Here is a 272,862-nt window from a genome sequence, read left to right as displayed (position 1 = left end):
TGACTGACAACCTCATTTCCTCTCAGGCCTCCTCCACATTACTGTTATTTCTTTCTCTTCGTCCCTCCCTTCATATTTCCATATTAAAGGAACACAGACATTTATTTTCGGAGCTTGCCCTGCTGCCTGCCATCTTGTTAAACTATGAGAGACAACACACTTGTAGGTGCCTTGTCACTGGATTAGATTAGACTCATCTTCATTGTCATTGAGCAAGCATCTAATACAATTTCCTTGAGCCGATCTTCTTCTGTTCTCTCTGCCTGGTTAGCACGAGCTAACACAGCTCAATCATCCCGACTTGTCGTATTTTGCCACCTGGGTAGAAGCCTCGCAGCAGCGGCTGACATCTGACACCAAGTTCTCAGCATCACTAAAAGCCTTGACTCTATCTTTCAGTCTCTTAATGACCGTTGGGTAATGTTCGCCGTGTGATGCTATCAGCTAGTCCCGTCACCGTTCCGCAGCAGTAATCTCATGATAAAAAGAGAGAAACAAAGGGGCAAGTAGGGGCTGATCGAATCCAACACACTCTCACTCTGAACTCGTCACATATCAACGTTCGGTCATGGACTTTCCACGTCCATATACGACGTGCAAGGTACCCTGGGTGCGTTGGTTGTTGACGTTCTGGGATGCCGTGTCAAGCTCTGCCTGTTACATACAGTATCTTTCAAAATAAACGCACTAAGGTGGTACAACACCACGGATCTGCGTTTTTTTTTCCTCCGACAACTAACACACGTGGTTAGGTTTGGGAAAAAAGAACAGGGTTTGGCTTTAGAATCTTACGGCATGCGAGCACTGCTGTCCTGGGTGAAAGTTGGTGTTTATTGGAGCCATCCACCATCCCCTCGCCTTAACTTTCGTTGGTGTCCCGCCGCATTTCCCTCTGATGCCACCGAGTGCCATTAAACTATAACGGCGACTAGCCGTGAATCATTCCGATATTGAAGGACGGCTTTTTCGTCCGTGTCTGACGCTGCAAGTCACTGCCCAAGCGCCGGATTTCATGACTTCAAAGTGAGACCAGGTTGTCGAGCTCTACAGTGAAATGAGACTTTACCAATTTTAATATACAATTGCGTATGTAGTGCCTTCCAATCGTTTAATTGGCCTCTGTATGCCTGAGAAATTCCCGGATGTATTCTAGATAAGCAAGAATTTCTAAGAATTAGACGTGAGCTTACTCGACATACTCAACGGCCCCTAAATGCATCTCGACTCTTCAGAGAGCCTGGTCTCATTCCGAAGTCATCACGCTTGGGCAGTGATTTGTGGCGTCAGGAACCAACGAAAAGAAAGGCATTCTTTAACTTTGGTATGAGACGTGGCCAGTTGCCGTTATAGTTTAATGGTGCCCTGCGGCGTCAGGGAGAAAATGCAGCAGGACTAGGACGAAAGTTAAGGCAGCAAAAGTCCAAGTGGGGCTGGTGGGAGGGGTGGTGCATGGGTCCAACAAACACCAACTTTCACCAGAGAGAGTGCTGTTAATTTAGTACATATAGTATGCAGTTTCCAACAGAGCCTTAGTTAGCATGTTAAGATGGTAGCATTAGCAGATTAGCACCAAACACAAGGTGCAGGTGAGGCTGATGGGAATGCCATTTGTTTTGCATGTATTTGATCATAATCTAAAGTTTTGGGCGAACTAGTCGCCAAGTGGTTATAACTGCAATCTCTGGGGTTCAATTTGAGCCTTGGGATCTTTGTTACGTCACCACAGTCTCTCCCTCATTTCTACATTGTCAGCTGTGAAATAAAGGCTCCTTCGACACTGTAGCTTTGTTAATGTTTGACTGTAAAGAGTTAAAAATAACAGACAGTTGTGTTGGATCTTGAAAGATTTGCGCTAACTCGTCTAGCTTTTTTAAATCTGGTGAAAAGTCCATAGGTTTGAGACTGTGTGACTACACTGTGTATGGACTACTGCATAATTCTATCTGCTATTTGACTTTCGATTCTCATCAGTTGCATCTCTGTCTCTCTCCCAACTCTGTCAGTGTCATGTTATTAGGTACGCCTGCATACTTTATTTTAAAGGGCTTTGTTTTCTCAGCAATGGGTGGGAGCACTGGTCAGGTAGCATACCAATGTGTGTGTGTGTGTGTGTGTGTGTGTGTGTGTGTGTAGTTGTGTACACAAAGAAAAGCTCCTGCGATAATACACTATGTGTCCACACTTACCCAAGTAGACACTGTCTGGTGTACAGTAGCAAACTGTGAGCTGATGTGTGATTTTATGCATTTGAGTGAACGTTTGATTCAATTAATAGATACAAGCTGAAATCTTCCCATAAAATAAATGAGTATAAGAACCTGCAAAGGAAGCAGACGATGTTAAAAAAAAATCAATGAGCTAGATGAGAGAGAACTCATGAAAACTGAGGGAAACAAACATGAGATTAACGGTAAGACAGAACATGGTGTTCTTTGCTTGTTGAGAAGAAAATGTCAACAGACCTTTGTCAGCTACAGTAAGTGGCAGAGCATGTCAGTCGGGTACTGCGGTCAAAAATTCAGCTGCCAAACTTGAAGTTGTGTAACAATAAGTTAACGCCTTGACACGTTTACAGGCGTGTCCTTTGAAGCTGCTTTAATTGATTTCTCACTGCACAGGAGGAACAGAAACCATCTGTAAAAACAACACTTACATATCAGCTCCTTCTTAGTCAATATTGTTTGCAAACAGTTGCCTATTAGACATGTGGAAAATATGGAAAAATAATCTGCATTCATTTGGTGTTGTATAACTGGCCCCTTAAAGAATGCAAGTCCAATATTCACTCCCCTTTTAGCTCTAATTTTGGTCTCCACCAACCCCTGAGGGAAATATCTGACGCTTTAGCTGCTAAATGCTTCAGCTCCCCCCTGCTGCGGCGAAGGAGAGCAGCAAGAATAAGTCAAAACAATTGCAGCTCAAAGCCAAAACAATGAGCTCAAAGATGCTAAAAAGCTGCAGAGATAATTGTGTGTATAAAAGAGCAGATGTAGCCACTGTTTGTGGACTCCTGTTTTGAAGTCTGGAGCCAAAAGTGACCATATTTGGATGAGAGAGTGGAGATGCCCTAAAACTAGCTGCTAGCCTGGTTAGCACGGCGCATTTGCAGCTATTATGCTAATGCTAATGCTAATTTTCGCTGGCAAAAAACAGGCTTAAAACCATGAAAACAGGCCTCCTTGAGGCTAATTTATGCTCCCTTCATGTGCAAAACTAATGCATCCATTTCAAATTTCGTAAACGTCACTGCCCTCATGCTTCCATGGGTCCTTCACGATGGCATAGATACAGCCAATAGATGACAGTAGAGGGTAGAGCCAAAAGTTTTACATAACAACAAACCAGGTGACACTGGATGAGATCGTAAAATTGTACCTTATAACGGGGGCAGCGCTGTAGACAGCGGTTGTCTGTGAGGCCATTGAATACATCGTAGCATGTGGACGGAGAATTCTTTTCACTGTATTCCTGATTTGTTCAGTGCCATCATTTTTTAAAAGTCTCTGTCATCTCCTAAAGCCATGTCTCGCTTTAAATATGTTACACTGCCCTCGAGATTTCCAGGAGTACCACTCCATTCCGTCTTTATCCGTAAGTGTTAAGAAAACATCCACAAATATGGACGAAATGAATACAGTGTACATGCAAAAGACTCTATCCGTCTTAGTATAAGTATCCAACATTGAGCGTAAATGAGCCCTCAGAGGGTCTTCGAAAACTTAGAGGGTCTTTGAAGACTTTCCTACAGTCGTATCTCACTTGAAATACGCTACACCCCCCTCATGATCTCCGGTGGTACTGCTACATTCCGTCTCCATCCATAAGCCTTAAAAAACGTACGAAATGAACCCAGACCACAGACAGACGGCTCCATCCATCTTAGTATAAGTATCTAACGGTGAGTGTAAATGAGCCATTACAGGGTCTTTTAGTGCACCCAAACATTGAGCAAGTCTTTTTTAGGCAACCAAAACGTTGCAATTAACTTTCATGACGTAAAAATATACTGAAATGCAGACAGCTGCAGCTATGACGATACTCTGTGAATCTAGGAAAGTTGTTACCATGGTAGCAACTTGTTAACGGAAGGCACTCAACTGTCCATCAAAGCGGCCACGCCCTTAATTACGCATAACTTTAAGCCTTCATAACATTTAAACACGTTAAAATTCAACCCACGTACAGTGGACATGAACGTAAAAATTAGCTTTTTATGTTTATGTTATACAGTTGGGCATTTTAACATGGATGTCTTTGGTGATTGACTCACTTTTGGATCCAGCCTCAAGTGGCCAGTCAAAGAACTGCAGTTTTTGGCACTTGTGTATTAGCTTTATATTTTAATAAATGAATGATATAAAATCTAAAACATTAGAAAAAATACAGAAGCCTACTGCACTATATTTTTTGTTTACCAGTAATTTTATCTAAATGACAGTATTGTTGTCACATTTAAATTCAAAAGAAAAGAAAAACATGGAGATCAGATTTGGACAGTTTTGCTTTATTCACAGGCCTATGATGATACATCTTATGTACAATAAACTAATGAATATATGCAACATTTTTTTAAAAAATATATTGCATTAAAGGCAACACAAAACACAACAAAAACAGATGCACCAGTTCTCAAAAATCGCAATAAATCCGAATCAATTCAAAATCTGAGTTGTTGTACTTACAAATTAAATGCAAGATAGGAAAATTTAATGCACAATAAAATAAATAATTTGATAAATAAAAAGCTCGTCAAATTGCACTTAATGTCACAAGATGGCGCTGTTGCTCAATAAAACACAAGAGGAGCGAAGGTCAGCACACTGGGCATGTTTACTTGCTGCTCCAGCTTTAAATCAAAGCTCATGACATAAATAGTTTCCATCAGCAGCTTCTCTACATCTGCATCCGCCCATTTTTGATCTTCATCCAAACACAGCTGAGATGTAAAGGCATCACAACTCTGCTGCTGGTGCACGCCCACGTGGTTTTAAATAGACGCTTTTTAAAGTGACATAATTAAATGAGGCTCAGTTAAACTGTTCGTTATGACTCATTGACTGCACGAGTATCACAACATTCCATCACTGTTAGTCTGCAGCATTGTATCTGTGTTTCTGATACACACCTCTGCCCTCTTTTCCCGGAACACATTTATTTTTTTGGCTTTTAAAAAATACACGAAGACAAACAAAACCAAGGAACAAAATAGATTTGGATCATAGTTATTTATTTATAAAGGTCTCTGTAAATACTATTGGTCTATTCCAACCAAGAACAACAAAAAAAAAATCATTATTATTAATTATTACTAATTGCAGTAAAGTATGTTCACGAAAGAGAATACCAATTTTTTTTTTTTTTAGATCTTTTGTAAATGGTAACTGTAACATTTCTATATTTAAAATCAACATACCTTTAAACAATTAAGTTTCAAGTATGATTTTGTTCATAATCTTTTAAATAAATGAAGACTTGACAGCAAACACATCAAGTCTCTGGCAGCTTTCACAGTGACATGAGCAGCTGTTGTTTGTTTTACACTGACAGCAAAACAGATGGATCTGCTTCTCTGGGAACATTAAATCCAATTAGGCATTTACCGACGTGGGTAGTAACTAGTTACATTTACTCAGTTGCATTTACTTGAGTAACTTTTTGGATAAATTGTACTTTTCAGAGTAGTTTTAATGCAAAATACTTTTTACTTTTACTTGAGTTACATTGTTTTAAAGCAACAATACTCTTACTTGCATGGGTGCAGATCTGATGACAAGTTTGGGGGGACACAATCAGTTGTGATTTTTTTTTAATTGCACGCGTGCAAATCATGACAACAGAGCGCTTGAGATTGCCAGCATATTTCACGATTTCATAGACGCTCATCACCATCACCAAGTCATTCAAAAAGCACTACACAGAGAATCATATGCTTACCTTTACTGTTTATTTCTCTTAAACAGCCAGTAGTACATGGAACCAGCCATCACCCTCCTTTTCACTGCTTCGTTGTTAGTTAATGCTACTTCTAGTTTCAGGGTCTCAGGCATGTTGTGTCCACTCACGTTCTCATCTCTCGCCTCTCACGGATTCCCATTTCTCCTCATCATCTTCCCTTTTTTTCCTAGTATATGGGACTACTGTATACATTTGTTCAATTTCAATCATTTAAGCTATTTAGAATTGGGGGGACAATTTGTGTTTTTCAGAATTTGGGGAGGACATGTCCCCCCCGTCCCCCCCGGGATCTGCACCCATGCTTACTTGAGTACAATATTTGGCTAGTCTACCCACCTCTGAGTACATAATTACACACACACACACACACACACACACACACACATACAGTACAGGCCAAAAGTTTGGACACACCTTCTCATTCAATGCGTTTTCTTTATTTTCATGACTATTTACATTGTAGATTCTCACTGAAGGCATCAAAACTATGAATGAACACATGTGGAGTTATGTACTTAACAAAAAAGGTGAAATAACTGAAAACATGTTTTATATTCTACTTTCTTCAAAATAGCCACCCTTTGCTCTGATTACTGCTTTGCACACTCTTGGCATTCTCTCGATGAGCTTCAAGAGGTAGTCACCTGAAATGGTTTCCACTTCACAGGTGTGCCTTATCAGGGTTAATTAGTGGAATTTCTTGCTTTATCAATGGGGTTGGGACCATCAGTTGTGTTGTGCAGAAGTCAGGTTAATACACAGCCGACAGCCCTATTGGACAACTGTTAAAATTCATATTATGGCAAGAACCAATCAGCTAACTAAAGAAAAACCAGTGGCCATCATTACTTTAAGAAATGAAGGTCAGTCAGTCCGGAAAATTGCAAAAACTTTAAATGTGTCCCCAAGTGGAGTCGCAAAAACCATCAAGCGCTACAACGAAACTGGCACACATGAGGACCGACCCAGGAAAGGAAGACCAAGAGTCACCTCTGCTTCTGAGGATAAGTTCATCCGAGTCACCAGCCTCAGAAATCGCAGGTTAACAGCAGCTCAGATCAGAGACCAGATGAATGCCACACAGAGTTCTAGCAGCAGACCCATCTCTAGAACAACTGTTAAGAGGAGACTGCGCCAATCAGGCCTTCATGGTCAAATAGCTGCTAGGAAACCACTGCTAAGGAGAGGCAACAAGCAGAAGAGATTTGTTTGGGCCAAGAAACACAAGGAATGGACATTAAACCAGTGGAAATCTGTGCTTTGGTCTGATGAGTCCAAATTTGAGATCTTTGGTTCCAACCGCCGTGTCTTTGTGAGACGCAGAAAAGGTGAACGGATGGATTCCACATGCCTGGTTCCCACTGTGAAGCATGGAGGAGGAGGTGTGATGGTGTGGGGGTGTTTTGCTGGTGACACTGTTGGGGATTTATTCAAAATTGAAGGCACACTGAACCAGCATGGCTACCACAGCATCCTGCAGCGACATGCCATCCCATCCGGTTTGCGTTTAGTTGGACGATCATTTATTTTTCAACTGGACAATGACCCCAAACACACCTCCAGGCTGTGTAAGGGCTATTTGACCAAGAAGGAGAGTGATGGAGTGCTGCGGCAGATGACTTGGCCTCCACAGTCACCGGACCTGAACCCAATCGAGATGGTTTGGGGTGAGCTGGACCGCAGAGTGAAGGCAAAGGGGCCAACAAGCGCTAAACACCTCTGGGAACTCCTTGAAGACTGTTGGAAAACCATTTCAGGTGACTACCTCTTGAAGCTCATCGAGAGAATGCCAAGAGTGTGCAAAGCAGTAATCAGAGCAAAGGGTGGCTTTTTTGAAGAAACTAGAATATAAAACATGTTTTCAGTTATTTCACCTTTTTTTGTTAAGTACATAACTCCACATGTGTTCATTCATAGTTTTGATGCCTTCAGTGAGAATCTACAATGTAAATAGTCATGAAAATAAAGAAAACGCATTGAATGAGAAGGTGTGTCCAAACTTTTGGCCTGTATTGTATCTATCTATCTATATATACATATATATATATATATATATATATATATATATATATATATGTACAGTATATATAAGAATGTATGTATGTATTTATGTTTCGTGCCTTGATTTATGTTTATGTTTGTAAAGATTTAATTTATTTTTGTTTTAGTTAAAGGAGTATCGTTTAAAATACATGAATTTGCAGATTATTATTTTTGATTGATTGATTACGTTCATGTTCTGATTTTACAAATAAATCAGACGTTACTCAACAGTTACTCAGTACTTGAGCAGTTTTTTCACAAAATACTCTTTTACTCTTACTCAAGTAATTATTTGGATGACTACTTTTTGCTTTTACTTGAGTAATATTGTTCTAAAGTATCAGTACTCTTACTTGAGTACAATATCTGGCTACTCTACCCACCTCTGGGCATTTATAAGCTTTAAATTAAGCTTTAATTCCGCCCTTATGTCTGACGTTTCCCCGTATCTCCACTAGTGGTTCTGCGAATTGCCTGCGGGGGGCAGCAACGCGCCTTTGCTGCGTGTACTCTGCCGGAAATCCAACAGTAGAAGAAGAAGAAGAAACCTCCCAACGCAGAAGAAGAACAGTCGGAATCGGTCCATCATAATCATAAGACACCCATAGCTTGGCATATCCGCAGCTACACACCAGAGACCGACAGCTCATCGTGTGTCTCGGTGCCGCCCGGACTGATTTACAAACCGCTGCGAGGATCCAGCAGGCGCCATGTCTTCCAGGAAAAGATGTCTCCCGGGCGATAACGGTAACGGTGAGCAGGTCGGACCGCTGCCCGCCTGTAAGCAGGTCCGCGCGCCCAGCAATGGACACGTAGCCGCCCTGATCCTGGCGAGAGGAGGAAGCAAAGGGATCCCCCTGAAAAACATCAAGATGTTGGCCGGTGTCCCGCTGCTCGGGTGGGTGGTGAGGTCTGCTCTGGACTCCGAAATGTTTGAAAGGTAGGTAAAAGTTATTGTGTGATATAATGTTAAACGTTACTGTGTGAATTACTTCGAAAACTGGAAAACTCAAACCGCCCCATAACACTTAAACACACACTGAATTATCCATATTCATGTATACAATATTCCACATAGCTGTGACGTGTTTCACTTGTCATTATGACTCCATTAAGGTGTCCTCACTGCATAAACTACTACTACAAACTACAGCTACTACTGGTCTCCATCTTGCTTTTCATTATTCCCATAATGTAAATGACTGAAACAGTGGCATACAAATCTTTGGACACCCCTGATCAAAATTAACTGATTTCCATAAGGCATGAAGTTAAAAATGAATACAAGAGTGAAAAAATGGAAAGGAGCACCATGCAAAAGTTTGAGCTCTCAGGACGCATTCACATTCACTATTTGGTCCGCTTTAAACGAACCCTGGTCCGCTTCCATGGATAGTTTGGTTCGTTCGTGAACGCTCATTCGAACTCGGCTCGTCACGATACCAGAATTTCAGTAGTCGATACCAATACCAGTGAATTTCCACCATTCTCGATGCTCATTTGATACCACGATAAAAATCCAAACACAGAAATTGAAACTCACTAATAGGGATGGGAATTGATAGGATTTTATTGATATCAATGCCATTATTGATTCTGTTTATCGATCTGATTCTTTATGCAGATTCAGATTCAGATTCAGAATACTTTATTAATCCCCGGGGGGAAATTGTTTTTGTTCCAATGCTCCGTGCAAAGTAGAAATAGAAATACAGCATGAATGGAAACAAGAGATAAAGATGAAGATATAAATAAAATACTAAATATTGATTTATTGATTCCTCCTGTGTATTTTCTGTGTAGAAAAAAGTAGACCCTACAGGTTTTTGGTGTCAACAACATAAATTTTATTGAGTTTCTGTAATAAACAAGAGATAAGTGCTAAGTAAGTAAGTAATTTGTTTTCATCTACGTCAAATTAGTGTTGTCACAATACAAAAATCTTTGTTTCGGTACCAATACCAATATGAATTTCGATACTTTTCGATGCTCTTCGGTACTTTTCCTAAGGAAAAGTCCTTTTGGATACAAACCTTTAGAACAATAAATAGTAGGGGTGTAACGTTACCAAAAAAATCATGTTTCGGTAAGTACCTCGGTACGGACGTCACGGTTTGGTAACTCAAATGTTCCACCAAGTTTGTGTTGTCTCCTTTTGTGATTCAGACTTTCTCTTGTCTTTTTTCACATGCGTCAGCTGCGAATGTTGATACAGGTGTTGTCATACACACCACTTGCGCAATCTGTGCTCCAGTAGGAACAAGAAAGGCGTTTGTGTGCATAAATGAGTAAAATAAATTAACTAAATTAATGAACTGAATCAATTTCAAAGTACCGGTATTTTCCATATGCAGTATAGTACCGTTTGGAATACTCTAGTACCGCGGTACTATTTTAGTACTGGTATACCGTGCAACACTACATCAAATAACGTTACAGAATCTGTTAGTGTTGTCATGGTACCAAAATAGGGACCCATAGTATGATACCAGTGAAAGTATCACGGTTCTGAGTAGTATCACGATACCACAGCAAAAATGAGGCAGATGTGCCTTTTGTCATTTATAAAAAGATAAATCACTTTTCTATAATACATCAATGATATTTCAATGGAATAAATTACTTATTGACTTATTCATACTTCAAAAACAGCATCAATCAGTGATGAACATAGGGGGGGGATCAAAATAAAATAAATAAATGAAATAAAAATCAACCAGCCACCCTCCTCCCCTGACAAGTAAAGAACAGTCCCTTCAGTGCGGTGAGGTTTGTGGAAGTATGAACGGCTCGTTTCTCCTCTGACACGTCACATACCTGTGTGCCGTCACGGCTCGGCTGTTCAGCTACTTTTGGGCAGTCATGACACCAAGAAGAGGAAATTATTGGACCTGGAGCTGGGCTTCTTGGTCGCTGGTAAGCCGTTATCTTGCACCGTGGAGCACTATGGCCGCCGTATTTGACAGGAATACGTATTTCTGTCCGTGTCTGTGTCTGTGACCCCCGTTCAACCCACAACCTGCAGGATTCGCCTTTCGTTTCTGCTGCTGGTTGAAATCTGTACTCACACAGCGTGCTGAATGATTTATTTTGCTCGCATAAAACTATTTTTAGTCGCAAATGCGAGTAACGTTAAAATGCTCGCACAGTAGAGCCCTGTAGTGGAAAACAAATCACTGTAGCATTGGTGGTGTTTCCGCCCTTGCATGTAATTACGGTGCTGCACAAATTGCACGTCATGCTGTTGTGATGAGTGAATGTCATGAGTCTTTTTTGGTGAAGTGAAGCCAAGCTTTCGACCGCTTCTGTCTCTCCACCATTATGTCCATGGTCGTACTGCTGACTGACGAGTGCGATGCGCATCATGGACGTAAAGATTCGGCGTCATGAAACGAATCGATAAGGGAATCGTTAAGCATAAAGGCTAATGATGTCGATGAATTGAACCAGTTGGAACTGGTTCTTAACAGGAACTCAGTTGGAACTGGTTCTTAACAGGAAACGGTTCTCGATTCCCGTCCCTACTTACTCACCTTGAATTCTTTAAATTCTTCAGGGTGTCCATCTTTGAAGTGTTTAGCCAGGTTTGAAGTGTTTCCTCCTTTGGTCTGGCACCATTTGCATACTGGTTTTTGTGGGTTTATAATTACTTTCATCTGCCTCAAATAGAAAATATCTCCACACACGACTCTTACTACCTGACTTTTCGACAAGCCGAGGTGTTGTGGCTCCAGCAGCACTTGTTAGAGCTTAGATTCTCTGCCCGAGCCCGAACCCGACCCGACTGTAATTTCCCGCCACTATCCTTGGGCTCGGACAGGTCGGGCTCCTCATATTAGACCTAGGCTATGGAACCAACTGCTTATCACACCTGAGGGTAGTCCACGATACCACGATACCAGCGCCAGTGTGAATGGGTCCCGAGAGCTCAATGTCCACGTTCGTATCCTTAAAAAAAGTCGGGTTTAAACCAGGCTCGGGCTCATAATTACAGTTAAGCTCTAGCACTTGTAGAAGCCATTGTTTCTAGCAAAGACGATGGAGAACAGGCATTCTTCTTTGGCGCTCGTCCTCGGCACAGGCTGACGCGTGTATACTCCCCCTGTCAGTTCCGACAGGAGTCGACACGGCCTGCTGAGGGCAAAGTTGTATCCGGTATTTATGGTACCGAAAAAAAAAACAGGTACTGATGTATTTTTTGCGTGTTGGCATCGACTTGGTAAGGATGTATCGGTTCTCATGACAACCCTTATTATAACACTGGTGCGGACCAAACAAGTGAACCCTGGTCCGCTTGAAAACTGGGGGTCTTGGTTCACTTGCAAGTGAACCCTGGTGCGATTCGCTCACAGTGGGAAATGCAAACGGACTATCCAGCGAACCGAAGAGAGGAAGTGAACCAAAGAGAGGAAGTGACGTACAGCGCAGTGCATTTTGGTGTTTTTGCAGTGACCAAGCCGGCTGAAGGGGATGGATTTCCGAGCCGGGTTTTCTTCTTCCTCATGCTTTTTTTCTTCCTGGTCAGTGGTCGTTTCGGGCAATACCGCCCCCAAACGAGCAGTTGTAACTGCGTGACGTTGTCCAGGCGGTTTGGTCCGCTTTAAAAAGTGCAGTGTGAAAGTGAACCGAACCAAATGAAGGTGTGAAATTTTTCGGCATTCCCAGTATAGTTCCCTGGACTATACTGGTGTGAATGCGCCCTCAGACAACTTTTACCAGGGTGTCAGACCTTAATTAGCTTGTTAGGGCTCTGGCTTGTTCACAGTCATCGTTAGGAAAGACCAGGTGATGCTTATTTCAAAGCTTTAAAAGTATTCTGACACCTGAAACCTTGTCCCATCAATCAGCGGCCATGGGCTCCTCTGAACAGCCGCCTAGCAGCTGTTCAGAGGATAATTGATGCCCACAAAGCAGGAGAAGACTACAAGAAGATAGTAAAGTGTTTTCAGGTGGCTGTTTCCTCAGTTCGTCATGTAATTACAGGAATTACCAAGAATTGTTTGGGTCAAGTTGAGGTTTGGAAAATCAGGAAAACTTTCACAGAGAGCTGCTTGTAGGATTGTTAGAAAGACAAATCAAAACACCCGTTTGACTGCAAAAGACCTGCAGGAAGATTTTTCAGGCTTCTGTACAAATATGACCTTCATGGAAGAGTCATCAGATGAAAACCTTTCCTGTGTCCTCACCACAAAATTCAGCATCAGAAGTTTGTTAAGGAACATTGAAACAAGCTTGATGCTTTTGGGAAACAAGTCCTGTGGACCGATGAAGGTAAATAGAACTTATTGGACGCGAAAAATGGATTCACTTAAATTCCAGCAAACTCTGGAAGCAAACATCTGTAAAAAAGCTGACGATGAAGAGAGGACGGCTTCTACAGCAGGACAATGATCCTCAACACACCTCCAAATCCACAGTGAAGGTTTTTGCCATGGCCTTCACAGTCCCCCAACCTGACATGATTAAAAATCTGTGGATAGACCTCAAAGAGCAGCGCATACAGACGGCTAAAGAATCTCACAGAGCTAGAAGCCTTTTGCAGGAAGAATGGGCGAAAACCCCCAAAACAAGGACTGAAAGACTCTCAGCTGGATACAAAAAGTGTGGGTGCCCAAACTTTTGCTTCAGGCCCTTTTCCTTTTGCGTTATTTTGAAACTGCAAAAGATTAAAATTAAAAAGTAATCTTGCTTAAAATACTTCATTACAAACATGAAGAGGAAACAGACAAAAACACATTCTGGGATGAAATCATGTACAGATATTTAATGCTGAAATAATTAGTTGACATAAAATTAAGACCCGGCCATACTGATAATGAATAAATCGTAATTTATCACTGATTGAATTGGGGTTTGATGCTTTTCTCTGGTTCATATCTCTGTAATTTTATGTGTGCCCTCGACCAATTGGGAAATTTTCTCATGCCTATGAGTGGAGCAAAAATAAGAAAAGGTTGGTGAATCCCAGAAAAATACAAACAAAATTAAGAGAAATATTTTAAATATCACTTTTTGCATGAGGTCCAGTGTTTCCATCTGCTGTGTAGACCCTTCTCTCTTTTCATAATGACCTAATTAAGGTACAGTTCACTTTACTGGTTACATCTTAAATGATACACTGGGAAATAGTTGAACTGATCCTGCTGCAGGTTGCCTTTTCTTCTCTTTTTACAGTGTCATCATTTAAATGAATAAATTAATCTTGCCAGGTAACAGATGTGGCATTACAAACAAGGTGCCGCTGTAGTTACTGTGTCAAAGTTATGTTGGACATGTGGTCCATAGAAGAAGTAGAAAACACTGTAAAAAGAAATACTTAATATAGAAATATGATCATAACGCATCTATATTTTCTTAGTGTTTGGGTATCAACTGACCACGACGAGATTGAGAAGGTGGCGAAATCCTGGGGCGCCAAGGTGCACCGCAGGAGTCCTGAAGTCTCCAGAGATGCTTCAACGTCACTGGAAACAATCCAAGAGTTTGTCAGGCTCAACCAAGGTATGCAAACCACACCCGGATGAGTGAGTGCAAACTGTAGTGACACAGCTGGTTGGGCAGTGTGTTGTAACGGCCACGGCGTTTGTTTGATCAGAGTTGGCACAAAGCAGCTGTTTGGTTTTAAAGCACATCTCTTGTTGACTCACTCTAGTCAAACTTTCTTTTCCCACCACGGCAAATTTGGTTCCTCTGTGCCGAGATCACATGTCCAACTTCAGGCTACTAATTGCTGTGCAAACAAAAGAGACTTTGTATCTTGGTGTCCTGTGAGCAGGAACTCTGTATCTGCAGCCCGATCTTATAGGTCCTGTTTACACCTGACATCCTGGTTGACTGGATCACCAGTAGACAGCTCAAAGCACAGGTGTAAATGCACTAGGGCCCGACTGATATGGATTTTTTGGGGCCGATGCCGATATTATGGATTAAAAAAATCTGATAACCGATATATTGGCCGATTAAATTTTTACATTTTTCAATTTAAAAAATCCCAAAATACCTGCTTTTGATGGCTTACATAAAGTTCAGATACTCGTTACAAAGATATAAACTGAAGGAAGAACATTTTACTATTTTCAAATACTTTTATTATCAGAAACTGTGCGGAACAAGCAGCATATGAACAATTTGAACACAAAATAAATCAAAAATATGACGTGCAAAAAGGCAGTAAACCTCTGGGAAATAAAATAATCATGCAAAGTCTATATGAATTAAGACATTCACATGTATGTTCACAGTACCAGAGTTCTTCTTATTATTGCCAATTTAACAGAGGTAGGTTTAACACCATATTCCCTGCATTTTATTAGTGATGAAAATATAAGATTTAACATCGGCGTCAATCGGCCGATTGCCGATTATTCTCTAATGGCTATAATCGGCCGATTAAATCAGCCGGCCGATAAATCAGTCAAGCCCTAAAATGTACCAAATTAGTCTTGAACTCCTCTTGAGATCGTCTCATTCAGAAGTGGTCAGGGCCACATTCTTTCAACAGTGTGTGCGCTATTATGTCCTGGGCCACACTGAACGACCACCTACTCAGTCGATGTCCTTGCTTAGGCCCCGATCACACAGAAAGCGTTTTGCAGGTTGCAAAACACGAGGCGCGCTGCACTGCCTTTTTTTAATTGAAGCCACTAGTAAAAAAGTGCTTTCTGGGTCTTTTTACTTTTGCCACGCAACCACGCCATCACTTCCTTACCCTTACATTCCTGTGTAATCAGTCTACTGTTGATTTATTTTTATTTATTTCACAGTAATTAGTAGCTAGTTCCTGAAATGGTTAGGCAGAGGGTACCTGCTGTCGCTCTGGTTGAGGGTGAGAGGCTGTCAGCAGATAAACAGAGATGTGTGGGTACATGAGACCCTAAAAAAGAGGGTGGGTCATGGAGAGTACCACCAGTTGGCCCAGGAGCTTCACCTCCCTGATAGCTGTTTCAAGTACTGCACCTAAATGCTTTCACACCTGCTCTTTTCTACTGAGATGCTGGTACCTGCAGTTTGTAAAGATGTATAGCTCTGGGTATCCAGCAACCGCTACCACCAGATCCTCCTTCATTGTTTACCAACTGTAAACTTGTTGTCGTGACCACCACAGAAGGCCCGCCTCTCAAATCATCGGATTGGACAGTGTGAAAAAAAGTGGCAATGACATAGGGTGCTCAGAGGGGAGAGAGTTCAGAGTGCCAGGCACCTATAGCGCAGAAACGGCAGGCGCATAGCGACGCAAAACCAGCAAGCAAAAAGCTTCATTCTCACTAAAAACAATCACAAAAAGCCGCCTCCAGCTGCTAAAATGCTTTCTGTGTGATTGGGGCCTTATCTGGCACTGTCAGTGTAAAGAGTAAAAAGCAGGGGAGCCAGAACGCATCCTTGGGGTGAACCAGTGAAAGGACACTATTAACTCTGACACATTGTGACCGGTCCGTCTAAAAGTCTAGAATCCATCCAGTGACATATTATCAAAAATTAAAATCAAAAAGACGTTTCTCTGCAAGCAAAAATGGTCGAATAGTAAGAAAACAGGGGAAACGTCTACAAACAGAAGGCTGGCCTCAGTCAGCCGGCCCTCAAAGAGATGATACAGGTAGTTCGGCGAGGTCAGGGCAGCGTCCTTTACTCCTCTGCTGTAAATTGTTAAATAATTCCATGCTGCTGGTATCTGATTTCACCAGGACTCCTTTGTGTTCACAGAGATTGATGTGATATGCAACATTCAGGCTACATCGCCGTGCCTTCATCCGTTCCATTTGCAGAAGGCCTTGAAGAAGATCACGGAGGAGGGCTTTGATTCAGTCTTCTCAGTGGTCAGGAGACACCACTTCCGCTGGCAGGAAGTCAAGGACAGATGTAAGTCAACAGATGTATGATTGTTGCACTTGAAGTATTTCCACCTTTTCTTCAACAGCACAAGATTTAACCTGCGAACCCTACTCACAATGCAAAATGATGTGACATTAAACACTTAGCATTCAGTGTGACTTAAACTACACTGATGTCAGTTGTGAATAAACGTTCATATATCCACTGAGAACCATAGACAAAGATATTTCAGAACTTGCCTGAGCAACATCACGTTTTTAAGTTCTCCTCAGTGTCTAAGCTAATTCGGTGTGCACCAAAACAACCAGACCCAAGACCTTCTTGAAGAGGTGGTCTTGGTCCGGTTACAAATGAACTCTGGTGCGGTTGGTTTGTGGTGAGAACGTGTTCCAACCTGGATGTGAACCAACTGCAGTCACATGACACATTGTTTGGGTTAAACATGAGCATGTTACAGTCCTGGAGGATTATTAATGTGCACCTCCTCCTGTACTGCCTTAATATGCACATTCAGCACATCCAATGCATCAAAACATTGTTTTCTAGTTGGAGCCGCGCCTCGTTTTCAAACTGTATGGTTTGACTAAAATGAACAATGACAGCAATATAGTCCACGATGAGCAGCGCTAAAATCAACCTGCGTAGTTGTCCCTCCATTGTGACATTAGAAAGTGTCATATTTATCTTGCAAGTGTACTCTTCTTCAACATTTTGTTTACTTCCTGGATTTTTCTGACCAATCAAGAGCAGCTTTCTCACACAAGGCATTTGATATGGTCCGCTTGTAAATGCTGCCGTGAGAACACGAACCAACTCTAGGCAGTTATACAACTTTGTGACGAACTCAGTCCCTGATTCGGACCAAAGCAAGACAACTCTAGGTCTGAGAGCACCCTAATTTTTTTCAAACCAGCACCCCCACAAATAATGAGCATGTGTTTCCGTTGTGGTTGATTTTTATTACGTATGCCAAGGGGGTTATGTTTACAGTTCTGTTTGTTTGTTGTTTTGTGTGTCATCACGATGTTCAACAAGGTGTGGGAACCCTGTTTTAGTTTTGTGTGTTTCCATGACAATGACATGCCTATGTAATTTTAATCATGCAAGATTCACACAACAATGTTGAGGTGTGTCAACGCAGGTTACTTCTAACCAGTAATACAATTTAAACGTGGCAGTGACGTAATAAAACCCTTTCTTTGGTGAAGCTGTGCACTGTAGAAGGATCTTGAACCTCTTACCTTACATCCTTCTAGCTGGTGAAATGACCAAGCCGTTAAATTTGGACCCGGCTAACCGTCCGCGGCGTCAAGACTGGGATGGAGAGCTGTGTGAGAACGGCTCCTTTTACTTCACCAAAAGAGACCAAGTGAAAGCGGGAATGCTGCAGGTAGTTGACATATAACCAGTGATGACCTTTTACATGAGCAGCGTACATCTATGCAAGGATTTGAAAAGTTTTAACTCACCGTTTTTCACAATTTGACTTTCGTAACTCAGTTTGTATAGCGTCACTTGCTGCTGCTGCTGCAATCGCCACTGTCTGTGTTACTACCCTACCACCCTCTCTCCAGGGCGGTAAGGTAGCCTACTACGAGATGCTGCCAGAGTACAGTGTTGACATCGATGTGGACATCGACTGGCCTGTGGCAGAACAGAGGGTTCGCAGGTGAGATTACTGTTTGTGCTGTAGGGTTATAACTAGGGATGTCCCGATCCAATACTCGGATCGGTATCGGCCGCGGATATTAGCAAAAAACGGGCATTGGCATCGGATCGGACTGCATGGAAAAATGCCGAACCAAGAACTCCGATCCAGTTTTTCACAGAGTCCGCTTCAGGTTTTTCGGCCTGCCCAGTGCTCCGTGATTCAAGCAGTCCATTCCAGTGATCCGCTCCAGCTCTTACTATCAATCCACCAGGCCAGCATGCCGACGGCAGACACACACACGGAGGGTAGAAGGAGTAGCGGTCAACTTAGTTAACTGACTATTTGTTTTCTGCTCTGGTTTCTTGACAGTGATATTTTTATTTGGTTTACACTCTTACTGTTTAAGTAAAGAGCACTGATGGCACTGTTTTGGGCACAATTCGTGAAATTGGAGTCATGGATCGACTACAAAAACACTACTAAAATAACTGAAAAGGAAAGGCTGTTAAATGCCAACAATGTCTTGTGGTGTTAATCTGTTTTTTATTTATTAGGGGGCAAAGCACAAGTGTGTGGAGTCTTGCTGCTATTTTAATTTCATTGTTAGACATTTTAAAGATTACTTGTGTTGATTTATTTTCTATTTATTAAGGGGCCAAAGCAAACCAGCTATATTTTTTATTTAATGTTAATGTTCAAGTTTAAAGTTTGTTTATTTAACCCTGTTAACAATAAACAGGTCAGTTTCTCATACTAACTGTTGTGGATCATTCTAACTAACCTGATTAAGTAGTTGTTCTTGTTAGGGTAATATTGCTTGAAAAAAAAAGATGTGAGAGTATTTAACGGGGTGTTCCCTTTTATTTTGTTTTTAATCCAAGCGAATTATTAATATTATTGATGAAAAATTGCTTTTCTAACATGACTGACAACAAAATAAGTGAATATGTATAATACACGCTTGGATCGGATCGGTATCGGCCAAAACTCAAGGCTGTAATATCGGTATCGGATTGGAAGTGAAAAAAGTGGATCGGGACATCCCTAGTTGTAACAGTACACAAAAGTCAGGGTTCATGTCATATCCCGGTTTAGGAGTCGCAGTTCTGTGCGAGTTTGGTACAGTGGGGAAAAAATCCATAAGCATAAGGATGCGTTTGTTTTAATTTATTTTGAACAGACAGTGGCCAAGTGTCAACTGTGTTGGTGCTAACATAGTTAACAATGCTAAAAGGGTTTTGCGGCTTAAAATGAAGCCGTGTTCTCACAAGAGTTTTCTGGGGGAAGACGGGGAGTGGCCACCGTAATACCCCAGCAACGCCGCATTGCCACCAAGACCACATTAGCAGGAGGAAGTGCCGAATGAGCGGCGTTGCAAGCTAGCTCCCATCTGATTCGGGTCTGCACAGTACAGAGTTGCCATGGCTAATGTCTGCTAACCTCTGGAGACCAGAGGGTGGGCAGTGGGCACTGTGTTTCAGCATTTTAACGCAGCTAGCTGGCTGTCAGCCCACAGGAAATGAAATAAAAGGCAAGACATTAACATCACTAAACATGAAGGTTTCTCCAAATCCTAAAGGATAGCACTTCAAAATGTAGCGCTAGAGATCAATGAGTCAGTGGAGCGTAGAACTAAAAGGAAAGGCCTCTCATGGATATTCCTAAATCAAACACTTAAAGGGCTGTACAGATAAAAATAGTGGTGGAGGGAGGTCAGAAAAGGAGTAGGGTATTGTTAGTTGTTTTGCTGAAGGAGAGGTTGTTTTCATTTTCATGTCAGCCTTTTATTGTGAAATTTATTTTTCTTAAAACGATCAAATATTTGCATCAGAAAATGAAAACATCTCATCTGAACTTTTTCTTTCCACAGGTATGGTTACTTCGGTCGGGCCATGCCAGAGGTGGTTCACCTGATGTTCTGCAACGTTTCCGGATGTTTAACAGACGGAAGAATCTTCCTGTCTGTGTCTGGAGAAGAGATGGTGTCTGTTAACACCAGAGACACAGAGGGCATCCGCATGCTGCAGAGAGAGGACATAGAGGTTGGAATTTGCTGCCACTTTAAAAAGCAGCGTTGAATTAGCTCGTGTCACGTGGCTGCACACTACTTCTCTGTCTCGGCTCCACCAGGTTGTGCTGTTGACCTCTGACCTGGACCCCGTTACAAAGTCGTTGGAGGACAAGCTGGCCAAGAGGACGGGCTGCCGGGTGATACAAGTGGGAGAGGAGCCGCTGGATGTTCTGAATCCGATAGTGGAGCAGAAGAAGCTGGAGTGGAAGGATGTAGCGTACATGGGTAAAGCAGCTATACCTTTTAAGTATTTCTAAGAATATAGCGTAGGGTTCTGTTGGCATCCATGCAGGCGCGCCAGATTAATTTCAGAAGTAGGGGGGGGGGCAAAAAGTGCTGTGCGTCTGGGGCTTGTCACCGTGTGGGTGTGGTTACCTGTGTAATGTCCAGTTAATAATAGGGACTAGTTAAAGGTGCGTAGTGATCAGGGATTGAAGTACAGCCTGAGTTGAGTGTGAGCTTGCGCAACAGCGGCAACAGTGTGTTTTAGTGAAAGCAGCAGTATCTTGCAGCAAGTTACAGCTTGTCCTCTCTCATTAAAAAGATGGTGAAGAAAGACAAAGAGTCAGATAATGTATTTAATCACGAACTTTATCTTGGGAGGAAAAAAGCAAACAGTTTATTTCTTAACAGTGTTTGCATGAAACCTGAACACTTTGAACCCTTTATGGATAGGGCTGTACCCAAATATTTGGATATTTGAATATTCGTTTCTATGGGTAGGTATTCGTTATGAAAATTTGGTATTCGATATTCTTTTATTTTTTTATTTTATTTTATTTTATTTTTTTTACATATTTTTATGTAGCTGTTTTTTCGTTATCTTTTGAATTTAATATGAATTATGGAACCGTTTTTGTCAACGTTTGTTTCCCCCGTTTTGTACAATTAATTATTGTTTAAAGTTTTAACAAGTTTCTGGAGTGCGTGACACAAGTGTCACCTGCTCAACGCATCAGTACCTTCGGATGCCGTGACAGTAATAGCCTAATGATTGTAATAATAATAATAATGTCAAAATATCATTTACAGACCGATTTAACAGACGATCACTGCTGCCCAACCCACAGGTCCATTTGCGGGTCCCGCAGGTTACAGGTCGACCCGCGCATCACTACTCAGCTCAGTCTATAAGGCTGTACACACAACAGTAAAGCTATAGACATTATATTCTATTCAGGCCGGCAGAACCAGCAGCGCATCGGCTCTACAGTGCACGGCACTGCTGATTAACCATTTTATTGCAGCACAGAGTGTCTGCCAGCAACCAATTACTTGCAGAGGCTTCCTACAGGTTGTTTCAACGGTTCCGATTTAATCAGAAGACAAATTAAACAGGATGACTAGCCAATGTGAAAATCAAAAGAAAGCATAGAATAATGTACTGAAGGAGACTGTTGTGCCATCACATTTTTTTGTGGTTTGAGAGCAAAGATCCGGTCGCCGCTGTGCAAAACTCCGCAATACAATTCTCAAACTTGATTGAAAATCAATTTCGGAGTGGGGCTGGTTTGGAACGGCGGTGTTTCGGAATGGAGGGCTGTCCCCTGTTGGAACATTGTGCACACACAGCCCTTCACCACCTGGATCCTAAAATAAACACCTGTTTTATTACATAATCATGCTGCCGTGTTGTGCCATTCATAAAGATCCTATTTCTGTCATTCAAATAACAAGAATTGTGGTTTAATACTCTTAATTATAACAGCCAACTTATTGAAAAATGACGGGTTTAAATCATAATTAAAATCCCGTCATAATTAAAATCCTGTCCCAGACATAACGTGCACGGGCTCGGGCCGGGTCGGGCTGGATTTTTTGGGCCCGATCTAAGCTCTATTAGCCGCTCTCGTTTCCCCTGAGCTGCCTCAAGAAGTGCCTGTTCTCGCCCTGCAGCTACGCGGAGTCCCTCCTGATCAAAACGCCGCTCCACCTCTGTGCGCAGCAGGTCCAGGGCCTCTGTATGTAGTCAGGCAGGCTGCATATCACATCAAAAGCATAGATCTATGCATTCATGATATGAAAGAGATAAATGTAAGTCAGACAAATTGAGTTTAAATTCAGATTCTTTATTTTTTGTTTTATGTTTGTGTACTACGGAGCCGCGGAGGGGCATTGAGAAAAAAATAAAACACACCAGCGCTAGAAATGTTTGATTGCGAACCAGATAGGCCTACAATTTGGCTCGCTTTTTGATTTATTTCAATTTTTTTAACTGGGGAGTTCTTACAATACGGTGCCAGGTTAGTGGGGATTACTGCTAGGTACTGTTGGATAGAGCCAGACAGCTGAGAGTCTACCCGGAGCCTGCCGAGGATGCTCGAGGCTTTTCCGGGCTGGTGAGGCAGTAACAGGTGCGCACAATTGAGTGCCTGCTGGAGGCTGTATCTTTCTCTCTATGGCCCCTCTCTGTATTTTACCTACGGTATGAGTGGAAGTGAAGAGTTAAAGTCTTTTTTACTGTAAGTAATGTAATATAGGGACCTTTGATTCGGCTTAAAAATAATGTGGCAGGAGGGTAAAAGTGGGGGGGCCAATGGTCCCCTGGCCCCCCCGCTTCCGGCGCCGTTGCCTCCATGTCAGGATTAAACAGTTAATCTACACAACATTATTAGACAACTATTCAACCCGTAAACCCCTGTTCCTTATTGCCATTACAGGAAGTTGGAAACCCTGTATCTGATGTTTATTTCTCTGTCTTACCTCTTCTTCCCGTGTTTCCTCCTCTCAGGTAGTGAAAAACAGGATGTCAACTGTCTGAACCTGGCGGGTTTGAGTGCAGTACCTAAAGACGCTCCGGTCGCCATGACTGCCGCCAAGTACATCTGCCACAGCTTTGGTGGAATGGGAGCCATGAGGGAGTTTGCTGAGCACATTCTCCTGCAGAAAGAGAAAGCAAAGGCGAAGATGGATCAGGACCGCATCGACCGCTGCAACTTCTAATTCAAAATGTGAATCAATTAAAACCGCGAGAAAAATCTCCGGAGTCGGTGCAGTTCATGCACAAAGGATAGGAGTAATCAAACAGTGCACTTGAAAATGTTGTAATATCTGAGACACGTATCTAATTTTAGAGATAGAATTAAAATAATTAACTCCGTTTACAGTCAAGTCTCAAAAAAATCAACCTTTTTTTATGGCCACAAAATGTGAAATCTTTACTAATTTTCTTTTACGCTGTAAATACTACAACCGAATCAGAAGTTCACTAACCTTAGTTTATTGTGGCGCTCGGCGCAGGAGGCTGAATTCTCCTCTTCCGCTAAGATAGAGCGTAAAGACACAAACGAACGCAAACAACAGGATGACCCCACGACCAAACCCCAAACTACTAGACTGAAAACGTCTATTCTTATCTTTTAAAACAACAAAACACCATGAAACAACCAAAAATAAGCATCGAATAAACATTTGTTATTGTTGACCAACGTCAGATTTACCTGCAACTTAAGGTCTTAAAGGTACCAACACCAAATAGTGCCCAAAACATCTTAAGGTATGATGTTACGAAACACAAAACATGTTACTGTTATAATATAGATAGTACTATTAGAGATAGAGTTGTAGTTTATATATTGGGTGAAGCATTTTAAACCAAAATATAATTATGAGTTCATTGTCCTAACAAGTTCTGACAAGTTCTCTCGACTGTTTCTACCCATGAACATCACCCCTTGGTTGACTAATTGTCCCTGTCATGCAGTATGTATCCCCTCGTTTGTAATTCTCACGTGCCCTGAAAGCAATAATTTGAAATTTTGTGAAATATATTTATTTCTTCTTGAGAGTAAGATGAAAAGATCGATTCCACTCATGTCTGTCGGGTAATAATGTTGATTATTAGCAAGCTCAACAGCCTTTAACCTGTGCAGTGCTAGCAGGGAGTTTTTGGAGTATTTTACAACTCGCTAATTTTCTCCCGTCGTAGCTATGCTAACGGTTGTGCTAACTTGACTTGGCGGCCATGTTCGCCCTGACACAATTGCCGCCCCACTGGCAAAAATAATTGAAGGCTGGCATCACTGTCTTTGAGAAGCTGTGTTGAAATCTTTTTTTTAAGCTAACGTAAATGTAGCGGTATCGCGTGAAACTGGACAACCAACAGCATTCATTGCTTACAATCACGTCATGCTAGCTTGTCAGGAAGGGGGTAAATTATGTTCCAAATTTAGGCTTAATTTTGGCACGGTAACAAGATATCTGAATGAATTTGGTATCTATGGGTGCCCACGAGTCTCCCCTAAACTTCAGAAGGCTTGTTCCCAGGAAATGTTTTTTTTTTTGCTTATAATGTTCTCTTCAAATTAAGGGTTATATTTGTCTTTTTAAGGACAACTAACCTGCATCTGTTTGCATATTTGCATTGACCTTGTATGTAATCGTGCCGCACAAGATTTGCTTTGTTTGGACAGTTAGGTGGGTTTAATTTAGTGGTATTGATCTTTTCATCTAACTTTCATCAAGCAGGTAATAAGATGTACTTTGCCACAATGCTTTGCTGTAGCTTTAACTTGTTTATTTTATTTCTGCTGCTGCGTGGTGACCATAGTCGTAGCCACTGTGACACCACATGGACTCTGGTTTTGAAGCCTCAAATTTGGTCGTGGCCATCTTGGGTTTTTGGAACCCAAAGTGACCATATTTGGAAGAGATGGTGTAGCTGACTCATAGGCGCCTTAATAACATTTAAACTAGTAATGAAAATATTCACCGTCTGTACAGTGTGCCATGAAAGGGGAAATTAGCTTTAGAGACTTAAAGCATATTTTGTACCAGGCCGTAAACATGTTTATTACTGCTGTAAAGTCAGACGTTTTAAAATGGGAGTCTATGGGGATTGAGGAGCCAGTCTCAAGTGGCCATTAGAGGAACTGCAGCTCTTGGCACTTCAGCATTAGCTTCATCTTTCAGCCTCTGAGGCTGGTGCTGTGTGGAAACCTCCTGCTTGTTATATGATTTATTAAGTGGCCTAATAGACCAGTTTCTTGTTTGCTGGTTTCAAGGTGACCAGCGGGGGCTTCTTAAGGGGCAAGACTTGCATTTGACTGTCATTCAGTCAAGAAAGAAATAATCTGTGTGTCCTGTATTTATTGATGTATGATTCATGGCCATGTGTGATTCTGTGTGTGACTAATTTGTTGATTTTTTTTTCCCCCACCTTCCTGAGAGCTGATTGCTTGTTTCGTTGGATCGTTTACATGTTACATGGATCATTTAAGTGATTTTGTTTCACTCTTATTTAATAATTATGTGCAATGTATCAAGGGATTCTATTGTGTGAGTCATTTTCAATGAAGATAACTTTTGAAGATCATTCTTGTGTCTTGTGTTTTCAATGTGTGGCAAAGAGACACCAACACAACTGAAGCAGGAACACAAAACAACTTTTCTCTTAAAGGATAGTTTCACATTTTGGTGCATGTTCGCTTTCTTGTGGAGTCGTTTTCCTGATCAGTTAAAGGTCCAATATCCTCCTGACACCCGACCATTTGTTTGGTAAGCATTTTAATTTCTGCTAGCTATGTAGGATCAGTAGGACCCGATAAGTATAAAAAACTAAACACTGTCAACGACAATAAAGTCAATGTCTTTAAACGAGTACTTCCTAATTAATAGTGTCTCAACTTGTTACTGTTGCTTAAATTGGACAAATTTGTTGCCGTATCAAACCACAAACATTATTTATCGTAAGTAAACAACAACTATAAAATGTGATCGGGTTTTGGACCTCGTCCACTTTTGTGTCAGGATCAGCTGCAGACTGACTTGGCAGAGATGGCTGCCATCTTGTTTTTACGTGGATTAGTGTATTGTGCTCTTACTACCACGAGGTGGCACAAAAAAGTGTGCACGACTGAGGACAACAGGTCTGAGTCAAGTAGAATGAAGTATAAGGTCCAGTAAACCCAAAATGAGGACACAGGGTTTCAGGAGGAGATACTGGCAGAAATGGAACACAATAAAACAAATGTTTTCATTAGTGTTTAAATAAGAATTGCTGTGTTTTCATTATCTAAGAATGACATCTTTATATCTACATAGGGAGCGGGTTCTCATACATGGAGGTCAGCATGTTGCATCGCCATCGCTCCACAAGGAGTGTTACAAAAAAAAAATAAAATAAATAAAAAATAAAATAAAATGTGAAACTGCTTTAGTCAGTGGTTTTACGACCTTTAATCACACGGGTTCTCATTTATGAACATTGCATACACTCAAAACCAGGCCTAAAAGAGGTGTACGCCACTTCCCACGTAAAATTTGTGATCTATAAAAACAGACAAACTTTGACCCATGCTTACCAACATTCTGAAGATGGGAGATTGGCAACACAGACGGTGGGGTGGAAGCCTGATTGTAGGAATTGTAGAATATTTCTTTGTGCACCGCATTTTTGGCTTTTGTCTGTTCGTGCATTTTTAGTATGGAGCCTTCGCGTTGTTTTAGAAATGAGACTCTATTTCTTGTTTTGGAGAGGAATAGACCTCTGCAGGTAACTTGAGACAAAAACAGGAGCAATTTTGCCTGGCAACAAATAAATTAATATGTTGGCCTGCCAGGTACGTGGTTTTGTGAAAAGACTATAATGTATAACCATATTTTAGCAGAACAACATTACTCAAATTCACAATGTGTTTAAAGTAAATAAGTACTTTTTTAATCATACAAACTCACTTGACCATCAACACAGGCAAATGAACTGAAGGAAATGGCCTGTTAGCCAGTTAGCAGCCTGTTCGCTAAGCTAGCACACTGTCATACAGTGTCTCCGAAATCCAACGCAAAAGTTCAACGTACTCAAGGCAAATTCCGGACCAAAATATAACAGGGGAGGAGTTTCGAAGGCACATTGGACATCACGCAGATTCCCTTAAGAATGAATGGATTTCTGGTCGTCTCTGTACAGAGAGGCGTTAATCACATGGTCTGTTTGTTTTAGAGAGGAAGAGACCTCTGCGGATAATTCGGCTCCTGGTAAAAACCTCCTGAACAATGAACACAGAGGGAATTCTGACCATGCGCAGTTTCAGCTGGTTGCAATTTGCAGTCCTCACCAGAAGGTGCCACTAAATCCCCCTAAATCTCACACACTGTTCCTTTAAATCTGCGGACTATTTGTTGATGACTTAAGTGCAGTGTAGTACCCTTATTTAATGTATATCACACTGAGAAGTATGGAAAAATGCAGTGCACTATGAGTACCAGGATGGTGCACTCAAAACGGTCAAGAAGTTGAGTGTGGAACTATGGACACTTCTCGCCCTCAATGGTCACCATCTTGGCTACGTAGCAGAAGGGGAGGGACCACTTTTCAAACTGGAAATGGCAGCCGAGGACTGCGCGACCATGAACGTCGCTGCATTGTACAAATACATGTGTTTTTTGCACTAAGCACCACTATATTGTTGTCAGGTGTAAGCCAGCAGTATGTTTATTGGGTAAATTTAGCAGTCTGTAATGATTTGGTACCGCGAACGATAACGCGAATGCTAATGCTAGTTTGCTAACTAGCTAGTTTGCGGTCGTCATTTCCAGTGAGTGCACAACGGCCGTGTTTGGTTTGAGACAACACTACCCTGTCGAAATTTGCGCACTATGCCACTATAGTGCACATAGTATACTACATGGAAGTGTACTAACGGAAGTATGTGATTTGAGACACAGCAAGGGTCTCAGAAGGATAAACTAATGTGAGACAAGATGGCAGCCATCTTTGCCAAGTCAGTCCGCAGCTGACCCTGACACGAAAGTGGACAAGGTCCACAACCTGATCACATTTTGATGTTTGAAACTTGTTTATTTATGATTAATACTGTTTGTTGTTTTACATGGCAACAAAATTGACCAATTTTAGCGACAGTAACAAGCTAAGACACTGTTAATTAGGAAGAACGCATTTGGGGACTTTACTGTTGTCCCGTTTGAGGACGTCAGGACTTGAGGGTATTGGGACTTAATTATTGTTGTTAGTTTTTATACTTATCAGGTCCTACTGATCCCAGATAGCTAGGAGAAATTAAAAATGTGAACCAAACAAAAGTTTAAGTCTCAGGAGTTTTAGTGTTAAGACCATACAATATGGTTAAGACGTATTTTGCAGTAAGTTTTAGAATTTCCTACACTTGGAGTGTCCTTGAACATATAAAGTCAAGCAGAAGAGATAAGCTAACACAGAGATGCTAAAAGTGTTTAAGCTCATAAAGCCTGTAAATATGTTCGTATTGTTGCCAGCAGGGGTTTCATATCAGGCTGTAGCTGTGTTTAAACTCCAGAGGAGCGTGTTAGAAGCATGTTAGAAGCTATTTTCAGTCAGTGCTAAGCTAAGCTACATGAACTGTTAGCACCAGGTGAGCTGTGGCTAGTTGGCTAGTTAGCTAGCAACCGCGCGCTGTGGGAGGAAAAGACACTTTGCACCCAGTTTCTGAGTAAGTATGGACACTGAGACCTGTGATAAGCAGAACATTTGTAGTTTAAAGACATAAAGTAAAAGTATTCCTGAATTCTGTGGATAGTGTGCTTCGGAGGCTGTGACCAGAGCTGCAGTGGAAGTGCTCCCCCACAGGACGCAGACTGACACCTGCCCACAGAGAGAGTCACCTCCATCCCATCGCTCTTGGACAGAGTTGACCATGGTTGTTTCCTGATATTTCTAATGAACAGTGAGTGAAAACACTGCATCTCTCAAGTAGGGCTGAGTGACATGGACAGAAATTTAAATTTCTGTATTTACAAGCTGACTGGCGATACACTATTTATATCCAAATGGGCTACATGTTCAGCTGCAAGTCAAAGCCACATTTGAGAGGTCACCTGCACTCTTAATTATTTAATTTTTATAATTATTTAATTATTATTATCTGTATGCGTTATATACGTCTTGTACATGAAATGTCTGTGTTGTTGCCTGTCGCCTGCATCCAGGAGCTGTCTCAGGACGCATTCACACTGGCACTATTTACTTTAAACGAACCCTGGTCTGCTTCCACGGATAGTTTGGTTTGTTTGGAGTGGTGTGAACGCTCATTCAAACTCTGGTGCGGACCAAACAAGTAAACCCTGGTCCACTTGAAAACTGGGGGTCTCGGTTCACTTGCAAGCGAACCCTGGTGCGGTTCACTTACAGTGGGAAATAGGGCTGTCAAAATTGCTCAAAAATGACGTTTGAATATTCCTTCTAAAAATAACTCATAGGTTCAAACCATTCGAATTTTTTACACATTATGTCCACAAGAGGGCAAACTAATACAAGGAAACATACTTGTATATGTATTAATACAAGGAAACATAACTACTTGTAGGTATTTTTATTTCAACATAAATGTCTTTGAAAACATTTACATACACATTAAAACACATAAAACAATTATCCATAACATTACGTTATAAACGACTGCAGACCTCGCGCAAGAATTTCGGTGCGCTGTGCTTCGCAGCACTTCTGCGGGCGGTGTGGCCCTGGCAGTGCGTTCAGTGCAGCGGCCCACTCACAAAGAGGACAGCTGCGGTGGTGTGTTTTTTTTCTCCACAATCGAATATCAATTTTCACATTCGAAGGTCCATTTTTTTTTTCAAATTCGAATTTAAATTCGAATTTAGAATATTCGTTGACAGCCCTAGTGGGAAATGCAAACGGACTATCCAGCGGACCAAAGAGAGGAAGTGACGAAGAGTGCAGTGCATTTTGGTGTTTGGTGGTTTTGTGGTGACCAAGCCGGCTGAAGGGGATGGATTTCCATTTTCAGTCCCGGCCAATCGATGAGTAGGATTTTCTTCTTCCTCATGCTTTTTTTCTTCCTGGTCAGGGGTCATTTCGGGCAATACTGCCCCCAAGCAAGCAGCTGTTGTAACTGCATGACGTTGTCCAGATGGTTTGGTCCGCTTTAAAAAGTGCAGTGTGAAAGTGAAGTGAACCAAATGAAGGTGTGGAATTTTTCGGCATTCCCCCTTAATCGTTAACAACTAAAATTTATTACAGTATTGTGCGTCACAGTATTCCAGACCCCGAGGTTATGTCTCCAAATTGCTTTCCGTTTTCAAGGAAGTTAAAGTCAAACTTTTCCTCTGAAGCTCAATCTGCAGATAATGACCACAGTCACCGCAAGAATTATATCAAATATATTTGTATCAGAAAATGTTTATTTAACAAATGATCAGCAAATCATTTACAACACAAAACTCAAATGTCTAATTGGCATTATTAACTATACAAAGTCAGAGGACAACAGGAAGTTTAACAGGCCAAAAATAGATATTTATATAAAAAATGTATAACCAGGAGTCTTTTTTTTTTTTACAAGACAACTAAGTGCATATGTATCAAAAAGAAGAAGAAGACATTTAAAGACAAAACTTCGTATCTTTCTACTGTAAAAACTCACCAATAAAAGTTTATAATGACAGAAAAAAGGAAAAACATTAAAGGTCCCCTTTAACCTGGAAAGTAAAAACTGTTTTTTAGGCACACATTACTTTTTTTGATCAAGACATGTACTTTTAGTGTAAATAAGGTGCATTAAAAAAATAGAGCTTGTTTATTAAAAAATAAAAATAAAATCCTGCCCCCATGTCAGAGGTCTGGGCTGAGCCCCCAATGTCTTCAAATCCTAGAGACGCTCCTGGTCGGTCTGTCACTATGTAATGTTGACTGGCGCTATAATCAGCGGCCCATCGTTCTTCCCAGATTTATTAGTACAGGGGCTGAAGAACGGGAAGATGCATTCAGTGAAAGTGTCGTTGAATGTGTAGATGTGGACTTTGGCATCGACGTCGTAGAAAGACACCTGTAGAGCCAAGAGGACACACACACAGTTACCTGAAAACACTTGGTTGAAGACAAGAAAATTTAAAATGCAAAGTGCATTTCCCATACTGCACCTGTCCTTTCTCATAGTCCACAAATATCCCAATCCTCTGGGGTCTGAGGCTCAGCTGGACGTCAGTGCACGGCTCAGAGCGAAAGGCGTACTTGTTCCTGTGGAGAGTTCAGAGAGGAAATAAGAGTGACAAAAGAAAAGCTGATTCAAATTCAGTAATCAAAATTTTCTCTGGTGTCACAGTCGGCCATATTTTTCACCACACATATTTTACAACAGCCTAAACTATCTCTATTTTTCAACATTTTATTATTATTATTTATTATTTTTAGTATTATAGACCCTACTTAACATAAAACATGTTGATACAAGAGATTTCTAAATGTAAAAACATGATCAAAATATTTCTTACTACTCTTTACGTTATTTAAACAATGTACATTTTTTTAGTTTTTGCTCATTTTTATGAGTAGACAAAGCCATTTTGATAGTTTCATCTGTAGTAAAAATGCCTACATTGGTATTTTTTTTGGTATTTCATAACCCTTAAATCTGTACAACCTAAAAGCTAAAATGCAATGTAAGTCAATAAACTATTATAATTAATAAAAGTATTGAAATAAAATACAACAGACATTTCTGTAGACGTGCTTCTCTGCTTCTTTGGCGCCACTGCACGTTTTTTGCAATCTTTTAGACCGCTTGTGGCATAACGTAATGACATCATCACCATCGGATGACATGATGACGCAAATGACAGAAATCTGAGCTTCTGCTGCAAAAAAATTATAGTTTTTTATTTAAGATTGCTTTTAAACAGGATTATGTAAACAATAACCCCCTACAACGAGGGAGGTTCGTTATCAGATTATTTAATACCAAATTTTTTTGGAAAAAGAAAATGACTTCAAGGAAACAAATGCTGAGAAGAATAAAGCTGCACTAGACGTTTTTGGCCACTTGGTGGCAGCAGAACAAGCAAACAGTTGCTTATCTACACATCCAGTAGTTACAGAGTAACTTCATCATTCATTTGGAGTTGTGTTTGTGTCCACCTGATGAATGAATGCAAGTCCAGTATTAACTGTTAACTGTTAAGTACTAATAGCTCTGTTTTTGGACTACATTAACTCTTTGTGGTTGTTTTGTGTCTTTTTGTCGTCATTTGCGTTTTATTGAGGTAATTGTTTTTAATCTCCTTGCAGTCATTTCATGTCTTTTTGTCATCATTTTGTGTCTTCTTGTGGTTGTTTTGTGTCTTTTTGTAGTTGCTTTGTTTGCTTATCGTTGTTTTTTGTCTCTTTGTGGTCATTTTGTGTCTCCTTGTGGTTGTTCTGTGTCTCTTTGTAGTCATTTTGTGTCTCCTTGTGGTTGTTTTGTCTCTCTTTGTGGTTGTTTTGTGTCTCTTTGTGGTCATTTTGTGTCTCCTTGTGGTTGTTTTGTGTCTCTTTGTGGTCATTTTGTGTCTCTTTGTGGTCATTTTGTGTCTCCTTGTGGTTGTTTTGTGTCTCTTTGTGGTCATTTTGTGTCTTCTTGTGGTTGTTTTGTGTCTTTTTGTAGTTGCTTTGTTTGCTTATCGTTGTTTTTTGTCTCTTTGTGGTCATTTTGTGTCTCCTTGTGGTTGTTCTGTGTCTCTTTGTAGTCATTTTGTGTCTCCTTGTGGTTGTTTTGTCTCTCTTTGTGGTTGTTTTGTGTCTCTTTGTGGTCATTTTGTGTCTCCTTGTGGTTGTTTTGTGTCTCTTTGTGGTCATTTTGTGTCTCTTTGTGGTCATTTTGTGTCTCCTTGTGGTTGTTTTGTGTCTCTTTGTGGTCATTTTGTGTCTCCTTGTGGTTGTTCTGTGTCTCTTTGTACTCATTTTGTGTCTCTTTGTAGTCATTTTGTGTCTCCTTGTGGTTGTTCTGTGTCTCTTTGTACTCATTTTGTGTCTCTTTGTGGTCATTTTGTGTCTCCTTGTGGTTGTTCTGTGTCTCCTTGTGGTTGTTTTGTGTCTCTTTGTGGTCATTTTGTGTCTCCTTGTGGTTGTTCTGTGTCTCTTTGTAGTCATTTTGTGTCTCTTTGTAGTCATTTTGTGTCTCCTTGTGGTTATTTTGTGTCTCTTTGTAGTTATTTTGTGTCTTCTTATGGTTGTTTTGTGTCTCTTTGTCATCATCTTGTGGTTGCGTTGAGTCTGCTTGTGGTTAGTTTGTGTCTCTTTGTAGTCGCTTTGAGTCTTTGTAGTCATTTTATGTCTCCTTGTGGTTGTTTTGTGTCTCTTTGTGGTCATTTTGTGTCTCCTTGTGGTTGTTCTGTGTCTCTTTGTAGTCATTTTGTGTCTCTTTGTGGTCATTTTGTGTCTTCTTGTGGTTGCTTTGAGTCTGCTTGTGGTTGGTTTGTGTCTCTTTGTAGTCGCTTTGAGTCTTTGTAGTCATTTTGTGTCTCTTTGCAGTCATTTTTTGTCTTCTTGTGGTTGTTATGTGTCTCTTTGTAGTTGTGTTGTGTCTTTGTAGTTATTTTGTGTCTCTTGTTGTCATTTTGTGTCTCTTTGTCGTCATTTTGTGTTTTCTTCTTGTTGTTTTGAGTCTGCTTGTGGATGGTTTGTGACTCTTTGTAGTCGCTTTGAGTCGTTGTAGTCATTTTGTGTCTTCTTCTGGTTGTTTTGTGTCTCTCTGTTGTCATTTTGTGTCTCTTTGTAGTCGCTTTGTGTCTTTGTATTTGTTTTGTCTGTTGTAGTCCTTTTGTGTCTTCTTGTGGTTGTTTTGTGTCTCTTTGTAGTTACTTTGTTTACTTATGGTTGTTTTCTGTCTTTTTGTAGTCATTTTGTGTCTCCTTGTTGTCGTTTGGTACTTGTTTGTGGTTGTTTAACTATGTTACATCAGCAGCTAGCTTACTGAAAATAAATTTGCTGTTGTGTTATATGACGTGGAAGGTTATCCATGGAAGATTACTGTGACAATTGTTTTCATTACACACAACAAAATTCCATGACTTTTCTAAAACTTCCATATATTTAACTGATTTCATGAATTTCCCAGGCCTGGAAAATGAGACAGTGGAATTCCATGCCTTTTCCAGATTTTCCATGACGGCAGGAACCCTGAGCTTTTATCTGTTGAAAACAGCTGCCCGCTGCTGCAGGAGACAAGGCACATGAGAGTGTAATGACAGGTCAGAAAAGCAAAACAATGAGCTGTAAGAAGCAACCAATCAAAACTCGAATTCCGTGACTAAGTCTAACAAAAAAACAAACAAAAAAAAAAACATGCAATTTGGGGGAAATTCACTAACGACTGGCGAGACTCACTTGTCTCTCAGGCTGAGGAACCAGTATCCGTTGCTTGGAGTAACTTCAATCTTCCCCTTCCTGTTGACTGATTGTCTGGCCACGCCCAGATCCCAGTCCGTCTTCCCGCCCACATCCACCTGATCACAGGATAAAGGACATTTAATCTGGCTCTCTGGCTCCAAATGATGCCACCAGTGCAAGATGGCAGTAGCCGTATCTGAGATACTTTGGCTTCATTTTCGTACAGTGGAAGGGAGTGGCGGCGTAAATAAGAGCGTGATTTTCTCACATTCTGAGATAATAATCTCATTAATTCAGAAAAACTGATTTTTTTTCCTCAAGTGAGTTTTCTTTGTCAAATAATACATACTTATAGGAGAGAGCCTCTCACCTCCCAGTAGTGTTTCCCAGAGGAGATAGCCTCCCTCCCAACAACACAGACGACTCTGTCAAACCTCTCTGGATTGTCTGGAACCAGCTGGTGTCGATCTCCACACCTCACCTGCAGAAACACACACAGTTCATCAGTTCTGAACCTCACAGACAGAGGACACGATTACTGATACAGGGGCAACTCCACCATCTGCAGCCCATTTTCTATGTGATTTATATTACTGTTACATAAGTCTGTCAGTGATTTATGCAAAGACAACTGGAAGGAAAATTTTGCAAACCAAAAACCAAGACAGTGATTTTGTGACTGCAGGTTTTAGTCCCTGAGTTAGATACAAACTGGATAACGTAAAGGTTCAGTGTGTAAGATTTAGAGGGGATTTAGTGGCATCTAGTGGTGAGGATTGCACATTGCAACCAGATGAAACTTCCTCTGCTTCCTTCAGTGTTCAGTGTTTTTCAGCACAGACAGATCAACAGCTCTTTCTAAGGTAACAAAAAACACAAGGATTCTTATTTTCAGGTGATTATACACTAAAGGAAACATATTAATTATATTATATTCCATTTCTGCCAGTATATTCCCTTAAATCCTACACACTGGACCTTTAATGCTTGCTAATTAAAAACTACAAATCCACTCTGAATGATTAATCATTCTATGATATGACAATTAAACAGGCGTCTCACACTCTTCATGTCCTCTGAGAGAATCAGTCTGGGATGGGCAGTGTTGCAGTCCAGAGTCACATCCACTGTGTTGAAAGAAAGAAAACATGATATAAATAATTTTATATGATTCTATATTTAATCTAGGGCTGCACTGAATAGTTTGAGGCTTCAGAAATCCATTCATAATGTTGACATTCGATTGTAAATCAACATTCAAACGCTGCACAGCTCTTTTTTTATGGATGCTTATTCATGCAGTTAAACCCAGTATTTCTTCACAGTTGCAGATAACGATTAAGTTACACTAAATTATTAGTATTATACTATTTGTAGAATTAGATTTCAGTGGTGGCTGCTGTGGATTGTTTCCAACTCTTCTGATCGAGTCCAAAAGTTATTGAAAAAAGATAAAAGAAATAATGTTGTCTAATGAAATATTCTGTTTCAGTCCATGTTTATTGGTGTTCAGGATCAAAGGATGCTGATTTAATAATAATATTAAGAAAGACTCATCTGCTTAATTCAACAAATCCCTTTAATTATATTGAGGATTTGTTTAAGGATTTTCTTTCATTAAATATGATGGCAGACATTCGAAGCTTCAGTCAAAAACTTGTCCATAGTTTTGTTCTGTACCTGCATACTCCTGTATTCTCTTTATTCCTGCAGGAAAAAAACAGAAATGTTTCATTAAAACAATGCAAAACTCCTGTATAATACAATGTATAGATTTATATCATTAACCTGTTTGAGGTGGAATGCGATCATGACTTTGTGCAGTATGTGTTTAACTGTTTAAGGTAGGATAGATAGAGTGGTTTACATCTGGCACATTAAAGGTGGATGGCAGATATCATTCACATGTTTATGTTCAGTATTGACCTGTATGGCGAGCCTACTTAAGGTGGAGTGGGAGTGGACACTCACTGGGCTGTGGTCGGATCGGACAGGGTTCCAATGTTGAGGCAGGAAAACCTGCAGAGGAACAGGAGACTTGTACCAGGAGCTCAACCATTTGCCTGTTAAGTTTAATTCACTACTGAATGGCTCATACTAAGCTTAACCACCAGAGGGCAGCATTTCAGTACTTAATAGATCTATTGTTGTGTTTGGCTCTAAAGAAGAGGAGTACTTTTCATAAAGCACAGGTCATTTGTCATAAAACTCTCTTTTGACTCTACTCTGGCCGTCTTTATTGTTTTTAATCCTTGGAAACTAGCTTTTGTATTACACTGACCTGTTTCGGCGATAACCTTTAGCTCCTCCTGGAACCTCTCCATCACCGCTGCTAGCGACCTGTAGATGGTCCTTGTCCCCAGGTCAGAGTTCACCGACACCCCAGACCAGTCTTTGGCAGGTGGAGGGCTGGAGAGCATGGGGAATGTCTGGAGAGTAGGTGGAAAATGAATACAAGTCAAATGTCCAAGTACAAGTCCACTCAGGTTTCCCACAATGTCTGCTTTATGCAAGTATACCACCCAGATATACCCCGTTGGATCCTCACCAACCTTGACACAGTGCAAGTAGTCATCAGATTGGGCGAGCTCGGCGAGGGCGCTTTCTCTCCTCCGCAGTTCTTCAACCTCCAGCTCCAGCTGTCGTATCAGGGCGTCGGCCTGATGCTCGGCCGCCCTCCTGCTCATCTCCATCACCTCCATCAGCTCCCTCTGGGAGCGCTCGATGACAGACATCAGCTCAGAAAACAGGCACACGCTGCCCGCCGTCTCTTGCTCAATTGCCAGCTGGGGAATTTATGAGTCTGTGATGTTAAAACTTTGAAGACACCATTGTCACAGTCACCATTTTAAGTGTGTAAATTTTCAGCTGCATTCATATTCTCTTGTAAGGTATAATACCTCAAACTAATGGGAATGTGTAGCATCGAGCTGGACCAGATTTACAATGTCAGAAACCCACACTGCCAAAAGTCAGGTAGAAATGATCGCACAAGTTGGGAAATACTATGAAACTAAAACTGAGAACCCTGACCTCTCCCAAAAAGGTATCAATACCCCAAATTACAAAAATAAAAACCTGAAAATTGAATATAGACTTTGGGGTAAAAAAATGGGGGTAAAACCCCAAAAGGTGGGTAAAACCCTCAAAACTGGTGTGAATATGAAATTTGAGATCCATGACCTTCCGATAAATCTTATAAATACCCCAAAATACAGAAATAAAATTTAAAAAAATAGGCTTCAAACTTGGGGTATAGCCCTAAAAGTTGGGTAAAACCCTGAAAGCTATTTAGTCCTGAAAAAGTTAGGAATGAATGTTGAATTTGAGAACGATGACCCCCCAAAAAATGTTATAAAAACCAAGAATTACAGAAATAAAACCTTGAAAATATACTTCTAAACTTGGGCTAAAAACCCTAAAGTTGGGTAAACCCCAAAAAACTGGTTAGACCTCAAAAAGGTAGGGATGACTGTGAAATTTGAGAACCATGACCCTCCCAAAAATCTTATAAATGCCCCAAATTACAGAAATAAAACCTTGAAAATTATTGGGTAAAATCCCCAAATTTTGGGTAAAACCCAGAAAATCCAGTCAAACCACTGAACCTGTAAATTCTGGTAAAATTGAAAAATGTTGTTCATGCAAAAAGAAATTTAGGTAAAGTGTACATAAACCTCTCAAATAAAGAAATTAAAATGCTGAAAATCCATAATCAGGAAAACAAAACAAAGAAAAGGAAAATTGAAAAAACACATTTTTGAGTAAAACCCCAAAGTAAATTTAAAACCCTGAATATCTGGCCACCCCTGAAACCCTTAAAGTCAGGGAGAACCTAAAAAATCTTGTAATCACCCAAATGTTTGGGTAAAGTCCCAAAAATTATGGAATGAATAACCCCAAATTATGTAAAAGAAACCTTGAAATTTAAAACATACTTGTCAAACCCCTAATAATCACAAAAACAGAAGTTGTTAATGAAACCAAACATTTGGATGGAGACCCATAAATTCAGGCTAAAACCCCGAGAAGTTGGGAGAAAAATGAAAGTTAAGTAAAAAAAAAAAAAAAAAAAGAAGAAAAAACAGTTGGTGACAGTGTTTGAGATTAAAGCTGATTTAAGCTGATAAAGGGATGACAGGAGGATTTACAGGTTTTGCGACACACCTGTGGCATTTACAGGAACTTACATCCAGATCAGCCACGGACAGTCTGATCTTCTCGATCTTCTTGATTCGCTGTTTGATCATCTCCTGGATCTCCTGCTCCGACACACTTAGCTGGCCCTGCACACAAACACACACGCCCACACACACACACACACACACACACACACACACACACACTTTTGAGTATGACTCACTATGTGTTTATAGTTGTACTCCAATCCTTAGCCTGCTATGCGACATTTTGAATACAGATGTTTTTTCCTTCTTTGCAAACCGGGCTCATAAACGTAGGTATTTAACTTTTAGTTACGACTGCGGTACAAGGTTTTAGTATTGGTAGCGTTCTGGTTTCTATGTAGTATTGACCAATCATGTTTGAATGCAGGTCCAGGTGGAGAGTAAAAGAGCTGGAAAGCACTGGCTAAAATGCAATCTTGGAACCTATCTGCTATCGTCCGGCAAAAATTTAGCTTTTTTGTAGCTTTTTTTTTTTTAGTTATTTATCTGCATTCATAGCAGGTATCGGTTGATAGAGACAACTGAGGATGTACAAAGAGGAAGTCTTGGCTCGGATATCCACTGCCTGCACCAGAACGTCTGAAATATTGTCTGTTGCCCCTAGAGGTGTATCGTCATTGCAGACAGAATAAACAGAGACCAATGGTAGGCTTTATGTATTTGATTGCAGTTCTGAATCAATGCATCAGTGTTAAACTTTGGGTAATGACCGTAACAGTGAGGCTTAGCTAAAAGAAAACTAAGGTATTTTTCAACCTGGACGCTATTTCCCATGTTTTTGCGTGCAAGAAACCTGTAAACAGGTTGCAATGTAATCCCTACGGACAATTGCACATGACCAATTTCCATCCACTAAAAGTGCTTGTTTTTGCCACTAACAGGCTCAGATTATTGATACAGGTGTCTGGAGACATTACAGAAAGGACAGCACAGAGAAATGAAACTCTGTTCCTAACCTTCGCTGGTCTGTTTGTTATGGTGACGAACTCTCACTCAAGGAGAAGTCTCGTCCAAAATCTTGCAAAATTGACTTGTTGCAGGAAGACAATAGCAGAATGATTAGCAAGAGCTGAAGAGCAGATTGCCAAGAAGAGTTTGAGAGCTTAGTGTTATCCCATTTCAATTCAATTTTATTTGTATAGCCCAATATCACAAATCACAGCCTCAGGAGGCTTCACAGCATACGACATCCCTCTGTCTTTAGACCCTCACAGCAGATAAGAAAAAACCCCAAAACATCCTTTAACGGGGAAAAAATGGTGGAAACTAAACTAACTTATCTAAAAGATTTTTGAGGTCATGTGTGAATATTTAGCTAAATCTGACCATATGAAAAAGTCTGCTAGATATCAGAAGAGACTTTTTCTTGAACGAGACAGACCGGATCTGCAAGGTTTAAGTTTTTGGTGGTGAAAACAAGCACTTTAAATGGACGTAAATTGACAGTGCATTTGTCTGTAGCAATAACATTGCAGCCTTTTTTGCTGCCATGGCTATAGCGTTGTCTCTCAATACTGAACACATTTCAAAAATTGTTGTCTCCATTAGTCAATTAAGCCCGGTTCCACCGAACAGTACGGTATGGTACAGTTCAATTCAGTTCGGTACGCATTTTTCCGTTTCCACTGTGAAAAGTTGTGGATGGTATCAATTGAACCGCTCCGTACCGTCCCCATGTTTGGTCCCCCCTCTGTTGGGGTACCTAGCACACAGATCTGGTACTAAAAGGTGGAGCTGTGAACACTGCAGTCCCTTGATTGGTCAATAGAGGACTTATTAGTAAACTGTAACTATAAAATGAAAGGATGAGTTGACAACATGAATCCATCAGCTTAAATTTCACTGTGACAACTGTGACCATCACTTTAGTTTTTAAATGACATACACTTTAAGTAATGAGTGGATCTTCAAGTTCAAGTATATATATATTTATTTTGGTCGAGTTATGTGAACCTAATATATTCTAATCCTCACTCGGAGAAAAAAAAGGGTCGCATTGTGTCGGGTTACGGCAACACTAAACCCCTGAGGTTTTGTTCCGAAAATGTCGGTGTGCAGCCTCGTTTTGTGGACGATAAACAAGGTCACAATCACCAATAATGGGGAAATACAATGAGTGACAACAACCCTGCCCACGTTTAAGGGTACTGTTTGCGGTGGAAACACTAGGGTCTAGGTACCATGGCTGAAGGGTTACCTTTGGTTCCAAAGGTACCATACCAAAAGTGTTTGGTGGAAACGGGACTTTAGATACAAAACAGGGGAAAATAAGGTCCAGATTAAAAAAATACCAAAGTTTCCCTTACCAGAACTTAGAGCTAGGGTGATTTGTGTAACCACCAGTGTTCTTGTAGGTTAAGTCATGACTTGAGGATGTCAAATTTATCTTGGTTTCAAAATTCATCTGGATTTTAAAACCCTGGCCTCTTGTGTTTATCTAAAAGTGAAGAACCACTTCATGTTCGGTGGTTCTTTGCTTCAACGTCACCTATTACAATCATGAAACGCACAACTTGGACGGTATTATTCCTTACATAACAGAGGCACAAGTCCAGACTGCCTTGTGTCCTTATCAAATTCACTTTGTTTGGCTCAGATTTCCAAACATGAGGAACTTCTTGCTATCTAATATCAACAATTACCTGCTCTGCAACAGTTTGTGCTTTGTGGTTTTTCTTCCTTTTAAAGTCACTGGTTAAAACAAAGACACTTCAGAAGTAACCTCAGACGTCTGAGTGATTCACCTCAAACATCATTCTGTTTTTCCCACCTTGGTTTCCATCCATTCAGCTTCGAGAGTAACTGTGTCGTGACCCGCATGGTCGTGGAGCTCACATTCAGGACAGATCGATTCTTGGTCAGTCCGACAGTAAATCTGAAATCAGTGAGACAGTGAAACAGTTTACAGGCCATTTTTCTTACTCAGTAAGCTCAAAGGACTATATGAATGTAAAAGACTGAAAATCAATTACAGATATTGGTTTATAATGTACGTTAAAGTATTGTACCACTAATCCTCTGTTGTGGATATCACAGACAGGGAGGCTGCAGCTGCTCAAAGCCCCACTCATGGTGAACCTTCTCCGGCCCTTGGAGCGGGAGTAATGGGGAGGCGGTGGAAGCGGTGCGAAGGGGTTGGTATGGGCAGAGATTGGACTGTCATTTGGTACCGAAGAAGCCAGGGAGGTTGTGACTGGTGGTGTCAGGATGGGCATAGCTTCCAAGATAGAAGATACAAGAATTAAGAGAAAGATCAAGGAAGTCGAAGTCTGCACGACATCTGTGAGCCTTCTTATTGTACTTCTTAACAACATTTATTTTTAGCCACACTAGTAGTGCGGATTCTTATCTTGGTTACTTTAATGTTACAGTTTAATAAGACGTCACATCTTACCTTGAGTATCACAGGATATTGTCGCTGATGTTTTTAGAGGAGGTCGAGGCAGCTTTTTCTTCAGTTCATCAAATAAATTGTCCAGTACATAATGGTTTTTTCCTCCTCCTCCTCCTCCTCCTTTCCCCCCTCTCTTGTCCCTCCCCACTCCTCCTCCGGTCATAGATCTGAACTGATCGGTAATCTCTCGCAGTGTCCTGTTGATCTGGAGTTCTGGTCGCTTCTGGAAGGTCTTCTTACACAGAGGACACTGACAAACCTGAGAGAGGATGGATGGATGGATGGATGGATGGAGAGGAAAAAGGGAACCAAAGAAGATGATAAATTAAGAGGAAAGACAGAAAGGCTGACAGAAAACAAGATAAAAGGAATGTGGAAAAGTATATGATGTACGTAAAGATAAATGGATCACTTGTTGATTTTTAAACAACCTATACAACCTGCTGAATGCATTGTGGTACCAGCCCCAGTTTGTGCTACTCATGTATTAATGTGTTGTTGAGGTAACCATCCATTCCTATAAAATATAATTAACCATTGATGTTATGAAATTAAAGCCCCTACAAGGAACTTTGATTGTGAGTTGATTTTGGCGACCCTGTGGACAAAAGCGGTAGTGTTTTGCCGGAATGAAGCCTACATTTCCCATGAGCTCTAGCGCATATTGTCGTAAAGACGCTTACCTGGCTTGTGTATGTGTTTGTTTTGGGGATGAATGAAACAAAAAGACGGGAAAACTCTGCCCCCGCTCCTATCGGGGATCCCAGCTCACCACTGCCGCGCCTCAGCTCCACCTCTCCGGCGTAAGCGCCACCGCCGGCGGGGTAAACGCAGCGGTCAGCTGGTAAGGCTGAGGGCCTCTTTGGCGAGCACTTCCACGACTTCTTGGACTGAGTATGGAGCGGTGCCTCGCCTCTTTATTTCTTGGCACTCGCTGGACCCTGTCGACACCTGGCTGGTACCTGTCGTTGGCCTGGATGAGGTGTTCCAGCCCCGCGGCCCCTGCTCTCCTTGTTCCCACTGGCACGGGGTGAATCTGCGCAACCTGCGGCCTCTGTGTGTGGCTCCCCGAACAGCTAATGCCGTGGACCCGCCGGCTCCTGCCAGGATTGGGCTGATAAATGCTAGAATGCTAGCGAACAAAACATTTATCCTGAAGGATTTCCTGACTTCCCGAGGATTGGGTTTTCTCTGTGTGACTGAGACGTGGCTGACTGTTGGTGAGTCGAGTGCTTTCACAGAACTTTTACCCGATGATTGCTGCTATTTTAACTCCCCGTGGACGTTGGGTTACTATAAATGTAAGCAGCTAGGTAAGATTACGTGTGCCGTCTGAGTGCCGTAAATCGTTTCGTCCTGGAAGCAACCTGGGGCGGACCCGGAGACAGTTTCCTAAAGGTATGGATATACACTATATAGAAATAGCTTATCTTCACACTGATGGGCTCATTTGCTGTTGTAGGTCACGCACAGACATGCAGAAACAAGAGACTTTTGCATATCCAGTTAAAAGTTCCTTGTTCCTTATGGGATTTTTAACCACTTGGATACAAGGAACGACTCGAGTAAAATGCGATCCTGTAAATACCTTCAACTCTTGCAGTGCAGATTAGTCCTTATTTTCCTCTTCTTACATCGTAGATTGCTACTCTATAATTGTCTTGGTAGTCCATGATTTCTGGTTGTAAACTATAGTTTTGGCTACAGTTGCTTCTCTTGTTTTACAAATTAAATGTTGTCATCGGTGACGTTGACGGCAATGTCCTTGAACGTGCTCCAGGCCCTGTTTGGTTCCATCTCTCGCATCACTAGGGGCATGCGTCTCAACCCTTCCATACATCTCGGGCCTCCACAAGAGGGCTGCATGGTCAATACACCTGCACATGGTGGCTCTGCGGCTGCCCTCAGTAGGTATGCTAGTTCACGAAAGGCACAAACTGAGGCTATATGGTAACATGAAGTCATACACACACAAAAGAAATACCAAAGCAACACAAACACAGTGCACACAAGAGCGAGAAAAGGAGGAAACAAAGGAATAAAAAAAGGACAGACACTGTCAGAAATTCTTGGTACAAACTGAGGGACTAAAGGAAGAAGGAAAGAAATGGAGGTAAACAAAGGTTAAGCAAGGACAGAGTGAAAAAGAGAAGACAGGAGGGAAGGACAGAAAGACAAAGAAGGAAGCAAGCAGACCAAGGAGACAAGAACATAGGAAAAACAACCTTCAGACATTTCTGGAATGACTTCAATGTGACACTCACACACCTTAGATCCGTCCCAGTATCTGTTGATGCAGGCCATGCAGAAGCTGTGGCCACACGGTGTGGACGAAGGGTTGGTGAACACATCAAGGCAGATTGAGCACAGGAACTGCTCGTCAGTCAGGAAGTTTCCAACTAAGGACATCCTGTGGAAAGCAACAGATAGTTGAATCAATACAGACCAGTCAGACAGTCAAAACAAAAGCAAAAGGCTCTTGTGTTTTTACTTTACTCTGGCATTGTTTCCCCATTTAGTTGTTCCCAATTGTTTTTGTCACAATCACCCACTGCTGCTGGCCTTAAGAGGCTAAAGACTACCAAATGCCTTCCTATGCATCTTCTCATCTGTCGGAGAGAAGTTTCACCAGTGATATGTGAGTTTAATAGGTGAGGAGGTCCATGCTTTTTCTGCATATTCAGTGCTGTGTTGACGTTCCAAGTCACAGCAACTAATGCCAGATTGTCAACAAAAGCGCATCGTTGGGTTTAGACAAAAACATCATGGTTTGACTCTGCATTCTTACGGGAAGCAAACAGTTGGATTCCAGGTGAAAGTCTGTGATTTGTTAGACCCACCCACCTGACGTTTAGGGACTTTCTTAGCGCCTTATATGAAGTCGTCACCGGCAGCATTTTGGCGCCATCCAGTGGCATATCATACCACCGCCACAGGTGCTATCTGGCCGCAGTCTGTTGATTCCACCTGGTCGTGTATCATACTGCTGCAACAGGTGCGGTTCGCCAGTGTATCATAGCACTGGGAAAGGTTCTGTCCAGCTGCATTACAAACCTGCACCACCCACCCACTCTCTTGAAGTGCACCAAAAAGTGGACCAACAGAAAAGGGACTCAGTTCTTTTTGGGTTTGCATTGTCAGTTCATTTGAAAGAGTACTCAGTTCTCTTTCTGGTCAACTTAAGCTCTGATGAGGCCTCAGTCCTCTTTCTGTTCACACTAAGGCCTATATATAATATATATTGACATAGTTTTGTTTTTATTTTGACATGGCACTGCAGTTATGAATCGCCTCATTTTCAAATGAACCTAAAATTGGAGGAAAACCTTAGCATTTCTGTGCTGTAGACAGTTGCTGTTGGATGTATTCTACATACGTCTGTAGACATGCAGTATCCTCTGTCACAGCAAAGGGGTTCCTCCCATCCCCCAACCCCCATCCCGGGTTTGAACCTTGGGATGGAGGAGCCCTTCTGTGTGGAGTTTGCATGTTCCCCCTGTGTCAGCGTGGGTTTTCTTGGGGTACTCCGGCTTCCTCCCACAGTTCAAAGACATGCAGGTTAATCAGTGACTCTAAATTGTCCGTAGGTGTGAATGGTTGTCTGTCTCTATGTGTTAGCCATGTGATAGTCTGGTGACCTATCCAGGGTGTACCCTGCCTCTCGCCTAATGTCAGCTGGGATAGGCTCCTGCCCTCTTGCGACCCCTAACAGGACAAGTATAACATTTAACAAGTGTAGAAGAGCTGCATGATTAAATAATCAGCTTTCAAGTTAGTGGAGCACTTAACCAGAAGTTAGCCACTTGGCCGCCGGAAGTCTCTAGTGCGCTTGCTCTATGGGCCACACATTGCGAAATATCCTAGTAACCTGCGTCCTGGCATGCTACTCGTCCGTGCATGAGTCTATTTGTACTGTCATTTAAAATAGTAATGTTTCAGTGAAAATGCATGTGTTTGGGAAGTACTGAGCATACGACTATATGAGTGAGACTTGGATTATACTGCGAGTTGTGTGAGAGTTTGTAAAAAGGTGTTCTGATTTAGTTTAGCTGTTGTTGAAGGCAGATTCCATTTACTTCAATTCATCAAGAATGTTAGCCTTTTTTGGATTCTCCGTCCATCATGGAGGCATGCAAGAAAAAGAACATTTTCTTCTGGAATTCCAGGGAACACGGTTGATATACAAATGGTCATGTTGCAGATGAGGTATTCCTTAAAGGCCAAATGGTATGTCAACACAAACATGCTCTTGAGGGGATAAACCTTTTTTTCTTGTAACACCATGACCTTAACTCAAGCAATGAACTTCAGGACAAGCATTTTTTGCCACACCACAGGTAGTGCTTTTTCAGTGTCTGCAGTCTGGTGTCAGCTGTTTGACCTTTTAAGTGTAACAGTGGCGAGAAGTGGAAATGGTTGCATAACAAGCAGTTTATCCATTGTAATCTGGACAAGACAATGAGTAGAGTTAAAATCCAGGGTCTCTGTATGTGTTTTAGATGGAGATGGTGAAAGGGAGAGAAAGTAGAATAAAGGTTAATGGAGATAATGTGACACATTATATAACACAGACACAAACACAGATCACCTCCGTTGTCGTAGATCAGATTGTCATGGTCAGAAGACGTTAGGAATGAAGTGGGGCAAGATTCTGTCCTTCATTATCACACACAGTACATGCAAACACACACACACACACACACACACACACACTTTTAAATGTTCCAGTGACATATTTTTGTCACAAACATATGAAGCAACACATTTTACTGTTTCAGTGATACTAACAATCCTGAAAGTACACATTTTTATAAGTGCTAAGTGTTTGACTCCATTATCTACTCCATCCATCCACCTGCTTATCATGTTTCAGTGTAATGTGGTGGGGCTGGACACGATCCAGACACGTCCCAGGTAAAAAACATGATAAGCCCGGATTGCTTACATGTCTATCACAGAGCCAACAACAGACACTTGTTTTGAGACTGTTGGAGCAGACATGTTAACTTTCACACAGTAAAGGTCAAATAGAAACGAATCATTATTTAAAAGTCACAAGATAAACTATTTTTCTGCTGGTACTCCAGCTTCCTCCCACAGTCCAAAGACATGCAGGTTAATTGGTGACTCTAAATTGTCTGTAGGTGTGAATGTGAGTGTGAATGGTTGTCTGTCTCTATGTGTCAGCCCTGTGATAGACTGGCAACCTGTCCAGGGTGAACCCTGCCTCTTGTCCGATGTCAGCTGGGATAGGCTCCACCTCCCACGACCCCCAACAGGATAGGCACATAGTACCATTGAGTCCTTATTGCCAAGGGGAAAAAGCTGTGTTTGCGTCTGTTTGTTCAGGCTCTGAATGATCTGTAGCGCCTTCCAGAGGGAAGCGAATCAAACGCATGGTATCCACGGTTACCCACAATGCAACACAACTGAATTCAGCTCAGTCGGACATTATGCAAGTGTGTTATGCAAGATGTGGCTAATGTGGCCTCCAGTGTTTATTGTTTTTAAGATTTTATATGATGACAATATTTTTCAGTGTAAATGGATTCCCAAAGTTAAAAATATTCTTGATGATTGTGGTTTATCGTACTTATGGCATGACGCTGGACGGATGAATCCTAAGAATTTAAAATTAATGATTGAACGTAGATTATCTGACATGGAACTACAGAGATGGCATGAGAAATTACAAAGCAACCCTTTATGTGATAGTTATAAATTGTTTAAAACAGATTTCACTTTTGAACCTTATTTGATTATGTTAAGACCTGCCGAAAGGATTTGTTTTGGTGTGGAAATCATAAGTTACCTATCTCTGAGCGCAGGTATGACTGTGAAAATGTCCCTCGGCAATGTACTCTTTGTTTGACTGGCAATTGAGGAGACGAATATCATTATGTACTTGTGTGTTCCTTTTTTAACAAAGAGAGAAGAGAGCTGGTCGGACAATTCTATAGAGTAAATCCAAATATTTACAAGTTCAAAAGTTAATGTCATCTTGAAAAGTAAAGGTTTTGTCAAATTTGTTGAAACTTTTAAAGAAAATCCTTAATAGTTTCTCTTGATTTGCTTTGACTTGTACGTATGTACACTAATTCTGTTTTATTTATTTTGTTGTACATTGGTTGCCGCCTGCTCTGATTTGTTATTGCTATTTTGTTTGTCCCTTATACCCCGGGGAGGGGTCAAAAGGAAATAAATGACTTGTGAGTCGCTTAAGGGATAGTTCGGCTTTTCTAAAGTGTGGTTGTAGGACGTACCTATCCATAGTCAGTGTATTACATACAGCAGTTGGCAGTCAGTGCGTCCGCAGTTTAGAGTAGCAGACAGGCGCACAAGCACGCAATGTACTGCTGTGGACAGGGGCAGCAACAAAATGTATTTTAACGACAGAGGACTAAAACTATTATATCCATCTAATGCTGTCTTCACATTCACCAGACTCCTTTGACAAAAGCAGTAATTTTACCCCGCAGAACGCAAGAGTTGCTGGTCTTTGTCATGATTGTGTGACTTTGGTGAATCTGAACCAACCCTTTAAAACACTAATGTACCACAAACTAACTATCTGATCCAGGCAGCGGCAGACCAGCAACTCCTGTCTTCTCCAAGGTTAAATTACTGCTTGAGTCAAAGGAGTTTGGTGGCTTTGATGGGAGCATTAGTAAGTCGGCTCCCTGTTGGATAGGGCTGTCTGACAGCAGTGAAAATACTCCCAATATAACACTTGATACACTGATTTTTTTTAGGTGGCTAAAGTATGTTTTGCTGCTGCCCCCATCCACAGCAGTACATCGCTTAGCTGCCTGCTTCTCCAAACTGGGGGCATGCTTAAATCCTACTACTTCCACCCACGAAATATTACCAAAATTAAATCAGCTGTGTCTCTTCCTGACCCAGAAAAGCTTATTCATGCTTTTGTATTCTTGTGCCTCAGCTACTGTTACGCACTGTTTACGTGCCTCGGTAAATCCTCAGTAGCTCGGCTTCAACTAGTGCAGCTCGTATTTTAACTGGGACAAATTGTAGGTCACATATCACTCCAACTCTCGCCTCCCTCCTGGTTGCCAGTTAACTTCAGAATTGATTTTAAGATTCTTTTAGTAACTTTTAAAGCTCAGTATGATTTAGCCCCCAGTTACATAGCTGACCTTCTGACTACCTGTGCTCCAAGTCGTGACCTGAGATCCTCAAGCCTACCTTCACTAGTTGTCCCTAGATTGAGGTTAGTAACTAAAGGTGGCCGGGCTTTTGCCATCAAGGTCTCAAGGCTCTTGAATTTTCTGCCTGAGGAGATTAGGCTTGCTAGCACGTTACCTGTTTTTAAGTCATTGCTTAAAACATAATTCTATAGGAGAGCTTTGCCTTTTAATTCCTGATTTTTAACCTCTGTGTTTCGTGTCCTTTTGTTCTATTTTTGCCAACAACAGTTCTATTATCAATAGTCTTCAGGTGCGATTAAATAACCATACTAGTCTGTTAATACCCATTGAAATCATGCCAACGTTTTCTCAACTTGGCCAAAGTGTTGTTTCCAGACATGAACACAAAGTGGCCTTGAGGCTACAAAAGAGTGTCTTAAAAAATGTTAATCCGATTAGAGTAAGCCACAAGGTGCTTTTTAACATTGCGTCTTGCAGTGTTAAGCTTACTTACCCTGAAGGAAACTGGTTTGCAGCTAAGAAATCACAGAGCACAAGCAAGCTATGCTCTTGATCATTAATATTATCAATAACAAGTTAACAACACCTGAATGAGATACCCCAGCCATCTTAATAACAGGAAGGATGATAGGCAAGACGTGACGTGACCTAAAGGGCACTCCAGAACGAATTGCATGACTGTTACAGACTCTTACTTTAAATGATGCTCCAAAAACAACATTTTATCTCACTGTTATATGACTATACCTCCGTACTGCTGCTTCCAAATGAAGTTAATCTGGAACTTAAATTTAGACTTGAAACGATCTAAATCTGCTCTTACCCAGGTGTACTGAGTGATGAATCCTACTTGATCGTAAGTAACCTATTAGCATAGGTAAAGCCTAGTTCACTTTACACAATTTTCACCGCGACTTTGACGTCGCAGAGGATCTTGAGAGCCACCTTGGGTCAGAGGTGAGTGAGCAGATAGTCTGCCACAATGAGTCCTCATGTGTGAACAAGCCTACGAGCAAGTTGCCCCTTGTCTGTGACTGGGACTGGATATCTGGCATGCTAGAAAACTGGAGAAGTCTGACACGACTGACAAAGAACATCAGCCAATGAGAGGCAGGATACGTCCCACGTCAGCACGCAGGAGGACAGAAGAAATGTGAGGACGACAAGCCGCAGGGTTACCACTTGCCGGGTCTGCTTATTAGCCGCGACTTTGGGCTTGTTTCTAAAGTAGAGTTGCTTATTTGGGCTTGCTCTCCAAACGTCACCTTTCTCTATATTTATCCTTCTAATAAGTTATTTAAATGCATGATAGTCGCTTCTTTTGGGCTTGTTTCCATAGCCTGGGTTGCTTGTTTCTCTCCCAAGATCTGGCAACACTGATAAGCCAGCAAGCAACAACAACGTCAGCGTCCACAGGATCACGGGGAGCACGTTGTGTTTGGACCCAGGCCTGATTCAACACTGGGAAGAATATCAGTGCCTTTACGATGTGTCGTCTCCAAGTTAAAAAATGTAGTTTGGTGACGTCACCGCGTTATCTGGGGCTCTGCCGGCGAGGGCTCAGTGGAGAAATCTTGTGGTGTACACACACAGGTCGTAATGCAGTTGGTGAGACTCCCGCTGACAGAAACGTACATCGCCAGGTATGAACACTCAAAAGATTACGATATTCTCCGCGACGCAAAATCAGGGTGAAAATTGTGTAATGTGAACTAGGCTTAACACCCACTGGGTGCAAAGACTCTGACACATGCCCAAGAATTGAAGAGATACTACCAAAAAAAAGGAGATCAGCAGTAATGGAAAAGATGTACTGTTAAACTCCAAAAGAATTAAATTAAATTAAAGGGAAACAATCAAAAATCCAGCGATGGCAAAACATTTATGATGCTTGTAAATGTCATATCTGCAGCAGCGGTGGAGGAAGTATTCAGAACCTTTACTACAATAAAAGTCCTGCATTGAAAAAGTCAAAATATGTAAGTTCAATCAGGAAACTGTATTAAAAGTAAAAGTACTCGATTCAGAAAAATGTACATTAACTCAATAAGTCAAAATCATTAAAAGAAAAAGCAGCAAATCCTCATATTTGTTAAACCGGAACTATTGATGAAGGAAAGAGAATTCCTGCACATTGTCCCATTACTTGCAGTAAACTTTATCAAGCAAACAGCATTTCGGTTGTCAGACCTTCATCAGATAAAGAAGGGTAGAAAAGGTCAGAGCTGAGAAAAGCTTCTTCACCTGATGAGGGTCTGACGACTTAAATGTTTGCTTAATAGGGTTCGTTGCAAGTAACGGGACTGTGCGGGAATTGTCTTTCCTTCATTAATGGTTCAAAAGTTTATCAAAATAGCTGCTAGTTGAATTTCCAATCACCTGACGAATCATTGCAGCTGCACTTGTATTTTTATATGGTTTGTAATCTTAAATTATGAATTAACGACAGTTATCAGATAATTGTAGTGGAGTAAAAAGTACAAGACTTCCCTCTGAAGTGTAGCCGAGTAGAAGTAGAAAGTGGCATAGGATTAAAAGACTCAAGTAAAGTAAAAGTACTTCAAATTTGTACTTAAGTAAAGTATTTAACTAATTGTACTTAGTTACATTCCACCAGCAGAGGGACGCTCAGTAACTCAAATTACAGTAATTGGGATCAGTGGACCCAGTATAGTTAGTATGAAGTATGAAAACCATATGCCTTTCTCTTCTCTTGGTAAGAGCGCTCTCGACTACTTATAAAATTTTCCGTTACTGAAAAGAAGAGCAGAAATAGCAAAGTATTGGTGGATCTCAGAAATTAATGTGAACTAACAAGATATGAATAAATTTCAAATTCGAACAAAATAGGATGAAATTTGTTCATACATGATTTCCTGCATGAGGTCCATTGTCTGTGAGGTTTTGCTACTTTTCTCTATTTTAGCGAAGTCGAAATTGATATCTTTTGGTTTTGGGCAAACAAGACATCAAAGTAATTGTTGCAGCCTTACTCCAGTAAACAATGCATACTGTCTGATTTTTGACATTTAAGGCCCATTGAGTGACGCTGTCTGTTGTCAGTAACCTTTTTTTTTAGCTATGTCAGATAAGCATTAAACATGGAATAAGAGAGTAAAAGTTGATACCTTGTCAGTTGATAGGTCTGATTTTAAAATAGATCCAAAAAGCACCAGAGAACGTTGTTTGTTGTGTCTTGATCTTTAGAAGTCGTGCCTTGATCGCTCAGAGCCTCACGTATGAAGTGCACCTGCTTCTCAGGCTGTGACATATAAAAGGTGTGTGTGTGTTCGATTGTCAGTTTCCTCAATCATGGAAAGGAAAGTCACACCACGCCCACTCACCTGTCCCGCTGTATGTGGCAGGACTGGTTGAGGTGGAAACACAAAGTAGGTCAAGTGGCAGCAGTCTCAACCTTCAACCTATATTTCCATGATTTATGTTCGTCTGGCCTCAGGCAGGGACAATGTAGCCCATTTCCCCATTTTTTTAAAACCACAAAACACTGAATTAATCAATATTCTTACATAACCGTTCGTTTTCACAGGAAATTTAATGTTTACATACAGTCTCTTTCAAAATAAACACACAATGTCGGTACAACACAACTAATAGAGTTTGTTTGTTTTTTCTTCAACAACAATAACACGTGGTTGGGTTTAGGATAAAAGAACAGGGTTTGGTTTTATAATAACGGAACGCGAACACCGCTCTCTAAGGTGACAGTCAGTGTTTGTTGGACCCATCCACCACCCCTCCTGCCCGCCTTAACTTTCGTCCTTGTACCACTACATCTCCCCCTGACGCTGCCAGGTGCTGTTGAACTATAACAGCAATTGGCCACATATCATGCCGACGGTAAAAGACGCCATCTTTCATTGGTTTCCGACGCCGGATTTCGCCGACTTCAATGTGAGACCGGGCTCCATCAGCAGGCCCAAACGAACAATCTGCTGATTTTTTAATTGTTTTCAGCGGTGATCCAAAATGAAAATCTGCAGAATCCTTTTTAGTAGATATTTTGTATCATAAATTTTATTTTATCATGAACACTTCCAGACAAATTTCAAATATTTGTTGGAGCAGAGAGAACAAAAATTAATTTGCTAATATTTTAACTGTAAATCTTATTTTTGACATTCCTTCTCTCTACACCACTAACCTTGATTTTAATGCTAACTGAATACAACACATGACTGTCACAAACATGCACAAGGAGGTGGAGGAGACAGTGACAACATTCTGAGTTTTAAAAGCAACATCTATATGTCTAAAACCTGCGGAAAATCAGCTGAGTCTTGCAGTCGTATCCAGTGAAATCAGGCAGCTGTTTTCAGCAAAGAAGCTTCGATAAACCCATTGTGAACTACCTGCCCAACACTAAACCAAATGCTGGATTTACGTTTAGAAAATCCTATATGTGTCCACATGTCATGTTGTCTGAGCGATCAGATCTCAAGATGCATCGAGAACGCATTGAATACATTCACTGGTGATCCGATCACCCAGAACACATGTAAGTACCAGGCGTTAACTGGGCCTTGGACATATTGGTGACTTCTTGTTAGCGAGTTCAATATTACCTGCAAATAAGAGTTTTAGTGGTTGGAAGGCAAATTTTTCTTCTGAAGTTCAGCTAAACACATCCTGGACTATTTCTGGGATTCATATAGGGAATAGTATTACCTGGGGACATCAAGTAATATGTAATAATTGCGGAGGTTGTCTTTGATCTTAATCCCTGGCAAATCTGTCATGTCCATATTATGTAGAGAAAAGGCAAATACCAACCATATTTAGCCAAACACAGAGGTCATGTCATAACATTAGTCCCATGTGATTTAAGGTCACATTTAGGGGCCCTGACAAATGAAGCTGATGGTTGGCCATCAGTCAATGTTTGGCGGTCAAAGCGCGTCTGCCACCCTTGTTTTTGTGGTGTGTCCTGTGCCATTCTCCCTTGTCGGCCCTTGTCAGATTTTTTTCAGTCGATTCAGCATATTGATTAGGCCCTGGAGCCCATTGGTGAATGAAATCACTCTGATTTGCAGATCAGCTCTGTGCATGAGAAGAGAAAAAGTGAGGAAAGTAAACAAATGGCTAGTCAAGAGGGAGTGAAACAACCTTGTATCAGGTAAGACAATATTAGAGTTTTTAGCCATTGAACTCTTTAACTGAAATAGTTCGTAATTATTTATGTTATTATTTGCTAGTGCATGAAAAAAAGCGTGGTGTTCTAAATCACATAAAGTCTCCTGGTATTACTAGTCCTGTGTGAACAGGACTTAAAACTAGGGCTGTCCGAAAAATACCATCTTGAGGCTTTTGAGCTTCAGTGATAACTAACTGCAAATGTTCAAAGATTTGACATGATGCAATGGGCCCTGGGGGGATGAAGGGTGTAAGGTGGACTATTGCGCAATCCATCTCAACTGTTCCTTTTCCTCGTCAGACAGCCAGTTTAACTGCTTGAAGCGGCAGTCGATGAGTGCGCTGACAATACTAGTCTCATTCATGTCTGACACTTGCCTCCTCCTTTTAGTTTCCTCCACAAGTTTACTAAGCTCCGAAGCATTTGGTTCAGCCCTACTTAAGATAGTAAGCAAACGTATTGACCTAAATCTCAGTGTTACTTTTTATGAGACAATAATAGCCTATTAACTTAATTTTTAATTGGCTTTAAAACAAAAAGGAACAATGTCCTTTCTCTGCTCCACCCTGTAATTTATGTCTCAATAATTGTTATGGTACCACAATGTGCATTTTAATGACAGTAACTTAATGACAGTAACTTCACCGCGGTCTGAACATTGTGTTTAGCTCTACGTGACTGAGGCCCGGTGATGGCATGAAGGATAAAGTTAGTTCCTCTCATCGTGGGAATCCTCCCAGTTGTGGGAATTGTGCTTTCTGCCGCCTCCATGTATCTTTGTGTGATTTGTCCTCACTCTCTCATGGGTTTTTGTTTGTGCGTTTGGACACGTTTGGCATTCCTTTCGGCAAATGAGGCGGTACCTTCAGAGAGAGATAAGGCTACTGTCAGACAGTGTGTAGCCAAACAGGATGCTGGGCTTTGTTACAAAAACATCTTCGTTAATTGTGCTAGTGACTCAGCTTTTTAGTAAATATAACCTGTGGCACATGCAAATAGTTTCTCTGGTAAGTGTCGACGTCACAGTTGACCTTGCAAGAAAAGAAGCTAGTTTGTAGTGGGTGTTGTCACTATCCTATGTAACTGGTGTATTTAACACAGAAAGCAGAAGCTGGGTTATTAGTGATTAATGTGTATGCAGCAATTTAATAAACTTGTTTTTAAGTTTTTTTGCGTAAAATCTCAATCTGCGAACTAACGAGAACAATACAATGTAGTAATAAGTATAAATAAGCATAAAAAGGTAATACTAGATACAAGATGACAACTTACAGGTATCTCATAATTGCACTTTACTACGGTGTTTGAGTATATGTAAGTCTACCACTGGTGTGTTTTTAATCTGCTTGCGTTGCAACGACTCACACACAAGATTTAAGTAAATTTGCTTCGCTATCTGCCAATCAGCAGTACCTTCAGTGCTTTTCCTCTGGTACATTCCGCACTGGTACATTTCCTCTGGTACATTCCACACAGTAAGAACTATTGCACCATTGACAGGCACACACTGGCACATGCAAGGACTAAACCTGTTTCCTGTAGTCTCTGTAATGACACCATGTTGTTACTGAATGGCACAAAGGAAAGTAAATACATTTCTATGATTAAGTTAATGGAGGCTGTACAGCATTAATTGCAATAATTCGGCCCAGTTGCCAGAAGAAAATGTTGGCATTGTACGTTTCTGCAAACCATTAATACGTTACATTTGTACTTTTCATACATATGATATCAGCGTTTCTAGAGTGACGTAAAATATGAGCTGACTTTGTCATCAGGACATAGAGGGGATGGTGGATGGCGTGACACTCATGTGAGAAGCCTGCCAAGCTGTAGACCACTGTTTAGGACCAATGACCAACAAAAATGATTGTTTTGTAGCGACCAGTCAGTGTGTTTCTAGGGGCTATTTAAGCTTCAGATGTGGCTGTTTTGTAGCAGCCGGTCAGTGTGTTTCCATTGGCTTTTTAAGCTTTAAACATGGGTGTTTTGTAGCAACCGGTCAGTGTGTTTCCATTGGCTTTTTAAGCTTTAAACATGGGTGTTTTGTAGCAACCGGTCAGTGTGTTTCCATTGGCTTTTTAAGCTTTAAACATGGGTGTTTTGTAGCAACTGGTCAGTGTGTTTCCATCAGCTATTTAAGGTTCAGATGTGGCTGTTTTGTGGCGACCGGTCAGTGTGTTTCGAATTGGCTTTTTATGCTTCAGATGTGAGTGTTTCGTAGCGACCGGTCAGTGTGTTTCGAATTGGCTTTTTAAGCTTCAAACATTGGTGTTTTGTAGCGACTGGTCAGTGTGTGTTTATTTTCACTCATTCATTTTCATTTTTTATTGATTAATATACATAATATGAAATGCATTTACAAGGGCACAGAAAGAAAGAATGAACAGAGACACCGACCATGCAGTCAACACCACACGAAGCAGATGTATGTTTTTTTCTGTTCTTTTTTTGGGCTGTGACATTCAAAGCATTTTACAATGGTATGTAGAGATAAAGCCTACAAATGCGATAGCCAAAGCGCCAGCTCAACAATGAGGTCATGCACACATGATCAAAGGCAAGACTAAACAATAGCCGGTCTGTCAAAATGATGGACGACCTTAAGATCAATGTTGAAAAAATTCAGCCGCTGATCGAGAATAATCGGTTAACACGACCTCTGCACCAGATTCAAAAACAGCCTTTTCTCCAGGCTGTCTGGAAGCTTCAGTGGACTAGTCAGATTAGTCATGCTTTTGATTCACTGGTCATGACTCATGAGCTCTGGGTAGTGACCGAAAGAATGAGATCACGGACACAAGAGGCCAAAATGAGTTGCCTCCGTAGGATGGCTGAGCTTAGCCTCAGAGATAAGGTGAGGAGCTCAGACATCCAAAGGGAGCTCAGAGTAGAGCCGCTGCTCCCTCATTTTGAAAGGGGTCAGTTGAGGTGGTTCAGTTGTCTGATCATTATGTCTTGTTGGCACTTCCTGTTAGAGGTTTTCCAAAGTTCTTTGCTCAGCCTGCCTCCTGTGCAATCCGGCCCTGCATAAGCAGATGAACCTGGATGGATGGATGAATGAACTGAATACACACATTTTGACAAACAAATAGGATTTACAAAGAATCTGGCACATTGTCTTCCAATGCACATTATGTATAAAACTCAGGTATCATGGAAGTTACCCAAGTTCATCACTGGTATTTACAGCTTCATTCACTGTTGGAGAGCAACTTTGCAACTAAGTGAGTCTAAGGCAGTGTTGGACTTGTTACTAAAATGTAATATAGTACACATTACTTGTTACTCTTTTCAAAAGTAATGAAATTACTTTACTTATTACTCCCTGCCAGCAGTAATTTGTTACACTACTCGTTACATTACTTTTCCGTTACCCCCCCATAAATTTGGTTATGGTGTATCTCCCCAAAAAATGTGTCTCTGTGTAAATGTCAGGGAAATTGCCGGTAAGTGTAGCTAAGGTCACATAGCTTGCCAATTATTTTTTCTACTGTTGCTTGTGACTGGTATTTTCCCAAAGCTCTGTCTCAAAGACAGAGAGTCACTCATGGAGCAACATTTCATCCACCACATATCCAACCACAAGCTTCATTAGTTCTTTGTAGCTGCAGCTGTCCACGAGTTAAAATCCAGTTTTGGTTGTTAAGCCAGTGTAGAGCTACAGCCGACGTCCGTGGCCAAGGAGGGCTCACTTTTGGTGCGATGTATGTCCTGGAGCTTCACGTTGTTGAGCTGTAGTTCTTAGTAGCTGAGGTCTTTCAGAGCAGAGGTTTGGGGATGTGTTTTTCGTGGAGGAAAGAGTTTTAGTACCATTACCCACAGCAAAATCCCGACAAAATCTAAGTAATGGGAATATTTACAGCGACTAGGGTGAGTGTTTCCATCTTCCAAACTAGCTTGCCTCTTTGTGACGTGGCTAGGCTGCGTGACAATTACGAAAATTAGTCTGTGATGTGATGACAAAAGTAACTTTGTAATAAGTTGTTTGTTATTGGGGTAACTGTACTATAATTGGTGACATTTTATTGGTAATTAGTTACACTACTCTTTGCTGGAAAAAGTAGTATTGTTACTGTAACACATTACTGCCCAACGCTGGTCTAGGGGCATCCTTTGCATCCTTCAAAAAAAGGCACAGCATATGAAAAGACATAACTGGATGCCATAAACTGCTCACACAGCCTTCATAAACAGCCTGTATTATATACACAACATACAAAGAAATCTTTCTAGATCACTGTCAGGTCAGATTCCGCCAAAAACCCACGCAACACAGTGCATGAAAATAAAACACATACACTCGTAGCTCAAATACTAATGTGCAACGCATCAGCCAATGCAAGCATGTCACTGTCAACACACAGAAAACATTCTATAAATCACACGTCACAACATCTAAACTTTACATAAGGGCGCATTCAGAGATAGATTCACCTCCTGTGTGTGTTCGTTCGCCCATCAGTGTTAGTGTGTTTTAAAGAGCCAGTGAAGTGACGCATGAATTAGGGTGTCAGTACTGCCGATAACTTCATACAGAGTATCTGCTTTTGTTTAATAGTACCACAAATAAACAAAAGTGCATCGATTTAAATAGAAGGAAATGAGGAAATATTGATGTTGTAATCTGTGGTATGTTTTAATATTGTTTAAAGATTTTTGTCTTATTTCACAAGTGTGTACATACAGTACATACAACTATGGTTTGGAGTGTTACGTTAAACCGTATATAACACTGAAATGCCACAGCTTCCTGCAGTGCAGCCATTTTCTGACACTGTAAGGAGCTGCACAATAAAATCTGTATGCTAATACAGTAATACATATGCTTCTGTCTAAGTCAAGTACACTTTGGATTTATCAAATCAATTACCAGTCAACAATACACAGTATTACATTATTTCATAAATCATTTGTGGTAATGATTTTACATGTTAATTCCAATATTATTCCAGTTCAGTCAGCTTCACAGTGAAGCTCCTTCTAGTACTGCACGTGCTAAATAAAAACTTGTGGCCACCTGAGCTAAATATGAAATCAAGTCTCCATATTTGTTGGTCTTTACATTCCCTCCACGAGAGCCTTCTTCTTCCTCCTGGTCTTCTTCTGGACCTCAGTTGTGTTGCTGTAGTTGCTGTTACTGCTGGCTCTCTTCATCTGGTACATTACCTTAGCTGCTTCATCAGAGAGAGTCTGGAGGCGGAAAAAGAGACGACAAATCAATGAAAGCCACTTCTCACCTGTACGAAGCAAAAGGATGGTGCATGGATAATGAAACTGCATGTGGAGTTTCTGCACGACAGCTATGAATCAGATAAAACTAACACATAAGTAATATAATTATAAATAATTTCACCACATCCTGGTAATTAAAGTGTAAAATTACCCGTGATTCCATGGTGATGTCATCACATATCGATGTCATGGTGTCCATCCAGTTGCCATAGATGCTTTCTTCCTTTTTGATTGGCCTCTGCTTACTATGGGGCAGAAAGAGTGACATACACACTTTGCCTTAACCCTTATCCTAACTTTGACCTAAACCTAATTCTAATCTTAACACAAAACCAAGTTTAAATGCAAAATAAACATCTACAGGGACCAACAGGGACCCAAATGGGGACACCTGGTCTGGGTCCCCACAATGTGCTGTAAACCAGAGATAAATACACACAAAAAAGATGTGTTAACTTAAAAATAAAATCATTCAGTCTTATATTGTTTATTATATTTATTGTATTGATGAAATCCAAAAATATTTCTAAATGTAAAAACATGTCTTAATCATTAAGTTAAACGCATCGTCATACATTGTCATCTGCCCTCCACCTGGATCAGAGTCGTACCTGATTAATTTGTGCAGGTCTTGCTGTGCCTTTAGTTGCCTCTGTGCTTCCTCCACTCGACCCTCCATGGTTAAACTGGCACAGAGTTGAGCGCAGTGAACGCCAAGTACCGCCATGTTGAGGCTTCCAGCCCAAATCCGACTTCAGACAGAAGAGATGAGAGAAACACAGATAAATGATCTCGAACACAGCAGATCACATTTCTTGACACTGAGGGTTTCAACACTGATATTAAAAATCCACTTTTTAAAGCATTACTTTGACTGTAAACACTGGCATTTATTTTGAACAGTGACTGAGAATCTAACAGACTTTTGTGTTTGATACTCTTTAGTATGGATACCATCAAGGTAATACTGCAAAAGTATACAGTGTGCCAGTAAACCCGAAACTCTGTTAGGGCTTTTAGCACTTCCGGTTCTCTCATCTAAAAGTCAATGCGTTTTTTGAATGGGATTTTGGTATAATTCCTTAAATAAGGTCTGTGGTTAACAAAAGCTTAAGCGAGTTTCATGTTTTGTTCTACGACATAAAACACGTCAGTAAATACCCTACTTGTGAATTTTGAAGCTTTTACGTGTCGTAAAAAAGGCGGTTGCTAACAAGTTGCTCAATACGACTACAAACCCTGTCGGGGACATTAAACGTCATCACCCCCGAACAGGCGAGAGTGCTGGCAGTCCGCCATTACAGCTTCTTATTTAGCTTAAACAGTCCGATTTCCCCATTATACAATGTTTTTAAAATAAAGCGGCCGAAATCAGTTGAAAGCTTAGTGGCGGTGACGTCAAGAGTCATGCGACCGTGGAGTAGTCATGTAGTCCGTTAAAGCCTAACGTTAGCTTTTTACTTCTGGCGATTGCATTTAAGCTTCAAATGCGGTATGAAAGGTGTTCATATGTGAAGATTATCTTATTGAACAAAACCTGTAGGTATCATAAACTTGTGTTAGCCACAGATCTTATTTTCTGACATAATCCAAAATGCAATGCAAAAATCACATTCACTTTCTCTTCCGGGAACCAGCGCGATGCTAAACTTCCGGGTTTTGACGTCAGCCCTGGCACACTCTATTTTGAGTTCACTATTCAGGCGTACAGTGTTTACCTGCAGGTAGTAACTGGTCGCTGCTCAGTGATAACACGAGTGACTTTGTCTTGGTCTCTGGTCTTGAAGCTCAGCTGGAGTTGGAATGGAAGTGTGTCCTTCTGTAGAAAAACTGGGTGCGGGTCCCCACGATGTTAGTTGGGCTATGAGGACATAGTCCCCACAGTGTAGTGTAAACCATATCACAGAAAATGTCAGTGTTGATTTTGTATGTGTTACCTTCCATAAATTCTGGTTTTACAGCGAACTGGAAGGTGATCTCCAGCCCCATGGTCACATTCCCTATCTCTCTCACCAGTTTGTGATTGTTTTCCTCCTCATAGGGAAAATACCTACAGAGAAAGAGAAAGAAGAGAATCATACTCACTGCCCACTTTATTAGGTACACCTTGCTAGGACCAGGGTGGACGCCCTTTTTAATTCTTGGTGTCATAGATTCAACAAGGTGCTGGAAACATTCCTCAGAGATTTTGGTCCATATTGACATGATGACATCACACAGTTGCTGCAGATTTGTCGGCTGCACATCCATGATGATAATCTCCCGTTCCACATCATCCTAAAGGTGCTCTATTGGACTGAGATCTGGTGACTGTGGAGGCCATTGGAGTACAGTGAACTCATTGTCATGTTCAAGAAACCAGTCTTCTGCAAACCTTGGTTGTAACCAGTGGTTATTTGACTTTCTGTTGCCTTTCTATCATCTTGAACCAGTCTGGCCATTCTCCTCTGACCTCTGACCTCTGGCATCAACAAGGCATTTTGGCTCACTGGATATTTTCTCTTTTTGGGACCATCCTCTGTAAACCCTAGAGATGGTTGTGGTGAAAATCCCAGTAAATACTCAGATCAGCCCGTCTGGCACCAACAACCATGCCACGTTCAAAGTCACTTAAATCATCTTTCTTCCTCATTCTGATGCTCAGTTTGAACTGCAGCAGGTCGTCTTCACCATGTCTACATGCCTAAATGTATTGAGCTGCTGCCACATGATTGGCTGATTAGCTTTTTGCATTAACGAGCAGTTGAACAGGTGTACCTCATAAAGTAGCCGGTGAGTGTAAAATCCCTGTGAAAAAGCTATGTTGTCAGGTATGGATATGTACAAAAGGTACACCCAAAAGTAACCCTTAAAGTTCCTGTCTCTGTAATTTTGATTTCACTCACATTCCATCAGGACCAAGTAGGGTCGCTGTGACTCCTGTGGCAAGGATGTTGTCCATGGAGGCAGACTGGATCTCTGTTGCAACAGTACCGATGCTCACGATGTTTACCTGTGCAGGAGAAAATGCAGTATTGGGGGAAGAGAATGAAACACAATACAGGGGAGAGAGACACTGTTCACTATGACAGATCTCAAACAAGTTCCAAGTCTTTACAGGGGAATGTTCATAATTTACTGAACTAAAACTGGCAGCTGCCTGGATAGAAGTTAGGGTTGGGTGATTGGACGACTATATCAGCTTCTGGCTGAGTACATCACCAGTTGTTTTTTCAGGGCATTTTTTATTTGGCTGATATTTGTCATTTTACTCAGCTGATTAATGGTCTTCCTCCAGAGAACGAATGAGAGCCACTGTTCAGCGGGCACAGTGCTAGAAAGAAGTGTGGAGACAGGTCTGGCTATGTGAAACTACTGAGCGACAGACTCTCATTCAGCAAGCTAATCTAGCAGCACAAAAATGCCAGCAACGACAGAGAGAGACAGCGGAGAATAACTGTGGACAGTCAGCATATTTTCACAACTAACTGGGTGAATTAAGGTGCTTTCACACCTACCCTGCTTGGTTCAGTTCATTTGCTGCCTAAGTGCGGTTCATTTGGGCAAGTGTGAACACAGCAATCACACTCAGGTGTGCACCAAAACAACCGGACCGAGACCTTCTTGAAGAGGTGGTCTCACTCTTCTTCGTTTTGTTTACTTCCTGGATTCTTTTGACCAATCAAGAGCAGCTTTCTTGAACAAGATATTTTATGTGGTCCACTTGTAAATGCTGCTGTGAGAACACAAACCAACTCTAAGCAATTATGCAATAACAAAAGTAGTCCCTGATTCAGACCAAAGCAAGACAACGCTAGGTCTGAAAGCACCCTAAAGGCTCATTTATGCTCAACGTTAAATATGGATCCGGATACGGATGGAGCCTTCTGCCCGTGCTCTGCGTTCATTTCGTCCGTATTTCTGCACGTTTCCATAAAGCTTACAGATACGGGCTAAACGGAGCAGTACCACCAGAAACCGTGGGGGCAGTGTTGCTGTCACTACCCGATACGTAGCTCTAGTGAGACACAAAGAAGAAATAACAACTAAATTTCTTTCATCAGCAGTACTAGAGAAAACAATTCTCTGTCCTCCAGTCACGATGTATTTAACAGCCTCACCGACCACCGCCTCCTACAACGCTGCCTCTGTTTTTGTCTTTTATGCAAGAGGTACGTTATCAATATCTCCTCCACAGTCGCCATGTTTGTTTTTGAGTTTGTTGTTGTCATAAACTTTTGACGCTGGGCTGCCCCCTGGTGAATATATTGGTTAACATCCATGCCAACGTAAAGGGCGCATGGAAGTATGTGGGCAGTGACGGTAACATCATTTGAAACGGACGTATACATTTTCGTATGTAAAGGGAGCATAAATGAGCCTTAAGGGTAACCTGGAAATCCAGATGCTCCACCCCTAGCAAATTCGAATTTGCTCTGCATGGGGAACTGGCCCCAACGGGCAGACCCCCATGAATCACCACTGGACCAATCAGATCAGTCTATCTGACAGAGGCGGGCTCTGAGCGGGCATAACATGATGAAGACAACGCTGCGCCGTAGGAGTTGAAAAGTAAACAGCCAAGATGGCAGCTGCCGAAGGACCGTGTCCATTCAGTTTAGCTTTGGAAGAAACACTAAGCCAACTACACTTATCTTTTTCCTTGAGAGAGGAACAGAAGACTACCCTAGAAGCCTTCGCTTCCAGGAATAATGTTTTTGCCGTTTTAGCGACGGGATACGGCAAGAGCATAATATATCAGTTAGCCACACTGTTCGGCAAACAAATGGGGCTTAGTGCAATGAATACATCACCTTGTTTTTTGCTCTGATTGGCCATCCTGCTATCCAATTGCGTGCGGCAGCATTTAATATGCCTCAGTTATTGCCGCCCCTTGGGTAGGAAGGGTGCATTGGTGAGGGCCAGACTCAAAATCTCTCTAGATTTGAGTCTGGATTTCCAGGCTACCCTAAGGGTTTATTTTGGCCAAACCCGAGGTGGTGATTGTTGGAACAATGGAAAGACTAACCAAGACAGTTCTGGTGAGTTTTGGTTCGTTTCTTTAGTTTGGATGAAGTGTCCTTTTTGATGAGTTAACAAGGCAGTTAAGCTCGTCTTAGAAAATTCAGGAATTCAGAAAGTTTATGGTTATATTTTTTCTTTAATAAGAAAATAAGTGAAATAATATTTCCGTCTTGACATTTTGAGTTTATTAGACTGTAACACCTACGAGAGCTTGTGGAACTTCGCGAACTTGCCACTTGAACACATCTCCCAGCTGAAACTACACCACACACCCACCACAGCTTCTCTTTAATGCTGTGCTTTTTGGTGGTTGAATGACTTCAGAAATCCCCCATTTCCTTTCTGATATGTTTGTCTTCTGACGAGGTTGAATAGCACATTGTATGACTCTTTTCTAGTAAAACCTGACATGAAGGCACAGCGGGGCTTAGCTAAATGCTAACATGTAATGCAAACATGCTATTTATCTGCTAAATGTTTGTCTCATAGGAAATAAGTATTCCCTCTTGCAAGTTTGAGCAACTGGTGATGTGAACAAACGGTTAAACACTGCCAGCCTGTAGAACTTGTACTTATACTGAAGTAGTTCTTCAGGTCAAGTCGTGGTTACACCTTCATGAGAAGAATGTTTCAGTACACTCCCCACAACCGGAACATTCATTTGCATTAAATATGTTCCTCAGTGCCAGCAATTATATTGATGTGAATGTACAGTGCCTCACCCTTCCTCCAGTCGTGTCTGCAAGTCTCCCGACGTCAGCCAAGCGACAATCTGTCCCTTCAAAAGTCATCACTGATATTATGACACTGGGAGAAGAAAAGAAAGAGAGAATATTTTATATTACCGTAAAACTGTCTCAATTAGAGGCCTGGTCTGGTTGCCAAGCAGTCCATTTTTTTTTTTTTTTGATAGAAGTTCTTCGGATGTGTACAAGTGGGTTGTTGGCTACCTCAAATTATGTGTCCATTCCTTGATTGCCCTGTAAGCAATTAAAGGCCTGTCCCAAATGTAGGCCTGTTGATTTCACTGATTTAAACAAGTAATAGCCCGGGCTACTAATTGAAGTTTTAACTTTTAATTGCCAGAGATTAATCTGCTCAGTTACAAACACATGCATTACAAGTAGGGATCCTCACCCACTGCTCACGGACTGCAGAGCCAGCTGTCTGTAGAAATACGGAGTAAGGTGAGAGGGGGACAGAGAGGGAATTTCATCCATCTCACCCAGTCCAATGTTGGCTCTGCCGTCAGTGCACAAAATCACCTGCAGGACACAGAAGATCAGGAGCTCCATCACTCACAAGTTTCCTTGTCATTTCTGTTGTTCGCCAGCCTACAGAAGCGGGTTTCAGATGGGCAACATCATTGTAAAAATGCAATGGGGACTCAGTTTGATGATGTGACACCTCAACAATGCATGTGAATTCTCCATACTTTTGAGCTGATACAAAGATTACACATTTTCAGCTTAGTCTTGCTCTAGAATGTACATATAAACTGTGTTTTGCTCCTCTGCTTCTCAAAGGAGAATTTATCTTGCTTTGCAATAGGTTTGTCTTATCTTTACTTTACATAACTGCCAGCCATTGCCAAAGCATGCCATGCATTTCTGTTGTCATACCTCAACAGCATGAATGTGAACTAGGGGCTGTGGAAATGGAGACGTACCTGAGGCCACTGATGACGCATTTGTTTTTGTGCCATTTATAAATCAGATTATTTAAAAGCAAAGCTAGAAAAATAATTCTGACGTCTATAAATTCTGATTTAATTTTCAGCAAGAAAGCAGAATCGCGGAAATGTTGAACTTGTCCTTAGGACACACTCACCTTTGACCCAGGATACCTTGACGCTATGGCAACCGAGGCTAACGCTGCAGGGCCGAGACATGTAGCGCCATGCTCCCTGAGGCTGAGATATTAAAAACAGTGTTTAAAATTCCACACCACAGAGATGGGATGTTAAATTATACAGACACACACAGAAAACACACTCCACGGTCACGTACTTTTTGACCACCTGTACAAGTTGTTGGTACGTCTCAGCAATACAGTGTGGGACACTATAAGCCACACCCTGCTGCCATATATGGTCATAGTCAACCAATGCCCAGTCCCTGAGAGTGAGAGGAGTGCTTGTGCCATCACCATATATTACAACCTGTAAAAAACAAACATGAAAAAAAGGTCAGAGCATCACGGGTATTTAAATATGCTAGTATTTATATTAGACTTCAAAAAGCCCTCCTGGTACTAATCGCCCTTTTGTTTGTATTATTACTACTACCACAAATATCATAAAGAACTCTAATACTACTACTAGTATTTGTCTGAGCCATTTGTTTTATGAAAGGTATGTCTTGGTTCTTGGATAGAGGTGATGCTGAGGCTTTGGTAGGTGTAGTTATATCTTTGCACTTTTAGATTCTGAGTGACATCATTATGAGGTTTGTAAGATGACTTAAGCCCCAGTTCCTCCGAGCAGTACGGTTGTGGATGGTGCCAATTGAACCGCTCTGTACCGTCCCCATGTTTGGTCCCCCCTCTGTTGGGGTACCTAGCACACAGATGTGGTACTAAAAGGTGGAGCTGTGAACACTGCAGTCTGATTGGTCAGTAGAGGATGGTCACTCTGCTCAGGGCTGAGTTGTGTCTGGTTTTGAGGCTCATGTAACCACTGTTCATACTGTGGAGAGTTTTATCAGTGAACTGTAACTATAAAATGAAAGGATGTTTTGCTGCCTCTCACAGCAGCTGGAGTCGGAGAAAAAATAACTTACAGACTTCCATCTGTGTCACCAATAATGTGGAAACACAGTGAGTGACAACAACCTCGCCCACATTTTAAGGTACCGTTTGCAGTGGAAACTCTAGGGTCTAGGTGCTAGACTACTTTTTGTTCCAAAGGTACCATACCGAAAATGTTTGGTGGAAACAGAGCTTAAAACTCCACCATTTCCACTCCTACCCATGTAAACCTCTTAGTGTAACCTTGTACTGTCTTTAATTGTGACCCTGTGAGAACAAATCAATTTCTGTTTGACTATTTGACCCACTTTGGGTCAGACTGCTTCGTTTAAAGGATTTTCAGAGGTCGTATGAAACAAAAAATATCCTGTATTTTACAAGGAAAGAGTAAGAATTTTATTTTGCCTGAAAGAAGGATGGTTTTATAGCCTAGTCTAGCCTAACGTTAGCTTTTTACTTAATATGACAATTGCATTTAGGCTTCGAGGATTGCTTTTGATTTTTGACGAGGGAACAAGGGTGACGCAAAACATCATCCCTGGAGCACTTAGAGGAAATATAAAGAGCTTCGAAATAAATATGGCATTGTGACATAAAAGTCCCCAAAAGTAAATCATGTGGAATTATCATAATTTATCTATCATGAGTTTAACAAAATAATATATGAATAAGTAAAATTATACATATGAAAAACAATGAATTAATTACATTTACACTTACCTTTTTCTGTTCTGTCTTTGGATTATAAATAACTTTAATTAACATTTGAAATGGAGGACATGATTTCTCCTACCTCATCGTTGAATGTCACCAGTGCCACTCTCCTGCGGGGGGATTGCTGCAGAAGGAGTGATAGCGCCCTCTGGAGGGCATCCTGGATACCCTGGGGGAAAACAAAAGCAGCAGTCTTTAACAAAATGTTATTTAAAGAGTAAAGAGTGCATTCAGCCTCTTAGCGGTTTAATAATGAACCAAACTAACAACAAATTTAACGTCTCACCTCTAGTCTGGATATGTATTTTGGAGCTCCGCTGCTTGACGGAACCTAAAGTGGAGCAACATGACATGACTGATATTTCTCTCCACATGTAAAAAATTAAGGTGATCATTTCACATGTACATGCTGGTGATTTAAGGTAGTACTACACAATGTCCTCTGTGATTTTTAATTTAGTTTCCATTTAAACTGTGTAGAGTTAATGTTTTGTTTCCTTTCTTAGAGTTGATGAAGTTTATAAAGGCAGTGCTCTTTGCTGTCTAGTTCCCAATGTTGGGCAAGCTACTTGGAAAATGTAGTGAGCTCAGCTACCAGTTACTCTACGTCAAAATAAAGTTTCACTACATTGAAGCTGTCTCCAGAGAAATGTACCAAGTACTATTTTTTTCAACACATTCTCACTCTGAGCTCGTCACATATTGACATTTGGTCATGGACTTTCCATGTCCACATACGAGGTGCAAGGTACCCTAGGTGTGTAGGTTGTTGATGTTCTGGGACGCCGTGTCAAGTTCTGCCTGTTACATGCATTGTCCTCTTTCAACATACACTTCTGTTTTCACAGGAAGATTACCGTTTACATACAGTCTCTTTTAAAAGAAATGCACTGCGTCGTTACAACACTGTGATTTGACGTTTTTTTTACTCCAACACTCGGCTGGGTTTAGGAAAAAAGAACAGGGTTTGGCTTTAGAATCTTACGGGACATGAACACCGCTCTCTCGGGTGAAAGTCGGTGATGTTGGACTCCTACCCACCCGACTCTGACTTTCGCCGCCTTAAAGGGATGGTGCCCCCAAAAATGAAAATTCAGCCATTATCTACTCACCCATATGCCGAGGGAGGCTCAGGTGAAGTTTTAGAGTCCTCACAACACTTGCGGAGATCCAAGGGGAGAGGAGGTAGCAACACAACTCCACCTAATGGAGGCTTACGGCGCCCCAGATTCAAACGTCCAAAAACACATAATTGAAACCACAAAATATCTCCATACACATGAATGCGGTGCCCATGTCTCACGGTCCCGCGCAAGCGCACACACGCGAGCGCGGTGCACAGAGGGGCAGTCAGAGCTACAGGCTACAGTGAGGCTAAAAACAGAGTTCAGATGACGTTTATCCAAACAACTTTTTATGTCAGGGCTTCAGGACACTTGGATCACTACGGACGAGCAGTATGGAGATATTTTGTGGTTTCAATTATGTGTTTTTGGACATTTGAATCTGGGGCGCAGTAAACCTCCATTAGGTGGAGTTGTGTTGTGAGGACTCTAAAACTTCACCAGGGCCTCCATCAGTATATGGGTGAGTAGATAATGGCTGAATTTTCATTTTTGGGTGCACTATCCCTTTCACTTTTGTCCATGTCCTGCCGCGTCTCCCCCTGACCCCGTCGGGCGCTTTTAAACTATAACAGCAACCAGCCGTGAATCATGCCGACATTAAAGGGATAGTGCACCCAAAAATGAAAATTCAGCCGTTATCTACTCACCCATATGCCGACGGAGGCCCTGGTGAAGTTTTAGAGTCCTCACAACACTTGCGGAGATCCAAGGGGGGAGCGGCTAGCACACCTAATGGCTGACAGTGCCCCAGACTAACGTCCAAGAACACAAAATTGAAACCACTAAGTATCTCCATATTGCTCATCCGTAGTGATCCAAGTGTACTGCAGCGTCATATGAACTCTGTTTTTAGCCTCACTGTAGCCTGTAGCTCTGACTGCTTCTCTGTGCTCTGCGCTCACGTGTGCACGCTTGCGCGAGACCAGCGAAAGCATGAGCTTTGCTTACCTGTGTTTACATCACGTGACACGTGCACCACCAAGACAACAGTAACCACAGAGCTAAAAGATAATTTGCACTACGGTCTTTTAGCAAAGGACAGCCCAACATGTCTGAAGACTTTGAAACTGAGGAGGAACAGCATTTCTTTGTTGAGCCGTATTTGTTTGAGCCCGAGTATACGCACGGAACTCAGGCTACTGGACGAAGCAGCCGCCGCAGCTCATGAGCCTAACCCTCAGCCAGCTGCAGAATACTGGAGTCGAGCACTCGAAACCTGGTGGTGTAGTTGTTTCAGATGCAAAGCAATGCCAACGGGTGAGGAAAGTCTTTGCTGCTCAGACTGGGAATTGGCGATGCCTGCACTTGAGAATCTGGACATCAGTACTGACGAGACTGCTTCTCTTCAGAGACCGTGCATCACCGATCACCCTGAGCGCACACACGTGAGGGCGGAGCACAGAGAAGCAGTCAGAGCTACAGGCTACAGTGATCGGTTCAAATGACGTTTTTCGAAACAACTTTTTATGTCGGAGCTTCAGGACACTTGGATCACTACGGATGAGCATGTTGGAGATACTATGTGGATTCAATTTTGTGTTCTTGGACGTAAGTCTGGGGCGCCGTCAGCCATTAGGTGTGCTAGCCGCTCCCCCCGCCGATCTCCCCAAGGGATGTGAGGACTCTAAAACTTGATCTTCCCTGATCCTCCCTCGGCATATGGGTGAGTAGATAATGGCTGAATTTTCTTTTTTGGGTGCACTATCCCTTTAAAGGACGCCATTTTCCGTTGGGTTCTGACTCCGAAAGTCACTGCGCACGCAATTTCGATGACTTCAGAGTGAGACCGGGCTCTTTTTTTTTTTTTTTTTTTACTTTATGTCAAATCAGTGTCTCAGAAAAACCAGAATAAATAAAAGACAGTAATAGAAACAAAAATAACAAAGCTAAGTGAAAGCTTTTCATTTTTGGGGACATTAGAACATGAACACGTCCTGTCCACTAAATATAAACAGTCTATGGGCGATACACATGAGAGACGCGTCAAGAAGTGTAATGTAGCCAATCAGAGGCAGAGTCGGGCGGGTCTTCCCTTGTCTACATGCCTCGGTGTGGCGCTGGCGTCAGTTTTATTATCCTTACGTTTATCCAGACCTCCACAAAGAAAAAGAGCTGCTCCTGGAAAAGAGCTGTTGTGGACGCTACCGCACTACTCGGCCAATTTACTAACTTAGTGACGTCACCATTACGCTACTGAAAAATGTATTTAAGTCAGTAATGTTGCTACTTGTAGTGACGCTGCTGCCCAACGCTGCTAGTTAGCCATGTTGGCTGTTACTGCTAATAGGGAATTTATACTTCTGCGTTGAATTGACGCTATAGCTACAGCTTTGGCTCAATGTCGACGTAGATCCTACCCTTTTATCTTACAGTTTTATCTGAAAACTGTATGAATGCATTTGTACTTTTGCTTAAGTAAGGGATTTGAAGATGTCACACACACACACACACACATACACACACATACACACCTCCGTAGTGACAATCATGCTGCCAGAAATGTCCACACAGAACACCACCAGCGTGTCCTCCAAGTTCTGGTAGTCGTCGTCGCTCTGACTCGGCAGGTAGAGGTCGTCGCTATGTACACCCCTGCGCTGACCAACACACACTCTCTTCATGCTGTTGCTTACACTGTTTTCACACCCGCAGAACTCGCACACCCAAACCTGAACAACAGGAAGAGAAGAGAGGGCGTTTTATCTTTTGTTTAATCTTAGTGGTCGTTTGTTTCAACCACTTTTGTTGCACTGATAAGAGAAATCAATCATATCTCAAGAGAAAGAAACGACTGTGTAGAGTAAATAAAAACGCACATGACACTGAGGTTAGGATTTAGAGAAACTATATAACAGCAGAAGTGAATGAGTAAAATATTTTTTTCACTCACGTTCCCCTGGATAGAACTCAGACATGACAAGGCAGCACTACATTTCCCACAAACCACTGGGCTCTGAAAACTCTCCTGGCCTGAGGCTGCTTAGAGAAGGACAAAAAGAGGTATGACAAAAAACAGTGGTATAGGTGTGTGTGCATGTGTGCATGTGTGTGTGTCCTCTGACCTTGGCTGATGTCGACCAGTTTTCCGATACTGAGCGAGACGACGTTGACGTTGGCCTCCAGCCTGCTTCCTCCTTCCCTGTCGACTGATGAAAGGTGACAAAGGAATGAAAAAGGCAAACAGTAAATAGAACTTTGAAGCATTTATGATTTACTCAGGGAGAGTTAGAGGAGGTTAGAGCAAACAGAACTCACCTCTGGGTGGGATGGGAGGGGGGAGGGAGCGAGGAACCGGTGTAGGCTGAATGATAGGAGGAGGGGGGAAAGGGAGAGAAGTAGGCCGAGGTCTTCTGAAACGACGAGGTGGCAGCGGTGGAGGAACTGGACCGTGAGACAGAAAAGAGATTAAGAACTTTGTCTTTTGACTCCAATATGAATTCATTTGAAGATAAAACCATTTGCTCAACACTTCTACTGAACAGCGATTGTAAAATCATAGCCTAGCATTCATAATTAGGCACGCACAGAGGGCCTGGTTTATTATAATTCAGTTTAAAGGGATAGTTTGGATTTTCTGAAGTGAAGCTGCATACTTATCCATACTGTAGCTAGAAGGTGGTTGGCACCCAGTTTGGAGAAGCAGACAGGAATACTGCCATGAAAACCAAGCATTTCAGCCACGTTAAAACATCAGTAGGAGTTTAATTGTGTGCTATATTGAGAATATTTCCATTGCTTTACCTTTCTTATAGGGCTGGCTTCAGTTTCCTATCTCTACTCTCGTCAAAGCCACCAGACTCCATTGACAAAACTGATTTTAGCTCGCTGAAAACAGGAGCTGCTGGTCCACCAGTCTCGATCAGTTAGGTCCTGATCACAGAGAAAGTGTTTCAGCAGCTGGAGGCGGCTTTTTGTAATTGATTGTTATGAGAATTAAGCTTTTTGCTTGCGGTTTTGCGTTGCTACCCGCCTCGTGGTTCTGCGCTTTCGGCGCCTGGTGTTTTTGCCGGAGTGCTCTGAAGTCCCGTTGAAAAAGCGTCAACTTAAAGCGGAAAAGCGCCCCATGTCATGTCTTTTTTCGTCATCTTTTTTCCCATTGTCCAATTGGATGATTTGAGAGGCGGGCCTTCTGTGGTGGTCACAACAACAAGTTTACAGTTGGTAAACAATGGCGGAGAAACTGGTGGTAGTGGTTGCTGGATATCCAGAGCTATAGAGTGTGCCAGGGCTGACGTCAAAACCCGGAAGTTTAGCATCGCGCTGGTTCCCGGAAGAGAAAGTGAATGTGATTTTTGCATTGCGTTTTGGATTATGTCAGAAAATAAGCTCTGTGGCTAACACAAGTTTATGATACTTACAGGTTTTGTTCAGCGAGATAATCTTCACATATGAACACCTTTCATACCGCATTTGAAGCTTAAATGCGATCGCCAGAAATAAAAAGCTAACGTTAGGCTTTAACAGACTACATGACTACTCCACGGTCGCATGACTCTTGACGTCACCGCCACTAAGCTTTCAACTGATTTCGGCCGCTTTATTTTAAAAGCATTGTATAATGGGGAAATCGGACTGTTTAAGCTAAATAAGAAGCTGTAATGGTGGACTGCCAGCACTCTCGCCTGTTCGGGGGTGATGACGTTTAATGTCCCTGACAGGGTTTGTAGTCGTATTGAGCAACTTGTTAGCAACCGGCTTTTTTACGACACGTAAAAGCTTCAAAATTCACAAGTAGGGTATTTACTGACGTGTTTTATGTCGTAGAACAAAACATGAAACTCGCTTAAGCTTTTGTTAACCACAGACCTTATTTGAGGCATTTTACCAAAATCCCATTCAAAAAACGTATTGACTTTTAGACGAGAGAACCGGAAGTGCTAAAAGCGCTAACGGAGTTCCGGGTTTACTGGCACACTCTATACGGCCCGACGATAGACAGCGAGTTGTCAAACTGCCCCCGAGTCGTCCATCGTCCATCAAGGAGGAGAAGCTCCGGGACCAACTGGTGGTACTCCCCTTGACCCACCCTCTCCTTTGTTTTTTTAAAGATATTTTTTGGGGCATTTTTGCCTTTAATTGACAGGAAAGTCAAGTGTGAAGGGGGAGAGAGAGAGAGGGAACGACATGCAGCAAAGGGCCACAGGCCGGAGCCGAACCCGGGCCGCCGCGGCAACAGGCCTGCGCATGGGGCGCCCGCTCCATCCACCAAACCACTGACGCCCCGACCCACCCTCTTTTTTAGGATCTCATGTACCCACACAGATCTCTGTTTATCTGCTGACAGCCTCTCACCCTCAAGAGCTACAGACAGTTCCCTCTGCCTCAACATTTTAGGATCTAGATACTAATTACTGTCAGATAACTAAAATAAATAAATAAACAGTAGATTGATTACACAGGGAGGTTAGAGTAAGGACGTCATGGCGTGACAGCTCCTGTGTTTATAGATGTTAAATTACTGTCTTCCACAATGGAGTCTGGCTTTGAAGAGTGTGATTTAATAGCTTCAGTTCCTCCGTGGAAATTGCCGTTTGACTAAAAGGTAAAGCAGTGAAAATGGTTGACATATAGCGTGAACTTAAACTGATATGGATTTTAAAAGTGGCCAAAATACATTTTGCTGATGCCCCTGTCCACAGCATAGCTTAGCTTCAGTGGCGGTAACCCTGTCTGCTTCTCCAAAGTACTGACAGACATCTACTGTAGGGATGGTTTGGTAAGATCCAAACCATCCCTTTAAGCTGCATTTTAAAAATGAACACACTGACGATATCAAATATATTTCAAGATAATGAATTTTGGCACAAGCCATGTCAAACTGTGCCGTCACCAGTGGCGCAAATCCCGAGGGGCCTGCTCAGAGATGCATGATAACAACCAGATAACTGAGCCCCAAGATGGCACCTGCGAGGTCCTGCTTGGTTCGTAGACTTTCCATCATGGTGGCATCACAGATTTTTAGATTGTTTTTCTTGGTTTGAGGAAAATTTTACAAATATAAAACCTTCATGGATGAAAGATTCAAGGCATCAACCTGGCCTCAAAATACCCCAGATCCCAGTTTGACTGAGCATCTGTTGGACATGCCAATACCCCAGAGGTACTACCCATTCACATTGGGACCTCTACGGATCGGAAACATTCATAATAGAAAGTGTCATAAATGACCTTGTTTGCAGTTTGAGGTGTCCTGTCAACACATTTACAGACGTCTCTTTTATGTTAGTAGTCTGTAGGGAAAATGTTTTTTGGGCTGCAATACTACGAGTTACCGTAGGGGAAATTTGGAAACAAGACTGAGCTGCTTTCCTGGGGGCCTGGCGTGTCTTCCACCGAGTCCGCCATGTTTTTCCACAGTATCCCAGAACAGACAAATTGCTCTAGAAGGGGCCATTCACATTTTCGTGGACCAGAGAAATTTCAGATCTGCAGCCTCACCACTAGATGCCATTAAATCGTATACACTGGACCTTTAAATTCAGGACTCGAGAGTATTCCTAGCCTGTGGTATTCGTACTTCTACTTCAGTAAACAATATAATACTTCTTCCACCACTGTATTAAACCATATTCAGCGCCCACACTGCAGCGTACAAGCGTTGTTTCATCCACCTGAACCGTGTTTTTGTTCTGAGAAAGACTGGCTTACTGTGGATGGATGTACAAAACAGACAGAAACTGATGGTTTTCTTGTTGTTGTTTGTTTGTTTGTTCTTTCCAGTGATGAGATTAACTAAGTTTTGTTGTTGTATGATTAACTTTATCTGACAGCTGTGTGCTCTGTGTGGACTTTCCCTTGTTGAGTTATTATCTGCACATCTCCTACACTCTGTCTTTGTCTCTTGCAGTTGCAAGCATCCCACACACACACACACACACACACACACACACACACACACACACACACAAACGTTTCTGCTTAATATGCTTTCCTGTTATTTCACTGCAATACTCTTGAGAATGTGAAACAGAAAAACAGCAGTGTAGATGCATTGACCTTTATGAATGTGTGTGTTTTTGTGCAAATCTGTGAAAGAGACAGAAAATTACCTTCTTGCTCTTTAACAGTTGCTGTGTCGTCACACTGGAGCTCTATCAGAGAAGCACCTGTGGATGCTGGGAAAATAAGTTCATTGAGACACATTTACGGCGCTAAAAAGCTAAATGAAGCTAGAATGATTTAAATGGAACAAATTGCCTTTTTTCAAAACTCATACATGTCATTCTTATGATCTAAGGCAGTCCAAAAATATCATTAACAACTCTCCCAAATCCAAAAACTAGAGTGCTAAAACTCCAGTTTGTGATGTCATATATATATTACGCTGATCAGCCAAAGCGTTAAAACTACTGACAGGCGAAGTGAGTAACATCGATTATCTTGTTACAATGCAATGTTCAACTGGGAAACCTTTGGTCCTGGAATATATGTGGATGCTACTTGACGCGCTTCACCCACCCAAACACGGTTGCAGACCAAGCAAACCCCCTCATGGCAACAACACTCCCAGATGGCAGTTGCCCACCAGCAGGACAATACACCATGTCACACCACAAAAACTGCTCAGAAATGACCCAAGGAACATGACAAAGATTCAAGGCACCGACCTGGCCTCCAAATATCCCAGATCCCAATTCGACTGAGCATCTGCTGGACGTGCCAATACCCCAGATGTACTGCCCATCAACACTGGGGCCTCTACGGATTGGACATAGCTCTGACATGTCAAAGTATGGACTAGGGTTGTCATGAGAACTGATACTTTGGTACCAAGTCTACCAACACGCAAAAAAAACTTGGGTACCTGTTTTTTTCAGTACCGTAAATACTGGATACAACTTTGCCCTCAGCGGGCCGTGTCGATTCCTGTTGGAACTGACAGGGACAGTATACGTGCGTCAGTCTGTGCCGAGGACGAGCGCCGAAGAAGAACACCTGTTCTCCATCGTCTTTGCTAAAAGGCGGCCCCCCTCAATTTCTGTTTTTTGATTTTTATCGTGGTATCGAATGAGTACTGAGAATCGTGGAAATTCACTGGTATTGGTATCGACTACTGAAATTCTGGTATCATGACAAGCCTACGATGGACCCAGGAAGTCTGGGAATGCCCCGTGGTGTCTGGCACCAGGGTCTTCACCGCAGATCCTTAGAGTCCTGGGGGTTGCGAGATGACGCACCAGCATGTCCCAAGGATTCTCGATCAGATTTAGATCTGGGGAATATGGGGGCCAGGTCAAGGCCTTGAGCTCTTGGTCATGCTCCTTGGGCCATTCCTGAGCAGTTTTTGTGGTCTGGCATGACACATTGTCCTGCTGGGGGGAGGCTACTCCCATGGGATGACGTTGCCATGAGGGGGTTTGCTTGGTCCGTAGTGGTGTTTAAGTGGGTGGTGCATGTCAAGTGGCATCCACATGAATGCTAGGACCCCAAGGTTTCCTAGCAGAACATTGCATTGTAACAAGATGAGCAATGTTTGCTTCACCTGTCAGTGGTTTTAATATTTTTGGCTGATCGGTGTACATCTGCATAAAGCAAGCATATTTTTCCACTGCCAGTTGACAAGGGTATTAGAACCTTGAAAAATATCCCTTTAAGGTACATTTAGAACAGATAAAAAAGTTCCCTGAGTTGGATGAATGAGAGATAGTTCATCTCAACATCACTTATTATCACTCGTTTGTAAAAACCACAATAAAGAGGAACACTGCCTAAATTAAGATTTTCAGTGTATTGCAGAACACTCCCCTGGGTGCTCACACTGTCTGTGGAGCAGCTACAGTTTTTACCACATGACATCACAAATTGGTTTTAGCACTCTAGTTTTTGGATTTGGGAGAGTTGTTCGTGGTTACTGAAACCTTTGACTGTCTTAGCTCGTAAGAATGGCATGAATGAATTTTGAAAACAGGCATACGTCCTCAGATAAGATCAACGCAAATGAAAAAAATCTCAGCGTAGTTGGAAAGTGTAATAGAGAAAAACTATTCCAATGTTTGTGGAACAGACGGCAAAATATCTTCACTGCACTCACCTGCTCCACCGGGCCTCCAGTTACACACAACATGACTGCAGGCGAACTCCATCTGAGACACATAAACACACACTTGTTTCTACAGCTCCATTTAAAAAGACCCTTTAAAAACTTGAAACGCAGTCACGTCTGCACGCACTTCAAGAGAGAGCAATATGAGCAGTGGATGCAGAAATCCGACAGATCAGCAGTAAGACAATAGCTTCCTGGCATTGTGGATGTGTCGTCACCGTGGCAACCGGCGCCTTGATTTGGTTATTTTTCTAGCTAACAGGTGGCTGAGTAAAACCATGACAGCAAACATTTCCTGTTTGAACGACTGTGAGGAAAAAGAGAACAACATGCTAAATAATGGCGTGGCGAGGGCTGCGCAGGGTGTATGCACTGTGCGTCTTAGAGTGTTACACTTTAAACCGGTATTTATAACCAGCATGAGCCAAAACAGGTCACAGAGCTGGCACCGTACCATGATGAAGCAAGAAAATCTCATCTGACAGTAAATGATTCATGAATTCTCAAACCAGACTACATGATTAGATTCAGAGCTGTGGAAACACACTAACCATCTGCTGTTTTAGAGGTCAGACCTCTGACTAAATTACAGTACGTGCCACTAACTACAGGGTCACCGTGATGCCAAACAGCTGCAAGCAGCCCTTTGCCCTGCTCTTAAACAGCTGTTAGCCCGTGACCGAGATGACAAAAACAAAAGTTCATCCAGCATGAAACAGATTAACAGATGCAACTGGTGACCTGTTGTGTGACATATGTACCTTATTATGTAGCAGAAATCTTGAAACTAGCTAAACCCCTTGATCATGGTTCGGAAAAGATCATGTTTTGGCTTAAAATACCCGCTTTTTGTGGCGCCATCTCCGCTGGAAAAACACCAATAGATCACCAACAGTCTCCCAGCGTCTCCCCGCCATCCACTACCGCGCCACCTCCTGATAAAAAAGTCAGCTCATACGCTACGATACGTATGAAACGCACAAATGTAACATGCCTTTGCTCTGCAGAAATGTACAACGCCAACATTTTCTTTTTATTTTCCACAACTTTTACGTGAACACATTCAAAGTTGCACATTATTATTGCAATATTCAACTGGGCCTGTACAAAGAGTCATGAATGTATTTTTAATTTATCAGTATGTTACGGCACCCATTTCCTAATGAAGAGGCAAACTAGCTAAAAAATGTAATTGAATTGAAAAACCTTCACGGGGGAACATATTTGTCGCCGTTTGCATGTGGGAATTATAAGTGTGTGAGAAAGCCTTGAGTGGGACAATGGATCGCTTTATTGTACGGAGCAAGAGTAGAGAGTTTCAAGAAAGCTACCTGTCTTATTTTTGTCATCATATGTAGTGATAACGCATGTTATAAAAGTTATAGTGTACAGATATAAATAAAGTTGTGCCTTGGCCGTGAAAAGTTTAAAAACCACAGCTCTATACTGAACCACTGAAACCGTCCTGTTACTATTTAATATTACTATTATAAACCACCTGACCTGATGACGTCCATTTTACCATCTGGTTGACATCTCATGCTATAAATTAACAATGTACAGCTGTCCTTATCACAACTAATAAGGATTTAAATTTGATTTTCTTCTAGTAAAAACCTGCAAAATTACATTTGTTCTTTTCCATAGATATTTGCTTTCTCAATGGTACCATTACCATATTTATATATTTTTATGTATTTATTTTTTTACAACTCACTTTAACTTATTTTTAATTTTTAAATAGTTGTGTTCATTGAATTTTTTAGGGCGTATATAATTCTATACTTCAGTTTCACTGCCCAGTAAATATAAATAGGTAAATACCTTATTATGATAACAAAAATAAAGTCTAAAAAAAGACTGTAATCATAATAATAATTATTATTATTATTAATTATTATTTTTATAAATATAGATAAAATGAAATAAAATAGAGAGATGGTAATAGTGATACAACAATGTAAGTAAAAATTAATTTTAAAAAATACAATTTACGCTAATTTTTTTTAACAGGATAAGAGAGAAAATTACCTATAAACTTTTAACTTTTGACACTATATTAAATAGTTTTAGTGAGCATCCTATGTTAAAAATATGTCACTTCTAAACTAACGTGTGAATTATTACAATTTTAAAACAATGATCAAATGAATGGTACGTTACAAAACCAAATCAGGTTTCAGAGATTCTGCCTTCACTGACACTCTTACCAAAGTGAAAGCTCTACTGCCTTTCATCATACCTCAGCATAACAGTTGGGAAGCCTTTTGTTGATTAAATCACTGGGAACACAAATAAATGCACACAAATGCACACATTGCAACAAGAATTGAATTACCTTTTGCTGGTGTCTGTGCACAGCGGTGTTGCTAAAACTGAAAGCAAGTGCTTAACGCAGCAGGTTTATAATGTGGGTGAACATGTGGGTGTGTTCAAAGTCTAAAAAAGCAGCGCTGTGCGTGTGTGTGAACGTGTGAGATGTGTGTCAGGAAGTTGGCGCAGGCTTGGTGGTCGAGAGACAGAAAGAAATGAATATTAAAAAGGAAGAGAAGAAGAAAGAAGAAAAAGATTTTAATCTGTGCATGTTTTTCATTGTAACCCAAGACAGAAAGTCCCATGTCTGAACAATTGATAGTGAGTTAAATACACACATTTATCTCACTTCTGTAAAAACACACACACAGACACACACTTTGTTAGTGTACCATATACTGTTATACACAGTGTAACAGTTATTTTATTATAATTAATACAGTTGTATCAGAGAAGTGCAGTTGAATCCATGTACAGCATTTCTACACAGTGGAACATGAACGATTAATCATATGAATCTGATTATAACGGTCTTGAAGGAGCACACTTTTTACACCTAGAGATCAGTTTGTTCATCTTGAGGAGAAAGGAAACTAGCAGTTTGAACAGTGTGGGTGTTTACCAGACAGGGAGGGTCTAATGAAACACGCTATCAAGTTGTATTATGGGAAATGTGGGCTATAGCGAATAGAGATGTAGAGAATTCCTCCGGCTTTTCACACACATACACACACACTGTAAACCAGAGGTGTGGACCCGAGTGACATGACTTGGACATGAGTCAAACTCAAGTTCAAAATTTGATGACCTTAGACTCGACAAACAAACAAAAAAGATCTGCAGCTCGTGACCTCACTTAGACTTGAGCTATTGGATTTGATAATACTTGATACCTTCCCCCAGGCCCAAAGATTTTAAAGTATTTTACTTAAAAACGGTTTTGACATGAAAAAAACATTATTATATTTTGGCATTAAATTTGGTGAAGAGCCCTTTATGACTTGTTTGGGACTCGAAACTCAGAGTTTAGGACTTGGGACAAAAAGAGAGAGAAGAGCAGAGAAAGGAAAATCTGAAAAGAAGATGTTACTGTTAATGTTGATGCTCTAAGCTAGCTAGCTTGCTAGGTACCTACAGTTTCAATTAGCAGTATATACCATGGTTACAATGTAAACCTAAAGCATACTCGTGCTGATGACGTAACAAAGAAGTCATGTAATTGGACAACAAAAACGTGACAAAAAGTCCATTAAATCAGTTTCAGACAGGCAAAACTTGAGGCTAAGCCTGTTTCGGAGCAGGACCAGGCTAAAGTCAGGGTTAGCCCACTTTGGAATGTGGCAGGATTGTGTCAATGTGAAAGGTTTCTTAGCCCCTTGCTAAGAGCTCCCTTAGTTGCAAACTAAGACAGCTCCATTAGCCCAAGGTTAACAGCTCCCTTAGCCCCAGCTAAGAGCTCCATTAGCTCCAGGCTCAGTTCTCTTAGTCACAGGCTAATGGCCCCCTGCGTCCTAAGCTAACACCTCCCTTTGCTCCAGACTAACACCTCCCTTAGCCCTTTGCTAAAAGTTCCCTTAGTCGCACGCTAACAGGTCCCTTGGTCCCAGGCTAACAGCTTTCTTAGACCCAGGCTAATGCCCCCCTTCATCCCAAGCTAACACCTCTTTTCGCTCCAGACTAACACCTGCCTTAGCCCCCAGTTTAGAGCTCCCTTAATTGCAAGCTAACAGGTCCCTTGGTCCCAGGCTAACAGCTTTCTTAGCACCAGCTAATGGCTTCCTTAGCCCAAAGCTAACATTTCCATTGGTTCCAGACTGACAGCTTCCTTAGCCACTGGCTAAGAGCTCCCTTAGCCCCAGGCTTTCAGCACCAGCTAATGGCCCCCTTCATCCCAAGCTAACATTTCCCTTGGTTTCAAACTGACAGCTTCCTTAGCCCCCAGCTAAGAGCTCCCTTAGTTTCAGACTAGCACCTGCCTTAGCCCCTGGTTAACCGCTCCTTTAGCCCCCTACTAAGAGTTCCCTTCATCGCAGGCTAACAGGTCCCTTGATCCCAGGCTAACAGCTTCCTTAGGCCCAGGCTAAACCCTTCCTTAGCCCCAAGCTAATGCCCCCCTTCATCCCAAGCTAACACCTCCCTTGGTTCCAGACTGACAGCTTCCAAGCACTCCCTTAATCGCAGGCTAACAGGTCCCTTAGCCGGTGAAGTGGACTCTGTTGCTTCACTTTTGACAATTGTTTTTTAAATTTGTCCCTTTCAAGTCCCTCGTCTGTAAGAGTGCTCCTTTCATTTGAAAACTCACTCGAAAGGTGTTCAGTCAAGGTGTCATTAGTGCTCACAAGGAATGTTAAAATACTGACATATACAAAACTCTCCAGCTCCAAGAGGACTAAATAATAATTTCAGTCAGTAATAACACTTATCCATTCATGTCTTGCTAAACTGTGATTGAATTTACAGTATTTCTATCCTTTATAATCTAATTTAAAGGACCATACTGGTGTTTTTTTCCCTGTTTCTGACCATTTTGTAAATCTTGAGTATACTTTACATTATTGCTAATAGTTTTCCAAAGTATACTGACAGCTCTTAGATAGAGTTTGTCTTCCCTGACCTTGTCATTGTTATTTTATTTTATGTACGATATTGAAAATTACTTTTAGAAATTTGTTTTAAAGAAGTCAAAATCACAGTTTTTCATTTTTCAATACCATTAGTCTGGTGACAGTAATAATAATCTGCCCTGACACTTTTTGCTGAATTACTTCTGCCCTTCCAGCGACTCCAGCACGGCTTTAAGGATGGCGGCAACAGCGACGGCACCCGGGTCAGGCAGATTGACCCGCTCTGCTGCGATGTAGCTGGCTCGCCCTGCCTTCGCTGTGAGGTTACGGGTCGACTCTGCACCCAAGGCCGCTTTCTAGGAAGAGATAGAGAAAGATGGCAAAAGATAAGGCATGTATGGCATAGATGAACACATTAATCAACATGTTAACCTGTTCTGTACTTTTTGTCTGTGCACCAAAACACAACGGATGTAGAAAATCAGTAGTCATCTGTAGTACAGCCACATCACCACCAGGTGGCACTGTAGGCAGTTAGTGATGGGGATTTGTAACGTGATTGAAAGTCACAGATCCTCCAGGCGGTTCTGGTAAGCTTGTTAAAAATATCTCACGTTTCGGGCGGGCAGGTCAGTAAGTGACAAAGCAGTGGTCCGAGTAAGTTGTTAATAACTTACAGGAACAATATGCAATAGTCCACCTTCCACCTTCTCTTCCCATCTTTCTCTCTCAAATACACACACGCAGGCAGCTTTATCATCTGCGCCGATTAACTCAGGGTTTCCATTTTTGGGTAGTTACCAGTTGTTGACCAGGAAAATCTATTTAAGTCTGACATTTAAATCTCTTCAGTCCATAATGTCCTTTATGGCATTTTAAATTTTATAAAGCCAGGGACAACAGCACCAATTAACAAAGGTAACATTACAAAATTCGGCTCCATTACAACTCACAAGGTTCACCGACAAAACAACTGTCATATACTAAACACGTTTTCCAAACAAACAACATGCTAACGTTATTAGCACAAGCCTATGGCATTTTACATTGTATAAATTAGCCTAGCAACTAGCGGAGATTTCCTCTGCTCATATGAAGCCAGGATAAATCACACACAAGACTTAAAATGCTATTTTTGTGGAGGCTTTATTGTCTTCACAATTTATTGTTTCTTATCTGTGAAATTAAAGTAAATAAAAGCTTTGTTTCCACTGAGGGAAATGGTTTCAACTTACAGAAACGGACAGGAGGTCTGCGTTGCATTAACATGTAGTTACATCTATGTGTTGACGCAGAGTCTACACCGTAGGTATGGCGTCAATTCAAGGCAGATGTATAAATCCCGCGTAAGTTCAAGTTCAAGTTCAAGTTTGAAGTTTATTTCGTTCATGAATGTGTTCCAATAACAAAACCTTTTTTTTTTTTCCTTAACATCTTCATATCCATATAGTTTACACAGCCATGACGAAAGGGAGGCAGAATGAAGAAAATCTTATATTTTCTGCCCCCTTTACAAAAAATTACTCTGATACTTATCAACACCTTATGTTTGCGCATGAGAATAATAAGTAAAAGAAACAAAAATAAAAACCAAACCAAAACATCCATTCCTAATATCTTAATCTGAAACAAATTTTAAAGCAAAAGCAAACCATAATCATTGTCGTCATCATCATCATCATCATCATCATCATCACCACCACCATCATCAAGTTTTAAAGCAAAAGCATTCCATAATCATCGCCATCATCAAGTAATGATACTCACTCATATCATAGCCGAACATCCAAAGAGAGATAATAGTAAGATAAAACAATACTAAACAAAGATCCATAGCTACACAACTAAACAACAGAAGTAACCAAGTGCAACATGCCTTAGTGTATTTCAAGTTATCATTTTGGCTATAAAGTTGATAAGAAATGTAAAATTTTAAAGAAACATAAATACTAATAAAACCAGCTGAGGCAACACCTGTTTATCAAACTTAAATGTCAGATTAGGGGGATGACTCCCATCTACAGCAACAAAACAAGACAATAACAACAACAAAACAAGACAATAATAGAAAAAGACCCTGATTTTTCTCTTTCTATGAATGCTCATACAACTTCATCATTTTCTCTTTAAATACTTTTTTTAACTGAAATATGTTTTTACATTGCTTTAACTCATTCTGTAGAGAGTTCCAGAGTTTCACTCCCACCACTGAAGTACACATTTGTTTTAAGGTTGTCCTTGCAAATTGATGCCTAAAAGTGGAGACGTGTCGTCCATCTTTATAGACAGTCTATGGTCTTGCGAAAATAGTGTCCTCTGACGATATGTAGGCCTATCACCATTACCTAACTGCTAGAGAGTAACACCCTCTAAATATGCAGTTCTGTTTCATCATGTAAAAGAACCACGTACCTATCAGCTGTGCGTTCAAGAACATACTTATGACATAACCACTTAAAAGATGTGTGAGTGCTTGCTTTCTTCCTACTTTTGTACTTTTCAAACAGAAAAAAAGACATGTTGTATTGTGATATTTACGCCCTGACCCGTCATCACGACAGCCTCACAACAGAAGCATGCTAGTGTACCTGCACAGCAGCCTGTAGTACAGCCATCTGTCCCCCGGGTGGTGCTGCTGTTAGCGTCATCAGCTCATCCACAGCTGGACACAAAGCATCCAGCTAGAAAGGCAAAGACAGAGTTATGAAGACAAAGCGACTGTTGCTGCTGAGGCCACATAAACAAGAAAATAATTTATTATGACAAATGACATGAGAGACTTTTCGGAATAGAAATGATGCACGAAAAGTACCATTGTTCTGTCTCCAGGGTCAGCACCACCATATCTGAAAGACAGTGGACGTTACAGACTGTGTCTCCACTTTCTCCTTATTGTTTAATTTGCCTTTATTAAGTTATAGTTTATTTTAGGACCACTGGCATATTTTAAATATATTTTTTAGTACCTCAAAATTATATAGAAAGGATGTGTTGGAGCTCCGCCTCTATTTTCTTTTATCTATCATTTCTAAAATATGTTCTTCTACTTTTTATTTGAACCCTCCATGTTTACTAGAAAACCACATAACCACACATGCATAGAAAGAGCACACCACTTATGTACATGCAGAGATGATGCACACCTCCTCATCGCCTGTGTCCCAGCATGCATTGCTCTAGCCCAGGCTGCAGCGTTGCTCCGCCCCTCAGTCACATGACCAGCTGCTGCCGTCAGGAACAGACTGTATAGCTGACAAACACATGAAGAGAGGAGTGTGTGTTTGTGTGAGTAAAGATGGCGTAAGATTTCAGTGGCAACTTTATGTCAAAAATATCGCTACCTACCGCTCCTGAGGAGCCGCCCATCTTCTCCTGCACCAATCCAACGAGGACTGATAACAGTTGCCCGGGGCAACCAGGGACCACGTGATCCTTGAGCCACTCCTGAATGGCTGAATGAGCATTTTCACAGTTTAAAAAAAGTGTGTTTAGAAGATACTTCATCACTCCTGTTCTCTGATTGTGTACTGTACATCCACTTGCATGTTATTGTGCAGCTGTTGACACCACACACTGTGTCCAACCTTTAGCAGCCTGTGCGTGAGTGTTCCCACAGTCGCCGTCGCCTGCAGCTCGGTCCAGGGCGTTGAGCTCTTCCTGCTTTTCCAACAGTGTGGAGCAAATCCTCTCTAAGGCTTTACGCATCACAGCACTCAGTGGCCCTGCCAGAGGCAAAAACACACATACTTTACTCATTTATACATTGCCAACATTGTCCTTTAGTAACAACACATGATGCTTTCCACACAGTGAGGGAAAACTGAATGAGAAAGATAACAAGCATGAACTTGAATGGCTTTATGTTAAGGCCATTCTCGGAACCCATCGGCTGTATTCGGCGTCTGACTTCCAGTGGGCGGCGATACAGCCTCTTGGGGCAGACCCCCGATTTTTTGGCATTCCGGTTTGATTTGGGCGGAGGAGGCGAATTTCCGTTTCCGACTTCTGTTTATATATAAGTAAATATGCTGAACCATTGCGATGGATTCAGAGTTTGCAGTGACGCCAGTTATGTTCCGCCTCGTTAGTTCACCGCACGGACCGTTTAACCTGGCAACAACCGCAGCCGGCTCAAACGTGACTGGTCAATATCACGCGGACTACAAACAGCCTACAACCGGAAACCAGGGCTCTTCCGCTCTTCTTCTGGAGGCAAGATCTCTGGGGTTTGCCTACAGACTCTACATTCACTGAATGTAGTTGAATGTAGAGTCTGTATATAGAGACTATGTTAAGGCTGACAGTGAAGTTAATGAAGCTGGAGTTCCTCTAATGACCACAAGGTGGCTGCATTGAACAATTAAAACAAAAAATAAAACAAAAAATTAAAATCTTGTTTTTATGGCTGTGACTAATGATTAATTTCATTGTTCATTAATCTTTTGATTATTTTGTTGATTAATCAATAAGTTATTTGGTCTTTAAAATGATAGAAAACAGTGAAAAATATTTCCCAAAGCCCAATACGACGTCCTCAAAAGTCTTGCTTTGTCCGAAATCCAAAGATTTTACTGTCATAGAGGAGTGAAGAAACCAGAAAATATTTGCATTTAAGAAGCTGGAATCAGAGAATTTTGACTTTTTTTTTCTTAAAGAAATACTCAAGCCAATTAATTGCTGTAATTAATTTATTGTTTACTGAGGGTTATGGCTGACAGCACGTCATACTCAGGAGCAATACAGCGAACTCCAGACTTCTGGGGTACAATCTTTCCTTTTGTCGTTGCTCCTCTAATATTTCATGTCACACAAACTCATTACGTATAGAATGATATATAGAAATATGAGCACTGCAAGTAACACTGGAAACCAACCTTGGGAGTGTGTGTCGTCCTGTGGCCGTGTGCTCACAGCTGGAGGGTCTGTCATGTAGCTGCGTCCGCTAACACGCACAGTGCTGAGGTTTGGCCAAGCGGGGGCGCTGGTTTTAGCATCTACATGGGATAGACAGAGGACATTAAATATGTGTGTGTGTGTTTGCTGATGTGCTTCTACTGTCGTGAGGACCACTTGAGTTTTAGACATTGAAAGAGCCTACGCCGTACAATGATTATAGAAATAAAACCTTGGGTGTATGCTCACCAAACAGTCTCAGTGTTTCCTGGTCGGCCTTCATCAGGGTCAGTGACACTCCTGCCATCTCCAGTGATGTCATGAAGGACCCCGACATCACCCTGGCAACCACTACACCGCGACTCTCTGTGAACGTAGAAACCGCTAGTCACATTCCATGAAATCCTCGAGAGATGTTCACCATAAAGAGAGAAGAGAGCGGCTTATTGGAACAACATTTTTTTGAAATTGGTCCGATATTGAGCGAGAACAGGCTACAATGTGACCACTCAGCACGTTCGCACTGTCAACTTACATCCACTACAAGTGTTTGGTTTGTCACTGACAGGCTCAGCTTGTTATTTTAAATGTCTGACAACATCCATCCATTTTCATCCACTTCTCCAGGGCCAGGTCGTGGGCCTGGAGAAGTGGCCACGACCTGGCCACTTCTGGGGCCAGAAGAGAGGGACATCTGGGGTGCAAATGTCCCTCTCCCCAGCAATGCTTCCCAGCTCCTCCTGGGGGACCCCAAGACGTTCCCAGGCCAGATGAGATATATAATCCCTCCAGTGTGTTCTGGGTCTACCCCGGGGCCTCCTACCAATGGGATGTGCCCGAAACACGTCTAACAGGAGGCACCCAGGAGGATCCTGATCAGATGGCCAAACCACCTCAACTGAACCCTTTCAATGCGAAGGAGCAGCGGCTCTACTCTGAGCTCCCTCTGGATGTCCGAACTCCTTACCCTATCTCTAAGGCTGAGTCCAGAGGAAACTCATTTTGGTGGCTTGTATCCACAATCTCACTTTTTCGGTAACTACCCAGAGCTCATGACCATACGTGAGAGTTGGGACGTAGATGGACCAGTAAATCGAAAGCTTCCCCTTCCAGTTCAGCTCCCTCTTCACCATGATAGCCTGGCGCATTGCCCGCATTACTGCAGCACCGCACCAACCCTATCTCTGTAGGGCTCCTTTCCTAATGTTGTCAGACACTTAGAAAAACAATCTGAGCCTGTCAGTGGCAAAAAACCCCACTTTAAGTAGGCACTGACATTGCCGTTGCACAAATGCCCCAAGTGGTTACACTGCAGCCTGTTTTGTGGTGCCCTCACTCAGTACTGGACCAGTTTCCAAAATGGTTGTTCCCATTCGTCACTTAGACACAAAAACGTGGGGAAATCGGGGTCAGGTTAAAAAATACTGCACTTATCCTTTAATGCCTCGCTCTACAGATCCCGTGGTGGGAGTAGGCTCTTTCTATGCGTGTTAATACATGAACACAGACAAGCAAATGTGTCCACACTCACCCAGACAGCTGATGGCTGCTCTAGTGACCACAGCCATTTCCAGACAAGACAGAGCTCCGAGGTTGTTCACGCACACAACCACGCTGTCTCCTGTATAAAAGAAGGCCTCACAGTTCAAAAGAAGTGATGGCTGCAGACATTAAAAAGCAAAATAAATAGAGACTTAGAGGACCTGACTTAAGAGGCAGATGTGACTGGCTGTTAGGGTTGGTCATGTGATCGATCATGGTCTTCACCACCTCATCTGCAGACGCCACCTGGTGAACAGCATACATGAATGAAGCTAAGAGAAATAAATGGAAATATATACATAAACACTGAAGATTTATGCTGAGTCACCTTTGACCTTTTGATTCCAGGTTCACCGTGGATTCCTGAAGAGGATGGAAAAATACCTGTCAACATTTTTCTACAGCTCTCTCCTACCATTCATCTCTCGCCATCGTTCTTAGATATGATTTGATACAGAGATTTTAGCTCATATTTGAGAAGCAGTTTGGCCGAAAATAAAAAAACGCTGTCTGAAGGAGGGTCGGGACACAAGCTGGACGGCAGACACGTAAACATTTCCACCTTCTTTGATACTCCGCTATCTCTTCATCCCTCACCCAGTCCCAGCTCCATGTCTCCCGGCGGCAGGTCGAAAGACGGCAGGCAGCCTGGAACGCTGCACGGAGACAGACTCACCCCCAGTGTACCTTCACATCAACAAAATGCACCATGAAAAGTCTCCCAGTGTTTCTGCAAAGCTTTAATCGAGTAAAAACAGAGACTCACCGATCCCCTTCAAAACCTCTGTCACCTTGGAAACGATCTGGTCCAATGAGCAGCCTTCTTCTGCTAAGGCACCTGCCAGCTGACAGACAACAGGTACCGTGAGGTGCAACACTTTGACAGACAGAACAATGTCTGTGTTGCTGAGTTGCATGATGGGAGGTGTAGGATCTAGGGTTTTTGTGGGGGCTTGATGAATGCTAGGAAATATAAATCAGGATATCCAGCTTCATGGAACAATTCTGCATGCAATTCTAAATGGCAGGAGTGCGCCTTTAAAATATAAAGGACAAAAAAATAACTTAAGTATCAATAGATAAATGTATAAATAAATTAAAAATATATACATAAATATATTCAAAAATGACTAAATAATGTATAAATAAATACATAAATAAAAAAAGAAAAAAAATATCCAAAAATGACTAAATAAAATAAATGTATAAATAAATACATAAATAAATAAAAAATATAAATATATACAAAAATACCTAAATAAAATAATAAATAAATGTATAAAATACAGAAATAAATTGAAAAAAATATACAAATATGTACAAAAATGACTAAATAAAATAAAAAAAATGTATAAATAAATACATAAATAAATTAAAAAATATATAAGTATGTACAAAAATGACTAAATAAAACAATAAATAAATGTAAAAAATACAGAAATAAATTAAAAACTATATAAATATGTACAAAAATGACTAAATAAAATAAATAAATAAATGTATAAATAAATACAGAAATAAATTAAAAATATATAAATATATACAATATGACCTAATAAATAAATGTATAAAAACAGAAATTAATAAATAAATAAATAAATAAATATATACAAAAATGACTAAATAAAAAACATAAATAAATACAGCACTAACCCTTTGAAACCTGCAACATCACTTTTTTTTGTGCTGCTTTCGGCCACTTTTTGCGAGTAATAAAAATGGCAATGAGAAACTTGGTGAGAAATGTCCCACAAATTGCAAAAAACTTAATAGATTTAGATTTTTTTTTTTTAAATAGGGGAAACACACTATATTATAATTAACTATTTTTATTACATATTTAAAATTATAATACAGAATTATTATAATTCTTAAGCAATTTTCTGAGGTCATTTTTTACAAATTTTTTTTGCAATTTTTTGAGTCATTTCTTCTTTTATTGCTCATTATTCCCAGGTTTCAAAGTATTAAATAATGTGGTAGGACATCCTGAACTCTGCATTTATTTCTTCATTTACACATTTATTCCTCTAATTATCTATCTGTCTACATTCATTTATTTTTTATTTATTGATACTTTTGTCATTTTTAATCCTCCATATTAAAAACACTTTTTATCATACAAAAGGAAGAGCTACCACGCTAACCCTCTGTTGTAACTGCATGTGTGTGCTGTGTGTAATACAAGGGACATGCTAAAGTCACATTTCAACTGCCAACTGCCTTGTGTGGATTGACAAAGACATTAAATAAGGTTAAAATTAAAATTACTGCCCACCTATTTACTGTAACTCTAAGTACAGAAAAGTGAACGCTTTATATCTTTAGTTATCAGTACTAACTCACATTTATCTCTCATTTATTAATCTGAACATTTGTCTTTGTTCCTCTTGACTTATAAAACTGATCTCTGTTTAAAACCGGACCCTCACAAGAAGACGCAGAAAGACAGAAAATGGCTTTAGCTTTTTGAGGAGCTTTCAACCACATCTCATGGTCTTCTTCAGAGGATGTAGTTTGCTCAACTGTCATTGAAATAGCTGATAACTGAGCAGCCTGACCATGACATTAAGTTGAAAGAAAAAAAAAACGGTGCAGTAAACGGACCTCAAGTTTAGACTTTTTTTTGTCGCACTACTATTTCCGAGGTAAGAACATTGTTGTTGTTGTTGTTGTTTACCTTGTGTATGAAGACGGTGCCACACAAGCCTCTCCTCCCGGCCTTACTGGGTTGGTCAAAGGCACAGTCCTCAGCAACTATCACCATGTCAACAGTGACGCCGTGGTTACGAGCCTGCTCTGCGGCTAAGCCAAAGTTGAGGCGGTCACCGGTGTAGTTCTTGACAATGAGAAGGACTCCGGAGGCTCCTGTGCAGGGACGATGGTCGATATACTTCAATTTAGTTGTGTTAACTTATTATTTAAATTTACTTTACAGTAGCGGCTTATTGTTCTACCATTCCAGATGTTTTTGCCACATTGACTCCCTTTAACAGTGTCACATTTGCACCATTTTGTACTGTACATGCCTCTACATACACAACCAGCGTTCAGGAAGTCAAATAATGCAAAATGGTGTACGTTACCTGCGTTGTGCAAGCACAGAATGGCAGCCAGGATGCTGGCAGGAGGTGGAGAGGCAAATACTCCACCTGCTACAGCTGCCGACAGCATACCTGCCCCGAGATAACCTGTAGACAGACAGAGAGGGGGGAGGAGAGTGAGAAATTAAAGCTGAGATAAATATAGTTCATTAGAAAATGTTAAAGTTGTACCCCCGTGTGCCGGCTCGTGTCCTGACCCTCCTCCTGACAGCAGGGCCACTTTGCCCCTCAGGTTGTCCAGGTCAGACCGAAGCACCACTCTGTGGCCCTTCAGCAGAGACAGGCCCCCACTGGCCCTCACGAGGCCGCAGAGAGCCTCGTCCACACAGCTGTCTGCTGAGTTTATCAACTTCTGTTTGGGCTGAGAGAGAGACACAGAACGCTCAGTCAAAGACATCAAGTAGGGGAGAACGGGGTAAAATGCACCACTTTTTACATTTGATGACCTTACTGCAAAACAATTGATTAGCTGTGTAAAAAAAGTTATGTATGAAGTTATGTAATTATTATGTTTTTGGAACAATGACCCATCAAAAAAAGTTATTCCTGTGGCACAACTTTTCCGAAGGTAGGAAGCCATTCACATTCACGTGTCGGCCAACAAACAGTAGTTAGCAGCCTTTTCGCATCAAGAGTGTCAGAAAAACTTTCAGTATGTTTATATCAGTGGTTCCCAACTGGTGCGGCCACTGGATCCAGAGTCTTCCTTGGTCATTAGTTCAAGGTCCACACAGTTTAATATATTCAGCGTCATGTTGTCAAGCTAGTTTGCTGTCTCTCAAGTAGCTGTCTGTTCTACTTTAGGAAACAGCACTTAAGAATAAATGTTGTGTGCCGAAATTCCCCATACTTCAAAATACATGTGTTTTTTACGAACTCAACACCTTCCCAAGTCACTTTCGGTCCTTTCAGAGTGGACCCGCAACCCACTTTTAGACTGTGATCCACCAGTTGGGAACCACTGGTATACATGAGATTAGAGAAAATCGATTTATTGTGTCAGTCCGACTAAAACTGGACTTTTAAAATACATGTTAGTGTGACTGAAGTCGTACTAAATCAAGTTTCTCAAAGCTGGACTAATAATGCAACTGAGAGTCGAATTACTCCTGCATGTATACAGTCAATCGGACCCAAACTAGCCGAGGTGCTCTGCACACGCTCCACAGTTTCCACCCCGGAAGAAGCAGGTAACAGCATGGCAAACAGTAACATGACGACAGAAACATTTCATGCTGTCAGCTGAAATAAGCTAACCATAGCTAACTTGTTTGTCGATTGCTTGGTCTGTGACGTAATGGGTCAACCGGTAAACGGTCCAATACTAACAAGCTGACAGGGGGCATATCGCCATCTATTGTAGAGGAGTCAAACATCGGTCAATAAACTGATTCCCCTCCCGTGCTTGTATACTGGGATGAGGACAGTAGTCCAATGAATGGCCTAGTAGTGCTCGACTGTAAATGTACTGATGGACTTTTTAATGAGAAACTGTTTTATTCAGTGTTTTTACTGGTTTAAATCACCGGGCCCGTTTGTTCTGGAGTGGACGAGACCTCTGCGGATAATTCGGCTCCTGGTAAAAACCTCCTGAACATCTGGATCTAAAGTTATCAGAGAAAGCAACTATATACAGTACAGGCCAAAAGTTTGGACACACCTTCTCATTCAATGCGTTTTCTTTATTTTCATGACTATTTACATTGTAGATTCTCACTGAAGGCATCAAAACTATGAATGAACACATGTGGAGTTATGTACTTAACAAAAAAAGGTGAAATAACTGAAAACATGTTTTATATTCTAGTTTCTTCAAAATAGCCACCCTTTGCTCTGATTACTGCTTTGCACACTCTTGGCATTCTCTCCATGTGCTTCAAGAGGTAGTCACCTGAAATGGTTTCCACTTCACAGGTGTGCCTTACCAGGGTTAATTAGTGGAATTTCTTGCTTTATCAATGGGATTGGGACCATCAGTTGTGTTGTGCAGAAGTCAGGTTAATACACAGCCGACAGCCCTATTGGACAACTGTTAAAATTCATATTATGGCAAGAACCAATCAGCTAACTAAAGAAAAACGAGTGGCCATCATTACTTTAAGAAATGAAGGTCAGTCAGTCCGGAAAATTGCAAAAACTTTAAATGTGTCCCCAAGTGGAGTCGCAAAAACCATCAAGCGCTACAACGAAACTGGCACACATGAGGACCGACCCAGGAAAGGAAGACCAAGAGTCACCTCTGCTTCTGAGGATAAGTTCATCCGAGTCACCAGCCTCAGAAATCGCAAGTTAACAGCAGCTCAGATCAGAGACCAGATGAATGCCACACAGAGTTCTAGCAGCAGACCCATCTCTAGAACAACTGTTAAGAGGAGACTGCGCCAATCAGGCCTTCATGGTCAAATAGCTGCTAGGAAACTACTGCTAAGGAGAGGCAACAAGCAGAAGAGATTTGTTTGGGCCAAGAAACACAAGGAATGGACATTAGACCAGTGGAAATCTGTGCTTTGGTCTGATGAGTCCAAATTTGAGATCTTTGGTTCCAACCGCCGTGTCTTTGTGAGACGCAGAAAAGGTGAACGGATGGATTCCACAAGCCTGGTTCCCACTGTGAAGCATGGAGGAGGAGGTGTGATGGTGTGGGGGTGTTTTGCTGGTGACACTGTTGGGGATTTATTCAAAATTGAAGGCACACTGAACCAGCATGGCTACCACAGCATCCTGCAGCGACATGCCATCCCATCCGGTTTGCGTTTAGTTGGACGATCATTTATTTTTCAACAGGACAATGACCCCAAACACACCTCCAGGCTGTGTAAGGGCTATTTGACCAAGAAGGAGAGTGATGGAGTGCTGCGGCAGATGACCTGGCCTCCACAGTCACCGGACCTGAACCCAATCGAGATGGTTTGGGGTGAGCTGGACCGCAGAGTGAAGGCAAAGGGGCCAACAAGTGCTAAACACCTCTGGGAACTCCTTCAAGACTGTTGGAAAACCATTTCAGGTGACTACCTCTTGAAGCTCATGGAGAGAATGCCAAGAGTGTGCAAAGCAGTAATCAGAGCAAAGGGTGGCTATTTTGAAGAAACTAGAATATAAAACATGTTTTCAGTTATTTCACCTTTTTTTGTTAAGTACATAACTCCACATGTGTTCATTCATAGTTTTGATGCCTTCAGTGAGAATCTACAATGTAAATAGTCATGAAAATAAAGAAAACGCATTGAATGAGAAGGTGTGTCCAAACTTTTGGCCTGTACTGTATGTCTGTGAATTCAAGTGACTATTGTTGGATTACAATCTGACATGAGTTTGTGGATGGATCAGAACTTCTTGCACTCAATTCTTGTTATTGGAGCAAAAGCAGAGACAAAAACTGTCCAACCACCCAAAATTATTTGCACTGAACACCAAGGAAAATGGAGAAAACCTTATCACTGACCCTGAACTGAACTTTGAACAACACATTAGAAACGTGACTGAAGTGTCCTTTTACTACTTGAGGAGTATTGTCAGACCGTTTCTCTCCCATGCAGATACAGAAAAGTTGATTCATGCTTTTATTTCCAGCCGGCAGGACTACTGTAACGCTCTTCTGTCTGGTGTGTCTGAGAAAGTCATTGGTAAGCTACATCCATCCATTTTCATCCACTTATCCGGGGTAGGGTCGTGGGGGCAGCAGGCCAAGCAAAGCACCCCAGATGTCCCTCTCCCCAGCAACACTTCCCAGCTCCTCCTGGGGGACCCCAAGGTGTTCCCAGGCCAGATGAGATATGTAATCCCTCCAGCGTGTTCTGGGTCTGCCCCGGGGCCTCCTACCAGTGGGATGTGCCCGAAACACCTCTAACAGGAGGCGCCCAGGAGGCATCCTGATCAGATGCCCGCACCACCTCAACTGACCCTTATCAGCTCTACTCTGAGCTCCCTCTGGATGTCCCCTCCAAGAGTCGCCACCTTAACGTAGTGGAGGGGTTTGCATGTCTGGTAATAGCCCCTGGTACGGTCTCCCAAGACAAAGTGTTCCCAGGGGAGGGGCAAGACTAAGAGCGGTTCAAAAGACCACGATGACACGGCACATTCGGGGAATGAGTACCTTGCCCAGTATGGCAATAATAACATGAAGCTGCCACCCTGTGGGCCCACCACCTGCAGGGACTGGCATCGGGGTCGGGTGCATTGTGTGCCGGGCAGCAGGCGGGGACCACGGGCATGCTGATCCCTGCTTTCTTTTTTTGTTATTTATTATTATTATATGATTTAATCATCTTTTTTTCTCTCTATCACAAATGTTTTCACTGTCTTTTATGTTCAGCACCTTGTGTTGCATTTTGCAAGTTTTTATTATTAATATTATTACTAAAAAGGTGAGCACACATTAGCAGATGCTAGGCTACTTAACCTGTCTCCGACATGCCAAACAGCTTTGGCAAAGCACTGATTTGGAATGTTAAACTACTTTACTCTGTGTTTTTACTGGTTTAGATCAAAAGGTCTGTTGACCTCTGTGGATAATTCGGCTCTTGGTAAAAACTTTCTGAACATCTGGACCAAAAATAAGGTGAGCACACATTAAGCTATCTGAGAAAATAAGTGAGCACACATGAGCAGGTGCTAGGCAACTTGGCCTGTCTCCGACATGCCAAACAGCATTGGAAAAACACTAGTTTGTAACGTGAAATTGCTTTATTCAACATTTTTACTAGTTTAAATCACCACGTCTATTTGTGTTGAAGAGGAAGGGACCTCTGTGGATAATTCAACTCTTGGTAAAAACCTTCGGAACATCTGAATCAGAAATAAGGTGAGCACACATTTAGCTATCAGAGGAAACAAATGAGCACACAGAATCAGGATCTTGGCTTGTGTCCTGTCTCTGACATGCCAAACATCATTGTAAAAACACTGATTTTTAATTTAAATTGTTTTATTCAGTATTTTTACTGGTTTAAATCACAAGGTCTGTTTCGGCTCCTAGTAAAAACCTCCCGAGCGTCAAGATCTTAAGTGCTAGGCTAGAGGCCCGTCTCTGACATGCCAAACAGCATTGGAAAACCACAGATTTGTACGTTAGACAACTTTATTCAGTGTTTTTACTGGTTTAAATGACACGGTCTGTTTGTTTTGGAGAGGAGGAGACCTCTGTGGATAATTCGGCTCCCTGTAGAAAACCTGAGCAATGAAGGAATTCTAATCGGGAGAAGTTTTTGCTGGTTGCCATCTGCGATTCTCACAGCTAGATGCCATTAAATCTTACCCACGGTTCTTTAGGGAAACCACTGTTTGTGTCTGTTTTTTTCTTTTTTGCTATTAACAGTTTCCATGCAAAACCACCCAACCAACCAAATAAATAATAAATAAGGGGTTTACCTAATTGGTCATAAAGTTGTGGGATATGCATAAATCGATGAGGTCAGAGGTGATACAGAGTCCTCACTCCACACACAGCCTACAGAATCAGTGTTTACACAAGTTCCATCATAAACTCTTATCTGCAACAACACAGTATACAATGCAGGATTTACAGCTTCAGTTCCGATGTGACAGCATGGACTCTGATCCTTCCCAGTAACAAGTGTGCAGAGCAGAGCTAACTCAACCAGGCAGTGACACACTCCTGTCAGTCACCCTTCATGTCAGCACCAGTCCAACATCACACAGAGTCACAGCTCAGCGCGTCTCTCCACTCAAGTCCGATAAACAGCCTTTAAAATGATCCTTTACCTCCATTTGAACTTGTGTTCCGTATTTTCCCGTCGGACAGCAGCTTGAGGCAGCCGTGTGTGCAAGAATGACACCGGATGTAATGAGAATACGCCTACAAAATAAAAGCGTATGATTTATCTGACTATAAAAGCGACACTTCCTCTGAAAATATCGTTAAGTTGCACAGAAAATATGTAACATATCATATTTCTGTAATACGCTAATTATAGTTATGTTATAGTTATATAGGACACAGTTTGAAAATAAATAATTAACTAAATAAATATCTATAAGTACATTAATTTCAATGTATGAATTCAGTGTACATATGAATTTAAAAATATATGTACAAACTATAATTGAGACCTATTAAAAACTGGAACAATTTCATACATTGACATATATGTATAGCCCATACATTTATGTATGTTTATGTATGATTTTTTTTGCCATAAATGTCATTATATAATTATTTGTAAATATAACTAGTATTACTTATTTTTTTAATAAATAGGATAAATATTAATATAATAATGATGATAATAATAATAATAATAATAATAATGATGATGATGACTTTATTAAGGACACGGAGAATGGTCCGTAGCATATCACACACAAAAAAACAATCATCTATGTACAAAAATACGATAAAATAAATACAATATATCTAAAAATATCATTAAAAAAAGACAAGAAACACCCAACACGTCATTATATAAATTCATAAAAATGGACAGAATTGCACCACAAACAAGCTGTAATATATTTGAATATAAAAAATAATGTGGAAAACCTATATAAAGATGTTGTATATATGATTTTTTTTTTATTTTTATAAATTTGCATTTATTGTTAACATATAATATGGTATTAAAAAGTCATGATACAGATATTTTTTTAATATATGTAATAATAATAGTGATGATGATAATAATAATAATAATAATAATAATAATAATAATAATAGTAATAATTAATTATTATTGTTATTATTATTTATTATTACTATTATCATTATTTATATCACTATAATTAATAATAGTGATATAAATAATGATAATAACAAAAATAATAATTATAAAATGATGCTGATAATAATAATAATAATAATAATAATAATAAAATACTATTCCTTTTAAAACCTTAAGACTGTAATAAATGTAGTAAAACAATACTAAAGACTATCAAAATTATCTGAACCCTCAGTTTTCTTGCTTTATGAAATAATGTCTAGTGCAGGGGTGTTTATTAGTGATGCTGAATTACCCTTTAATCCCTTTAAAATAAATGCAATGGGAGGTTGTTTACCTATAAACATGCTGCATTTTGAGTGGGTGAGGCAATATCACAGCTGTGTGGGGATGATGTAAAATAAGAACAATAAAAGTGATGGATTAAATGACATTAAAGATTAAAAAAGGTCTAAATTGAAACTTTTTTCGTTTGAAATTAATTTAACAGCTCAAACTCACGGTATTTATTTATTCAGTAGACTTGTTGGGGACATTAGGTGCAGCCAAACATGTGATAAATAACATTATACAGGTGTTTATTACTGTGTCCACATTCGCGTCCCTCTTCCAGCCAGGTAAACCCCGCTCACTCGGGCTGCTCTGTGCAAACATCGAGCCAACCCTCTGGTTCCTCCTGCATGACGCACGGAGAGCGCAGCCAGTCCGCTCGGCTCAGCTCGGCTCAGCTCAGCTCAGCTCGGACCCGTCCACAGCAACATGCAGGATGGCGAGTGTGGAGACAGCCGCCGAACACGAACGCATCCTGCGGGAGATCGAGAGCACGGACACCAACTGCATCGGGCCGACCCTCCGGTGAGTCCCTCCCCGGCTGTCAGCCCCGGTTTGCCCCCCGTGAGCGCAGCTCGGCGTCGGGGACAGCGGCTAGCTGTGATTAGCATCAAGTTAGCAACTCCTCCGAGACTCCGGGAGCTTGCTCAAAACTTTAACGTGCGTGTGTCCATTATCGGACAGCTAGCCGGCTAACTTTAGCAAACACAAAAACAAGCTAATTCACATTAAGGACACTTGTGTATAACCCCGCAGAGTTTGTCCTGACTCTTACACGCATTTAACCCGACATTTTCCTTTTAGCTTCGCCCTCAAAGTTTGTCAACTTATCCAGAAGCGTTTGAGCAACTTAAGCTAGCACAAGCTAACTTAGCTAACTAATTGACATTCTGCTCACTGGTGTCACAGCTCACAATGGGAGCCGAGGTTGCTTCTGGTTTCTAAGCGCTCCCTGTTTGTTAAATTGCTCCTGTGTTTGTCGCCCAAGTCGGCCAACTTATCCAGAAGGAGCTTTAGTTGCTAGTTATTGTCAGTTAGCCGGCTGCTAAGTGGTTAGCAGCAGCTACAAGATATATCAAGGAGTGTCAAGTGCAGCAGCTCTGTCACAGCCCTGCCTCTGTGTGTGTGTGTGTGTGTGTGTGTGTGCGCAATGAATGAGCCCCACAGCTCCTGGGGTTAATTTAGGGTGATAACACACACACATACACACACACACACACACACACACACAGAGCCACTGGTTGGTGTGTGTCATGTGTTTAGACTGTTGCTGTAATCATTTAGTGGAAAGTGCACTTACAGACTGAAAGACTTTTCTGTTCAGTTTTGGGGTTTGTGCCAGGCTCCATGGTTTCACATCCCATTAGTGGGGAGGATGCAGCATGACTTCAGCTGGACCTGAAGTGGGTCACAGCCCTGTTTTTGGTGCTCAGCTTTCATGTGAAGATGTTTTATATGTCAGTCAGACTCCCGAAAATCAGGACAGGACGCAGCCTGGTTTGCAGTTTGTTTCGTGTCCTTTAAATGAACCTTCATTGGTGTTTATTTTATCTGAGTTACCACTTAAAAAAACATGTTTTATTGAAGCGTGTTTTCTAAAAATGGCACGCTCTCTCAGAATAAACTGCGTCCTTGGCTAGTTGTCTTTGAACTGATTGTCCAAAACGGAAATAGGTAGTGAATGAACAGGGAAATGCACCAGAGGAACTGGGCTTGTAAAAAGTGTGTGTGTGATGTCTTCTTGAACCCAATGTGTCGGATCACAGTAACACCTATTTACGCTTGTTATTTAGGCCAATTACTGTGCCTGATGGGAGGTCAGCAAGCCCAGAGAAGTGTGTGTGAGTGTGTGTTAACTAATCCAGCTGCAACACAACTTGACAACTTTGTGTGACACCTCTGGCTGCCACATTCTCCTCTGAGTGTGTTTGTGTGCCGCCCAGTGCCATGGTGAGCAACACAGGCAGCATGAGTCTTATTTTTCTGTGTGTGATGTTTCACCTCTTCCAGCTTCCTGTTTCTGTCAGGGTGAGTCTCAGTGTTTCCAGAGAACAGTCGCACACTTCAAGTATAATAGCACAGTCTATGTTTGGAGCTGTCAGCTACATCATCGGATATATTTAACCATAGTGTTGTTTGAAAGAGGGTTTTAATAGGCAGATATATCAGATGATGAAGGCTGTTAGCTGCAAAACATATATTTGGATGAGAGACAGTGCCTATAAACGGTTTCCTTTCTGGTGCTATTTTTATCTGTTGTCCCATAAACTGTAGATGTTTTGTAATTCCTGTTATTTTAAGCTCATGTACCACACAGATAAAAATGTTGTTGTTTGTTGCCTTTTCCTTTAATTTATCAGTGTGTCAAGGCAACTTGTTGACTTAAATAGTAGCTGGGAATAATGAGTGACATATCGACAGGTGGTGCCCTGTCATAAGTCTTATAAGATTGACTGGAAATGAAAAAAAGTCACTTAATTTTTCTGTAATATATGTGCCTTTATGCAGTATGCATTACAGTGTGTGTGTGTGTGTGTGTGTGTGTGTGTGTGTGTGTAAGATGTTTTAATTCAGAGCTGAAATGATAAGTCAATTAATGGATTAGTCGATCAGCATAAAGTTAATTGGTATAATTTGGATAATCCAGCTCCTTAAACGAGAATATTTTCCAGTTTCTCAGTCTTCTTTGGTGGTAAAAAATCTCTGGGTTTTGGCCTGATAGAGAGATTATTGATAGAGTAAATGATCTGCAGGTTTATTATCTCTGCCAGGCGTAAGTTTGAAAGGGATCATGCATTTAGTCGTGTGTGTATGTATGAGGAAAGAGGGATTAATACTTGTGCGGCAGACCCACGTTGTAGCCGCACGCGTGTGTCCTACGCCGTTGTGAGCATTTATACTTGTGCGGTGGTGTGTGTGTGTGTCACTCTGCAGTTACACCTCCAGAGCACTAGTCAGTGGCGGAGGTGTCTGTGAAGTGCTGTTTAGTTGATTCAAATCACACATTAAACACACATTAAACATGGCTTAATGGAGACAATTTCAAACACAAGTACACAAATCAGCTTCACTATAACTCGCAGCGTTCACAGACAAACACTTGTCTTTATCTGGACACATTTCCCCACAAATACAACATGCTAATGTTATTAGCACAAGCCTATGGCATTTTACATTGTATAAATTAGCCTAGCAGCTAGCAGACTTTTCCTCTGGTCATATGAAGCCAGGATAAATCACACACAAGACTTAAAATGCTATTTTTGTGGAGGCTTTATTGTCTTCACAATTTATTGTTTCTTATCTGTGAAATTAAAGTAAATAAAAGCTTTGTTTCCACTGAGGGAAATGGTTTCAGCTTACATTCGTCACCGAGATGTGTAGTTACATCTCTGGGGAGGTACACGTCAGGTTACGGCGGTTAGCATGTTATATTTGTTTGGAAAATGTGTTTAGTATAAGACAGTTGTTTTGTCAGTGAACCTTGTAAGTTGTGATGGAGCTGAATTTTGTAACGTTACCTTTGTTAAATGTTGCTGTTGTCCCTGGCTTCATATGAGTAGAGGAAAAGTACGCTAGCTGCTAGGTTAATTTATACAATGTAAAATGCCATATGCTTGTGCTAATAATGTTAGCATGTTGTATTTGTTTGGAAAACGTGTTTAGTATAAGACAGTTGTTTTGTCAGTGAACCTTGTGAGTTGTAATGGAGCCGAATTTTGTGACGTTGCCTTTGTTAAATGTTGCTGTTGTCGCTGGCTTCATATGAGAAGAGGAGAAGTCTGCTAGCTGCTAGGTTAATTTATACAATGTAAAATGCCATAGGCTTGTTCTAAAAACATTAGCATGTTGTATTTGGGGGGAAAATGTGTCCAGATAAAGACAAGTGTTTGTCTGTGAATGCTGCGAGTTATAATGAAGCTGATTTGTGTACTTGTGTTTGAAACTGTTTCTATTAAGCCATGTTTAATGTGTGTTTAATGTGTGTTTTGAATCAACTAAACTTTACAGCACTTCACCGCTGACTAGTGTTTTGGAGGTGTAACTGTTTCATATTTTCAAACAGGGGAATAAAATCCCTGTCTTTGCATTTTATTTTGATCACACTCCGTTTTTATAAAACTTCTTGTGACATCTCACATGTGGCTTTGACTTGTAGTTGAAAACGTGTAGCCCATTTTGTAGAAGATACCGAGACATATATCATGTATCGCCAGTCAGCCTGTAAATACCAAGATATGAATTTTTGTCCATATCGCCCAGCAGAGAAGAAGAGACTTGATGATCCCTAGAATTAGGTAGAAAAGAGTAGATATATTGGTATCAGTTATCGGCCAAATGAGTTGTTAGATATCGTCAAAACAACCATCTTTCCAGCGGTGAAATACTTCTGTAAGCGGCCGGTAGGGGCTGCAAGTCTTCAAGAAAAATACGCAGCAAACGCTAACGTTTCGGCCTTGGTCATGGTTTAAAAATTGACATGATTTGGTCTCATTTGAACCGAAGCATCTACAGAATAAATCTGTATTCCTTATGAACCACTAAAGTTATAGTCTGATATAAGCTTACATTTACTGGTAGAGCTGCAATAATGAAGTCATATGTTCAAGCATAAGGATTCTAATGTTCCATCCAACTCATAGTGACTTTCCCGGGACCAAGACTCTTCAAAGGGATAAACAGGTTGGCAGCGAGAGTTCGAGGGGTGTGTCATAGTGTGTTCTCCAGCAGCAGCAGCGTGCAGGTCGAGGCCGGCTGCAGCATTCCTCCCTAACAGTAGAATAACTCTGAGATGTGACAGGAGCAGGACTGATCAGTCAGCTAACTCCCTCAGGTTACAAACATTCACATAAAGCCATGTGTTTCTCTGTGGATATTTTTATATTGTATTTTTGTTTACCGCTACGCACAGCCAGAGAAATTAAACTAACCAGATTTCACTCAGTACTAAGTTTGGATAGTCACCAAAAAATATGCAGTTTGGAGATGAGTTTAAATTCCTGTGGAGTTATCAGCATTTATTTACACCTGTCTATTTTAAACATCAAATATTTAGCAGAGGATTGGAAATATCCAGAATATCAGGAGCATCAATAATCAGTCAGAGGATTTGTGTTCCTCTGTTTTCATCCTCCCCTCTTTGAGTCTAACTCTGCTCCTCAGTTCTCGTTCCAGCAGCAATTATCCTGAGACTCGCATTACGGTTCACATAAACACAGAGGAGCAGTTTGAGGGCAGAGACGCTGGTGATCACAGGGCAGTTGTGGTTATAAAAACAAGAGTGATGAAAGAGTGACATCGCTGAGAGATTAGAAAGATGGACAGCCCATGACGGAGCGGTTCTCAGCAGTATCCCTGCAACAGGAGAAGACCAGTCTGTGTCTAGAACAGCACTTACGCAGCAAAACTGCAAACAAGTGTACGAAACGGATGCAGTTAGGTAAATATGAAGCACAGTTTCACAAGATGCACTGTATATTAATCTATTATTTTGACCAAAATTAATTAAAAGAAATCTTTGTGGAGCTGCAAAACATATTTGAGCCTTATAGTGAAGGCAACATGGCCTATTAAGTCTAAATTAGCCGACTAATGGTCTAAATAAGCATTTATTAATGTGTTTTACCACAAGGTGGCGACTGTGCAGGGCACTTTTTATAATTAATTGGTGTTTTAACTTTGCAGAGCTGGCAGTGAAAACAAACAAATCTGCCCACGCACTGGTAAACACTTTATTTTACTTTTTTGGGTTGGGTATCCATAGCTAGCCAGCTCGGGAGACTTCAGACTAGCCACTGCCGTTGAGGTTCTGCAAAATTTCGAGGAAAAGGTGCCAGGAAGTAGATTTTAGATAGTATTTTACGATCTACTTTTGTCTAAATGAGTGATAGGATGTTCAATTTTTGACATTTCTCCAGTATGAAGCTAGGGCTGACCTGCCTGCAACCTGTGAGCACGCACTATATCAAATAACAGGGCGCTCAGACAGCGTCAAACAACGTCAAAATACGTCCACTAAAAGTGCATTTTTTTTCACACAGATAGGCTCGGAGAAATGAACATCTCTTCAATTTCAATGAGCTCTGCGTCCGTGTTCATTCAAAGTTAAAAGAATCAAAAGTAAAACAGTCTTGGTTTGTCTTTCCACTGTTCCAACACTCACCGACTGTGGTTTAGAAATTAACCCGCAGGGCCGTTTCATAGTCCACGCAAAGGCATGCAGACGCGAACGCATTGTGACGCATTGAGACGCATTGAGACGCATTGGCCGCCATCTTGCGTCTCAAAATGTGTCGTCCATTTTTTGATACACGATGCAGCAACGCGTGTAATACCATGCATTGCCAGCGGGGGTGATAATGCAAGTGACGTACTTGAAATTAACCACTTTTTGTTATTCACAGAAGAAGCAGGTATGAAATATGGTGGGTGAGGAGGAAAAACTTTGCGAACTCGTACGGGCACACCCCCATTTATATGACAGTTCTAGTGCCATCTTCATCTCTGCTGCAGTTCAGAGGACAGACATACCACCTTCTAGGCCTATCCTAGTCTCGCTCACCAGACCTTTCTCAAGAAAAGAAAGGTCTGGCTGCGCCGACTCTCACTTTAAGATTGGAGAAAAATCGCCCCGACTTTTTTTTATTTCTTTCAACCAATCACAATCGTTCTGGGTGGTGCCACAGCAACGGTGCGCTTGCAAAAATATTGCCGGGGGGTAACAGGTTTTGGTGTAACACGCCCACAAAAATATCGCCTACAGGACGCTAGGGCTGTCAAAATTGCTCAAAAATGATATTCGAATATTCCTTCTAAAAATAACTCATAGGTTTGAACCATTCGAATTTTTTTTTTTCGCATTATGTCCACAAGAGGGCAAACTAATACAAGGAAACATACTTGTATATGTAGTAATACAAGGAAACATAACTACTTGTAGGTATTTTTATTTCAACATAAACGTCTTTGAAAACATATCTACACATTAAAACACATAAAACAATTATCTATAACATTACTTTAGAAACGACCGCGGACCTCTCGCTTGCCCCCCCTCTCTGACCCGTCAGGCCACACCGGTCACAGAAGCGCTGCGAAGAGCCTCGAAGCGCCTCGAAGCGAAGTCAGTTTCCTTTCAGCGCCCATGTTAACCGATTGTGTCATCCTCCACACTGGCTGCACTGTGCTGCGCAGCTCCGTGGCCGGCTCTGGTCTATTTTCTGCGCGAGCCGCGAGCGAATGTGTCAAGCCGGGTGATGGAGACAACAGCTGGGAGCGGAAACGCTTGTCAACCAGCATGGAGAAATGCGCGTCTGATGTGAATGGAAGTGCTCCGGCTCGTGCGAGAATTTCGGTGCGCTGTGCTTGGCAGCACCTCCGCGGGCGGTGTGGCCTTATGCAGTGCTTTCAGTGCAGCGGCCCAGGCCAACAGCCACTCGCAAAGAGGACAGCTGCGGTGGTGTTTTTTTTCTCTCCACAATCGAATATCAATTTTCACGTTCGAAGGTCCAATTTTTTTTCAAATTCGAATTTAGAATATTCGTTGACAGCCCTACAGGATGCGAACCATGGCAGAAAAATGGCTACATCCCCACAAGATCGAACACCGCAAAAGTTAGTAAAGGACGTGTTGAAGGTTGAAAACTGCTACACAACCGGGGGTGGTAGGGCGGGACTTCAGCAGGTGTCTCGTTCCGCCCAACGAGAGGCTGATCTATGCAGTGAACTTCCGCCCACTCAGACTAGGCCTATCCTTACGTTTTGCGTGACTTTTTTGCCGCCGCCGATTCAAAAGTAGCATCAGAATGCACGCCATTTTGATCTGAATATCACCCGGTCTGACACCCATAATGTACCGGTGACTCTGCTACCCCCTATTGCGCGAGCGATGTATTGCATTTCAAGTGTCGCCCGCGTTGCTTGTGTTCAATGTGTTGACTATGAAAGGAAATGCGTTGCTGGCGTCGCGTGCGTCGACTATGAAACGGCCCTTAATTTCCCCAATGAAATGTGAAAATATGCTGGCTCTATACACACTAAAATTCTGTTTGTTCTGGTTAAACAAAAATGATCTTACTATCTAACATAAAGGTCTGTTTCTGTAGGGATCCTTTCCATGATGTTGTCAGACACGTATAATAATCTGCAACATTTTTTAGTGGATGCACATTGACAGTGCTCGGTTGCCCTTGGGGATTACACTGTGGCCTGTTTCCCAGCTGCCAGCTGCAGCGCTCTCACTCAACACTGGACCAGTTTCAAAAATATTTGTTCCCTTCAGTCACTTACACACAAAAACATGGGATAATAGAGTTGAGGTTGAAAATGCCCAAAGTTACCCTTTAAGCTGTACTTGTTATTGTTGGAATGACAAACATGAACTTGAACACATGAAAAAATAACTGGTTGCAGCTTCTTTAATGTAAGTTTTTTTAATGTTTTCTTCTGTTACATGTTGGAAGTAAGAGAGTAAAGCAGTTGTTCTTAATTCAGAGAATGAAAAATAGAACAATCGAGCAAAAAACAAGACAAAACAATAAAAATATCAAGGCAGAAAATCAAAAATCATAATTGTATGAATGCAGAAATGTGTGAGTTTGTGCTGTAAGAATGTTTGTGTGTTTATGGGATGTTGCAGTGACTTGAACTCAGTGTGTGCTGCTTCACAAATAGCTGAATATGTCACAACCGCCCATGTTTCTTATCTGTGTTTGTGTGAGCTCATTCCAAGGTGTGCTGTTTGTGACGTCGCCTAATCAGTCGACCACAGTCGTGTTGCTGCAAGCAGCGAGAAGCCCTGTCAATAGCTATACAGCTCTCCCTCTGTGTGTGTGTGTGTGTGTGTGTGTGTGTGTGTGTGTGTGAGAGAGCTCCACCCTGTGTTTAACAGCATGCAGCTGGAGAGTTTCTTCAGATTTAGCCATCAATGACAGGGGACCTGTGTGTGTGTGTATGTGTGGTTTTTGTACTATATGGCCATGGAAAATGCTTGTTTCTGATTGGCGTTCGGGTGCTCATTTACAGACGTTCCACAGGACAGTTATACTACAGTTTAAATCAGTGCACAAGGTTTATTAAACTGGAGGTAACCATAGCAACAATACTGAGGCTGGCTCCATCAGCTGGTGAAAGTACGCCAACCATGAGTTAAACTGAGGAAAAATAAACGCAGTCTGTGTTTATTCCCCTTGTGGCCATGACATAAACATCAGAAAATAGTAGACCGGCTGAGGGATCATTTTTGATGTTGTGGTAGTCGTCTTTTCTCTACGTCAGCAGGGATGGCAACGTCAGACGGTCAGTCCAACACATTCATTCACATCTGATGTGGATGCCCCCCTTGATCTTTCTTCAGCCATCCACTGACTCCTGCTCAGTGGGCTTTAACCCTGTCCCAGTCGTTGCTGTGACTGGTTTTGGTCTGGTGTAGTCCGTTTCTAGTGTTCATTCATGCAATGTTCCTCACATCTGTCACACGTGGTGTCAGTCACTATGTTTGCATGCACAAAATTCAAACTTCGCGAGGGTTGTCCCTTGTCACCGATCCTGTTTGTGAGATTCACGGACAGGATCGGAAGGGGTCCGGTATGGGGACCTCAGAATTGCATCTCTGCTTTTTGTAGACGATGTGGTTCTGTTGGCTTCAGCACACCGTGACCGCCAGCATGCACTGGGGCGGTTTGCAGCCGAGTCAGCACACTCCAAGTCTGAGGCCATGGTTCTCTGCCGGAAACCGGGGGATTGACCCCACTGGGTTGGGAGAGAGTTACTGCCCCAAGCGAGGGAGTTCAAGTATCTCGGGGTCTTGTTCACGAGTGAGGGTAGAATGGATAGGCAGTTTGGTGCGGCTTCAGGAGTGATGTGAGCGCTGCACCGGACCGTCGTGGTGAAGAGGGAGCTGAGCCGGAAGGCAAAGCTTTCGATTTACTTGTCCATCTACGTCCCAACCCTCATCTATTGTCATGAGCTCTGGGTAGTGACCGAAAGAATGAGATCATGGGGTGTCTGGGCTCTGCCTTAGAGATAGGGTAAGGAGCTTGGACATCCGGAGGGAGCTCGGAGTAGAGCCGCTGCTCCTTCGCGTCGAAAGGGGTCAGTTGAGGTGGTTCGGGCATCTGATCAGGATGCCTCCTGGAAGCCTCCTGTTGGAGCTGTTTCAGGCACGTCCCACTGGTAGGAGGCCCCCGGGCAGACCCAGAACCCAACCCAGATCATCTGGCCTGGAAACACCTTGAGGTCCCCCAGTAGAAACTGCAAAGCATTGCTGGGGAGAGGGACGTCTGGGGTGCTTTGCTTGGCCTGCTGCTTTCCCGCTGACTGAATGGCAGCACCCATGTTAGAAGTGTTGTCTGTTACATTATTGTGCTGCATTTTGCAGGAGGTTCCTTCCATGTTAAAAAAAATCCCAAATAAGCCCAGATGTTTGATTTAAACTCCAGTGGGGCATATCTGATTTCTTTCTGTGGTGCCTCCATCTTTGTTTTGATGAACTTCCTGCCAAGTGCAGCTGACTGAGACCTCTGTTCAGTCTACAATGAGGCACTCTAAATCTCCTACCAGGGGGCAGCAGCTCGTGGTAGATATAATTGGGGTTCAGCCACATAGATTAATGATAACGAATGATAATATAAATACCTCTAACAGGATTATGATTTTGATGTCGGCCATGTTGCAGAGCTCTGGGTGAAATAATCTCACATATCAGACATTTAGCATGGCCCTTGTAATTCTGCAGGGAGTAACTTGCCACAACCTTGTTACAGCCCACACACACACACACACACACACACACACACCCTGCTGAGTCATCAGTCTGTAGCTGGGAAGACACACCAACACACACACACATTAATTCATGCACACTCAGGGGTTGGTGTGCTCGTCTTAAGTGGGTTAAGATCCTATTTAGCCAGCTGTCGAGCACACACACACACACACACACACACACACGCAGGCAGCTGTTTACAATGATGTCATAACTCAGAGCAGCTTTCTTGAGCCTCTTCGTGTCCCTGCTTTCGAACTTTTAGTTCCCCAGATCTGTCCAGCCAGCCGCCATCTTTTCCTCGTGTTCCTTCTCTGCAGTGATCCTGCCAATTCAGCTTTGAGCAGTGTTAAAGAAAGTGATGCAGAAATGTTAGGGACTGTTTGTTATTTAAAAAGGGGGAGGTGGTTGTGCAAAAAAAGGGAGTTGTGTCAAAAGACTTTTTTAGGCACTAGAGAGGGACTTATGGTTTTCATTTTGGCTGAGGCAAGGGGCGACAAATTTAAATGGTTGTATTTTGTTTTTCTTTTACTGTTGATTTTTATCTAAATCAAAATTACACCATATGTATAGCCAGAAACTATAATAAAAGAAATAATTGTTGGATTTTCAAATTTCCGACAGTCCTTGGTAGGGCTGGCCCCTAGTAGTTGACCGAACAGTTGTCAGCAAGAATTCATTGGTTGCTTAGTCGCAGAAAAAAAAACCCAACAAGTGTAAAACTCTATTAGGAGGAATCAGGTTAATTTCCTGGGCTGGTACCTGCGGTTATTCCACAGGCTAGTTAATAACATGTCGGGCAGGAAATCCAAAGTGTGGGATCATTTTGAGAAGGTGAAGGACGAACCCAAGGTGATATGTAAACTCATCTTCATTGGTCGACTACAAACATGACGTATCATCTGAAACATGGAAGTAGCTTTATTTTACGATATTAATATTACCATATTAATATCCTAAACATGCGGGCAATGAGTCGACTAATGCCCCTAAATGACGACTGTTGGTGGACTAGGAAAATTCTTTGTCAGGGATAGATCTAGTTCTTGGACACATCATGTGTGACGAACACTTCTGTCAGAAAAAATAAAAATCTTGAAAAAAAAAACAGGCATGCGCAGCAAGAGCGAAACACCAAGGCGTTTTTCAACTCCAGGTTTTCGTCTTTAATTTTTTACTTTTAACTCTGAAACATCAAAGAGTAAGTTAAGCACTGGCGCTATTAGGTCTGCTTTGAATGAACCCTGGTCCGCTTCCACGGATAGTTCAGTTCGCTTGAAGTGGTATGAACACTATTCAAACTCTGGTGCGCACCAAACGAGCCAACCCTGGTCCACTTGAAAACTCGGGGTCTCAGTTCACTTGTAAGTGAACCCTGGTGCGGTTTGCTTACAGTGGGAAATGCAAACGGACTATCCAGCGAACACAAGAGAGGAAGCGAACCAAAGAGAGGAAGTGAACCAAAGAGAGGAAGTGACGTAGAGCGCAGTGCATTTTGGTGTTTGGTGTTTTTGTGGTGACCAAGCCGGCTGAAGGGGATGGATACCCGTTTTCGGTCCTGGCCAATCGATGAGCTGGGTTTTCTTCTTCCTCATGCTTTTTTTCTTCCTGGTCAGTGGTTGTTTTAGGCAATACCGCCCCCAAACAAACAGCTGTTGCAACTCCGTGACGTTATCCAGGCAGTTTAGTGCAGTGTGAAAGTGAACCGAACCAAATGAAGGTGTCAAATTATTGGGCATTCCTTGCCCAGTCGAACCGAGTCCCCCGAACTATCCTGGTGTGATTGCGGCCTAATTTATAGGGGAGGGAAGGTCATGCATTTTCGGCCAGTCACTCTGGGAGGCTCACGGAAAAATATTTGTAGCTTTGGGGATGATCAAACAAAAAGTCACACCCCAGCTACCCCTCTCCTCTGATAAATAAAGAGCAGTCCCTTACTTGGTACGACCTTGTAATATTGCCTTTGTGACTTTTTGTGAAAAGCAAACAGAGAAAAATTAAACTAAATAAGCAATTTTTTGTGTCAGATTTTTTTTGTTTATCCACAGAAACAGACACGTCCTATCTTTGTGCAACATTAGACACGTACTGTAGTGACATGTACAGATGAGCAGAGAAGTCGAGCATGCTCATCCTCACCTCTCTGTGGCGGAAGGTACCAGGCACTGCGGGAGTGAAACCAGCCACTGCTAACACACACATGCTCAGCTCAACTCGTACACACTGTCAGGAAACAGCTATTGTTTGGAGACTTCACAGGAGAATGCGTCTCTGCTGCTGCTGCTTATGATGTCGTAGTAGGACTGTAACTTTGATCCAAGTATTGATAAAACTAATTTGGATTATAGTTTGAACCATAACTAACAGCTGGCACGTTATTGCTCTGTTTCCTGATTGATAAGCTCCCTCTTATCATTTAGACAAAGTATAAGTATAATTATAAGTGGACATCCTCATTCATTCACTTATTTATGATATCAGTTCTGTGTTTATTTTATAAGCTATTGACTTTACGGTGTTTGTCGAGGGCAGAGGTTGTACAGACGATGACCCTTTGTGAACATACAAGCAACCACACAAGTATTCTTGTAGTTCAGTGTGTGTGTGTGTGTGTGTGTGTGTCTAAAGAAAGCCCTCTGTGGCGTCAGACCTGCTCTCTATTGTACAAGTCGGGCATTTCCTGGTCAACAGGAGGAAGGGTGGGGGGGATTCAAGACATACACAGGTGTGTGTGTGTTTGTGTGTGCTGTTATTAGAAGGGAAATAACACAGGAAGGACTGTGATCACTATTACATAGAGCACTCATACACAAAAATACCCACTGTTTTTTTTTCTACATCTGTGCACACATGAGATCAGTTAAATGACTTGTTTGAAAGGAGACATATTTTATTACCATGTTTAACTTCAGCTTAGTGGTAACGTCATGGTGTTTTCACCAACAGACAGACATGCCATGCAACAGTTTTTATGCCTTGGTGCTGGCGATAGCTGTGGCCGGAAGCATTATGTTTTTCGGGTTGTCCATGTGTCTGTCCGTCCTTCTCATCCTTGTGAACGTGATAACTCAAGAAGGCCTTGAGGCTTTCTTCAAATTTGGCACAAACGTCCACTTGGACTCAGCGATGAATGGATAAGGTTTTGGTGGTCATAGATCAAAGGTCAATATCACCATGACCTCATCTGTCTCATTCTTGTGAACGTGATATCTAAACAACACCTAGAGAGAATTCTTCAGATTTGACACAAACGTCCGCTTGGACTCAGCGATGAACAGATTAGGTTTTGGTGGTCATAGATCAAAGGTCAATATCACCATGACCTCGTCTGTCTCATTCTTGTGAACGTGGTATCTAAACAACGCCTAGAAAAAATTTCTTCAAATTTGGATCAAACGTCCACTTGGACTCAGCGATGAACGGATAAGGTTTTGGTGGTCATAGATCAAAGGTCAATATCACCATGACCTCGTCTGTCTCATTCTTGTGAATGTGATATCTAAACAACGCCTAGAGAGAATTTATTATTCAGATTTGACACAAACATCCACTTGGACTCAAGGATAAATGATATAGTGAATATTTTGGGGTATTTTTGCACCAAACAAGACAGTTAGCTATAAGATGTCACCCTTTGGCTGTGGGGAATTATTTGTTTCTCGTCATTTTCTGTCAGTTAATACACCAGACTGACAGTTGGTTGAGAAAATAATTGTCAGATTAATTTATAATGGAATAATACTGTTTAGCTGCAGCTCCAGTACATATTAGATCATGTTGCCCATCTCAATATGTCAACATGTGACCACTGCACAATAAAACCAGCACGCTTTACTCTTAACTGGCACACTTGTAGTCTGAAAAAGAGCTGAAAGTGCAGATTGATTTTCACTGCATGCGATCAGCGCTTGTTTGCTCCTGTCTCACTCTCAGCAACTCTTTAACTCAGTGTTTTTATAACTCTGCTTTTAGTCGGGTGACAGCAGCACTTTGTTGGACCGCCTCGAGGCAGGAAAAGTCCTGATGAAGCCTCTCGCTGTGACTGTTGTGTTGGTGTCCTAAAGCCTGCTGGAGGCTGAAACACACACACACAAAAACAGCCCCAGAAGAGGACAGTTGTTGGTTCAAATTTCGGAGAAGGATATGCAAATATCTGTAATGCTCCCTCCAGATGTCCAAGCTCCTTACCTTATCTCTAAGGCTGAGCCCAGCCACCCCACAGAGGAAACTCATTTCGGCTGCTTGTATCTGCAATCTCATTCTTTTGGTCACTACCCAGAGCTCATGACAATAGGTGAGGGTTGGGACGTAGATGGACCAGGAAATTGAAAGCTTTGCCTTTGGGCTCAGCTCCCTCTTCACCACGACAGTCTGGCGCATCCACATTACTACACCAAACCTTTCAATCCATCTCACGCTCCATTCTACCCTCACTGGTGAGCAAGGCCCCAAGATACTTAAACTCCTTCGCTTGAGGAAGTAAGTCTCTCTCAATCCAGATCGGACAGTCCACCATTTTCCGGCAGAGAACCATGTTCTATTATTGTATGCAGTATAGAATTGGGACACAATATTTCCCTTGTTGTTGACATGCTCTTATGCAAAGCATTAAAGTGGAAACTAGCCTACTGCCCAAAATAAAAGCGGATGGTAGTTGGTAGCAGCTCCCAGCAGTGACTGTGTGGAGGAATAGAGCAGAGTGATGCTGAAGAACAATACAATAATGCCCCCTAATGGACACATCATATAGGTGCATCCATTCCACAGCTGGATCCTCCCACCACATCTCTGTCTCCTGTTCTTCCCTCCTCCTCCTTTTCTCTTTTACTTGCAGAGCATTTAAGTTTTATAAGTAATTACTGGCTTTTGTGTCTTCTGAGATGTTTCGAATATCCAACAAGGTTGCTTGTAACGCATAGAAATGTGGATAAATTTGGACTTTTAATGTTTCACTTGACGGCACGTTGAAGTCTTCAGGCCATGTAGAAGTGAAGCAGTTCTTTCTAAACATTTAGCAAAGCATCACTGTTGTGTTTTAAAAAGTTTTCTTGCGCAGAAAAGCAAATATTTGGTGGTTTCGCTGTATTATCAAAAAATCCAGGAGGAAAAAAGCAGCTAGCAAGGGTTAAAATAGTCAAAAGTCATCTTAGACTTTGACCTTTCTCACCTGCTGTCTTCTCTTTGTTTTGTCCAGGTCGGTGTACGATGGTCGGGAACATGGCCTCTTCATGGAGAAGCTGGACGCACGCATCAGAAACCACGACCGAGAGATCGAGAAGATGTGTAACCATCACTTCCAGGGGTTCGTCGACTCCATCACAGAGCTGCTCAAAGTGCGAGGGGAGGCGCAGAAACTGAAGGTAAGGAGGGACGGGGATGGTGGAGATAAACACATGGACATAAATGCAGAGACTTGTTACAATATCAAGGGAATTGTGGAGGTTTTAATTTAATATTTAAGGACAAACTGAAGGTAAAAACAGATGACTTTGATTCTTTATAGTTTTCTCTCGTGTTCTCGTTGTTTTTGTCTCCCAGAGTCAGGTGACTGAGACCAACAGGCGTCTTCAGGATGATGGCAAAGAGGTAAGTTTCACAGATCTCTGTTCTGTCCAATCACGACTTGTTTCTGGAGAATTCTTAACTAATGCTGCTCTCTCTGCGTCCTCTTTTCAGATCATAACCTCTATGGAGGAGCTGCAGCAGTGCCGAGTGCAGCAGAGGAACATCGCTACCACCATAGACAAACTGACACACTGTCTGCCAGGTAACACAAACTAAATATGAGCATGAGATGCACAGTGTAATATCTTACTCACCACAACTACAGAGGCTATCAGCTTCATTTGAAACAGACTACGTTATAAATGGGCCGTTATTTATTATTTCCTCTGTATTTTTATCCGCTCCCATTTGCCTTGATAAAGTTAATGCATTACAGCATCATTTCAACTTCAACACTTCCTGTATCTGTTTCAAATTAAAAGCCCCTCATAACTTCGGTTGAGAGAATCCCTTCATTTTCTAAACAGGCTTTTATTGTGAAACATTTGCAGGAACTTGCTGTGGAGGATTCAGTGACTTGCGTGTTTGCGTACAGCACTTTAGATATATTTCCTGTCACCTGGTGGCACTTTTTACGTTACTACCATAACATTTCGGCTGAGACATGAACAGACACAGTGACTGGAATAACAGTAAAAGTAATAAAAATGGGACAAGAATAACCTGATGCCATCACACACATCGTGAAAGACGAATGGGGATGACACAATGACCGTCGGAACAGACAAAAATGTTGTGTAGTGTGAGCCAGGCTTTACAGACTGTACAGCAACTTAGCACAGACTGCCAGACACCACTCTGGGTCAATAGGATCCTGCCGGTTGTTGCAAGTTTGCATCACTGCTGGTATCAGTAGTTTTGATGCGAAACATTTTCAGATGAGTATTCTACATTTTTGTGTTGTTTGTTGCATCCCCAGTTCATAAAGGCCTTTACTCCTACTATACTAGAGATGCACCGATCCTTTTCGGTTTTGATACTGATCCCGATGCTGTGGCTTTGAGTATCAGCCGATACCCGATACAGATCCGATACCATGGTTGACCTAAACAGCTATATAACTTTACATGTAGAACAGAAAAGACTAGAGGCATCAGGCATTGATGACTACACACTTCTTTCCTACGATAAAATGAAACAAGATGAAACAGATTAATGAAATGATTAACTATTTATTGAACAAAAATAAACAGTTGACCTATGGCTAAGCCACGCCCCCCTCCACTCACTCGGACAAACTATCAACATTCAGTGACCGGCGCTATGGCAGGTGTCACAGTACACGGCATTTCACAGGAGGCAATTGATGATCTTTGGAGACGTAACAATCAGATGTCATTGAGAAGTAACCAAAAGGGTCTAAACTACGCATTGGAGGGATATATTCATCATTTTATTGTTGAGAAGGTCGATAAAAAGCTTAAATTACAAGCCATAATTTACAGGTCACAGTGTACACTTGTGAACCGCATCTGGTTGCCGTCACCATCAAAGACAACAAGTTAAAGTGCCACTGAAGTTAAGGTTTTTGGCTCAGAATATGAGAAAAGGATAACGGCCTTTTTACCATCTTTACCAAGAGTGTCTCTCCGTTAGTTTGGTGCTACAGTATTTACACTGAATCATTCAGCATAACGTTTGCCAACCTTTGTTATCTCTGCGATTACAGATGAGTTAATGAAGCTAAGCTCCAGAAGTTAACGTTAGCTTAACTAGAGCCCTTTGGACAACAGCTAACAATGATGTACGATCACCAAAGTACAAAACTAGAACAAAATAGGCTAATGAACTCCCAGCGAACAAGGTGACATGATGAACAACGCAGCTAGGAGCTAACGTTAGGCTAACTTTAGCTAACGTTAGCTAGAGATGTTAAAGATAACTTTATATGTTGCCTCAAACACAATGTTGACTTACCTTAGAACAGATGTAGACATCATTGTTAATCTTATTCACGTTGAGTTGATGTTGTGGTCTAACGTTACCACACAACTTTATCCAGAGGAGACACTTTTCTCGGTTGAGATGTGGTTTAGGAAAATGTAAAAAATCGGAGTTGCATGTACCCCATGCACACCGTTTGACCATTTTTAAACTTCATATCTCAGAAAAAGCTCATAAAACTGAACAAAACTGACTTTCTGTAATGCATTTCAATGGACGTCCAGGCAGAGAATGTCCGAGTGTATGGGAATGGCTATACGCACTGTGACTGGCTCATCACGTTTGAGGGCGGGGCTTAGCCATAGGTCAATTGTGCAACAGCAGTGTGAAATACCTCCACACAGCAGATTGTCTCCTCCGCTCCATGACGTATAATGTAGCTCGCGTTACAACAGATTTAAAGGGAAAGGATCGCCTCAGGTGTAGGTTGCATTTTCCGATACCCGATCTATTTTGATGATATCGGGGCTGATATTCGATCCAGATATCGGATCGGTGCATCCCTAACTCCTACTGGGTCGCCCCTGTTCTTAAATGAAATTAACTGTCGTTTGCTTCCTCTCTCGTTGCTTATTCCAGTCCTGGAGATGTACAGCAGACTTCAGGAGCAGATGAGGGCCAAAAGGTATGTCATTGATTCAGTTTTTTGAGTTACATCTTAATTTTCAATGCACATCTTTTAGTTTGAGTGTCAAAATTGTAGGTACCGTAAAACTGCAATTAAAAGCCTAGTCCCAATTAATTGCCAGTCCCTTTTACTAGCCCAGTGTACTACGTTACCTTTTAGTCCGCAAGTCTTAGTGACAGCAAGCAACAGGCTTAATAGGATATGTAGTATTAATAGAGAGCCACGAAAAGTTTAAGAGTATTGTCCTGAGATGTCACAGACATCTGATTAATATATACTGATGCTTAAACATGCTTTCCATTAAGCATCTCTTTTTGAAATGCATTTGAATAGTAATAGTAAATGGTGCACTTTGACCACTAGATGGAGCCAGAGCGCTTGAAATAGGGACCGCAGTCACTTCACTCTGTCTTTTTCCCTCCCTGCCCTCTGCCTGACCTGCAGACAGGAGTCTGGTTCGTCATAAATTTGTCGTTTGTTTGTGTGTTTTTCTACTTCTCTGTGTCCTGCGGCTGCTGGGCTCGCAGAGAGCAGCGAGAGGTCAGCCAACAGTGACTGCTCCTTGAGAAAGAGATGCGGTGGAGTGAAGTGGAGTGAAGTGTTTGGGGGATATTGTAATGCCAAAGATCCCTGAGGCGTATCTGAGTGTATTTCTATCTGTGTATGTGTGTGTTTGTGTTTCTACTTGTCTTTAGTCATGCATCTGATAGCCAGGACATTGTTTGATTGCTGTGTGTCTGTTTGGTGTTTCTTCCCGTAACCAGGAACTCAGGTTTAATCATCTGCACAAACCTACAAAGCTACTGTAGTTGTGAAAGGTCGGGGAGGCTGGCATTACACTCCAAACTAAGCAAATCTGGCACTGGTCAAGTTTGATATTCACCTGAAGTTTAAATCAGGTTCATAAGAAATCAGTTGACTGTATGACTGAATACGTGTGTGTGTGTGTGTGTGTGTGTTTGTGTGTGTGTTAGGTACTACCCGGCACTGCGGACGTTGGAGCAGCTGGAGCTCACGTGTCTTCCCAGAGCGGGTCAGTACCGGTTCTGCGCCATCATGGCAGAAAACATCCCCAAACTGAGGACACAGATTCGGGACACGGCCATGACGCAGCTGAGAGACTTCCTGGAGAGCATCCGGAAACACTCTGACAAGATCGGGGAGACCGCCATCAAGCAGGTACACCAATATGCATGACAGCATGTATAGGTAAAAGAGTACTTTACCGATTTAGCATTTCAGACTTGTGATAAGCAGTTCAAAAAAGGATCAGAATCTGAGCAGAAGAACCTAAGTTATTGTGTTTTCTTAAATTTTTTTATTCTATGCATTTTTTTAAATACTTTACTGTCCCATGGGGAAATTTGGCAGCTCTGCTCTCTGCTACGTTCACATTTCTGACTATAGACTATTTTTCTTTGTGTCATGCTGCCTCAGAATAGCAATGTTCCAGGGATGCACCTGACCACACCTCAACTTAGGACCCCGGGCTCACAGATGGGTGCAAGCACACTTGCTTCTTACACAACGTGGGTGCTAGTCGTGAAAATCACAACTGCGATGGTCTGAAACTAACAGTGACAGTTGCGCTGCGCCGGATGTAATGGGTTGTACACATGCTGCGTTTTTTTGCGCCCTTAAAATTCATTGTTTTCAATGCAGACACGCGGCAGGGGCGCTCAAATGCCAGATTGATGCCAGAGCGGTGTGCACTCGTTCGTCCATTTTTCGGGGTGCGATTGCTGTGCTCTGAGATAAAGCAAGTTCAACCTTTGGAACGCAGCAGCGCGCACCGCATGTCATGTGATGAGGAGCAACCAGTCACAGCTGCCAGATATCTTTCCCTTCTTCCGTAAATGTCAGTCGTTGATAAATATGGAAAAGTTGATCATTAAATCAGCATCAGTAGATCATTAGATAGTTGCTACCAGTGTGTACCAACATCAATGCACTTGTGTGTGTGTGTGTGTGTGTGTGTGTGTGTTTGCTGATAAGGACTTTACAGTGTTACAAGCTTCTCTATCTGTCCTCATACCACAATTGTTTTTTGTTCTCCATCATGTCTTTCTCTGTTAATCAGAAACAGCTTCTGTGTGTGTGTGTGTGTGTGTGTGTGTGTGTGTGTCGCTCTGTGGTTCCACTGCCAGTAAACAAGCATGTAGGCGCTGCAGGAGATGCCGTGGCTTGTCAGTGAACATACACACACAAACACACACACACACACACATAGACCCTGCTTTTCAGCACTTACCTAATTGTTTTTCTGTTTTCCAAGGCCAAGGAAGTTATATACGAGTGTGTCTGTTTGTGTGTCTTGTGTTCTCTTGCGGTATCCTCAGCTCAAAGTAAGGCCTCCATGTTTATTTGTGTACCTCCATTATTTGGGGAATGTTGTTCCATGGGACTTCAGGATGAAGGGGTGGGATGGGAATGAGGAAGGAGCAGTCGACGACAGACAGATGAGCGGATGGAGACTCGGAGAAAAGTAGCTGCCAGCCTGTCGTGTCAAACATTCTAATCCCGACTTCCTCTGTTAATAATTGTAGATTTTGACGTTAAGCGAGTAGCTGAAACGTCCCCAGTTCAAAATTTGTCAAGGAACTCTGTTGCACTTTATTTTTTGTTTTTCCCCTGTGTCCTTCCTGCAGGGTTTAAGTCGGGGCAGCTGTGGCTCAGGAGGTAGAGCAAGATGTCCACTAATCACGGACTCCCAGCTCCTCCTGTCCACACGTCCAAGTGTCCTCGAGCAAGAACATTGGACTTCAAATTACTCCTCATGGTTAAACTATCACCTTGCATGGTAGCTCACTGCCATCATTGTGTGAACGGGTGCATGAGGGGCAAATTGTAAAGCACTTTGGTTGAGAAGTGCCGCTATTGCAGCCATTTGCCATTCTAAATTATTTCATTTGCACCACAGCAGGCCCCTTGTTAGGACTCTGTAGGCTCCAACTACTATGCAACATAATAGCATTGAGTCAGTGACCGTTGATAAACCGAGTCAGCCCACTTTAGATGCATTTCCTGTAAACTTGTCACATGGGTTTTGGCAGCCCCAACCCTTCTAGACATTTTGAAATAGCATTCCAGACATGTCCCTGTTTTTGCAACATACTCTCGCGAGATCTGGCGACAACTGATGTGATCTTGTGCTCAGTTGATATCAGACATTAAGCTAGCGGATAAAATGAGCGGCAAAATAAGGAACACACATTAAATCTGTACTGGTTACAGTGTTTTGTTGTGTTGAATCTGATTTAATCTATGGTCAAGATGTTGACTACATTTCCAGACAAAGTGAGGGGATGCAGCGGAGAGAAGACCACGCCCGCGTAGGAGACCGAAAGGGTATACTATGTCGTTCAACTGGCGCAGCTTTCAGTGGGGTGTCTTAAATTGTAGCGTGTCTTTGAGTTCATGGTTTATGTTAAGCTAACGTTAGCTCGCTTTAAACATTGCCCTAGGCAGGCTGCAAGATGTATCTGAACGATTAGTAGCCTCAACTACTTTCCAAAGTTTTACTAACTACAATTAAGCATGATGATTAATAGCAGATTGTCAAACTGTCCTTGACTTATTCTTAAATAAGCCTTGAACCGACCATCATCCACATGGACCTCCATCCTGTGTCCAACCCACTGTTAGGGAGCAGCCTCAATTGGAGCCAAAGCAAGTGCCCTCGGCTCCACCTGTCCATTTTTAATGCAGATTTTAAGGTACAGATCTGTGAGTTTACTTCACACTAAATGACTTGAAACTATGGATTCTGTGGTTGCCTAGCAACAATAAAGTAAAAAAACGCAGGAAGCTGCAAAAAGTGCCCTGTCTGATCGGGGCAGTGTGATGTGCCTTGCGTTTTTGCAACTTGAAGGACGTGCTCTGTCCGATCATGAGTTCAGTCGACTCCACAGTCTTGATCAAGTATAGCTCCTGGACATTAACTGAAGAGCTTGCCCCTGTGTATGACTGGATGAACCTGTTGTCATTTCTAGAGACAACTAACAAAATAAAGTAAAAAAGTGACATGAAATAATCAAGTTATACAAATGAACATGATTAATAATTTGGATTAGTACACCTGGGTGGCCATGTGGTGAGATGAGGCCGCTCTTTAAGTAGAAATGCAGTTGCCTACCTGTTCTCTGTGGCATGTCATGAAAGGCAGAAGATTGTAGAGTCCAATGACTGCAGATTTGATGTACTTATTTTGTCCTTTAGGTGTCACTAGAGGATTATTTCTCGCTCCTAATCCAAACCATTGCTGCTTCTGGTTGACCAGTGATAAAGGTCCTCTTGCAAGCACCACATGCAGAAGCTTCACTACAGAGTATGAGGGGTCACTAGATAGTTTGAGGAGTGTGAAAGTGATTTGAGTCATTCACTGTCACCAGATCTCACCTGTGAGATGTTAGGCAGCGTTCTCCATCGACATCATCAAACCAAATGATCGGATATCTTTTAGAAGTAGTTCCTTAAACTTTGAGACTCAATGACAAGGTGCATTGAGGATGTGGTGAGCCAACACCTTTCGAAGACCCTTTTTTCTGTTAATTTGCCACCCATCTCATGGTTAAAACCTTTGTTTGAACCCCAAGCAAGAAGGTCATAATGATCAAACTGAAACTCTGATGGCAGAATCTGTCATGTGAGTCATAGTCATCGAAAAGTCCAGTGAAGGCGAAGGAAGTGGTCTTCAGCTGAGCCTCTTACGCAGCACAAGCACTCCCCACGTATCACGCCACATCCACACACTGTGAACCCTTCAGTGACCCTTGGGTGGGGGGTCCTGGGACCGCAGTTTGAGAATCACAGGCGTAGAAAATCCACTTGCAGTCGCTGAAGAAGCTAACCGCTAACTCCTCTAACCACTAATTACAAGGGAGATTATGGAAACCCCAGCGGTCCAGCAGTCCTGATACTGATACTGGGATTATGTTGTAGTATCAAATGTTTGGCTCAGAGCACTCATGCTCAATCAGAAGCCTCGCAAGTGTGTTTATGTGTGTGTGTGTATGTGAACCATGTGGACGGACAAATGAGGAGTTCATCTTCTTTCCTTCCTTTCTTTTGTCCCTCCTTACCCCTGTTTGCTTCTTTTTTTTCAGTCTCTCCATCTCTTTCTCTCTCAGACAGTGTGTCTCTCTGGTGTGCTCTGTTCCAAATTAGCTCTAACTCTCTGTACCCGGCCGTCGTTACAGCTCCCTCGACCGAGGATGTGAAAATAAATAGATCTGGGGAAAGAGGAGGAGGAGGGGATGGAGGGAGGAGACGGAGGAGAGCACAGGGCTTACAATGGAGCTATTGTCTGCTGCCACATGCCCATAGAAGAGGAAGAGGAGCGAGGGAGGAAGATGGGTGGAGAAGAAGAGGGCGAAGAGGAGGAGAATGGAGGGTTGAGAGAGGGGAAAGCAGGGAAAGAGGAAGAGATTGGGGAAGAAGGGTACAACAGGAAAAGGAGGTGTAAAGGGAAGAGGAAGATGGAGGAAATGAGGGATAGAGAGAGATAAGATAGATAAGGAGGTAGAGGGTGAGAGGATGGAGAGGAGAAAGGAGTGGACAAAAGAGGAGAGGATGAGGAGATAAAGAAAAGGAGGATAATAGATGAAGAGGAGGACGTTGTTGGAAGTAAAGGGAAAGGGGGAAGATGGGCGAGAACAAGGGAAAGAAGGTGACTGGACAAACATTCGATATTCGACATTGTTTCAGGTACTCAGATTTGAGGATTTGCTTCTTTTCTTGTGCCCTGCTCGTATCATACCGGTATTACCAGGGGAACTCATGTGATTTAAGGCATTTTCATATTTGGTACAATTGATTCGTACCATGCCAGAGAAAGATCCACCCTCCTCCATTCCACCACTGGTCAGCTTTCACATTAGAAGAGTTGTTTAAGACCAGAGCACACTTGCATCATCATCCTCCTGACATTTGTGCAGGTTGTCTCTGTAGAAACCATGTCAATCGCAAGATCCAAAGCCAATGCAACTGAGTCGACCTTCGCATTATGGCTACTACTGTTTATGATGTCAAGAACGACCCTCTCACCCGCCCTCCTGCAATCACCCATGAGAGAATAAAGGCCTTTGCACACTGAGTCCGTTTTTTCATCCAAAATTGTGGCAACTTTCGACCGTGATGAAAATTTTAAGAACGGTTTAGAGGTTCGATTTTCTGCGTTTTCTGCATCAGTCAGAAACATTTAGATACATTTGACCAAGAATCATTGAAGAACATGTGGCGTTGGGACACAGATGAACAGGGCGCACAGAATCATTTCACAACTCAGATAGCTCACTTTCAACAAGTCAGATAGTCATATTCAGGTGGATGATGATGAAGAGGAGGAGGATGTGTACTTCACACAGGACCCTTCATGCAGCTGTGGTGCCAAATGATAGACAGGAAGGGAGTGGTGGCAGCCAGATAGGTGACTCCAGAGGAGAGAGGCAAAGGAGGAAATGGGTCTTCATTTTGTCAGGTATTGCAAATTTTTGCACCGAACAGAACAATACAATGCATCAGAATCAGTGTGCGGGGGGGGGGTGTTGATGGATTAGAACAAACGGATGCAGTGTGCAAAGGCCTGAAAATTGCAGCATACTGTTCTCAAAGACTGATTTTGGAGAAGACCAGGGACGCTGAGAAATGCCTTTGCAACTCTACTCACTGACTGCAACTCACATAGCAGTTGGAAGAGCTGGTTTTCACACCTGATATGAACCATGGCTCAGTACACGTGGACTGTACACATGACCACCTATTCAGTTGGATTCGAGTATGGATTGACCTACCGTGCCCACAGTGTCATCTATCAAATGAACTGGACTTTGGGGTGTACTGACTTTGGTGTACTTAGATCCGGCCCAAGTCCCTAATGTGAAAGCCTTAAAAAAAATAACCCTTCCATGTCTGTGTTTTGCACGGCACATGAGCGAAGTCTGTATTTTACTCAACAAAGTCTGTATTCTAGTCTCCCTGAGCCACACTGGGCCCAACCTGACCCGCCGGTTTGGGCTGGGCTGTAAGCTCTTAATATTCCCCCAGGCTTGATTTAGGCCTGGTTATTACTGGTTGTGTGGGCTGTGTTGGCTGGTAGTGTTTGCTTGGAGTGGTGATGCACTTGGACACCGAGATACATCGAAGAACCACGGAACCTGTTGGGCACGAAACACAGAACCAGTGACAGACAAGAAATTACAGAAGTAAGAGAAGACGGAGAAGTGGTGTCTAGAAACACGTCAGCCCTCAGCTTGTAGTAAATGTTTTAATATTAAAAATGTACATTTTGTACAGTAGAAATTGGAGTTTTTAATTGGGGCTCAGGCCTAAAACTGCTGCTGGGAGTCAGGCCAGGTTGGGCTTGGAACGATACAAGTTTGTGTGAAGTTTGGCCCAATCAAAGCTCTAATCCACTTCCTGAATGACAAGCGAGTTGCAGCCCTGTAGCACTGTTGCAGTGGCCAATCAGCTACGTGCAGATGCCCATTCTTGGAATAACCTTACAATGGGGTATTCTGTATTTATGTCTCTGCACTGGCAATAGCCATGGCCGAAAGCATTATATTTTTGGGTTGTCCAACCCTTTGTCTGCCCGTCCATTCGTCCGTCCCATTTTTGTGAACGTGATACCTCAAGAACGCCTTGAGGGATGTTTTTTTTTTTTTTTTTTTACAAAAAACGATTTAGTTTTTGGTGGTCAAAGGTCAAGTTCACTGTGACCTTGTTTGTCTCATTCTTGTGAACGCGATATCTCAAGAATGCCTTGAGGGAATTTCTTCAAATTTAGCACAAATATTCACATGAACTCAAAATGAAATAGTAGATTTTAGTGGTCAAAGGTCAAGGTCACTGTGACCTCACACCCATGTCGTTCTCATGAACGCATTATCTTAAGAACAGCTTGGGGGAATTTTTTCAAATATGACACAAATGTTCACTTGGACTTAGCAATGAGCTGATTGGATTTAGATGGTCAAGGGTCAATATGTGCGTTTACATGGAGCCATGTATTTGTTTTGCATTCGGGTTGGAAGCCCTACCCGAATAGAAATGCTCCTTGTAAACACCTCAACCCGAATGAAAACAGCCAACCCGAAAGAAAATCTAATCGGGTGCACAGGGGTGGAATATTCTTTTTCAGAACCCAAATGGAAGAATTTTTCTGTCTTGTATACACCTCCTACCCTATTACAGCCATTCTGTTATTTCTGCGCATGCTCGTTTCCTTGCCCTTCTGGCGCGATGACGTATACAGCGTGCATAGCAACGGGCTGAGATAAAGCAGTCGGACTCGTTGCACTCACTGGTTTCCATATGCCAAAGCACGGTCTTCTGTCTCCCTTCTTCGACCTTCTACCTCCCTTCTCCTCCTCAACAGACGAAGCATTAGCAGAACAAGGTTGTTGTCGTACTGCTGCTTCAAGAATATAAGCAAAACAAGCCCGAAAAAGGCACTAAGAATGGCGTCGTCAAGCATCTTGTTATCCGGAGCGAGGACTACAGTGTTTTCTTCCAGTAAACGTAAACGCGTAACATCCGCCCCGCCCCCTATCCAATCAGAAACCTTCCCTGCCCCAAACCTTGTGCGGACCCGAATACAGGCAATTAAACTGATCTCCTGTGTAAACCCTCATTCGGAATGAATATTTCCCACGTAAACTACCTGGAAAATGTAATTCCGAATGATTTCATTCAGATTTATTTCATTCTGAATGAGAAGCCATCATGTAACCGCACCCAATGTGACCTTGCATCTGTCTCATTCTCGTGAATGCAGCACTTCAAGAACACCTGAAGAGAATTTCTTTAAATTAGACATAATCGTCCACTTGGACTGAAGTACAGTATAAACTGATTAGAATTTTGTGGTTGAAGGTCAACAGTCAAGGTCAGTGTGACCTCACAAAGTGTGTTTTTGATAATAACTCAAGAATTCATATGCTGATGATAAGAAAATGTGCTGCTGAGGGGAAGATGTGTGTGAAGCATCCATGTTTTCACAGACGTGGATGTAAACTGTAAGAGAAACCTGACTGGTGAGCGGAGGCATACAACCACGGAGGGGTAATTTTAGTTTACTTAAGACAGGATAAAACAATTTGTCGATGTGGTTGTGAAATCTGCTCTCAGCGTGTTATAAACTGTGTGTGCAGCGTTGTGATGTCTTCCAAGCCTTCAAAGTCATGATTGTGTTACTCATACTGGCTTTCCTGGATCATATTTCATTGTATCATGGTACCCAAGGCAAGCTTATTGAAGGAGGGCAGAAAGGAAGGGAAGAAGAAGAAGAAGGTCAAAGACGGAGAAGGATGAAAACATTGAGGAGGGTATGAGAAGAGTAGGAGAAGATACAGAAGAAAAGGAAAGAGGAGAGGAATCTTAAACCATCTCCAAATGTCTTTGTCATTCTTCTCTAACTCTTCCCTGTCATTTGTCATTTCCCCTCTTTCTCTCCTTTCTCTGTCACATCACGTTTCCTCCTCTCTCTCTCAACATGACCATCTCTGTCTTCTCCTCTCCTCCGCTCTTTCCATCTCATCATCTTTCCATCTACTCCCCTCCTTTCTTCTCTTCCTCCTCTTTTTTTTTTCTTGCTCTACTATTCACTTTCAGCAAAAGACGGGTTCAGAGCTTCTGCTGTGTATTCGGTAGTTTTACACACACACACACACACACACACACACACACACACACACACACACACATTTGCACACGCACACACTAATGGGAAACAGATTTTTGGGCCTGTGAAGTGGAAGAAGATTGATTACCTGTATCTAGTTACTGAACACACACATGCGTGTGCGTGCAGCGAGGGTGGTGGAGGGCACGCGCTGGGTTGGTGTATTGAACCATCACAAAAACCAAAGTAGACTGTTATAGGTCGTTGTGTCAGTCACTCTGCGTGTGTGTGTGGTGTGTGTTGTCTGCCGAATAATGCTCCACAGTTCAATGCCATTGGACACCATTATTTCTGGTTCAGGGTCTGCCTGCCAGAAAGTGATCTATAGTAGGGGTGTCCCAGTCAAGTTGTTGCCCCGATCCTGATCTCAGTCATTTATTGCAGAGTGCCAAATTTATATTTATATGTTAGTACAGGATACAGCTGTGCAGTGTACTTTGAGTACATCTTGGGTTGTTTTTCAATACCAGTGCAAATTCCATGCGTTTTAGAGATAACAAAAAAAATACCGTTCTTGTACTTTTATCCGTAGAGACCCCTTTTTTAAATCTATTAAAGCAAAATTTCTCCAACATAGCAGAGTTTGGTATTAACACATGTCATCCGCACAAGACTAAAGAAAAGAATACTGTCTAAAAGTTCAATGTTTTCCAGCCTGGACTCTATTGTCAGATGTTTTGTCTCTAAATGACTGATGGGAACAGCATTTTTTGAAATTGGTTCAGTATTGAGCAAGAGGGCTGCAGCTGCAAAACAGGCTGCATTGTGAACACTTTTGGCATGTTTACAGCGTCTGTTTACGTCTACTAAAAGCGCTTATTTTGCCACTGACAGGCTCAAATTGTCAATGTTAGTGTCTGACAACATCATGGAAAGGATCCCTACAGGGATAGACCTTTTTGTTAAAGAGTAAGAGTCTTTTCATTTAACCAAAAACAGCCCTGAAACTGCCATTATGAGTTCCACCAAACTCTATTTGAATAAGTAGTAATTTTAGCACCCATATACCCAGCATATTTTCACACCTAACTGGATAAATGAAAGGTTTAATTCAACCAAACCGGAGCTGGTGATTGTTGAACATTGGAAATATGAATCAAGACAGTTTTTTGTAAGTTTTATTTTGTTTCTGTCAACTTTTTAACTGTTAAGAATCCAACAGTCCGTCCGTGGGCCCCACCTAAGGTGTTGATTATGATACGTAAACAACAGCTATATTTATAACATATCATTTGAAAGCTACGCTCCTCGTGGTGCCAATACTGCTGGCCATTTTAAGATACAAGCACCACAGCAGGCTCGATAAACACTTCCGTCAGTCTTAAAAAAACAGACCCATGAAGCATAATTTGAATCCACAGATCGACATTATCCAGACAGAAACTACCAGTTCATTTGTCACGCGCTTCCAGTGGTCCACACAATGCAAATCCAGCCAAATATTTAGTCCAAGCACAATATTACACCAATAGATATCCACAAACTGCCACTGCATTGTTTAAAACGTTGATATTTCTTCACGGTATATCCATAATTTCTCCCGTTTTGCGTGTGACCAAACCAGCTAGCTGGATCTCAAAATGGTGGCAAACTCATTGACAACTTGAACTTGAGCCAGTAGGAGCTTCCAGTTTTGTTGCTATGGCTTTGATAGCAAATGAGCCATTTAAAGAACCAGCACTTGGCCTATTTGGCCTGATTGCTTATGGGTCTTGTAGTCAGTGACACTCCAGAGCTCCAAAGGAGATTTGCACTCCTTACAGGTACCATAGACTGTTATAAATGGCTCAAATGGCTCCTGTTGATCATTTTATGTTTTCTTGAAGTTTTTTATATACAATAAGCTCTTAAATAGATATTTCTGTCTGTGTTGATTAGTTTTTCACCCATATTCCTACATTTAGAATATTGTTTTACCCTCTTTTTTGAAAAGGGCCTGGACAAAACCTCAGAAAAATATGCCTAAAATGTTTATTTTCTGTGATATTGTTATATACTTCGAATTTGGACCTGATGAGGCTCCATGATATGGCCCCATTGTGTTTTCCAGCTAATACCTCCCAGTTCTAGTCTTTTGTGCATTTTTTTTCAAGGAAATAATAAGGTGAAGATAAAAAGAAAACTTGTAATTCAGTGTGTTGAAACTTAAAAAACATAGGTGTTACCTTTCAAATGAGACCATACATGTACTAACAATAGAACAAGAGCAGTTTTCAGTTTACTTTGGGTATGCCTTGAAACGTCTTGGGTAATTTGAGGTGAATTTTACAGGATTAATGAAGGTATTTTACAATGCTAAGATCACTGATTATTTAAATGGAGTCTGGTGAGTTTGGAGATTTTTGGGGCTGTTTCTGGTCAGACAAAAAGGATCTTTCTCTGAAATATGCTGACTCGAGACACACTTAAATCAGAGTTTATTCAGTCAGCTGCACAGACCTCATCCACGCATTCATCACTTCCAGACTACTGCAATAGCCTCCTCTACGGTTTATCATCCAGAACACTCAAGAAACTTCAATATATCCAGAACTCTGCTCGTCTACTCACGCACCCTGGACCCATCCTCCAGCGTATCCACTTCAAACTACCTACCATCACTTTCAAAGCTCTCCACAACCTGGCTACCCCCTACCTGCCTGGGCTCCTCCACCGGCACACTCCCTCCCACACTCTCAGTTCCACTGACGCAAACCTCCTACACTTCAAATGGATCTCTTCCTAGGAAGTTTGAGCGATCTGCATGAAACTGGGTGAACATAATCTAGGGACCAATATCTAAAGTTCCCTCTTGGCAAAAGTTGGAAAACTTACTAAAACTGAGCTTCTATAAGGCAATGAATATTGCGGAGGGCGTGGCTCATCACATGAAGGTGTATAACATCTCAAGGGTTTCACCCATCACCACGCAACTTTGTAGGCATATGACCACACATAATCTGAGGGGACCCCTCCATTATTGACCCCATCAAACAAAATGGGGGCGCTAGAGAGCTAATTTCTTATCTAGGCCTAACCACCACATGGATTTTTACTAACCTTGGTAGATATGTAGAACAGGACGCCTCAAGGTGACTGGAGAAATTTAACTCTAATTGGCAACTGGTTGGCGCTATAATAACAGAAAAATGCTTAAAAATGGCTAAAATGCGACCGATCGCTGTGGCTCCCCCTGTGGACCAATGTTGTTGTTTTTTCTAATTTCTGGTATGACTAAGTCATGGTATGGTATGCTGTACATAATCACGGAAACTGTCAGTGTGTCATTCTGTCAGTCAGTCATTTTGTCTGTCCCACGTTTTTCTACTCACTGACGTGGTCAATCTATGTGAAACTGCACATAGGCATTGAGGATTGGCATAGGTAGAAGGTGACAAAGCTACCAATGGGTATGGACTAGTATGTTATTATTATTATTGTAAAAATGGAGTTAGGTAAAACTGGCTGGTGGTTTAGGGCTGTTTCTGGTTTAACAGAAAAGATGTTGCTCTTAAACAAGAAGGTCTATCTCTGTAGGGATCCTTTCCATAATGTTGTCTGACACTTATAGTAACAATCTGAGCCTGTCAGTGGCAAAAACACTTTCATTCATTCTGTCATTCTACTACTGTCTGTTGCGGTCCGACTCATTACTGCACCGATTTCAAGATTAGTTGTTCCCGTTAGTCACTTGGACACAAAAACATGGAAAATAGGATCCAGGTTGAAAAATACCAAACTTACCCTTTAAACGAGATCAGGAAATATGCACTCAAAGAATAACTAAACTAAACATCTGAACAAGGATTGTTGTTATAGGTGACAGTTTTCATACTCAAAACTCAAAACGGATGGATGTTTGATAACCATTCTTATTCTTCAGCAGCACGCCAGGTATTAGAAGTACCTTGTTTTTGTTCAGATCTTGTAATTAAGTATATTTTGTTCTTTCTTTCAATTGGTGCCAGTTGTTTTGGAAAACAGCTATACTGCTGGCAATAATTACTCTTGTTTTTAAAGTCATGTTAATGAAATGTATCTGTTTTCCAAAATAAGAGTTCTTTAAAAAAAAAAAAAGAACTGCAAACGACCTACGCTGTCATTACGCAAATCTCTACTTTCTTTTCAAAGAGAGGCGGGGACGCCTGCTTTTCACAAATGTTGCAATTTCCCCACAACAAACAGCCCGTTTAAACCACCTGTCAAAGCGATCACTGTAGCTTTGCTCTTTCATTTGCAATTTCTATCAATTTCCACGCTCAGGCCATAAATACACACAGAAGACTGCAAATCGCCTTGAAGTTTGTCAGCGAAGCACATATTTTGCTTGGGGCTGCCTTGTGGTGTTGCAACATTGTAATATCAAATCAGTGAAAAGGTATTTAAAGTAATTTTGCACTAAATGGATTAAAGTGTGGCTCTGATTTTGGTCCTCCTTTTCATTACTTTTTTCCTCTTTCTCGTCCTTTCCCTTTTCATCCTGTACCCCATTCTCTGTCCCCTTCTTTTTCCCATGTCTTTTTTTTTTTTTTATCTCTGCACTCCCTCATTTCTTATGGGACTGTGTACCAATAGATGACGTACATTCCCGCACTTCAGCCTCAAGTGTCCCATCGAATGCCACCCCTCAAGAGAAACGCCACAAAAGACAGGGTCAAAAGGGTTTCTATTTGCAACAGAACTTGGTATTGCCTATGGATACATCAGGACTCACATGCACCTGTTGAAGAAATGCAAAAAAGCCTAAATTCAGCTAAGTGGAATTATCTGACGTAGGTGCTGACGTCCGAATCTACATCGTTTCATACTGTTGGACACTTTGTCATTCACTACCTCTGTCATGTCTGTCTTTTTCATGCGATGCTGTCTTTTGAGGTCTAGTTATGTTAATTTCTGTGCGGAAAGAAAGAAAACGACCATTTGGCGGATCAGAAAGGAATGCCATGCAGAGAAAGAAGTGTCACAACAAGACTCTTGACTTTGTGTTTTTAAGGTCTGTGCCATTTCTTTGTTGTGGATTGTTCTGTCGTTCTTGAGTATTTCGACTCTTTTAAAAGAGTTTTGGTTGAGTCTCGAAGAATTAGTGAAAAGACTCATTGCTGAGGTGCTTAGAGATTTTGTTACCTATTCTTTCCTAAAAAGAGAGGGCACATCTTGGCACATTCCAGTGTGTCCCCACTCGCTTCCCCTCACCTTCTATACCAAGAAAAGAGACTTTCCCCTGATTCATTTTGTGCTTATTGTCCGATATGACTCATTAGCCTTGTATGTGTGTGGGCATTAGATCAAAGATGGCATTGTATTCCTCCAACATGGCTAATATTGTGTTTATCCGGGTCTGTGTGTACCCACCCTCCTACCAACACCAGTTTTTCTCATTACCGTTGTTATTAAAGGCAAAAATCTGGATGCTTGAAGCCTCTGACGTATTTATTGACGTCCCTAATGGTCCGGTTTAAATGCACAAGGTAGCCTACGTGCCGGCGCTGGCGAGCAGAGGAAGCCGAAGCATTCACATCGATTTTCAAAAGGACCTGAGGCGGATCTGGGTGTGGATGGAAAGATGCATGCATCTTAGATCTGAGAGGGTTTCCCCCTCATAACAAGGTTTTCCCACAGAAATATTTTGGTGGTAGAGTTGTGATGGACGCTCAACATAGGAAAGATCGTTAAGAGTTCAAGTTGTTTGATGAACAAATCCAAGAAATATCCATATCTATGTTCAGATATTAGATTGAACAAACTATGGAGACGAAGAAAACTTAAGCTCAATAATCTATATAGTGCAAAACAATAGAAAATAATGTCTTCCTTCAGAGGTAGGCTTGGCAACCTCCCAAAGAAACGTGACTCTGTTTTCATTTTGTGTTGGATACCAGCTCCCATTAATTTCCAGTCAAAACTTCCTGTTTGATTATTTATATTTTTAGTATTCCTAATCTAACACTGCTGCAGAGGGAGCAGAGTGCATCATTTCCCATGATACCTTGTTTTCCCCAAATAGTGACACAGACAGGACACGGGTTGCATCAGGTATTACCTTGCACATTGCATTGTTCTGTGGGAAACCGTTCCATTCGGACTACATTTCCTTCTGTCTGTGCTCCACCTTTTTTTATGTTAGCAGGCTCAGAATGGGCCTTCGGGGAGTGACAACGCACGACAGCATGATTGGTTCACGCACAGTAAAGGAGAACAGTCTTTGCTACTTTATTTGACAGAAATCTATGCATTTTCCTGTTCTTTCTGACCAATTGATAAACAAAAATGTCTGTGATGTGTGAGAATGAAACCCAGTTAACAAAAATTAGTTCTTGTCTTGTCAGCCATGTTCTCACCTTCTGGAAATACCGGCGCAGGAGGGAGGACATACCACAAAAAGTACCCTGAGATTGTAATTCAGCCAGAATTAAAACAGCATTTATTTTATAAGAAATCACAACATGTCCTCGCTCCTATTGGCGTCAGCACAGTGGAGCGTCCGTTGCATAATTCTAATCACCTTTAGGGTATTTCATCAAATTTGATACAAACGTCTGTTTGGACAAAGCAATGAACTCATCAGAATGTGGTGGTCAAAGGTCAAAGTCATTGCGACCTTGGGTTTCTCTCAACAACACCTCCAGGGAATTTCTTCAAATTTGGTGCAAACGTCAATTTGGACAAAGCAATGAACTGATCAGAATTTGGTGGTCAAAGGTTAAAGTCATTGTGACTTTGAGTCTGTCTCATTTTTGTGAACCTTATATCCCAGTAGGGTCTTGGGGGAATTTCCCCAAATCTGGCACAAACTTCCACTTGGACTCAAGAATGAACTGATTAGAATTTGCTGGTCAAAGGTCAAAGTCACTGTGACCTTGGGTCCGTCTCATTCTTGTGAATGCAATATCTCAACAACACCTTCAGGGAATTTCTTCAAATTTGGTGCAAACGTCAATTTGGACAAAGCAATGAACTGATCAGAATTTGGTGGTCAGAGGTTAAAGTCACTGTGACCTTGGGTTCGTATCATTCTTGTGAACATGACATCCTAGTAGGGTCTTGGGGAAATTTCCCCAAATTTGGCACAAACTTCCACTTGAACTCAAGAATGAACTGATTAGAATTTGATGGTCAAAGGTCAAAGTCACTGTGACCTTGGGTTTGTCTCATTTTTGTGAATGCGATTTCTCAACAACACCTTCAGGGAATTTCTTCAAATTTGGTGCAAAGGTCAATTTGGACAAAGCAATGAACTAATCAGAATTTGGTGGTCAAAGTCATTGTGACTTTGGGACTGTCTCATTTTTGTGAACCTGATATCCCAGTAGGGTCTTGGGGGGATTTCTCCAAATCTGTCACAAATGTCAATTTGGACAAAGCAATGACGTAATCAGAATTTGGTGGTCAAAAGTCAAAGTCACTGTGACCTTAGGTCTGTCTGCTTTTTGTGAACCTGATATCCCAGTAGGGTCTTGGGGGAATTTCCCCAAATCTGGCACAAACGTTAATTTGGACAAAGCAATGAAGTAATCAGAATTTGGTGGTCAAAGGTCAAAGTCAATGTGACCTTGGGTCCGTCTCATTCTTGTGAACATGATATCCCAGTAGGGTCTTGGGGAAATTTCCCCAAATTTGGCACAAACTTCCACTTGGACTCAAGAATGAACTGAATAGAATTTGGTGGTCAAAGGTCACTGTGACCTCTCAAAGCATATTTTTGATCATAACTATAAAAAATTATGAAATTTTATAACCAAAAGTTCAAAGGCCATTTTCATTGTGACAGCATAATGTACTGCAAAAACACTTTTCTGGCCATTACTCAGCATCATATTTCGGGAACAGAAGGGGCATGGTGGTTAAGTGGTTAGCACTGTTGCCTCACAGCAAGAAGGTTCTTGGTTCGAACACAGGGTGGGGGAGCCCTCTGTGCGGAGTTTGCATGTTCTCCCCGTGTCAGCGTGGGTGCTCCAGCTTCCTCCCACAGTCCAAAGACATGCAGGTTAACTGGTGACTCTAAATTGTCCATAGATGTGAATGTGAATGGTTGTCTGTCTATCTGTCAGCCCTGTGATAGTCTGGTGACCTGTCCAGGGTGTATCCTGCCTCACGCCCAATGTCAGCCCCTCACAACTCCTAACAGGATAAGCAGTTATAGAAAATGAATGAATGATCTTGAAACTGTGCTGATTGTATAGATCTTTGTGCTGCCAGGGGGAAGATGTATGGAGAAAATCTATGTTTTGGCATATATAGCTTGCTTTGCAGCAACATTGATATTTGAAACTTTACCAGCTGCCATGGCCACATATGAGTATGGATAGAAATGTATATAAACTGTAACTGCAACTTGACTGCAAGGTGGTAATTCTATTTTTTTTTTCAATTTCAGCCAATCTCAAATTTTTAAGGTATCACTTTCAGATACTTAGCTTAAATATGCATACATTTTTTGAGTGCACCTAAATGTAAATTAAGGTTTTGACACACAGGAGTATAGTTCAAACATGTGAGCTGTCCCTGTCTCTTCTTTCAAGTCCCCAGCTCTAATTTTATGTGCTTTGTTTTGGGTTTCATTGACTCTTCATCCTTCCTGTTCTTCCCTTCCTGTCTTGTGATTTTCCCTCTGGTGTATTCTTAGGCGCTTTGGTAAATCACTTTTTATAGGTCGTTTCCATGAGTATTTTCACGGGACAAGGAGTGGCAGGTTTTCCTCAAAGGTCTCAGCCAGTGAGCTCATCATCCGCAGTTTCTAAGCTTTTCCCGAAACATTGTTGCTCGCTTGCCCATAGGGATTAACATGTTGTTTTCTTTTGAGAGATGTCCGTACGCTCCCCTGTGTTTGCTGCTCTGTTGTTATTTCTCTCCATCTCCTCTGTAAAGTGTAATCGTATAACGTTTCAGGAGCTAAAATGGAGTTTGGTTGCAGACGGTGTGTCCTTGTTATCAGTAAACATCTGGTTTTGGTGTCTGATCTTCAAAATCAAAGAGCCTCCACGGCTCTGAAGGTGTGCCAGAAGCTAAATACAACAAGTTCAACTTCTTCCTCTGTGGCTTCTGAAAGGTGTTCTGGGAAATGTAGGAAATAACTGAAGCAGAAGCGAACAAAAAGTAATTTCCAAGGGTTGAGGTTGACCTGTCTGATGTGTATGTCTGTGTTGTGCTTCAGGCCCAGGTACAGCGCTCGTTGGACAGCTCCGTCTCCATGCAGCCGAGGGCCCTGAGTGGCCGGCGCAGCAGAAAGGAGGAGGCAGCGGCGGTAGGAGCGGGGACGGACAGCGACGGACAGGGTGGCAGTCCGGTGTCGGAACAGGACTCTGGCATTCTGGATGTGGAGGATGAAGAGGAGGATGATGAAGTGAGAAAACTACAACTTCAACCACATACACACACACATGAATCTGTCCTTCTGTCTCTGTCCTTTCAAGCTAGACCATAAGGAAGGGATGCGGTATCCTGACCTCTGATCTCCAGCGTGAATCTAATCCAAATTTGTCCATCCCGCTAAACTCTGATTGGTTGTTGGCAAATGATCTCTGACCCTGGTACACAGACAACCGTTGGCGTCTACAGCAGTTTCTTTGTTGTTTCTCCTTTTCAGTCTCCTCCCTATAATCCCCTTTTTTCTTCTGCCATCTCTTCCATGTGTCCTTCTTTCTATAGACTCACCTTGTCTTATATCTCCTTTCCTTTCCATATAAACGTCCTCCACTCTGTTGGGGTATCAGGCCTTTGTAAGGGAGTCGTTACCTCTCTGTCTTGACTGCTAACAGAGGCTTGATGCCGAAACATTGTCATTTTAGACCTCAAAACAAACACTGACACGTTTCGGCATCACGTCTTCGTCGGTCGATCTCGATTCCACGACAAAGGCTCGATGCTGAAACACATCAGAGTTTGTTTTTAAGTCTAAAATAACCTAAGCGTATTTTCTGAGCACCAGCTCCCTTTTTTAACCTTTATTTGATAAACAATAAAGAGCCAGGGGTTGGAATTGAACCCAGGCCACCTTGGTAAGGACTCAGCCTTTTAGACATGAGGTGCACGTTCCACGGATTGAGCTATGAGGCAGGCCCTTCCTGTTGCAACTTTAGTAACTATCACAACAAAGACAGAAAATCCCATTTGTTGCAACTTTAGTAACTATCACAACAAAGACAGAAAATCCCACTTGTGGGAGCAGATCAGCCAGACGCTTAGTGTGGCTGGTGAGTGTTGTGCTTTTATCACGGTACATAGTGTTGGCTTGTTGTTAGCCGAAATACTTGTTTTGGACACATTTAAAATCAGGACTCGAAGGATCTGCTGTGAAGACCCTGGTGCCAGACACCACGGGGCAACCCCAGACTTCCTGTGTCCATACAGTGACATGTCAGAGTTAAGGCCAATCCGTAGAGGCCCCACTGTGGATAGGCATACATCTGGGGTATTGGCACGTCCCACAAATGCTCAGTCGGATTGGGATCTGGGGAATTTGGAGGCCAGGTCGATGCCTTGTCACGTTCCTTGGGCATTCTCGGAATCCATTGGCTGTATTCGGCGTCTGACTTTCGGCAGATGGTGATACAGCCTCTGGGGGCAGACCCCCGATTTTTTTGGCATTTCGGTTTGATTGGAGCGGAGGAGTCGAATTTCCGTTTCCGACTTCCGTTTATATATAAGTGAATATGCTGATTCAGAGTTTGCAGTGACGCCAATTATGTTCCGCCTCGTTAGTTCACCGCACAGAGCGTTTAACCTGGCAACAACTGCAGCCGGCTCAAACGTGATTGGTCAATATCACGCGAACTACAAACAGCCTACAACCGGAAACCAGGGCTCTTCTGCTCTTCTTCCGGAGGCAAGATCTCCAGGGTTTGGGGTGTGGCATGGGGTCATTGTCCTGCTGGGAGGGCAACTGCCATCCGCGACTGTTGTTGCCATGGGGGGGTTTGCTTGGTCTGCAACGGTGTTTGGGTGGGTGGAGCGTCTCAAGTAGCAAAGGTGATTTGAGCACATTCTAAATGTGTTGTTGACCAATCAGTTTGCTTGGTTGAAACTACTTGTTGTATAATTGCGATTATATCATATGATATCATGTTGTTGTTGTTGTCGTGCACACAGGCATTTTGACAGACAGGGTCAGGAGGACCCTTGGGATAATGTTTTAGATGTTTTATTTGTTTTACTGCAAAGTCTTTTACTCTTATTGTGAATAAGTAATGCGTCACAAAGGTGAAGAACCACGGCCCTATGGTCTATCATATTGCCCACATACTGTATCACGTTACTTAAGTGATTAGCTCATGATTACACCAGTGTGAAGAACCGTAGGTTGTTTAAGTACATCAGTAGCATGTTTACAGACTGTTCTAAAGATGAACTTTTTGTGGACACAAAGCATTTTGGCACTGAACTCTTGAAGTCATCCCTCGCGGGATCACGAGTCCTTTTTGTTGTTCACACTCAAGGAAAGCAAAGTACAATGAAGCTGAAGAGAATAGGGCTGAACTTGTCACCCCCGCGCTGCCATTCTGTTTTAAGGTCCCTGTCGTCCCCTCGGCTTATTTACGTCCTGTAAACTTGACTCAACCTTCTTCACGGGAAGACCTTGGCTCCGAACAAAGGCCTGACCCCACGGTTCGCCAGAGGTTACGACCGCGTTGGCGCCGACGGCTGCGGTGATGCCAACCATCGGCATCCCGTCTCCTCACGCCATCCCTGCCCCTGCCATGTCTCTCCCTTTCTTCCCTTTCCCTTCATTTACAGTCTGTCCCCCTGTGTCTCTGCATCCTATTTTTATTTGCTCCTTTTGTTCTTCTTCTCTTGTCCTTTTTATCTTCACTACTTTGTCTCTCTTCTCGTCTTTCTACTTCCTTTCTGAGGTGCTCTTTTTTACCTTTATCTGTCTCTATCATTTCTTCTTCTCTTTCTTTTTGCGTCTCTCTGTCTCTGGTTGTTCCTCAACACCTCCTCGCACACAATTTACTCTTTTTTTCTCATGTTTAAATTTTATGCCATTCATTTCCCTTCCTTGAACTTTAAGATATGCGTACCTGTCTGACTTTTTCTCTTTCAATCATCTTCCCTCAAGCCCTCAATCTTCCTCACTTCCTCTTTTCCTCCTCTCCCTCCACCTCTGTCTTTAATTGTTCTTTGTTTGTTCTACTTGTCTCAGGACTTTGTGTGTGTGTGTGTGTGCGGTCACATCAAAGCTGGCATTGTGCTGCTGCGCCTCCTATGATTTTTTTATTACAAAAAGCAAACTTTCCAGAGGGCAAGAGGGCACATGGTTTTTTGCTTTGCTTTGTGTGTGTGTGTGTGTGTGTGTGTGTGTGTGTTAAACTGGGTAAATTGCCACTGTGTTGTTCCCCGGAAGACAGAGGATGTGGGTAGGGAGGAAGGAGTGGAATGTGGGATGGTTAGACAGAGAGATAGACGGAAAGAATACGAGGTATGAACGTCTGGTGACACTGTCAGAAGACTTTTAGACGAAGTAATGAAGTGCCGCCTCTACTCCTCTGTCTCTTTTGGTTTCTATACTTTCTGTCCATTACAGTGAAGTTCTGTTGGCAGTGACATTGGTTTAGAAAACCTAACCTGAGAGGCAGTTGTTGTCTCTCTCTTTTTTTTTTTTTTTTTGCCAAAACGTATATGTTAAAAGAAGAAAGAGTAGGATTTGTCTGTTGCGGTTTGTAAACACAAAATTAAAAGTTGACCCCTCTTCCTCGGCTCAAAACCATAGACTCTATAAATAATGGATGTAGCCTCTTGTTGGTTTGCGGACTGCCGTTTTGAAGAGTTATGCCGTCACCATCTTGGGTTTTAGGAGCCAGAAGAGACCATATTTGGAGCATAACGTTGAGATATCCCTAACGCTAGCTGCTAGCTTGCTAAGCACGATGCATACACAACTATGGTTGACTGTGATAACGCTAATTTTTGCGAGCAAAAAAGAGGCTTAAAATCTAAATTAAGATATACCCAACAGAAAAACAGAACGTCTGACTCCTTAGAGGGTCTTTTAATACAACCAAACGCTGAAGACTTTTAGGTGGCCAATATGCTACAATTAGGGGTGGGAATCTCTAGGCACCACACGATTGGATTCCGATTCTGAGGGCAACAATTTCGATTCTAAAACGATTCTCGATTCTAAAATGAGCCAATAAGAAAATTTACACTAGATATTGAAAAACATTATTGTAATAAAGCTGGGAATACATATCCAGTGCATACAAACTATATTACTTACTGTGGTTGAGATGACTACACTCCACCAGTCTCCTCCGGTCCATCCTCCTCATCCACACATCTCAATGGGACTCTCCTGTCCCTCGTCGACCTCCTCGACATTTCTCCTCCAGTATTTACAAAACTATAACTAACTATAACTATCTATGAAATGTAAAAACACGAACTATTGCAAAAAAGACAAACGATGGCAAAACTACGCACTATGGTGAAAACACGACGAAAACACGGCATTAAAAAAACTCAAAAGCTCTCAAAAAACCACAAATACTATTATTTACAACACTAAATATTATTTACAAAGAAAACTCCACCCAAACTCCACTAAAACACCGCTAAATCACTCCAACTTGCACTCTCCTCGTCAGCTGTCACTCTCCTCCTACTGTGCTCACTTCCCTCCCCTCTTCCACAGGTAATGGCGTCACTACCGTAATGTACCTAATGTCCGCTTCTCAGCTTTCAGAATCCGTTGGAATTACGTCGATAGCGTGAATGGTCGAAGAGTTACGGTAATTTGAAAAATAAATACAAAACTAAAATTAAAATCAATTATGAGTTTTCCAAATCGATGCTTGCATTGTTCAAGACAGAATCTCGATGCATCTAAAAATCGATCTGGGTTACCCCATGGTTGTGTTACCTAACAAACGTTGTTGCCATGGTAGCGACTTGTCAACGGACGGCACCCACCTGTCACTCAGAGCAGTCACACTCTTAATTATGCAGAACTTTAACCCTTGATAAAATGTAAATGGGTGAGTTATATACAGGTGAGTGATGAAGGTGCGGTGCTAGACTGTCGTGGTGAAGAGGGAGCTGAGCCAGAAGGCAAAGCTTTCGATGTACTGGTCCATCGATGTCCCAATCCTTACCTATGGTCATGAGCACTGGGTTGTGACCGAAAGAATGGCAAGGCAAGGCAAGGCAAGGCAAGTTTATTTGTATAGCACAATTCAACACATGGTAATTCAAAGTGCTTTACAGAGACATTAAAAGCAACAACACACAATTTAAAACAATAAAAACAGTCGATTAAAAAGGGAAATAGAAATTGAGAATGATAGTGATAATAATAAAATACAGTAACATAAAATAAAAACAGGCTCAATACATTGAACAGTTAGGATAAGAAAAGAAGTAGAATAATAAAAGGCATAAATCAGCAGTGTGTAGTTAAAAAGTACGGGCAGTAGAATACAGCGGGTAAGTATTTAACCTAAGAGTACGCTTCAGTAAACAATAGTGTTTTTAGTCCTGATTTAAAGGAGCTGACAGTTTGAGCAGACCTCAGATCTACAGGAAGTTTGTTCCACAGGTGAGGAGCATAATAACTGAATGCTGCCTCACCTTGCTTGGTTCTTGTTCTTGGAACACACAACAAACCTGTTCCAGATGACCTAAGGGGTCTGGATGCTTCGTAGGGAACCAGTAGATCAAGCATGTATTTTGGTCCGAGACCATTTAGGGCTTTGTAGACCAGCAGTAAGATTTTAAAATCTATTCTTTGACTCACAGGAAGCCAGTGTAGCGATTTAATGACCGGTGTAATATGGTCCAGTTTCCTGGTGTTTGTAAGGACTATGGCGGCAGCGTTCTGAATCAGCTGCAGCTGTCTGATTGATTTTTTGTTAAGACCTGTAAATAAGCCATTGCAATAATCCAACCTACTGAAAATGAATGCATGAATACGTTTTTCCATGTCTTGTTTAGACAGAAACCCCTTAATTCTAGCTATATTTTTCAGGTGGTAATAGGCAGATTTAGTAATAAACTTTAAATGGCTGTTGAAGTTCAGGTCTGAGTCAATAATAACACCAAGATTTCTGGCTTGATTTGTAGCTGTCAATGACATAGAGCCAAGGTGGGCGCTGATCTTTGCCCTTTCATTTCTAGGGCCAAAAATTAATACCTCTGTCTTTTCTGGATTTAGCTGGAGAAAAGTCTGGCACATCCAGTCATTGATTTGATGAATACAGTTACTCAATGAGAGTAAGGGACTGTAGTCGTGTGATGACACTGAGATATAGAGTTGTGTGTCGTTGGCATACGTATGATAGGAGATGTTGTGATGTTCCATAATCTGGGCTAGGGGTAGCATATAGATGTTGAATAGAAGTGGTCCGAGAATGGACCCTTGAGGAACCCCACATGTGATCGTAGTTCGCTCAGATTCATGGTTACCAATTGACACAAAAAAGTCCCTATCTTGTAAGTAAGATTTGAACCATTGTAGCACAGTGCCGGTGAGTCCCACCCACTTTTCCAATCTGCTAAGTAGTATATTATGATCAACTATATCAAATGCAGCACTGAGATCTAGTAATACCAGGACAGAGGATTTGCATGCATTATTATTCTGATGAATATCATTCAAGACTTTGATAAGTACAGTCTCAGTGCTGTGATGTGGCCGAAATCCAGACTGAAATGTGTTAAAAATATTGTTTTGCATCATAAAAGTATGGATTTGCTGAAAGACAACCCTTTCAATGATTTTCCCCAAAAATGGCAGATTTGATATTGGCCTACAGTTACAAATTGTTGTGGCGCCCAGATTTGATTTTTTTAGGAGAGGTTTTATTACTGCAGTTTTCAAGGCCTGGGGCAACTGGCCTGCTTTAAGAGAAGTATTTATTATCTGCAGTACATCTGGAGCTATGCAGTTAAAAATGGTTTTAAAAAAGTTTGAAGGCAGAATATCAAGGCAGCATGTTGTGGGCTTTAATTTTGAAACTGTTTCTGTTTGAGTTGTGTAATCTAGGAGGCTAAAATGTCCTAGATTAACCGGAGGACAGGAAGGCACAAGTGTTATCATTCCTGAGCTGGAGCTGCACACTGCCTGTCTTATCTGTAATATTTTGTTTGTGAATAAGATCATGGATACAAGAAGCCGAAATGAGTTTCCTCTGGACTCAGCCTTAGAGATAGGATAAGGAGCTCAGACATCCAGAGGGAGCTCGGAGTAGAGCCTAGAACCTTCATTAACATAGGCCTATATTTTATCTACAAGTGCGCGTCACACACTGACGCTGTGGGCTAATGGGTATGTAGCTACTTCCATGTTTCAGATGATACATCATGTTTGTAGTCGACCAATGAAGATGAGTTTACATATCACCTTGGGTTCGTCCTTCACCTTCTCAAAATGATCCCACACTTTGAATTTCCTGCCCGACATGTTATTAACTAGCCTGTGGAATAACCGCAGGTACCAGCCCTGGAAATTAACCTGACTCCTGTCTGACTGCTGAGCGTGGACACTTCCTGTGTCTGTCCTTTCAAATTAAATCCCCACACGGTCCAGTCATATAGGTTTTGATTTATTTTGACAAGGCGCAGCTCCTGATAGAGTTGGCAACTAAGCGCCCAGTGAAATCTTGCTGACTAATGACCTTTCTGGTTGACTAACGTTTGGTTGTATATTCGGGGGCAGCCCTGGCTTTATGTACATGTTTCAACTTGCTTTATTTGAATGACATGTAAATACATATGTGTTGCCAGAACATATAAATGAAAATAGTGGACAAAGAGAAAGAAAGCAATGGTAACAACAGCCCAAATGTTACTAAAAGAAGTTTCTCATGGTGTGCATCCAGTCTGATTATATTTCTCTCTGTAGGTCCCTGGAGCTCAGGACTTGGTGGATTTCTCTCCAGTTTACCGCTGTCTGCACATCTACACTGTGCTGGTGAGTTAATCTCCTTCATTGTTTCTTTTTCTTTCCCATCTCTGTGACTTCCATCTGTCACTTTCTCTTGTTTCAACCTCGACTTGATCCACAAGCACTCCAGTTTGTAACACCTTCTAATATCTCCAGCCCACCATGCTCACAGTCGCTAACTTAAGTAACAAATTGTGTATCAGCGTGGGCTATGGGCTGGATATTTAGTCTCATATCATGGTGTAGTATGGATTTATATATGGCCAAGCTCTACTTTGTATTATTTGTACAACAATCCTGTAAATCCAATATTACTACAAATAAGTCCTGCTTACTCATTTGCAGCATTACCTACAATGACCTAATGCAACCAGCGATATCAAAGAGGTAACAAAATCTGCTCCGTAGTCTCATGGTAAACTGTACAGTGTGACATCACACCACCCAGCCCCAAAGGTTTCTGTACAGTGAGGTACATGATGCTGTAAAATGAGGCCTCTGGCTCAGCCTGGCTTCACTCCAACCAGGCGGCTGCTGCTGGGTGTGAGTGCGTGTGTGTCTCATCTCAGTCAGAGCGAAAGCGACAAGGTTGGAGGTGTTGACTGGGCCATGACTGGGTTAGGTGCACATTTGGGGTCTGTGTGTGTGTGTGTGTGTGTGTGTGTGTGTGTGTGTCTGTGTGTGTGTGTGTGTGTGTCTGTGTCTGCAGGCCTGTTGGGGCCGTGACCGGGCCAACGCGGCCAGAAGGTCGGCTGTTTCTGTTTCTGTTCAGTTTGTGTGTGTGTGTGTGTGTGTGTGTGTGTGTGTGTGTGTGTGTGTGTGTGTGTTTGGGGGAGCTCTCTGGCAGGGGGACAGGAAGTGCATGAACTTTGACAGGAAGGAGAAAATGAACGGGCAAGAAGAGGGTTGGAGGGAGGGGGCAAAAAGGGAGAGTGAGGTTAGAGAAAGGGTAAAGGGGGCGAGATGGTGGAAGGAGCTGAAGAATAAAAGAGATTTGGAGGGGAAGGTTGAACTGCTTCCACTCTGCTCATACACCAGCGCCCTCATTCCTCTAGAAGATAACATTATCATGTGAAACTAGAAGACCTAAAGAATCCGTTAAAACCAATCATGTCAGGCTAGTTTGTCAGGACGGGGCCTGAATAAGGCTCTAATGTTAAGCTACAATTTCACAAGGGTGAAACTGGCATTGCCATTTCCACACGGGGTCCTTTGACCTCTCACCTCAAGATATCTAAATGAAAATTGGATCTTTGAGTACCCAAAACTCTCCTCTTTATATACATGCACACTTTATGCGAGTCCCAAGCACCTTTGGGCAAAGACTATGCTGTGTTCCTCATGCAGTACAAAAACTGTTGTGGATTTAATGAGACGAGTTTTATTCATGTGAGATGAGATGATGTTAGTCCCCTTAGTAGCTATTTCATTGTACTGAGACCGACTTTTGAAACCGACTTCAGTGTATAAGACGACCTATTGAGAAAGCTCCAGATGTCAAAAGTTTCTGAGGTGTTCCTCAAGGTCTTGGTGTCTGAAGATGATAACACATTGGCACCCTTAGCGCACACTGGACGCGTCGCGCCGCAGCTCATCAACAGACGACCACGCAAAGTTATTACTGCTTTTACTGAAAGATCTGTACTTCCTTCACTTTTGCATTAGCTTAAAGTCATGTGTGGACAGCCCATAATAACACTTGATTTCACACCTGAAGAGCCGATCTCCAGAGCTTTGACTCGCCAGGCAATATTATTTTGACCATTGTCTTTATAATGACGGGATTGTGGGTCGTTTAGCTTGGGATCATAAGAGCTGTATTGTAGACAACTAGACTTGCTTGCGTTTCTTGAAGGCGTTTCGCCTCAAATCCAAGAATTTTCTTCAGATCGAACTGACCATGACCTGGGATATTTCTCGACCTCAACAACGAGTCTCCTCATCCATTCTTTGTCACACACGAGACACAGCAACAGCTACAGAGTTCTCTTTGCATCAATGCTGAGGAGAAGAGTTGAGCTGCTACGGGAGCAGAGAAAAAGAGCTGCTACAGGAGCTGGTATGTACGAGCAGAGAGCCAGTGGGGGAGCAATCCATTTAAATCTGGGGGCAGCAAGGCTGGAAACAGGACAGTGGCCCTTCCTGTCACACACAAGCAACATACAGAGAGGATTTTTGACTATTTTTATCAATTCTTATGTGGTAAAAAATGCTTAAATTTCGCAGCAAATCTGTGTAACAAATGCTTCAGTAATGTATGAAACAGCTCAAGAGTTTGAATAGGCGCCTAAACAGAACAAAACAAAATGTTTACTAAGGCTGTGCAATTAATTGTCTGGTGATCGTGATTGCGAGTTTGAAGTTAAACGATTTAAAAATTAATGAAATCGAGAGTCAACGATTTTTTTGTAGCCTAATTTTATTTTGTCATCAACAAAATATCAGCAACCACTGCCAGTTATAATTCCCACACTTCTGTGGTCGACTGCGACAGGCCCTAACATCAAACCAAAAGCATCGAGAACTTCTGATGTTATCAGAGAGTTTATTTAAAAAGATTGTTTACAACTGTATTACCGACCTAGACAGAACTGCCTACCACCGCCATCTTGGAAAGTCAATCCAAGTTGAATGACAAGCGTGACTTAATGTGATCTGAAGTCTGTAGAAGGTCTCCGGGTTGTACTTTTTCATCTTCTTCCCACGGCCGCAGCCACACCTTCCCACATGATCCGTCCACTTGTCTCATCCAATCTTGTTCGAGTTCGTCGATCGACTTGTCTGGGCTTTCCAAGATGGCGGTGATGGTATGTTGAATTTTGGGCAATAAATGATAAATACAGCATGTTTTCAAAGTCCAAACATAATTGTTTGCATAATCGTGATTTCAATTTTGACCAAAATAATCGTGGTTATGATTTTTTCCATAATCGAACAGCCCTAATGTTTATCAGAAATTTAAACTAGCAAAACCTGACACACTGTGCAGAGCTGCATCTCAAATTAATCTTCAGGCTCCTAGCTTTCAGATGATGTATACCACTTCTACATGGCAGATACCGTTGACCTGCTGAGAACGAGATGAGGGAAGAGAGGTCAGAAAAGTTGAAGAAGGGGTGAGAACAAGGCAGAATTCATTGTGGTTAGGAATGGAGGATGAAAAAGTATTTTGGTCCAGCTGTTTTAGAGTTGTGATGGGATGTTCTAGCAGCTTCAGCGACGGGCATTTTAATGATCAGCAGGTTGTGACAGTGGTTCACGACCTCTTAAGGTGTCCTTTAAGTATAGTTGTTGAAACAAGGGAGGAAAATCATGAGGGGGGGAGACATGGTAAAATGCAGGAAAGATAAAGAGAAGAGGGATGGAGAATTTAAATGATAAACAAGTGGTAGTGATAAGAAGAGAGGAGGGAGTGCAGAGGTCAGCGGAGGTGTAGTGGTGGCGTTTAGAGGAAAGAGGGAGGAGAAAGTGAATCGGCTACAGAGTGATAAGGAGCGAGGAGAGGGGGAGGAACGGGAGGGAGGTCACGGGGAGGTTAAAGGGGCAAAAACAGGAAGACGAGGGTGAAAACACAACACGGGGAGAGAGATTAGAGAGGAGAGGTAGAAATGAAAGAGGAGGAAAAGAGATGGAGGAGAAGGGAAAGGAGTGAGTGCAGTGTTGGGAAGGTGTTGAAAGGTCTGACCTCTTCACCTCCGAGGTCAGCCTCGCCAGCTTGCTTGCTTGTCTCTCTCTTTCCCTCTTTCTCTTTCACACACACACACACACACACACACAGACACACACACACACTGCTGAAACTGTTTTATCCATTAGAGTGGTGTGGCAGCACTTTGAATGACAGGCCATTGGGCAGAGATGTGGATTTACCATTAGAAAAGAAAACCAGAATATCCAGCACAGCTTGCTGTACTGGGAGGGGGTTCCACTGGAAAATCATGAACACACACACTCACACACACACAGTTTGATTGTTAAATGAGACTGACTTGTACTCACACAGGCACGCGCATGTAACAGTTTCATTTATTTTTCTAGTAAACCTGGACGTGGAATCCCATTTGCAATCAAGACCACCACTCCTCCTTCTCCTCCATCCATTCTCCTCTGTCTTCTCTCCACCTCCATCCCTCCTTCTCTTTTCCATGTTTAAAGTCCACGATTTTCCAGCCGTAGTCGAGCAGCGTCGGAGCACGAACAATACTCCTTTGTTACCCTTGCACACATACACACACGTGCTGCACGTTGAGAAATGTGAGTTGTGATCAATGTAAACACGGGACGGAGGTCCAACACAACGAGCAGAGCAGAGGAGAGGGCAGGAGAGGAAATCAGTGGACTGGTCGGACTGGGAGCACTAAGCTGATGCTTTGACACCCACATATTAAGGCCAGCATTTAAAATGATGACATTTTGCAGCTTACGATTGAATCGCTGCGATCACTGACCTGGCTTGCAGGGCAATCTGCACACACTTTTGCATTTGGCTCAACTTTGATGAACAAAGTTACACCACTGACAAGTAGCTCGCAGTCTTGATGGAGCTGACCTTTGAGGGAACAGTGAGTCATAGAGTCCAAAATGGAGGAAGCTATCGCAGCTCATTAGCTGTGTTTCACAGTACACAGGAAATGTAAAGGAGCTCTAGGAGCTTCTCGACTGATGCTATGAAGTGGTTAGTCTGCTAGCTACAGTGATTTATGATTGACTTTAGAGGTCGACTGTATCGGTTTGGCTGATTAATCACCTCCGATAGGACTTTATATAAACTATCGTTAATGGTGGAATGGGGCTCTGATAGTGGCCGATAGCTGCAACCTCTAATGGATACGGCCATAAGCCTCACAAGTTCTCCATCAACACTTTTTAGAACCATAGCCTGACGTGCACCTCCCCAGAAATGTAACTACACGTCTTGGCAACGCAGACCTCCTGTCTATTTCTGTAAGCTGAAACCATTTCCCTCAGTGGAAACAAAGCTTTTATTTACTTTAATTTCACAGATAAGAAACAATAAATTGTGAAGACAATAAAGCCTCCACAAAAATAGTATTTTAAGTCTTGTGTGTGATTTTTCCTGGCTTCATATGAGCAGAGGAAATCTCTGCTAGTTGCTAGGCTAATTTATACAATGTAAAATGGCATAGGCTTGTGCTAATAACTTTAGCATGTTGTATTTGTTTGGAAAACGTGTTTAGTATAAGACAGTTGTTTTGTCGGTGAACCTTGTGAGCTGTAATGAAGCCGAATTTTGTAACGTTACGTTTGATCAGTGTTTCTGGTTTTATATGAGTAAAGGAAAAGTCTGCTAGCTGCTAGGCTAATTTATACAATGTAAAATGCCATATGCTTGTGCTAATAACATTAGCATGTTGTATTTGTGGGGAAAATGTGTTTCAGATAAAGACAAGTGTTTGTCTGTGAATGCTGCGAGTTATAGTGAAGCTGATTTGTGTACTTGTGTTTGAAATTGTCTCTACTAAGCCATGTTTAATGTGTACAGCACTTCACCGCCAACTAGTGTTTTGGAGGTGTGACTGTTGTGCAGCTACATATTTTCAAACAGGGAAAAATCCCTGTCTTTGCATTTTATTTTGATCACAGTCTGTTTTTATAAAACTGCTTGTGACATCTCAAATGTGGCTTTGACTTGCAGCTGAAAACATGTCAGCCATTTCGTAGAAAATACCGAGATATATATCTTGAATCGCCAGCCAGCCTGTAAATAGCAAGGTATGAATTTTCGTCCAAATCGCCCAGCCCTACTCTTTGTCTGCGTTTCTCCTCTCTGTCTCACTGGGTCCTCACCTGACTTATGCTACTTTGACTTTTCAATACGACAAGCTTCTTCATAAACCTCTTTGTTTTTTTATTTTTCTCTTTACAGTTTTTTCTTTTCTTCCCTTAATTTTGTTCTCTATTTCTGTCTTTCACCTTGTCTCCATTTTCTGTCTTTGTTTTCCTCTCTGCATACTGTATCTCTTTGCCTTTAGTGTTTTTGTGGCGTTGCAGCAGACACACATATACACACACACACACACACACACACACTCGCACACAGTATCAGCCCTGTGTTTAACCTCTGTGCTCTCTCGGGGAGCACAAACACATTATAATGAAGAGTTCATGGCCATTTGATGGCGCTGCTTTGTTCAATACGCATTGTTCAGCTGACGGTCAATCTGGGAATTAAAGAATGCAGTTTTGTCACCTCACAACATCAAACTAAACGTGGTTCCAAAACACTATCTAGATTACGACCAGTGAGATTCATACGTCTACCATCCACTTTATTGTGTTGTTGTGATGTGTTTTCAATGGACATTGTTCAGTGGAGGGTCAGATTAAAGGATTAAAGTACATAAAGTCACGCTTCAATACAATCTTAAGTTTTATTATACTGTATGTGTATCCGATATAGTATTTGTGTGGCCATTGTTTGAGTGTAGGGTGCAGAGCTTACAGTCAGGAGCAGCATAAACTCAGCCAAGTTGAATTATCTGATAAGCACATAATAGTTAAAGCTGTAATGTAACAGCAGGCGGGCTCTGGATAGATGCACATTTATACACAGAGAAATATTTAAATGATATCGGGGCACTTCGCTGATTTTAGGCATAAATGTTAGTTTTGGTCTACCATACACCAGAAGACTTTGTAAAGACTTTTCAATGACCAAGGTCTGACACAGTTTTTAGGTTTTAGTTACAGGCTTTAAGATTTTGCATAGACTGTGGATCTTGCAGGGTCACTATTTGCAACTATTTTCTAGCTTCAAAAATAGACAAAGCTTGCTGCTATCCTTGAAATCCCCATTAACTATGCTATATGCTATAGCTAACTACTGTAGATAACCACTGTCCCAAATGGGGCTACCTGCAAGCTAACAATAGCGACTGAAATGTTTGCCATTAGCCAACAAGCTAACGGCATGTTACAGCCAAAGATTGCCAGCTTCAATCACGTATATGATTATAATATATATGATTTTTTTAAGCTAGCAACCTTCAGCTGCAACATACGATTAGCTCATAGGCTAAAAGCAAACATTCGAGTAGCTAAAGTTAGCTTGTAAGTAGCCCTGTTGGAGACAGTGGTTAGCTAGCTAGCTATAGCGTATAGCATACTCAACGGGGATTTTGAGGCCTGCAGCAATTTCTGTCCATTTATATTACTTACAATGATAAAATAACTTTATTTATATAGCACCTTGAAAAAAGAAGTTTTTAAAGTGCTTTGACAGAATAAGCAAAAGCTAAAACAGGATACTTATAAGGCAAAATAGCCTACCAACAGCAAGCCAAACAGTCCTACCAAACATAAGCGAGACAAAACTAAGTTAAGGTTAGGATAAAGTTAAAACAAGATGACAAAGAATGCAAGATGCAAAATGTCAATCTAAGTAAATACAAATAAGGAAATGAAAACAATGAATAGACAAGTGAAACATATAAATGAAAAATATAATATATGCTATAGCTAACAAGCTAACCACTGTCCCAAATCGGGCTACTTGCAAGCTAACAATAGCTACTGAAATGTTTGCCATTAGCGTACAAGCTAACGGCATGTTACAGCCAAAGATTGACAGCTTTAAATATGATTATAATATATACGATTTTTTAAGCTAGCAACCTTCAGCTGAAACATACGATTAGCTCATAGGCTAAAAGCAAACATTCGAGTAGCTAAAGTTAGCTTGTAAGTAGCCCTGTTGGAGACAGTGGTTAGCTAGCTAGCTGTAGCGTAAAGCATACTCAATGGGCATTTTGAGGCCTGCAGCAATTTCTGTCCATTTATATTACTTTGCTTTCTTTATTTTCTTCTTCTTTCTTCTTTAGATTCAAACGGGTATGAACATTTTCTCTATCTCATATTAAAAATTCTGCCCTTAATGAAATATCATAAATTATTTCCCAGTCTGTTGCTCAAGACACGGCAGCTAAATAAATGGACAACAAGTTTGTTGTGTATATGGTATCTTTTTTTTTTTTGGTCAAATGGCACTTAAGTCTCAGAAAACATAAAAGTTAGTAAAACACAAAGATGTGTTTGTCAAAATCACAAAATGTCTCTATATTTGATTCTGTGTCTGAATACCTCCTATCATAGTGATAGCAGGTATTGGTCACCACACACGTGTACATATAATGTCACTACCAGAGCCTGGTGGTCAGCAGTGTAGATACGTGTGTGTGCTGCTGGTGGTGGTCTGGTCAGTAGGTAAGGGAGAATGTTATCTGCCCAGACCTGGACTCTTATCTCTGAGCTCACTAAGGACTGTTGGTCCTGGTCTGGGTCCTTGATAGGCCACGAGTTTCTCACACACAGCAGAGAAGGAGATAAGACAGAGAGCTTCTGTGTAATGGAAGGAAAAGATATGAGCTGGTCAAGTTTAGAGAGCTGATTCTGTGTTTCTGTTTTAGTTTTGATGTCTGACCAGCGACGCCAACCAAAACTGAACCAGTGCTGGTCATCAAAGACACATGCTCTATCTCCCTCTTACTCACACTCTTACATGCACACACACTCTGCCTCCTACATGACCTTATCTCAACTTTCCCAATGTTCAGTGGTTCTGACCTTTTGGTTTTATACCTCATTAAATTCATCCTCCCCAACAATCAGTCACAGCCTTAACTAACCTTAAATATTTGGCTGCGTACCTCACTATTGTCAGTGAAGTGCAGCCTCACAGTTTGGACCACACGCTAAGTTTTCCAGTTTAATTTAGAGATGAAGTGTTAATTTTGACAGCTGAAAAGGTATTACAAGGATATATGGGACATAATATCCAACAGCAACAATATTCTGACACTTGTGTTTCTAGTTAAGGGTATTAGCTGGTCCATACTGGCTTTAAAAGTCCTGCAAGGTCATGAGATGTCTTTCCTAGTTATGTGAAATCTGAACTACTTGAATAATGTAGGATTTATTGATCCTTGAAGTAGGTGAAACGGAGGATAGAGGGTTAAAAGTAAGAAAATAATTCAGCTTTTTGTCAGTATAAAAGAGCAGTGTGTACGATTTAGGGGGATTTTAAGTTTTTTTTTTAACCAGTTTAAATTACTCCTGGTTAGAATTTCTTCAGTGTTCATCGTTCAGGAGGTCTCTTCCTTTCCAAAATGCTAGCCCAACACCTGTTGATGTTTGCTCACCTTTTCATGCCTCTGCTTCAGCGATAGCCGTGGCTGGAGGCATTTTGTTTTCAGGTTGTCTGTCTCTCAAAAATGCCTTGAAGTCATTTTTTATAAATTTGGCACAAACGTCCACTTGGACTTTATGATGAACTGATTAGATTTTGGTGGTCAAAGGTCAAAGCCATGACCTTGCATCCATCTCATTCTTGTGAATGCCATATCTCAAGAACACCTTGAGAGAATTTGATAAAATTTGGCATCCACTTCAAGTCAAGGATTAACAGATCAGAATTCTGTGGTCAAAGGTCAAAGTCCAAAGGTCACTGTAACCTCATTTGTGGCATTCTTGTGAACCTGGTATTTCAAGAATACCTTGAAGGAATTTCTTCAAATTTGGCACAAATATCAACTTGGACTCAACAAAAAACTGATTAGATTTTGGTGGTCAAAGGTCAAAGTTACCATGACCTTGCATCCATCTCAGTCTTATGAATGCAATGTCTCAAGAACACTTTGAGAGAATGTCATCAAATTTGGCACAAACATCCACATTCGATCAAGGATTAACAGATTAGAATTTGGTGGTCAAAGGTCACTGTGACCTAGTCCATCGCATTCTCTGATAAGAATTCTGTGGTCAAAGGTTAAAAGGTACTGTGATCTTGTATGTCACGTTCTTGTGAACTTGGTATCTCAAGAATACCTTGAAGGAATTTCTTTCAATTTGGCACGATTGTTAATTTGGACTCAATAATGAACTGATGAGATTTTGGTGGTCAAATTTAGCACAAACATCCACTTAAGTTAAGGATTAACAAATTTGAATTTGGTGGTCAAAGGTCAAACGTCACTGTAACCTCATGCGTCGCATTCTTGTGAACCTGGTATCTCAAGAACACACTGACGGATTTTTTTCAAATTTGGCACAAACGTTCACTTGGACTCAACGATAAACTGATTAGAATTTGATTTTCAAAAATCAAGGTCAGTGTGACTTTGTGTCAGTCGCGTTTCGTGAACGTGACATGTCAAGAAGGCCTTGAGGGAATTTTCTCAAATTTGGCACAAACCTTAACTTGGACTTAAGAATTAACTAAGTAAAATTTGGTGGTCGAAGGCTGGAGTTAAGGTCACTGATCTCACAAAACATGTTTTTGGCCATAACTTAAGAATTTATACACTAATTATGACAAAATTTCCCACAAATGTCTAAACATATCCCCCTAAATCCTACACACTGGACCTTTTAAATAATATCAGTTTATTTCTACGAAGTCAGAATAAATGATTGATGATCAATTTGTAATTGCCAGAACTGTCCAATCAATGAGTTACCAGTCAGTTGGTATGACTTAATGTTTGCTCCTGTTGGTTTGTTTGTCCAGAGTCAGAATGACCAGGGACTGGGCCAGAACTGAAATGCAGCAATATTTTGTTTTGTTCTGTTGGTTCGGACCAAATAAACTGAACAAAAGCATCCTAATAAGGAAGAACTGCAAGTTGTCTCCATGAAGACAAATCTCTACATACCAGCAAGAAAATATATATATAGAAGTGGAAAACTGGGATCCTCTAAACTACTAATTCCCCAATATGTTTTCTTTTACTGACCATTTAAAGTTTCAGAATATTTAGTTTTCTTCAGGCAATAAAAGGGTTTTACCAGCTTTGTTTCATCACTGAAAACTGTATTAAAATTCACTTCCAGGCACCACTGCAAGGGTGATAACGGGGCATGTGACTCCTCAAACACTCCTTGTATCCCATCCACCCAGTCTTACCTGTAACTTGTGTTTTAGGGTTTGCGTGATGTGTTTGAGAACTACTACAGAAAGCAGAGGAGGAAACAGGCTCGCCTTGTGCTGCAGCCCCACTCTAACATGGTATGATCCTGCACCGTCACTCTGTCTGTTTGTGTACGCACTTTTATGTCCACACACTCCTAACTACACTTGCCCTCCCTGTGCACATACACTCCCCCTCTCCAACTCACACACACACTCCTTAATCTATAACTTATATTAATTACTGTGATTAGGAATATTGAACAAATGGAAGGTTTTGTGCTTTTTATATATACATTTGAAAATAAACCTTTAACTTTATGTTAATGTTACAAGGTAATGGATGATCAGAAAAGTATCTGGTTTATGAATCAATTATATTGTACATGTTTTCTGATGTAAATTATATTCCTGTGAAGTTGAATTTGATACATTTTGTTTTTATAAATGTATTGAATCAGGCAAATCAAAGGAATAATTCACCCTTCAAATGACCATTTGTGTATCAGTTACTCATCGCTTCGTTGAATTTGTGAAGAAAATCTGTGTTTCTCTCGTGCCTTCGTGGTGAACGAAGAATCCAAAAACGGATAAGTTTCACTTTTAAAGTTGCCCGTCAGACGGAGCTGTCTGTTTGGGAAGTACTGAGCATACGACTGGATAATGGGACTTTGATTATACTGCACGAGTTGTGCAAGGGTTTGTGAAAGGATGTTTTGATCTAGTTTTGCTGTTGTTGCTTCACTTCATCAAGAATTTTCTCTGTTTTGGATTCTTCTTTCATCGTAGAGACATGCAATAACAAAGTTGTCTTCATGAATTTGACATAAGACGCTGCGAGTAATTGATATACGAATGGTCATTTGGGAGGTAAAGTATTCCTTCAAGTAGTGTTTGGCGCTAATTGATATATTTTCTACACTTTTCCTTTGCTGTTGGACTCTTTATCCTTCTCTCTCTTTCTCCCCATCCCTCGCTTCCTTCCTTCTGTGTTTGTTTTTTTCTTCCTTTCACATTTCTAGCATGAAACTCTGGAGGGATACAGGCGGTACTTCAATCAGATTGTTGGGTAAGTCTGTCTGTCCATCTCCCCCTCCATCAGTCCATCTTCACTTTACCCACCTCTCCATCCATATATCCACCATCTTTATCTGTCCATCCATTTATTGTAAGCCCTCTGTGTAGCTTGGCAGAAGACGGAGTGAGAGACGGTGAGAAAGAGAAACTTTGAGTGAAAGCAAACATTCGACATTTAGCGACACCTCATTTCATTTCATTTAAGTAACTTCTGACCATTTGACATCTTTCATCTCTCCTTCCCTCCGAATGTTTTTTTCCATCCTTTTTCATCCCTCTGGCCACACTCACCCCTCCTCTCCTACAGTATATACTTTTCCTCTCATCCATCACTCCATCCAGCTCTCTCCATTGCATTCACATGCACATTCAGACACACACACACACACACGCACGGACACAGTGGTGACGATTGATAGAGTGTGTGTGACGGTGGTTGGCTTATTGCTGTTATTTCTTCTGTCTGTCTGACTGGAGCAGACGCTTCTATAAACACTGCCAAGGCTGGACACACACACACACACACACACACACACGCACACACACAATGGCACACACACCCTCAGGTCTGTTATTCCCATTTTTGGAAAGTGCCATCCCGTGTCTCTCATCCATTGCTGTTTCTCCACCAGTCAGTCATCCCTTCATCCATTCTTCCACTCATTTCCCATCAGTCGATCCATCCAGCCCATCATCCTTTCATCAGCATCAGTAATTTAATCCTCCTTTTATTCTCAGCAGCAGCTGAAGTTGTCTTTTTTCATTTATTCAACCTTTATTTGCACCAGGCAGGTGGATGATAGTTAATATATTTCAGTCACCCTGTGACAGTAAAACTAAACTACATGTGGTAATTTTTAGTACACACATAATAGGAAAAACAGCATGAAAGCATACATAGTAAAAAGAAAAGATGGAAGTGATTAAACGACAACAGAAATGGTTCTAAATCATTATATAATGATGGGACGTTACAGTTTCATACAACATGGGCCTGATTTTATAGATTTGGCCATCATTTGTATCATTCGTAACAGTAATACTAGAGCTGACAGGATGTCTTAGGGTGCTTTCACACCTGCCCTGTTTGGTTTGATTCAATCGAACTCAAGTCTGTTTTCCCCCTAAGTGCGGTTCATTTGGGCAGGTGTGAACACAGCAATCACACTCAGGTGCGCACCAAAACAACCGGACCGAGACCTTCTTGAAGAGGTGGTCTCAGTCTGGTTACAAACGAACTCTGGTGCGGTTTGTTTGTGGTGAGAACGTGTTCCGACCTCCATCTGAACCAGCTTGTAAATGCTGCCGTGAAAACACAAACCAACTTTTTACCGTTAGTTTGATATTTATTAATCCAGATGTTTTTTATTTATTGACGCATCAATGACTTCGACTTACAGTAGATGTTCAGTTCAACAGCTATCCAGTGTCTAATAAAGTCAAAGATTGTTGACTTCTGGCAGTACAGATTTTTTTCGCAAGAGGTTGGACATCGGACCGATTTATTGGCAAGCAGCTATTTCCTATTCCAAACTATTGTTACATCCCCCTTACAAAATCCACCATCGGTTGGCTCTAATAATAATGACAAGGTTCATATAGCACAGTTATTGTGCTTGTAATAAACTGGACTTTTCCTTAAGCAAACACATTAATAGACAAGACAACATACAATCTTTAACAGTCTGTCCAAGGACCTTTATGCTCTGTACCTTCAAATTTTCAAAGTGAAAAGAAATTTACTGTCCATTAAAAAAACAGGAAGGGGGCATTGTGCACTGTGCAAATGGAAAATAAAGTTAGAGATCAATAGAAAATCCCCTCCCTGCATATTTATTCTCCTCAGTAATGACAAAGAGACTAACCATGCCCAGTTGGGCCACAAAGTTGACCACAGTGTGGCTCATTGTGGTCTGACAAGGCTCAGTGGGCATCAGTTTGAGTGAGACATGTTGTCAGTGGACATAAACCAAAGTCACTTTGCAGGCGGTTCAGTGTGATCCATTTCACACAGGCGTCATTTCAAGAAAGCAGTATGACTTGTGATTGACGAGCGTGGTCCATTGCTGAGACAGCAGCTTTTTGTGCTTGATCGGACTAATGCCCCACTTGCTTGGCTGTCATTAGTACTTGTAAATGATTTTGTAAGTCATGCCAGCTTTTCTGGAAAAGTTGTCAGAATTCACTTAAAATGGCCACCAAAAAACTATTTTTTTTTTAAAAAAACTCAGAAGGTATAAATGTGCCAAGCAGTAGTAGGGTTATAATTTATTTTGCTAATGTCCAGTTTAAATCGCTCCACACAGATGTGATTTTCTTTGGCTGCTGCGGTGTTTTATCTCTTCAGTGGAAGCTTGACTGACAAATAAGTGGCATGTTTTTTTTTTTCACTGAGTCTAATTCCATTGCACATTTTGATTTTATCAATATATCAACTTTTCCACCAGCTGGGCACCAAATGAATCTGTGAGCTCATGTTTTCTTTGCTCTGGCAGATGCTTCTGGTTCCCCTACCGTTCAGACAGATTTCCAGCCAGTCAGGCCCAGGTTAAGCCAATCACAACCGTTTATCTAAGATGGGGCATCTTTGAGATGATGACCAAAAACTTGCAGAGCCTTTGCGCTTTACATAAAATTCGTGCTGGCGTTATGTTTGGCTTGTGCACCCTTGTTCCAGAACAGTACGCGCACAAAGCTAGCTTAGTGAAGAGGAGAGCCGTTCTGTTTTCAAAAACATCCAAGATGGCCGCTGCTGACGTGAACTTTCTGTTGACGAATTCTGATAACAAAAATGGCAGCACCTGGTAGCCCCTTTTACACTGCCTGTTCAAGACGGGAATATTGCGCCATTATGCTGCCTCAGTGTTTTTATATTTAAGGTACGATCATAGTATTGGGGAACTGAGTTGTCTCGCCTCTCAGCTGGGAACTGATGTCCGTATAAATCGGGCAGCCAGCATGGGTGGCACAGATATTACAGTTTGAAAGCATGTTATGTTTGCGACCCACTGCAGGAGATTTAAAAAGTAGCTGATAGCAGTTAGCGGCTAACTCAAAGAAGAACAGCAGCTGAAAATGCCTGCAAATTGGGAAAACAATGAGATCCGTGAGCTCCTTACCCTTTGAGCATAGGAGATCAGCTGCTGTATAACGGAGATGACAAATGATTTTTATTGCCATGTTATGCCATTGGTATTTTTTAGAAAATGCTGCTGACGCATCTGTCATATGTCACACTAGAGGCCAGTGCTGTTGTGCCTGTCATGTCTCTTATGTTTCTGCAATGCCGGGTTGCTGTGTATAACGTCACACTGGTGGTATTAGGGCTGCCCCTGACTAAGAATTTTCCTAGTCGACAAATAGTTGTCACTTGGGGCCATTAGTCGACTAGTCGCCTGCATGTTTAGGATAATAATCTAAATATTAAATTATATATTTTGGTGGTTTGAGTTGAAGGTGTGAGAAAGAATAGTATCAGTAACATTGTTAACACTGTGCTACATTACAGAGAAATACAAAACCGTACTAATGAACCTTCATTAATATAGGCCTATATTTTATCTACAAGTGCACATCACACACTGAGCGAGCCGCCTGTTAATGTTCATAAAAACTTGTGGGTGGAAACGCACTGATTATCTCTTTGAAGGTGACAGCAGGAGTCTCTGCATCTGGCCACGAAATTATGACGCATATAATGGCCCCATAAACCTACAACTTCTTGTTTGTCATTTTGGGTTCTGTATGGATAAGCTTAATTATTTTGGTGTATCACGAATGACACTCTGTTGTCTGTCTTTTCATCCTCTGTCATCCCCTCCTTCCCTCCATCCAGCTTCTTTGTTGTTGAGGATCACGTCCTTCACACCACGCAGGGTTTGGTCAACAGAGCGTACGTGGAGGAGCTTTGGGAGTTGGCGCTGTCCAAAATTGTTGCTGCCCTGAGGACTCACTCCGTAAGGACACAAGCAAGCTAAATACTGCTTATAATGACAGGACTTTATTCCCATTAATATCACACACTCCTCTGTCTCCTCAGTCGTACTGTGACAACCCTGACCTGGTGCTGGATCTGAAGAACCTCATTGTCCTGTTTGCTGACACACTGCAGGTATGTGTGTGTGATTAACTGTCCACTGTAAAGAAAGGGGAAGGCTTTCCATCCCTGCAGCACTCTTTAAAATCATACTGTATGAAATTCAGTTTTTTCTTTCCCAACTTGGTGTTCTTGTACTTCTTGTTCTTATATTCAGACATCTTGGCACATGCTGAGTAAGCTATTTGACCCCAGGGGCCCATAAAACCTGTTCAGAGCATGTTGTGTAGTTTTAAAATGGATGGCTGCCAGTCTCTGAAGAAAGACTCTCTTTCTCAATGTAACCTTTTTAGACAGAGAAGTTTATCATCTGATGTCAGTTTGCTCTCTGCTTATTTATTCTCCACTGTATGAATGAACTACCCTGGATGGATTGAGTGTGATGGATGAGAGGATGGAGAGATATGGGGGATGTGGGCAAAAACCGGACAGGAGAAACCTTCAGAGATGAGTGAGAGAGAACAAGTGGAGTGATGAATAGAGGATGGTAAAAAGTCGTTCATGTGAAGTGATGAGGTGCTGCGGAATGGTTGAATTCACCCTCAAGTACATTACGGAGGAATGTGCATTCATTACAATTTTATTTTAAGATGTTTTTGTCATTTCATCCACGTCCTATATTTGACACTTTTTTTAAAAACTTGATAGATATAAATGTAGCTTAATGAAAAACATGTAACGCACACGTTGGGCTGTATCTTACAGCCAGTGCAAAGCAAGTTGCAAACGCAACTTTCAAGGCCAAAACACACCAGTGGGGAACGCTGTGCATCAAAAATACCGCCCCTTTTATTTTGGCAGCAGCAAGATGCCCTTTGACGCTCCTGGACATGCCGCCCCACAGCATGCCACTGTCCTATTTCCAGCCTTGCTGGCCCCAGAATTAAGTGGATTGTTGCCCCACTGGCTCTCTGCTCGTACATACCAGCTCCTGTAGCAGCTCTTTTTCTCTGCTCCTGTAGCAGCTCGACTCTTCTCCTCAGCATTGATGCAAAGAGAACTCTGTAGCTGTTGCTGTGTCTCATGTGTGACAAAGAATGGATGAGGAGACTCGTTGTTGAGGTCGAGAAATATCCCTGGCTAAAGTTGGTGAAGATTCTCAGTCATCCAGGTCATGGTCACTTCGAACTGAAGAAGCTTCTTGGATGAGAGGCGAAACATCTTCAAGAAATGCAAGCAAGTCCAGTTGCTGACAGTATAGCACTTATGATCACGAGCTAAACGACCCACAATCCCATCATTATAAAGATAATTGCTATAAAGATAATGCCTAGCAAGTCATAGCTCTGGAGATCTGCTCTGCAGGTGAGAAATCGAGTTTAATTAGGGGCTGTCCACACATGAGTTTAAGCCAATGCAGAGGTGGAGGAAGTACAGATCTTTCAGTAAAAATAGTAATGACTTTGCGTAGTCATCTGTTGATGAGCTGCAGTGCGACATGTCCAGTGTGTGCTAGGGGTGGCGTGTAATGCGCGTTACATGATGCACCGCGCCGTGCCGGTGTGTTTTCAGCTTCATTGCTGGTTTCAAACCAACACAGTTGTCATTTTCACGACCAGCACCTACATTGCGTAAATAGTAAATGTACTTGTGCCAATCTGTGAGCCCATGGGCATGTAAGTCTTAAATGAGGTGCGGTCAGGTCAGGCACACTGGCTACGGTTACATGATGGCTTCTCATTCAGAATGAAATAAATCTGAATGAAATCATTCGGAATTAAAATTTTAAAGGTAGTTTACGTGGGAAATATTCATTCCGAATGAGGGTTTACACAGGAGATCAGTTTAATCGCCTTTATTTGGGTCTGCACAAGGTTTGGGACAAGGAAGGTTTCTGATTGGATAGGTGGCGGGGCGGATGTTACGTGTTTACGTTTACCGGAAGAAAACACTGTAGTCCTCGCTCCGGATAACAAGATGCTTGATGCCGCCGTCCTTAGTGCCTTTTTTGGGCTTGTTTTGCTTATATTCTTGAAGCAGCAGTACGACAACAGCCTTGTTCTGATAATGCTTCATCTGCTTCAACGAGTCCGAATGCTCTATCTCAGCCCGTTGCTATGCACGCTATATACGTCATCGCGCCAGAAGGGCAAGGAAACGAGCATGCGCAGAAAGACTGGAATAAACTTAAAGAGGAATGAGTGTATACATGCACACAAAATTCTTTCATTCGGAATGACAAACGGAATAAACCACCCCCTTTAATCGGATTTAATTTTCAATCGGAATGACCGTTTACATGACCACTTTTAATCGGAATGGCCTTTCATTCCAAATGAAAGTGGAATTAAACTGCCCATGTAAACGTACTGACTGTTGGCGTATTGTGTGATACTCTGTAAAATGTCAACGTAGCAGAGATCAGAGCAGAGTTGCTGTCCGAATCCCCATTAAGAGAGATGCTATGCACATTTACACACTAGCAGTGTCATTTCACTGATTGTTTCAGAAGCTAGAAGTTAAGTTTTGCTTTGTCAAGTTTATAACTACAGTTTCTAGTTTTGCTTAAATATCCCACAATATTTGCTGCCACCACAACACACAGAAAACTGCTGGCTTCTCTAATTTGCCAAATCCACCATCTAAAAGCACACTTGGCTTTTAAAGGGAATGAAAAAGGACACTGATTGGCTGAATACATGTTACGCCTACAGCACACCTATGATTAATTAAGGGACAAAACACAACCCCTTTGCCCCTTGCACCTTACTTTGGGTCGAGATTTTTAGCCGTTTAACCGGCAAAATGGAGTTGGACACGCTCTAAATGCACTTGCGCCACATACTTGAGCCCATGTGCTATAGATTGCTTAAATACAGCCCACATATGTGAAGCAAAAACAAAAAATTACCTGAAAAGTAGAGGTTTTTTTTCACTTGGTGGTGTAAAACTGTTTCGACCTCAGCTCAGCCTCTTTGCTCATCCATGTTCACATGTTCTGGTGCAGCTGGACGCTGACTGGTTGCTCTGGTTTTCCTGTCCCGCAGGGTTACGGTTTCCCCGTTTCACAGCTGTTTGACATGCTGCTGGAGATGAGGGAGCAGTACGGAGAAATCCTGCTCAAGAGATGGAACATCACCTTCAGGTACTGATCACTGACCGATGACACACCTTTGCTGTGTTTGCACGGCAGAGGGCGATTGGGAAATTGTCCATGTTTAGGTGATTGTGTTTGTTTTCCAGTAGCTGAGGACATGGTACTGAGTGCGTGCTGAAATGACCTTCCCCTTTCTAGTCATAAGGTCATGAGGGTGCTCCTAAGTTTGCAGTGTTGGTTTGTGGGAAACGTCCTCGTCCTGGTTTTGAAGTTTTACGACCAGCCAGAGAGAGGAAGTGTTTTAAAGCAAACGTCCGGAACATTCTCTACCCTCCAGAATGGGTAGTACCCTTACAAGACTCTGTGTGTGTGTGTGTGTGTGTGGGCTTACATGCCATTGTTTCACCATAGCTTTTGTCCAATGACACCAGTGGGACTTACAGCGAGAATGGACAAACAAACACACACTCCCTCTTTCTCTCTCTCTCTTTCACACACTCTCTAACTCACACACACACACATTTATACACACACACACACACACACTGGGGAAGCCGCAGGAATGTTGTGTTGTATTGTTGGAGAGGGAGCGCTCTCCGGTTCACGGCCTCTCCATGGAACGTTGGAACGTCCGAACTCTGGAGCGCCAACAAGAAGTGGGGGTGGTGAGAGAGGGGAGGGTGGTAAGAAAACCTCAAGCATTAGAATGACCCCCAATGGGATGATTGTGTGTGTGTGTGTGTGTGTGTGTGTGTGTGTGTGTGTGTGTGTGTTTGTGAGAGAGAAGGAGTGAGGGCATCCCAGTCATTCCAGTTGGCCTCTTTTGGATTGTCTGAAAATAGAAGACAGGAAATGACTTACCTGAGTTTTTGTTTTTCTCCTCTCCAGGCAGGTGTTGGACCAGGACAACTACAGTCCGATCCCAGTCTCAACTGAGCAGGAGTACAGACACTACACTTCCCAGTTTCCCCTGCAAGACCCCGAACTGGAAAAGGTAGAGAGTGACAGAGAAGATGGAGCAGAAGTGAGATAGAGAGCAGATAGCAGCAGGGTCAGGACTCTAAAAGCTAAAACTTCTCCTGGTTAGAATTCCTTCAGTGTTTATTGCTCAGGAGGTTTTTTCAGGGAGCCGAATTATCCAAAACAAACGGACCAGGGAATGGTTGCACAAAACACCTCAAACGAACTTGAGTTCAATCGAACCAAACCAAACAGGGCAGGTGTGAAAGCACCCTAAAACCTACACACTGGACTTTAACTCCAGCCCTGTGTGATGTTGGTTGTGCACAAAATTTGTACTAAATTTCTACTAAAATCTCACTTAATCCCTGTTTTTCCCTCCAGCTTCCCTTCCCCAAGAAGCTTCCCTTCTCCGAGTTTGTGCCAAAAGTCTACTGCCAGCTCAAAGAGTTCATCTACGCTTGTTTGAAATACTCTGAAGACCTGCATCTCAGGTACACTCACACACACAATCTCCATCTCTGTCACTCACATTCATGCTCTCAGTGTTGGCTCTTTAGTAAAGGGTTTTTTTCCGCTTGTTGTCAACCTCATGTGGAAATCTCGATTTTGTTTGTTGATCTGATGAGGGTTTGGACAACCTCGTATCTCCTCAGTTGCACCTTAAGTCACCAGCTGCTTTATTTTACCTGTTGTTGCGGGTCTCTTCTGGTTCAGAGGTTCACGTTTCCCCACCCGGAGTTTCAGTCCCCGCTGCGCAGACACCACAACCAACCAGTAAAAGTTGTTACTGAGGGGGGCTCAGACATGATCCCTCACTGGCCTCCCACCCAAAACCACTCCCCTTGAAGACTTTTTCATTTTAATTCATCTAACTAGAATTTAGGGAGTCTCAATTTTTTTTTTTTCAAAGTCAAAGATGCTTCCTTGGTAGGATGGGTCCTTCCGAGTCAGATCCTGCAGAGGCTAGGTGAGGCTCCTTCCTAACATTCGGTGAACACACATTGGAACAGGCTTGCACGTGCCCAGGTGTGCAGCATTGAAGATGATGCGCCTTCAATTCCAGCGAATCAAGCGCAAAGAGTTATGAGAAATTTCGTGCCCGCTGAGGATACACACATGCATCCTTTTAAAATTCTCTGATCTCAGAGTCCTATAATGGAAAGTTTCTCCTCCTCTGTGCCGATGCATCACCAGAAGCACACTGACTGGCAAAAAAATGATTAACTTGAAGCAATCTCAGTCAAGTGAGGGGTCTGCGACTGACGATTCGAATCTCAGACTTTCAGGGGGCAGCCCAAGTAGGGACCCGAAACTTTAGCAAGCTAACTAAGCTAACTTTGAGTTGGTCTTTACCCCCAATCCTCTCCCTCAATGCTCGTTAGCGAAAGCAAAAGTGACCCCAGATTCACTCTCGTTTTGGAACGAGCTTTGTTCGCTGGAGAGTGGGTCATGAGTAGTCTGAGTGGGCGGAAGTTCGCTGCATAGATCAGCCTCTCACTGGGCGGAACGAGCCACCCGCTGAAGTCCCGCCCTACCACCTCCGGTTGTGTAGCAGTTTTCAACCGTTTTCAACACGTCCTTTACTAACTTTTGCAGTGTTTGATCTTGCGGGGATGTAGCCATTTTTCTGCCATGGTTCGCGTCCTGTAGGTGATATTTTTGTGGGCGTGTTACACCAAAACCTGTTTCCCCCCAGCAATATTTTTGCAAGCGCACCGTTGCTGTGGCACCGCCCAGAACGATTGTGATTGGTTGAAAGAAATACAAGCAGCCAGGGCGTTTTTTTTCTCCAATGTTAAAGTGAGAGTCGGCCCAGCCAGACCTTTCTTTTCTTGAGAAAGGTCTGGTGAGCGAGACTAGGTCATAAGTGATGACTGATTGGGATTCATTCTGAATGAGTCCACATGTAATGTCACAGGAAAACCCTGCGTATTATACCTTTACACAGATCCTTAAATATGAAAAAAATCTCCCTCCTTTTAGTGTTAGTTTGAATATTGCGTAAAATTCGCCCTAGTGCCAGTTGTTGGAACTCAAACCAATCCGGATTTACAGCTGCCAGGAACTGAACTCTTGGTCACTGCATTGGGCACTGAGCACCATAATGCTCACTTGCCCAGAAAAATATTTTTCTCCATCACCTTCTGCCATTGTCTCTCTTTCTTTCCCCCTTTTCTCACTCACGTACACACACACACACAATCACACACACGGATACAGCAGACTTTCCTCAGTCGATTCTTTCCGTTCTGAGCAGGGATCTTTGTCTCATTAGATTTGGCCCGCATGAGGACAGACGCACACACACACACACCACAACTCAGCAATCAAGCCCAGCTTCTGTTCCATGTTCTGTCGAAGTTAAACAGTAACCTTCTGAGTGTGTGTGTTTGTGTGTGTGTGTATTGGTTACGGTTGATGGAAGAATTAACTAAAACAATGCAGCCACTTTTCTACCGAGGAGACGAGCAATCAGGAAACAACTTCCGCTGTCCAGAAGGATTCCACAGGGCTGGGATTCAGCCAGACAGACACACACACACACACACACACACACACACACACACACACACACACACACACTGCGATCAACGTACATGGAGACACAAGCTCATATACGTGCACGTAAACACACAGGAAACTTGAACTGCCTATGTAAACGTACAAGACCCGAAGAAGCAAACATGTTCCTGCACATTTAACAACTAAACCCAGTGTGTATCCTTGTGTTTGATGTGTATTATTAGTGTCAAGCTCTGATTTGGTCGCTGGTTTCAAACTCTGGCACTTTATTTTATTCATGCTCATATCCCTGTGGGTCATGTGGCTTTTTTCAGTGAGCATATTTGTGTGTGTATTTATTCTGTATCCAGTGTCTGCATGTTCGATACTGTTCCTCTACGGGCATCTGTGCATACGCTCACGTGTTGTGTGCTTTTTGTGTAAATAGATCTGTGTTACTGTTTGTATGTGCTCATGCATGTGTGTCAGTGTGTTGATTCTCCGTGGGGGCTGGGAACCGGGGAGGTACCATTGATCCGTGACCGGCGGAAGAATGAGAGACGGAGGCAGGAGGAGGAGTGATTGGGGCAAAGAGGAAAAAAGGTTGTCTAATCAAAGGGAAAGAATTGGTTTAATAGAAAAAAGAAGACACAAACTATCAGTCTGTGTGTATTCACTTATTTTGGCACGCTGGGATGTTAATTGTTAATTGAGGCCCAAGAAGCAGGTTTTTAGGCTCATTGTAAAACATGGGTTGGGTGTTTTCATGCCTCTATGCGGGTGGCAACTGTGTCCAGAGGCATTCTTGCGATATCTTAAGAACGCCTTGAGGAAATTTCTTCTTTGGCACAAACATCCACTTGTACTCAGTGATAAACTGATTAGAATTTGGTGGTCAAAGGACAAAGGTTAAGGTCACTCTGGCCCCCTCTATCACATTCTCATGAACCTTTTACACTGCCAGATTTTCGGCGAATGTTGGGCCGTTTTGCCAGCAAGCTGCGAGCGTTTAGACACACAGAGCCGGATTGGTGAGTTGATCTGAGGTGCCCAATTTTCTGCCTCGTAGGGTAGACATATTGGCGGAACCCTTTTAGTTTAAACAGACCGAGGCGCCCTTCCACCACGGGAGGGGCTGTTGATGACTTGCGAGAGGGGCTGTTGATGACGCCGCACGTGCGACCAACTGGCGGTGGATAAACAGGAAACAGCTAGTAGCAGGAATTAGCGAGCAGCTAGTAGCAAGAGGGAAACGCAAACCTGACAGACACTGTAAAGATGAGCAACTGGGGAGACAAGGAATTGCGCGCCCTCCTTGTCCTCACAAACGAAGAGGCCATTAACCGTCAGGGGATGGTGAAGAACGGGCCAACTTGCGAGAGAATCGCCGAAGGACTGACCAGCGGCGGGTGTTGCTTGCTCACGCTCCCCATTGCCCCGAAAAAGGCACATTCTGTATAAACAAAAGTAGGCAGGCGGCATTTTGCCACACTCCCTGATTTTACTTTTATACTGCCAATGCTGAAAGAAGACTGATTGGGCTTTCTTCCAAATTTGCACAATTCCTGTCTAAAAAGGGCTGCAGTATCTTAACACTTTCCTGCCATTGATGAGATATTCCGTCAATACCTTTTTTTCCCTGTTATAAGATAGGGGGCGCTGTTACATGTCTTGTGAAATAGAACAGCACTCCCACGTTGAAAAACAAACTAAGAAGATCCACTGGAAACCGGAACATGCAGCAGCTTGTAAACTGCAGGAAAAAAACAGCGCTGATGGAAAAGTTTACGGTAGTGCAAGCCGTGGAGATGTTGATGGACTCAGACTCGGCAATTCCTGTTTTGATCAACATTCTGTATCTGATTTAGATGTAGAAGCAAACGAGTTTGGTGGGAAAAAATGGGATCGCCATGATGGTGACAGTGATGCAGAGGGAGAAAACAGACCACTATACGATCACAGAACGTTGCAACGTGATCTGGTGTACGTCAAAGAGAATATTATTTTCATTTATTCAATTCAAACTGACGTAAGGAAAAGAGACAAAAGAAAAAATGTAAATGTTATACTTGAAAATGACTGTCTCTGACAAAAATTTGTTTTTCTCAATGCACAAATTCAAGTGGTGATAACAAAATAGAATAAGATAGAATATTCCGTGGGTCTTAAAAGGTTAGTGAATATGATCAAAATACTTGCGGTAGCTGGGGACTAATACTAATAATAGTCTGGCGGGGAAAGTGTTAAGAACACCTTGAGGGAATTTCTTCAAATTTGGCACAAACAACCACTTGGACTCAACGGGTCAGCTCTGTGATAGTCTGGTGACCTGTCCAGGGTGTACAGGCCCAGTGTCAGCTGGGATAGGCTCCAGCCCTCCGCGACCCCTAACAGGATAAGCAGTTACGGAAAATGAATGAATGAAACCTTAAAGGTACGAGTCTTCAAGAAACCTAATAAAACTATACTAAATAAATATATGCCAAGCTGCTAGAACATGCATGCTCCCTATCGTGGTATTAAACATGACAAAAATATGTAATTTTTAGCGGCAGTTGTCTGAAAAAGTTGCTCTGCTCCTGTTTGATTCTTTAGATTATTTAAACACTCTGAAATCATCTGTCTGAACCAACAAAAGTCTCCACTCCGATGTTTTCATGTGTAAAAGTTTCTCTCCGGTCTCTTGCTGACCAGACAGCGCTAATCGCTCTTCTCAATCAGAGTAATGACTCCACTATTTGACCTGGCTTGATTTCTACGGTCCAGCACACCCTGCTATCTGGTTACCACGGCGGCACGCCTTCCTGCCCACTTCAAACACACACAGATGCACAAGTCCGGAAGCAGACGGGATGATGGAGCAGGATTTTTGGTCATTGATCCCTTTGAACTCTGACCTCTCTTTGCAGTTCTGATTTGGGGGAAAGGGAGTGTGTGTGTGTGTGTGTGTGTGTGTGTGTGTGTGTGTGTGTGTGTGTGCGCGCGTGCGTGCGCGCAAGTTCACCTACTTTCCTTCTTCAAGTGTATAAAATGCGCTCCACTTTTCTACCTCCACATGTGCATCTTTGTTGTGCAGATGTGTCTGTTAGTGGTTCTACATGCTTTTCGACATGCTAGCAGCTTGTCTCTAGGGATGGCAATGTCTGTCTACAAAAGACTTTTTTCTTTTGCAGTATTTGTGAAGTGGTTTCCAACTCGTTGCACACTTTTTTGGAAGCAACCAGGCCTCCTCATTCAGCCCACTGAAGCACACCCATTTCCTGCATAAGTCTCAAGGCCAAGACACACCAAACCAGTATTAAGGAACTAGTGGCGACGAAGGACGATAGTTGTGCTGCCTCTTGTCCAAAAAGTTGCAGTTGAACACACGGCAAAGACTACAGTCAGCGACCAACCAGCATGTACATTCCACGCCTGCATGAGAAGAAACAACTCTCCATAGCAACAGGCAGCGGTAGTCTGTATTCAAGAAAGAAAACCTGAAGACCAACAGGACAGATTGAAGACGCTTGTTGGCTAGATAGCACATTGACAACACAACCTGATGTTGACAGAACAAAGGATAGCGAACAATAACACAAACAATAATGAACTGCTAATGCTAAAGAGCTTAAGGGCTAAAAAGAAAAGAAAATCTTACCAAATATAACAAGTTTGTTCTAGTCTCAAGCGCTCTTGACTTTAGCTGCTTGTTTGCTTTCCTCACTTCTGTTTCTCTTCCTCTGGAGTGAGTTGAACTGCCAATCGGAGTGATTTCACTCTCCAACAGACTCTGCTGTCGATTCAACCTGCTGAGTACGCGGAAAAAACACCAACAAGGGTCAACTAGAGCCAACAGTGTGGGACACACTGCCAAAACTAAGGCCAACTGGCGGTGCGGTGTGTCAGGACACAGGAATCAGGAATCCATGCCTTCGGGTCTTGGAGTATTATCAAGGTACAGGAATAGTACATGGAGGCGTGAGCTTGAGCGTGTATAAGCACTGGTGTGAAGGTGGAAATGAGAGTTGCTGTCCCGTTCCTGCTGTGGATCGCTGCCCGTGTTTGGGTGGAGCGAACACATGGTCATGGTGTTGATATCGGGATGTCTTGAATCTTAAATCATATCAAAACCAGAAACCATGGATTACCAGAACCATCCGGAAACATGGACAAACATAAAGCAGCAGCCAACAATATAAGAAAACGGAAATGGTAAATGGACTGCACTTGTATAGTGCTTCTCTAGTCTTCCAACCATTCTAAGTGACCGAGGCTACCATACAAGGTGCCACCTGCTACTCAGTGACCATTCGCATGCTGTCACACACCGATGAAACAGCCATCAGGAGCAATTGGGGGTTCAGTATCTTGCCCAAGGATGTCTCGACATGCAGACTGGAGGAGCTGTGGATCAAACCACCGATCTTTCGATTAGTGACCCAGCCGCCCCCACAAAGAGGACGAAATAACGGGATCACATTTCGCTGGAGTTGTACCTAGTATAACTTCATGTGACAAATGATTGATTGAAACACTCAAAATTAAGGAAACACTTCTCCACAATCGGGAATCAGAAACAGCGGAAGAGCCGAACGGTTTTGATCAGGAATGAGCAAAATATTGGATTGAATATCGGAAGTTCTCAGTGTAAAGTACAAAGAATGTGCGCATGTGGGGAGATAGTGAAGATGTGCATATCCTCCAAAAGAGGGAAATAGAGTATGTTAAAAGCGGTTTCGTCTTTCGATACATCCCCATGAAAGTGAAGTAATTTACTTCATTGTCTGGCAGGTTTAGTTGCCTGTTGTTCTGTCTTCCAAAACTCAAGAAGCAAAGACATCACTTTAGATTTGACAAAGACAAAGAGAGTTGGTTTGGCAGAGTCTACAGCGATGAAGACTCAGCTCTGTGATGTTTCAGGAGAAACAGCAGATGAGGTGATGTTGGCATGAGAATTAGTGGGAAAGACATCAACCTGCAGCCTCGAGGTAGGACAACTGAACAAGTTTAACTCCAGGGCCAGTTAGTGCTGCCACAGAGATGCCCATGAGCCTCACACACATCCCCAAACTCCAGCGTCAGAGGACTGTGGGTGTGAACGTGTCGAACTGCGAAAATGAAGCAGGGTGTTGCTGAGAAAGAGCATGCGGCTCTCAGCCGGCCTGTTCGAGGTAAAGCCTGGAAAGAAAACAGAGGCAACTGCTGATGAAAGTGAAAATGCTTCTTGGCCACGATCTCCACACAAGCCAAGACAATCAGAAAATTCAAAACCAAATTGCATATGTCAATCTTGAGCGAGCTGTTTGATCACAAACACCAGCGGTGATCCAGCCACTGTGGACCTGGAGCCAAAGTGCTTTTAAAGCTTGTTTGATGTTGCCCAGATCACAGGTGTCTCCTTTGCTTTGTAGTTGGCACCAAAATGAAAACATAAATGCTTGAAGGATGCCTTTAGTCTGGCAGAGGCCTCGTCTTGTTACATTTCATGAGGAGTATCTTGCTGTGAGTTAATGTAGTGTTTAGTCCCATTTCCACCGAGCAGTACGGCTCAGTTCAGTACGCTTTTTTCCTGTTTCCGCTGTGAAAAGTTGTGGATGGTACCACTGGAGCCGCTCTGTACCGTCCCCATGTTTGGTCCCCCTCTGTTGGGGTACCTAGCACACAGATGTGGTACTAAAAGGTGGAGCTGTGAACACTGCAGTCTGATTGGTCAGTAGAGGACGGTCACTCTGCTCAGGGCTGAGTTGTGGCTGGTTTTGAGGCTCATGTAACCATTCTTCATACCGTGGAATGTGACATCAACAGAAAGCAACAAAACAGCCGTCATTTTTAAAACTCAGCAGGTCGCGCAACGATTACGCCACATCCAGAGCCCGGTAACTTTACAGGAACCTTCCTCCTACTCCGGAGACACAGCAGTTGAGAAGGCCGAGCGAGAGGACGTTCCTGTAAAGTTCCTGCCCCCCAAATAGTACCAGGAACTTCTTCAGTGGAAACGGGCCTAGTGAGTGCTGGACGGAGCAGTGAGTGACAACAACCCCGCCCACATTTAAGAGTACTGTTTGCAGTGGCAACACTAGGGTCTAGGTAACATGTCTGGTGCTCCCAGCTTGTCGGACACTGCGATGGCATCGGCAGTGTGTCAGTTAATCTTTTATGACAGCAAAACTTTGCAGCAATCAGTGTGTCTCTGCTTCAGTGACACATGACGTAGAAAGTCGTGCTAAGCAGCTGTTTGAGGGCGAGAGAAAAATATGAGTGGAACTCTTATTTGCCTGCCATCGAACACACACTAAGAGAGATCAAGACACACACATGCACACTGAGCAGACACACACTTCCAGCAGCTCCACACACAGATAGAAACAGTGTGTACGCCTGCTCACTCAAGAGAGCAGAGTGTACTGTGCTGGCAACGTGATGAGCACAGTTGATTTTTATTATGTGTGGGGACGTAGCTACGTAGCACAGTCACCGGTCCACACTGGAAGAAGAACATTGTGTGTGTGTGTTACTGTGTTTGCATGTTCCTCAACACTGTCCAGAGTGTGTTTGGTGGTGCAGTACGTGCATACCTGTGGCTTCCTGGCTCTGTGCGCTCTGACCTCTCTGTTTTCACTGCTGACTGGTCTTTTTTTTTATATCATTGTTGTTGCTCTTTGTGTATTTTTAGGAAATACCTCCGCATGTATCCATCCATTCCTCACTGTGCTGTAAACATGCCTGTGCTGAAGGCACTTGGCTTCCTTTTGACAGCATCAGCCAACGCGTATTTATTGTGACTGATGGCAGCATAAATATAATGAAATTCAATCCAAATTCTGCGGTGTGTCTATATTTGTATATATATGTGTGTGTGTGTGTGTGTGCTTGCAGAGTTCACTAGCATACATTGACTTTTTGCCACTCTCTCCACACACACACTTACACACACACCATTTTTGTCCACTCGGCACTTCTGCCGCTCCAGGAATTTTTTCCCCCCTGCTCCAAATTGTCGGAACGTTTTTAGGATTCTTCTGCTTTTTTGGAAACAGAGTGAGTTTGGAATTCCAGCTCTCGCTCTCCCTCAGGCGACACTTTGTGTGTGTATGTGTGTGTGTGAGAGTGTGTGTGTGTGTGTTTAGGTTGAATTCCAGGCACAGATAATTTACTGATTTGGTAGGAATGTGTTTGTTACCCACAGGGCTCTGGAATCGAACACATGCACTAAAACACACTTGAACAGAGATTCCTCTTCATCATCCCACAGCGGGAGAAAGTGATCGCTTTTGTTTCCGCTGATTACCTCTGCCTGTGTGATGTGTGTTTGACCTCCTCCGACCTTTTCTGTGTGTGTGTGTGTGTTACACTATCAGGTCTCAAGACTAACTTTTAATTATGGTTCCCAGACAGGGGACCAGACATGAACTTTTGGTTGCCGACACAGATCACATGGTTGCCATTTTTAACCACCTTATTTTTTTGAGTGATTAAGACACTGTGCAGTTAAACATCAGCTTGACAATGACTGTGACATCAAAGAATCAGAGCTTTACTTGAAGGTAAAGATTTTAAGGATTTCTCATGTTTAAGAACATATTATGAAGTTTTGAAAAGTTTTAATCTCGCAAGTGGTGGTGTTCATCGGCCCGTGAAGGGCATGTGCCACCTCTCATAGTCTTCACCTCATGTCACTAATTGTTAAGTATTTATCGTGTCACAGAAAGTACTGAGACCAAAACTTGTAATTTGGAAGTTATTATACCGTTGGCGATGTGTCGGTGTTTTCGTTCCGCTGCTCTGTACAGATCTGATCCGCCTGGCCGTCTGTGCACCGTCATCACTGGCTCTATGAAGCTGAAATTGGGAATCCCAGCTGATATTGGGTGAGAGGCAGGGTACACCCAGGACAGGCCGCCAGACTATCACAGGGCTGACACATAGAGACAGACAACCATTCACACCTATGGACAGTTTAGAGTCACCAATTAACCTGTATGTCTTTGGTGGCACAGTTTCAACAAGGTGCTCCATATTGATATGATGACATCACACAGTTGCTGCAGATTTGTCGGCTGCACATCCATGATGAGAATCTCCCGTTCCACCACATCCCAAAGGTGCTCTATTGGACTGAGATCTGGTGACTGCGGAGGCCACTGGAGTACAGGGCTGCATTGGGACCCAGCGGGACCCAACCCAAATCTTGCGGGAGTGGGCGGTTTGAACTTTGCTGCAAGCGGGAACGGGCGTCTAAAACAAACACTGCGGGATCGGGGTGTAGCCTATAGAGACAGGATGGAGTTAACAAATGATGTGGAAAAGAAGCTCAAACAAGGTCTGAAGGCGCACTGAGCCCTCTACTTCCCAGCGCTCTCAAAGCTGGCGCATTTCATCTACAGTATCCCTGCATCCAGTGCGCCTTCAGAGCGGGCCTTTAGTGTCTGTGGGCGCATCTTGGAAGAGAGACGCACGGGATTGGGACCGCAGTCAGTCAGCAACATTCTCTTCCCCCACAGCAATATTATGGCCAAGTGATTCATTTGTTAAATTCATTCGTTTCATTCGTTAACTTTGTTCATTTTATGTTATTTATTAGTGTTATTTGAGCCACTCACAGTCTACTGTCGTTGCTATTTGTTAATTACATAAAGAGGCGTGATGATGCCGGTGTTATTGAGCATAGGCTTTATCTCCATCTCATTAATGTTTCTTATTCAGGTCTCTCTTAGAAAAGAGACCTTAACCGCAATCACTGCGTGATTATATAAAGGTAGAAGAATAAATAAATACAGAGGAGAATAGAATATGAAACAGCCTTTATTTCATTAAAAACTAAATGAAAACAATGAAATAGGAACGCTATTCCTGACCAGTGCGTCAAAAGACATGCAGGCCAGGGAAACGAAACAAACAACCCCATGAATCTCTTTATTAATAGCCTATAAAATGACGTGTTTTCTCCTGCGGGACGGGAGAAGACACATAAATAAATAAATAAATTCTCAGAGTTTTGCGGGAGCGGGCGGGAGCGGGATGAAGAAAACAGTCCTGCGCAGGGCTCTACATTGGAGTACAGTGAACTCATTGTCATGTTTGAGATGATGTGAGCTTTGTGACATGGTGCGTTATCCTGCTGGAAGTAGCCATCAGAAGATGGGTACACTGTGGTCATAAAGGGATGGACACGGTCAGCAACAATACTCAGGTAGGCTGTGGTGTTTAAACCATGCTCAGTTGGTACTAAGAAAATCTCCCCCACACCATTACACCACCAGCAGCAGCCTGAACCGTTGATACAAGGCAGGATGGATTCATGAAGCCAAATTCTGAGCCTACCATCTGAATGTGGCAGCAGAAATCCAGACTCATCAGACCAGGCAACGTTTTTCCAATCTTCTATTGTCCAGTTTTGGTGAGCCTGTGTGAATTGTAGCCTCAGTTTCCTGTTGTTAGCTGACAGGAGTGGCACCTGGTGTGGTCTTCTGCTGCTGTAGCCCATCTGCTTCAAGGTTGGACAAGGTGTTGTTGCTTCAGAGATGGTCTTCTGCAGACCTTGGTTGTAACCAGTGGTTATTTGACTTCCTGTTGCCTTTCTATCATCTTGAACCAGTCTGGCCATTCTCCTCTGACCTCTGACCTCTGATATTTTCTCTTTCTGGGACCAGTAAATACTCAGACCAGCCCGTCTGGCACCAACAACCATGCCACGTCCAAAGTCACTTAAATCACCTTTCTTCCTCATTCTGATGCTCAGTTTGAACTTCTGCAGGTTGTCTTCACCATGTCTACATGCCTAAAGGCATTGAGTTGCTGCCAACGTGGCCGGTGAGTGTAGGTCCCCTTTAAAAAGTGGTTGCCACTGATAGCAACTACTGGCCAAAGAATAGATGCCAGTTTGTCAAATGTTGCCAGTGTCAACCTGGCAGTCCTGACTGTAAAATTATTTTTGTGCATTTTTCCCTCTGACTTCCTGTGCGTCTTCTTGCCTCCTCCTGACTGTGTTTTCGATGCGGGGTGTGTCCACACTTGTCCCTCTCCTATCGTGCAGTTTGGAGCTTCCAGGAAACTAGTTATTAAACGGGAGGGCGGCGCTCAGCCAGAGAGATGCACGCTGCCATGAAAAACCTCACTAGACTCCCAGAATTGTTCAGAAATTTGTCTGGGTTTCTTCACCGAACATCACCCACATTTCAAACATAACAAAATCGATAGTATGTCAGAGATTTTGTAAGTGGGTCCGATTAGAGCCATCAAACATTTGTTTTAAGAAGCAACACAAGCTTGTTTCAGATTTAACAGCCTGCTGGCTTTCTTTGTGCCTCGTTGGCTGTGCAGAGGTGGTAATTATGACTGTTTAAAGTCTGTTAGGACGGGTAAATATGTTTTAAAAATGATCGGCTAGTATCAGGACAGGAGGGGAATCGGGGGAAAGTTTTTTGGATCAGCTTTACCTGCAGTTTTTGGATATTTTTTTGGCGTGGGGGCAGTTGTTGTATCTGCTGAGCCTTGTTGTGAGTGATTTAAGTTGATCATTTTCAGTCTTATCAGGAGATTTAAGGCAATGTTAGACTTCTAATGAGCCTGACAGTTCACAACATGGTAATGTACTCATTTGAATTGGCTGACATTTAGACTTTTTCCAAATGGAGAGATTCGCAGACTGAGAAATTCACTTAAAATGTTTGTATTGGCCTCAAGATGCAGCTGCTCTCTGCAAGAAATGGAAGAAATCACTTCTGCACAGTCACTGATTCTCTCCCCTCTCTGTGTTTATGTGTGTGTGTGTGTGTCCTCAGTTCCACGGAGGTTGACGATATGATCCGCAAGTCGACAAATCTGTTGTTGACCAGAACCCTCAGCCACTGTCTGCAGTACGCCATTAAGAAGAAGAATGTCGGGCTGGCAGAGGTAAAACAAAACAAAACAAAACAAAACAAAACCTCAGCTTGACGCTTGTAATAATCTCTCAGAGGGAACGAGCTAATGTTGTTGCACCACTTGAGTGTAACTCTGCTGCTCAGAATGATCATTCCAGCTCATTTAATTCCACAAAAACAGACGTTTCCTCTTTTCAACCGGTTGTTGTTGTCATCATAACCGTGTTGAGCGGTGTTCTCAAGAAGTGATTTTTATTTTCCACTTTCCCTGCTCAGTGAACAGCCCCGGAGACTAAACATCATTAATTCACAGGAACAGGGTGCAACGATAAGAGAGCGTGTTATTTCCGCTTAATTTATTAAACAGGTTCAATTTATTGCCAGAAATATTGAGACAAATGTCCAAACTGAGGCTCATGATGCAAAAACCAATAACATCAATAAGTGTCATGGGACTGACTATAGCAGGTAATAAACACATTTGTTCTATTATGTGCTGTTGTTTCATTTTATTACACTTTTTCCACCAATAAAGATATGAATGATAAAACTTAAAGAAGTTAATTAAGTATTTCACACAGTCACGCTTGTATACTTTTATGTTTAATGGTGGGCTTGATTCATCATAAGCCAGCCTGCCGCAGCTCTTTCACTGCATATTTTTCCTCTTACCCGTAGTGCTGTTTATCAGTCTCAGTTGTTTTAGTGTGACTTGCAGAGTGTTGGAGATATCAGCCGTAGAGATGTCTACCTTCTCTCCAATATAAGCAAAAACAGAAATGTCTCTTTCCAGAAATCATGACCTGGTTATTCAAGATAATCCACAGACCTTGTTGTGAGCAGTTTCATGTAGGAACTATTTTCTTTTTACTGAGCTACACCTGCCAACAGAAGTAAGCGCGCATCCACTGCTAGCTTAATCTCTCAAGACTGATTCTGCAATTTACATTGTAGAATCTGTCGGCAGCCCTGTGTGAAAGACGACTAAAGAGGGGGGGAGGGCGGGGCTTTGAGTTTGAACAGTGCTGCGCTTTAGCTAATCACAATGGAGGGGGCGTGGCTGAGACGTGCAGGTGTCCCCAGGAAATGTGTACCTACAGAAACAGCAAGCTCCGCGTCCATAGCGACTGCTCCACCCAAAACGCCGTCTCGTCAACGTGAAAAAAAATATTTTTTCCAGCGGATGTCTTAGTTACAACATGATTGAGCTAACTGGAGTAGTTTCATGTCGTATCCGACAACGGGAGGCTTTTAACAGATGGCGTCCTGATGTTAGCTTTGCTAACTGTCCCTGTCAGCTGCAGCCACTGATGCTTTCTAGACATCATGATTTCCCATAACTGAATAAATACCACACATAGCAACACAAAACTGCTTTGCTAGCTCAATCATGTTGTAACTAAGATATCCGAAAAAATATTTTTTTTCACGGACCGTTTATTGAGTTATTACCATATTTTTATACAGCCTATGGTTATTACAGACACTGCTAACGGCTAACGTTAACAGCTAACAGTTAGCCCAGCTAATCTACGATAACCATTACAAAACGTGCACACAGAAATAGTGACGTTTGTTCAATCATTGTGTTTATAGACTTAACAAACATCAGATTAGTCTACACGGTAATATAGTGATGTGAAAAATGTGATATATAGCTAAACTCTGCTGGTTTTCTACCCGAAGTATTAGTAAACAACACGGTGTTTCCCTGGGGGCACCACTGGGAGTGAAGGGCGTGAGCGATCGTCGAGGCCCCTGCACTTCCGTTAGTCGAAAAACTTTTTTTTTTCTTTTTTTTTACCGATGGATTTCCAGATTGCTGCTAGCTCAACTAGCACCGCTGAACTAACATGAGGAGGACACCAATAATGTTTACATCTCTAGTTGTCACAAGCACGAGCCTTTCAGTCCATGAGTAGATGCGCTCTTCCTTCTGCGTGGCTGATACCTTCAACACTCAGCAACTCACACTAAAATAGGGCTGCAACTAATGATTGTTTTCACTGTCGACTAATCTGTCGATTATTTCTCCGATTAGTCGACTAATCATTTTATCGGAAAATGTGTTAAAATGTTGAAAAATGTCAGTCTGTCTCTCCCAAACCTCAAAATTATGTCATCTAATGTCTTGTTTCATACTCACGCCAAAGGGTTTAAGTTCACCGTCATGGGAGAGTGTGTAAAGCTGCCAATATTTGAACGTAACAAGCTGCAATAAGAGTATTTTGGGGTACTTTTATAGTACTTTTCTATGAAAAATGAGTCAAACCGATTAGTCGACTACTAAAATAGTCACCTATTATTTTAACCCTTTGGCCCATAGGCCGTTTTGGGGTATTTTTACTGCCTTTAGTTTTAAGCTCCTATCACAGTCATTATAAAGGCTACACACACATGTTATATCTTGTTTTTTTTTCAGGACAATCTGGGCTAACCAGATTTGCCATCATTCCATGTCCTTCTATGTGCCTGTATTTTAATTTTTATATCAATGGAAAAACAAATTTGTGTTACTAAACTCTTACATTTTTACATGTATCTCAGCATAGCAAGTTGGAAGTTGACATATTCTGCCATATATGAAGAGGGGAGACTCTCTGGAATCTGGCAATATAAGAACCATGATGATGGGACATTCTGTCACTTTACAGTTGTCCAAAACATGTGGTTTGTGCCAGGCGGACATGATTGCCAGTATTTTTTCATTATTGCAAGAAATTCCATTGACTCATTCACAAGTCAACAGTGTGTTTTATCTGAAAGAAACATGCAATATTTACATCTAAGATCATAGAAAAATAGTAATAATTTTATTCCTCACTATATGAAGTGACTGATAACAAGATCTGTATAATGGATTGTAAAGAAAGTCGTCAGGTTTTTATCTTGTAGACAATTGATCTGTATTTACAGTGTAATGGGAATTTTAGTGTAACTTTATCATTTTTTTTCGCTGTGAAAACATTGGACTACCGACAAGTGCTTGGTCTTGTCGGAAAGCGGTTCTGCCGTTTCACGTGATATGTGTGGCTTCTCGCTATGACAATGGTTGCGGAGAAAATCAATAGAGAAGAACAGGTGTGAATTTGGAAGCACTATGCGTCATTCGGGCCCATAGGGTTAATAGTCGATTAGTCATCGATTAGTCGACTAATCGTTGCGGCCCAACCCTAAAACAATCTAGACCGATAAATAACACTACACGTAAGAGGAAGAAATATGTCTTTTGAATATTGGGGTGAACTGTCCCCTTTAATTTTTGTGTCCTCTGTTTCCATCCAGTTGGTCCAGGTGATCATAAACACCACCCACCTGGAGCAGAGCTGCCACTTCCTGGAGGAGTTCATATCAAACATCACAAATGTCCCGCCGGACACAGCAAACGCAACCAAGCTGTACGGGACTTCCACCTTCAAGGTAAGACCAAGGAATTCTTTCCATTCTTGTCTTTTGTCTTTGTTCGGTCTACTTCCTGTCCTTCTTTCCTCTTTTTGTCTGAGCATGAAACACAAAAACGTCTTTTTCTGTTTTCTTTATCATTGGTTATGTCCTTGGCCCCTACTTCCTTTTATTCCTTCTTTCTTCCTTTGTCATAACATAAACAGCAACGACACCAAGTTACATTAATAATCAATAACAGGAAATGCTGCTCAGTCAGATCTCTGTCTCCTTACAGGATGCTCGCCATGCGGCTGAGGCTGAGATCTACACCAACCTGAATGCCAAAATCGACCAGTTCCTACAGCTGGCTGATTATGATTGGATGGCAGCAGTGCAGGGAGGCGGGACTCTGGACGCCAGCGACTACCTGATTGACCTGATCGCTTTCCTGAAGAGCACCTTTAGTGTCTTCACCAACCTGCCTGTAAGTAGCTACACACACAAAGGCACACTGACAAGCATGCTAAGAAACATTTATATATATACATTTATATACAATTATAGAAATTGCTTATTTAAAAAGAAATAAAAATTGTAGCCAGTAAATGTAAATGTGCTAACTGTCAGAAATCGATTCTAACTAGGACAAAATTAGCTTGTTTGCATTTCCTTTAAACCAAACGACACCTATGTGCTTTAATAGCATGTGTGTATTCACCGTACACAAACCCAGATTATGTGTGTGTATCTGCATTGCTGTCCAGTTTATGTAGACAAGACTACATACTTTTGTGTGTGTGTGTGTGTGTGTGTGTGTGTGTTATATAAGCTCCTTCACCAGTCTCCCTGCATGTTAGCGTGAGACATCACAGGGCAGGACAATCTGCTTTAGTTCGTTAGAGTATCAGCTTGTTACGGGTTAGATCGTTAACATGGGGCCTCATGTTAAGCTCATTAAAGGGTGAGCTGGTCAGGTCAGCAGCACCAGATTACACAGCGGCTCAGGCTATTGACTCTACAGCCCCACAGCAATGACACCATTCACCACAGTCCATCAGGATCAGTATAGAGTGCGTTATCGAGTGTAGACAATTAATACTTATGATTTTATCAACTGTCATTTATGACGTTAAGCATCTTAAGTATTCCCTGCCACACCAGTCGCCAGAATAAATGTTGGCATTTTACATTTCTGCAAACCACGGATACATGTACTGTATTATTATTCTTATTCTTATTCTGAAAAGAGCTTGGTTTTGGTGTCTTTGTCACCATTTGGAATGCCACCAATTTTTCCTAAAAAAATGCTTGGTTTTGGTGGCAACATTGCTGCTGGAAATGTCACCAATATATCATTAAAAAACACCCAGTTTTGGTGGCACCATTGTGGCTAGAAATGTTACCGATGTCTCACTAAAAACACCCAGTTTTGGTGGCACCATTGTGGCTGGAAATGTCACTGATGTCTCACTAAAACACCCAGTTTTGGTGGCACCATTGTGGCTGGAAATGTCACTGATGTCTCAGTAAAAACACCCAGTTTTGGTGGCACCATCATGGCTGGAAATGTCACAGATGTCTCACTAAATCACCCAGTTTTGGTGGCACCATTGTGGCTGGAAATGTCACCTCTGTCTCACTAAAAACACCCAGTTTTGGTGGCACCATCGTGCCTGGAAATGTCACAGATGTCTCACTAAATCACCCAGTTTTGGTGGCACCATTGTGGCTGGAAATGTCAATGATGTCTCACTAAAACACCCAGTTTTGGTGGCACCATTGTGGCTGGAAATGTCACTGATGTCTCAGTAAAAACACCCAGTTTTGGTGGCACCATCATGCCTGGAAATGTCACTGATGTCTCACTAAAACACCCAGTTTTGGTGGCACCATTGTGGCTGGAAATGTCACTGATGTCTCACTAAAAACACCCAGTTTTGGTGGCATAATAGCTGCTGGAAATGAAGCCAGTGTCTTCCTAAAATACCAAGTGTTAGTGGCACCATCATGGCTTGAAATACTGCCATTGTTTTGTTGAAAAAACACCCAGTTTTGGTGACTAAATTGCCATGTTTGGCAATTTGTGTTTCTCTCGGAAACAAAAGAAAACACTGAGTTATGGTGGCATAGTCGCAGCTGTAAATGCCAATGATGTCTCACTGAAAATAGCTTGGTTTTGTCGCCATTTGGAATGCCACCAATTCTTCCTAAAAATTGCTTGGTTTTGGTGGCACCATTGCTGCTGGAAATATCACCACTATCTCACCTAAAACACCCACTTTTGGCTGCTGGAAATGCAGTCAGTGTCTTGCTAAAACACCAAGTGTTGGTGGCACTATCGTGGCTTGAAATGCTGCCATTGTTTTGTTATAAAACACCTAGTTTTGGTGGCATAATGGCTGCTGGAAATGCAGCCAGTGTCTTGCTAAAACACCCAGTTTTGGTGGTACCATCGTGGCTAGAAATGCCTTGATTGTTTTGTTAAAAAACACCCAGTTTTGGTGGCAAACAATTGCCACTGGAAATGCCACTTATGTTTCTCTATATAGAAAAACACAAACAAAAAACACTCATCGTGGCAGAGTTGCAGCTGGCAATGCCAAGAACGTCCCACTAGAAATAGCTTGGTTTTGGTGTCACTGTTGCCTTTGGAAATGCCAAAGATGTCTTGCTAAAACCACTTGGTTTTGGTGCCACAATCACAGCTGGAAATGTCGCTGATGTCCCACTAAAAATGCCCAGTTTTAGTGGCATAATGGCTGCCATCAATGCCACAAATGTCTTGCTAAAAACCACCCAGTTTTGGTGGCACCATTGTGACTGGAAATGTCACAGATGTTTCTTTAAAATCCCCCAGTTTTGGTGGCACACTCCTGTCGCAGCTGGAAATGCCACCTATGTTTTTCTAGAAGTAAAACACCAAGTTACGGTGGCTGTAAATGCCAATGATGTCTCACTGAAAATCGCTTGGTGTTGGTGTCTGTCACCATTTGGAATGCCACCAAATGTTCCTAAAAAACACCAGGTTTTGGTTAATTACAGTTAATGTCACTCAATTGGAACAGCTCCAAAATTAATCCAGAATTCAAAAGTTAATTGATTTGAGCTTTTCAACATGCTTAACAAAGCTCGGCCTCTAACACTGAAAGTCTGTATTTGGATCTTCTGGCAGTGGACTGTGAAGCATGTCTTTCCATAAGTCTTTATGTACACTGTCCAAAGCACACATGATGCATGTTTCCACTCTGCAGTGTAAAGCACATGGGACAGTTCGCATAAAATGTACAACACACACACACACACACACACACACACACACACACACAGGTCAGTTGTAAGATGATTGCGCATGCAGATTTGGTCAAAGTGGGTCACAAGGCCATAAGGCCACACACACAAGGTGGGTGAGCTAAGTGTTTTCCAGCACTTCTAAGAAGCTTTCCCTTCACCCCCACGAGCCCCGGACATGACCCCGTCACACACACTTTAACACACACACTTGGTGTGGGGCCTCCTAAGTAGATCAGATGCTATGGATCTAAAAAGCTGGGTGGTATGACCCTCTGAAATAAGAGGCGATCATATAAAAGAGTCGAGTTACACTGAAATGAGCTGGATACTGTTGAAGGGGGCAGACAAACAGGAGAAGCAAGAATAAAGAATTAAATGCTACTATTAGTGCTGCTGCTGTCTCTGCTAGTGCTAAGTTAATAATCATACTACATCTTCTTTTGTGTCTGCTTTTGATACTTGAAGTTCTCATGATGGCGCCAGTATCTGACCCAACAGTGACCAAGAAGTTGTTCGTAGGTATTAATGATATTTTAGAGTTTGTCATTTCTGACTGATTTTGCACTCGAGGACTTTGGTAATTTTGTGTCCAGTGAGAGGCCTTCTTGATGCTCGCTGCGTATTCAGTAGGGGTGGGAATCTCTCGATTCAGTGACAATTCAGAGGGCAACGATATAATGATAAAACGATGTAGATGATTCATTTTTCTCTTTTTTCAAAACATAGCATACTGTAAAACTCCGATTTAAAGCCTCGTCCTTTTCAGTCCCAGTTCTTCGGATGTGTAAAGCCAGGTTGTTGGCTTCCTCAAATTATGTGTCCATTCCTCAATTACCCTAAGAGTTGTTCATATTGCTTTAGTCTGTAAGGGTCCTCAGATCGAAAGAATCAAAAGGGTTTTTCATAAAATTAATCCAGAGTATTGTTTTAACAGGATAAAGTGGTATTGTGTTGGTATGCCTCGAATAATCCTAGAGTGCTGTGTCTCCCTCTGATACGCTACATCAAATGAATGATCCATAATTGATATATTATCTGAAACCTAACTTTTAAACAAGTAATATTCATATTGCTTTAAATAAGCAATTTGATTGTATTTCCTCGTCTTTGCTGAGCAACAGTTTTGAAAGGAATTGAAGGCCTGTCCCAAATATAGGCCTGTTGATTTCAGTGATTTAAACAAATAATAGCTTGGGCTACTACTTGAAAGTTTTACGGTATTGTAGTAGTTGTGTGTTGTGTTGTTGTAGTGATCCGTAATTAAACAGTTGAATTTACCTGCATATACTGTAATGTGGCTCTTGTCCAGGTCCCTTCTTCCCTCAACCTACTTCATACCTGAGCAACCAGTCGGCTTGTGTCCATCAGCAGTTGCACATGCTTATCCATAGTGGGATATCGATGGGATAAATACATGCCTGCGTAGGGGCCCAGTGTTTGCATACTGTAATATTTCACTAGAATCAGTATATGTTCTGTTGAACGATATATAGTCCGCAGCCTTTTTATTATAAAAAGTTAACTGCATTAATGAATTAATTAATTAATTTGAGAGCAACTTACAGTCTTCTGTGTGTTTAAGAATAACATGAGGTGGAGGTGGTGTGCTCCACAGTTCCGCTGTGTCGTTATTTACGTCATGCCAGCAGCAGAGCTGTGTAGGGATAGGTACCGAAACCTGGTATTAAATGAGCCCTGGGGCTAAATTATCAAAGACCGTAGCACTGATAAGCTCCAACGTTATCGGCTCTTTTATCTGTACTTTTTAACATTTTGGTTTAATTCATTGTCATCCTACAGCCTCTTTGCTGTTGTAAAAATTACTTTATTCTTTCTAAGATAATTTGTTCTCTAAAAGGTAATTATTTAGAAGCAAAAGAGCACCGATATCAAGTATCATTAAAGTACCGAACCGATAAAAAGTATCGATAGAAGTAGTAGTATCGATAAAATCTTAACGATACCCATCCCAGGAGCTGTGAGCTGTCTCTCTCTCTCTGTTCGCTCCGGGATAAAGCCGAGATGCTGAGCAAGTTAGCGTATAGTTATTTTCATCACCACAGAGGTGTTTCAAGTTGCTCAATGCCTCATCTACGTCGGTCAGCTGGTCTCATTTGTTTACGTAACTGCCGACTGCTGCGTTAACGTTCGTCTCTGGGTGATGGCGTAAAGAGTACTCACAGTATCCTCCACGTTCACCTCTCAAATGTAATTATTCAGACATTAAATTAAAACAAACTTGCAACTGCTGACTTTTGTGAAGATGATTGATATGTTAACTCTGGTGTGTCCGCGCTGTCTGGGAACTACACCGTCCTCGTGGTTGAGTTTTGCCTGTTTCGTTCTGTCAACATTGAGTTATAAATAAACCCTTAGATAACAGCAAGTTGAAGAAATTATTTCCCCCGCCACTGATATTTAGCGCTATTAGCTTATATAAAAACCAATCTGTATCCACGATATGTCCCTGCTACTACTGCGTTTTACAGTGGTATTATTTTCATGTGTTTTCATTTACAAAATCACATTAAATTATTGCAGTAATTTGTTTCAGTGGATGCTAGAAGGAGTAGCTTTTGTCCTGAATCAGCTAATTTGTATCCAAATAAATTCAATCCAATCAAATCTGTGATAGCAATGTTTCTTCTAGTACTTCTGCCACAACTACAGCTTCACAAATAGAGACAAAATATACATTTAATATGTCAAATTACACCCGACAAGTCACAGTTTAAGGTAAAACAGGAAAATATAATAGAAAAGAATGCAGTATGTCTTAGTTGAATTAAATTTTGGGAGGCTTCAGCACACTCAGAGGGGGGTGAGGACAGTGAAGTGGAGGACAGATACTGGAGAACGAAAAAGAGTCCAGGAATAAATGATTGTTTTCAATTTACATGACTGTAGAAAATAAAACCTGAGATGTTATGCAACTAACAGTCAGCACAATGAAACCCAACACACACAAAGATTATTGCTGACTTGTTAAATGAAGGCTCACTATGACGCAGCAGCATTCTTGCAACAGTCTGGCGCTGTGTGTGTGTGTGTGTGTGTGTGTTTGTGCTTATGTGGTCGTTTTAACAGCTCTAACTGTTAGTAGCTGGAAGCAGACGTGTACTAAGAAAGCTCAGGGACGCTCACATTTCTTCAACAACTTCAGAGAAGGGTACATCGTCCCACTTCTCACCGGAGAGGAAAATGTTGCCCTGTCCAAGAGCTAATAATACCACTCATAGTTTAGCGCTAGCTCAATACTCATAATCGAATTGAGCTCAGATTTAAAGATGGAACGAGGGTCGGCATGAAAAGGGCCCCAGGAGTGAATACAATCATGTGAAAATTAGAAATGAAATTTTGGACTCTCCTCTGACCATAGTGCTGCAATTTTATGGCTTATAAGCTGCTTGATCAGTTTTCTGCTGTGGGCCGAGAAGGTTTGGCGGCCTGCTCTGTGTGTGTAGGACTTACTGAGTTCTCCACGGTGCTTCAAGCACGTTGCAACAAAGTGCCAGATAAAGCCAGATTAGCATCATCTCAAGGGCCTCGTGTGCAATAAATACTTGAGGTGGAGAAAGCTGCCAATGTCCTCGCAGTGATTTGATTGAGGAGTTTTATTTCCATGCAGCCGTCACACTCCTTTAGTTTCCCCTCAACTTTTCATGTCTCACATTAATAACACAAGTTTCACTGTTTTGACGTTGGCTAAATTTCCTGGTCTATGTTTCTTACCGTAGGGAACGCCCGTAGAACACGCTACCTTACCGGTGAGTATCTGGGTTGTTACAGTAACGGAGTGATGTTTACCAATCCCTGACTGACCTTGTTAACCCTTCAACTTTGACCCTAAAATCCCCATTTTTTTAGAGTGTTTACCAACGAGCATGTTAGATGACAAGGGAGTGATGCACGTTTGCCTGAATCTGTGTTCATGTGCCCAAATCTTTGTCCCAACCAGGGAGGGAAATCTTAATCTGCCAGTGCTGAACAAATTTGTTGGCATTTTGGCAAGTTGCGGCGTCATGTAGAGGTCCTGCTCTACCCTAAAATACTTAATATTATAATATTTAAGGGCCTTTTTACACCTGAAAGTCCGAACCAAAGTTTGCATTTTTGTTACAGTGTTTACATTTGATCAGCTTAGTTTTGGTTTTACAGTGCAATGGTGCGAACACACTGAGGAACTATACATGACATACCCGTCTGGGGGTGTAATGATCCATTGATCTGGATCGATATATCGTTCAGTAATCAACAATCAAATATCATTGAGGCAAAGTGAAATCATTTGATCCCTATTGTCGTCTTTAGGATACGCTCTTATTTTGAAAGTGTGTGTCACTGTCAAAAAGCAGCCAAGAGAAAGATGATAAGGGTAGCGTTTATTTACTCGGGAATAAATCAGCAGAGTGGAAATATCAGAGAAAATACAGGTCGATAAATATGGTGCATGTAAACAATGCCAAGATAAAACACATCGTAACATTACCTGCCTGGACGAGCGTTTCACTCCGCTAACTTCTTGCTACAGTAACATTAGCTGCTTTGTCAACAATGTTCGGCTGAATGAACGCACATGCGGGCGTGTTGTTCTGTCGAGAGATGCATCGACTTAAACCAATGGTGAGTAAGAAAAAAAATAATGTTACATGTAATTTGTTAAGCTATAAGTAGAGAAAAAAAAGTCCACTAGCCGCTATGCTAATTTATGCACTTTAAACACGCTAAAGCTAATAATGTGTGACTAGCTTAAAGCAAATGTTTTGTCCATGAATCTTGACAGGTATTACTGAGCTGAATTTAATACATTTGTTAATCAATCATGTTGTTAATCCATGTTTTATGGCTGTTGGGGGAAAGTTCGCCTTCGGGATTTTATGCCAAACAGCCTGGAAGTTTTAGGAAAAGGATCATGGTTTGGGTTCAGATGGAAACATTTCTTCCAGGAAGGGCTCTCTGTCAGAAAGCCCTTAAGGTTTACTCAATCCATGTGCTGTTTTATGTGTGTTAATGGAGCCAATATAGAGTAACTTTACTGCACTTAAGCAGTTGCAAGTACTTGAATCATTTATGTGTTATCTTTAATGGCCAAAAGCAAAAAAGAAAGGAGTGGCAGCTTCTTCTGTAACAGACTGTGTTACATGGGCATTTAATATCATCCCATATCAATTGCAGGCCCTTAAATTGCATCAAATCGAGACTTTGTAATATCGGCAAACGTCGTGTTGTCCAAAGAATCAATATATTATCATATTGTGATGAAACTGATTTACACCCCTAGTAATCAAATATAATTAGTCACATTACTTTGATGAAGTCACTGAAATACTTACATTGCTTATTACGTTTTAAACAGGTTACCTAGTAATCTGTAACAAATTATATTTCAAAATAACCTTCCAATAATTCCCATTTTTTAAAATATGTCAAATATTTTTTATATTCAATGTCTGAATATTCTTAGCAGTGGCATGAAATCAAAATGACAATGATATCATTTATCGCAATTATTTCTGAGACAGTATATCATCCATCAAAAGTAGTTATCTTGACAGGCCTATGTAGTACTCGGGCTGGGGACCGTTCAGCAAATTACGATACCAGTACCAGTAACTTTAGGTAATACAGGTACCTAAAGAGAACATTATTTGAAACCCATAATGTGAATGGAGTGGCGTGTAAAGCCATACTTTCGAACGTTTTAATGGCAGATTGGCACACACTCCGTCAAATACACTACGCTTGACTTCACACTTCAGGGTTGTATTTGTTGCAGGGGACACTTGCGATAGATGACGCTTAGTCACACATGCACACACTGTGACATTTATTTAAGGGTTTAACAAGGAGTTTGAGGTGTTGGATGTTAGTAGCTGCATTACCTTGTGCTGAAAAACCAGACATTGAACTGACCGTTCAAAAAAGGCAGCAACAGAAAGTTTGCTGATCCAGTGGGTTGTAAGGACGGTCCAAGTTCAGACCCCAGGCGCAAAAACGGTTTGATTGCAGGTATTGTTTGACTTTAGAAGTTCCGATACCACTGGTTCTGGGTTATTTCAGTGTCTACCCTAAAGGTATTAAGTACAGATACCTAGCCTAACTCAATACACGCAGAGTTATTACTTAGAAAAGCTACTCTATTTGCTACTCATATAAGGCCGGTAACCTGCCAGAACTTACAGTAATTGGTCTGAAAGTTTGAACAATCCAAAAATATTTTCACATATGGTTCAATTTAATCCAGACTAGAGCTGCCTCTTTTCGTCGGGCCAAGGATTGTTCAGGGGAGATTTCACACCTGTAATTTTAGTTCGGATCAAACTGAAAATGTGCGAGGTAGGTGTGAAAGGGCCCTAAGGCTTTGATTTGATGTGGTTCCCAGTCTTGACCAGAGAAGATGAGAGCATGTCTGGTGTTCACTTCTTTTGCCCGGTGAACACATTCATAGGCATGAAACGGTCCATAATGAAAAAATGTATTTACCACTCGTTACACTCGACAAACGGCATTTCCAACCCTGGTATCTGTCAGATCAGATGTGGTTTTAAGTCCATGATGTGAAGTTGCTTGCAGTGGCCTCTTTGTGTGTGTGTATGTGTGTGTATGTGTGTGTGTGTGTGTGTGTGTGTGTGTCAAGGTTACATTCAAAGAGAAAACACTCACAAAAATGCACCCAAAACCCAAAAGTCCAGACTTCATTTTTGTGGTGTTTCTTGAGTGACATGAACAAATACCTGCCATAACTACAGCGATCTGTGATTGTTCCACAAGACTGAACCTGGATCCACTGCCTTGACGGTGATTTGGAGGTTGACTGTGAGAATTTAAGTCTCAAATACATAAGTAGATTCCCATTTTCAATTGTTTTCCAAGCCATGAATCAGAATAAAGACCTGTGACCCTTCAGATTCACGCTGAAGACTCATCTACTCCCATTTTCTGTCACAGATGTAGTCCAAGCAGCTTTGGTGTCACACATCAGTATCATACTTTTCGCTGTGATCCCACCTCTTGACTTTTGGCTGCCCTAACTCGCCGTTCATTTGAGTGACAGGTTTCTGGATGGACAGAGAGCATATTATACACCGTGGCAAATCCCTTCCAGGAGTCGTGAATCAGTGCGTTATGGCGTTGTGAAACAGCGACTTTACCGTGCTGTTGTGTTTCTATAACTCAACCTGTTTCCAGCATTATGAGGCTGAAGCTGAATTCAGCTGGGAGTGCTTCAAAACACACTGCGTCCAAAATGGGAGGCGCATAGTTTGGTGGGGATGCACATCAGTCTGTTATTACACTGAACACTTTCACATATGAGGGTTCTGGTTGTTCTAACAAATTTGTCAAACAGTCTTTTGAGTCTTTTAATTCGAAGTTCTTGATTAAATTCAGCGCAAACCTGATCTTAGAAAGCCTCGCATGTGGAAACATCCACCACAAAATATGTTGAACTGAACACTCGTGTTTATCTGACGTGTATTCAGTACCTGTGCTGCCTCGGTCAGGACACCACAGCAATTGTAAATAATTTGTCATTATCAATGACAATCTGTGGTACAGCTGATTGAACAGGATTGCTGGAGTCGTGTGTTTGACCACAGACGGATGATTTTACCCTGAAAATACAATTTATTTGAATATGGGACCACATTCCTTTTATTTACCAGAAACACACGTTCACATTTTTACTCCTCTGAGCTGGCGATTGCTATGGCCGAAGGTCTGTCAGTACTTATGTCCCATTCTTGTGAGTGCGATATCTCTAGAACGCCTTGAGGGACATTCTTCAAATTTGGCACAATAAGTGCATTCTACCATGTAGACACCAATCTTGAAACCCATTGGCTATCGGTCTGACAATGAATCAACCTTTGGGATCACTGACCAGTATTTCAGGGATTTCGGTGTAGCCAGCGGATATCTAAGTCAAGACTTCCTTTTCCATGCGCCTGTCAATGTTCACAGTCCATAGCAATCTCAGAACTAGGGTTGGGTCGGTTCTCGGTAATACCAGTTCGGTTCGGTACTCCGTCTTGGACTGGGGTTTTTTTTTTTTTTTTTGAGACCGACCGACCAGACCGCATACTCGGGCGGAACGTACGCGGAGCGGACTCCGTGGAAGTCCGCCCGGTAGAAGCGGACGTCCGCAAGCCCTGTGCAAGCAAAGCACGACCGCGCGGACTCCGCTCCGTGCTGTTCGGCATGTATTTTTCAGATCGCGGGGATTTTTCACGGACATTGTTACACCGAAGTCCGCTCCGCTTATAGTACGCCCGAGTCTGTGGGCACCTGTGTCTGCCTCTTCGCCAAGCGCACAGCGAGCAGGAGAGAGAGGGGGGTGGGGGTGGGGCGGGGACTGAGCTAGGGGGTGCGAGTACGCATGCGCCGAGGCCTCTACTGTAGCCTGGAGTTTGTTTAATAGTGACGGGGAGTTGATAATGGCGGACAATTTAGTCTCAAAGAAATCAAAGAATGCGCCACTATGGCAACACTTTGGCTTTGAGCCAGACGAAGGAGGCAACCCTTGTTTGCACTGATTGAGTAAGCTGCAAAATTTATTTGTAAGGAATAAAAACAACTTGTTACTGTCACTCTGTTGTCCTAAGGTCGTTTTTTATTTTAAATGAGTCTTTTTCCCCCTCCTGGTGGTGAAAATCCAGTATTACCGACTTGATGCGTTTTTTTTTTTTTTTTTACAAAAACCGGACCTTTTTTTTTTTTTTTTTTCCCTCATACCGACCCAACCCTACTCAGAACCCATCAGCTATCGGTCTGACAATGATTTAGCATTTTTGCTGCTTTCTATAAATATAATGTTTATAAATAGCTAGCTAAAAATAGGTAGAATAGATTGCTAAAAAGCTTAATTGTTGTCCAAGGATAGTCAGTGGATTCGGAGATTGCATTTCGACGTTGACATGCAAGCAAAGTCCGCTCAAATGTAACAGGTCACTACTACTCAAGACGACAGACCAAAACCAGAATGTTTCAGATACGAAAATGTTGTCCTGTTGCCTACAGATTCTGCACTCATATGCAAATACCTGCTTATAAAGATTATGTGTATACAACCCCAAAATTGCAAGACTCGTCGAAGTACATCAACTTTACCAAATATACTGAAGTGCTCCAAAGGCTAATCTATTGCTCGCCATAGTTACGCATTCAGAAAGGCACAGAGTCACATCAGAGTTGGAAAAACATTCGTAGGGCCAGGGTCGTTCCCTGGCAGGAAAGTGCTGTCAGGGCCCTGGCGAGCACTTTCCCACCAGCACCTTTCTGAAAAGTTCATTTCTACTGTATGAGTCCAACATTCACTCTCATTTTTAGCTTTGATTTGGTCTCCACCAACTGCTGAGAAAAATTCAGTTGATATATGTTGTATATGTATGTATATGCCAAAAAGCAATTTAGTTCAATTATAGTATCGATAACACTGATCAGTGCGGCTTTAGTCTTATCTAAACTATCAGTTTTCAGCTCCCTAACGTTAAGACAGACAGAGGTGTAAGCATTTATTAGCATATTTTACTGTCTTTCTCGTCTGTCTGCATTCCTCTCAATACTCCTCCTTTTCCTTCCTCTTCCCTCCTTCATTCTGTTTTCTTGATTATTCACCGCCCCCATTTTCTCTGCCTGACCCCGCCACCGCCAGTCTTGTCCCCTCACCTCCTTCCCTCCACCTCGCCTGCTTTCTTTCTCTCTCGTGTCTATTTGTTCAGCCGTTAGCAGCTGAGTGGCTTTTAATGAGCTCTTTGATGAACGTCCCTTGTTAGCTGGAAGGAGGGACGGAGGGAGGGGAGCGCTGAGGAAAGGAGGGAGTGAGGATGGGGAAGGAGCATCACTCGGTTCTTGGTCTTTCCTATCTGTCTCTCCTTAGCATCCTCTGGCCTTTCCTTCCTCCCTTCCTTTCTTACTCCTCTGCTTCTTCCATCAGCATGTTTCCTCCCTTCCTTTCCTTTTGTGTCCTCTCCTCAACTTACTTTCTTCCTTCCCTTTTCTTTCTTTTCTTTTCCTTTCCTTTCCTTTTTGTGTCCTCTCCTCAACTTACTTTCTTCCTTCCTTTTCTTCTCCTCTCCTTTCTGCTCCTCACCTTTCCTTAACTCACCTTACCCTCCTTTCCTTTCCTTTCCTTTCCTTTCCTTTCCATAAACCTTTCTTTCCTTGCCTTTCCTGTCTTCTCCTCTCTCACCTTTTCTCATCTTTCCTTTCCAGTCATTTCATTTCTATCAGTCACATTCCTTTCCTTTCCTTTCCTTTCCTTTCCTTTCCTTTCCTTTCCTTTCCTTTCCTTTCTTGTCCACTCCTTTCCTTTCCCTTGCTTTCCTGTCCCTTTCCCCACCTTTTCTCAAACTTTTCTTCCCTCACCTTTCCTTTACTCACCTTCCCATGCTTTCCTCAACATTTGCTTTTCTCCCCTTTCCTTTCCTTTCTTCACTCTTCCTTTTTCTCACCTTTTCTCTTCTCTTCTTTTCTTTCCATTCCTTTTATTCCCGTCCTTTTCTCATCTTTGTTTTCAAGTCGTTTCCTTTCCTTCCCTCTTCTTTTTTGCCTTTTCATTTCTTGTCAAGTCCTTTCCTTTCTTTACCTTTTTTACTCATCTTTCTTCTCCTTTCCTCACCTTCCCTCTCTTTTCCATTCCATTCCTTTCCTTACTTTTCTCTCTCCTTTCCTTTTTCATTTCCCTTTCCTTTCTTCTTTTTCCTTGCTTCTCCTCTCTTTACCTCACCTTTCCTCTCCTCTCCTTTTCTTTCCATTCCTCTCCTTCCATTATCTTATCTTTTTTTATTCATCTTTTCCTCACCTTCCTTTACTGTCCTCTTCCCCACCTTTTCTGAAACTTTTCTTGCCTTTTCTTTAGTCATCTTTCTTCTCCTTTCCTCTCCTTTCCATTCCTTTCCTTTCTTTTTCCTCACCTTTCCCCACTTTTTCTCTTCTCTCCTTTCATTTCCATTCCATTTATTCCCGTCCTTTTCTCATCTTTGTTTTCAAGTAATTTCCTTTCCTTCCCTCGTCTTTTTCTTTTCCTGTCTTGTCAAGTCCTTTACTTTCTTTACCTTTTTTACTCCTCTGTCTTCTCCTATCCTCATCTTCCCTCTTTTCCATTCCATTCCTTTCCTTACTTTTTCCACTTCTCCCTTCCTTTTCACTATCCTTTCCTTTCCCCTTTTTGCTTGCTTATCCTCTCTTTACCTCACCTTTCCTCTCATCCTTTTCTTTCCATTCATTTCCTCCCATCTCCTTTTCTTATCTTTTTTATTAATCTTTTCCTCACCTTCCTTTACTGTCCTTCCTTCATCTTTCCTTTCCTTTTCCCCACCTTGTCTTAAACTGTTCTGTCCTTTCCTTTTCTTAAGTCATCTTTCTTCTCCTTTCCTCACCTTCCCTCGCTTTCCTTTCCTTTCCTTTCCTTTCCTTTCCTTTTCTTATTTTTTCCTCACCTTTCCTTCCCTTTATTTTTCTCACCTTTCCTCAACCTTTCCTCTCCTTTCTTCTCCCACCGTCACTCCTCTCCTTCCCTCCCTCCTCCAGTGTGCCTCAGGCTAATGGTTCCCAGTTGTCTGTATTGAACTCTGAGACAACACCGTTTCTGTCAGACAGACCTACCTGTGTGTTTGTGTGTGTGTGTCAGTCAGCTCAGGTTCAGGACATGTAAATAGAATTAGCCTATTTCACGCTCAATCTCACCCTATGATAATTGACCCCTGGGGTTGTGTAGAATGTGTGTGTGTGTGTGTGTGTGTGTGTGTGTGTGTGTGTGTGTGCACAGAGTTCAGAGGCCAGCGACGTACTGGAGGATATCCGGCCAGTCGTAGGTGTGTGTTTCTCAAACATATGTGCTCGCACGTGTGCACCGTGTGTGTAATTTGATTTCCCTTTTGAGGTGAGGGCTGCCTCTTGAATGAACTGCGCTCCAGACTCTTTCCTGAGTTCACTCGCAGCTACAATGGGATCTTTCTGCTGTTGTTGGGGTTTGTTATATAAGATAAGATTAATTTTATGGATCTCCAAGGGGAAACCAGTTTATTACAGCGGCAGCGAGTTGAGCTGCCGTCTGGAGAACAAACGGAGGAAATGATATTAAAGTATGTCACTAAAATTAAAAAAATACTTAATTGAATTGTGCTTTTTTATTGTTAAATTTCCTGGATGTGGTATTCCAGGAACAGTTGAACATTTCTCAGGATTTTTTTGCAAATGGATCACTTAACAGGAATGTTAATGTATTATACGTTTTGTTTATTTCTTTCATATTCTTTGCATTCGCTGGTGGTTTTCATCCCAACTTTAAAGGAAACCAGACTGTTAACCTCTGTAGGAAAACAAACAAACCAGGACGAAAGAACATGTAAAAGTTAAGATTAGAGTTATACCATATACATATGTCTTGTGGTCCAAAAAATCAAGTTTAGACTATCAGACAGCAGCATCTACATAGCTGCTTAGTATGCTAACGGGCCAAGACATGCTAGCAGTTGTTGATCACAATAGCTCTCCAAACTGAGAAATGAGGACATCAGTTGATACACTTAAAAAAAACATGACAATAAGCCTTTTTGTCAGCAAAAAAACATGTGTTCAAACTGTCCCAGTTTTGATAGTGCTGGACTGCTGGTGATGACTCGACGCAGAGACTATGCACGTGGAGGTTACACCTCCAAAACACTAGTCAGCGGTGGGTGTTAGTTTGGCTGATTCAAAACACGCGTTAAACACACATTAAACACACATTAAACATGGCTTAATAGAGACAGTTTCAAACACAAGTACACAAATCAGCTTCACTATAACTCGCAGCATTCACAGATAAACACTTGTCTTTATCTGGACACATTTTCCCAACAAGTACAACATGCATTGTTAGCACAAGCCTATGGCATTTTACATTGTATAAATTAGCCTAGCAGCTAGTGGACTTTTCCTCTACTCATATGAAGCCAGGGACAACAGCAACATTTAACAAAGGTAACGTTGCAAAATTCAGCTCCATTACAACTCACAAGGTTCACTGACAAAACAACTGTCTTATACTAAACACGCTTTCCAAACAAATACAACATGCTAACGTTATTAGCACAAGCCTATGGCATTATACATTGTATAAATTAGCCTGGCAACTAGCAGAGAGGGACAACAGCAACATTTAATGAAGGTAATGTTACAAAATTCGGCTCCATTACAACTCACAAGGTTCACTGACAAAACAACTGTCTTATACTAAACACGCTTTCCAAACAAATACAACATGCTAACGTTATTAGCACAAGCCTATGGCATTATACATTGTATAAATTAGCCTAGCAACTAGCAGAGATTTCCTCTGCTCATATGAAGGCAGGATAAATCACACACAAAACTTAAAATGCTATTTTCGTGGAGGCTTTATTGTCTTCACAGTTTATTGTTTCTTATCTGTGAAATTAAAGTAAATACAAGCTTTGTTTCCACTGAGGGAAATGGTTTCAGCTCACAGAAACAGACAGGAGGTCTGCGTCGCTGTGACATGTAGTTAAATTTCTGGGGAGGTGCATGTCAAGCTACGGCCTCGGCTCACCATCGACGCAGAATAAATCCTGCTTAAACTGTAATAAAAGTCACCTCTACAGGAATTAGCATGGATAGGGTCAATGGAAATGTGTGTATACATGATGTTTTCCCTCTTTTAAACAGCAAATTTTAACATTTTAATAGAATTGTAAGTGCTGTTTTATGCCACAACCGTATGATAAGACACAGTGGGCTGTTTTTATTTTGAAAAAAAGAACACAGTGCACAGATTTGTCGGCAAATCCCGATAATGATATTCACTGTGACTGATAGCGACATTTATAAACATAACTAAATAACACACACGTGTGATTAGAGCTGTGCAAACACACAGCGCAATTATATGATTATAACGGATTCACACCAACACTTAGAGACAATTAGACAATTATACATGTGTCCGATTGTGTGTGTATTTAAACATGGTGGGTCTGTGTGATTAATGAAGGTACTTAAATAAGCAGGTCTGGTGTTTGTTAATCACTCAAAGGTGTGTGTGTGTTTGTCAGGAGGAAACATCAAAGTCACATCAGGATTAATTTGAGTAATCAGGTCCTGCTGTAAAACTGTAAAACATGCACCTGTCTTTCTTTTGCTCCTTGTTTCCACACACGAGGGCAGAACTCACAGAGGTTAAGATGACTTTTGTTCTCCTGTGATTGTAAGAAAGTTAATTTGTGATCTCAACAAAGCTGTTAATGGACTTTAGGAGCAGGATATGAGGTAATAATGGGAATAAAATGGAGTTATTTCATGATTGTGAGAAAATAAATATGTGTTCTCGTTGTGGATTTCTTCCATTTTCGCCCAGTGCTTTCTTTTCTCCGTCTCCACCCGCACTTCCTCCTTTAACCTTCACAAGCTTTACCTCATTTTCAGTTTCTCAGCCTCCTTTTCATCTCTTTGCTTCATTCTGCTGGAATGCAGACGTCGAGGTCAAGATCAGGGCCACGGCTGGTCCCTTGGATCGCACACGGCCCACACAAACACATGTTTTGGTTTTTGTATTAATGCGTTGTCATGTACTTCCCCATCCGCTGCTTTTATTCTTATTAGGCTACTTCATCATTCTGACTGCACCTGAATGCAGCACACTTTGTTACGCTGGCTGTGTGTGTGTGTGTGTGTGTGTGTGTGTGTGTGTGTGTGTTTTTAAGTGCTCCTGAACTCATTGTGATCACCACTGTGTGCGTGCATGTATGAATATTTGTGCTGTTGGTGGCTGTTTCTGCAGTTCATGAAAAGGTTTTGGTGTCTGAGACAGCAGGTCTGTTGAACAGGAAGTGATGCAAAGATAAGAGAAATTTTATTGTTATCCATCTGTGTATAGGAAAAGGAAGAGGAGGTCATGTAAAGAAACTTTGTCACCCAGGAAGGAGTCACAGTCCTGTCCGCTCAGAAGTGCAGAAACAAAATGTGGAGACTCACCTCTCTCTGTCTCGTCTGTGTCTCTGTGTCTCAGGGTAAAGTGGCCCAGACGGCCTGCATGTCAGCCTGCAAACACATCTCCACCTCCCTGATGCAGCTCCTACTCGACCCGGAGGTCAGACAGATCTCCATGGGCGCCCTGCACCAGCTCAACACCGACGTCAAGGAGTGCGAAGGTGAGTGTCGACGTTTAGTTCCCATTCCTCCCTTCCCTCTGTCCTTCATGTCGGACCCATCAGTGTTTCATTCACTGTACCTTCACTGAGTTCCTGTGTTTTGTCCTTTCCATTCTGCCATTTTCCCTCCTGCCCTCCTTCCTCCCTGTGGAAGATGAAAAATGAATTAAAAAAAAAAAGAATACAGGAACAAATAAATACATAAATAAATAAATAAATATGGAAATACATGAATAAATGCAGAGGTTAGGACCTCCTACCTCATTAACATATTGACACAAAAATAAAGAAATAGATTAATAAAGTTGTAAAAAAAAAACAGTAGAAATAAATATGAGTTATTTATAATGTATGTCTTAATATCTTCAATTATCAACTTTATTTATTTATTTATTCTTTATATATTTCAATTTGTATGTCAGTGTTTATTTGTTAAAGTATTCTTCAATGTCTTTATTTCTGTATTTATTATTTTATTTATTTACATAATTATCTATTTATTCCTGCTTTTATTTATTTATTTATTTACATATATGTCACTATTTATTTGTTAATTTATTTTTTATTATTTATTAATGCCTTTATTTCTGTATTCATTCCAGAATTTATTTATTCTTTTATTTATTTACAAAATTAGCTATTTATTCCTGTTTTTATTTATGCCACTATTTATTTGTTAATTTATTCTTTTATGCATGTAGTTATGCCTTAATTTTTGCCTTTAATCCAGCATTTATTTATTATTTTATTTATTAACAGTTTTTTATTTATTCTTTTTTTACATTCATTTATTTCCATATTTTTGTCATCATTTAGTTGTCAATTTAGTATTTTATGCATTTATTTATGCCTTAATTTTTGTATTTAATCCAGCATTTATTTATTCTTTTATTTATTTATTTATTTATTTATTTATTTATTTACGTAGTTATTTACATTTTTTTTGTTTGTTTTTCATATACATTTATTAATCTATACCTGTTTTTTGAGAATTTATTTATTTATTTGCATATTTATTCTTGTGTTGATTTAATTAATACATATATTTATGTACTGATAAGTCATTTATTGTCCTCCACAACTCGTCTCCCTTCTTACTTCCTTTATTTGTCCACTTTCCTTTTCTTTCCTCACATATCTTGATCTGTCCTAATCTACTCTTTCACACACACACACACACACAGACACACACATTTACGGACGTCGCAGGTCAAGAAGCACCTCCCCATCACTGCTACTTTAAAACAAACCTGATAAGTGCCGTATGTGCAGTTTGCATCTGAAGGCACAGGGGGCGCTATGGATCAACCGGTTACAGCTGGGGGGCAGAACATCTTTGATCCCGACTGTTCTCTGAAAACCTTTGCATGTCACTTTTCCTTCTCTTATCTCTCTCTTTTCCCACATTTTCTTCTTCTCTTTTCTGCTTTCCTCTCGCTGCCATCTGTTATCCTCCCTGCTCCGCTCCATCATTTCCTCCTCCTCTCTCCTTCTCACTTTTCCCCCATCCATCCCTCTGTTCCTTCCCCTCTCACCCTTCTCCTTGTTTTCTGGGACTCAGAGTTGCAGAGCGCTCGCAGATAAAGAAGGCGGGGGGAGGACTGAAAGAGTGCGAGGCGTCGTTGGCTCGGTTTTTACATGATCAAGGTTCTTAGAGTCACAGGGCGGGTCGCACAGTGTGTGTGTGTGTTTGTGATGTGATGTGCAGTGACATGCGTGCAGTGCTGCGGAGGGGTTAGGAGGTTACAGAGTTACTTATTCAGGGCAGACGGAGGGAAGACAAACGGGACGGATGGAGGGAGGGAGGTGGTGAGGAAACAGCGGAGGGACGGTTGGAATGGAAAAGAGGCAGAAGAGGTGAAACATTTGAGAGATGTGAATAATTCAAAAGGAGGAGAGGGTGGAGAGAAAGACGGAGGGGGAGAGCACAAGACGGTGGGAAAGAGGGATTAAATTTGAAAGGGTGAATGAAAGATAGAAGGGCCCTGAAAGAAAGAGCAGAGAGAGGAACAGGAACAAGGGATTAATGAGAGAAGGGTGAAATGAAAAGCGCAAGGTGGATGGATTAAGGGGATGGATGGGAAGGTGAGGTCAAAATGAGCATGAGGGGGAATATAAGCGACTGTTACACTGCGTTTATAAAGACGAAACGAGTCTGACGAAGAGTAATGGATTAAATTTAATGGAGTATAATGAAAAAATGGAACGTAGGAGGAAGGGAGAGAAAGTAGAATGAATATTTGAAAGAATTAGAGGATGAGTAGTGAAAGCGCGACACCTTCGTGAACAACTGGGACGTGAGATAGAATGAAAAATGGATGGATAGAGTAAGAATGGGTCACTGTGAAACAAGGAATAAACAAAAGAATGGGGAATTTGGAATAAAGGAAGTCATGAAGAGAAGGTGAAAAAGAAAAGGGTAAAATCATAGAACAGTCAGATATAAAACAAAATTATGAAATGAACAAGAAGCAGAAAACACTCTTGGAGAGTGTTGAAGAAAGAAAGTGAATTTAAAGGAATTAAATTTAAAAAAAAGGAGGTAATAAGACGGGTAGAGCAGAATGGGATGAAAGCAGTTGAGGAGCAAGAGGGCAGAGAAAATAGGATTAAATGAAAGAGGTGTGAAATAAAAAAGACGAGCACACAAGAAAGAAAGGGCAGAGGAGAGGGCAATATACATGGATGAGAGGAGGGATTAAAGGAAAATTAATAGTGAGTTTGAAGAAAGGAGGAAGTGAAGGGGGAGCACAAGAAAGAGGAATTAGAGATTAAATTAAAGGAGGAATTTTAGGATTGTGACAGATGAAAAGAAAAGGGAGGTACAGATGAAATTAATACGATCACTGGGGAATAAGTGAGAGAGAAGAGGGAGGGGATGAGGGCGGAGAAGGAGGCAAGAAAATCAGACAACACGGAAAAGGAGGAGAAACTGAGTGAAACAAGTGAGCGTGAGGAAGGAGGCAGCGTGTTGAAAGTAGATGTTTAAAAGGTGGAGAAGAAAGAAAAGATGACGAGGAGAGAGGGACAGACAGCAATAAAATCAGATACAGCAGCACAAAAATGGAAAAAAGTGCTGAAAGCAGCAGAAAAAGTTCATTGGAAATGAGATAATTTAGAAATTAAAGGAAATGAGGAAGAAAAAACTGGAAAAAGTGATGAAAATAGAAAAAACTAAAATAAGGGACAGGAATGAGGATGCATTAGGGACAAAAGGTAAAAATTTGAACAGTTAAGGAAAAAATAAAGTCAAAATTGAAAAAAATTGAATAGTTTAACAAATTTGGTCAAACTGGAAAATTTAGAAATGTAAAGGACATGAGGAAAAACTAAAGCAGAAAGATTTAAAAAAAAGTCTTTACATATATATTAGAAAAATAAAAAAGTGGAATAAAAAACTATCTTGGGGAAAAAATAAAATGATCAATAGGAACAAATTCGATCAGAATGGGAACTTTTAAGTGTATGAAGGAAATGAGAAAGAAATGGGAAGTGGCAAGATAGAACAATGAGACTAGGAAGAAAAATTAATCAAAATAAGAAAATTTAATAACATGAAGGAAAAGTAGAAGTGAAGCAGGAAGATAGAAAATGAAAAAAATAGGAAAAAGAGACATTTTGGAAAAAATAAAATGAATAACAAAAGGTAGAATGATAGAAAAAAAGATAAAACATTTTTTGGAAAATTATAACAATAATTGTACATATTTGGTCAAAACAGGAAAATTTAGAAATATATAGGAAATATGATGGAAGATAGAAAAAATTTACGAATGTAGATATTAGAAGGAAAAAAAGGAAAAACTGATGAAAAGAAAAACAAATCTTGGTGCAAGGAAAGAGTTGTAAAAATTAGAAAAAAAATTAGAATGCAAAAAGAACAAATTTGGTCAAAATGGAAAAAATCTTGAAATAAATGAGAAATAAGAAAGAAGGGAAAGGCAGAAGATAGGAAAAAAATAGAAATGTAAATACATTAAGAAAAATAGGAAAAAGTATAAAAAAGAAAAGACAATCATCAAAAAAATGAAATGAGCGCAAGGAAATGCACGAGGCGGAAGAACAGGGAAAAATGTGGAAAATTAGATTGCTTAAGGCACAAATCTGGACAAAATGGGAATATTCGGAAATATGGAGACGATGAGAAAGAAGGGGGATGATAAAAGAATGTTTGAAAAATGAGATATTAGAAAGAAAGATAGGAAAAGGTGATGAAATTGGAAGAAGAAACTGTCTTGGGGGAAAAAACTGGCAATAGGAAAGAATGAGGCGGAAAAAATGAAAAAAAAATTTGTGGAAACAAATTTGGTCAAAACAGAAAAATTTAAAATATATTTAAAAATATAGGAAATATGAAAGGATGGGAAGGTGGAAGATAGAATTGTAAATGTAAATATAAAAAGAAAAAAAGGAAAATCGGATGAAAAAAAGAAAAAATCTTGAAAAAAAATGAGCGAAGGAAGTGGTGAAAAATAAATAAAAAAGTGAAAAAAATTTGAATGCAAAAAGATCAAATTTGGTCAAAATGGGAATTTTTTGAAATATATAGGAAATATGAAAGGAGGGCAAAGCAGTAAAAAATGTAAATATGAAGAAAAATAGGAAAAAGTGTAAAAAAGAAAAGACCATCAAAAAAAATAGCAATAGGAAAGGCAAGAAGCGGAAGAACTGGGAAAAAAGTGATAAATTAGAACGTTTAAGGCACAAATTTGGTCGAAATGGGAATTTTTGGAAATATGAAGAGGATGAGAAAGAAGAGGGAAGATGAAAAAAGGTTTTAAAAATTAGAAAGATAGGAAAAGGTGATGAAATTGGAAGAGGAAACTTTCTTGGGAAAATCAGAAAATAGGAAAGAATGAGGCGGAAAAATTAGAAACAAATTTGGTCAAAATGGGAAAATTTTGAAAGATATAGGAAATATGAAAGGAGGGCAAGGCAGAAGGTAGAAAAGAATTTAAAGTGATAAAAAAAAGAAAAACATCAAAAAAATTAAATGAGTGAAAGGAAATGCAAGAGGCGGAAGAATGGGGAAAAACGTGGAAAATGAGAACGCTTAAGGCAAAATTTGGACAAAATGGGAATATTTGGAAATATGAAGACGATGAGAAAAAAGGGGGATGATAAAGAAAGGTTTGAAAAATGGGATACTAGAAAGAAAGATCGGAAAAGGTGATGAAATTGGAAAAAGAAACTGTCTTGGGAAAAAAACCCGGAAAATTTAGAAATATGTAGGAAATATGACGAAGAAAAAACAAATTTACAAATGTAAATATTAGAAGAAAAAAAGGAAATACTGATTAAAAGAAAAACAAATCTTGGAAAATAAATGAGGGAAAGAGGTGAAACTCTAAAAGAACAAATTTGGTCAAAATGGGAAAATTTTGGTGATGAAATTGGAAGAAGAAACTTTCTTGGGAAAAAACAGGAAATGGGAAAGAATGAGGTGGAAAAATTTGAAACAGTTTGGTCAAAATGGGAAAATTTAGAAATGCAAAGGAAATGAGAGAGAACAAGAAGTGGGGAAGACAGAAAAAATGGAAGTATCAGAAGGAAAACTAGTGAAAGGAAACGCAGGGATTGAAATAAATGTGACATTAAAGTAAGCACGGAAAATGACAATACGGTGGATAAAACATAAAAAGTAGTCTGTCCTCACCAAAACAAACTACAGCAACAGGACCGTTTGTGGCCTCGCCAATTATGTCTGTTAACTCTGAGAGCCAAAGGTGGGCGCAGCATGATGTTGTTATTAGTGGTTCAAAACCTCACAGGGAGGAGTTCAGGGTGGATGGTTGGGCTGGAGACCGCTGTCAGCCTCCCGTTTCCTACCAACAGTCTGCTTTGGTTTCTTTGAACCATCAACCACAATCTTGCTCTAACATTATCCATGTATTTTTATGAGCCGAATCCTCACCGCACCTGTGACGGACCAGAAAACACTCGTGTGGATCATTTTTGGGAAGGTGGAGGGAAAAGTGGTGACGTTAAAGGTAAAAGTGAGCAGGTAGTATATGGAGGTTTGGTTGGAGAAGGAGATTAAAGGTTAGTTTAGCCGATAGCTTCACAGTTCATGAGCATGGCCCTCTGTGTGTGTGTGTGTGTGTGTGTGTGTGTGTGTGTGTGTCTCACGGGGGTCACTGAAGATGGCAGGCGTGTAATCAGTGCTGTGGTGTGTATGGCGTTTGTGTTAGTGTGTGTGTGTCAGTGTGTGTGTGTGTGTCCTGAGGTGAAAGAGATTAGCTACAGGCTTGCTCTCCCTCTCTTCGCGGCACTCCTCTTTTCTCTCGTTCCCTCGCTCAGAATACCAGTCGGCTTGTTTACGGGGGCCAACTGACGCCAGGACCCCAGCTCACACTCCGTTCGACCCCGACACACACACTCTCGCACACTGAGTCACACACACACCGGCGTCACCCTGGGTTCAAACTCCAACAGTCCTCAACTGTTCTCAAACATGCGGGCGAAGCCCTGTACAAACAACAAATAAACACACACAAACACACACTCGACAAGCCTACCAACTGTCACACACACACCTACACACACACACTCTCACACCATCACTCATTCAGCAAGACAAATGCTAGGAAATCTCCACACACACATTCAACACAACCTACATTTAAACACAAAACCTTTCACACCCACGAGCACGCACACACACACACTCTTTCTCTTCTTCAACAAGACCCAGCGACATGACTCTAACACCCTGCCCTCCCCCTTCCCTTCCCTTCCTCCCCCTCCTCCTCCTCCTCCTCCCCAGGCTGTCATTTGTCTGCCAATCTATCCCGATGCATAGCGAATCCGACCAGGTCTTTTATTATTCCGTTTTTCACCCTCTTTTTTTTCCTCCTCCTCCTCTCTTCCCTCTCTCCGGGGGTGGACTGGGGGGGGCGGGTTTGTATTTTCCCACAGGTTTTGCCAGAGCCGGCCCGGTCGCAGGCTTCCAGGGTGACACGTTGCTTCTGGCCTTCAGTGACTTGAGACAAGTAGGTCTTTGTCTCCCTCGTGGTCCTCTCTCCTTCGTTTTCTCTGTGTTTTTTTTTTTCTTCTCTCCACTATCTTTTTTCTACCTCCTCCTCCTCCTCCTCCCCTTGTCCTTTTCATCCTTCCTCCCATCCTCCCAAGTCCTCCTCCTCCTCGTCTTCCTCCTTCATTTGGTTTTCTGATTTTTTTTTGTTTTGTTGTTTACCCTCCGCTCTCCATCTCATGTCCTCCTCGTCCTTCCATCCATCTTTTTCCTATCTCTTTTTTATTTTCTGTCGCATCTCCTACAATTCCAACATTCCCACATGATTTCTTCCTTTTTTCTTTCGCCATCAAAAAACATCTCTGCTGTTGTCTCTTGTCAGATTCTTCAGTTTTTAGATTAACGTTATGCCTCAGATTATTGCAAGAAATGCAAATAAATCACGTGTTAATCCAGCAGCTTCACAAAGCTACAAAGAAAGTTCACAAATGGAAATAAAGATAAACAGATAAACTCAATGATATTAATAATAAAGTTACATTTCTGTAGCATGTTTAAAAAGCAGAATTACAAGTTGCTTCACAAAAAAAATAAATTAAAGATCATTCTATAAAGAAAATGCAATAAAAACAGGGATTTTAAGTCGTCCAATGTAGAGAGATAAAACAAAATGTATTAAAGAACATTAAAATTAAATTCAAATAAACACAAGAAGTTTGTGCTCTAGAAAAGGATCAGCACTCGGTGAATAACCTCCTAAGCCCTATGATAAGCTGTTATGGCAAGGCTTAACTATACAGACCAGTGAGCAGTGATAACTAACATGTCTTTGGGGTCATCAGGTGGGAACCTCCTTTCACCAGTGTTTCGTCTAGTTGGTCCCACGACACCTCCAGGAGGCTAGACAGTGATCTCTGGCGTCCCAGAGACACTCCCCTAATGCCAGCTCTCACTGCTCCCCGCACCAACTCAATAACCTCCTTTACCTTACTTACACATGGCTTTCTCAGCCCAAACAGCACCGCCACCTTCAACAAACCCAGGCATCATACATGCGAGCTCCAGGTAGAGACTGTGCCAATACTACCAAAACATATATCATGCAAATGCCGGTCTGTCAAATTGCAGTCAAATGCCAGGCACTGACTATCCATTAATAGATCCATTCAAAGGGTAAAGAAACCTAAAAAATGCACACAAAACAGAAGTCATGACAAAGTGCTAAAAATCATTGTTATTTAGGTCAGTGTTTCCCAACTGGTCCAGCCACAGGATCCAGACTTCGCCTCAGTCATTAGTTCAAGGTCCACACAGTTTAATACACTCAGCGTCATCCTCGCATTTGGCCATGTCATTGAGCTAGTTTGTTTTCTCTGTTAAGCAGCCGTCTGTTAGTCACTCACTCTAGTCAAGTGTGCTTTTTACAAACTTGACACATTGTCGAGTCACCTGCTGTCCATTCAGAATGGGCCTGCGACCCAAAGGAGGAGCTGCACCTTGTCAAAATAAATCAAAACCTGTATGACTGGACCATGTGGGACTTTAATTTGAAAGGACAGACACAGGAAGTGTCCATGCTCAGCAGTCAGACAGGAGTCAGGTTAATTTCCAGGGCTGGTACCTGCGGTTATTCCACAGGCTAGTTAATAACATGTCGGGCAGGAAATCCAAAGTGTGGGATCATTTTGAGAAGGTGAAGGACGAACCCAAGGTGATATGTAAACTCATCTTCATTGGTCGACTACAAACATGACGTATCATCTGAAACATGGAAGTAGCTACATGCCCATTAGCCCACAGCGTCATTAACAGGCGGCTTGCTCAGTGTGTGACGTGCACTTGTAGATAAAATATAGGCCTATATTAATGAAGGTTCATTAGTACAGTTTTGTATTTCTCTGTAATGCGGGCGACTAGTCGACTTATGGTCGTAAATGACGACTATTGGTCGACTAGGAAAATTGTTATTCAGGGGTAGCCCTAGAAGTATGTCTAGTAACATCAGACATGCTGTAAAGAAGGAAAGGAGAAGAATCACTACCGTTGATAAGCAAATTTACCCAGTATGGTAACAGTCACTGTTTCATACTCCGGTATACCTTGAAACCGATACACCTCCTCAACCCCACTCTCTTACACCACTTCCCTCACCCTCACACTGTTTTTTTTGGCTGTACTACTTTGTTAAAGTGAAGTATACCTTTAGCTTCTACTCGACATGTGTCCCTTTGCAGTGTTACCAAAGTGCTTCCTCATAGAATCATAGATGTTTTTACATAATCTGTGACCTTAGTTTGGGGTGTTACAGTAGACACAAGTCACAGTTTGGTGCAAGTTCAGCCCAGCAAAAAACAAACCCAACAAATGCATAAGGAAACGTTTCTTTTCATTTATTTCGAGCAGACGGTAGAACAGATGTCAAAGAGACAAAATGTTCTAGCTGGGGACTGAGGTAACATTTTGCCCACTGGCAATTTTGGTTAACTATTCTCATTGTGGAGGCACAGTGGGGGTTTCTGACAAAAGGGAAGTCCAAAGAGGTCGAAACTGCAGCAACACTTGTAGTAAATAGAGCAACTTTATTGCAAGACAGACGTGTTTTGGGTTGTGGCCTTCGTCAGGGTCATTCTAACTTATTTAAGTATAAAAATTAGGAAGGTTTCAAACACTTGTGTAAGTACCCTGAAGAAAGTCTTTCCCAAAAGACAACAGGTCACAACGGGGTGTAGAACTAAAAAGCATCTCTTATGAAATTGAAAATACAAACTTTGCATCAGGAGGAGTTCCACCATAGCTATATTTAAACATTCAAAGCATCCGGCGTTAGCATGTTGGATGTGTTTCCACTGTCATACCCTTATCTTATACACAAATCTGAACCTGCAGGCTGGTCTTCCAAGTCCATCGTTTCCTTTGCGCGCGCTATAGTGTGTCTGACGTACGCCAATCTTCACTCGGTCCAGGCCCTGAAATCTGCCTGCTCTACAGAGTTGAGTGATTCGTCTGGCTTTGTGGCGTGAAACAGAGGTTTCTCAGTTGAAATAAAACACTACCAGTGAGCCCAGTGGAGGGACCAACTGTCAGCCAGTTAGCACCACAAGCAGGGCTGGTATCGGCGTTTGTGAAATGGAAGCAATGCGGAGTGATAACCACGATGGCAAGTGCTGTGGACAAGATGGATGCTGCTGTCGAGGCTGGTTTTAATCAACATGTCCTCTCAATATCGGCCAACATTGTAGTTTGTATAACCTTGCTCCACCCTGCTCATAAAACCCCGGCACAACCAGGTATGTTTGCATGTCTGCGCATCAGTGTGGACTCAAAATGACGCAGAACCAGGCCTTGGTCTCCAGGGATTGGTTCGGATATCAGGCAGACGCCAATCTGCTTATTGTGCTAACCTCAGCATGTTGCTAACAGGAGTACAGCTAAAGGTTTTTGGGCGGATCTCACGTTCATGAACAAACCGATCCAGCCCTAACCTTTGTTGATCTCTAGTAGCACAACGCACCATCTACAAACATTTGCCTCTTGTGTAAGTTGCCGGCATAGTCTGACATCATCACCATCACAAGCACTCCTTTACTTGAGGTATGATGACTTGTGATGGATCAAACGCTGCTTTGTTGTCAGGTTTTATGACTTAAGATTGAGAATTTTGATTGATCTCAGTAGCTGACATGTCTTGTGAAACCATCACTGCTCGTCACCAGCTCAGGACCGCTTTACCACTTTCCCCCAGGGGCCGACCTGGGTCCTCAGACCTGATATTGAGAAACAGCCGAGGGCAGGAAGTGGCTCGGCTGTGTGCTGAGGCGTCTCGTTTCGGGATCCTGGGAAAAACAGAGCAGAACCAGTCAGAGGAGGGACAGAACTGGACGCCTCTGCTGTGTTCTGAAGAATACAGGATGTTGGGCGGAGTGTGTGTGTGTGTGCGTGCGCGTTTTAGTTCGACTTTACGAAAAAAGCGTTTGGCAGGGAAGTGCGTACGTGCATGCAAGCGCGTGTGAGCGAACTTGTGTTTGCCATCTTTTTCGAGTGTGTGTTAGTGTGTCGTTGTTGAATGTGTGAAGCAGGGCGGAGAGCCCAAAGTTTGTGTGGCTTTCTGGCTGCAGTGTGTGTGTGTGTGTGTGTGTGTGTGTGTGTGTGTGTGTGTTTGTCATCGTTGATGTGAAAGTGTGTGAAACTGAGCGTAGAGTGTGTGTCCGTTTGTGTGTCGTCGCAGTGAATGTGTGAAACAGGGCGGAGAGCGAGTCAGAGTTTGTGTGTCCGCCTGCCCGTCTTTGATGTGTGTGTGTGTGTGTGTTTGTCGTAGTTGTTGTGGAGTGTGTGAAAGTGGGTGGAAAGTGTGTGTCTGTATTTTTTTCTGTGTGTGTGACAGCGGATGACGGATGGGCCGGCAGGACGGAGCAGGGGACGATGAATGAGGTGACAGACAGAGACGGATAGCCCTTTATCCCTCCGTCACAATCCCTCTTTCTCTCTCCCTCTCTTCTCTTTCTCCGCCTGTCGGGATGATGTAGTGCCTCTTGTTCTCTCGCTCGGAGGAGGAGAAGGAAGGGGGGAAGATGGGGAGAAGGAGAAAAGAAAAAAATTGCATTCATCCAGCATCGATGTTTACTTCAAACCCCCCCGTTCCCTTCTTTGCTCCCACTGCATGCTCCATCCTCCTCTTCCTCGTCTCCATCCTCTTTTCTTGCCTCCACGCTCTCCTCCTCCTCCCCCCTCCTCTTTCTTTTGCTGATCAGAATCGGTTGACTCCATCGCAGTTATTCAGCTCCTTCGCTCTTTTACTTCTTTCTCTTGCGTCCATTGTTTTTTGTATCCATTCTTATCATATCAAAAGAAGCACATTCCTCCACCTCCGCGCCCGCTTTCATGCGCACTCTCTGCACGCACATCTGCCCGAGCGCATCTTTTTGTTTGTGCGCATTCTTTCAGGTGAATTTTTCACGACACGCTTTCATACGTGCTCATATGAGTGTGTGTGTCTTTGTGTTTTACGTGTGTGTGTGTATGCGAGTGTGTGACCTGGCGGTGAATGGCCGATAAATCACGCTGACGGGGCCGTTTGTTGTGTGGTCGGGTCCCGGTGTTCTGGAAGGTTCCGGGGTCCTGGGACAGGGCCGAGACAGGAGTTCCCCCAGGACACACACGCACACACACACATACACACTCACACACACACTTAAGATACTTAGATGAACACACACAGAGCACACAGAGTGAGATGATAACAGTTTGTCTCAGAGCAGTTTGAGAAACGCAGCATGTGCGAAATTTGGAATCAAGACGTTGTTTTTTTTTTTTTCATGTTCTCAGGCTCGTTGTTCCAGAACATACTGTAATGTTAAGAAGGGATGAAGGATCTTTCCTTAAAGATTATATCTTGATGCAGAGAAGCCAGTAATCGTAAATTTAAACTCACATTCTCACGTTATGATCACCTGTAACAGTTTTGTAAAACTGGGCTGTACGTTTCTTACAGCTGGACCAACTGGATGGTGAAACATAACAGATGTAAACAGGTGCGTGTTGTTTACACTCTACTATTCCTGCAGTAGTAAAAGATAATGGAAGTGAAGTCATCTGTTCATTATTATTATTAGTATATAATACTAAAGTCTGTGTTGTCGGGCTCCTCATAATAGACCTAGGCTATGAAACAACTACTTATCACACCTGGGGGGTGAGGCCGCAGCCCCCCACTTGACGCTGCCACTGGCCGCGCACATGTGAGTTGTCGACGGTGAGTGTGTCGGCTTTGTTGAGTTTACCAAGTGCAGCACGATGCTGGTATATGACAGCAAAAAGACGGGGACCTTGACACTTAAAAGGCACATGACCAAAGGCTTGCTATGGAAAGAAAGACGTGAGTCAGCCTTCAATGTCCACGTTGGCATCCTTAAAAAAAAAAGAAAAAAAGTCAGGTTTAAACCGGGCTCGGGCTTGTAATTACAGTTAAAGGAACGGGCCGGGACGGGCTAGGACAGAACATGCACAGGCTCGGGTGGGGTCGGGCTGGATTTTTTTGGGCCCGGTCTAACTCTAAGTATGGATCATTACAAATCCACAAAGATTTAAAAGTAACAGCTGAATACATGGGGCATGGACCCGACACGTGGGCGGGGGGAGCAGGGTTTTTTACCTGCTACACAGACTCAGTCTTTGCAGCGTGTGGTTGCTGCCAGCTTTACAGTGTGTATTGAGTCTTGCTAAGTGATAATGCAGTTGTCTATGTAGGGTGAGGAAGTGTAGGCTATTGGGCGCGAGGCAGGGTACACCCTGGACAGGTCACCAGACTATCACAGGGCTGAAACATAGAGACAGAAAACCATTCACACTCACATTCACACCTACGGACAATTTAGAGTCTCCAATTAACCTGCATGTCTTTGGACTGTGGGAGGAAGCCGGAGTAACCGGAGAGAACCCACGCTGACATGGGGAGAACATGCAAACACAGCTGTGCATAGAGAAAAATAAAAAGACCGGCTGTGTAAAACTAATGCTGAGCATCACGGTGCCCACACAGGCAAGTGCGGCTTCTGTAATCAATGTATCGGCTTTACTTGACTGAAATGGACGTGCTCCTCTGTGGGAATGCTGCGCCAGACGTGTCGTGCTGCGACCATGTGCCATGTATTTGGCCTTAACAAGTAGTCACACAGCGAGGAAAAATGAATTACGTATAGAAATCAAAAATTGTGATGCATAAAGATGCATTACTAACTGTTTTAGAATCATATCACAGCCCTCTACATCGGAATCAAATTGAATCGTACGGTGCTTAAAAATGTTCCCCTCTTATATCAAGGCTTCTTTATGGTATCAAAAATTCGGAAACTGGTGCCAATTCATTACCTGAGTTTTGATACAGATACCAAACAGTGCTGTCGTTCTGAGGCTAAGGCTTCATCAGGGTGAAACCATTTGCGTTGTTTGTAGCACTTCAAGTTAAGATTAAATTAAATGAAGAAGCAATTCAGCCCTCCTGTGTGCAAGGCATCTACTTATTTAACATCAAATTATCATGTTTAAGAAGCACGAAACCAGCAATTGTTTGACTTTTGCTTAAAAAAAATTACTAAAACGATTATTCGATTATCAAGGTAGACGCCAATACATTTCTGTCAATTGACTAGTCATTGCAGCGCTACCAAATTCTGATTTACAACAGGACATATCTGATCCAAGAATCTGAAAACAAGACTTTCAGTATAAACTTTAGGTACCTGACAGATTGCAATACCTGCTGCTCACTATACCCAGCTTTAACCATCATTGTGTTTCTCTATGAGCTGAGTCTGAAGTTCTTTCCATTCGACCAGAAGGACAACATGGCCTCTGCCTTTGCTCACTTTTACAGATGGGAAAGTTCTCGAGTTCCTATTGAATGAGAGAAACACAGCAGTGTCCAGAGTCCATACCAACTCTGTGAAGTATAGACAATTTATTGATTTGCAGAGTAAACAGCTTTCAAACTTACAAGACATTACTGTTTTGTACAAACAGGAAATGAAACACGTGCAAGACTTTGACATGCTGCTCTTAATGTGAACGCTGGTAACTTCAGGAAGAGATTCGTCCAACCATTTGAATTCTTCATATAATTGTCCTTCAATTTGAATGTTAGCAGCTCCTCTGTTTTCCACTGCATCATAAGACAACAGTGTCCATTAACGGCACTCAAAAATCAACCAAATTCAATCATAATACTGACCTCTTTGAGTACGCTTTAATTTTGTGATCTTTACTTGCAAATACGGCACGAAATATGACCAAAGTTTGGCTTCACGTCATCACTATTTCAATTGTCAGTCAACCAATCAATTAGTCTTTAAAGAATGATTGAAGTTTAGTTTATAAAATGTCTGTCGCAGTTTTCCAGACACCAGGTTAACATCGTCAGATGACTTGTTTTGTCTGACCAACAGATCAGAATCCCAAAGATGTTGAATTTTCAATAGAAAATGGTAGGGGTGCACCGATATGGATATTTCAACCGATATAATAATTGATAATTTCACATTTTTGTACTTCTAAAAGAAGTGTATAACCTGTGTTTATGTACACCTGAGGGTAAGAAAGGCTGAGATGTAGTGAGAAAATATGACTGGTTTAATATTCCATAGCTCTGATTGAACCAAATCAAACTGACGTCACTATTGTTAACACGACAAACACAAAGAACAGGTCTGACTCTTTGTACCTGCCAACATTAGGTCTACCCTCAACACCCCTGCCCCCATGTAACCCTACGCTACGGATCGGAAATACGAGGATGTGAAAGAAGAACAGTCAAGCCTTTAAATGCAAAGCAGTGTTAGCCGCTGCTGCTAATTAGCTCGTTCTAACACTCTGGAGACGGTCTTTCAGAGCTGTGTCTAAAGCCTAGTTCACATTACACGATTTTCACCCTGATTTTGCGTCCTGGCGATGAGTGTTTCCGTCAGCTGTGTGTGTACACCACGAGATTTCTCCACCGAGGCCTCGCCGACAGAGCCCCAGATAACGCTTTGACGTCACCAAACTTGGAGACAACACATCGTAAAGGCATGGATGCTCTTCCCAGTGTTGAATCAGATCTGCCTCCAGGGTCTGGGTCCAAACACAACGCGCTCCCTGTGATCCTGTGGACGCCACCATTGAATGCGTTTACATGGACAGTTTAATTCCCTTTTCATTCGGAATGAAAGTTCATTCCTATTAAAAGTGATCTTGTAAACGCCTAATTTGGAATGAAAATGGCCAATGAGATTGAAAATTCAATCCGATGTAAGAGGATGGAATATTCCGTTTCTAATTCCAAATGAAAGAATTTCTCGCACTTGTATACACTCATTCATCTTTAAGTTCATTCCGGTCTTTCTGCATATGCTCATTTCCTTGCCGTTCTGCCGCGATGACGTATATAGCGTGTGCGCAACAAGATGGCAGCTTCTAAAACCAAGAGATGGTCCCGAATGGTCCTGACCCTCTCTTCTCCTCCTCAACAGACAAAGCATTAGCAGAACATTAACTGCTTCAAGAATATAAGCAAAACAAGCCCGAAAAAGGCACTAAGAACGGAAAGGATCTTGTTATCCGGAGCGAGGACTACAGTGTTTTCTTCCAGTAAACGTAAACACGTAACATCCGCCCAGCCCCCTATCCAATCAGAAACCTTCCCTGCCCCAAACCTTGCGCAGAACGGAATAAAGGCGATTAAACTGATCTCCCGTGTAAACCCTAATTCGGAATGAATATTTCCCATGTAAACTACCTGGAACGACTTTTATTCCGAATGATTTCATTCAGATTTATTTCATTCTGAATGAGAAGCCATCATGTAACCATACCCAATATTGTTGTTGCTTGCCAACTTGTCAGTGTTGCCAGATCTTGGGAGAGAAACAAGCAACCAGGGCTATGGAAACAAGCCCAAAAGAAGCGACTATCATGCGTTTAAATAACTTATTAGATGGATATATATAGAGGAAGGTGACGTTTAGAGAGCAAGCCCAAATAAGCAACTCCACTTTTAGAAACAAGCCCAAAGTCGCGGCTAATAAGCGGACCTGGCAAGTGGTAACCCTGCGGCTTGTCGTCCTCACATTTCTTCCGTCCTCCTGCGTGCTGACGTGGGACGTATCCCGCCTCTCATTGGCTGATCTTTGTCAGTTGTGTCAGACTTCTCCAGTTTTCTAGCATGCCAGATATCCAGTCCCAGTCACAGACGAGGGGGCGACTTGCTTGTAGGCTTGTTCACACATGAGGACTCGTCGTGGCAGACTATCTGCTCACTCACCTCTGACCCAAGGTGGCTCTCAAGATCCTCTGCGACGTCAAAATCACGGTGAAAATCATGTAATGTGAACTAGGCTTAACTGGTGTCGGGTTGACAGAGATCAGTCCCATTGTCTTCCTTTGGAACTGTGAAAGACATCTTCTGGATATCGTGCTGCAGTTGTTCTTCTCTGTGTTTATTGGCGGCCCACAAACCAAGCTCAAAGGTACCTGAACCACCAATTGTGTCGGGTGTGTAAATTTCCAAATATCAGCCTGACATATATCATGCATCTCTAGAAAATGGAAAATGAGCAGTACATTGATTATCAAAACTGTTTGTTCCAACACTGGACCAAAGACATTTTATCTTTGCTATTATTAACGTTTTTAATGTTGGGTTTAATCGATCAAACCTCTTGAATATAATACACACGACCCAGGGTTACTTTAATCCGTTATTCCTTCCTGCGCTGGTCTCGGACTAAAAAGCAGCATCACACAGGGCCCAGATTTTTTTTTTACGTTCACGTCAAACGATCTGAGACTCTCTAGAAAAAAGGCTGATTTACTGTAACAAGCTTATCTGAGCTGTCAGCAGCTTTCTTCTGTTCTCTACAATTGCTAAATAATTTGGTGAGCGTAGGAGGCTGATTGTGTTAGTGTGTGTGTGTGTGTGTGTGTGTGTGTGTGTGTGTGTGTGTGTGTGTGTGTGTGTGTGTGCGTGCGCACTCCCCAGGCTGCCCTTTTCCACAGATCCTATCAATCCTCCTATATTTAGAACATTCAGAAGTCTGTGGTTACTTCAAACCTTTGGCTGGCCCTCGTGTGTGTCGCTGTGTGTGTGTGTGTGTGTGTGTGTGTGTGTGTGTGTGTGTGTGTGTGTGTGTTGCGGTGTGGCGTCCCCCCAGAAAAACGTTTGCAACAGTAGACTTCCACTCATCCCCTTCTCTACTCGTTCATACGCCAGCCATGCATTCTTCCACCTTCGGCCCAGTCCTGTGTGTGTGTGTGTGTGTGTGTGTGTGTGTGTGTGTGTGTGTGTGTGTGTGTGTGTCTCTTTTGTCATTGATTGGTCCCGGGTTCATTCCTTTGGTTGACCACAGACAGTCAGATTCCATCCATTCATCATGTCATCTCCTCTCCCCTCACCCCGCCGCTCCTCTCCGTCTTACGTCTTTCTGTTTTCTCAGAGTCTCCAGTTTATTGAACTTTAACTCTTTTGATTCTTTTGTTTCTGTCACCTCCTCTGCTCCTCTCTCCAGTTCTCCCTTTATTTATGTCTCTCCTCTTTTCATCCCCTCGTCCCGTCTTTCAATGTCGCGTCTTTCTATCGCTCCTCTCCTCTCCTCCTTATTCATATTTCTCGCCTCTTTTCATCCCTCCTTAATTTCATCCCCTCGTCTCATCTTTCAGTGTCGCATCTTTCCATCTCTCCTCTCCTTTCCTTCTCCTCTTCACTGACCCCTCTCCTCTCTTCTTCTCCCCTCGATTTCTCCTCGCCTCTCCTCAATTTTCTCCTCTCCCTTTCTGTCTTCAATTGTTTTCTCCTCAATTCCCACCTTTTTCTTCTCTTCCTCTCTTCTCCTCACCTCAATTTTCTCCTCCCCTCAGTTTCCTCCTCTCCTTTCCACTTCTCTGTTTTTCTCCTCCCTCTTTCCTCTCCCTTTTCCATTTCTCCTATCCACTTTCCTCCTTAGTTATCACCTCTCCTCAACCCCCCCTTCTCCTCTCTTCTCTTCAACTCACTGTCATCTTCTCCTCACTCCTTTCCATCTCTCCTCTCAATTTTGTCCTCTCTTCTCCTCACCTCAGTTTCCTCCTCTCTTCTCTTCCACATAATTTCATCGTCTCCTCACCCCATCCCACGTCACATCTCCTTTCCTCTCCACTTTTTAATTTCCCTTTCTCTTCCCCTTAGTTCCCCCTCTCCTTTCCACTCCTTTATTTTCTCCTCCCTCTTTTCTCTCCCTTTTCCATCTCTCCTATCCACTTACTCCTTAGTTATCACCTCTCCTCACCCCCCCTTCTCCTCTCTTCTCTTCAACTCACTGTCATCTCCTCTCCCCTCCTCTCCTCTCCTCTCGTAGCAGTTTCAGTTAGTGTCCTCACCCAGTTCTAGTTTATTTTTTGTCTGTCTTTCACTTTCCTCTCCTCCTCTCCTCCTTTGCTCCTCTCTTTCTCCTTGTTCTTTGCTCTTAATTCTTTGATTTTCTTTATTGGTCATTTTTACTTTTCTCTCTCATCCTCCCGTTCTGTTGTCTCGCTTTCTTCCCAAAGTCAATCTATCTCCTCATCTCCCGTTCACTTTTGACTTTTGCCTTTCCTACATTAACACACACACACACACACACACACTCAGAAAGACACACTTTTGCCTTTAGAGCTGTCTGCCCTCTGTCTGACGTTTGTGTGTGTGTCCCAACCATTACCTCATGAGGCTTCCCTCTCCCTCTCCAAAAGCAACATGTCACAGCATGACAACTGCTCGCTCGCCTTATCCTGACTTTGTGTGTGTGTGTGTGTGTGTGTGTGTGTGTGTGTGGGGATTGACCGGCGTAGCCAGTAGCGATTATCCAGTGACAGGATAGCAGATTCTCCCCGTATGCTTGTGTGTGTGTGTGTGTGTGTGCGTGCGTGTGGAGGTAATAGACGGGCTAAGGGATGAGATGAGGCCCAGTGGGAGAGGAAACCTCCATCTCACCTCCTCGTAACCCAGACTAACGAGGCAGCGAGAGGGAGGGACAGGAGAGAGGGACGATGGTTGGAAAAAAAGTGACGGAAAGGTGGAAGATGGAGGAGCCATATTTTAGGGGAGACGCAGAGTAAATGCACCAGCACGTATAAACTATCCATCTGTATGATTTTTACATATATTGTTGTGTTACAGTTTGAGTTACAGACCCATTTCCAGGATGTAACAGAGTCTTTCCTTATACAATATTGCATCAAATTCAGCGTTGGATGATATTTATGTGCAAAGTTAATATACAAAATCACCAAAATTGTGGATGTCGGTACCGTTTGTTAACCTAGGAGAGCCAGGTGCGTTCAGAAATCTCTAACTGCTACATTAACATAAGGGGCCGTACACAGGATGCGGCTTTATCTGCCTGGAAAACGCGAGGTCGGGCGCTGGGTGCTACTCTTGTGCCTTTTCTGTGCCAGCTTCCAAGAGCGCAAGCACTGTATCAGTCTTTTTATCTGAAATCCTGAGTGCAGAGCTGTTTGTGTGTCGGCCGATTGTCCGTGGGACAGCTGTAAAGCTCTGGTTAGCCCTGCACTTAAGTGACCAAGTCATCCTCCATATTTATCACAGACTGATATTTACGGAAGAAGGGAAAGATATCTGTCGGCTGTGATCGGTTGCTCCTCGTTACATGACATGCAGTGCGCAGTGCTGCGTTCCAAAAGTTGAACTCAGTTTATCTCACCATTGCACCCTGAAAAATAGGTGCTAGGGAATACGTACGTGTCATGATGGTGTCACTCTGACATTTTGAGCACGCTGCTGCACATCTACATTTAAAGCAGTGAATCTGAAGGCACAAACAATGTGGCATGTGTACGGCCCCTAACTGTACGTTCAAACTGGAAGCTTCCAAAGAGGCAAAGTCTCTCACGGACGCCCAAGAAACATGACTGTCAAAAATATTTGTGGCAGCTTGGGTCGATCTAGTTGCTCATCACGTGTGCTGTAGGAACCAAAAGTTACAGCATTCAGATTGGTTGTCAAACCTCGTCAGAGCTCATTACAATAAGGTAAAACGAGTTTTAACTCCCATCCGGACCCACTCCGGTTGCTTTGGTCGCCCAAGACGCCCGGCTGACGACCAGGTCGCCCATAGTCTCGCCACCAGACAGTCAGAGATCTCCGCCTTCTGATAGTCTGGGGACACTCCTTTCTAAAGTGTGTTTAACACACCGGAGAAAACGGCCGGCAACAAAGCAACGCCTCTTGCATTTTTGAAAAGGACACACCCTCCCCGAAATGTGCGCTCCCCCTTTTCTCGTCCGCAAGGAAACAAACATGTAGAGAGCTTGAAAATGGATGCCGAGAGATTTAACTCCGTTTTATCAAACGTGTGCTCAGTCCACAAGATTGTGGAAATGAAGGACTTACAACGACTTTGTTTAAAACTTTTAACGCAGTCGGACTATGTTTACGATAGGGCTGCCGCTAACAATTATTTTCATTGTCGACTAATCTGTCGATTATTTCTTCGATTAGTCGACTAATCATTACATCGAAAAATGTGTTAAAATGTTGAAAAATGTCGGTCTGTCTCACCCTAACCCCAAAATTACGTCATCTAATGTCTTGTTTCGTACTCACGCCAAAGAGTTTTAGTTCACCGTCACAGGAGAGTGTGTAAAGCTGCCAATATTTGAATGTAAGAAGCTGCAGTAAGAGTATTTTGGGGTACTTTTATAGTACTTTTCTATGAAAAATTACTCAAACCGATTAGTCGACTACTAAAATAGTCACCGATTATTTTAAGCAGCCCTTGTTTACGAGCACAAGAGTTCAGCGAGCCACCGAAGGACCGCCCTGTGGATTTACTATTGGTTCTGCAACGTAGGGAGTTTTTTTAAACTCTGAAATTGTATCTGCCCAACTAAACACAAAATCAGGGAGAAAGACATCAGTCTTTAGTTAAGCAAACGTCTAAAGACTGACTTGTGAGTCTAGGTCGCCCAAGTCGCTGGGCTCTCATTGAAAATGAGTGACTTCCGCCGTTTTGGAAGCTTTGGTTGCTGTTGGTTTGAACGTACAGTAAAACAACTAAAGATGTGAATATGAGGACACGTTTCGTCCTTCAGAACAAGAACAAGCTTCTATTCTTGTAGAGTGGTATACTCGACTCGCTTTGCAAAACGACAGGACGCCAGGGGCCAGTTAGTAAACAAATATTTATGATACTTATCAGATTAAATGAATAAATGAGGCAAATCCAGTCGCAGCCCTTCACAGGTCAGATTTACACATGGGTGTGTCACGGATTTGGAGACATTTAGGGTTTAGCATAGACTTCTTTTGGGGGTACTGTGGGATCCTCCCCTGCCACTATTTATGAGTATGAGTAAAATGATTTTCATTATGAATTAGAAAATGGTGGGTGGACCACTCTTTGGCCCTTTGGTCAGTTGAGTATTACTGTCATACAGTATAAAAAACAACTTGTACACAGCAGCGTTGTAGTACTCGAGGTCGGTCTCATCTTGAACTCGACCGCATTTTTACTCAGTTTTGTTTCGTGTCGGACAAACAGGACTACGGATTTAACTTCAAGATCACTTAAGACCACAACTGTGGGGATATCACTAATTTGCCTGTGCAAGAAAAGGTGTTGAACATAGATAGTAGTGTTTGTTTGCGCATAGAAAACAAACTTCACACACATAAAATTCACCCTGCGTTTCCCACATAGTTAGACACATACAGCGAGCAGCAGTATGATTGCATCCTCACTGTCCGACACCGGCACACTGTGAGGATGGAAACAGAGGGCTTAGTGGGGACGGAGCAAGCAAACACACCATCTGCGGTCGTTCTAAAACCAGCCACTGCTGATTTGACCGGCTGATTTGCAGGTGACACCATCAGATGGCTTGGGTCGAGCTCAGACCGGCCAGCTCACTCCGCAACTTTTTTCTTCACCCCTCTAAAACGGTTTCGTCTTGTTGCGAATCTTTGGTCTGAGCTAATGGGAGTGTGGATCTTTCACATCAGTCTGAGGATTGCCTATGATTTGCATGTGACAATTTATCGCAAATGTGTCGTGCAGTGTGGGACTCTGGTCCTGGTCTTGGTCATGACTTGGTCTCGGTTTGGGTTGCTACAACAGAGGTACAGAGCAAGGTGATCCATCACCGCAGCAGGAAGCCTTCACTTGATTCTGTCAGAGTTTGTTTGGTACTTCATTGTTCCTGACTCGAGTGCACATGTTACTCAACACGCCTCGCTTCCTTTCAGTTGACTCCCACTGAAAGAAATGATACACCCCTCCAGGAAACGATCCCTCAAAATCATATTGTTTTGAAAAGCATTATTGTTTTTTCCCACATTTCCTTACGCAGCAGTTAACTTAAAGTTAGTTTTTGATGATATCAGGTTTGCGATATATGGCTATAATTCCCCTCAGTCCTGTATACCTGCCAAAGTTTTGTTTCTGTCTTGAAATGAGGATGAATGGGAGTTTAATTTCAGCTACTGCTAAGCTTGTAGTCTGTCAGCGTGATTTATTTCCCCGAGGTCTGATCCAGAGTTTGTCTTCAGCCAAGTTGACCTGAAATGCACACCCACATGTGCATGGATGTGGAGACAGGGAGAGGAAAGGGAGGCAAGGGGAACTACAGAAGTCGCGAGTCTTTCTGAAGAAAAAGAGGTGATGCACAGGAGGAGAATGCAAGGAGAAGAGAAAGTGAAGGGTTAGGAGAAGGGTAGACAGATGTGAGAATGAGGACAGGAAGAGATAGACGGGGTCAGGGAGATGGAGGGAGACAGAAAAATCTGCTACCATCACATTCCTAAGGACTGTGGTCACCCTGGGACAGCTGCAGCATGTGGGTGTGTTTGTGTGACAGGTCAGGTTCAGGAAAAGGGACTGCTGACAAGACGGAGATGAACTGTACGTATGTGTCAGGGTTGACCGGCGGCCAGTGCACATGCTCGACCACGTCAGCAGCAGGTTGACCTTTGACCTTTCAACTCCTCATCAGACCGATGGGGAAAGAGGGGAGAGGAGGAGAGCGAAGACAAGACAGAGAGGAGATAAATGCAGGGGAGGAAAGACAGCGTTGGCTGAAATCTGAACAGAATAAGGGAGAAAAGTTAATCGGCAAGAGCGGAGTGAATCTAAAGGAAGATGACAGGAGGAGATGGAAACGAAAAAGAGAACGCGTCCTGGCCAGATTCTGAACTCGCAGAGAGAGAAAACAAGACATGAATGCGTGAAAATGTTGACGGAGCGGAGCAGAAAGCGAAGGATAGCAAGTGAAAGAGTGCAGTCAGGTGAAAGTGATACGGCGGGTGAAATGGACGTACAGGGTGGTCTCCCACTCCCTCCTATGTCTCTCTACCTCTCTCCCCCCTCCGTCTCCTCGGGAGGCTGACACTTCCCTTCATCCGTTTGACCGGTCACAGAAGGGGGGATGAATAGAGGAGTGGAGAGGGGTGAAAGAGCGGGATGAGCGGAGAAGAAAGAGGGCGAAGGGAGGATGAGCAGCAGACGGACATCTAAATGCTCGCCCCGCCGATCTATTGGGAGAGCGGCAGAGAGAGACACACACACCAATAACGGGTGGACTCACACATAAACATGGATGCAAACAGTTCGAGTTAGAAACGCAGCAACACATTTGACACTCGTGCACACAAACTTAGAATGTAGAAAAGCAACACTGCTCTAAAAACGTTGCTTTTGTCCGTCCTCTACAAACACGCTCATAGAAATGTTGGTGCATGAAGCATCCTGGAGGCCGAGCGGTCTGAGAGACTTACCATGTAACCATGCAACCATGACATCCTGGGTTCAGATCTGGCCAAGGACTCTTACTGTGTCCCATCCGCCGGTTTCTCTCTCCTCATGTTTCCTGTTTGCTTTCAATGAAAAGTTCTGACGAGTTGACGACTTTTTCATTGTAAAATATGAACCAGAGCTGTGATTACCTCCTTCATGATGTAAGAAATGACAAAGTTTAATTTTAAGATCCTTCAGAATTGTGTGGTCTGATTAATAATGTCCTGGATAATACCGCGCATTGCGTGCACGTGAATTAACAGCAGGGCTGCCCCCGACTAAGAATTTTCCAAGTCGACCAATAGTCGTCATTTAGGGCCAATAGTCGACTAGTCACTTGCATGTTTATAATATTTATATTATTTAGTGATATATTTTGGGCGCTACATTACAGAGAAATACAAAACTGTACTAATGAACCTTCATTAATATAGGCCTATATTTTATCTACAAGTGCACGTCACACACTGAGCGAGCCGCCTGTTAATGACGCTGTGGGCTAATGGGCATGTAGCTACTTCCATGTTTCAGATGATACGTCATGTTTGTAGTCGACCAATGAAGATAAGTTTACATATCACCTCGGGTTCGTCCTTCACCTTCTCAAAATGATCCCACACTTTGGATTTCCTGCCCGACATGTTGTTAACTAGCCTGTGGAATAACCGCAGGTACCAGCCCTGGAAATTAGAGGCTGTACACATGCTGCGTCTTTAACCGCCTGGAAAATGTGAGGTTGGGCGCTGGTAGTCTCTTACACAGACGGCGATGGCATCAGCACGCTGGCTGACTCTTTCCTCTGTGGACATTCCCATAGGAAAGTTGTAATAGAACTAGCACTGGCTCCCAGCGGCAGTGATGTGATTGGATCCAAATATGTCTACTTCCATACTTCCTCAACCAGCGGCTGATTAGCTTTGCCTTACACCCGCCTACACTGGAATTGCTGTTCCCTGAATTGTTGTCCGTAGTACAACAGAAAAGGAAGTGTTCAGTGCATCGCAAGAAGAGATTAAAATGGATGTGATTTCATTTGCTATATTGCAGAGCTGCAAAGTCCACAAGATTGGAGAAATTAAGGATTTACAGCAGACGTTTATGTGCCGTACCTATGGCAACGCCGTCACATGGTCTGGATATCCCCGCCCATTTCTACTACAAAACAAAAGACGAATGTCCCCAGACTCCTATTCCGAAGTAAGGGAGGCTGGTCACGCGAGACTAGGGCACTGGGTGCTACTCTTGTGCCTTTTTTGTGCCAGCTTTCAAGAGCATAGCAGCAGGTTGCGTCTGAGATTGCTAACCTGAAATCCTGAGTGCAGAGCTGATTTTCTTCCAGGTGCTGTTTATAAGTGTGTGGGCCTATCGTCTGTAGGACAGATGTAGAGCTCTGGGTAGCCCTGCACTAATATAATCAACTTTTCCGTATTTATCAGACTGAAAATTTACAGAAGAAGGGAAAGATATCTGTTGGCTGTGATTGGTTTGTAACGTGACTCCTGTCTGACTGCTGAGCATGGCCACTTCCTGTGTCTGTCCTGTCCTTTCAGACTAATTTCCCACATGGTCCAACGTTTGGTTGACTGGTTGCCCTAGTTAATAGTGCATCAAAACATAAACTTGATAACAGCATGGAAATCCGCAATTTTCGGCTTGACAACAATGCACACATACAATGCACAGATTATCCAAGTGGCGGTATTTCGTTTTGGTCAAAAAAATAAATAACATGGTGAATGAGGCCCAGGAGTTTCCTCCTACGTAGCGACTTTGTCCACTCCGCACAACAAAAACCTAGTCAGACAGAGAATATCTGATGGGCTAACCCAGTGACCCGAGATTGACCTGCAAGCCCAAACTGCATCTGAACGTTTCTGCTACTAGCTAACACTCGTAACAACATACGTCCTGTTGGCTGCATTGTATGTCACCCATCGTTTTAAGAGGTCACATCTCCAGTCTGATTCCAGCGCACAGCTGATAGGTGCAGTGGTTTGTTATCATGATGTTACAGAAGCACATAACTAACGGATTCAGCGTGGACCGAGAGAGACTTGCTTGCTGTTGTTAGGGCAGGGTGTTCGGCCTACGTATTCTCAGAGGGACATATTTCCACTGGACATTCTGAGAGATTTATATATATTGAAATTTAAAAGACGGTTAACTGAAAGCTGATGATAAAGCTGCTTTCTCTTTGAGAGAGACAGACAAAGAGGAAGTGAAGCTGGAAGTGGGACAATTGCACAATGTTTCTTTACGTTGGTCATAACTTTCTCAGAAAGCTGCGTTGATACTTAACGACCCGCCCACCCGAAACCAGCAGTATTTTCTAACAAGCTTACCCGAACTGCCTGACCTGCGGGCTGTGGTTTGACTCGTGCATAAATTCTATGCAGGATTTTCCTTAAAAACAATGTATAGACTTAAGTAATCCCTCTCAGTCATCACTTATGAGCCACTCTGTGTGTGGTGGTGTGTTTATCTGCAGAGACTCTGCACTCTGCCTGTGTTTTCTTTACCTTTATGGTTGTGTACCCCCACAGCACTCAGGTGAGGCTTGAGATAAGAAGGCACCTATCTACCTGTGCTCATGAGCTCTGTGTAGTGACCAAAAGAAGATCGTGGATACAAGCAGCCAAAATGAGTTTCCTCTGTGGGGTGGCTGGGTTCAGTCTTAGCACATCTGGAGGGAGTGTGGAGTAGAGCCGCTGCTCCTTCACGTCAAAATGGGTCAGTTGAGGTGGTTCGGGCATCTGATCAGGATGCCTCTCGGGTGCATCCCGTTAGAGGTGTTCTGGGAAACTGGTAGGAGGCCCTGGGGCAGACCCAGAACACACTGGAGGGATTACATATCTCATCTGGCCTAGGAACACCTCTGGTTCCCCCAGGAGGAGCAGGGAAGCCTTACTGGGTAGAGGGATGCATTTGCTTAGCATGGACAGGTCAGTGTTTGGGGAGGGAGGGGGCAGCTATGGAGAAGGCTCTGTTGCCCCAGGTTTGGTGGCTTGCCCTGAGTGGTGGAGTCAGGAGGTTGGGATCAGAGGAGCAGAGGCTGCGCGAAGGAGTGTGGTGGTGGAGCAGGTCAGTGAGGTAGGAGGGGGCCTGGTTATGAAGGGCTATATGAATGAGGAACAGGACTTGGAATTGGATGTGTTGTTGGACAGGGAGCCAGTGGAGGTTTTGAAGGACAGTTCATGCTGTTACAGTAGTTAATTGTGGATGTGATGGAGGCATATATGAGAGTTTCAGCAGCAGTGGGGAGAGTGACGGGCGGAGACCAGCTATGTCTTGTTGTATTTATCTCTGTTATCGCTATTGCTATCTTGTTTGTGTTTGTATGTGGGTCATGTGTTACATGTTTGTAAGTTTGTCCGTAGATGTTACTGTTTTTTTGCACTGAAAATATTTTGAGGGCCTCATAAAAGGTAGCGTCAAGGTGCCAGACTGTAAGCATCAAGCATCTAAGATGCCAAAAAACCACAAATACAGCACGGGGAAACAGCAAACGAGAGTGAATCTGGAGCTGGCTTTTGCTTTCGCTTTAGCTCGTTAATGTGTTACAAGCTGTAACTGACAGTCCTGTATAGTATACCTTTAACTACACAATACATGAACTAATCGGACCCCAAATTTTATGCTAACGCTAGCTGTTATGGCTAGCCTGTATTTGTTACCAACATATAACGTTAGCAAGTGCTATCAGCTTAATTACAACCTTCATTGTATCCCAGCTGCCTGAGGATCTCAAGGCGGGAATGAGCGAGTACACCATTACCTGCATCTGTCCAACCAAATAAATTATCCGTACCTAGATTCAGAATGGGCGGAGGTTATGGCAGAAGTGGGTGGGGTTTACATAGAAAGTGGGTTGGGCCTAATTGGAAGTTGTTATTTTAAGCCTGAAATGTATATGGATTAATCATAAGTTGCAAGAATTGAGCTTCAGATCTTTTTTTTTAACACAGCTACCAAAATGAGGATTTTAATGTATAACAGGTACAGATAATGACGCATTTTACTTGTATGATGTTCAACCCTATTATTCTTTATTTGGTTGTTGAGGTAGTCAGCTCGGAGTTTGTCGTACAATATTGGATGTTGGGAAACCAGATTGATAAGACATTCCCCTGATATGGCAGCAAGCTGGCTATGACTGGAGGTATGACATCTGTTGGGACCAAAGATTTAATTGGTCAAGCATATTTCCATAGGCATGTATCCGCCGAAATCAAGGTCCATCCGAATATCCGTCAAGATCCGACGAAATTTCGTGCTTGGTGTGAAACAGCTTTTCAGATGATGAATTTTCAGCATTAGCTTTGAGGTTATCTGCGAATAAGAAGTGGTTAAACGTTTCGTGGCTGCCTTGCAAAGAGTATTTTCTGATATTCCATTTTCACCCAAAAATGTGTATTTATTTTTTATTTTAAGTCCAATCTTCAACTGTTTTTATGTGATCTTCTACATTGATACCTCCCTGATTTAAAAACCCGAAGGTTTCAAATACTGACTGTAATATGTAGTCGAGAAGGGAGGAAATAGCAGTGGAGAGAAAGATTGACTTGCCTTGTCATCCTGCAATCAAATCAGTGCCCTGAACTCTCTTTGCTGTCTTTTTCTTGTTTTAGAGTAATGTTTATGAACTGCACGGTCTTTATCTTCCCCCTCACTCCTCCTCTGCCTCTACTATATTCCCGTCTAGCTCTCCTCTTCCTCTAATTTCTACTTCTTCCTCTTTCTCTTAAAGTGTGATTACTAGGCGTCATGGAGGCTGATGTCTCTGTCAAACACAACCAGCACAAAAAGACTCAAAACGGGTGCAGCGTGAGGTCAGTGGGATAAGTATTGGTGCCAGGGAGGGGTGAGAACTCACCGTCAGAGCCCCAAAACACCCTTATCTGATCACACACACACACACACACACACACTCTTTCACAAATACTGTGTCGGCTACCTACACAGCCACACATACACACCTGTCTCTGCTCTCTGCTTCACACACGTACATTTTCCCTCTTCCTACTTATATATTAAAGCTGACTACACACACATGCACAGCAGGGCATGTGTGTAGTGTAATAAAGCGGTCGGTGATCCTGCTGCGTTTAAGATAACACAGCAAAAAATAGCCGCTGCTTGAAATGTGTGCGTCCATATCTGCGGATTTATGAGTTCAAGCTATTATTTGTGTGGGAGAGGTCTGTGTGTGTGTGTGTGTGTGTGTGTGTGTTTCTCGGCCTCTGTCTCAACTTCCTGTCCTGTCTGTGGCCGGGCCTTATCGGCGTGACAACAGGTCAGGCAGTGGTCACAGCAACAAGAGTTATTCTGTGACCTGATTGGACCGGGCGGGGAGCGGTGGTTCGCTGCTTCCGAACCAATGGTCAAGTAGTGGTCAGGAATTTAGGGGGTGGTGGGGGTGGAGAGGTTGCTGGGGGGTCAAGGTGGTTCGGATGCAGACACACATGCATTGATCCCACACACACATTAATAAATACTTATGATTGGAGTCATGCAATTACAGATGTAGATGCATGCACACACACACACAACTTCCTCTCTCACACATGCCTCACGTCTTCTGTCACATAAAATAATGGCCGTCTGCCGTACACACTTTTACACACACATACAGTGGCCGTGTGGTGACCGGGTCAGGTCATTGTTCTGTGTTATCAGTCTTGACCTCTCCGTCAGTCTCCCCGATACGACCTGCATCTACACCCCTTCCTGTGTGTGTGTGTGTGTGACTCTGCGGTCATTCCATGGTCAAACCAAAAAATTGAGACTCTTAAACTGCTCTCACCTTTCAACTGTTTCCTGTTTTGGGGTTGTTGAGGAGACAGAGGGAGCGATGTGTTTCATTTCAGGCTGCAGTGTAAATGTTGTGAAACACTCTCTGAACGTCTCGTAATTGTTGGGAGAGCAGTTTAGGGCCGAAGATTGGATATTTACACGAGTGGGTCCCAACATTTTTTTGGCTCGTGACCTTTTTAAAGCGAATCACATGTTGCACAGATGGGTGTTAGTGGGCACAATGAAGTTAGGGGTTTTATTACAACAGCAAAAAGAAAATGCTTTGTCCTCCATTCATGCCAGTATACAACTAATATATTAAGATAATAAACAAGACTTTATAATTCCTACACGGGAGGGATTTCACAGGAGTCTGAAAACACAAGAAAAAAGGGGGGAAATGATTGAGTCATAAATAAGAATAAAACATTACAAAACTACAAATGAGATAAGATTAAAATAAAATATGCAATTTATTTTCATTCAGCCACTGTATTAGGTACACCTGTTCAACTGCTTGTTAACGCCAATAGCTAACCAGCCAATCACGTGGCAGCAACTCAATGCATTTGGCCTGAAAGAGAGCACAGATAAAGGCCCAATCCCAATACCCCCCCTTGTTCACTACCCCTTGGCCCTCGAAATGAAGCAACGAGGGGTAGGGGTTGAAATCTTTCCCAAGGAATTGGGACACCACTCATTACGTCACCACAGTTACGTTCATGCATACGTAACTATTTTAAACAGGAAGCTGCGAGCCATCTACATTTCCAACCGGCATCTGCAATGGAGTCTCCGGTTGAGTTCATCCTACCGATCGCGTTTGCCGCTTTCTTTATGCTTCGTTTGATGAACGACAGACGACAGGGGACTTCTGCTAGCTAGCTAACCAGCTAACGTTACGAGGCAGCATAGTTATACTAGCTGGCGTGTTATCGTCATGTGAAAAGTCCGACAGTTTTGCAGAACAGGACAGATGACAGACGCCAGATAGTGTGAGCTAGCTAGCTAGCTAACAAGCAACCTGACGACGGCAGCGTTAGCTATGTATGAACTTTTTTCCCCGTCTCTTGCTCGGTGGTAGGGGTAGGGGTAGGGCCAATGGGTAGGGCTAAGGGAGGGTATTGGGACCGGCCCTTTGTTCTTTGTCTCAAAGGGCTGTCTGTTTAAACTTTGGGAAATATGATTGGATAAATGACATAGTTGGATTACTCAATCCAAACACATGCAGGTTAAACTGGCTGTAGGTTTGAATGTTAGCGTGAATGGTTGTCTGTAGGGCTGCAACAATTAGTCGACCAATCGATGACTAATCAACTATTAAAATAATCAGTAACTATTTTCGTAGTCGACTAATCGGTTTGACTCATTTTTCATAGAAAAGTACACTAAAGTACCCCAAAATACTCTACTTATTGCAGCTTGTTACGTTCAAATATTGGCAGCTTTACACACTCTCCCATGACGGTGAACTAAAACTCTTTGGCGTGAGTACGAAACAAGACATTAGATGACATAGTTTTGGGGTTTAGGAGAGACAGGCCGACATTTTTCAACATTTTAACACATTTTTTGATAAAATGATTAGTCGACTAATCAAATAAATAAATGACAGATTAGTCGACAATGAAAATAATCGTTAGTTGTCTGTCTCTATGTGTCAGCCCTGTGATAATCTGGCGACCCTTGCAGGTGTACCCCGCCTCTCGCCCATTGGATAGGCTCCAGCCCCCTTTTTCACTGTTTTTGGATTCTTCGTTCACCATGGAAGCATGCGAGAAATGCAAAGTTTTCTTCACAAATTGAACATAGCACAGGGTGAGTGATTGATATACAAATTGTCAATCTAGGCGCGGAGTATTCCTTTAATGTTCTCAAATCCAGTTTCACTTAAAGTTTCATTTAAAAATGGACTCCACATGAAAAAGTTGTTGTAACGCAAAATAATGACAGAAAGTGATTTGATCTAATTCCTCTTACAAAGGAATGTCATCAGAATCAAACAGTAGCAGTCAAAGTGAAGTCTGGAAAGTGGACGAACCCAAAATGAACTCCCGGCCCAGAATTAACCTCTAAAAAGTGTCTGGACCCAAATTGACTTTAAAAAAGTGGCTGAGGCCAAATTGACCTTTTTAAAAAGTGCTTGAATCTAAATTGAGCTCGGAGCGGAGCTAAAAGCCGCTGTTTTTCTAGCCCTGTTTGTTTTGGAGTATTCTGTCTTTATTTGTTTTATCAGCGCACAGAGCAGCTCCCAGCAGGCCCCTCTGACTTCAGCCTGCACTCGTTTATCGTCTCCCCGTTCCTCACTCACTCCTTCTTCCTCCTCCGTAACATCTAGTTACCCTCCGCCTGACCTCCTGCGCTCCCTCCTTCCCCTTTTCTCCTACAGTCCTGTAATATTTCCCCAATCATTCTTTTTGAGTTTTCTCTCTTTCCCTCTCCTTTACCTCCTCTTGTTCTCTCCCTCTCTCCCACTCCGTCTCCGTCCGTCTATGTCTCTCAGTCGCCCGCTCTCCGTCTGTGTAGTGTCTAATTGACAGCAGAGACCCCTGGTTGAACCACCAGCACTCTCCTCTGGTTCTTTTTTTCCATTTCATTTCAGCCCTGTCACTTTTTTTAAGGGGTCGCACAACTTTTCTGTCACTGCTGAGGAAGAGAGAGGTGGGGGCGGGGGAGGAGGAGGAGGTGAGAGACGGAGCAGGGGAGACAAAGATGAAGGAGAGAAGAGAGAAAGGACCAAAGTGGGAGACAGAGGAGAAGAAAGGGGAACTAGTTAGTTATGTAAGAAACTTAGAGGTCAGAGAGGATGTAAAGTAGTAATGATGGAGCCGTGTTCTCAGTCACTCTTAATGAATAGTATGTGGTCACTTTTTTATTCAGGCGCTGAACTGTGTGACAGCAGATCTCACTTCACCTCTTTTGCTCCGACACCATGTTCATTACCTTTTTTTTTTTTTCCCAAATTAAAATTGATGAGTTGGTTTAATTTTTGATGTCATGAAAAATTCATATTGCGATATTTGGACTTGTTGACACATTGACGTCATACTGTTACCCACAGCAACAACAAGCATGACTCAAAGCTAAATTATCACTAACTCCGTGGTGGTTCCACAAAGAGGAGCAGCTTCAGTAGTGTGGAATAAACTGTGGCGTCCTGAATGTTTTATGAACAGCTCCAGACTTCTCAGACTCTTTTAGCGACTTACCGCTCAGAGGGAACTCATTCAGCGGCTCCTCTGGCAGCAGCACAGCGTCTCTCCCTCTCCTCTCTCGCCGTGCGCACACATGAGTCGGTGTCTTCAAGTGATTTTGTCATAAGAAAAGGAAAAACAGCCTCAATTAAATGTTCCTTTTATAAGTTATTGCCTCGCCACAATATGACAAATTTTATGATGTAAATAGTGATGGGCAAAGCAGCTCTTTAGATGTTACTGAATCACTAGAGTCAGTTCATTAAAAGGATTCGTTCAAAAGATTTGTTCACTGAATCGTTCAGTGCTTGGCGGGAGGAGCCCTGACTGTGTACTTGACTCCTGGCTGCATTAGCCGTTAGCTTGGAGAAAACCGTCCCTATGAAAGTGTACGCTGAGAGGAAATGATTTGAATCACTCAGGGATCGGGGTTACGTCGTTCACCGAGTGATTCGTTCACGTGGTAGGCAATCCCTGCACCCTGACTGCCTCACGACATGTGAGTGATTCATCGTTCGCACGGACCAAATCAGCAGTTCCACTCCCGGCCTGCATGCTCGCTGCTGAGCTCAACTGAACTGAGAAATGAACAAATCAGTTGCGGAAGTGATTGAGTTCAGTAGAGTTGGGCGATCTTGTCCATATCCTATCGTCCTATCGGCGCCCAAAGCTCAGATTTTACGACCGCTCCACGCACCAGTGACTGCTCGGCATGTATTTTTCACATCGCAGGGATTTTTCACGGACATTTTTACAGGAAACTACAACGCGGAAGTGTGCTCGACTATGAAAGCCTGAATGACTGCGGACATTCCTCGCGGAGTCCGCTCCGCTTATAGTACGCCCGAGTATGCTTGTGTCGAGCGGGTGGAGGCGTTGATCCCCCCCCCCCCCACTCGCTCTCACACTAAGCAGCCTCCCTCTGTCTCCTCTCACTCAGCCTCGTTCAGCCTCGATCTCGTTCTTTTGAACAATTTGTTTGCGAACGACACAACACTACATGTAAACTTAAAGTGAGCTTCCCCTGTTTGAAGGACCAGCAGCCGCCACTGGTGTGTCTTAACATCTTAATAATTAAATCTTGCTGCTGTCAATAAAGTATTTGTTTGAATACCTCAGGTGACTATCAGAGAGTGGATTGCAAAGTGAATACTCACCCTTCTCACTATAGAGTCATCAACCTAATATAGGCCTAAAATTCACCAGCTTTTGGTGTGTTGAATTTATTTCCTGTGCTCTCTTTGCAATACCAGATCCAGAAAGCTCCTGTTTGACATCCAGCCTGCTGAAGCGCCCTTGAGCAAACTCCAGTGGTGCTGTTCTGTAGCCAGCCTCTGACCTCTTCAAAGATAACCTCCCTACAGGGAGCGATAAAGTATCACAGTCTTATCTGTTCTGTGCTGTGTTTTATTACCCCGCATGTGACGAGCAGCGGACCCACTGTGTATTAATAAAGTATAGTATGTACATTGAAGTTGTATCACAGCGGAGGTTGTGCTGTGTTGTGGTTACTGGCAGCGGCGTGCTGCGGTCGTATGAAATGAGGCTGCAGGCAGATGTACAAAGATACAAGCTTTTGGTTTTAATTTACTTCTTGGCCCTCCGGTGAGAACGAAAAATGAATTGCCTGTTGCGAGGCGATAACATCCAAGCTTACTTCATTCCATTCATAGCTGAAGATAAAGTGATACTGTTCAAGCTGCGGGGCACAAGTTTGTGTGTTGTAGTTAAAAGGACTAATGGAGGGCCTCGTGCGACGCTGTTAGAAAACAGTGAGGAAACTTAAGATTAAGAAGACAATTGCTGTTTGTTGATTGGAGCTGAGGTAAAGTGGGGGCAGGTATCGTGAGCAGCAGTAGCCGGTCAGCGTTGCCTGATAACCTCTGACTATGACCTTTGACCTCTTGCTTTTAGGAGTCAAGAGCTGACTTTGGGGTTAAGTGTAAAATCCTTTTTGTCCATCAGATTGTTCTGCAGCTCAGATGGACCACACTTGTCTCTAACTGTGCTTTCTCATACAGAGGTGGGCAAAAATCTTTGTTATTTTATACACACACATTAGAGTGTATATCACAATACAGTGATTTTATCTGTAAATTCAATTAAGAAATTCAATAATAATTAATTTTTCTTTTCATTTTACATGAAAAATGAACTGACAGATACATTGATATTGAAAATAGTTGGAAGTCCTACAGTATTTCTAATAAAATATTTGGTGTCTCTTTATCGATACTCTGCTAGAATGTAGTGCTGCAACAATTAGTTAAGTATTTAATTAGTGGGTTGGCAGAAATTCTATCTATTCTGATGATGAATGATATTTGATGCCAAACATTAGATCGTTGCAGCTTCCTGTGTCTCGGGGCGATTGCTCTGAGACAACAAGGGAGGCTGAACTTTCCCTAAAATTTCATAGAAGAAATGGTCAAATATGCACTATTGACCATTTCTTCTATGAAGAAGAAATGGTCAAATATGCACTATTGAATTTACCGCAAAATAAAATTTACATTGCATTAAACGTGCGCGAGGATGCGTTTCACATCATGACTATGATGTTCAAACATCAGCTGTTTATCGACCTCCCTGTGATACATTCTCTTGTCAGCACGGTGGACACGGAGCCTCAAAAGATTCCTATGAGACAGCGAAGAGAGACGGTCATTGGATAAATGCGACAAAATTGTTACTTCCAGCGAGGCTCAGCTTCCCTGGGACCTAATGGAGCAGTAGGCGGGAGAGGACGCTCGGTGTATGCATGATGATTGTAGGAACTGTCTAAAAGGCTGAACCCCTTTGTGATTGACAGCGCTTTGGAAATACACACCGGCATCGTCGCATTTCGAGCTCAGTCCCATGCGGATATTTGCGAGTGGAGTCTTCTGACAGAGTGCCATTCGGAGTTCCTTATTTCCATAAGCGATATAGCTCATTTTCACTGTTAAAGCCATCTGAAAATCTTTGAGGTGTGTTTTGCTGTGGTTCTATGGCATGAGTGTGGTTGAAAAACGGCTTCAATTAAATATTCTTTTTTTAAGTTACTGCCTCGCTACAATATGACAAATTTTATGATGTAAATAGTGATGGGCAAAGCAGTTCTTTAGATGTTACTGAATCACTAGAATCAGTTCATTAATAGGATTCGTTCAAAAGATTTGTTCGCCGAATCGTTCAGTGTTTGGCGGGAGGAGCCCTGATTCTGTACTTGACTTGCTTGGAGAAAACAGTCCCTATGAAAGTATATCGCTGAGAAGAAATGATTTGAATCACTCAGGGATCGGGGTTACGTCGTTCACCGAGTGATTCGTTCACCGAGTGATTCGTCACGCAGTTGGCAATCCCTGCACCCTGGCTGCCTCGGGACTCGTGAGTGATTCATCGTTTGCACGGTCCAAATCGGCAGTTCCACTCCAGGCCTGCATGCTCGCTGCTGAGCTCAACTGAACTGAGAAATGAACAAATCAGTTCCGGAAGTGATTGAGTTCAGTACGTTCACTCAACAGATTTGTTCTTTTGAACGATTCATTCGCGAACGACACAACACTAGACGTAAACTTAAAGTGAGCTTCCCCTGTTTGAAAGACCAGCAGCCGCCACTGGTGTGTCTTAACATCTTAAAACTAAATACCTTTGGTTTTTGGACATTTTTTGAGTTTTATACATCAGTAATTAATGAATCAACGATTCAAGTAAATAGTCGTCAGCTTAATCTATGACGAATAGATTAGTTGGTTAGTTTAGTTTAGACATAATTGTTTAGCTGTAGTGGTGCTTGAATGTGTCAGAATTTAATGTTGAATTCAAAAGTTTGCATTTAAATACTTTTATACAACACATGAATCAAAGTAAACATGATAAAATATATAAATACTACAATTTCTTGCCATATTTCTTGTGATGGCGTTAAGTTTTAAATATTTAATCTGGTAGTAAAGAAAATCCTGAAAGGTCTCAACTTGATGAAAATGTCTTGTTTTTCCTTTCTGTTCTCCTCACTGTGACCTTTGTCCCAGAAAACTGTGGCAGGTCACCATGACATTGATGGGCAGATGTCAAAATACGAAGAAGAAAACTCTTTCTAGTGACCTTTCAACCCTGAAACCTGGCCCGGACTGAAAGACGCAGAGAGAAACAAAGACGTAGATCGTGCCAGAAAGGGAGGGATTTGATGAATGCAAAAAACACTTCCTGTGCTTTTAGTGAATTCTTAGCTGGTTGGAGGGACAGAGGTGACCACGGTGATGGACAGGTGTCAACACGCTCCATCTTTATCCTCCTCCTTTAAGACATTTTCCTCTTTTCTTCATCTTTATCTGACTTTAAACGCAGTGCAGATAGACGGCAAGAAAGAGATGTGATTGACAGGTGTCGGTGTGGTCTCTGTGAGCCGGTGGTGACCTTCTGAACTCTGATCTTTGAAGTGGGTTTAGTCAGAGATGACTGATGTTGGACAGGTGTCAAAGCAAACCTTTCTTTTTTCACAAGTGGCAGCAGTGAGAGGCACTTTATTCTGTTTTTGGTGACCTCTTGAAGGTCACATGTCAAGGAAGGATTTTGAAACTGAATTTTCTCAGTTTGCAGCGATTAAGTCGCCATGAAAGTTTTACTTCATTTGTTTGGGGTAAAGAAACGTGTTCTCATGAGCGGTGATGCTTCCATGGTCGGACGAAGTGGTCTCTGGAAAGTGCGGTGGATAAATGGAGGGATGATTGATGGATGGAGGAAAGCAGATTTTGGGGAGAGCGGACCTCAGAGGTGGCCGGGTCTCCCTGATAAAAGTAAAAATCCACTTTCCCTGCTTTTAGTGACCTCTGACCTCTTGTCTGTCAAAGTCAGAGGGAGACGGACAGCTAAGAGAGCTGCGAGACGAGTGGATGTGGAGACAGAGACGATAATGGTGAGAAGAAAGAGTGAAAGCACGGAGGTGAAGAGGAGTTAAAAAATAAAATCACATTTTCCTCTCTGCTGCTAAGATAGATGATCTTTGGTCCGCAGTGTTTGCTCACAAATTTCTTTGCCTCATAGCAGAAACATTACATAATCACAAATGGTGTGTGTGTGTGTGTGTGTGTGTGTGTGTGTGTACATGTGTGTGTGCGCGCTGAGTGTAAACATGATGAATTCTGGGTGACCCTGACGTTTGGCCATTAGGAATGGGAACACGGCAATTCCCCGACGGTCCCAAACAAATAAATCCTGCCCACAGCCGGAATAACCATTAACAAGTCTGCTAAACACTGAGGGGGAGGAGGAGGAGGAGGAGGAGGAGGAGGGGCAAAGAGGTATGGATGCAGAGGGGAAGGAAGAAGGGATGGCAAGATGAAGGAGTAAAGTTGGCTTGGGGAGGAGAGGGAGAGGAGGAGGACATTGGAGGGAAGGACTAAAGTGGACATGGGGAGGATGAGGAGAGAAAGAGGAGAGGGAGAGGACGAGGACGAGGAGATGGAGAGATAGGGGGAGTGTGGCAACAGCTGGAAAGGAGGAAAATGCAGATAGAAGGAGTAAAGTTGAAATAGAGAGAAGGAAAGAGGAGGTGAAAAGAAAGAAAAGAGAAGAGAGAGGAGGAATATGATATTACAGGGGAGAAAAGGAGGGATGGATTGATGAAAGTGGAGTAAAGTTGATGGAGAGAATGAGTGGAGTACAGAGTGAAAGGGGAGATGAGGAGGAGGCGAGAGGCAAAGACGGGGACGGATGGAAAGAAGGAGAGAATTGTGGTAGAAAGAAAAGATGGAAAGGAGGGAGAGGAAGGAAGAGGAGGAGGTGGAGATGATGGGGGAGGAAAAAAGGACAGAAGTCGAAGCAAAGATTGAGGTAGAAAGAAAGAAGGGAGAGGAGGACGAGATGGAGAGGTATGTGGCAAGAGCTGAAAAGGAGGGAGAGACAGATAAGAGAAGTAAAGTTGGACTAGAGAGAAGGAAGAGAGGGATAGAGGAGGAGAAAGGAGGAGGTGAAAAGAAGGAAGACAAGAAGAAAAAGATAGAGATCTGAAATCATGGGTAAAAAGGAAGGATGGATAGATGGATGGAAAGGGGAGTAAAGTTGATGGAGAGAATGAAGGGAGAACAGAATGAAAGGGGAGATGAGGAGGCAAGGGATGAAAAAGAAAGGAGTAAATAAAAGTAAGGCAGTAAAGTTAGAGACTTGTGATAGAAAGAAAAGATGGAAAGATTGAAACGAGTAAGAGGAGTTGAGGGGAGATTGAGAAGAGAAGGAGATATAGAACAAGGAGTAGAGGGATAAAAGGAGGAGTATGGGGAGAGACGTTGATGCAAAGAATGAGGGATGTAGAAAGAATGGAGAGGTTAAAGAGGAGGAAGAAGAGCAGGTAAGAAGGAGGGAGGAGGAGTTCAGATAGGGATGATGAGAAAGAAAAAAGGAGGGGAGGAGAGGAGAAAAGAGGAGAGGCAAAGAAAGAGGGGATGGAGAGGAGTAAAGTTGATGAGAATAGAAAGAATGAAAAGAGGAGGAGAAAGACGTAAGCAGGAGGAGTTGAATGATGGAGGAAGATAAGATAGGAGGAGTGCAAGTAGAGATGAAGAGAAGGGGTAGAGAGATGGGATGAGAAAAGTGGAGGAGGAGGAAGAGGAGATGCAACAAGGAGGTGAGGACGAATTGATGGAGAGTGCAGAGAGGGGAAGGATGGAGAGATGGAAAGGAGGAGAAGAGGGGAGTAGAGGAATAAAAGGAGGAGTATGGGGAGGATAAAGGGAGAGAAGTTGATGCAAAGATGGAGGGAAGTAGAAAGAAAGAAGGGAGATGATAAAGAGGAGGAAGAGAGGGAGGAAGGAGGAGTTAGATGGAAACATGATTAGAGAGGGAAAAAGGAGGGAGACAGTGGAGGAAAGAGGAGATAGAGAGGCAAAGAAAGAAGGGATGGAGAGGAGTAAAGTTGACAAGGGAAAGAATAAAACCAAGGGAGGAGAAGGGAGGAGGAGGCAAATGATGGAGGACAATAAGATAGGAAGAGATGAGAATGGAGAGAAGGATAGAAAGATGGGAAGAGGAAATGGGGAGAGGGGAAGGATGGAGTGATGGAAAGGAGGGGGAAGATATAAGAGGAAAAGGAGGAGAAGAGGAGTTGTAGGACAGGGAGTAGAGGGATAAAGGAGTATAGGGAGGAAAAAAGGAGAGAAGTTGATGGAAAGATGGAGGGAAGTAGAAAGAAGGGAGAGGAGGAAAAGAGGGTAAAAAGGAGGGAGGAGGGGTTAAGATAGAGAGATGGGAAGATGAGTAAGAAAAAAGGAGGAAGAGCAGGTAAGAGGAGAAGAGGAAAGGCAAAGAAAGAAGGGATGGAGAGGAGTAAAGTTGACAAGGGAAAGAATGAAAAGAGGGGAGGAGGAGGCAAATGGAGGAAGATAAGAAGAAGAGGTTAGGAGGAGTGCAACTAGAGATGGAGAGAAGGGATAGAGAGATGAAAGGAGGAGGAAGAGGAGACACAAGGAGGCAGAATTGATGGAGAGTGCAGAGAGGGGAAGGATGGAGAGATGGAAAGGAGGGGGGATTAGATAAGCGAGGGAGGAGAAGAGGAGTTGTAGGACAGGGAGTAGAGGGATAAAAGGAGGAGTATGGGGAGGAGAAAAGGAGAGAAGTTGATGCAAACATTGAAGGAAGTAGAAAGAAAGAAGGAAGAGGATAAAGAGAAGGAAGAGAGGGTAAGAAGTACAGGGGAGAGGAGGAGAGTGGGAGGAAGGAGGAGTGAGATGGAAACATGATTAGAGGAGGGGAGGAGGAAAGAGGAGATAGAGAGGCAAAGAAAGACGGGGTGGAGAGGAGTAAAGTTGACGGAATAGAAAGAAAAGAGGAGGAGGTGGCAAATGATGGAGGAAGAGAAGATAGGAAGAGGTTAGGAGGAGTGCAACTAGAGAGGGAGAGAAGGGATAGAGAGATGGGGAGAGAGAAAAGTGGAGGAGGAAGAGGAGACGCAACAAGGAGGCGAGGAAGAATTGATGGAGAGTGCAGAGAGGGGAAAAGGAGTTGTAGGACAGGGAGTCGAGGGATAAAAGGAGGAGTATGGGGAGGAAAAAAGGAGAGAAGTTGATGCAAAGATTGAGGGAAGTAGAAAGAAAGAAGGAAGAGGAGGAAGAGAGGGTAAGAAGGAGGGGGAGAGGAGGAGTGAGATGGAAACATGATTAGAGGAGGGGAGGAGGAAAGAAGAGAGAGAGAGAGAGAGAGAGAGAGAGAGAGAGGCAAAGAAAGACGGGATGGAGAGGAGTAAAGTTGACAAGGGAAAGAATGAGAAGAGGGAAGGAGAAAGGAGGAGGAAGAAGAGGAGGTACAACAAGGAGGCGAGGAAGAATTGATGGAGAGTGCAGAGAGGATGGAGAGATAGAAAGAGAAGGGAGATAGAAGAAAGGAAAGAAAGTAGGGAGGGGGGAGGCGAGGAGGAGGAGAGGAGGCCATTAGCGGAGGAGAAATGAGAGAAAACAAACAAGAAATGTGACGGTAACACGTCACTTTGTTTTTCTGCTCGTCCCCTCCTCCAAGAAGAATAAGAGGAAGCAATAATCAGTGTGTGTGTGTGTGTGTGTGAGGAGACAGGAGCGATAGCACGGGGGAGGTCATGGCGAGGTGAGAGAGGGGGAGCGAGACGGAGAGAGAAGTTCAGCGAGAGGTGAGGAGAGAGACCTGCCGTCTTCTCTCCCTGCGTGTGTGTGTGTGTGTGTGTGTGTGTGTAGGGTGAATCGGGGGTCAGGTGTGTGTGCGTTTGCCAGGAGGACCTGCTGGCTCGCGTGTGGCTCGTTTTTTGGAAGGCCCACGCTCTCCCCTTTTCTTTTTTTCCCCCTCCTCTTTTCCATTTTCATCAGTCTTATCTTCCTCCTCCTCCTCCTCCTCCCGCTTGTCCTCCCTTCTTGTTGCACTTCTACTGCTTTTACCCTCTGTCGCTCCTCCCTCCCTCCCTCCATCGCTCCTCCGACCAAACTTACCTACTGACCTCAAGTTCACCCAGAACTCCCTGTGCTCGTACTTCTGTCACCTTCTCCTCAGCTCCCTCCTTTCCTCTTTCTCCTCTCCTCTCCACTCCTCTTTCCTTATCTTCTTCCTCTATCTTTTTTTCTTTTCCTTCCTCTCTTCTCTCATGTCACTTCTCGCCCTCTATCTCCTGTTATCTCCTTTTCTTTGCTTTTCTCCTTTTGTCTTCTCCTCTCCTCACCACTCCCCTTTGCATTCTCTTCTCCTTTTGCCTCTTGTCCTCCTCTTCTCTCCTGTCATTCCTCCTTCTCTTCCATCTGTCTTTTGAGTTCTCTCCTTTCCTTTCTTCTCCTCATTTCTTTGCTCTTCTCCTCTCCTTACTACTCCTCTTTTTCTTTTTCCTCTGCCTCCCTCTCTTCTCTCATGGCACTTCTCCTCCTCCTCTATCTCCTGTTGTCTCCTTTTCTTGTCCTCTTCCTTACTTTGCTTTTCTCCTCTTCTCCTCTCACCACTCCTTTTTGCATTCTTTTCTTATGTCCTGTTCCCTTCGCTCCCTTCCTTTCACCTCCTCTTTCTCCATCTCCTAGGTTCTCTCCTGTCCTTTCTTTCTCCTCTCCTCACTACTCCTCTTTATATTCTCTTCTTCTGTTGTACCTCCCCTTTCTCTCCTCTTCTCCCCTTTCATTGCTCCTCCTCTGTCTCCTATGTTATCTCCTTTCTCCTCCCTAGTTCTTTACTTAACTTTTCTCCTGTCTCCTCATCACTCTTCTTCTCCCTCTCTTCTCCCCTTTCATTGCTCCTCCTCTATCGCTGTCTCCTATGTTCTCTCCTTTCTCCTCCTCATTTCTTTACTTTTCTCCTGTCTCCTCATCACTCACTTCTCCCTCTCCTCTCCCCTTTCATTGCTCCTCCTTTATCTCTGTCTCCTATGCTCTCTCCTTTCTCCTCCTCGTTTCTTTACTTTTCTCCTGTCTTCTCCCTCTCTTCTCCCCTTTCATTGCTCCTCCTCTATCGCTGTCTCCTACGTTCTCTCCTTTCTCCTCCTCGTTTCTTTGCTTTTCTCTTTTCTTCTCGTCTTCCCCATCACTCACTTCTCCCTCTCTTCTCTCCTTTCATTCCTCCTTCTCTTCCATCTCTTTTAAGTTCTCTCCTTTCCTTTCTTCTCCTCCTTTCCTTGCTTTTCTCCTCTCCTCATCACTCCTCTTTACCTTATCTTTTTCCTGTCTCCTATATCTTTTCCTCTCCCTCCTTCTCTTCTCTCATGTCACTTCTCCTCCTCTATTTCCTAGGTTCTCTCTTTTACCTTGTCCTCCTCGTTTCTTTACTCATCTCTCTTCTCTCCTCGCTTCACTCCTTTCCTTTCCTTTCACCTCCTCTATCTCCATCTCCTAGGTTCTCTCCGTTCCTTTCTCCTCCTTGTGTCTTCACTTTTCTCTTCTCATGTCTTCTCTCCTCACCACTCATCTGTGCACTCTCTTCTCCCCCTTTTTTTCTCCTCCTCATTTCTCTACTTTTCCCATGTCTTCTTCTCTCCTCATCACTGCATTTTCTCTCCTTCTCTCCTGTCCTTTAATTCCTCCTCTATCTCCAGGTGCTCTCCTTTCCTTTCTTCTTTTAAATATTTGCATTTCTCTTCAGTTGTCTTCTCCTCTTCTCCCCTTTCATTTGTCCTCCTGTCTCCACTCCTACCCTTCTTTTCTGTTCCCTCCCTTTTAATTGCCTCTTCTCACTCTCTCATTTGACTTTTCTCCTCTCCTCATCCTCTCTTCTTCATCCTCTCTTTGTCTCTTCCCCCATATTCTCATTCTCCTCTGTCCTTTTCTCTTCTTCTTCTCTTCCTTTTGTCTCCCCTCCTTTTCTTTTCTCCTGTTCATCCCCTTGTTTCATCTCTCCTCGCCTCTCATCATCTTCCCTCTTCTTCATTTTTTCCTCTCCCCTTTCCTCATCTCCTCTCCTTGTTCCCTCCATACTTCCACTTGTTCTTTCCCATCAACTTCACTTATCTGCTCTCCTCTTCTTCTCTTCCTTTTCCTCTTCTTTTCCAACTCCTCTCACCTCCTCCTCTCCTTCGCCATTTCCTTTTCTTCCTCCTCTCCTCCTCTTGTGGAGCATTTGTTTTCTGTTACCTCCAGTACAGTAGAAAGAGCATTAAAGCAGAGACAGTGAAGTTCGAGTAAAGACGAGCGATCTGCTCTCAGATATCATGAAAATCTCGTAGACCGCAGTCGCCAGCTTATCTGTCAGTGTGTGTATATGTGTGTGTGTATGTGCCTGCCTGCATGAGTGTGTGTTAGCAGCCTCCTCACACACACTCACACTGTACATAATGAAGTGATAGAGTTGTTCTCACAAACTCACAGCCGGATGATATTTGTGCTTTCTGCAGCTGCCTTTATTTGTGTGCGTACCTGTTTATGTGTGAGCCTGTTTTCATGCAGCCTGCGTGTGTGTGTGTGTGTGTGTGTGTGTGTGTGTGTGTGTGTGTGTGTGTGTGTGTGTGTGTGTGTGTGTGCTTGTTTATATGGGAAGATTAGCAGGTCAAACCTCGGCCGTGCAAAGGGTGAACTCGGGGACAAAGGAGAGGGAGACGGAGAGGTGAATACAGAAGTGAAAGGACCAGAGGGAGGAAGGGAAGTGTGGGAAGGAGGAGGGAGGGAAAAGATCAGGAAGTCCAAATCAGCCATTCGTCTTGTCGTCTCCCTCCCCAAAGCCAGATTTAGAGGAAACACCAGTTTTAATAACTATGGTGAACGCAGAAAACATTTGGGTCACTTCCTGTTTTCATGAATCGCTCGGATGAGGTCAATTCAGGTAAAAGCCGTGACCTCGTTAGTCTTTAAACTGATGAAGGTGTACATGATCCAGGTTATTAATTTAGTCCTGCATCTTAAACACTACTTGACATTAGAAGACTTTGGATGCAGGGACTTTATGCTCCGTCATTGAAGGAAAACTTCACCCCGTAAATGATCATTTCAGTCAGGAACACTTCAGTCAAAGAAAACTTTCCATTTGCAGTATTCTGTTCGGCAGTATGGCTCTGTTCTGGGGCCTCTGAACCTTTCCTCGGGTCTATGCAGAAAGCCTCTTCCATGTGCCTACATGGAAAGCCTAAGGCGAGAGAGCACACCTCTCTGCCCTTCCACGTGCAAATGAGGAAACCCTGAGGCAAAGGAACCACACTTCCCTGCCCTTCCATGCGTCTACCTGGAAAGCCTAGGGCGGAGAGAGCACACCTCTCTCAAACGAGGAAAGCCTGAGGCAGAGAGAGCACACATCCCTGCCCTTCCACGCGCCTGCATCGAAAGCCTAAAAGGTGCAGACACACCACACTGACATCAAAGAACTAGCAGCGACGGAAGCCAACTGTTGCGTCGTCTGCGTCACCTCACATCGCCCTGTGTCAGTTGCATTTGAACTCACTACACGGGCTACATCTGATGGCCAATTAGCACGTACGTTCTGCGCATGCATGAGAGAGAGCGGAGTGAGAGAGTGGTACATCCTGTCAGCCGAGGGGTTTCCTATCTGTGCAGCCGAGCACCGCAGCACCTCCACGGACTATTGCATTCAGACTATTAGATTCCTCTGCAGGCTCCACTTCACACAGCTGCCCGATAAACCCGCTGCTTCGTCCCACTAACCTGAATAATAAACCAGGGCTTGGTGCTCCAATTGGATCCAAACGGAGAGCCGGGGCTAGCTCAGAGACTAGCTGAGGCTAACTAGCTGAGGCTAACCCCCCAATCCATCCGTGCAGACCACGGATGGATTGGGGGGCTTCATAATGGGGCAGGCTATGGGACAGTGGTGTCTGGTAGCCCTCCATGCTGCCCCCCAGCCCATCCTTATCTGTTCTCCAATTTTAAAGCACCACATACACCTACATCTTGGGGGACAGATGGGAACAGGTTCCAGGTGCCTTATGGCTGCACGGGCTGCAGGACAGCAGTGTGCTGTAGCCATCAGCCTTGCCCCCACCTGTCTCCTATGTCCCTCAATTTTAATGCACCACATCACACTTATGGGCACTCACATTCACATTCACGGTGTAGGGTTAATGTTTTCTCCGTCAGGGATCGGAGAGTCCACGTCGGGCGGTGGGTGGGCGGGCCCTCCTGCCCCGCCTGTCTGGGGTGTCTCTCTGGCTCTCTGGGGGTGCCGGCCTTCGCCGCCCTGGGTCTTTGGGCCTGCGTGGTGTCCTGCAGCCTCTGCGGCTCCCTGGTCTTGGGGTCTGGGCGCTCCTGCGGTCTTGGGGTGCCATACCGCCCCCCTTCCCCCGCAGGGCTGGCCCTGGACCCTGGTGATGGTTTTCATAAACACATTGGGAGGGTTCAAATACACACATGCATGTTCGATACTTCAGCTCCGTGACGCATCGCAAAGAACCGATGGGATCACTCCAAAGGGGCCCACTTGCTTCTCAAACCTACCACACCGCGCTGGCAACTCTTCTCTGCAATTGGGCTTTCCCCCTCCACCAAGACTCTCACATTTTTGGTGTTCAGTATAGACTTCTCTTTTGTTTTTGTTTTTCAGTACAGTATAGTAGACATGTATATGTTTATTTTCGATAATCTGCACGGAGCACAACCACCTCAAGGCCACAATACATCAGCTACACTGCCTGTTTCTTCCCTGTTTTTTTTTTCGTTTGTTTGTTTGTTTATTTGTTTGTTTTCTCCTTCTTCTCCGCATGCACTATCACTATATAACTCAGGACTTAAGCACCTGCCCCCTCCCCCTTGCTTGTTTCCTTACTTTCCCCCTGACACACTTTGGTGTATCACGGCCCTCTCTGACTCATATTAGGAAGTTTTTCCAAAAAGGCTGATAGGCTAGTCTCCAGGGAGGGTGGGTGACGGTCACAACCACGCATTATGGGTATAAAATACTTGACTGCAAGATTAACAGTGCATCAATCTTCACAAGAAGCTTACACCCTTTAGTGGCGCTAAGCTATGAAGACCAATGCAGACAAGTATAGGAAAAAAAAGAAAAAAAAAAAAAAAGCTGAGGCTAACTGTCTGTGCTTCTCTCCGGTCATGCGGAGGCTAACGCTCCGCTAGCCGCTCACAGTTAGCTCCGGTTTGTTGTTCAGGTTAAAGTGGGAAGAAGCAGCGGATCTGTCGGGCAGCTGAGTGAAGTGGAGCCTGAGAAGGAAGCACCGGTTAGCCCCCGTTTCACTACAGGCAGATTCACTCGCTACAGGGACGAGGAAATAAAGCCTGAAGAGCCAATCAGAGTGATCTCTCTCACCGACAAGCTCCACCGCCGATTCAACATGCTCAATCGGCCGAAAAGCCGCCGACGCCAAAGTGCAGACGGTGCAGAACACACCGCAAAAACTAGGGTGACAGACGCTCACCAATGGCCCGACTTTGGTCGACGGCCGACCGTCGGCTTGGTGTGTCAGGGCCTCCTGGGGTGGAGGCAGGTTGCAAAGTGGCTTGCAGAGGAAGCAGCAACAGTAGGCAGGCCAGAGCAGTTTGAATTAAAACAGAAAAGTCTTCAGCCTTGATTTTAAAGATGCATGGGGCAACATACTGAACGTTTCTTGCCTATCTTTAGTTTTGACTCTGGGGACGAGCTGAGAGGTCTGGATGGGTCGGTGGCACAAGATCAGGAATGTGTTTTGGCCATTAAACATTCAGCGCTTCGTAAACCAACAGTAGTGTTCTGATATCAAATCCTCTGACAGACAGGAAGTCGGTTGAGAGACACCGGAACTGGAGTGATGTGATCCAGTTCGTTGTTCTTAGCGAGGACTCGAGCAGCGGTGTATCTGATGTTCTACTGTTTGAAGATATCGATCCAACCAACTGAAATCAAGTCCATGACCTTTAAATCTGAGCTACTGTAACTCTCACTGAGTGTTTCTGTCTAACGGCGACTGCACGACAGATTCCACAAGCAGGACGGAAGGGATCTAAATCAAATGGCAGCTATTTGGCCCGTTTACAGAAGCTGACAGGAAAGATTTCGTACGTGTGAGGCAGATTTTCAAGATCACATCACTCCTAAAGTGCCACCGATCCTCGGAGTAAATAGAGCTAAGTCTGTTTCCTGCTGAACAGTCAGATGTCGTGCAGGTCAGGCAGCAGTCAGCTGAGTCAGTGGGACATTAACGAGGCATCACTGAGCAGCAGCAGCGCTACGACCCAGCACTTTTTCTACATTACAACAACCAAGTTACACGACTCTCCTGAATCCCATCATTCCTCTCCAGCGTGTCCCCCTCATCTCTCCTGCTTTTACTCCTTCCTGTTTTTCTTGGTGGCGCACCTCCGTCGCCCGACACTCCTCCGTCCCCGTCTCTCCCTCTTATCTATCCATCTTCATCTGCCCTTCCTTTACCCCTTCTCTCCGCGCTGTTATCCATTTTTCTCCATCTGCATCTCTTTCCATCTTTACTCTCTCTCATTTTCTCCCCCACATGTGGTTTTGCTCTCCATCCCTCCCTCCCTCCCTCCTTTTCCTCCTCTTCTCTCATCCCTCGATCACATATGGTTTCTCTCTCTGGATCTGTGTGTGTTTGGTGTTACCCAGAGTTCACTGGGGCTCCCTGCTCGTGTGTGTGTGTTACAGACAGAGATAGAGAGTGTGTGTGTCTGCCGGGCTTACGGGTTTGCCTGCCTGGGCCTGTTTGTGTGTGTGTGTGTGTGTGTGCATGTGTGTATTAGGTAGGGTTCAGCAGGGCAGCAGCAGGTTATGCAACAGTTTTAAATGTGGGCCATTTAGAGGAAGACTCCACCCCTCATCTTCTTCCCTCTCAGCCGCTTTTTCTCCCTCCCTCCCTCCTTCCTTCAACCCTCTGCTCGTCTCCCTCTTTCCTCTGCTGCATTTTTGTTGGGTTAATTTACCTGAAGATGTCCAGATAAAAAAAAAACAAAAAAAAACCCAGAAATTGAGTAATAGGGAAAATATCTTTGAGATCTGTGAAGTGTTATTATGATGTTAACACAAACACCCGTCTGGTGTTGCACCACCTGTGTGTCCCTCCAGAGTTCTTAGTAACTCAGACTAGGAATTAGATCACTTTGGATGCCCAGTTCAGACCAAAGACTCACAGCGAGACAAGTCGAAACAAGCAACTACTTGCAATGCGTTCTGTAACGGGGGCTGTAGAAACAGGTGACATGCTTTAGTCCTAAAACCAGCCGCCGGCCATTTGACCAGCTGAATTGCAGGTGACACCATCAGCCGGCTTGAGTCGAGCTCAGACCAGCCAGTTCACACCGCTGCAACTTTTCTCTGCTACGTTCTGAAACAGTTTAATCATGTTAGAAATCTTTGGTCTGACCTGGGCTTAACGTGCAAACATGGAGAAGTTCAGAGTCATTTTCTGTAACCACTTATCCTGTTAGGGGTCGTATGGGGGGTGGAGCCTATCCCAGCTGACACTGGGTGAGAGGCGGGTCACACCCTGGACAGGTCACCAGACTATCACAGGGCTGACACATAAGCCCCTTTTACACTGCCAGATTTTCTGCAAATGTTGGGCCGTTTTGCCAGCAAGCTGCGAGTGTTCAGACACACAAAGGCAGACTGGCAAGTTGATCCAAGGTGCCCAAATTTGCGCCTCGTAGGGTAGATATATTGGTGGAACCTTTTTAGTTTAAAAAGACCGAGGTGGCCTTCCGCAACAGGAGGAGCTGTAGATGAAGCCACACGTGCGACCCACTGGTGGTGGATAAACAGGAAACAGCTGATAGCAGGATTTAGCGAGCAGCTAGTAGCAAGAGCGAAACACAAACCTGACAGACACTGTAAAGATGAGCAACTGGGGAGACAAGGAATTGCGCGCCCTCCTTGTCCTCACAAACGAAGAGGCTATTAACTGTCAGGTGACGGTAACGGTGAAGAACGGGCCGACTTACGAGAGAATCGCCGAAGGACTGACCAGCCGCGACTTCCCTCCCACGTCACTGTTCACGTCACACACTGAGCTACACGTTTTGTTACTTGCTCACGCCCCCATTGCCCCGAAAAAGGCGCATTCTGTATAAACAAAAGTAGGTAGGCGGCATTTTGCCGCACTCCCCGATTTTGTTTTTATACTGCCAATGCTGAAAGAAGACTGATTGGGCTTTCCTGCAAATTTGCACAATTCCTGTTTAAAAAGGGCTATAGAGACTGACAACCATTCACAGTCACATTCACACCTACAGACAATTTAGAGTCACCAATTAACCTGCATGTCTTTGGACTGTGGGAGGAAGCTGGAGTACCTGGAGAAAACCCACGCTGACACAGGGAGAACATGCAAACTTTAAAGTTTATAAAAAAAAAAAATTAAATTAAATTGAATGTTAGCAAGCTAACGCTGGCCTGACAGTTCACATGTAAATCTCTATATAACTTTTTTATGTGTTGCAACCAGTTTCAGTGTACTGATGAGTAATTCTCTACTTACATCATGTCTAGACTCAGTTTGATGATCAGCTGGTGCAACCAACTCCAAAATCTTTCATGTTGGTGCTTCAGTGTTAAGCAGTAGCTGACTGTCATAACCATTTTTGGCAGCTAATCAGTGAAACAGAGGAAGGAGACAAACCCATGGCTTTGGAAACATTATCACATCATAGTTTAATAAAATCTTCTCAAAATTCCCCACTGTCACAGGATTTACAGTACCATACTGTACAGTACCCTATTTACAGGCTTTGAAGCTGCTATAAGTTCAGATTTTCCTGCTTTTAAACTGGTTACCCATTCTTACTCAACATGTGTTGGCGTGGGCCGTCTGCTACCATGATGTTCTCACTTCGTAGCATATATCTTAATCTTCCCAAAACTTGGGAGTGAGTCAACATCTTTCCATTAATCTCCCTTCCTTTGTTCTTCTTTATCTAGTTACTGGAACTGTTCACCCAGTGGGATTGGTCCACCTACCTGGCTGACTACGGCAAACCCACCTGCAAATACCTGAGAGTCAACCCACACACTGCACTGGCCCTGCTGGAGAAGTAAGCAGCTCTTCATTCCCATGGTTTTCCACTCTTTCCTCTCTTTAGTTTATCTGTGCTGCTGTTCCCTTTTTCCTTCTTTTAATCCACTAGAATAGAGCTGAAACAGTTAATCAGTTACGTGACCAACAGAACATTAATCTTAAGCATTTATGATCATTAATTATTAATTCTTTCATTGAAGAAAACTGCAAACCGTTCTCTGGTTTCAGGTTTTAACTGTTTCATGTCATTGTTAACGGAGCATCTTCAGGTTTTGGACAGCTGGTCACACAAAAACAAGCAACTTCAAAGTAAACTGTGATAGACATTTCATAGAGTAATCCATTTCGAGACAAGGCAGTTTTATTTCTTACAGCCAAATTCATGAAAGATGATTTTTACAGGACTAGAGTAACATTTTGGTTTAAATAAAAGTACTTATTGGCTTCTTTTTAAGAGGAAGACAAGGAAATTGCTTTCACTCTCTGTGTTAAATACAGAACTGGAGTCAAGACGTGGTTATCTTAGCTTAGCATACAGGAACAACAGGAAGGGCTGGACAATATATTGATATATCTATATTGTGATGTGAGACTAATTATTGTTTTAGGCCGCTTTCAGACCCAGAGTTGTCTCCTTTGGTCTGAATCAGGGACTCATTTTGTCACAAAGTTGTAGAATTGCCTAGAGTTGGTTCATGTTCTCACAGCAGCATTTACAAGCGGATACGTTCTCACCACAAATGAACAGCACCTCGGGGGCAAATGAACTTGAGTTCAATTGAACCAAACCAAACAGGGCAGGTGTTAAAGCACCCTTAGATAAATTAAACAATAGACAGACAAAGAAATCTTAATTGTGGTTCGCAGCATGTCAAACTCTTTGTATAGACAGATTAACATATTTTGTAAGTGATTTAGCCGATAACGTAAAACAAAGTAAAAAGACAAGACAAAAATCTCAACTGTGGTCAGTATTTTCGGTACCTTTCTGTGTTACATCCACAGTATGTAATTTCATCCGTTTCGCAATCAAAACAACGACAAACGACACACCTTGATGATGTCATTAAGTCATGTGGGGTCGTTTATTTCCGATGAAAATCTATCTGACGTGACTCAGGCAGAGATCATGTTTAGGGACGAGTTCATGTATCAAAGTTTTATTCTCATTACCTGTAGTCAAGTTATGTTGAATTGTTCTAATGAGACAGCTGCTTAGTCAGTCACGCTAAGTTGCTAACTTACCATTAGCATTACATGAGTTGTAGCAAAACAATCATACTCAAAATGTTGAATGCTGTCATAATGTTATAACATTACTGAAAGCATTAGTGGATGGTTTCGTCTTCTTCTTCTTCTTCAAGCAGTTGTCCTCAAAATGCAACAAATTCTTATTTTTGTATTTCTTTTTTTGTACAAATTAAACAGAACAAGAGTCAACATACCATTACTGTGCGTTCACACCGGACGCGAGTGAAGCGAATTGCACGCGCGTGACGCGAGTAACGCGCGGCCCGTATTCGCGCGAGTAGCGGGGAAGCCGGCTGTGCTAACCGGAGCTAAGCCAGTGCTACCGTTCATAGTACAACCATTCTGTAAACTAATTAAACACACATATTTACAGAACTTACCAAGTAGACCAGTCTCTTCAGCGACTTTCACCAAAGCCTGCTCCTTTTTGTTGCGGTCTCTAAAGAGTAGACACGTAGTATCATATAGCTCCGGGTAGCCGCACACCGCAATAATAAGTTTCTCCTTCATCTCGGCATCAACAACTGGACATCGGGGCGTCAAGACGTCACTGACGACCATGGCAAGATAACCACCATCGCTGCTTTGTTGTTTACCTCCTCTGGAAGTCCCAGATGCGTCGGAGGGCCAAACGCCGTCGTTTTTGGGTTCACCCTATCCTGCAGAAGCGCATCCAGCTCGGCGAGTTTCACCACCTCCTCCAGGAACTCCGTCTGGATGATAGCCGCTTTCAGCAGTACTTCAGGCTGACTAGGGCCCAGTTTGAGGACCTGTTGGCGAGGGTTGGTGCCAGGATCTCCCAGCAGGTCACCAACTACAGCCGCTCTATTTCAGCTGCGGAGCGCCTGTCCGTCTCCGGTGAGTAGCAGTTTATTGTTGTTGACACACGCCATTGACGTCGGGAGAATCTCAACGCTGATTGGCTTTCGCGGCACAGCGTCACGCAAATTCGCCTCAAAAGTTCAATATTTTCAACTCCAGCGATGAGGTGTTGGACGCGAATTTCGCGTCTATCGCGCCGCGCTGAACGCCTCTATTGCGTCCATCGCGTTCGTCGCGCTAGACGCGTCCATCGCGCCGCCCGGCGCGAATTTGCGTCTAATCGCGTCTTTGCATTGACTTTGTATGTAATCTTGACGCGCGAATTTGCGAATTCGCGTTTGGTGTGAACGCAGCTTTAGTCAGCCTCAGCTTTGAGCTTTGAAAAGACAGTTGTTTCCGGTCTTTATGCTAAGCTAACAACCTCCTGACTCCAGCTTCATACTTAACACAGACATGAAATTGATATCATCAAATTTTTATTCTCTTTTTTGGGAGAAAAATTAATACCTTTAATGGAAAAGAAGGAAAATTCATCATTATTCACAGCTTTTGATCAAAGCACCAGTTGACCTTTGAGAGCGCCATCCATCCTTATCTCAATCTCAACTGCTCTTTCTGTCTCCTGTCTGTCCTCTCCGTCATGTTTTGACAGGTTATCTAGGCCGTGAGTATTTTCTGTGGTGTGTTTGCGTGTGTAATGTTGAATTCTGGCATGTATACAGTCCACTAAAGTGTGTACAGACAAGAAAGAGAAATAATCTTTCAGTGTGATTAATGTTACTTAAGGGATTGACATGGTTAAACACACACACACACACACACACACACAGACACACAAAAACACACATCCTCATCACAAATAAATAAACCCATGTCTTGATGATACAGATGTTTATCGCCATTACCGTTGCTGCAATGATAGCCACAATGTGGATCAGCATAGAGCCTGTGCTGCTGTGGGAAATGTGATGAAAAGCACACATACAAAATTTGTAATGTGAATTTGTGGATTACGTTCCGTAAAAGTCATCACACAGATACATTTACACACTAGAAAGGTGCAAAATTTCGAGACTTCAGGAACAACCATTGATAGTATGTTCACCATGTCATAACCTACTAGTTTGTGGACTACCATTTTTAGGACTCGATTTTGGAATTCTACAAGTCAGGTCATGATAATTGCCATAAAAGTTGCAGCATGTCATAAAAAAATCCCCCCCAAAAAAGCTCACAGCATTGTATACCATATAATATTCCAGATGAAGTGTCATAGTATGGTATAAAAAAGTAGAACCGTATAACAGTAATAGTATAGCATGTCATTCAAAATTTACTAAAAAAGTCATAGTATAGCATGTCGTCCAAAATATCATAAAAAAGTCATAGTATAGTATGTCGTCCAAAATATGATAAAAAAGTCATAGTATAGCATGTCGTCCAAAATATCATAAAAAAGTCATAGTATAGTATGACGTCCAAAACATCATAAAAAAAAGTCATAGTATAGTATGACGTCCAAAATATCATAAAAAAGTCATAGTATAGCATGACGTTCAAAATTGAATAAAAAAGTCATAGTATAGTATGTCGTTCAAAATATCATAAAAAAGTCATAGTATAGCATGTCCTTCAAAATTGAATAAAAAAGTCATAGTATAGCATGTCGTCTAAAATATAAAAAAGTCATAGTATAGTATGTCGTTCAAAATTGAATAAAAAAGTCATAGTATAGCATGTCGTCTAAAATATCATAAAAAAGTCATAGTATATGTCGTTCAAAATATCATAAAAAAGTCATAGTATAGCATGTCGTTCAAAATATCATAAAAAAGTCAAAATTGCATAAAAAAGTCATAACATAGCATGTCGTTCAAAATACCAGAAAAAAGTCATAGTATAGTATGTTGTTAAAATTTAATTTAAAAAAAAGTCATAGTATAGCACGTTGTTCAAAATAACAAAAATGCTGTGGTATATTATGTCTTAAAAATGTCTTAAAAAATGCCACAAATAACAGTATTGTATAGTGTGTTGTGAAAAATGCCACAAAAACATCATAGTACAGTATATTGTTTAAAATAATGCCATGAAAACATCAAAGTATTTCACTTATTACATTCTTTATTTATAAAGCCCAATATCACAGATCACAATTTGCCTCACAGGGCTTTACAGCATACAACATCCCTTTGCCCTTTGACCCTCACAGCGGATAAGGAAGAACTTACCAAATCAACCTATTTAACAGGGAAATAAAATGGTAGATAACTCAGGACGAACAACTGAGGAGAGATCCCTCTTCCAGGACGGACAGACGTGCAACAGATGTGTGTATCGAACAGGTCAACGTAATAAATGTACAGTAATCCATATGATAAAATTATGGAAAAAGAGAGGGAGAGACATAGACAGAAAGAGAGAAAGACAGAGAGATGAAGGCCAGACCCTAATGACAATAGCTAGGATAACACTGATTTTAGTACTATAATAATAATAATAATAATATTATTTTGGTAGAATATATGCCATAAGTAGATATTTATATATGACAATATATGTATGTGACAGTTACAATCATATGTGTACAATAGTAGTAGAAGTATGATATATAATAACAGTAGTAAGCATCAGGCGGGACTACAACAGCAGTGTAACCAAGACCCATGATCCACGTGTGGCCACTATTCCAGGAAACTTGCAAAACAGCTGAGCATAAAGGCTCAGAGAAAAAAAAAGTCAGTTATATGCAGTTATAGGACATGAATGTTAGCATTTAAGTTAACTGTGTTGTAAAAAATGAAACAAAGTCATTCAAACTTGGATCAAAATGTCGTAGAATACTTTGCCATTCAAAATACCAAAAAAACATGATAGTATACTGTTGTTGAAACTTGCACAAAAAAGTTATACGATACCATGTCTTTCAAAAAAACATTAAAAATGTCATAGTATAGTATGTTGTTCAAAACTGCATGAACAAGTCATAGTATAGCATGTCGTTCAAAATAGTATAAAAAAAGTCACAGCATAGCATGTCGTTCAAAATTTAATAACATAGTATAGCATGTCGTTCGAAATTGCATTAAAAAGTCATAGTATAACATGTCGTTCAAAATAGTATAAAAAAAAGTCATAGTATAGCATGTCGTTCGAAATTGCATTAAAAAGTCATAGTATAGCGTGTCGTTCAGAATTGCATAAAAAAGTCAGTATAGCATGTCGTTCAAAACGGCATAAAAAAGTCATAGTATAGCATGTCGTTCAAAACGGCATAAAAAAGTCATAGTATAGCATGTCGTTCAAAATTGCATAAAAAAGTCATAGTATAGCATGTCGTTCAAAATTGCATAAAAGTCATAATATAGCATGTCGTTCAAAATTGAATAAAAAAGTCATAGTATAGCATGACGTTCAAAATTGAATAAAAAAGTCATAGTATAGCATGACGTTCAAAATTGCATAAAAGTCATAGTATAGCATGACGTTCAAAATTGCATAAAAGTCATAGTATAGCATGACGTTCAAAATTGCATAAAAAAGTCATAGCATGTCGTTCAAAATTGCATAAAAGTCATAGTATAGCATGTCGTTCAAAATTGCATAAAAAAGTCATAGCATGTCGTTCAAAATTGCATAAAAAAGTCATAGCATAGCATGTCGTTCAAAATTGCATAAAAAAGTCATAGCATGTCGTTCAAAATTGCATAAAAAAGTCATAGTATAGCATGTCGTTCAAAATTGCATAAAAAAGTCATAGTATAGCATGTCGTTGAAAATTGAATAAAAAAGTCATAGTATAGCATGTCGTTCAAAACGGCATAAAAAAGTCATAGTATAGTATGTCGTTCAAGATTGCATAAAGTAATAGTATAGCATGTCGTTCACATTTGCTTCTTTCATACAACCTGACACAGCGACACAGAGTCGTATAATCCAGTCCATTGTTCAGTGCAGTCCAGTCGACCTTTCTTAATTAGGGTTAGTGTTTTCTCTTCAGTGCACCAGAGGGCCCAGGTCAGGTGGTCCCCATGTGCCCGGGAGGAAGCACCCTACTGGGGCCTGTCTGGTCTGCTGGGCCCCAGAACTTCCTGGAGGTCCATACAGTCCAGTGTTCTGCGACAAAACACACAAACAAACAGTGAGACATACTGTCTCATGTGACACTGAGCACACACATACCAAACTTTGAAAGCGAAACGTCTTTGTCTCCTTTGAAAGGTCATGTTAGCAGGGATGCGTCTCTCTACTAAGCATGCTCGTACACATATGCACTCCTGTGTGTTTTTGTGGATGCATCAGATGAACTACTGAGTGTACATTGGTGTACTTGCAGCATTCAAACACAATGCGAAATACTAAAACGGATAATTATCGTTATCTTTCAATTCTCTTTCATCTCCTCTGTTTCCTTATCTATCCCTTTGTTTTTATTTTCTATCGTCAGGATGAGAGAGACGAGCAGAAAGAACAACGTCTTCGCGCAGTTCCGGAAGACGGACAGGGACAGACAGAAACTCATCGACACCATCATCAAACAGCTACGCAACCTCATCGCACAGCACCACACCTAGAGCGAGCAGTCGCCACCTGAATGCAACCATCCAGCCTGACTTCACCGGTCTGTTCCACCTCGCAACCATCGGCTGATCTATGCACCTTAACTTCGCTGCACTACACTGAACTTCCAACATCCACAGCCAGTTCCTATTAGCTCCTCAAAACAACCTGTCTTACCCTGCAACAAGCCTATACTGTTGGATTCCATTGGTTAATTTAAACCGCTATAACAGCTGTCAACTATTTCGACAGCTTGGGTTAAACTTTAAAAACACCAACCTCATATTGTTCTTGAAGGTAATGATTTCAGGCCTGCGGAGAATAAGAAAGTAGAACAAATATAACACCAGCTAAAAAACAGCATGGAAGGCAGTAAAATGACAAGCAGTTTAGACCCTAAAAGTAAAGTATGTGCCATTAAATATGTGTTAATCTAGGAGCGAAACAAGCAGGAGCAGTAAGGATAAGTAAATAAAACCACATTGGATGACTTGCTCTACTTGTTGCGTCAGTTATTGGATGCCGTGGATGTACTTGCAGGTGTAAAGCCTGTGAGAAACATAAGTTTCCTGTGGGAATCGTGTCCGAGAGAGTTTTTTCTAACAACTCATTTTCAGAGAATTTATTCTTTGTGACACAAACTTCCCTTTCCTAAAATCTAACTGGCTGGTTAAGCGGTCTGTCCTCATCCCCTGTGTGTTGTCCCCCCTCCATCGCAGACAACCTTTAATGTCTTCCACATTGCTCCCCCTCACTGTGGCGCAACAACAGAACGTAATGAATGTACGTCAGAGACGACGTTTGAAATACTGCAGTCAGAAAAGCACTGATGGATATAAGACTAGATATTAACGGAATGTTCCTCCAGTATTGTCTAATAAAGGGGGATTTTCTCGCAACATGGCAACTCTTTCCCCTCTTAATATACAACCTGCGAACACTTGAACGGGCGACACTGCTCAGATCTGGCAACCGTATTCCCTCGGTGAGCGTTTGGGATTTAAAAGGAGGGATGCTGTCCAAACATGGCAACCCATTTTTCCGCTTTCAGTATCATATGTGATTTGGGGGGGGGGTGTTGCCTGAGCATTTTCTATACGTCATGTATGAATAACTGGGTCTTAAAGAGGGGGATAACGCCCCCAATCTGGCAACTGCTATGAAATGTTTAGTTTTGTTTGCCTGGTTGATTAGAGAGAAACTAATTTGTGTAGAAACCATTGTACTAATGCCAAGCACACACACTTGTATGTCTTCCATAAACATATGCCAAGCAGTGTGTGTGTGGCTTCTCGTACACACACACGAGGGTTTGTTTAGTTGAAGCACATAATTACATTTACACTAGATTATTTTTTGAACTAATATGGGTCTCTTTGCTCTTTGTGTCGCTTTTTTTTCCCTTGAACTTGGGTGCAATAATAGCATTGATACTACAGCATTGTGTGTGTGTGTGTGTGTGTGTGTGTGTGTGTGTGTGCGCGTGTGTGTATTATGGCGCTTTATAAAAGGGATTCAAACCTACAGTGTGTGTCAGAAGGGAATTTAAGTCTTCCTGTTCTATCGGTCACCGTGTTTGATTTAGTGAGCAGCATCATGTCGTGTGTGTGTGTGTGTGTGTGTGTGTGTGTGTGTGTGTGCGCGTGTGCATGCGGGCACTGTGACATTAAGTGTGTGCATTGTTGCAGACGTGTTTGTATATGTATGTTTGTTTTTCATCCATCCGTAGCTGTGTATCATTTTTAGGTGTTAGTAAGGGAATGGGGCCGTCGTTATTGAATGTGCCTTTGCTGTATTTTGTGTTTATATTTTCCTGCCAATAAAGCAGCAACACTGTGGTGCACTGGAGTCTGGACACGGTTTACTGAACCTCAATGAACTGATAAACAAAAGTCTTAACGAAAAGTCCACTTGCAAGCTTTTTCTTCCAGAGCTTTCAACCTCATCTCTCAGTCCCCTGCTAACTTTTCTGGGACACAGATTATAGCGCCTGTAGTCACATTAATTTAAAGACTCCAAATGCTCTGCCATAATTTATGACCTGAAATGTCTTGAAATTAACGTCTGTATCTCAAAGTTAGGAGACAAAAATGCACTGTGTTTTTTTAAGAAAACATTAGAAACATAAATTTCTTATTAAAAATACAAATGTTACATTTTTAAATCTGAGTTATCTGATCCATTTCAGTTTGCAGAAATACATTTTCTAATTGGTCTAATTTAGATGTCCTCATGCTTTTTTCAGTAGTAGTTAAATGAGCTCGAGCAGCAGAATTTTGGACATACAGTTGTCTGACTTTCAGCCAATAAGCTGCTCCACTTGTCAATTTCCTTGCTCATGAGCGCTGTGGCAGTAACAGTCAAGGCAACAGTGTTACTTGGTGGCTTTTCTGTGGTGAATCAATCACTCTAACATTTATACTCCTTAATCTTTGCCTGTGTCCAGAGTCCTCATGCTGCAGGTGTTGCTGCTACTTTGTTATGTATTTTGTAAGCAGAAATCTTTACTGAGACAGAAGCACTGTACACGCTGTTGTATTAAACCACTAATGAATGAAACTTAAGTAAAATACTAATAAAGTTGCAACAAATGCCAACAGACAAATATGGAATAAATGGAAAACTGTTGAGAAAATGTTGTCCCGACTGTTACTTTATGAACTTTTCTTCTGTAACTTAAAGGACTATTAATCTCATCGTTAATAGTCATGTTTAGATAATGTTTAGCGTTAAAAGTTGGATGTAAATTGGTGTAAACATTCGTTTTTCTGATCTTATTTTTCCTTTACACAATTAATGGAGGAAAAAACATATCTCACAATAGAAGGTAATAGTCAAAAATAGTCGTATGTCGTCCAAAATGTCATAAAAAAGTCATAGTATAGTATGTTGTTCAAAATTTACTAAAAAAGTCATAGTATAGTATGTCGTCCCAAATATGATAAAAAAGTCATAGTATAGTATGACGTCCAAAATATCATAAAAAAGTCATAGTATAGCATGACGTCCAAAATATCATAAAAAACTCATAGTATAGTATGACGTCCAAAATATGATAAAAAAGTCATAGCATAGCATGTCGTTCAAAATTTACTAAAAAAGTCATAGTATAGTATGACGTCCAAAATATGATAAAAAAGTCATAGTATAGTATGACGTCCAAAATATGATAAAAAAGTCATAGTATAGCATGACGTCCAAAATATCATAAAAAACTCATAGTATAGTATGACGTCCAAAATATGATAAAAAAGTCATAGTATAGCATGACGTCCAAAATATCATAAAAAACTCATAGTATAGTATGACGTCCAAAATATGATAAAAAAGTCATAGCATAGCATGTCGTTCAAAATTTACTAAAAAAGTCATAGTATAGTATGTCGTTCAAAATTTACTAAAAAAGTCATAGTATAGCATGTCGTTCAAAATTTACTAAAAAAGTCATAGTATAGCATGTCGTCCAAAATATCATAAAAAAGTCATAGTATAGTATGACGTCCAAAATATCATAAAAAAGTCATAGCATGTCGTTCAAAATTTACTAAAAAAGTCATAGTATAGCATGACGTCCAAAATATCATAAAAAAGTCATAGTATAGCATGTCGTCCAAAATTTACTAAAAAAGTCATAGTATAGCATGACGTCCAAAATATCATAAAAAAGTCATAGTATAGCATGTCATAAACATTTAATAAATATGTCATACTATAGTGCGCCTTAAGAAATGTCACAAAAATGTCATTGTGTAGTTTCGTATTAATGGAAGAAAAAAAACTCAGAATATAAGGTAATAGCCTTTTAAGATAAATATGATCGATATAACGTAATTTGACTAAGAATTTATGGTTTAAAATTGCTATTTTTCCCCAGTATTTAAAGGAATAGTTCTACATTTCAGGGACTATATTTTACATTTATTTGCTGATTATTTAACAGTTGGACAGCCAGGCTAGCTGTAGCCCTGTCTCCAGTCTTTATTCTAAGCTAAGCTTAGCATCTCCTTAAGATTATACCTTAGCAATAACTCACCTTTCTTCAGCCACTGGAAACAAATGAAGTGACGTCACCTCCTGCAGCCACAACCTGCACAGAAGTAAAGAGAAGTATTGTCATAACAATGATGAGGCAAAGTAATTACAGTCTATTCCAAACACTTGTCACCGTCTCTCTCTCTGCCACGCTGCCTTACGCTCATCTCAGTGACCTTTGACCTCTCAGACAGCAGGGGCGTCTGCTGTGAGGGATGTGATTAACAAGGATTTTGTGAGTGTATTTGTGTGTGTGTGTCAGTGTGTGCTGGTTCAGTGGAGGGTAACGACTTGAATCCAAAGCAACACAAACTCTCTGCATGCTCCAGGTTTCCTCGGCCGACTATGACTGTGTGTGTGTTCCCAGAAGTCTATAGAGGAGCGGTGGAGCGCTCAGAGATTAGGGATGCCTCACAAAGACCTCCCTCTCTCTTTCCGTTTTCTCTCTTTTCTTTTTGTGCCTTTTCTGAACTTTTTGAACTCGCTCCTCTTTTGTACATTTCCAGTTTTAAATTCTGCTGAAACATTCATGCACTGATTAATCACAATTTCAAGAAGGCCTCCTCCAATCCCAGCCATCTCAATCCCTCTCGACCACAAAAGGAAGAAGCGTCATCTAGTACCATCTGCTGATTTCTTGGAGTCGATGACATGTCAGTGAGAAGTTACCTCATAGGAGGAGCTGACTCTGCAGATTTGAGCTCCATGTTTTGGTCTCTATGCAGCCGCTATCGCAACTTTGCTTGCGTCACAATCTGATTGTCAAGTTTTGAAATTATTGAAAAGACTTTGACAGTGTTGTGTGATAACTGTAGTATGTCATTAAAATGTCTCAAATGCCACAAAAAACTCCTGGTATAGCTGGTCATTAAAAATGCCTGAACAACTGGTAAGAAACTGTAAAGCATCCCATTAAAAATGGCAGAAAATCATCCCAGTATAGTATGCATGACACAATGTCACAAAAAATGTCAAGGTATGGTATGCAATTAAAAATGTCATAAAAATATAACAGTATAGTATGCCATACATGTTACAAAAATGTCATAGTTTAGAGTGCCATGAAAAAATGTCAGAAAAATGTCACAGTACAGTGTGCCATAAAAATGTCTAAAAAACTCTTATAGCATAGTATGCCATAAAAAACGTCACAAAAATGTCACAATATAGCAAGACATTAAAAAAAAGTCACAATAAAGTCATAGTATGGTATGCTCTAAAAAATATTTTTTTAAAAAGTCATGTACTGTATGGCTGAAAAATGTGACAAAACATGTCATACATTGTCATAGTATAGTATGTCATAAAGAATCTCACAAAAGAAGTCATTATACAGTATGGCTAAGAAATGTCACAAATATGTCATACTATAGTGCGCCTCAAGAAATGTCATAAAAATGCCCTAGTATAGTATGCTATAAAAAATGTCATTAAAATATCATAGTACAGTATGCCAAGCAACATGTCACAAGAAATATCATAGTATGGTATGATAAAAAAATTTAAAAAAGTCACGTTATAAAATGATGTCATGGTATAGTATAACCTAAAAATGGTACAAAAAATATCAGGAAAATATGATATAATAAAGTCTTAAAAAAACTGCCATAGTCCATATAAATATGTAAAATAAATCCAATAAAAATGTCACAAAAATGTCATAGAATCGTTTGCCATACAAAATGTCATAATATTGTACTAAATGTAGTATTAAATGCCACAAATTTTATAGTATTCTATGCAAAAAAAAAAAAAAAAAAGTCAGAAAAATGTCATAGTATATCAAAATATCTGACAAACTATGGGATACTATAGTTTGACATAAAAATGTCACAAAAATGTTGTACTTAACTAGATCAAAAAAAGTCATGGCAATTGTCATTGCAAAAAACAAAAAATAAAAAATGAATAAGTGGTATGCTATTAAAATGCAAAAAAGGTTATGGTATAGTATACTATTGAAAAAAAGGACTTAGTATGCCTTAAAAATGACACAAGAAATATCATAGTATAGTATATCACAAAAATGTCAAAATATAGTAAGCTTCGGAAGACAAGAACGGCCACGTATTATTAGTATTACTTTTTTTTTTTTTTTGGGGTGCACGGTTATCTCGCGATAACGACTTTTTCTTTATCTCGATATAACAAAGATTGGTTTCTCGTGATAACAAATCAATTATCTCGTTATCTCAATATAACAAAGATTGTTTTCCTGTGAAAATTGTCAAGTCTGATGATTGCGCACTGGTTAATGTGATCGTTTTGATTTCAGCCTACAAGAGCTGCCGTGGTCCTGCTAGATGCCTCCTGCTGCTGCTGTTGTCATTAGTCACACTTCTACTGTTATTATACACATATGACTATTGTCACATACCGTATATTTCCAAATAGTCACCTGGTGGCAAATAGCCACGGGCTCGCGAGGGCTGCTCTCTCCCTGCCTGCAGGGCTGTCCCTCCTTGAGGGACTGTTTGCGCTTTTACGCACGGGTTGGTAGTGAAGTGGCGCATGCATGACTCGTGCTATGGACGGACAGACGGACGGACGGACAGACAGCCACGTATCTAAAACAGGTAATACATCTGGCTACATCTTTTACACATCAAATATCCATGATCACTTACACCCGCGTGCGTGAAAGCGCACACAATTCCATTTCCTCTTACTGCGGATGCTGTGATTTGATGGCCCGGTACTCATTGTAGCCCACTCTTATAAGACCCAACAATAATAATATTAAGTTATTGTGGACCTATATGCCGTTCCTTTTAATGAAATTACCAGAGGAGTTCGCTGAAAAGCAGGTCCACAGTAGCTTATTATTATTATTATTATTATTATTATTATTATTATAATAATGAACTATGAATGAATTATGAACTATGAACTATGTCTCCACAATAACCTACTGAAATAATAGTTCAGAGACATTTTCTAAACATCCAAAGCCACGTTTTGAGCACTGGTGAGCATTGCTTATTGTCCAAAACTGTCTGCAGAATTCAATTCTGTGATACAAAAAACATAATTCTTAAACCAAATGTTACCTTTTCCACTCAACTCTTTTAGTGATGCGTCTGATAAATTGCACAAAATATGAACTTTGAAAGATGAAGTGAAGGAACCAGAGGAACCAGAGAGAAATAGGATCAGGTTTGGCAGCAAAAGAAAGATGAAAGTTCAAGGCCTTGCTCTTTCTTTCCTGCTCCAAGTGTGTAAATGAGCACATTTGTTCGATCATTCCAAAGTCTCCCTTTCTGCTGCACACACACTTTGAGTATTACAAGATGTGTTATAGTACGTGTGTTATCTCATTATTATTACTCGTCTGACAGCGGTGTGTCTCAGATTCCTGTGGTCTGGCAAGTGTGAGAAGAAGCAGATCTCTCTTTCAAACACACACACAAGTATCCAGACCCCAATAAAACAATCTTCACGTTTCCTCTGCTGTCTTTTGTCTTTTTAAGAAGAGCCAAACACATCAAGAGGCTGGACAAAGCAGCCGTATATAAAATGGATTTATGAGTCTGTGTATAAAGTCCTTTCAAAACTGCTACTAGGACAGAAGAGCATCCAAAAATATACCATAAATTCTGTCATTATGTCCAATAATGAGGATCAGCATATCTCAAATATCTATCTGCAAATTTAAATCAAAATTTGGTGTAGTGTTGGGCCTTGGACTAAACAACAGTGGAGGACTTATGGTGTCAGATTCCTTAACATTGCACAAGTTTTAGATATTTTCACATTTCAGTCTGGACCGCTTATGTAAAAGAAAAATGTATTTCCATTTGCAGCATTATATTCTGTGGTATGGCTCTGATCTGGGGTCCTGCCTGCCTAGGCCTACGCAGAAAGCCTACGGTGGAGAGAACACACCTCTTCTACCTTCCACATGCCCACGTGGAAAGCCTTAAGGCAGAGAGAGCGCACCTCTCTGCCCTTCCATGCACACCCATGGATAGCCTTAGAATTTATGCCCGCACAATAATAGAGATCAATGATTTTGTGTCTTCTCCCATCCTGCAGGAGAAAACACGTCATTTTATAGGCTATTAATAAAGAGATTCATGGGGTTGTTTGTTTCGTTTCCCTGGCCTGCATGTCTTTTGACGCACTGGTCAGGAATAGCGTTCCTATTTCATTGTTTTCATTTAGTTTTTAATGAAATAAAGGCTGTTTCATATTCTATTCTCCTCTGTATTTATTTATTCTTCTACCTTTATATAATCACGCAGTGATTGAGGTTAAGGTCTCTTTTCTAAGAGAGACCTGAATAAGAAACATTAATGAGATGGAGATAAAGCCTATGCTCAATAACACCGGCATCATCACGCCTCTTTATGTAATTAACAAATAGTAACGACAGTAGGCTGTGAGTGGCTCAAATAACACTAATAAATAACATAAAATGAACAAAGTTAACGAATGAAACGAATGAATTTAACAAATGAATCACTTGGCCATAATATTGCTGTGGGGGAAGAGAATGTTGCTGACTGACTGCGGTCCCAATCCCTTGCTTCTCTCTTCCAAGATGCGCCCACAGACACTAAAGGCCCGCTCTGAAGGCGCACTGGATGCAGGGATACTGTAGATGAAATGCGCCAGCTTTGAGAGCGCTGGGAAGTAGAGGGCTCAGTGCGCCTTCAGACCTTGTTTGAGCTTCTTTTCCACATCATTTGTTAACTCCATCCTGTCGCTATAGGCTACACCCCGATCCCGCAGTGTTTGTTTTAGACGCCCGTTCCCGCTTGCAGCAAAGTTCAAACCGCCCACTCCCGCAAGATTTGGGTTGGGTCCCACGGGACCCGGCGGGACCCAATCCCAATGCAGCCCTCTAGAGCACACCCCTCTGCCCTACCACACACAAACGAGGAAAGCCTTTAGGCAGAGAGAGCACACCTCTTCACCCTTCCGTGCGCCTATGTGGAAAATCTTAAAGGGATAGTGCACCCAAAAATGAAAATTCAGCCATTATCTACTCACCCATATACCGAGGGAGGCTCAGGTGAAGTTTTAGAGTCCTCACATCACTTGCAGAGATCCAAGGGGAGAGTGGGTAGCAACACAACTCCACCTAATGGAGGCTGACGGCGCCCCAGATTAAAACGTCCAAAAAAACACATTGAAACCACAAAATATCTCCATACTGTCCATAGTGATCCAAGTGTCCTGAAGCCCCGACACGAGGCCGTGAGACATGGGCACCGCGTTCATGTGTGTTCACACGCTTTTGCTGGTCTTGCGCGCGGGCGCACACATGTGAACGCGGTGCACAGAGAGGCAGTCAGAGCTACAGGCTACAGTGATCGGTTCAAATGACGTTTTTCCAAACAACTTTTTATGTCGGGGCTTCAGGACACTTGGATCACTACGGACAAGCAGTATGGAGATATTTTGTGGTTGCAATTATGTGGTTTTTTTGGACGTTTTAATCTGGGGCTCCATTAGGTGGAGTTGTGCTGCTACCCACTCTCCCCTTGGATCTCCGCAAGTGATGTGAGGACTCTAAAACTTCACCTGATCCTCCCTCGGCATATGGGTGAGTAGGTAATGGCTGAATTTTCATTTTTGGGTGCACTATCCCTTTAAGGCTGAGAGAGCACACCTGCCTGCCCTTCCATGTGCCTATGATTTATTTATTTTTTGTCTCAGTTACTAATGGGATACATTTTTGACATTTTTCCAGTTTTAAGCAAGAGGGCTGCAGCCAGCAGTGGCAAAACAAGCTGCAATGTAACCACTCCGGAGTAGTTTGTCCACAAGCTTATGCAAAAAGTGCTTGTTTTTTCTGCTGACAGACTCAGATTGTTATTGTAAGTGTCTGACAACATTGTCGAATTAATCTCTACAGAGATAGACCTTTTTTTAAGAGTAAAATCCCCTTAGATTAATCAAAAAAGAACCCAAAATCGCTATCGCCAAACCCACCAGACCCTAATTCAAATAAATAGTAATTTTAGTGTCTGTCCAGCCAGGATGTTTTCACATCTAACTGGGTGAATTAAAGGGTTTATTAAGGAACTATAAAGCATATCTAAATCTATGAAGAGTGAGACAGCAGTGTGCTCAGGGACCTTCTTTATACTCAAGAAAAAAAGCAGGTGCTCTTGAAGAAAAGGAAGAAAAAATGAACTTCTGTTCCTGCTCCACACGAGTGCCTCAAGTTCATTTTGTCTTCCTATAAATAAATCTATGTTATAAACGTATTAACATGTTAAAGAGCATATTTCATCAAGGCCAGCGTCTTATAATGTCTTAAATTTGACTCTGAAATCCTAAAAATGACAAGTAGCATGAGTTAAAAGATCATACATCGTACATATATTAACTAAATTATGAGACAGATAAAAACTCGTCCTTGTGTTTTCAAAATGTTTTTCCTGACTTTATTATTTTAAGCTTTTTGTTTTATCTTAATCCTGTGTTTCTTTGCTGCTTTCCGATCTCACTGCAGAGGTGAAAGGTCATCCTGGGGTTATGAGAGGTCACACAGCAGGAGACCACACACACACACACACACACACACCAGCGGAGAGTCTTGTACTATCAGTGTTTCTCTCACACTCTCACTGCGGCACAAACTATCTGCTCATCTTTATGGCTTTTCTTTTTTTGATCAGATTTACCTGTGTGTGTGTGTGTGTGTGTGTGTGTGTGTGTGTGTGCACATGTGTGATGCTCAGGTTTGATAGTGTGTTCCAGCAGACAAGGAAGAGACGAACAGCCAAATATAGAAAGAGGAAGTCACTGCATAACATACTAGAATAACTTCCTCCAAACACATCAAGTGCGAGCAGGCAGAGGCAGGTAGAAGCAAAAACAAACTGTGGGTTCTTTCTTTATTCTGAGTTATTGCTCAGAATGCTTGTATGTCTTTTTGATCGTCTCACTAAAGACTCATTTTAAAGGGCTAGGTTTTTTTAGGTTTGTAATACTGAGCATACGACTGGATAAAAATCTATCAGTAAATCAGCTTGTTCTCCGTTTCCCGAGGAGACGTGAGAAAAAACGAAATTTTATTCCCGAAGTCAAGATCCCACAGCGTGATTAACTGATTCACAAATTACGTAGCCGAAGTATTCCTTTAAAATTTGCGCGTGAAATTGCTGAATTGATGAATGAACATCCACCAGTACGTCGTCGATGTAATTCAGATTTTTCAACTCTGACACAAACTACACTACTCACATCATTCGCCTCGCTTAATTTGGGTCATTCGCGTTGCATCCATGGTGTCCATGGGAATTCATGCCTTTACACTGACTTAATATGTAATTTGCACCCGGTGTGAACACAACATCAGATCCTCTTGGACTTGTTTCACCATAATCTTCAATTTATTCTAATTTTTGCAGATGGGAGTAGCTCCTACATTTTCTCTGTATGTTGCATTGTGGGTAAAACATGTAAATCTTGTAACAAATAGCAGTGACACAGCTCCAAAACCTACACATTGTATTGAGTGCACGGTTGTGGCAAGGCTCAAAACAAGCTGAACATCAGCATTCACAGATAAATCGAGGGCAAACATGAGCGCGTTTCAGCTAGAGGTCACCTCCAGGGTCACGATAAAAATCAAGTGTTAGTATACTTCATTGTGTTCCTTTTGCAGTGTGAACATGCTACAGATTCAAAACCAGTTCAGAATTCAGTGTGGCATTATGGCACTAAACAGGAAGAGGAAGTTTTTCTTCCAGTTTTCAAAGTTTCTGGTGATTGACGATGTTGTAAGAAGACATGTACATGTCATAAACATTTATGACTGCTGTCATTACGTGCCATTCAGTTTTTGTCATGACAAGTTTGTTTGGGTTGTCTTGATTATGACAAGTTGACATTAACCAGAGTGACATTACCAGAAGATGTCTTTGTCATGACAACTTGACATTAACAAGAAATGCACCTCTTTTTGTGTTTATGACAAGTTGACATAATGATTATTATTGTTGTGACAAAGACAACTTATGGTAATGTCATCCTGGTTAATGTCAGCTTGTCATAATCAAGACAACCCAAACAATGTCAAACTTGACATTAAAGGGCCAGTGTGTAATATTTGGCATGGTTTATTGTCAATCTGAATCTGAATATTCTACCCATTAATATGTTTATACAAGTGTATAATCGCTATAAAATAAAATTCATTTGGTTTTCGTAGCCTTATAATTATGCTTTTATAAATATATATATATATCAAGGGCCTTGCTTTAGAGAGGTCGCCATCTTGCGCCGCCATGTATGTAAGGCAGCCCGAGCGGACAATCCAGCCAGCCAGAGAACGTGTTTCGCGTGTATAAATGAACCAACGAAGACAGCGGAAGGAAGGAAGAAGGAGGAGGAAACAGCAGAGAGTGTTAGTAGTTCGTCGATAGAGAGTAGTGAAAAGTTTTTTTAGTTATAAAGTTTGCGAATGGACCACACTTACCACGCAACAGGAGAGAATGAACCCGAACCGTCATCTGCGAGGAAAAGAAGACGCAACTTCACTCCTTGTGATGCACTCTCTGCGGCGCTTTTCCTCCTGATGATATATCTCCCCAAAGATGGCAGCAGTAGCACCGAATCCCATTCTGTGCATTCAGCCTCTCTTCTCGCCCGCTCAGCATCAAACACATGGAGTTCCTCATCTGTATGCTCCGGCTCAAACAGGTATGGCTCTGGGTCTGTGTCCGCTACAAGAAACTCTTCCAAATCGCGTTCAAAGTCGTCCATTGCAGCTACTATAGTCCGGAGATATCGCTAGGCTAAATAAACAGCTGAGCTCTGTTTACAGGCTACGCTGTCAGTCAGTGTGCAGGCTGGAGGTTGGTGGAGCAGAGAGGGGAGGGGGTACCTGCTAGGTACTGTAAACGAGTATGTGTGTATGGAGTGTGTGTGTTACGCTAGAAGAGTCAGAGTTTGGGACGGAGTCTTTTACCCCCTGGAGTGTTACCAGAGTTTCTGGAGTGCTCAAATAAACGGGCCTTTTTCCCGAACGCTCCTCTGGTCTCCTGCTCGTGAGGGATTCATTACAATATCGTAACATGGCTTAGATTTCTAAATAAACATTCACCTCGTCGCTAGATAGACCTACTCCTGAAAAACTCGTGTCTGCGCAATGCTTTTTGTCCCTACGAGGCCACCGTCATTTACCCAACGGGAGGAGTGAGCGAGCCCTGCAATCTAGAATTTGACCACTGATGTCACTGTTTTCAACCCATTTTACACACTGGCCCTTTAATCAAAGTGACATTACCAGAAGTTGTCTTTGTCATGACAAATTGACATTAAATTAGTTGGGGATGTCCTTATTATGACAACTTGACATTGTTTGGGATGTCCTTATAATGACAAGCTGACATTAACCAGGATGACATTACCAGAAGTTGTCTTTGTCACGACAATAATAATCATTATGTCAACTTGTCATGACAAAGACAACTTCTGGTAATGTCACTTTGATTAATGTCAAGTTGTCATAATCAAGACAACCCAAACACTGTCATTACAAAAACCGAATGACACTTAATGACAGCAGTCATTAAAGTTTATGACATGTGCATAATGTTCATGACAGGTTCACAACAGTGTCATGTCATGCTTATGTAGATACCTTCAAGTAAAGTGTTACCAAATTTGTAAAATATGATGGTGAGGAAAATTGAGGAAGGACAAAGAGCGAGATGAAGTGTCTCTTATCTGTACCGGTGTATTTCTGTCCACACGTACCTGCTCATGGTGGTAAAGCTCACTTCCTGGTTTGGACCTGGTTTGCATATCGTCTGGCTCCTGTGTGCGAGATAGAGAGTTAAATAATCAGTCCTTCAGATATCAGCGTGTTCAACTCTTCCTCAGACAGAAAGACAGATGGACGTGTGATGAAAAGATACAGAGTGAAAAGAAACTGTCACAATATGTGATAGATGTGTGTGTATGTGTGTGTTTTTTCATTAAATTAAAAGACGTTTAAACTTTGACCTCTAGCAGGTTTTCAAAAAAATTTCAGAAACCACAAAACTAAACATCAGTTATCTTTTCAAAATAAAAGCTTGATTTTTCACTTCGTAACAAACTGTTCCTGCAAACGAATGAATCCTACATGTGTGTATCCACTTAAACTGCGTGTACACACACACACACACACACACACACACACACACACACACACACACAGGTCTAATGAAGACGGATGAGACAGCACACACACTTCTCCTCGCCTCCTGGTTATTGATGAGCCTGAGGGGTCAAAGGTTACAGAAACACCAACTGTGTGTGTAACTTTCTCTTTCCCTCTCCCATCATTCTTCATTTTAGGATAAAAACAAAACTGTATTTAGACTATTCTCTTTCTATTTCATTTTTGTTTCTATGTTTTTTTTAATTCCCATTGTCTCTCCTCTTCCTTTTCTCTTCTTTATTCCTGTTTTATTCCTTTTTCTCTCCTTTTCATGTCTCTCTGTTCTTAATACTCCATGAAGATACAACTACTAAATTATAACTGTTGTACTGAAGTTGCTGTACTTTATTTTACTTCCCT

General features: G+C 42.2%; 5 protein-coding genes across 9 annotated transcripts; 2 read left to right on the top strand and 3 right to left on the bottom strand.

Annotated features, from left to right (window-relative positions):
* The first annotated feature begins 8,540 nt into the window (after positions 1-8,540).
* On the top strand, positions 8,541-25,863 carry LOC117246230 (N-acylneuraminate cytidylyltransferase). 2 transcript variants are annotated; one of them, XM_033610042.2, is made up of 8 exons: positions 8,541-8,938; positions 14,357-14,499; positions 16,699-16,854; positions 18,084-18,217; positions 18,402-18,496; positions 20,349-20,520; positions 20,609-20,774; positions 23,281-25,863. In XM_033610042.2, exons 1-8 carry the CDS (start codon positions 8,709-8,711, stop codon positions 23,490-23,492), a joined length of 1,308 nt encoding a protein of 435 aa, XP_033465933.2. In that variant the 5' UTR covers positions 8,541-8,708; the 3' UTR covers positions 23,493-25,863. The 2 variants fall into 2 exon arrangements, with proteins under 2 accessions (XP_033465933.2, XP_078020335.1); XM_078164209.1 differs by having other exon boundaries at positions 18,084-18,220.
* A 4,805-nt stretch (positions 25,864-30,668) lies between these two features.
* LOC117272910 (E3 ubiquitin-protein ligase TRIM39) lies at positions 30,669-52,654 on the bottom strand. 2 transcript variants are annotated; one of them, XM_078164472.1, is made up of 16 exons: positions 52,523-52,654; positions 44,497-44,638; positions 42,229-42,487; positions 41,843-42,051; positions 41,605-41,709; positions 38,838-38,933; positions 37,200-37,433; positions 36,929-37,076; positions 36,619-36,666; positions 36,328-36,354; positions 35,710-35,774; positions 35,018-35,128; positions 34,645-34,763; positions 34,407-34,472; positions 31,425-31,521; positions 30,669-31,330 (listed from the first exon to the last, which is right to left on the bottom strand). In XM_078164472.1, exons 2-16 carry the CDS (start codon positions 44,635-44,637, stop codon positions 31,181-31,183), a joined length of 1,875 nt encoding a protein of 624 aa, XP_078020598.1. In that variant the 5' UTR covers position 44,638; positions 52,523-52,654; the 3' UTR covers positions 30,669-31,180. The 2 variants fall into 2 exon arrangements, with proteins under 2 accessions (XP_078020598.1, XP_033507953.1); XM_033652062.2 differs by lacking the exon at positions 34,407-34,472.
* Positions 52,655-59,160: 6,506 nt separating this feature from the next.
* Positions 59,161-80,815, bottom strand: LOC117245647 (circularly permutated Ras protein 1). The gene is made up of 19 exons (XM_033609128.2): positions 80,756-80,815; positions 78,406-78,457; positions 76,424-76,489; positions 72,630-72,755; positions 72,437-72,520; positions 72,265-72,350; positions 71,846-72,043; positions 68,534-68,578; positions 68,327-68,416; positions 66,795-66,946; positions 66,616-66,697; positions 65,923-66,050; positions 65,508-65,592; positions 62,667-62,773; positions 61,719-61,831; positions 61,500-61,611; positions 60,393-60,533; positions 59,933-60,026; positions 59,161-59,739 (listed from the first exon to the last, which is right to left on the bottom strand). The coding sequence occupies exons 2-19, from the start codon at positions 78,455-78,457 to the stop codon at positions 59,608-59,610; spliced, it is 1,893 nt and encodes a 630-aa protein (XP_033465019.2). The 5' UTR covers positions 80,756-80,815; the 3' UTR covers positions 59,161-59,607.
* Positions 80,816-81,109: 294 nt separating this feature from the next.
* Positions 81,110-98,641, bottom strand: tkfc (triokinase/FMN cyclase). Of its 2 annotated transcripts, XR_013488651.1 has the most exons (18): positions 98,555-98,641; positions 93,005-93,194; positions 92,816-92,920; positions 92,410-92,597; positions 90,496-90,574; positions 90,327-90,416; positions 90,058-90,092; positions 89,891-89,975; positions 89,719-89,808; positions 88,437-88,553; positions 88,169-88,288; positions 86,879-87,016; positions 86,640-86,746; positions 86,438-86,544; positions 86,107-86,140; positions 85,883-85,975; positions 82,277-83,650; positions 81,110-82,186 (listed from the first exon to the last, which is right to left on the bottom strand). XR_013488651.1 is itself a non-coding variant. In XM_033609794.2 (17 exons), exons 1-17 carry the CDS (start codon positions 98,558-98,560, stop codon positions 83,492-83,494), a joined length of 1,743 nt encoding a protein of 580 aa, XP_033465685.2. In that variant the 5' UTR covers positions 98,561-98,641; the 3' UTR covers positions 81,110-83,491. The 2 variants fall into 2 exon arrangements, 1 of the variants encoding a protein (XP_033465685.2); XM_033609794.2 differs by having other exon boundaries at positions 81,110-83,650.
* A 1,538-nt stretch (positions 98,642-100,179) lies between these two features.
* Positions 100,180-260,937, top strand: exoc6b (exocyst complex component 6B). Of its 2 annotated transcripts, XM_033609791.2 has the most exons (23): positions 100,180-100,365; positions 115,800-115,965; positions 116,144-116,191; positions 116,282-116,372; positions 118,694-118,739; positions 119,717-119,921; positions 137,555-137,743; positions 145,241-145,309; positions 156,222-156,305; positions 157,229-157,275; positions 161,119-161,239; positions 161,323-161,394; positions 164,367-164,464; positions 165,305-165,410; positions 165,761-165,870; positions 178,645-178,756; positions 182,011-182,145; positions 182,405-182,593; positions 189,138-189,167; positions 200,408-200,549; positions 207,468-207,541; positions 251,573-251,685; positions 258,190-260,937. In XM_033609791.2, the coding sequence occupies exons 1-23, from the start codon at positions 100,277-100,279 to the stop codon at positions 258,314-258,316; spliced, it is 2,463 nt and encodes an 820-aa protein (XP_033465682.2). In that variant the 5' UTR covers positions 100,180-100,276; the 3' UTR covers positions 258,317-260,937. The 2 variants fall into 2 exon arrangements, with proteins under 2 accessions (XP_033465682.2, XP_033465684.2); XM_033609793.2 differs by lacking the exon at positions 189,138-189,167 and having other exon boundaries at positions 100,181-100,365.
* Positions 260,938-272,862: the final 11,925 nt, after the last annotated feature.

The sequence above is a fragment of the Epinephelus lanceolatus genome, chromosome 22 (assembly GCF_041903045.1).
Source record: "Epinephelus lanceolatus isolate andai-2023 chromosome 22, ASM4190304v1, whole genome shotgun sequence".
Taxonomy (NCBI): domain Eukaryota; kingdom Metazoa; phylum Chordata; class Actinopteri; order Perciformes; family Serranidae; genus Epinephelus; species Epinephelus lanceolatus.
Note: the sequence above shows the minus strand (reverse complement) of the source record. Positions and strands in the feature narration are given on the sequence as shown.

Excerpts from the sequence above, each read along its gene's own strand:
- LOC117246230 (XM_078164209.1), top strand. The coding sequence starts at position 8,709 with ATGTCTTCCAGGAAAAGATGTCTCCCGGGCGATAACGGTAACGGTGAG. Across the intron at positions 16,855-18,083 it reads GCAGGAAGTCAAGGACAGAT|CTGGTGAAATGACCAAGCCG; the intron begins GTAAGTCAACAG and ends ACATCCTTCTAG. Across the intron at positions 18,221-18,401 it reads AAGCGGGAATGCTGCAGGTA|GGCGGTAAGGTAGCCTACTA; the intron begins GTTGACATATAA and ends CCCTCTCTCCAG.
- LOC117272910 (XM_078164472.1), bottom strand. The coding sequence starts at position 44,637 with ATGTCCTTAGTTGGAAACTTCCTGACTGACGAGCAGTTCCTGTGCTCA. Across the intron at positions 42,488-44,496 it reads GATACTGGGACGGATCTAAG|GTTTGTCAGTGTCCTCTGTG; the intron begins GTGTGTGAGTGT and ends ATCCTCTCTCAG. Across the intron at positions 37,077-37,199 it reads ACTACTTGCACTGTGTCAAG|ACATTCCCCATGCTCTCCAG; the intron begins GTTGGTGAGGAT and ends CCTACTCTCCAG.
- LOC117245647 (XM_033609128.2), bottom strand. The coding sequence starts at position 78,457 with ATGGAGTTCGCCTGCAGTCATGTTGTGTGTAACTGGAGGCCCGGTGGA. Across the intron at positions 72,521-72,629 it reads CCCTCCCATCCCACCCAGAG|TCGACAGGGAAGGAGGAAGC; the intron begins GTGAGTTCTGTT and ends ACCTTTCATCAG. Across the intron at positions 59,740-59,932 it reads ACATCACCATGGAATCACGG|ACTCTCTCTGATGAAGCAGC; the intron begins GTAATTTTACAC and ends TTCCGCCTCCAG.
- tkfc (XM_033609794.2), bottom strand. Across the intron at positions 90,417-90,495 it reads AGAGGTTTTGAAGGGGATCG|GTACACTGGGGGTGAGTCTG; the intron begins GTGAGTCTCTGT and ends GTTGATGTGAAG. Across the intron at positions 83,651-85,882 it reads TACTACAGGCTGCTGTGCAG|AAAGCGGCCTTGGGTGCAGA; the intron begins GTACACTAGCAT and ends ATCTCTTCCTAG.
- exoc6b (XM_033609791.2), top strand. The coding sequence starts at position 100,277 with ATGGCGAGTGTGGAGACAGCCGCCGAACACGAACGCATCCTGCGGGAG. Across the intron at positions 118,740-119,716 it reads GAGCAGATGAGGGCCAAAAG|GTACTACCCGGCACTGCGGA; the intron begins GTATGTCATTGA and ends TGTGTGTGTTAG. Across the intron at positions 145,310-156,221 it reads TGCACATCTACACTGTGCTG|GGTTTGCGTGATGTGTTTGA; the intron begins GTGAGTTAATCT and ends CTTGTGTTTTAG.